Here is a 256831-nt window from a genome sequence, read left to right on the forward strand (position 1 = left end):
GGGGGGGGCCGGAGGAGGGGAGAGAGGAGAAGGATAGAGAGAACTGGATGGTGGGGAGCGGGGCTGGACGGGGGGGCCGGAGGGGGGAGAGAGGAGAAGGATAGAGAGAACTGGATGGTGGGGAGCGGGGCTGGACGGGGGGGCGGGAGGGGGGAGAGAGGAGAAGGATAGAGAGAACTGGATGGTGGGGAGCGGGGCTGGACGGGGGGGCCGGAGGGGGGAGAGAGGAGAAGGATAGAGAGAACCGGATGGTGGGGAGCGGGGCTGGACGGGGGGGCCGGAGGGGGGAGAGAGGAGAAGGATAGAGAGAACTGGATGGTGGGGAGCGGGGCTGGACGGGGGGGCCGGAGGGGGGAGAGAGGAGAAGGATAGAGAGAACCGGATGGTGGGGAGCGGGGCTGGATGGGGGGGGGGGGGCGGGAGGGGGGGAGAGATGAGAAGGATAGAGAGAACTGGACGGTGGGGAGCGGGGCTGGACGGGGGGGGGGGAGGGGGGGGGGAGAGAGGAGAAGGATAGAGAGAACCGGATGGTGGGGAGCGGGGCTGGATGGGGGGGCGGGAGGGGGGGAGAGAGGAGAAGGATAGAGAGAACCGGATGGTGGGGAGCGGGGCTGGATGGGGGGGCGGGAGGGGGGAAGAGAGGAGAAGGATAGAGAGAACTGGATGGTGGGGAGCGGGGCTGGACGGGGGGCGGGAGGGGGGAGAGAGGAGAAGGATAGAGAGAACTGGATGGTGGGGAGCGGGGCTGGATGGTGGGGGGGGCGGGAGGGGGGAAGAGAGGAGAAGGATAGAGAGAACCGGATGGTGGGGAGCGCGGCTGGATGGTGGGGGGGGCGGGAGGGGGGAGAGAGGAGAAGGATAGAGAGAACCGGATGGTGGGGAGCGCGGCTGGCCCGGGCGCACTCAGATCCCGGAGGGCTGCCTGTCCCAGCGGGGTGCACAGGCAAGTCTGGCTCTGGGGATTTCATCTCACCCCAGCCCAGCCCCCTTCCTCTCTACTGCGTAGTTGCGCACTGCCTGGCTGGTGGACACACTCGTGCAGCGTGAGCGGACCTACCAGCCAGGCAGTAGCAACGACGCACTGATACTCATGATCATAATAAAAACGTAATTAGAAAATACCCGACATTTCTACGTCCCGTATTTTCTCAATTTGTTTCCCGAACAGAAAGCTCAAATACCGGACTGCTCGGTTCATCACCGGACACCTGGCGACCCTACTCGCGCCTGCTTTGCTCTTCTACAGGTGGGCACCAAGCTCTGCCAGAGCTCTGCCCTCAAAGCTGAGATTCCCAGTGGCTTCACAGGTGCCTTTGTGTGGGGCCTATTGTCCCACAGACGTGCTTAACTGTCTCTTACACTGCGCCCAAAGGAAGGTAGCTACCGCACCCACCAGCTGCAGCAAGTAACTCCGCCCCTAACCAAGGGCTTCCTGGCTTTGTTCCACAGCTGGGAAGTGACTCTCTGAGACTAAAGGCCTTGCCCCCAGACGTGTGGCCAGTCAGTCCTGGCTGGTAGCCCCAGAGCCACCCTTCCTCAGCCCCATCACAGGCATGTGTGCAGCCCGGCACGGCCAGCTTCATTCACGGGTCGTTGCTATCTCAGGTGCTTAGAGATGAATGGACGGGAAAAGACAATGGAACGTGTGACACCCTGTGACATAGTGGGGGGCTGTCTACTTTTGTAATCCTGTGTTCGCTCTGGTGTCGCATTCACCGTTTGTCTTATGGGGTTATCTGCGATCCTACTGTCCTATGCGGCTCTGTCGTGACGCTGTGGGGGGGGGGGTGCATGCCTCAGTTTCCCCAGGCTCTGCAGCACTAGCTGCATGAGGAGGGGGAGGCTGGAGGTGACTCCCTGGGGAAGTAGGTGCAGTCTCTCCTCTCCTGAGGCCCGGGTGACAGCAGATAGCCTGTAGGACCTGGAAAGAGGACAATGGAGGAGGCGGGGCTGCCTGGGACGAGTGAGCAGTGCCTGGGAGTGTGAATGAGTCTCGGCTGGGTAGGATGAGAAGGGCAGACTGGGAGCAGGAAAGAGGGGTTCAGGGCCCGTGAGCCCTTCCCCCCAAGAGGACTAAGGCTGCCTGCCCTGGCTCCTGTGCTAACATCGAGCCTATGCTGCGCTGTGTCTCTGAGAAGCAATAAAACCTTCTACTCTACCAGCCGGCTGAGCGTCACATGGGGGTGCAGAGTCGGGGGCTCCCCGATGCACCGTCACACACCCAATCAGGCTGCTAATCCCATGGGAACAGGGCCGACTCGAGCCATTCCTACGCCCCAGGCAGCAGGCGCATGACGCATCCATAGCTCCGCCCCGGGCGCAAGGCACATGCCCGGCCCCGCCCCCTGGCACGCTGCGCACCTTACAGCTGCAGTCGGGCGCACAGTGCCCGATTGCAGCTCTAAGGGGCACCACACGGCCCCCGGCCCCGGGTGCGCAGCGCCCAATGGCAGCTCTAAGGGGCACCACACGGCCCCCGGCCCCGGGTGCGCAGCGCCCAATGGCAGCTCTAAGGGGCACCACATGGCCCCCGGCCCCGGGTGCGCAGCGCCCAATGGCAGCTCTAAGGGGCACCACATGGCCCCCGGCCCCGGGCGCGCAGCGCCCAATGGCAGCTCTAAGGGGCACCACACGGCCCCGGCCCCGGGCACGCAGCGCCCAATGGCAGCTCTAAGGGGCACCACCCGGCCCCCGGCCCTGGGCACGCAGCGCCCAATGGCAGCTCTAAGGGGCACCACACGGCCCCCGGCCCTGGGCACGCAGCGCCCGAGTGCAGCTCTAAGGGGCACCACACGGCCCCAGCCCCCGGTGCGCAGCGCCCAATGGCAGCTCTAAGGGGCACCACACGGCCCCCGGCCCTGGGCACGCAGCGCCCAATGGCAGCTCTAAGGGGCACCACCCGGCCCCCGGCCCTGGGCACGCAGCGCCCAATGGCAGCTCTAAGGGGCACCACACGGCCCCCGGCCCCGGGCACGCAGCGCCCAATGGCAGCTCTAAGGGGCACCACACGGCCCCCGGCCCCAGGCACGCAGCGCCCAATGGCAGCTCTAAGGGGCACCACCCGGCCCCCGGCCCTGGGCACGCAGCGCCCAATGGCAGCTCTAAGGGGCACCACACGGCCCCCGGCCCCAGGCGCGCAGCACCCAATGGCAGCTCTAAGGGGCACCACCCGGCCCCCGGCCCTGGGCACGCAGCGCCCAATGGCAGCTCTAAGGGGCACCACACGGCCCCTGGCCCCGGGCACGCAGCACCCAATGGCAGCTCTAAGGGGCACCACACGGCCCCCGGCCCCGGATGCGCAGTGCCCGATTGCAGCCGTAAGAGGCGCCACGCAGCCGGGCGCATGGCGCCCCTTACAGCTGCTATCAGGCGCTCCCCATACGTTGGAGCCCCGGGCAGCTGCCCAGCTAACCTCCCCCTTAATCCAGGCCTGCATAGGAATGAATTAGATCAGAGATGGGCAAAAGGGTCTCCGCTGGCCGCATCTGGCCCACCACGCAGGTTTAAACGGCCCATGGACGCTCTGCTGCTCTCCCACCGGCAGGCCAATCAGGACCTGGAGACAGGGGAGTGTGCAAAGTCTCCTCCTCCGCCTGCAGTCTGTACCGGGCCCCGGGGTTGATTCTAAGCACCACATGGCCCTTGCAGGGCAGGAGGAGACTTTGCATGCTCACATAAAACCATATAGGAAAGAGAAAGATTCACCAGGAAGGAGAAAAGGGCTGGTTGGGGACATGCCCTCCCCACCTCTCATTCAGGACTGCCCGAGCCCCAAGCCTTCCACCCCAAAGGTGGCCTTTAGGGAAGGTGGGGGGAAGGTTACTGTCTGTTCCCCTTTGGCAGGGAGTGAGGGGAAGTGCACAGCTTGCTGCATTCCTCACTCTGGCTGGGGACCTCCCCCAGCTGTGCCCACTGGAGCTGCAGCAACCATGGAGAAGCGCTTCTCACCTGGCCCCAAGCTGTGGCCGTGTGAGAGGGTTGGGGTTGTCCTCTCTCCCGGGGCAGCCTGTATACTAAACCCCTCCACCCCAGCCCCACCCCCAGGCAAGGATTGAAATGAAAAAACAAATGTAATTGCTTTCAGGACTGGGCAAGGGGGATCTTATTGTGTGAAGTAGGGAGCCATCTCCTGGCAAAAGCTTGCAACATGCCTACCTACTATCAATTAGTGACAGAATTGCAGCCGTGTTAGTCTGGTGTAGCTGAAACAAAAGACAGGACTATGTAGCACGTCAAAGACTAACAAGATGGTTTATTAGGTGATGAGCTTTCGTGGTCTATATGGTTGTGACAATTTTCTGCCACTATTTGATCTGAGGAAGTGGGTCTGGCCCACGAAAGCTCATCACCTAATAAACCATCTTGTTAGTCTTTAAAGTGCTACATAGTCCCGTGTTCTGTTTCTACTATAAATTAGAGAGAGTAAAACAAAAATGATTTGAGTTAAGGACACCAGCAATGCTGGGTAAATCTTCTAGTAGGCGATAAGTATAGCATGGCTCACATAATTAAAGATATGATATGCCTGAAACAATGTTTCTTTCCTACAAGTGAGGACCTCCTTGCCGAAGTTCCCATATTAATCAGTTCAGGCATGTAACATTTTACAGAATATTTAATTACCTGATTTCTCACCAGTAACTTTTCCAACGACTACAGCTCTGGTGTTACCGATATTGGCCATCAGCATTCCAACAGCGTAGGTTTGATTATTTGTAAAGAGCATCAGTTTTCATTAAGATCATTGTAAAAAGCAAACCAGATGACTTTGTGCCTGAGCAATTTGCCCTGATGCTTTGGCAAAATTGTGCTGGCAATTGCCATCCCATTCAGAATATAGGACCTGAGCCAGTGCTCACTGAAACTCATTGACTGTTTTCCCAAACCCCACCCCCCTCATATGTTGATTTAATGGGGTTGGGGTTGGCCCAATAGGGCCGCTTTCAGTTACACTGATGCAATTGCACCCGTGTAACAGAGCAGAAAATGGTCCATCTTATCCCAGTCTATCTCTACTTGTCTTCCGTTTTGCAAAGGGTTGTAGCAAAGAAAAGGGTGTTTGCTGCCTAGTTGCTGATCTGACAGTGAAGGAATCAGGGAGGATCGATGCTATAAAAATGGCTTTACCCAGCTGAGGGCAATCTAGACACTGAAAGGGATCCAGACCAAATTAAAATAATGGCCCAATTCTGCTCCACAACATAACTCCCACGGCCTTTAATAATGCAGGATAAGACCTTAAATACTTGACAAAAGTGAGCTGTACCTCACAGCCGTTTTTGTGCAAAAACCCGTGGAGCGTCCACACCTCAAGCATGTGTTTGCGCAAGAAAATCTAGAGTCAATCATCAGAACAGAGGGGTAGGTATAACTCCTTCTATAAGGCATCACTCCTTTTTGCGCAAGAGTTCTTGCACAGAAAGGTGTGTGTGGATGCGCAACAGGTTTTCTTGCGGAAAAAGAGCCTATCACAAAAAGCACAGGTGCTCTGATGGTCATTCTGTGAATGGCAATCAGAACTTTCTTGCACAAGAGCGTCCATGCAGTGTAGACAGACACTCTCTTGCACAAAAGCACATCGCTTTTGCAATATGCTTTTGAGGTGTGAACGCGCTTTTGCGCAAGAAGTTTTTGCTGAAGATCTCCCCTGCAAAAAGCTTCTTGCCCAAAAACCCTGCAGTGTAGAATCAGCCTAAGAGCCCTTGGTTTGGGGATTAGGTTGCTCAGTGGTTAAAGCAGAGAAGTGCGGCTCCAGCAACTTCAGTTCAATTGCTGTTTTAGGTCAGCTCATCAGTGAAAATGAATCCTGTGGTTTCATCTGAGTGCTCAATGGACATCTGCCTAGCTCCTAAAACAAGCAGACTTTTTGGCACAATTGAGCGTGATTGGCAAGCGCTTGGGAGATTGGGATTGACATAGAGAGGGATGCTTCAGGTCGGGAGAGGGCTGCAGCTGCAGCACTGTGGGGTGCCCAGGACAAGAATAGCAAGGGTCACTACAGGTCAGGATGGAAATGAATGACTTGAAGGTGTCATGAGGGTTTAAAAGGTCATTCCCCTCCCTGCTGCACCTCCCAATACAGAGGGCAGGAATGTTATGTGCTCCTAGAGAGGGGAGGATGGTCGCTGGCAGCCTGACTTGGAAGCTACAGCAGAGGGTTCGCTTGCTCAGCAGCCAAACAATAAGGTAAGTCACCCATTGAAGCTTTTGTTTAATTAATAATCTTTAAATCTCAGCTACCCTGCCAAAAATACCCTTTCCTACCAATAGGTGTCAGCAAAGAGCACAGCTGATCACACTGCTCAGTGTAGACAAAGATAACCAATGTTCAGCATCGCTTTTAAAACCGTGAACAGCGGAACCTCAGAGTTACCAACCCCTAGGGAGGAAATGGGGCTGTTCATAACTCTGAAATGTTTGTAACTCAACAAAACATTATGGTTGAACTTTCAAAAGTTTACAAGTGAACATTGGCTTAATACAACTTTGAAACTTTACTATGCAGAAGAAAAATCCTGCTTTCTCTTTATTTTTTTTAGTAGTTTACATTTAACACAGTACTGCACTGTATTTGCTTTAAAAAAAATGACTCGGCTGCCTAAGGGAGTATTTCCATTTCCAAATGAGCTGTGTAGTTTACTGATCAGTTTGTAACTCTGAGGTTTACCGTAACGCTCAAGTTCAGGAGCGTGCTCTGTACTGATACCTCTTGTTGGCAATGGTTCTTTCTGTAATGGAGGCAAGACTACGGTGTGCTGAGCTATAAGAAAAAGAAAACAATAAAAACCCACTATGGGTTCTACACCCTGCATTTTAGCCACTGAGTGGAGTGAAGGAAGCTCTGTGTCTCTCATTTGCTGATGAGGTGGTAGGGTTGCTGTTTTAGAAGGGTCATTTGATAGCTGCTAACAGCACCCAGGCTCAGCACATTTGTGTGAATGGCAACTTTCCCCATTTCTTCCGAGTATCTCTCTCCGCTTTACCATGCAGCAGAGTCAGACTGCATCAGTATTCAGCACATCTCAACCTGAATGTTGCAGAAATGGCTGTGTCATAAATTCAGTACTATGACTTTGCTGCATCAGAAGTTTATGCTTCCAGGATCTCGCTTTCATTCTCGTTATTCTGGTGCTGTCCTCAGTATCCCGACCTTCCATCTTCCGCAGTGATGCATCCTAAATAGCAGTAATTTGTCATATGCGGTACAGCTGTGTTGTTCTCTGTGGTCTGATGTGGCTTCCCAAGATCCTAGCAAACCAGAGTTTTTGTCCCATATGAAGAGAGATTAAAAAGACTGGGACTTTTCAGCTTAGACCTCTGTCCTATCACCCCTCAGTCTATCCTATGCCAGCTCTTTGAGGGTTTAAAATGTTTACTCTGTATATAGATGGCATAAAGTTTGCAGCAGTATGTAAGTGACTTAAGAGCCTTCACAAATTTTACTCTGTAAGTCATTATCTGTACTCTACAGAACAAAATATGACAATTCCTGACATCAGCTCCGGTACTGCAGAGACTTTGTATTTCATACTTCAAGAATGGCCTCGATGTAGAGGTAGTGGTTAACTATTATGCCTTTGCCATGGCGGACAACTTGTACGGTTTTAGAAGAAGCGATCAAGGATTAGAAGATGGGCTAGTTCAGCTGAGCACAATTACAATCAGCTGAACTAAGGGGAGATAGGATAGAGGTCTATAAAGTCATGACTGGCGTGGGAAAAGTGAATAAGGAAAAGTGATTTATTTATTCCCCCCAATAGAAGAACTGGGGGTCACCAAATGAAATTAATAGGTAGCAGGTTTAAAACAAATATCTACTGGGCTAGATGGACCTTGGGTCTGACCCAGCATGGCCATTCTTGTGTTTGTTTGGGCCACATTCAATTCTAGACCCTATTCTGCAGTTCATGTCGCTTGAACTTCCCATGGTCCTGCCATGGGGGCAGGGGACTGGACTCAATGACCTCTCGAGGTCCCTTCCAGTCCTAGTGTTCTACGATTCTATGGCTCCAGTAAGCCTTTCTACTCCCAATATGTCCCACTGGATCAACTCTCCTCTGCCACTCCCAATATGGCCTCCCAGTGGCTCAACTCTCCTCTGCCACTCCCAATATGGCCTCCCAGTGGCTCAACTCTCCTCTGCCACTCCCAATATGGCCTCCCAGTGGCTCAACTCTCCTCTGCCACTCCCAATATGGCCTCCAATGGATCAACTCTCCTCTGCCACTCCCAATATGGCCTCCCAATGGATCAACTCTCCTCTGCCACTCCCAATATGGCCTCCCAATGGATGCACTCTCTTCTGCCACTCCCAATATGGACTCCACCTAGGTCCATTCTCTGCCACTCCCAATATGGTTGCCGTCACGGACCGCTGTCCTTTGCCACTCCCAATATGGCCTCCCATTGGCTCCAAATCTTTACTCCGCAGGCGGCTTTCCATTGGTTCTGTCTCCCCTCTGCCCCTGGTAATATGGCCGCCCAGTTGTTCCACCTCTCTCTGCCCAAAATGTCCCTCCGTGGACTGCAGCTCCCCTCCGCCTCTCCCCATGCGGCCTTCCCGCGTACCCCGACCTGGCCACTCCCAACATGGCGGCCGAGGCGGGCTTTAGGGCCGTCTCCGCCTTGCCGGTTCCGTCGCAGTGGCTTGTGGGATAGTGGCGGCGGGTGTCAGCGCCCAAGATGGCGGCGGCCGTAGTCGGTGTCTCCTTGAGGCGCAGCGTCTCCCGGGTGACCCTCTGGGCGGCGGCGCTGCAGGTGAGGGGGAGGGGCCGTTCCCTGCAGGCCGCGGCCGCGCTGGGCGGGGGGCTCCAGAGCGGAGTCTCCGGGGGGGGGGGCTGCCCGTGTCTCCTCCCTGCCCCCCCCCGGGGAGGCTCGTAGGGTGGGGGCCGCCGCCCCCCCCCCCCTCCCGTCCAGCTGCGCGGGCTGGAGCAAGTCATCGCCGTGCCTCAGTTTCCCCCTCTGTGAAATGGGCGGGGTCGGTTGGGGGGGCGGTTCCGCCTGGCTTCGGGGGGGTTTGGGGAAGCGCGTGACCCCTTTGAGCAGGCCCGGGGGGGGGGGCGGGGGGGCTAGTCTGTGTCTGCGAAAAGGGCACGTGCGGGATCAACCGATCTATCGGGGCAGCGACCGCCGGGGGCGCAGACCCGCGTTGAGAGCGTCGTCTGGACGGGAGGAGGCTCTCGCCGCTCGTTTAAACCGACCTTCCCCCTCTCGCCCCCACCAAAAAGAGGAGCAAATAATGAAAATCCAAATAGGCTCCCCCCTGTAGGTAGTGTTTTATACCTGACGTTTACACTGGCCAAAATTGGATCTGTTCTCCACGGATGCTAGCAACATTTTGAATCCGTAACCGTTGTTACCGTTTCTGTTTGTTTAACCATAGAATCACAGAATCCTAGAACTGGAAGGGATCTTGAGAGGTCATGGAGTCCAGTCCCCTTAATTAATTAGAAAATGGAAATGCAGAGGTTAAGACTTGTTGTAGGTAACTCAGCCAATCAGTGGTAGATCCGGAGTCCTCGCCACAGATCTCTTGCTTTAATCAGTAGGCAACCAAGCAAATCTCTTCCCAGCACAACATGTGTTGTCTAGAAAAAATACATGGAAGAGTCTAAGGAGGTTTGTGTGTTGTCATTGTTTGAACAATAGGCCTGCCGTGGAGCACAGACAGCAGCTGCAGCAGCACCCGCTTCTCAAGCAGTAGCACCACGGATCAAGACGTTTGCGATCTACAGATGGGATCCAGACAAGCCTGGGGATAAGCCACACATGCAGACCTATGAACTTGACCTGAATAAGTAAGTATACCTGTATATGGATGCTGATCCCAGAGTGCAGCTCCGCAGAGCGCCTCCGTGAGCTTTGGACTGATAGACAGCAATTAAGTCTCTGGATGTTGGTTTAAGTTAGCCACTCTAGCTGTTGATTAAAGTTCATAATAGGACTATTAGCTTTACAGGATTGGTCCTGCTGTGGGCAGAGGGCTGGACTGGGAGAAGCAGTGGATGTCATATACCTAGACTTTAGTAAGGCATTTGATACGGTCTCGCATGATATTCTTATTGATAAACTAGGCAAATATAACTTAGATAGGGCCACGATAAGGTGGGTGCATAATTGGCTGGATAACTGTAGTCAGAGAGTTGTTGTTAACGGTGCTAAATCCTGCTGGAAAGGGATAACAAGTGGAGTTCCGCAAGGGTCTGTTTTGGGACCTGTACTGTTCAATATCTTCATCAATGATGTAGATATTGGGATAGAGAGTACGCTTATTAAGTTTGCAGATGATACCAAACTGGGTGGGGTTACAACTTCTTTGGAGGATAGGGACATAATTCAAAATGACCTTAGCAAGTTAGAGAAATGGTCAGAGGTAAACAGGATGAAGTTTAATAAAGAGAAATGCAAAGTGCTCCACTTAGGAAGGAACAATCAGTTCCATACATAGAAGATGGGAAGCGACTGTCTAGGAAGGAGCATGGCGGAAAGGGATCTAGGGGTCATAGTGGACCACAAGTTGAATATGAGTCAACAGTGTGATGCTGTTGCAAAAAAAGCAAATATGATTCTAGGTTGTATCAATAGGTGTGTTGTAAGCAAAACTCATGAAGTCATTCTGCCGCTCTACTCTGCACTAGTTAGGCCTCAGCTGGAGTACTGTGTCCAGTTCTGGGCGCCACATTTCAAGAAAGATGTGGAGAAATTGGAAAGGGTACAGAGAAGAGCGACAAGAATGATTAAAGGTTTAGAGAACATGATCTATGAAGCCAGGCTTCATGAACTGGGCTTGTTTAGTTTGGAAAAAAGAAGATTAAGGGGGGACATGATAGCGGTTTTCAAATATCTAAAAGGGTGTCACAAGGAGGAAGGAGAAAATTTGTTCCTCTTGGTTTCTGAGGACAGGACAAGGAGTAATGGGCTTAAAGTGCAGCAAGGGCGGTTTAGATTGGACAATAGGAAAAAATTCCTAACTGTCAGGGTGGTCAAATATTGGAATAAATTGCTAAGGGAGGTGGTGGAATCTCCCTCTCTGGAGATATTTAAGAACAGGTTAGATAGACATCTGTCAGGGATGGTGTAGATGGAGCTTGGTCCTGCCTTGAGGGCGGGGGGCTGGACTCGATGACCTCTTGAGGTCCCTTCCAGTCCTATGATTCTATGATCTCCTGAGGTCTCTTCCAGCTCTATGATTCTATGATCATTAAGCTATGTGATCATTCAGCAATGTCAGGATGACCAGATATGTTATGGGCATGTCTCAATCATGCTATAATATGGCTTGGTTTTGTCAGTATAGATGGGACCAAAATCATATTGTCACCAGATAAAGGCAGGCTGCTGCAACCATTCCTTTAGCTTGATGGTAACATAGAATCAGAACATGATAAGTAGAACTAAGTCCAGGGGAGTCCAACACCACTGTCTCTCATGATGATTAAAAGCAGGGTTACTCAACACGCGGCTCATGGGCCACATGCGGCCCGTTTGTTTGCATCCCGTGGTGCAGTTTGGGTTTATGCTGGGCTCAGCACGCAGGTAGGATCCTTTGAACATGGCCTCTGCTGGGAACACGTTCCACAATGGCGAGGCATCTCCCAGGCAGGGTGAGCATTGAAAGATACAAGTGGATGGGCTGGCTGGAACAGACGGGTATAGGATGTCAGTGTTTTTAGCCCTAGCGAGGAGGTGCTAGGGCATTATGGGAAGTGTTTTGTACTCATGCCCATCCCTGTGAAAGAAGCTGTTTGCATATATTTGCATATATATTTGCAAGTATATGTAACCTCATTTACACTGCGGCCCTCGGCATGTGCTGTGAGTCTCATTGTGGCCCCCGAGGCTTCCAAAGTTGAGTAACCCTGATTAAAAGGATAGTTCAGTTTTAAAATGCACTTGAGACTCTAAATGTCTGCAAGCCATACTAGAAACTGAAACACATTGGCTTTAGCATGTTTCATGAGCTGCACATGCAGCATGGTTCTACTCTGGAACGCATATTATGCTGGTAGATCAAGAAAAGGATCCAGTAGAAGATTACATCAGCTCCCCTTAAAGTAAGCCTGAGTGCCTGCCATTTATCACTTGAGTGTGCAGCTTGAGGTGAAATTAAGGATACTCAGCTATGACCAAGAGCACCTATTTCCCTCTGCAGTTGGCAAGAAGTGTGCAACCTTTTCTCTGGGATGTAGGAAGGAACCTTGGTGCAAATACTTGTGCCTCTGCTTTCTTGGGATTTATTGTTCCCTACTTGGGTTCCACCTTAAATCTATTTTGAAATTTTTAACTAATGCAGCATGTGATCACATGCTTATAAAACACACACACACACACACACACATTGGCTCCTGACTTAGTTTCTGGGTGGAGTTTAGTTTCTTCTCTGTTACATAAAATCATGCATGATTTGCAACGTGGCTACTTGAGACCACCTCTTTCCCTTTGCATTATCGATTCATTTGTAATCAAGGGGGACACTCAAACTCCTAAGATCTTGATTTAAAGCTGAGGTATTTACAATGAGAGGTAGTCAGTTCTGATGTCTTCCCAATGTCCAACCCAGGTAGAATTATTTATCTTTGGGTCATGGTTTCGTGGGACTTTTTATTCCCCCCCCCCCCCCTCCCTACAAGTTTTGCTGAGAGTTTTGTTTTATTAATTGATATATATTTTGTCTCTTGGGGTTGTAGATGGGTAAGCTATTGTATTTAGAATTTCTATCCTTAGTGTATTTGATAGACACTTCCTAATAGAAATGCAAACAACAAATCCAGTTTTTGTAGGCATATAAGCTGCAGGAATGTAGCTACTGCTCCTCAAATGAAGAAATAACTTTAGCGTTTCAGTAGAAGCAAAGACAGAGTTGTGATAAGCCAGAAGGTCAGACAGTAACTTGATTTCCAGATTCTAAGAACATTTCACAAATGCATGAGAAGATTGGAAATGAAATAGTGGAGCTATGGAGAAAATGGAGGCTTATTCAAGTGGTTGGTTTCCATTATAGGTGTGGGCCTATGGTACTTGATGCACTGATCAAGATCAAAAATGAGATCGACTCCACTCTGACCTTCCGCAGATCGTGTAGGGAAGGTGAGATGTGCTTTTTTAAATTAATTACCCTGTTCTACTGCGGCTCCTTTGGCACCCTGGGTTCTGAGCTGATAACTCATCCTCACAAAAAGTTAATGATGAGAGTGGCTATGCTCTATTCAGCAAAACATCTCAGGATAGACCTTATACCTCCTCTTCTGCTATTTAGCACAGGAAACTTCACAGCTGTCATGTTCAAATGCTAGGCCCATTCACAGATCAATTATCAGATAACTTTGTTTCAGGCTCAGTTCATATCTCAGAATGATTGCTCCTGAGAGCTCTGTTTTGTTTGCTGTGAATGACTGAAGGACTTTTTGCTCTGTTGCCTGTTGAACAGGTTAAATGGGGGGGGGAAGGTCTGCTTTGGTGATTCTAAAAGCCACTTACATTGACATACAGGAGGTGTGCTAGAATGCAGGAGCCTGTAAGTAGATGGAACACATTTAATAGATGGGGGAGAGCTCATAATACTTAATCTGCAGAGATGAAAGGTGAGATGTCCCAACCACAATAACCTTTTTCTAATAGCAGGGGGTAATTGGCCTCAAATTGTTGTTAGTGATGGAAATATTCCATCCACTATATAGCCAGAAGGGACCACTGTGTTCATCTAGCCAGGCTGACGAGCCATAGGACTTCCCTGGATAAATTCCCATTAGAACTAGAGCAGATCTTCTTGAAAAACATCCAGTCCTGATTTTAAAATTTCCAGTGTTGGAAAATCCATTGTAACCCTTGATAAATTGTTTTGGTCACTAATTTTCCTGACTGTTACATATTTGCAGATTATTTCTAGTCCAAATGATCTAGCTTCAACTTCCAACTGCTGCATCCTGTTATATCTTTGTGTGTTAGATTGAAGAGCCTTCCCACTAATACCAGACTTCTGTTCCCTGGGTACTTGCAGGCTTTGGTCAAGTCATCCTTAATCTACTCTTTGACTAACTAAGCAGATTGAGTCTCACTGTAAGGATTTTCCCTACAGACTTTTGCTCTTGGTGGCTCTTCTGTGAACTTTCTCCAGTTTTTCAGTGTTTCTTGAAATGTGGACACTAGCACAGGACTCCTGTAGTAATCACACCAGTGTAAAATACAGGGATAATAAGTGGAGATGTTAAAAAGTGGAATATTGTGTAACCACTGAAAATCTCAGCAGTTAAATGTACTTGCAGTGCAGGGTAATAACCAGTTCCCCAGGAGCTGATGTGCCCGGGAAGCTGGCTTTTAACCTGGCTCCCACCTGCCGGCCCCTCTTTTGGGGAGCTGGCTGCCACCCTGTGCTGCTGGCTCTGATGCAGAGACATCTGCGTGGGGTGGCAGCCAGCTTCCCAGGAGCAGGGTGGGAGCCTGCGTATAATCTTTAATGATAACCAATAATTCCAGACTTATCGGTTAACCGTTTAAACAGTTATACAGGAAACTTCCAATAATACGGCACCTTTAGGACCCAGCGGGTGCCGGATTATCAGATATGCCGAACTATCAGAAGGGGGGGCTATGAGGGGTCTGGGGTGGGGTGGAGGGATGCTACTCCAGACCCCCTCATAGCCCTCCCTTCTGATAGTCCGGCTCTGCCCCAGGAGTCCCCGATTCAGCCGCTGCTGGTCAGTTTCAGCAGCGGCTGAATCGGGGACACCTGCAGCAGAGCAACTGGAGTGCTGCCGGGTTGGTCCGGTAGCACTGACCCTTGGCGCCGCGAGACCAACCTGGCAGCACCCCAGCTACTCTTGGGAACGCCTGGGGCAGAGCAGCTGGGGTGCTGCCAGGTTGGTCCCGCAGCGCCACTCCTTGGCACTACTGGACCAACCCGGCAGCACCCCCGCTTCTCTGCCCCAGGAGTCAGCCCTGGTCAGTTTCAGCAGCGGCTGAATCGGGACACCTGGGACAGAGCAGCTGGGGCGCTGCTGGGTTGGTCTGGTAGTGCCAAACGTCGGCGCTGCGGGGACCAACCCAGCAGCACCCCAGCTGCTCTGTCCCAGGTGTCCCCAAGTCAGCTGCTGCTGAAACTGACCAGCGGCTGATTCCAGGAAGCTGGGGCAGAACAGCTCTGTCTCGGGCTTCCTGGAGTCAGCCGCTGGTCAATTTCAGCAGTGACTGAATCCGGGACAGCTGGGGTGCTGCCAGGTTGGTCCCGCAGCCCTGAGGGGCAGCGCTACTGGACCTACCCGGCAGCGCTCCAGCTGTTCTGCCCCCTGCTTCCCGGATTCAGCGCTGGTCAGTTTTAGCAGTGGCTGAATCGGGGAAGCTGGGGGCAGAGCAGCTCCAATGGTCCAGCTGCCCGGAGCACTTCTGGGTTCCTGATGGTGCCGGACCATCAGGAGTGCCGGACCGTCAGATGCCAGGCCATCGGAGTTTTACTGTACTTCCCTAAATATAACCTCTCAAAGTGCAATTAATAGTCTCCTGTTTCTATAACCAGGCATTAGCCCATTTAGTCACAGTGACACACTGGAAGATCATATGCCACTGGTTATCCACTATGATTTCCCAGTCTGTTTTAAAGTCTCTACTTCCCAGAGCATCCCTTTATATTGAATTATGCCCTAGACCAGTGGTACTCAAACTTTACAGACTACTGTACCCCTTTCAGGAGGCCAATTTGTCTTGTGTACCCCAAGTTTCACCTCACTTAACTATTTACCTACAAAATACAAAAGTATCAAGCAATTTTTCAGTAATTGCATGCTTTATATCTCATTTTTACCATAGAGTTATGATATAAATCGCAACCTCCAGGTTGAGAAACACTGAGATGGTATGTTCGGCAGCATAAACATGACATTTTAGTTTGTACTGACTTTGCTGGTGCTTTTCATGTAGTCTCTTGTAAAACTAGATCATTGTCTACATTAGGGATGTGATAGTGTATGTGTTTAAGTGGTTAACACAGCCCCACCCCCCGCGCTGCTGCTTCTGTATCAGAGAAAGCAGCGGGGAATAGGCAGGGTGTATGTGTGAGGAGGATGAGAGTACGGGGTCTGGGCATAAGACTGCAGTTTGGCCAGTGGGAGCCCCCCGCCCCTATGCTGCACTGGCTCTTCCTTGTTCCCACCCCCCACATGTAAACATGTAACCGCTGAAATTTTCAGCAGTTGCACGTTTACCTGAATAGGGGCATTTTGACATCCCTAATCTAGATGAGTTGATGGTAAGGACGTAAGCAACTAATTGACTAGTCGCTTCCCCCCCCCTTGCTGCCTCTATCAGAAAGAGGCAGCAAGAGCGGAGAAGAGAAGGGCGTGCTGGAGGAGCCAGCTTAAAAGCCAGTTCCCCTTTGCTCCAGCTCCCTGGGAGGGGGCAGGGGCGCAGTGGTGGTGTTCCACCTTTGAAATGTAAAAGTCCCCCCATTTGGCCTCTTGTACATTTCAAACACGGAACACCAAGTGGCACTTCTGCCTTTGAAATGTAGCAACAGCTGGGCGGCTCTAGCTACATTTCAAAGCAGAAGCGCCCTTATCGACTAATCACATAGTCAATGGAAATCCTATTGACTTCAATTAGTTGATTAATCTAATTTTAACATCCCTAATTGATAGATCTCCAGAGAACCATTCGCAAGGCTTTTTATTCTTTTTAGGTCACTGATTTGGCAATATTGAAGCACACACATTGTTCTCGTGTGTCCAGTTTAGCAAGCAATCCCGATCACTCTGTATCATTAATCTATTCTTGTTATTACTTACCATTCTACCAATTTTTGTAGATTACACAAACTTTATCAGGTAACTCATTTTCTTCCAGATCTTTGATAAAAATATTGGATAGTGTTGGGCAAAGAACCAGTCTCCTGGGGAACCCACTAGAAACATTCCCAGTTGATGGTGATTTCCCATGCACAATTACTTTGAGACCTACTAGCTAGCCAATTTTAACCTGTATAATGAGTGTCACGTTGTTTTTATAGTAATAGATATGTAGCCGTGTTAGTCTGGTCTAGCTGAAACAAAAAACAGGACTATGTAGCACTTTAAAGACTAACAAGATGGTTTATTAGGTGATGAGCTTTCGTGGGCCAGACTCACTTCCTCAGATCAAATTGTGGAAGAAAATTGGCACGACCATATATACCAAAGGAGCTTTCTCTGTTATCTAGCCCAGTGTCTTTTGCTCAGACCCACGGTGAGACTATAATTCTGTTGTAATGTCAGTGTGCTGCCCTGGGAACAATTGTGGTGTGATGTGATGTGGCAGTGTCACAAGAGGGCGCTGTTGCACGGGTGATCAGTCCATACAGTAGTCCCATGGGCCAGACTTACACCAACCAATGAATTCACAGCAGACAAAATATGCCTTTAACAAACTTTATTGCGAGCAATTAAGAAGCAGTTCAGAAGCAATGTTTAAATCTAGTAGTTAGCAGTTAGAAAGCACATTCACAAACACATCACTCACCCTCTGGTGCTGGCCGAACCCCAGGTAATGGTTAATTTGGTTGAGGCAGAAGTCCGATGTGCATGTCGCTCCAATGTGCCAAATCTATGGAGTCTGGCCTGTGTGGCCAATTGGTGTGGTATATATCCCCTCGGTGAGGGACAGTTCCAGTGGGGGTGATGTCTGATGATCTCACCACCTGCGGGTGTGCTTATGACCAATCTTGGAACATCCTACTTACAACACCCAATTCTGCTCACCTAGCCACGAGGGATAAGCAACGGAATGTCCTTAGTCGAGTTCTTTCCTCGCTGGCTCCTCTTACTTGGGAACTTTGCCTCCTTTGTGTAGTTTTGCTTCTCTCAGCGCACACAGTCTTTTTCTCAAAGTGATAAACAAGTCCATAATTCACCAGGGCACTGACTCGGACCCTAGTATGGCCTCTCTTCAGCTCACTTACCGTTAATTCACTCATGCCAACCATTCACACTACCCATGATTGCAACTTGGGACAGAAAGATGGTAGAGTCTTCTTTAATTAGACAAGGTTGCAAATAAAACATAGACATAAATGAAAGGGGGATAGATTTCTGTTTAGTCTCAAGTGCTAGGATCTTTTCCCAATAATTGTTTGAAATACATCTTGTGTTAAACATTGTTGCCCATTATTGATTCTGGATATCACAAGGAGGAAATTCACACTGTGCAGTTGCTTTCAAAATCTAGAACATTTGAACCGCTCTAATCTCAGATTCTGGTCTGGCAACATCTGATGGTTTCTTTTCTAAGCAACACATCCCCAGTTTGTTTCAATTATGCATTCATTCTTGTTTGTTCTCTAGGTCACATGTCTTAGAACCCCTTCTGTTTCTGCTACATCCCTCTAGGGATGACGTGACTAAACGTGAACACAATATTCCAGCTGAGGGGGTGTGATAGTTTCTATTCTGTTCCTTGTAGAACCTCAAATGTATTTTGCTTGATTTATCTGAACACTGCACAGAAATGTCCAGAGATCTCCCCACTGTTATACCTATTTCCTGCATGGCTACAGCTTGGTGTGATGTGAATGGGTAGTTCAGATTACTCGTTCCAAGGGTCATTGCCTTACTTTTGTTGCTAGTGATGCAGATCCACCCTAGTCAGCGCTTGATGGAAGTCGAAAAGAGTCTTTCGTTGTTAGACAGTGACACTTCCGGCTGGCCCAAGAGCTTCTTTGAATGAGAGCCCAAGAGAATTCTGATCTTTCTTCTGGCAGAACAGTGATACCTACACTAGCTTTTAAAGTGGCATCATGGCTGTGGAAAGGGGGTTGTTTGAGGCAAGCTCGCTCCCCCTTTCCCCCCCACGTGAAAGGATACAAATCAGACGATCTGTTATCTCTTTTCTCCTCAGGCATTTGTGGCTCCTGTGCTATGAACATCAATGGTGGGAACACCCTGGCCTGTACCAAAAGAATTGACACCAACCTTAGCAAGGTCTCTAAGATCTACCCTCTCCCCCACATGTATGTGGTGAAGGATCTCGTTCCGGTGAGTTTCTGCCTCTGCTGTAGTTTGTGGGACCAAGGATGACAGTGTTTTAGGCTGTACCTTGGTTTTCAGCGGCAGGGTGTAGTGCCTGGCTAAGAGATCGTTCCAAAATTTCTGACTTTTTATAAGGTCTTTCTAAAATGGTTTGTGATGGAACAACGAGAGCTGAGTAACCAATTCCTTAATTCTTGTAGCTTCATAGATAGTGGTTACACCTGTTGTCTTTAAAAAGGAAGTGGGAGGTTATTGGGGCAAATGCAACACTTTCTTCCCGAATGCAAATGTAGAATGTCTGATCACTTGCTCGAATAACTGTTGCAAATTGTCAGTCAAATACTTTCTTTTTCTCTTTGAATTCAGGACTTGAGTAACTTCTATGCTCAGTATAAATCCATCGAGCCTTACCTGAAGAAGAGGGATGAATTGAATCAGGGCAAAGAGCAGTATCTGCAGTCCATAGAGGATCGTGAAAAACTGGTTAATACCCTTGTTTTGTTTCTCCCCCTTCCCCACTGCCATTGCTTTAATTTCAGCCATGTAAGAATTAAGTTTGATATTTTAACTTGCCTGTAATTGTGTGTAAGTGGTGGTCGTCCCTTAGAAGTAAATACAAAATGGAACATGGAATCGTTTCACCATCCCTGCTAGAATCCTTTCAGAGGTTCCCTTATGTGGTACGAATTGATTGGTTGGGATGTGGTGTAATGTTCCGGGGACTTGTCTGCATGAGGAAACTAACTGCATTGTTTTAGTTACCAAACTCTCTTACGGTTTACACTGAGACTTGAACATCAGCTCAGCTGTCTGCACTGAAATTTTCCCTTCACTGTAAAAGAGAAATGGTTTTCAGATCAAGAAAATACATTAGACCTTTGCAATTTTAAAGCAAGGTGAGACTAGATTTTGTCATTATTACCTTGAAGTAGTTTAGCAAGATCAACTTTATACCCCCTATCCAAATTAGGGATGTTAAATTTAGATTAATTAAATAATCGAATAGTCGATGGGCCAATATTGTGGTGTTGCAAATGCGGTATCACCACAATATGGAGGAGCACATCCAAAGGATGAAAGACAGCTGAGTTTGAATTCCCAACATTCCTTGGTTTTTTTAAAAAGGAAATAAATTGTTTAAAAATCATTTGAGAAATAACCGGAGACAACTTTCTCAAGCAAGATCTGGACATTTTCCATTTTGCCTCAATTTATGAAGTGTTTCTGACATATGAAGCCATCATATGACTGCTAGAAATGTCAGTGGTGCCATAAAAATACTAGTACATTGCGTAGCAAAACCCAAGTATTTCCCATCTGAAAGCCTGAGACAGGGTACGGAAAAGATGCAAAAGAGCTAACTGGTATAATTAAATGAAATGTCATGTTTGTTTTCTTCTTCTTAAGTGTCAGTCCATTTGAAATCTCAGTTAAAAAGACTTAAAAGAAGTCGTTTTAGCTGCTATACAGTGCAAGAGTCTGACAGTACCAGTCTTTCTGATTTTGCTGTTTCCTAAAAAAATTCTTACTTTGCTTTGAAAGAAACCGCAGACAGTGGTGTCAAATGCACAAAGTAAACTGAAAAAACAAGTATTTTTCTTGAATCTTTCATTTTTTGTAACCTCAGGTATTACTACGAACTGGAGACGTTCGATATTGTTCCCGCATGATATCTTAGTGGTTACATGACTGTTCGATAATCCCCAGGGGAGGGGCTGGTAGCCAGTGCCCTCCCAGCGTCACTCCTCGGGAGCCCCCTGCCACCCTGTGCTGCTGCTTCTGTATTAGAGGCAGCAGCGCAGGGTAGCAGGCAGGGGCTGGTCTGACAGTCAGTTTAAAAACGAGTTCTCTGTGCAGACCAGCTGCCTGCTGCCCTGCACTGTTGCCTCTGATAGAGAAACAGCAGCGCAGGGTGGCAGCAGCCCCTGTCTGTGGGGGATCCAAGCTGCCTGCAGACAGAGCCTGCTCCACCTCCCACAAAGCAGCCTCCGGGAGCTTGGACCCCCTGCAGAGAGGTGCTGCTGCTGCACATCCACCTCTGTGGCCAGAAGCTGCTTTGTGGCAGCCTCCCCCGCAAGCACGCCGCCTCCCTCCCCCCCTCCACTGCTGCCTTTGATAGCATGGGTGGAGGGAGGCAGGTAGCACCACAGAGTAGGTGCTGGGGGGAATCGGTTCCTACCTGCTCTCCCCTCTCCTCCCCCCACCTCTATAGGAGACAGTGGCAGGAGGCAGGCAGGTCTGCACAGCCAGCATGCCCAGGGAGCCTGCTTGAAAGCTGGCTCCCCACGTGTATCGACTGCAACTTTGCTCCCCCCACTCTCAGCACTGCTGACTCTCTATCAGAGGCAGCAGTGCACAAGTGGGAGAGGGCAGGCAGACCTGGTGCTCATGAGGAACCTGCTAAAAGCCAGCTCCTCATGGGGACTGGCTCCCACTGACTCTGATACAAAGGCAACCAGGGGAGGGGGGAGTGCGTGTAGTTGATAAAGTTAACGGATAAGCCAAGGCATATCAATTAATCAGTAGTGGACTGTACGTTGACATCCCTACTACTAACTAGTGAACGTTTTGAGAAGGAAGCTAACTTTAGTTTGACTTTGTCCTTTTAAGTCTTCCAAAATACATTGAACCCTTTTCTCCTGTCATTCGCGGCACTTTTGCCCCAAACTCTGATTATCGTCTTGAAACTTAAGCTTAAATTCCACACACAACTGTAGTTGAAGTATTACAAGTGAGCGCCAGATACTTTCTATATTTGGAAGGATTTCGCTGTAGTGCAACACATCTCTTCTCCTGTAGACTCTTTCTTTGCTCCTTGGCTCTGACAGATGTTCCTTGTATTATAATTCAAACCCTTCAGAAATGCATCCTGTGCAAATAGAGCAGGGATGTAAAATCCCATGTAATTGGTTAAATGGTTAACCACTACATTTAAGGGATTAAAGGGGGCTGAGTCGGGGGGGGGCCCCCACCACAGGCAGAGCCACTACTACTGCTGCGGTTCCCACAGCTGCTGTTGTGGTTCCCGTTATAAACGGGGATGCTTATTGAGTAACCATTTAACCAGTTACCTGGTAACATTCCTAAAATAGAGTTCCTCCTTGTAAAGAGAAGCCCAGTCAGTGTATTCCAAGAAATAACACACAGAAATGCAGTTTAAATCCAGTCTGGCAACATCTTTGGACTTGGGGTGGAGGGAAACATGGAGGGACCTTTTACAAAAACAATCCTGTTACTACTTCCTTTCTTTCTTTCTCATTTACTTACCAGAGAATGTTTCCTGGCTTAATTGTCTGTATCCATATTCTGCTCAGGGTTCTACTATGAAATAATGGACTGTGTTCCTAGCTACGGGTGTTGTCTATACTGCCCTAGAGATCCAGTGCCATACTATCTAGGACACCCTCCTTTATTGCAGTGTCCCCAAATAGATGGAACTCTGAGCAGTTCTGTCAGCATACAGATGATTCTCTGTTTTCATATACTAGGACAGATCCTGTGATGCCTCAGCAAGTAGTTACAAGAAAAACACAAGTGTTTTGAGTATAGAAGTGCCTTTGTTGTGGCTGGGACAGCAGGGATGGTGTGACTACCCTGCATCGTATTTGAGGATTTGTTCAAAACACATAGTAAAATACCACTTCTGTTCTTTACTGGGTTTGCCTTCCTTTTTTGGCAGCCTTCACAATTTCCTCCTCTTCCTCCTCTGGGGAATGTTGTCTTGATCAGTTGTTGATGCATCCGTGCTTTTCCTTTCAGCCTATTGGGGCCTGCTTGAAACAAGTTGTTGGAATATAAGCATTGTTTTCACAGGCACTTTCCCTACTTCCTCAATATTTTTATTGTTCTCCCCCCCCCCCCCCCCCCCAAAATGAATCTTTTTACTATACAGGCAGAAGTAAAGGTTCCCTGATTTCCTGTTTCAAGGCACCTACTGACAGGAATCTCTCGCTACAAGTGCAGAAACTGGTCTAGCACACCCTGCGTATCATAGAACAGTAGAACTGGAAGGGGCCTCAAGAGGCCATCAAGTCCAGTCCCCTGCCCTCACGGCAGGACCAAGCACCATCTAGATCATTGCTGATAAAAGGTTAACAAACCTGCTCTTAAGTATCTCCAATGATGGAGATTCCACAATTTCTCTAGGCAATTTATTCCAGTGCTTAACCACACTGATAGGGCGTGTTTCCTAATATCCAACCTAAGCCTCCTTGCTGCAATTGGAGCCCATTGTTTCTTGTTCCGTCATCAGAGATTGAGAACAATTTTTCTCTCTCCTCCTTGTAACACCCTTTTAGTATTTGAAAGCTGCTCTCATGTCGCCTCGGTCTTCTCTTTTCTAAACTAATCAAACCCAGGTCTTTCAGACTTCCCTTACTGGTCATGTTTTCTAGACCAGTGGTTCCCAGCCTTTTTTTATACCATGGACTGGCAAGCCCATTCACAAACTTTTTGCAGATGGCTAACATTTTATTTGCATATTCATTATGCAAATAATGAATATGCAAATGTTAGTGGTCCACCTAGCTGCAGCCAAGTCCCTTGCTCCCCAGTGCCTAACACCTTTTGATCTCCCATCCCTATGCCCTGTGCCCTTTGACCCTTTAACATCTGACCCTACCTCTCAAGCCAACACCCACTTGCCCTGTGACCCCAACACACTCTCACCCAACACCCCTTTGCTCCACCCCACCCTCACACTCCCCAGAGCGAGGCCGCCCCCCTGTTACTACCATGTGGGCGGTGGAGCGCTCCCTCCTCCTCCATGCCTTCTCCCTCCCCAAGCCCGTCTTGCACCACCATGGGTTGCAGGGGAGCGCGGAGCCCCGGCCATTACTGAGGAGAGAGAGAGAGAGGCGTCTCCTGCTGCTGCCTCACTCCCAGCACAAAAATCAGCCACCACGGCTGCCAGAACTGAGCCCCTGTTCTCTGGACTGTCTCCAATTTCTCCCTCTGTCCTGAAATGTGTTGCCCAGAACTGGACACAGTTCTTCAGTTCAGGCCCAATCAGCATGGAGTAGAGGGGAAAGAATGATTTCTCCTGTCTTACTCACGCTGTGAACCCATATTGAAGTTGGCTGTCCCAAGGGGCAAGTAGGAAGCACGTGTTTGAAGAATTGGGTCCTAGGTGATGCCTTGCATTGCTGACTGTCCTCTCTCCCATTTGTGTCCAGGACGGGCTCTATGAGTGCATCCTGTGTGCCTGCTGTAGTACCAGCTGCCCCAGTTACTGGTGGAATGGAGACAAATACCTGGGCCCTGCAGTGCTTATGCAGGTAAGAAGCAGGTGACTGCCATGCAGGGGTGGTGTGATGTTGTTTGATAAAGCAAGGTTATTGCAAGCCCATACGCAAGAATTTCTGTGGGGGAGGGTGAGCCATGGGAGGGGCTGGTGGCTGTGCCACCCCTGGCCTCACTTCTGGGAGCCTGGGGCAACACACTGCTCCTGCCTTCCCGGAGCTGACTGGAGCACAGGGGGAGAGAGGCTGGGGTAATGCACCCCCCAGCCTCACACTTACTGGGAGAACCTGGGGGGGGGCGGTGTTCGCATCCTCCCCCCTCCCCCCCCCCCCCCCCCCCCCCCCACACACACACACACACACGGACTTGGATTAGGTTGCTTTCTGGCACTCTGCATTTTTCTGAAGCCAGTGGAAATGTGTAACGTAGCACAGTAATGCCTTTAATTCAGGGCATGTTGTTTACTCAGAAATCAAGAGCTGGGGGATATAGAACATAACCTGAAATACATTAAATAATTGTGAGAAGTCAGTAGCCCCACATGGGTATGTACCTTGCACTAATCCTGTTTAATTCACTCCCAGTGAGTATTGGTTATCCAAGACAGACTTGTTGTGATTAGTGTGAGCTGGGTACAATACACGTGTTATGTGACACTACTGAGGGGTTAGGTAATACAATTTTTCATTATCTAACAGCCTAAGAGCAGTAAGGCACAATAAGAAAGGATCCTGCTTTTCCACTGCTGCTTGCCCTTCCGGATGGTGCACACTAAGGATATGAAGGATTAGTCGCTTCCCCCCCACACCTTGCTGCCTCTATCAGAAAGGGGCAGCAAGGGAGGGGGAGGAGAATGGGTAGTTCAAAGTAGCAGCGCTGCGTGAGATCTGGGGCCAGACCCCGGGCTTCACACGGTGCTGCTGCTTTGAAACGCCATAAGCAGCCCAGGGCCAGCTGAGGTGTCCCCAGGCTCCCCGTGGCGTTTCAAAGCAGGAGTGCTGCATGGAGCCAGGTCAGTGGGGGAGTCCCCAGCTGATCCTGGGCTGCACGTGGCGCTGCCGCTTTGAAATGCCACGAGGAACCTGATGCCGGGCTCCTCACGGCGTTTCAAAGCAGCAGCACCACTCGGAGCCCAGGGTCAGCGGAGTCCCCAGCTGACCCTGGGCTCCACGTGGCGCTTTCACCTTTTGAAGTGTAGCCACAGCTCTAGGGCTGTGGCTACACTTCAAAGGTAGAGGCGCCCTATCGACTAATCGAATAGTTGATGCAAAATGCATTGATTGTTTGAGTAGTCAGTTGCTTGCAATTTAACATCCCAAATACACCCAGACTAATTGGATCGTGTTCTTTACTGTCCTATAGAGCTATGGTCAATACTGAATATAATACATTTGGGGGGGGGGAGGGGAGGGGGGGGGGCAGGCTGAGCACAATAGAAAGCCAGGGATTTCCAAGTTCCAGTCCCAGCTCTGAGACTCCATCTGTCACCATGGTCTTTGTGTGTCATTTTTTCTTCCTCCGGTTTCCTTGCCTGTTGTATTAAAATGACTGTAATACTCAAGTACCTCACATTGGTGTTCCGAGCAAATAACTCTCTGTAAAGTGCCTTGAAGGCAAAAAGTGCTGAGTGGGTTTTATTACAAACTAACATCTTTATTTTTTATTACATTTTCATTTTCCTTACATCTGTCATGCTAATACGTTAAGCATGATGCACTGGCAGAGAAAGAAAATTAATCGCTGTTCCATTGATGAAATCTCACATTAGCTATTAGGGATGTAGGCAAGTAGCCTAGGCTTATCGGGCAGTCGAGTTGATTATTTGCCCCCCACCCTTATTGCCTCTATCAGAGACAGCAAGGGCTGGGGGGAATGGGAGCCAGCTTAAGAGCCTCCTCCTCTTCTCCTCCCCACCCCCACCCCCCAGCTGCCCCTGACAGAGCGTGCCAGGCTCTTACTACTATTAAAATGCAAAGCCACCGCAGGGGGGTAGCTCCCAGATCCGGGGCACACTCCCGCTGGCTCCAGCAACTCCTGTCCGTGGGGGGTCCCAGCTCCCTCCTGGGACCCCGTGCAGAGAGGTGTTACTGCTGAAGTAGCCTCTGTCTGCAGTGAGCAGAGGCTACTCCAGCAGCAGCCTTCTCTGTTTCTGTTTCTCCCCTCCCCCGCCCCCTCCCCCCATGCACACACCCCACTGCCTGCGTGCCCGGCTTTTACTACATTTAAATTGCAGAGCTGCAGCAGTGGTAGCTTGTGGACCTGGCATGAGCCAAAATTGAGGAAGCCTTCCCTTATCAACTAATGTAGTCAATAAAAATTTGACTACGTGATTAGTGGATTACCTGCCTCTCGACATCCTTATTAGCTATTATAACAATTTCCAAATATTTTAACTAATTCACGTTACAAATTGCACTCAGGATTTGACTTAAAGAAGCAGCTGGATTCTGGCAACGTTTTAAAAGAAGTGATTTAGACTCAGAACTTAGAGCCTTAAGTAAAATCATGCTTTTGGTATGTATATTTAATCTATTGTTTTTTCCAAGTACAGGCAGTCCCCGAGTTACGCGGATCCGACTTATGTCGGATCCGCAGTTACGAACGGGGCACTTCCTCTCCCTGGTCTTGAGCAGACCAGGGAGAGGAAGCAAAGCGGCGGCAGAACGCGCGGCCAGCTGACAGCCCAGACGCGTCTGGGCTGTCAGCTGGCCGCGCGCTCCGCTCTGCTCCCCCCCCCCCGTCTGCAGACCAGGGGGAGGGGGAGCAGAGCGGAGCAGAGCAGAGCGGCGGAACGCGCAGCCAGCTGACAGCCCAGACGCGTCTGGGCTGTCAGCTGGCCGCGCGTTCCGCCGCTCTGCTGTGCTCCGCTCTGCTCCCCCTCCCCCTGATCTGCAGGGGGGGGGAGAGCAGAGCGGAGCACGCGGCCAGCTGACAGCCCAGATGCGTCTGGGCTGTCAGCTGGCCGCGCGTTCTGCCGCTCTGCTCTGCTCCGCTCTGCTCCCCCTCCCCCTGGTCTGCAAACCATGGCGGGGGGGAAGCAGAGCGGAGCACGCGGCCAGCTGACAGCCCAGACGCGTCTGGGCTGTCAGCTGGCCGCGCGTTCCGCCGCTCTGCTCTACTCTGCTCCCCCTCCCCCTCCCCCTGGTCTGCAGACCTGGGGGACGGGGAGCAGAGCAGAGCAAAGCCGCGGAGCCCGAGGGCAGCAGGATAGCCACGGCACGTCTGGGCTGTCCCGCTGCCCCCGTGCTCCGCGGCTTTGCTCCGGACGCCTGTGGTACAGCAGCTGGGGCGCTGCCGGTTGGTCCCGTAGCGCCGCTCTGGGTGCCACTGGACCAACCCAGCAGCACCCCAGCTGCTCTGCCCCAGGTGTCCCCTAGTCAGCAGCTGCTGAAAATGACCAGTGGCTGACTACAGGAAGCCCCTGCCCCGGGCTTCCTGGAATCAGCCGCTGATCAGTTTCAGCAGCGGCTGAATCTGGACACCAGTTCCGACTTACATACAGATTCAACTTAAGAACAAACCTACAGTCCCTATCTTGTACGTAACCCGGGGACTGCCTGTATGGAAGGATACAGCATGCCCAATATGCTTTGCTTTCCAGGCATATCGCTGGATGATTGACTCCAGAGATGACTACACAGAAGAACGTCTGGCACAACTTGAGGATCCATTTTCCCTCTACCGCTGTCATACTATCATGAACTGCACGAAGACTTGCCCCAAGGTATGTATCCCTCTGTGATAGCCGGTATCCCTATTTTCATCCCTTTTTCAAGACAGATGTATTTTGTATAACTATAAACTATGCCCTGTGAGGTATCATTTGAAAACTCAGAATTTATTGATAAAATATGTGGGGCAACATTGTGTCAAGTTATAGGATTCTCTAGTATAACATTTACTAAACACGTTCCAAATGTGAGGGAACCAGTTCCCCAGAAACAAAAGTTTAGCCGACGTCTCAGCCAGGTGTTCATAGATCTGATGCAATGCGGCTTAAGTGGCCCTTCTTTGGCAGGAAAGAGGATGTGGGTGCAAATCTACGTCTTGACAAAGAAACAGCTGGGGTGTTCTTCTCCACACAGATCTCTTGAACCTCAGCTGCAGATGATTCTCAAAGCAGAGAAAGAACTATAAAAAGAGAGAACACATGCCTTCCTTTCTCACTACCCACAGCTGGGGGGGGGAGCAAGTCTCTTGGCCAACGTTTGTGAAGTGCTGGGGATTGTCTTTAGAAACACATACACCCCCTTAGCATGAGGCCTCGTTACCACCCTCTCACCCCAAGGGGAAAAAACCAGGAAAGAGTCTATTAGCTCCAGAAAGTCTTGAAAGGCCACTTTGAGGGGATACTTACATGCTACAAAATCCCATACCTTTCCGTTCGATTTGGTACAGTTAGTCTCTGAGACTTAGCCTGATGAGATAATAGCAGTCTATCACGTGGTTTTAAATAGTGATGTTAGACCATCAAGAGCAATAGATTTATTCACTGAATAATCATCTATTCAGATGCCTGAGTTTCAGGGTATCACTGAAGTGCTTGTGTTTCAGAGACAGAATAAAGATTGCATCAGCTATGTCTGGCAAACAAAATGCAGGGGGAGCCGGTTATAAGGGCAAATTTAGGTAGCTCCCAGCTTGGCCATTATAACATACAGATTGCTACATTCAGAACCTTGGGAATGCATTTTTTCCAGTCAGACCTGTGCGTAAAGGAAAGCCTCCGTCATGCAGTGACGTAGTGAGTTGTCATGGCAGAAAATCAAATTTGAAAGGGCTCAGGCTCTCCTGAAAAGAGTGTTATTCCTTAACTCTTCATGGGTTACATCTCAAAAGCTGTGCCATCCTTCCTTGCTCTTTAGAAGCAACTTCTTTGCTGTTTTCAATCAGTTCCTTTAAAACTGAAAGCTCGCTGTCTAGAAGGCACAAAGCAAATGCCTGCTCCGGGAGTACACAACTCTTGAAAGTAAAATTCTCCAGGATCATCCATCTCTACAAGTGCTGATCACTAAAACTCAGTGCTTCTGGGTGTATTCAGTTATGATTCCAAGGTTACCTTTATGGATGACGTCTACAGCATAGAGGTAGCCACTTACGTTTGGAGCTTGACGTGAGCTGATGTAGTGTCATTGAAGTCTGCGTTCAGCAGAAAATTGTGTGTGTTTGCCTGCGTGTGAGAGTTGCATGGACAGACGTTATAGTGAAGCAGCACATCATGGGCTTTGCATTTCTTACCAGACTATACAGACTTATTTAATAAGTACCATGTTCCAGACGTAATCCTGGGCTTTCCCTTGATCATATCTGAATTGTACATGATTAGTTGTCTGGCAGGGTGCTTGTGATTTCCCTTTTATGTTGCGATTAAGCAAACTCGTTTAGTTAGGCAGCACTCCAGGATTATATAAAGGCCTTTCACAGCATGAAATGTAGCTGCACAATAAAGTCCTCTGGAAAACTAACCAGCTAGAAGAAGCGTGATGTGCTCAAATCACTTGTGTTACAGCATGAAGTGCTTTCTGTACTTCCAGTCCCATTTAAGCTATGGCTCTTGCTTTTCTCCTAGTTTTGTTTTGTATGGCTTCCAACAAAGCTTATACATGAGACCATTTTTATTAAGCAAGCACCTGCCTTCGGAACCAAAGTGAAAATACCCCCAAATGTATCAAGTCCAACTCTGCTCCAGCTGTATCAAGAGACCTGATCTCTGAGCAGTTAGAGGTCTTATGTCAGGCCCTTCAGTGGCTGCCTGTCAGGTCTTGTTATATTCAGACTTTGTTTCTTAAAGGACACGGGCTGGTTCTAACAAATACATATTGTGACCTAGGAGCAGGCTACAAACATTTTGAACAAGGGCCCTTTTTTGAAGATTTTATTGGGATCAGGGTTGGTCATCGGTTGCTGAGAGACAGTTGGCTGTGAGCCCACTCATCCTACCCTGACATGGCTCTCTCCCCCTTCCCCTTCCACTCCTTCCCTTGAAAGACAAATTTTGGGGAGGCAGTGAAGCATCTTCTCACATTCTGGGATGCAGAGTCATCCAGAACACTGCCTGTCTTGTCTGGGGCTCACAGCCAGCCTTTCGGAAACAGATGCCCAATCCTGATACCAATCAAATCTTCAAAAAAGGCCCTTGTTCAAATCTGATCATAACTGAGTGGCTCCTCTCTGCACCGTCTCTTGCTAGCAATCAAAAGGAGATAGGGTAGTGGGGCTTGCCGTAGAAGTAGGTGAACTCTGTTATTTTTCCAAAGGAGGAGTGGATTTTTGCACAACACATTCTGCCAACTTCTCTCATTGGGGCTGGGCTGGCCGTGAACTTACAGCACTGACTTATGCTGATGTAAAGAAAACTCCTATTAGGTGTCATTTCAATTTCTCCAGCAACTAACTGTTACGCTTCTCTCTTTAGGGATTGAACCCTGCAAAAGCAATTGCCGAAATCAAGAAAATGATGGCAACTTACAAAGAGAAGGCAGTCAGCGCATAATGCTGTTTCTTACTCCAAAGTGTAAAACGCACATACTGTAGCTGAAGTAATTTATATCTGATTTAGAAGGAAGTTTCCATCAGGGACTTGTTTTCCAGAGATACATGTACAATAAATACTGTAAAGAACAAATAAAATAACTCTGACTTTATTAATATCATTAAACCAACTTCTCTTCCCCATGCCTCCTAATTGAATTGGTAAATTCCAGCTGAAGTCTGAAATAGCTTGGCCTCTGGTGTGCAGTTTATAGGCGTGTTGCAACTCATACTTTACTCCAAGTTTCTGGAATGGGATATGGAGAAGCTGTCGGTTTCCATTTTGACACCAAAGCAAGGTATTAAGCCAAGTGAATGCTGACTCTTTGTTTTTGCTTTCGTGGCCAAGCCTATGCTCAATTGGGAAACATCAACTAACTAGTTACAGCTTGGTTTAAACAGCAACGTGAAACTACAGAGCTATAGAGTTGAAGGCCCAAAGGGGCGAACAGATCATCTGTGCTGACCTCACATCATCCCATATGGACCTCAACAACTGAAATTAGCCTAAGTATCACAGGAGGCTAGACTGTTCTGTGCCACGGAGAGCACAGGAGCGACCCAGGTGCACTACTGCCCAAGGCCCTTGTAATGATGGGGAATGGTTCAGTGAGTTACACCCTGGCAAGTGACTTGCACTCACAAACTGCAGGGGGGGGGGATGAAAATCCCAAATGGTGCCTGCCAATCTGACCTAGTGGAAATTCCTTTGAGTACTTGAGCAAAAACCAGCCAGCTGAGCACCCCAGAAAGAAAATTGTGTGCCTCCTTGGAGCCCCACCACACCCATCTCAAGCCAGGGCCGTCCCTGGTGCTTCAGAGGAAGGGGATTAACAAACCAACAGAATGCTGGGAGGGGAGCAAGGAGGGTTCTTTTCCTGACCCCGGGCGGTGGCCAACGCCAGTCCTAAAGCATGATTGTTAGGACAGTAGGACGTGTAGAAAAAAATATTGTCCTCCCTCTGCGTTTGTAAGCAACAAGGAGCCAGAGGCAGTTTTATTACGAGCTGCAGCAAGGGAAAAACTGGTTCGGACGGGGGGGGGGGATAAACCCCCCCCCTCCGAGGCAGATCTTCGAATACAAGCAATTATGAAGCAGTTTATATACTGTCCATTAGATATAATAATAACAATTAGTCTCCTTCCCATTACAAACACCAATGGCTAACAGTTATTTTAGTTCCACCCAGATGCTCCTTATCTCAAGGTCCCTGCCAGAGTCAGCATTCTACCCTGATCTCCGTCTGGAGGCAAGAGGCGAAGGCAGTATCTAATTCCAGATCTCGCGTTGTCAGGCCGCAGACTTAGCCTGACTCTTGCTCTCTTGTTAACAAGACCGAGATGGCTGCACACAAATTCCCTTATTCCCTTTTCCTCCCTCCACAGATGTAAACTAGAAATGAACCTTGCGGCTGCTGAGCCCTTTCCCCTACCTCATCTATAACTGGAAGATATGGGGGAAAATCCCAGGGTGGGGGAGGTTTGTTTATGGGCCCATGAGGGTATAATTAGAATGAACAGGTCTGTTCTCAGAAGGAATAGTCGACAAGGGGAGATGATGGAAGCCTCACTGAGTCATTTAATAGGCTTCCTGGCACATTGGGCAAGCAGTGTGCAGAACTGTCCTGCACTGGCTGAGTAGAATGGAGTGAGCAGTAACCTACTGGACTTTTTCACTGAAAAGGGTGGCACGGTCAGCGGAAAAGGGTGTAACAGAACAACGAGATGGATCCCGGAAGAGAGATGCTTGTTACATGGATCTATATATGAAATAGAGATGGCAGGACACATGGACATACGGGGGGTGGGTAAGTGTGTGTGTACGTACGTATGTACATACACATACAGCCTGGTAGCTAAAAGAGTAGAATCAGGAACTGCCTTTGTGTAATTACCCTTGGGCATGCCCATTCCTCTGCATGTGCCTGAATTTCTCATCTGAAAAATGGGGATCATAGAATCCCAGCTCTGGAGGAGACCTCGGGAGTCATTGTATCCTGCCCAAAGCGGGACCCACCCCAACTCAATCATGCCAGCTAGGGCTTTGTCAAGCCGGATCTTAAAAACCCCTAGGCTACATCTACACTGCAGGCTTTTTGTGCAAGAACAGCTGTTCTTGTGCAAAAACTTGCTGGGTGTCAACACTGCACGCGTGTTCTTGCGCAAGTAAATTTACAGTACAGCATCAGAAAACAGGGCTTCTTCCAGAAGACTTATTCCTCTCCCCACGAGGAATAAGCCCTCTTGTGCAAGAGCTCTTCCACAAGAAGGCAGTGTAGACAGGCAACATGATTTTCTTGCACAAGAAACCCCTATGTCTAAAATGGCCAACAGAGCTTTCTTGCACAAGACAGCGTCCACACTGCCATGGGTGCTCTTGCGCAAAAGCACCTGGCAGTGTGGACACGCTTTTGTGGAAGACCTTTTGCACAAGAACTCTTGCACAAAATAGTTCTTGTGCAAGAAGCCTGCAGTTAGAGGTAGCTTAGGGATAGATATTCTACCCTCTCCCTAGGGAACCCCTCCCAGTGCTTCACCACCCTCCTAGGGAAAGAGTTTTTCCTAATATCCAACCTCGACCTCCCCCCACTGGTGCCTGCATGATAACATGCGGGGAAGCCACCAGCTTCGATCCGTCCCCCCACGGGGGCTCAGAATGGGGGCAGGAATTGGGGGACCCTCCTCCTGGCATGCGCTCCTGGCCACAGGCACGAGGGGGAGCCCGGAGCGCTGGACGGACACAGCCACCCATAGCAGCACCGCTGGGCGCATCGGCTGGGGGGGGAGGCGAGGAGAGGAAGAAACTACCGCTCCCAGCCGCCCCTGCGCTGCCAATCCCGCCCCGCTGGCCAGCTGGGTGGCCCGGCCCGGCTGCGGCTCTTTGTGTCGCGGCGCAGAGGCCGGCCGGGCTCGGGTCCCGGAGCGCGCCGCGTGGGATGCGCGCCGCAGGGACCAGGCGCCGCCATGAGCCCAGGTGAGCGGGCCCCGCGGCCGGGAGGGGCGGCTGCAGGTCGGGCGCTCGCCCGTGGCGCTGCCCCGCTTCTTGCCTTTCCCCCCGCAGAGGAAGGAACTTGCTGGGTAAGAGCCACCGCCGCGGGGGCTGCTCCGGGCACCCCGTGCGCCCACCCCCGGCACTGCCAAGCTGGGGAGCGGGCGAGGGTGCAGGAGCCAGCAAGGGCTCGGGGTGCAGCTGGCGGGATGCCCCTGGGGCGGTGCAGGAGGGGGGGTGACCTTGCACTTGCGAGGGGTCCCTCCCCACCCGTCCCGCTGCGCCTGCCCCGCTTGCTGGGGGTGGGGGGCTTTGCTGGGCGCTGGTTGATGTGCAGGCGGTTGTGAGCCTCGGGGCACAAGCCGCGTCTCTCCCCGCCCCAGCGGAGAGGCAGTTTCAATGACACACGTGCCCGGGCCGCCTGTCTCTCGGGTGAGCGTTTGTCTCTGCCCCGCTTTCTTGAGCGGTGCGTGCGGGACATGGCTTGTGCCATGGGAGGTGCCCTGTGCTAGCGAGCAGGCCTCTGGTAGCGGATTCGGGGACAGGAGGGCTCACGCCTCAGCGTGACCTGGGTCCTGGAGAAATCGCCCGTCTGCTTAATTTGTGTTGCTGGGCTGCTCCATGGAACCGCAGCCCCAGAGCTGACCCGGGTCTCCAAAGCATCCAGCCCTCGGATCAGCCCCCAGCTTGTTTCCCAGGGACTGTGCCATCATAGAGCAGGTTTTGGCTCAGAGCTCTTGTAACCCTTCGCAATGACGCCCGGTTCCAGAGACGCTGCCAAGGTGGCTTAGGCACCGAACTGACATGGGGAAAGCCGGGACGTGTGTTTTTGAACTGGGTTTGAATGGCCACCTGCTCCTTTCCCTCTGGGAGCTGGGAACGCAGAGTCAGCCCAGCAGGGATCGACAGACGAGAGGTCTACCCCTAAACTGCCACCGAGGCCACACCAGGACGTGGCAGCCGCCTGCTGGAGCAGAGAGCTGAGCCTGCAACCCTTGCTAGGTGGCTTAGCACTTCCTCTTTCAACCAGTGTGGCTAATGACCTGGAGGTCACTCCAGAGCACCCCTTGTGGTCAGACTTGGCACTGCTGGCGAGCCCCTGCCTCAGTTTCCCCCCACCCAGGGTATAAACAAGTCCAAGCAGGCCCTTCTAGTAGTAAAGTGCACCCTCTTCCCAATGACCTTGTTTATTTCCCCAAAATGGCAAGAAAACAAAAGCTTCGGGAGCTCTCTCCCACTGGTTGGACCAGTCCTGTCTCACCCCCCAGCCCCGGAGCACTCTGGCGCTGAATTCCCTGCCCTGGGGCTTGGCTTCTGCTGAGCGTTGAGCTGGATGTCAGTCTACCCCAGACAAACGCTGCTCTTTCCTGAGCCCATCCTGTTAGTGCCAAAGGATGTCTCACACCCAGTTCATTCTCTTGGCCTGCTCCAGTCTCTGGCCTGGCACCTCCGTATTCTGGGCCTGTTCTTGTCTGCCAGGGAGCTCCCATTGGGAACAATTGTGGCTTCAAACCTGAGCCCTCCTAAGCTTCTGTTAGGACCGGGCGCTCCTTCTCTATGTTGGCACGGAGTGGCGGGACAATCTGGTTTGGCTCAGCCTCCTTAGTGGAGCCAGGCCTAGGTTGGCTTGTGTGCCTGTCTCTCTTCCCCCCCCCCCCCTTTGCCTCCAGGGACAGCGAGCTGTCCACCTATAAATGACCCAGGAAGGTGGGTTCTAGCTCATGCACAGCTGAGTCTGCCCTTAAGTTGAGCTGTTTCAGTTGGGTCATGACTCTTGTCTTTCTGCCAGCCGTGCTGGTGTAAGCCCCTGGCGTGAGCACATTGGTGTCCTTGATGGAGCTTGTGCCAGATGTAGGCAGCAGACGCCGTCAGAGTAAGTTCTACCAGCAAAGGTGCAGTTTTGCTGGAACCCCCAATGCCTGCCACGCCCCCTCCCCTAGCCCTGCACCCGGGTCGTGGCTGCTCTAAGACCACCGTCCCGGGCTCTGCACGGCCCTCCCACTGCTCAGCCAACTGCTCTTCCATGTCTGGGCGGAGGCCTCGCCCCTGCCCAGCGCTGGTTGCCTGAGAGGTGCGCCAGGACACGCCTCTCCCAACAGCCATGGTGGGAGGGGAGGCGCTGGGTGGTGTACCCTGGCCCCCAGAGCCTCCGTGGCCCAGCAGGCCAGGCCGGGCTGCGGTCCAGTGGTTGGCAACCGCTGGTCTAGAGCAGAGCTTCTCAAACCTTTTTCCATGACCCAGTTGAAGAAAATTGTTGATGCCTGTGACCCAACATAATCTGAAGGGTGGGGCTGAGGATGAGCTTTGGGGTGCAGGAGGGGGGCTCTGGCTTTGGTGGGGGCAGGAGGGACTGATCTCCACTGGTGCTAAGGCAGCTGTCCCCCAGAAGCAGGTTCCCAGCCAATGGGAGTGCGGAGCTAGCACCCCAGCTCAGCCCTGGCTCCTAGATGGGGGAGGGGGAAGTGCTCAAGGCCCCGCCCACTGCCCCTAGCCTGAGCACTAGCTCCTCACTCCCATTGGCTGCGAAACTGCTGCTGGCCGCTTCTGGGAACAGTCGTCCGTGCCAGGACAGGCAAGGAGCTTCCTTAGTCCTGTCCCCCTGCCCCCCGCCCCCTCCCCACACACTGGTCGCCTGATCCCCCTGCAGCAGCGAGACCCAGGGGCCTGACATTCCACCTCCCAGTGCTGGGTCACGACCTGTAGTTTGAAAGCTGCTGGTCTAGAATCAAAAGAGAAACAAAGGAGTTGGTTTGGTAACTTCTTTCAGTTTAGAGTCAGCAGAGAGACTGCTGCAACCGGCTTCCTTGCGCTCCTGCTGTATCAGGACCTCGTAACTATTACAGGCTTAAAACCTCCCGAGTAAAACATGCGCTTTTTCCCCCCGAGGCCTGAACATTCAGGATGATCTTCTGCCCTCCTGCATGGTGCCGGCCAGAGAACTGACCCCATGAAATGAAAGGAGTCTCCTTAAAATCTGAATAGTGATAGAAATGTAGCCGTGTTAGTCTGGTGTAGCTGAAACAAAAGACAGGACTATGTCGCCCTTTAAAAACTATAACAAGATGGTTTATTAGATGATGAGCTTTCGTGGGCCAGACCCGCTTTCGTGGTCTGGCCCACGAAAGCTCATCATCTAATAAACCATCTTGTTAGTCTTTAAAGTGCGACATAGTCTGGTATTTTGTAAAATCCGCATGTTCTGATGCTGATCAGGGATGCATTGCTAACCTACAGACACTGACCTCTGGATCCATGAGCCCTTTTAGTCCTGTCGCACTAGAAACGTGCTCCGTGTTTCACATCAATGTGCATAGAGCAGGGTTCCTGCCCCAAAGCGGAGCTGGGACCCAGGGTAGCTCTAATGCCTCCGCCTGCAACAATGCCTGGAGGTTGTGACTCGTGATCACAATTTCCTCTCTGCAAGAGGAATCTAAACCAGTAACGAACACCAAGTTCCCTTTACCCACGTTTCATGTGTTGCATGAAAGCAACCGATCAGGGTTACGGTTGGGTTCCGCCCAGCGCCTCACTCTATCACAACTGACTCTGGCGGAACTGAAAGCTTGTAATGAGAGAGGAAACGAGCCCCTAGAATGTACTGCTTCGGTACTTCATCATGGGTTTCAGTTCTTAGCTTCCCCGGTGCACATCAGAGCAGTGAAGTGGAAAGGTAGATGGCTGGCTTGCCTGGAAGCCTTTTCAGTAATAGACCGCATTAATTTAGTTATAAGAAAGGGGCCCCTTGGGCATGAATTTGCCGTCTAACTCTGCCAGGCCAATGCAGTTGGAGTGAATAAGCTGCTACATGCTGCTGGACTCCTGAGGTATAGGTACGGACTCCACAGGTGCTCCAGAGCTGCAGCACCCACAGGAAAAAAAATTGTGGGTGCTCAGCACCCGGTGACAGGCAGCGCTGCCAAACAGCTGATGGGCAGGTTGGGGAGGGTGGCGAGTGACAGGCAGGTAGGAGCCCCAGGGAGGAGGCTGAGGAGGGACGGAGCCTTGGGTGAAGCAAGGGTGGGGCATTGGGGCGGACCGAGGTTGGAGCACCCCGGGGGCCGACTGGAGACGCCGACGCTTGAGGGTTCTCCGCAATTCGTGGTTCACCGAAGTCTTGTCCGGGTTGAAGGAGTTTGCCTCCCGCGTGTTTGGGATGGACTTGCTGCTCCTGGAAAAGAGAGGAGCTGATGGCGCGGGCAGGGACTGGCTGTGCTAATGACACGCCCCCATGCCACCTGCCAGGTGGTGCCTGGCCAGGGCCCCCGAGTCCTGAGCTGCAGCGCCCATTGCTGCCCCAGCCCCTCGCTCTCCATGCTGAGCGCTGCCCCCTCTCCCCTCCTGAGGGCACTGACACGCCAGGGCGGCTTTACGGTACAGGCAACACCCCCTGCAAGCGGGTAATTCCGACGTTGTACCACTTCGAATGCCAGAGGAGACAAGAATTCGGCAGCAGAAAGTGTTGCTCCAGGCTGCCCGGAGGGCTGAAGGCCAGTGTACGACATTGCCGTCTGGGAGAGCAAGGGATAATAGCTAGTGCTCTTTCCAACTGGTAGATCTTGGAGCCTCTGACAGGGGATCCTGACCCGTTTGGCTGGGAAGCTACCAAGCGCTGGCTCTTCAGTTGCCGCTTCCCCCACTCTCATGCTGCTCCTGCCCTCTGCCTTGCAGCTGCTCCCCTGGGAGCTGCCTGCTCGCTGTGCAGAGTGTGGGAAGGAGAAGGGGGGGGTTGCTGATGTCTGAGTATCCCCCCCCCCATTCCTGTACCCGGTCTCCATACAGAGAGAAGGGGATGGAGGGAGGTTGGCAATGCAAATCTCTGTCATTCTCACACTGTGTGTGTCTTTGTCATTCTCTCTCACACACACACACACACACACACACACACACACACACACACACACACACACACACACACACACACACACACACACACACACACACACTGTCCTGCACTCCTCTCCCGACCCAACACGTACGTGGGGGGTCGTTACTCCTTTTACTGCTTGCAAAGTGGGTTAGTTTGGGGGTTTGACTGGTCTGTGCATTTCATCGTGTTCATTTCTCTCTTACGCTTACATGTGATTTGTTGAGTAGTGAGTCCTAAAACGCCGAACCTGCCCTGGCTGGAGTCATTATCCCTGTGGGAATTGCTGCTCCAGGATGTAGCTGGCATGTTCCTGCAGCCCCTGAGAAAGGCAGAGCAGGGGGGGTCTCCACACATTGTCCTTGCCTGCAGCTCCCATTGATCAGTAACAGGGAAACGTGGCCAGTAGACGCTGTGGGCTCAGTGCCTGTAGATGAGGGGCAGCCCATGGTGCCCTGGAGCCATTGCTGTACATGCCAGCAGCTTTTGGGAGTGGTGCAGGAGTAAACCTGCCTTAACCCCACTGCACCACCACCCAGATGCCGTCTCAGTTAAACGGGGCCCAGCCAGAGCCTGCTCCCTGAACCCCTGTCCCAGCCCCGAACCTCCTCTTGTACCCAACCTCCTGCCCCAGACATGAGTCCCTCTGCCCCCGAACTCCTTCCCAGAGCTTGCACCCCGAACCCCCTCCTGGACCCCAATCCCCCACCCTGGGCCAAGCCAGAGCCCCTCGCACACTCCAGACTTCTTGGCCCAAGACCAGCACCTGAACCCCAACCACCTGCCCCAGCCTGGTGCAAGTGAGTGAGGATGGGAGAGGAAGGGGCTGGAGTGAGCAGGCGAAGGTCTCAGGGAGGGGGCAGAGCAGGGATGGGGAGCAGGAAGGCAGCAGGACGAGGGTAGATCTTACATTGCACTTCGCTAGAAAAAGTGACCTTGTGGTTCAAATGGTGGGAGACCCCTGCCCCAGAGGGTGGCCCGGCTTGGTGGGCCCTCCAGAGGGTCATGGCAATGCCAGCCCAGCGACCTCAGACCGTGTGATCAGGGCAGGGGGCTGTGACTTGGTCTCCTGGGCTCTCTCCCCGCTTCTGCGCTAGGTGGCTGTGAACTGGGCGCGTGGGGAGGGGGGGGAAATGGGGGGAGGGGGGGCTGCTCATTTGGAGGGGGCCTTGGACCCTCTCTGCTGAGCACTGAGGGGTTTGGAACAGGTCCCATATGAGGAGAGGCTAAAGCGACTGGGACTTTTCAGTTTGGAAAAGAGGAGACTGAGGGGGGATATGATAGAGGTCTATAAAATCATGAGTGGTGTGGAGAGGGCTGATAAAGAAAAGTTATTTATTAGTTCCCTAAATAGAAGAACTAGAGGACACCAAATGAAATTAATGGGTAGCAGGTTTAAAATTAATAAGCAAAGTTCTTCTTCTCACAGAGCATAGTCAACCTGTGGAACTCCTTGCTGCAGGAGGCTGTGAAGGCTAGAACTCTAACAGAGTTTAAAGAGAAGCTAGATAAATTCATGGAGGTTAGGTCCATAAAAGGCTATTAGCCAGGGGATAGGAATGGTGTCCCTGGCCTCTGTCTGTCAGAGGCTGGAGAGAGATGGCACGAGACAAAACGCTTGATCATTGTCTTTGGTCCACCCCCTCCGGGGCACCTGGTGCTGGCCACTGTCGGCAGACAGGATACTGGGCTAGATGGACCTTTGGTCTGACCCAGTCTGGCCATTCTTATGTTCTTACGATTAAGAATGTTCTTATGGCCATTCTTATGTTCTTATGTTCTAAGCTAGGAGTACGGCCCAGGGGATGCACATGGGCCCCAGGACACTGCAGCATGGTTGTGATGTGGAGCCCTCAGACCAGTGCGACTCCTGTTCCCTGCATTGACGTTGCTGGGAAAGCGTCATGGGAAGGGAATGGGGAAAGCAGCCGGCACCTGGAGGTCCCAGTTGTGCTGGGCTCTGAGTTAGCTCCTGCCCTGACGAGCTTGCAGTGTAACTCAGGTCCAGATCTTGCTGGGCAAAGAGCCAGACTGTTGCGTGGCTGAGCCGACCGGCAACCCCTTTACAGTAGCAGGTCTGCTGAGCTGGTGGCGTTGCCAAGTCTCATGATATTTGGTGGCGTTTTGAAAGCCCCAGCTGCTGGAGCTGGGGGCTTGGCTGAATATCTCTGCTTTCACTTTTAAAAAAGTTTCTATTCCTACGTGACTGCAGGGGAAAGCTTGGAGACCAGCCCTGTGACGTGCACACTCACGTTCCAGAAAGTGAAAGTCAAGGAACCCTAAATTAATCACTTTTAGGGGGAAAAAACCCCATGGGCTGTTTCTTAAAGGCTGTCTCCTGACTTTTGGGGGAGTTTGTTTCACAGTTGTTTGAACGCTCTGGGTTGACAATGCTGAACATGCCTCTAGCTCAGTCTTGGTGAGATTCCCCTCCCCCTCTTTCCCCAGAGTGATGGCTGGCGCTTTTGAGCGGGTCAGACCTGTCAGAAATGTCTGTAGGCCAAGACTCTTCATGGGGACTGGCCATTTTGAGCACCCACCTTGAGACACTCTCCTGGCGGCTGTTTTCTCAGTGGGCCGTGTCACGTTCTGGGCTGCAGTTCAGTGGTTATCACTCAGTTTATAATCCTGAGTCCCCCAAATGTTTCTGCTACTTGTGGCTCTTTGCCCGGGACGTACACAATAGCTGTGTGCGCTCATGTTCTGTACACTGACTCAGCTACCCTGAATCCAACAGCCGGCCAGCGGTTATCACAGACACTTGTCATTATCAGCCTTAGCCCCAGGCCTGAACTTCTCAAACCCAGGTGAATGGCAAGTCCCAACCCTTCCCTGCAGCCTTCAGTGGACTAAGAACTTCCATTTGCTCCTTTAAAGAGATAAAACCCACCAGGTTGCCACCTCAGCTGGGGCTGACATTCACTTGAGTCTGATCACAGTGCCTGTTGATTTCGATTGATTGTAGAACGATGTCATGAAAGAAGATGGAACTTGCTAAGTGAGTTCCCGTCTAAGATGGTTGGAAGTGGTTACTAGCAAACAAGTGAAAGCACACACCTAAGAGTCTAAAACTTCAGGCTAGCAAGGTTTGGTTCCATGTGTTGAACTTAAAGTACTGCACAGGATCTTTTCAGGGGGGTAAGGCAAAATGCCACATGTATTGGTAATACATATAGCATGTATTACCCGCGGTTCTGCGCATGCACAGCTAGCTCTGCACCGGCTCTTCCGGGGTGTAATCTACTCGCCATGGGTGAGTAGATTACATTGTTTGTCGAGCCCTGCATATAGCAATCAACACTTATATACATATGATATATCTCTCACACACACGCCGTCTCATAGACTCATAGACTTTAAGGTCAGAAGGGACCATTATGATCATCTAGTCTGACCCCCTGCACAGTGCAGGCCACAGAATCTCACTCTCCCCTCCTAGAATAATCCTCTCACCTATGTCTCAGATATTAAAGCCTTCAAATACTTTGAAGGCCCCAAGATGCAGAGAATCCTCCAGCTGTGATCTGTGCCCCATGCTACAGAGGAAGGCGAAAAACCTCCAGGGTCTCTGCCAATCTACCCTGGGGGAAAATTCCTTCCTGACCCCAAATATGGCGATCAGCTAAACCCTGAGCATGTGGGCAAGACTCACCAGCCAGACACCCAGAAAGTTCAACTCTAGTTGCTCCTCCTAACTGCACTGGCCAGGTGAGTTAGATTGGGGAGGGGTGGAGCCAATCTGGATCAATGTTCCCATGTTGACAAGACACAGCCCCGGGAGCCCCCTGCAAGATACCTTTGATTTACAGTAGTTCCCCTCTCATGCAAATCTATTCTCTTATGCATATGCAAAAGCTGCGAGAGTCCTCACATGCAGATGCAGTTACTCCAGGGGTGGGGAAAAGGGCCTCTCCAGGCTGGATCCAGCTTACTAAGCAGGTTGGCCCCACCCCTTCTGTTTGAGGCCCTGCCCATTCTGGCCCGGGGCCACTTTAAAAAAATTTGGAGTGGACTCTGACAAAAAATTATTGTCCACCCCTGAGTTAGTCAATCTGTGGCCTCTTCTTCTGGATGGTGTCTTAATGCTGCCACATTCACCTGCACAGAGGGGGCTTCCAAAAGCAGGCACTTGCTGCTGATTCCCAAGGTGTCCATAGGTCCAATCTTCTTTCCGTGAGCCCATTTCACAGGTCTCACTGTCCTTGGATCTGGCTCCCATCCCCGCTCCAACCATTGCAACTGCCCGGAGGTCCTTGCCTTATCCATGCACCCCTCACTCATTCAACAGAGCAATCAATTACGTACAAGGGGAGAGATCTATTCTGGTAGAAAGACATTCTCTTTACCTTACTTATTTTTGGGGACTGTTCTACCAAGACTTAATACAAAGTTTCTGTGTTCTATGTGAAAAGATACATAGTTTCTATATGAAAGGACTTAATACAAAGCTATGTAAAGGGACCGGATACAAAGTTAAAAACTTAATGCAGAGATTATATGAAGCAGATCCACACTCATCTGAAAATGATTAATACAGAGCTGTATCTACGTGTGCTTTGTCCAAGATGTCTGGTCTCACCCACAGTCTTCCTGCAAGATGATGCGACTCCCTCCTTGGTCTAAATCTCTTCCAAAGACCCTGGTTCTTTTGTCGTTTTAGATGAAGGAATGAACTTGGGGTTCTCTGCCCTTCTTTTGATAAGCTGTTGGATCCAGAATTCTTACTCTTGGACATCTTGGTCATAACCTAGAGTTGTGTTGTGCGTCGTTCTTGCCAGTGTTTTATTCAGAACATCTGCAGCAGGAAACACATGTTTCTACAGCACAGTCGTTAGCTCGTGGTCCAGCAGTTAGGGTAGCAAAAGAAAATTTGGGAGACCTGGATTGAAGTCCCTGGTCTGCCACCAACTCTCTGGGTAACCTTGGACAAGTCACTTTGTGTCTCTGTGGCTTGGTTCCCCATCTGTGCAAAAGGGGTAATGGCTCTGTCCTGCCTCACAGGAGAAGTGTGAAATGAACGAAAGATCGAGGAACCCAGATGCTATGGTGATGGGTGCCTTACGCCTTAGTCAGCTAGAACATGCTGTATCATTCTAATGCAGATGGGGAAAGGTCTTATTTTGGCTGGTGAAACCAAGGAGGGGACTTAGATTCCAATTCAGCTAGCCCAACGGAGGGAGATCTCCAACTTAGCCATTCATCCTAAGATTCTACAGCACGAGAGCACTCCAGGCGCAAAACCCGGCACTCCCGTGTGCAGGCAAGAGCACGGAGTGGTCTGTTGTCGAGGGAGGAAGGGACTTGTTCCTTCATGGCTTGGATCCAGGATCACAGCCTTGGTATTGACGTGCTTTTGTTAGAGTTGACGGCTGTGTGACGCACAACAAGCCCCGCAGGTGTCTTCTTTCTGCAGCAAAGGGATGGATCGTTGCTGGGCTGCGGGGTGAAAGGAAACTGTCCAGGCATCACCATCCTCCTTGTGTTCTTTCTGAGTGCCCGTGTTATAAGCAGTGTGGTTATATAGGACGTCCAGGCTCGATCGGCTGCAGCTCTCTGGGTCTAAGCCAAATGGCCGGGGAAAAACATGGACAAAGCTCAGCAGATCGTCTCTCTAGCAGTGCTTTGAGTTTATTTTCCGCCCTCTTCCTCCCCCCACCCCATTGCTCTGCTCCTGCACAGAACCCTAATCAGCATCTCTGTCCGATTGGCCGAAGCTCTCCTTGGGATTGGCCTATGCTGTGGCTCGGCACCAAGACAGCCACCTTCCGTGGGAGCAATGGAGCCTCTTGCAGCCACGGTCTCGGGCTCTCTGCAGACTCCGGTAGCCGTCAGGTTCGCTTGGTTCACGTTTCCAAGGTTTCCTCCTCATCATAAGGGCGGCCGCTGAGATTCTGGAGCACGAAGGAATGAAATATGCAGGGTCCTGGCACTGAGTGGCCGGTCTGTGGCCGAGGGGGTGGGAACCAGTTGGGCCGGGAACGGAGCGGGGAGGGGGGGTTCAGAAAGGGGCGCTCGGACCTCTGAATCAGACCGGAGCCTGTGCCTCAGTGGGCAGAGTGCTGCTGAAGGACCAGAGTGCACTGGGACAGTGTGAAGATGAGGTCCCAGCCTCCTCTCCAAGACCCGCCTGGCTCTCCCCTTGAGAACTGGCTGCATTGTATCTCCGATTACTGGCTTCTGGATGCAGCACACTTCCCCTTTAGCCTGCTAAAACTAAGAGAGTCTTCCCTCCCTCCCATGTACTTTGCTGGTTAAAACCACGTCCCAGCTGTGGGCTGGGTGACACGATATTGCTGCACCGTGCCGTTTGGATCCTGCCATGAGATTTTTCACAGCCTGCCCTCCAGGATGGAAATGGCGTTGACGGCCATGCAAACAGCCTGGTCTTGCCCTGCCGCTAACCCCGAACTCCCTCCTCGGTGAAGAGCCCTTTCTCGCACCATGTGCTTGCGGATCTCCAAGTCCTTTGCACATATTCCTGAATTCCAGCCTCCAAAGTAGGTTTCCCCCTCCTCCCTGCTGTAAAACAGGGACATCTCTGTGCCTCGGGGTCATTGGAGGTCAGGCAGGCAGCTTCTGTTCGAGCTGGGAGGGGAGCCAGATCTCTTGATTTCCAGCCCTGGGTCTTTAACCACAGGCCCGTCCTCCCTTCCCCCGGCTTCCTCCCGGACTCGCTGCTTATGGGAAGAGGCAGTGCTTCCCACCATGCAGAGCTGGGTATTCCACGGCAAGAGGGAAGTCCTCCGTCCCAGACCAGCCCTAGGAACGTGCTGAGCCAACCGCGGGCTGCGTTTCGCTCCCAGCTTGCTTCTGGGAAGCAGGGCACGCACTGCTGGGACTTCCCTGCCCCCACGGCACTGCCGCCCCCACCCCTTGCTCGTCCTGTAATGGGCAGGCAGCCCCCTTCCAGCCGTACACCCGTCTGCGTGCCTGAATCGCCTAGGTGCACTGTGTGGGCTGTGCACCCCTGGATCCCCCCTGAGATTGTTCCGGCCCTAGCCCCACCCCGCCTTTGGGCAGTCATGCAAGAACAAAAAAGAAGCCCCAGACTAAGCTGCTTAGTGGGGGGGGGGGTCTCTGGACCCAGCACCCTGTGGGGCCCGGCAGTCATGCCATGCGCCCCTTGGCCACTGTGCCCCGCGGGAATCGTGGGCTCGGCAGACCAAAGTTCCCCGGCTTATGTTGAGGGAAGGCTGGTGCTTGCAAAACCCAAACCCACCGCTGCAGCCTCCCCAGCGTGCGGCGTCTCAGCCGCGCTCCGTCCGTTTGCCAGCCCCGCCGGGAATGCACGAGGGCATAAGGTTGCCAGGTGTCCAGTTTTCGCCTGGACTGTCCGTTATTCAGGTCCCCCATCCGGTTAAAAAAAACAACAACCCAACATGTGAAATGTCTGGTATTTCCTGTTTTCCTCGGATGGAAGCCTCGTGGGGACAATTTTTCATGCCCGCGTCTGGCGGGGACGGGGGCGTGAGGAGCTTTTTTTGGTCTCTCTTCCCCCCCCCCCCCCTTTTTTTTCTCAACAGAATTTTTTTTCCTGGTGGTTTTTTGGGGGGGGGATTATGGGGAGGGGTTGGTATTTTTTGTTAAACCTTCTGGCAACCCTACGAGGGCAGCACGTTACAGGCAGAGGGTCGCCTGTGCACCTAGCATTGTGGGAAACGCAGGCAGCAGCGGGATGTTTGCAAAGAATCCCCAATTCCCAGCAGCTGCTTCCGTTGGCTCAGTCGCAGCCAGTCTCGGGGCTGGCAGGGGCTCCTTGCCGTGGGTCCGACTCCGGCGGAGGCCTAACGAGTTGTTCCTTCCCTGAGGAGTTAGAGCTCCGCAGTGATCCTCCTCTGGGCTCGTTTGCCTGGGAAACATCTGCCTGGGGGTCCTGCAGAATGCCTCTGGCACCGTCTGAACCCCGGGCTACGTGGAATCGGACCCTGGCCACACTGCTGCCTCCTGTCGTGACCTGTCGGCCTTTGCTGTGATCCGCTCACTCAGGGTCTCCGGCCTTTAGAAGCACAAGATCACGTCTTGAATTCAAGTCAGTCCAGGATCTGCCTCAAACCCAAATATCCCTGCCCCCGTCCCACCCCTTCACTGAGGCCCCGCCCTCTTCACTCTGTGAAGGTGGGGGACAGAGTGACATCAGCGTCCCCCTGCCTCTGTTTCCCCCTACCCTGCTGTGATGTAGCGTTGGTACCTTGCTGGTTGCTATGCTGGGCAGTGGGCACTGGCGGCTATTTGTAGCACGGCCCAGCAGGACAGGGGATGAGTCGTTATGCAAGGGGCTCCCAACCTGTCCAACCAGTTGGCTCCCAGGGAGAGAGACGAAGGAGGGCGAGGTCCAGCCCTGGCTGGGGGGGCAGATCTGGAAGGGACGTTTTTCGTTTCTGGCTGGAATCATGGAGGAGGCAGCCTAAGCAAGGGGCCTGGGATTTAAGGGCTCCGTCTCCCCCATCTCAAGGGAGGCTGAGGCATCCTAGGCCTGGCCCTGTAACTGCGCTGTATCCTGGAGAAGCAATAAACTCCCTCTGTTCTATGGGCTGGTGGAGTCTGTTCGTGCCACTACCGGGGCGCAGGAGGTGGGGAAACCCTGACGCATCACCACACCTGCACAAGCAGGAGGCTCCTAGGGGCGCAGCGCTGAGGCTCTGGCCAGGAGCAGCAGGGCAGTGTGGGGAGGGGCAGCTGAAGTGCCTCCCAGCCAAACCAGTCAGGATCCCCCGTCAGAGGCCCCGAGCTCTGCTAGTAGATCCTGATCGACTGGTTGGGGACCACTGATCTAACGCTAATCTCCTTGTCTTGCCTGGGCCTATCTAATGCCTCAGGTCTGGGGGTACAGACGCAGGTGGAGGGCTGCAGGCTAAGGAATAACGCCTTGGGCCTCAGCTGGTGTGTTAAGTCAACGCTTCCCTTTACCCAGCATTGGGCAGCCTGCTTTCTGCTCTCCCCACCCAGCACTTCTGAGTCCAGGCCTCCGAGTGAAACCTTTCCCAAGAGCACACGTCTCTCGTGCACTGAGCGATTTGGGGGTCGTTTTCCCTCCCTCCTGCCTGGCCCCAGCTGGTGACTAGGTGGGGTTCCCTAAGGAAAGAGCCATCCCATGGCGAACAGCGGTAAAACCAAGGAAGCTCAAGTCGGGATGAGTCCGGCTCGGTATTGTTAAGCTCTTGCGGCTGTAACAAGAAGCAGGCGATGTCACTGGATTCGAACGGATCAGAGCACTAGGCTCTGGCTGTGCAATTGCATCCAAGCTGAAGGCCTTGCGGGGTCCCATTCCCCATACGGGTTGTGCCACGTGGGCAGCAAGGGGGTAGCAAATTGCCGACAAAATTTTCTTGCATGAGGCCTGGGGCGAGACCCAGTTACACCCCAGGTCCAGAAGGGTCTGATTTTTGTAGGAGTGCTGAACCGGCGCCAGCGGCTGGCATTTCCAAAGGGATGCAGGGGAATGAAGCACCCAAGTCCTATTGCTTTCTTGTTCTGCCCTGGCTTGGGGCACCACTCCGGGACGGGGTTTGAAGTCATGTGTGCACAGCAACGTGGAACTAACCAGCATGGCCAAGGGGGGGTGTTAAGCCTGGGCTGCACAGGGGGGATTCGTATGAAAATTCCCCCCTTCGTTAGCTCAGAGGCTGTTGGAACATGGGGTGTTCATTGCATCATAAACCCTGTTGGCTTATTCCGTAGACCTGCCATCCCATAAAGGGCACCTGCTGCTGACCCAGAGGGGGAATTTGGGATTCTCTGGGGCTTTATCGTCCACCTGAGCTGAGAAGGGAGAGATCTCGGTTGAAAGTCTCCACTAGCTGAGGAGGAAGGGGGCTGAGGGGCAAAGAGCTTCTTAGCTTGCTCTGCAAGCTGCACTCCCTGTGGGTTACAAAGTGGGTAAGGAAAGTATCTATTCCCAGGGCTACACCTGGCACCTGAGTGATGACTTGGCAGAGCAGCCCCTGCAGCAGAGCTGGTACGGAGTAGGGATGTAATAGTGCAGTTGATTAACTGACAAACAAAAGCTTGTAGGTTAATGCTATAGACTGCACGCATTTCCCCCTGCCCCCCCTTGCCAGCAAATTTTTTGGCAGGCTGGCCAGCAGCCCAGCTCAGTCCTGGCTTGATTAAGGTCCGGGACCTACCCCGCTGCAGCTCTGCATTTAACGTATATTACGAGCCAGGCAGGCAGGCAGCCCGGCTCAGTTCCAGCTCGAGCTGGGTCCAGGAGCTCAAACCCATCCCGGACAGAGGCTGCTGCGTCTGTATCAGAGGCAACAGTGCAGGGCGACAGGTGGCTGGTCCACAAGGGGAGCTGGTTTTTAAATTGGCTCCTCTGGCGGACCAGCTCCCATGTGGCACCTCACGGTGCTGCCTCTGTATCAGAGATAGGAGCACGGAGTGGCAGGGGGCTTCTTGGGAGTGTGGCCGGAGCACACTGGCTGCCAGCCCCACCCCCTGGGGGACTATAGAATAGTTGAGTAACCAATAAGAATTGATGATGTTAATCAACGATTCAATTAACCGATATTTAACATCCCTAGTGCAGAGCAGGAAGTGAGCCGAGCTAGGGAAGGATGGGCGTGGCTTAGTATCCCCCACTGCAGAGCAACTGGAAAGCAGACACTGAATGTCGTATTGCACTAGGGGCATTGGCCCTGGAACAGGCCCCTGATGTGCTAGGTGCTGTACGAACACACGAGGCAATGCTGCCTGGCCGCCTTACGACCAGGAGTCACAATTTGGACTTTGTTCCTGTATGTGTCCCGCTGCGTACAGCCCCTTGCGCTGGGCAGCTGGCAGCTTTGCCTCCTAGCCCCACGTGCAGATGGTCAATTTATCCCTCCACCCTCAGGACAGGGGCACCAAATTCCATATTAAGACGTGCTACCAGAGAGAAGGAAAATGAAACATTTGCGGGGTGGCCTGTATCCGCAGCAGCTGCCCTCTTTGGGCTGCTCATTACCTGATAAGGAGAAGGAAGTGTCCTGAAATAACTCTGCTATTTATCTCTGTTCTGCCTTCATTCAGTTTGAAAATAACTGTGCATTTAGGTTTTATGATCTTCCGGTAAAGCAAAGCTCGATCTGTCCACTAGCCCCACCTGGGAAGTAAACAGCCAGGTCTGTAAGAAAGGAGGCGCACAAATGCAGCTAAGAAGCAGCCAGCCAACAAAACTGAAACTGACACGAGAGATGGAAAATCCTGTTTGTTTAGTTAACCGGTTAAACTTAGCGTGTAGCCGGTTAACTGATTAAATGAGGCCGGACTGGGAGCTGGCTTACAGCCATTCAGGGAACTTATGTAGCTCTCCTTTTGAACCCTGCTATAGTCTTGGCCTTCGCAACATCCTCTGGCAAAGAGTCTGCGCAGGCTGCTCGTGCAGAAATATTTTCATTTGTTTTAAATCTGCTGCCAACCAATTTCCTTGGGTGACCCCTAGTTCTTGTCTTATGGAGAGAAATAAATCACACTTCCTTATTCAGATTTTCCACATCATGCATGATTGTATAGACTTCTATCATATCCCCCAGGCCTCTCTTTGCCACGCTGAGCAGGCCTGAAGAGTCTCTTTAATCTGTCCTGAACAAAAGCTGTTCAGATTCCTCACCATTTCTGTTGCCCTTTGCTGGACACCCTCTGGATACCCTCTTTGGAAGGATATCCCCATGTCCAAATGTGGGTGTACCCTGGGCTTACATAGTGTCAATATATTTACTGTCGTCTTATCTATCCCTTTACTAATGAGTCGCAATAATAGATTATCTTTTTTTTTTTTTTTTTTTTTTTTTTACTGCCCTTGCACAAGTGGATGTTTTCAAAGAATGATCCAGAATAACTCCAAGATCTTCCGTGACTGATAACGGCTAATTATACCCCATCGTTTTATATGTATCATTGGGATTACGTTTTGCCTTATGGATTACTTTGCACTTATCAACCTTGAATTTCAGTTGGCATTCCAGGTCCGAGTTACCCTGTTTCTTGAGATCCCGTTGTAGCTCGTTGCAGTTGGGTTGGGACTTAACTATCTGGAGTAATAATGTATCAGTGGCAAATTTTTGCCCTGTGCCCTAAAGCCCGAAGTGTGCTGGCGTCAAGCACAGGGAAGGCGGGACTCTGTCCTGTAGCTGGGAATTTAAAGGGGCGGTGACTCTTTTTTTTTTTTTGTGGGTGTGGTTTTTTTTGTTTGTTCGGTTTGTTTTTTTGTTTTTTTTTTGTGCTCAACAAAAAATCTTGGCTGCCCAGGCCCCGTCGAAACTGTTCGAATTGGGCCCCGCACTTCCTAAAGCCGGCCCTGTGTTCACCCCTTTCCCCAGATCATCTATGAAGCAGTTGAATAGCTCTGATCTGAGTGCAGACCCCATGGGGAACACCCCTGTTAACCTGTTCCAATATGAAAACTGATCATTTAACCCTTTGTTTCCTATCTTTCACTGCAGTGCCTGGTGATGCTCTCAGGGTGGTCTAACGCAGTGTTTCTCAACCTTTTAAAAAAAATTCTAAGTACCCCCAGTACCTACAGTTTTCAGACACACAAAATTTGTTTCTACCGTTGCAACACATTTGTTTAAACAACTGAATCGCAGCCGGCTGGGCGATGGCATTTTTTGGTATAAAAAGTACAAAAATAATAAAGCCCTGTGAAACTTAAAACAGAAATTCAGTTTTCTCCAAATTTCAGTTGTTGATGTACCCCCCAGACGTCTCTCGGGTACCCCCAAGGGTACTCGTACCACTGGTTGAGAAACACTGGTCTAAGGAGAACAGTGGTCTAAGGGGCCTTCATTTAACTGAATGACATTCCTTTTATTATCTTAATCACCCTGCTTCTGCCTAGAAACAAACTTCCTGCCCCAAGGGTGGAAGCCGGGAGCAGCACAGAGCTCATCCCGTTCCCTGCTCCCACTGGTTTGGGGCTAGGACCTGCCCAGTGACTGTGAGCAAACTTCCAGTATGAAGCTGGGGGAGAGGGGCAAGAGCCTCCTCCGCCCCCTCCCGCTTGGGAATGAATCCCCTTAACAAAGAGTGTGACACTCATTTTACATTCGGATGCCCAAGATGTGGAGGAAGGCGATGCCTGGCTAATCCTGTGTTTAGAGCTGCGGGACCCAACCTTTTCGAGCCTGTGGACCCCTTTTCAATCTGTTATAATGGTACGGATTCCCCCCCCCCCCCCCGGGAGTGGCAGTAAGCGGCAGCCAGCACATCCCGTGCCTCATGCTGCTTCCTCAGCTCCTGCCCCCTCTATCCTCTGCCCATCCACGGAGGATACGGCGAGGGGGCTCTCATGGCCAAAGGAAGATCCTGCCCCCACACTCCACCCTTGGCTGGGCACGGAGCCCTGGGGGAGGAAAAAAAGAAAAGGAAGGATTGGGCCCACTGCAGGACTTGGGGGGGGGAGGGGAGTGTTATGCTTATAAAAAGCACATGGGATCTTTTTCAGGGGATTATTGAGAATACAGGAGAGAAGCAGTTAGCATGTGCTTTAGACAGACAGACACACACACACCATCTGCAGATGGGGGGCGCGCGCACACACACACACACACACACAGCCCCCCCCTCCCCCCCACCGCAGATGGTGCAGTTCGTGGTGGCTGAAGTTAGACTTACTGGTTACCGGCCAGGCCAGGCTGACTGCGTGAGGGGTTCCTCTGAGGCTTGGCTCGCAGGATGAACCCAGAGTCCCATGGCAAGAGCTTCCCTTCTTATCCATGTCAGTTCCCATTTGGGTCTATGGATATTGCAGTGCCATGCTGCATCATCCACCCCTAGGAGGGGTTAATCTGTGCTGTTGGGAGTTCTCCTTTGATGAAACAAAATACAGGACGATGTAGCACTTTAAAGACTAACAAGATGGTTTATTAGGTGATGAGCTTTCGTGGGCCAGACCCACTTCCTCAGATCAAATAGTGGAAGAAAATTGTCACAACCATATATACCAAAGGATACAAAAAAAAATGAACACATATGAAAAGGACAAATCAAATTTCAGAACAGAAGGGGGATGGGGAGGGGAAGGTAAATGTCTGTGAGCTAATGGTGTTAGAGGTGATAATTGGGGAGGCTATCTTTGTAATGGGTAAGATAGCCAGAGTCTTTGTTGAGCCCCTCGCGTAGAGTGTCGAATTTTAGCATGAATGACAGTTCAGAGGATTCCCTTTCAAGTGCAGATTTAAAAGGCTTCTGAAGCAGGATGCAGGTAATTAAGTCGTTGAGACAATGTCCTTTCTGGTTGAAATGGCAAGAAACTGTTTTTTCTTTGTGATCCTGTCTAATATCTGTTTTGTGGGCATTGATCCTTTGGCGAAGGGTCTAAGATGTTTGTCCAATGTACATAGCAGACGGACACTTTCGGCACATGATAGCATAGATTATATTTCTGGATGCGCAGGAATATGTGTTCTTGATCTTATAACTCACTTGGTTAGGTCCAATAATGGTATCAGCAGAGTGAATATGTGGACAAAGCTGGCATCTCCTTTGATGGTGAGAGTCAGGCTGCCCATGGTTGTCTCTCACTCTGAGGGGTGTCTGCCTGTCTCCAGGGTTCGTCAATGCTGCTAATTCAATTCAGCCTCAAGGCACAATGCATGTTTCCTTCTTATCTTCAAAGTTTCCACTTTTTCTTGATCACCTGGGCATCTGGGATGGCTTTCACGCTCACACACCCTCCACTCACACCACACCATGGTGCAGTTTCAGACAAGATCAATAATTGCTAAAAGACACAACTTAGTTTGTGATGCAGACAAGGGGTACAACTTAATTTGTAATGCTAACGGGGAGCAAGGCCTTATAGTAGCATTATCTGATCATGAGAGACAGAGGGAGGAAAATAGAAGCTACAGAACTTATAAGCAAGTCATTTATACATCAAATCATTCTAGATCATACCTAGTCTTATAACCAATACTAACCAATACTAAAATATACATTTTTTGCTACAAGAGGGCTGGAGTGTAAACGGCAGCACAGCTGGCCGCAGGAGGGCGGATGGTGCCTCTGGGGTACCAAGATCCCATCCCGAGGGTGGGATGCAGCGTGCATGCAGCTGGTCGTGAGCAGCAAGCCCCGGGCAAGATTTGCCTAGTGGAAAACCCCAGTCCTGCGGTGGGCCCGATCCTTTTCCTTTCCTAAGCTTTGACCACAGGCTGGGAACCAGTGGTTTTCATGGCCCTGGGAGTGGGGAGGGAGGGGGGTCTGGGTTCTGGTCCTAGCTGGCAGACACTTCCCTCCCTGTGCCTTAATTTCCCCAACTGTACAATCTATGTGAGGCCCCATCCTATGTGGCCTCCTTTACCATGAAATGTGGGCAGTCTTGGAAGGGTTTATTCTCTCCGCACCCTACGCGGTGCAGCTGTGTCTTTGCTGTCATTGGACCACGGGTTCTCAGTCACAAGGCAGGACTCCCATGGGTGGAATTCTCTGGCCTGGGCTCTCCAAGAACTCGGAGTGGATGATCACGACGGTCCCCTCTGATCTTTACATCGAGGGCTCCCTTAGACACACCCACCTTAGGCTTTTGTACAGCTAATCCTCCCCCCCATACATTTATTTAGTCTTTGCTGCGTTCAGCAGAAGAATCTGGACATGGCTGTTGTCACTTGAACTGTTGTGCCCCTGCATCGACTTCCTTCTTGGACTAGTTCTTCCTGATAGTATGCAGGAGTGACCTGTCCTCGTGACCCGCGTGGCTTGGTTTTTCTGCCATTACAAGGCTATTCTTCCTGCAGAGCAGGGTTCCTGCAATGGAGCTGGTTCTGTCCCTTCAGAACCAATGCACTGGCCTCTACAGCTCAATGCATTACCGAGCAGGTAGCAGCAGTAGGCTGTTATCTGCTATTAGGCGAGGCTGCTGCTGTCGCTGGGACCAAGTCTGGGTGGGCTCTGGTGCCCGGAACAGGTGACTTAGGCTGCGTCTACACTACCACTTAAACAAGTCTTGTGGGAGTCACTCAGAGGTGTAAGTGTCGTATGCCCCAAACGACAAAGTTGCGTTTGTGTGTGCAACACACGAGGAGCAGTGCCAGGAGAACCCTCTCTCATCAGCATAGAGCACCGGTCCAGCCTGTCCTGGCTGCAGTGAAATGCAAGGAATATCAGAAGATCCTTGCAGGAGCTGTTGGGGGCAGACAGTCCTTCAATCCAGGTCGGGTTTGTGTTGCAAGGAGCAACCCCCCGGCAGGGAGATGGGCTCGGATTCTGAAGGTGAAAACAGGTGTGTCTTCTGGCAGGGTCAGGTTTCTATGCAGCTATTGACGCTCTACCGCCTTCTGCCCACGCCCAGCTGACAGGGGCACGTCACGCTTCCCTGTGGGCATCGCTCCTTTGAGACCCTACAGCCCCATGCCTCCCTGCCACCAGTCACTCCCCCCCCCCCCCCCCGTGTCACTTCCCTTTCAGTGCTCCCTAGCTGAGCAGTTCTTATTCGATTATTATCTCCAGGCACTTACATGGCTCTGTGAGCACACAAATGACTTGCGAGGGTGGGAAAAAAAAGTGTTGACGTGGAAGGGGTGGGAACTCCTCCCTCCCCCCTTTCCCTAGGGCTGTGTTTGGGTAGTAGGTGTGGTTGCTTTGTTTCCGAACTGGTAGTGCAAGCTTCTGAGGAAGAACACTGTGTAATTATACCCCCCCCTCCTCCGGCCCCGAATGCTATTACCTGTCCTGCAGCAGATGGGTCAGTTCAGGCAGGCATTGATTTAGAAACCAGGAAATACCGTGTCCCGCAGAACAGAAGGGGACTCGCCACCTGCTCTGAGACAGGTAAGCAGCTGGGAAATCCTGACGAGAGTGGGATTATCGGAAGGCAGCTGGGATGAGAGTGGGAGATGAGACATGCGTGTGTGCAGGATCAGCAGGTGGCCCGGCCGAAGATGCAGCTGTGCAAGAATAACCTCGCTGTGGACTTTGGGGAGCTGGATTTCTCCATTCTCCTGAACCGACAGGGCTAAAAGCACCTGACCAGGTATCGAAGCAAAGCTTGTTTGCCAACATCCTCTTTTTAAACCAGAGACATCTTAAAGTGCTACTGTTCTTCTAGCTGTCTGTGTGCAAAGGCAAAGACAAAACATAGATCTCGTCCACCTCCTTTTGGATGGTCAGTTTTTAGTTCATTTCCTTTACGCTTTCAGGTGCGTGAGCTGCAGTATTTGGGTTGCAAAGACAGCCAGGGAAAGCTTGGGTTGAAAAAGACCCCTTTTTTTCAATCCCCCCCCCTTTTTAAATCCTAGCAATGTTTTTCTGTTTATCTCCGGTTTTTACAATAGAATAATAGAACTGCAGAGTTTGAAGGAACCACAAAGATTGTCCATTCTAGCCCCCTGCCGAGATGCAGGGTTAGTTGTGTCTAAACTCTAACCCAGGGCTACTCAACTTTGGAAGCCCCAGGGGCAACAATGGTACTCACAGCACATGCCAAGGGCCACAACTTAAACGTGGTTGCATGTACATGCAAATATATATGCAAATAGCTTCTGTCACACTGACGGGCATGAATACAAAGATTAAGGCAAGACTACACAACACACAGGCCCCGTTTCGGTCAGTTCTGCTATATTAATAAAATGCAATAGTTACCTGATTTCCACCCCTATGACAGCACTTTTACTGAGCAATGACAGTCCAGGAATTTAACTACTAAAACGCAGCTCATCAGAAGACCATTCTGTTGACTACTTTTTGCTTTGGCTCCCACCCGCGGGTCGCATCTTGAGTACCCCTGCTCTAAATCATTCAGGGCAAATGGTTTCAGCCTTGTAGTCACCCAAATTTGTATGCATCGCGGACCTGCCGGGAATACAGTATGGCAGATTTACTTGTCACGTGGCATTGGGTGGATAACTAACAGAGCCGGAGCATGCAATAATTCTACTCTCTTCCCGGCTTCTCAGACTTTCTGGGGTCCTACCTAGGACTCTTGGCTGTGTCTAGACTGGCAAGTTTTTCCGCAAAATCATCTGCTTTTGCGGAAAAACTTGCCAGTTGTCTACACTGGCCGCTTGAATTTCCGCAAAAGCACTGATGATCTCATGTAAGATCGTCAGTGTTCTTGCGGAAATACTATGCTGCTCCTGTTCGGGTAAATGTCTTTTTCCGAAAAACTTTTGCGCAAAAGGGCCAGTGTAGACAGCAGAGATTTGTTTTCCGCAAAAAAGCCCCGATCGCGAAAGTGTTTTTGCGGAAAAACGCCCTGCCAATCTAGACGCTCTTTTCTGAAAATGCTTTTAACGGAAAACTTTTCTGTTAAAAGCATTTCCAAAAAATCATGCCAGTGGAGATATAGCCTTGAGTTTAATGAAACAGTTGCTCTGGCTTGTTCCCAATGAATCTATGACATAGCCTGAAGGAAATGTTTGTAGTCAAATGCAGGTACGCAGAGCAAACCTACCAGGTTCTGTGAGTGGAGAAAGTGACCAGCTAGCTTCAGGGCCAGGCTTCCAGGTGCCCAACGCCCACCTCTGAGATTGGATCTTCCGGCCTGCCCGGTACCTAACTAGCAGCAGCTGGAACCCTGGGCTAGCCACTTGTTGTGGTGCTTAACTGGGAGAAGAGCGTGTGTGTCAGATTTTTATCCGCTGCCCCTGTGGATTTTAATTAGTCAAAAGCTCCCGAGTGTTTTCTCGCACTCTGACAAGGGCTTGGTTGCGATGGGCTGTAGATGCCCCTTTGCTGTTCGTGCCCGGAGAAGGGAGAGGAACATGTTGAGGATGTGCAGTGTAAATGTGGAACCTGTTTGGGAAAGGGTTTCACTTCAGATACCCAGCAGAACTTCGGCCCCCTGGAAAGTCTGCGTCTGTAATCAAAGCTGGCCACTGGATATAGCGACATGGCTACCGCTGACAGGTACGGAGGCTGCACAACTCGGATCCCCAAGTCATCTTTGAGATGCTGAACCCTTGTTACTTGGGGTTGCCATTTTAAGCCCTAAGCTTGAGCTAGTAGGAATCTGTCTACCGGGACGGGGGAGCTGGCCCCCAGCTGGAAGGCCGACATTTTTTGACATCCTTTCTCAAGCTGAATAGCCCCGTCATCCCCAGAAAGTTCACCTGAAATGAATGAGGCTGCTTTCTGGTGCCACTCAGTCCATCAGAATCTGGCCCTTCTCACTTGCCTTGCCTCACTAACCTCCCTCACAGACTTAATTCGGTCTTCTAACGTGCCAACGGCCCAAGTGCAATACAACAAATGAGAATTTCCACCCGTGTAAGTTCAAGGGATTTCTTAGCCTTTCCATTCGGCCTTTCTGAGCCTGCCCCAGTAGGGATGTCAAATTTCGATGAATTAGCTAATCAAATAGACAATGCGATTCGCATCGACTATTCGATTAGTCGATAAGGGCGCCTCTGCCTTTGAAGTGTAGCAACAGCCCCGGGTGAAAGCGCTGCGGAGTCCCCTGCTGGCCCTATGCTTCCCTGCTGGCCCTATGAGGATCTGAGTCCTCAGCTGACCCCAGGCTCCATGCGACGCTGCCACTTTGAAGCACCCTCAGCTCTCCCCTCCCCCTTGCTGCCTTTTTCTGATGGAGGCGGCCGGGGGAGGAGCGAGTAGTCGACTAGTGTGTCGACTAGTCGTTCACATCCCTATGCCCCAGAACCAGCAGCCTCACACTGAAGAGGGACGTTGAGTCAGCCAAGTTGCATTCATCTTCCCTGTGTACAAAAGGGGAAAGTGCCTCTCCCAGGCCGTGCTAAGCAGGAAGCGAGAGTTGAAGGCTGCTGCCTCGTGACCGCCCCATGTTCTCTGTTGAAAGGTGGGTCTTAAAGCTGGGGGGGGAGGAAATCCCCCTCCCAACGGCTCAGCCTGCTGCACACTGCGGTGTGGCTCTTGCGAAGAGAAGGGGGAGGGGCGCATAGACACACACACACACACTTAAATGTGGGACCCATCTGGGGAAAGGTTCCCACTGTTCCTGCTGCTGCTGTTGAGTGTAGACAAAGCCGTGGTGAATAAAGCCCCGGTGCCCAGGAGCGGTCCGAGGCGGGGCTGCGGTAGCTGGCGCCCCAGGCGGAAGGCGCGATTGGCACCTCCACCTGCACGGCTGTCAAAGGCCGTGATGTCATCATTGGGCGCCCCGGGCTGGTGGCGCCCCAGGCGACCGCTGAGTCTGCCTATGCTCACGGGACGCCCCTGCCCGTGCCCTGAGGCCGTGTTGCCAAGTTAAGGTTGGGTGCTGGCATCGCTCATGAGTACAATGGACCCAATGGCACAAGGCTGGATTCCTGGAAGCTTAGTGCTGATTTGTTTGCGATTCACTGGAGCGGGGAGGGGGGTTGGTTTTCATCTCTCTGCCTTGGGGTTTTGTCGTGCTGCCCATCACCACAGTATCTTAGCCCCTTCTGTGTACGTTCTGTAGTGAGAGTGAATTTGATTATCCCTGACACATCTCCCTTTTCAGGCTCAGAACTCTGCTTGGAATAGATTTTTTTTTTTTTTAGTGGGTTTGGTTATTTTTTAATATCTTATTAATTTCCTTCTTTAGAGAAAATGTGATTCATCTGAAGTTTTGTACTTGTTCCTCGTTTGTTACACATTTGTTAATATATGCAGCAGTAGTGTAGCCATGTTGGGCCAATCAAGTTGCAGAGTGTGCCATCAACCTGTGGAACTCCTTGACAGAGGATGTTGTGAGGACCAGGACTTTAACAGGGTTAAAAAAAACTAGATACATTCATGGAGGACAGGTCTATTAATACTTATTAGCCAGGATGGGTAGAATGGTATCGCTAGCCTCTGTTTGTCAGAGGCTGGAAATGGGTGACAGGGGAGGGATCAAGTGTTGATTCCCTGTTCTGTTCACTCCCTCTCGGGCATTTGGTATTGGCCACTGTCAGAAGACAGAATACTGGGCTGGATGGAACTTTGGTCTCATGGACCAATATGGCCGTTCTTATGTATCTAGAACCGTGTGGCTAAAGGCGTGTCTACAGCAGTCTGGTGGGATTGTAGCATGTACAGCTGTCCCCCAACTGGCTTGAACTGACCTGGCTCATGTAACAAGAACAATGTAGCCGCATCAGTGCTGACTTTGGCACAGGTTGGCCTTCCGAGTACACACCCAGGGTCTCAGGTCCACTCGTACTGGGGATATAAAATCCTGTTAACCAGCTAACCATTGCATTTTACACATTAACTGCTTAAACAGGACCCCCTGGAGGCATGGCTGGCCCGGCTGAGCTGGAGCGCCCCCAGCCCACATCGGGCCACCAGGTAACTGGTGAGCAATCCCCAGCAAGGGTGCTTACCAGTTAACCAGTGACATCCCTAGCTCGTACGGCCCGTGCTATTACAACTGCGCTGCTGTTGGTACTCGTGATAGTTAGATCAACACATGCTCCGTTCCCGTCTCTGGTTGCAAAAGGTTTGCCTGCATTGCAACTGATCAGACAGTGAAAACAGTCTCCGAAGCTCACAGTTCTACCTATTTGGCATGGCTGTATGTGACTGATGGTGGCCTCAGATGTTACCAGCCACTACGGGGAGCCCTCCTGTGGTCACCCCTCCCCTCAATCAGGCCTATGTGCCTGCCAGGACCCTCCTCTGGCTGGCTCTAGGCACAGGCTAAGAATCGCTGCTCTGAGCCGTTAGTAACAGGATCCCACTTGCAGTGGTCCTGGTCCACCATGCGCTCAGTGTGCTGGAGGGCTTTCCGATGCTGGAAAACAAGTAAATCCGACCAACCCAGCCAGTAACATGGCATTCCTCTGTTTGCATTCGCAGATAGCACCAAGCTGCTGGGGAACCAGCCACCTGTCTACGGGACGCTTCTGCACGGCTCTGGTAAATCCTGCATGGTACGTAGAAGTGTTTCAGGCGGGGAGCTACAAAGACGTTTTCCAAACAGATCATGAAACTATCTGTCCGTGGTTAATGCAAGGCTAAAAACAGGAGGGGATATGTGCAAGGAAAAGGCTATCGAGGCTGATTCGCTGTAGGGCCCTTTCTTAAGCTGTCACAGGCAAGCTGGTATCAGTGGCAGTTAAATCCGAGCGAAGAGAATGGAACGGAAAGGAGCGTGAACTCTGTCAAATGAAGAGTAAAATATAATTAGGATGGACAAAAAGGAATTTGAAGACCAGCTAGCCAAAACCTCAAAGTAATAGCAACAATTTTAAGCATATCAGAAGCTAAACAACCAGTGGGGTTGTGGAACGATTGAGATGCTAAAAAGCACTCCAGGATAATAAGGCCATTGAGGAGAAACAGAATGAATGCTTTGCATCAGTCTTCATGGCTGAGGACATGAAGGAATTTCCCAAACCTGAGCCAGTCTCTTTAGGTGATAAATCTAAGGAACTGTCCTAGATTGAGGTGTCATTAGAGGAGGTTTTGGAACAAATTGATCACACTAAACAGAAACAAGTCACCAGCACCAGATGGCATTCACCCAAGAGTTTTGAAAGAACTCACATGGGAAATTGCAGAACTACTGACTGTGGTTTGTAACCTACCCTTTAAATCAGCTTCCGTACCTAATGGCTGGAGGATAGCTAAAGTTATGCTAATTTTTTAAAAGGGCTCTAGACCGGACCTTGGCAATTCCAGGCTGGTAAGTCTAACTTCCTACCAGGAAAGCTGATTGATACGATAGTAAAGAATAATCAGACCCAGAGATGAATGTAATTTGCTTGGGATGAGGCAACGTGGTTTTGTAAAGGGAAATCCTGCCTCAGCAATCTACTAGAATTCTTGGAGGTGGACAAGGGGGATCCAGTAGACATAGTATATTTACATTTCCAGAAAACCTTTGACATGAGCCACAGTAAGTTGTCATGGGATAAGAGCCAGGGTGAGCAATAATTTTTGACTGGGGGCCACTTCAGAATTTTTTGAACTGGCCCCAGGCCGCTGGAAGGGGCGGGGCCTCAGGTGGAAGGGGTGGAGCCAGAACACTTCTGCGCTTCCCTGCGCACAGACCCTGATTGGTCTGGGGGAGCGCATGAAGTCTTGGCCCCCGTCCCAGAGAATACCCTAACCATGCCCCTGGCAGTGGGAGGAGACTTCACGTGCTCCCCTCCCCCAGGCCCTGATTGACTTGGAGGTGAGGGGGTAGTACATGAAGTCTGTCACTCCCTGCCCTCGCCCTGCAAGGGAGCACCATGCTTAATCACCCACCAGCTGATCTGTTGTCTATTGTCTTATCCGTTCAAGTGCCAGCCCTTTGGAGTAGGGGTGGGGTGTTTGCTCTGTGTTTGGGCAGTGCCGTGCACAGAGACATCCATGCGTGAATCATGAATATGTTTCCATTGTAAAGTCTGCTGGCCTAGTGTCTCTTGCGACCTCAGGGTGGAAACTAGAGCAGCTGCCCTCTCTCCTGTAACGGTGTAACTGGAGCAGGAGGTAGGAAGGGCGCTCGTGATGGTGGATCGCTCGTGCTTTGAGCCTTGTCACCAGAAGCGGCGTCTTGCCGAAAGATCTGCTCTGGATCAGCCAGTTATGGGGCCGAGGCAGAATCGTGGGTTGAAGTTCTCCGGTCTGGGTAGTGCTGGAGGCCAGGCGAGAGGTTCAGCATGGTCCCTCTGGCCTTGGCATGGGTGCAAGGTAAACGGGTGGAACTGCGAGTACAGTGGATGTGAATCGTTCCCTGCCAACGCTTATGCACCAAGGCTTGTGGATCAGTGTTACCGACTCAAAGAAGGACGGTTTGTGGACCTGACACGGGTGGAAGGGCCCATTAGCAGCTTCTTTCGATGATTCTTGGATCCCAGTGGAGCATTGGGATCAGGCACAACTTGACTGGCCCATTCTAATAGCAGCTGTTGTACGTTGCTGCAGCCACCTCTGGGGTGCTACCCTGGATGGGTCTGGGCTGAGCTCTGCACTTTCCTCTTCCCAGGAGGTGAGCGGCTACCAAAGCAGAACATGGCGGATCATCCTTTGCTACGTGTTCTCCGTGCTGACAGCAGGAATCCTGTTGATCGTCTTTCGCTGGAAACCGAGCCTGGAGGTCCAAGCCAAGTGCAGGCCGTGTCCTCTGCAGCAAGCTGACTGGATCATCATCACTGTGAGTAAATGTAGAGGGGGAGGGAGGATGTGGTGGTGAAGACATTGGACTGGGGAAGGGAAGGTCAAGAGACCTGGCGGGATCAGTTCCTGGCTCTGCCACAGACTTCCTGTGTGGCCATGGGCAAGTCACTTAAGCACCTGTTTGCCTCTGTTTCCCATCTGCAATTTGACATAATACTCCCTAACTCCCCTCACCCCCGCCTTGCCCAATTAGATTATAAATTCTTCAGGGCAGAAGCTCTCCTACGGGGACTAAAGCAGTAGACTCCTGATCTCCATGGGAGCTGTTGGCGCTATTATGAGAACATGAGGTCAGCCAGTTACCAAGGATTCTGCAACGCATAGGAGGAGAATGTGAAAAGTCAGAGGTAGCCACAGACTTTGATGAGCATTTTCATGCCTTGTGATTTTAGAAGCCATCTGGCTTGTAGCCTTGCTAGTTCTTTATGCAGCTTGGAGACATTGGTCTCCTCTGGAGCTGAATGAAAGTCTGGGGAGGAGGGAAAAATAACCTTTCAACACTGGAATACCTCGCTGGCTAGTTCGCTCCAGCAAGGCAGCCCCTGCTCTCTAAGGGAATGATGAGAAAGGACTCACTTCTGGGTTAATCCACACTGCTCCTACATAACTGGGCATATAAAAATTAAAAATCAGAGGATGCTTCCTCTTTCTTCTGTCTCTGCCCCCCTGCAAAGCTGAGCGCTCCCCTGTCCCTTTTGGACTCCCTGCTGTTTGTCGTGTACAAACGTCCCTCTACAAAAGTGAGGTGGGCAGGGGGGATTGCTTATTTGGACAGCGTGGCCTAATGCTTAAAGCAGGACGCTTAGGGGCTTAGCATTTATCCTCACAACAGCCCTGTGAGGCTCCACTGTTGGCCAGGTGGGAAACTGAGGCCTGGGGAGGCTGAGTGACTTCCCCGAGGTCATATGGGGATTTTGTGGCAGAGCAGACACTTGAGTCCTGGATTTATTGTTCCCAAGCAAGCATCCTAAAACCCAGGCCAGCCTTCCTCAAGACTTGCGTTGTGATTGTATGTTCCAGGACCGCTTCGGCCAGTGCTTTGTTACCCAGGTGCAAACGGAACAGCTTGGCGAGGGCAGGTGAGTGGGAGTCGCTCTTTCCTGAGAGTTTGGGCCGATGCTCAAGCGATTCCGTTGCGATTCTGCCAAGGGAGGGAACGATCCCTTGGGGGCTCGCTGCGTGGAATGAAACCGACGTGAAGGGAGACGTGTAAACCCGAGCAGCTAGCTTCAGACAGTAGAGCAGCCCCGGACTCCGTCTGGCAAGTGGTGCTGGCAATCACATTTTCCTGCTTTTCAAAGTTATTGTTACTCTCTCTCCTTTACTGCTGTGTGAAAGACCCAAACAGCCCAAAGAAATTAGTAATACACCAAGTAAACGGCTCAAATAGTGCGTGTTTTCTCCTCTGATCCTTCAGTTAGTGATGGCAGGTGGAATGAATAACAATGGTAGCTTTAAAAAAACAAAACCTTTCTGACAGAAATGTGATTTGGTTGATGGTTCCTTTTTGACTAGCTTACTTGGGTGACCTAATGTTGGACCCTGTGGGGCTCACAGGAGTGAAGAGCACTAGACTGTGTTCCTAGTTGCTAGAGCAGGCTCACGTGATGCCGAAGATGTACAAGATGCAGATTGGTTGCATGAGGAGCTGCCATTTCTGTATGGGCATTTTTCCGAGAGGACGCCGCATTTTTCCGAGAGGAATCCACATTTCGCACTTGCATAGCTCTCTGCATCTTCAGAGCAATTTAGAACAGCTCGCAAGGGCTCACCTGTGCAGGAATTACTCTGGGAAACTTTATAGACCAGGGCTACTCAACACATGGCCTGGGGGCTGTTTGTTTGCGGCCCGCAGTGCAGTTTGGGTTTACGCAGGGTTCAACACATGGCTTGTGGGTGGGATTCTTTGAACACGTTCCACAACGGCGAGGTGTCTCCCAGGCGGGGTGAGCTCTGAAAGACGCAAGCAGACGGGCTGGCGGGAACAGACGGGTACAGGGTGTCCGCGTTCTTAGCCCCAAGGGAGGAGGTGCCGGGAGCCCCAGGGCATTGTGGGAAGTGCTGGTTGCTTAGCCTTGTAGGCAGAGCCTGAGAGGTGCTAACTGGCTCTCACTGGCCACGTTTGGGTCCAGCGCCGCAACTGAAGTCTTAATCTTTGTATTCATGCCTATCCGTGTGAAAAGTTATTTGCATATATTTGCATATATATGAAACCACACTTAAGTTGCGGCCCTCGGCATGTGCTGTGAGTATCACTGTGGCCTCTGGGCCTTCCAAAGTTGAGTAGGCCTGCTGTAGACCATGGAGTAGGCCACGGACAGGGGAGCCGACAGCCTCCGCGGAAGGGGTACAGCTTCGGGCAGGAGGGGTGGGGTGGGGCAGCCAGCCCTCAGCACTGCCTGGAGCGTGCCCCACTGTGGCCCCACCTCCCCAAGCAGCCCTAAGAGCTGCCTGGAGCACAAGGTGAAGCACTATGGTGGTGATTCTAAAGGGCATGGGGCTTCTGCTCACCTCTTTTCCAAAAGGCCCCTTTGAATCGCCTTCCCCCCCGTCAGCAGGTCAAAAAGATAACTCAAAAAGAACCAAAAAAAGCAGGCATATGGCACTTTAAAAACTAACAAGATAGTTTATTGGGTGATGAGCTTTCATGGGGCAGACCTACTTCTTCAGATCATATTCTGAAAGCGAATCGGCATGACCATTATATAACCGAGGGATACAATGAAAAAAGAAAAAAATTACAAACTGACAAATCAGCTACATAGAAGGTGGGAGGGGGGGAGTGGCAAGGAAGGAGAAAATTGCTTACTGTAAGAGTCAGTTATGTGGCTAATCTGGGGTCACTACGACTATTAAAAGTTGGGGAGGCTGTCTTTGTAATGTGGAAGATAATTATCATCTCGATTAAGGTCCCTTCGCAACGTGTTGAATTTTAGCATAAATAAAAGTTCTGAGTTCTCCCTCTGTAATCTGATGTTAAAGTCTCTTTGTTGTAAAACACATGTTGTCAGGTCTTTAAGGGAATGGCCAGTTTGATTGAAATGCTGGCTGACGGGTTTGCGTGTATAGAGATTTCTGATGTCTGATCTATGAGCATTGATTCTTTGGTGCAGTGACTGACGAGTTTGTAACTTTTTTTCTTTTTTCATTGTATCCCTCGGTTATATAATGATCATGCCGATTCGCTTTCAGAATATGATCTGAAGAAGTGGGTCTGCCCCACAAGAGCTCATCACCTAATAAACTTGTTAGTCTTTAAAGTGCTACATGCCTGATTTTTGTTTGGTTTTATTTTACCAAGATCAGACTAACATGGCTACCTCTCTATTACTATTCAAAAAGAGCGTGATTTCAGACTGCAATTGTTCAGCTTCCGAATTCTTAGCATCAGAGCCCCATTGACTCCTCCTCCCATGGATTGCCTGGGGGGCTGACACGAGAGGCACTGTAAGACGGGGTTGCACGTAGTTGCAATTTGCAACTGTTGGAGTTCGCCAGGGTTCCCACACCATAGAATCATAGAGCTGGAAGAGACCTCAGAAGGTCGTCAAGTCCAGCCCCCTGCTCTAGGCAGGACCAATCCCAACTAAATCAACCCAGCCAGGGCTTTGTCAAGCCGAGACTTAAACACCTCTAGGGATGGAGACTCCACTACTTCCCTAGGGAACCCATTCCAGTGCTTCCCCACCCTCCTCGTGAAATAGTTTTTCCTAATATCCAACCTGGACCTCTCCCACTGCAACTTGAGACCATTGCTCCTTGTTCTGCCATCTGTCACTACTAAGAACAGCCTCTCTCCAGCCTCTTTGGAACCTCCCTTCAGGAAGTTGAAGGCTGCTCTCAAATCCCCCCTGACTCTTCACTTCTGCAGACTAAACAGACCCAAGTCCCTCAGCCTCTCCTCATAGGTCATATGCTCCAGCCCCCTAATCATTTTGGTTGCCCTCCACTGGACCCTCTCCAATGCGTCCACATCCTTTTGGTAGTGGAGGGCCCAGAACTGGACACAATACTCCAGATGTGGCCTCGCCACACTTGCATGCCACAGCTCTGTGCTCTCTGTAGCCCCCCCAAGATGGTGCCTTTATGCAGGAGCAGGGCTTTGCACATGCTGACACGGTGCTTTTCTTCTCGAGAAGCCTCGAGCATCAGCCTGGGGCCAGAGCTGAGGATGGGAGAACCAGCGTCGCCGTGGGCGTGTCGGACGAGGACGACAGCAGAGACACCATCCGGCTTCACAGGAAGGAGGAGGTAACGTCCCTCGGGCCCTGCCCTGGGGGCCCTCAGAGCTACCTCCACGAGGGGCTGAGGTGCGTGGGGAGCTGGGGACTTGGTTTCACGTGTTTTTTCTCTGTGTTTAGAAAAACGTCATGCGCTACTATCTCTTCGAAGGGTCGCGCTATGTCTGGCTTGAAAGGCGGCTGGCGTTCTGCAAGGTCAGGTATGGCATCCCCCCTCGCGGCTGGAGGACCGTCTCCCTTCTGGGCTTCCCCCAGGGCTCTGTGCAGGGCCATGCCTGGGGGTGGGGGCTACCCGCAGTGCCATGCCTCAGGCATGGGGCCCTGGGTAGGTCCTGTCCCCTTCCCGCCCTGCTCTGTCCCCTCCCCCGAGCAACGTAAGCCGGGAGTAACATGGGCTTGGCACAAGATGGCAGCAGGGGTTGTCCATCCCCATCTTTCCCCCACCCTCACTGTGGTGGTGGGGTCTGTCGGCCTGCTGTGCCCCACCCTGCTGCCCCCTCCCAGCCCGCTGCGCCCCACTTCCCATGCCCCACGGGAAGTGACGCACACTAGGGCCGGGGCACTTTGCTTCCTACTGCCACGGAGAAGCTGAGCAAGCGGGCAGGGCGGAGTAGGCTGCTTTGTGCCCTCGGGCAGGAGACCCTGGTCTGGAGGACGGGAATTCATCTTAGGCCAGGCCTAGAACTAGCCTGCAACTCTGCAATACGCTCTAGTTGCCCTCCGGAATGTAGAGGCAAGAGGAGAGTAAATACACGGAGGGGTCATTCTTGTCCACTTCTCCCCCCTTCCTGTTGTGTCATGTGAATTAAACACACAGACCGTGACACCAAAACACTCCGCTAGCCTCTGCTGTGCAGAACCTCAGACAAGCTGATCAAACGTTCCCATCTGGCCTCAGCGATCCTGAAGCTGTACTTTGTTTGAAGTCCAAGCCGGGAGCTTTTGAAGCCGTCGGACTGTGAAATCCGTCTCTGTGGTGTAACTGCTGTGGTCAGGGTGCCAGGGAAAAGTGCATTACTCCACTTCCCCTGGGAGACTTGCTGACTGACCCCCTCTCGGAAGCTTTCATGGTGTAAACTTTCAGGCTACGTTTACACTGGCACCCTTTTCCGGAAATGCTTAAAATGGAACAGTTTTCCGTTATAAGTATTTCCGGAAAAAGCGCATCTACATTGGCAGGATGCTTTTCCGGAAAAGCACTTTTTCCGGAAAAGCGTATGTGGCCAATGTAGACGCGCTTTTCCGGAAAAAAGTCCCGATCATCATTTTCGCGATCGGGGCTTTTTTGCAGAAGAGACTACTGTGCTGTCTACACTGGCCCTTTTCCGGAACAGTTTTTCCGGAAAAGGACTTTTGCCCGAACGGGAGCAGCATAGTTTTTCCGGAAAAACACTGACAATTTTACAGTAGATCGTCATTGCTTTTCCGGAAAAGCAAGCGGCCAGTGTAGACAGCTGGCAAGTTATAAGTGGCCCAGTGTAGACACAACCTCAGAGGTATTTTTTTCCCAACCTCACGTGGGTAGGGCTTGTGCCTTGTATAGAGCGATTGTGTCTATTGTGACAAGACACCCTTCGCCCTTGTGATTTCAGGTGTCTTGTTATACCTCCTGATGAGCTGAAAATCCTGAGCCAACGGGGGCACTTAAAAAAAACAACAAAAAAAAACACACACACACACACAAACTTCTTAATCTGGTTCAACTTTTCAGGGAAACAAATGAAACCATTTAATTTGGCAAAGACTAGACTGAGACCAAGAACCCTGAATTCTGTTCCTTGTTCAGCTGGGTGACTGTGGGCAAAAATCACATCTTTGAGCCTCAGTTTCCCCATCTGTACAATGCGGTCTTAATTCTGACCTTTGGGAACTGCGGCTCAAAGGTTCGAGGTGTGGTTAATACCCCCGTGGTTTTTACTCTTTTTCTGAAATGTTCCCCTATAGGACTCAGATTTTTGCATGCTCAGATTCTACTTGAAGTTGCATAAATCATAGAACACTAGAACTAGAAAGGATCTCGAGAGGTCAAAGTCCAGGCTCCTGCCCTTACAGCAGCACCAAGCACCATCTAGACCAGTGGTTCCCAACCTTTTCCAGATATGGACTCATTTTGACAATTCAGGAAGACGTGGTGACCAAAGGCAATTCAAAAATGGGGGGAGAAGGACAGGGGCAGAGCAACCGGGGGAGACACTTTGCGACCCTTTTGAAATGTAATGGCGACCCATATTGGTCCCAACCCATAGGTTGGGAAACTCTGATGTAGCCCATCCCAGATAGATGTCTATCTAACCTGCTCTTAAATATCTCCAGAGATGGAGATTCCACAACCTCCCTGGGCAACTTATTCCAGTGTTTAACCACTCTGACAGTTAGGAAGTTTTTCCTAATGTCCAACCTAAACCTCCCTTGCTGCAATTTAAGCCCGTTGCTTCTTGTCCTACCCTCAGAGGCCAAGGAGAACAATTTTTCTCCCTCCTCCTTGTGACACCCTTTTAGATGCCTGAAAACTGTTCTCATGTCCCCTCTGTCGTCTCCTTTCCAAACTAAACAAGCCCAATTCTTTCAGTCTTCCTTTATAGTTCATGTTCTCTAGACCTTTCATCATTCTTGTTGCTCTTCTCTGGACCTTCTCCAGTTTCTCCACATCCTTCTTGAAATGTGGTGCCCAGAACTGGACACAGTACTCCAACGGAGGCCTAATCAGTGCAGAGTAGAGCGGAAGAATGACTTCTCGTGTCTTGCTCACAACACTCCTGTTAATGCAGCCCAGAATCATGTTTTATCAGCAAGCAGAATCTAAGCCTGGAAAGCATCAGCCGCAAAGGTGAAGGTTTCGGAAAAAGTTCTAAATTTGATCCAAAATCAAACTTTTGTGATCAGAAGTTCAAAACTATTTGGCCACGGCCCTTGCTGGTTAATGTCCTGGCTTGGTTTGGGGGCTGGGATGGAGGACTGGCTGCCTTTTAGCACAGTTGCAGCTCTTTGAAAATGTCAGTGGAGCATGCAGAATGGGCCATTTCTTTTAATCTGTTTCGGGCACACTTAGAAAGCTGCATTCTTCTAGATCTGGCTGAGCGTGGGCCTCTTGCTTCAGGGAGCTTAGGAATGCTGGTAGCAGTCCTCCGGACAGCTGCTTAATAATCCAAACAAACCACTGTGGAAGAAAACAAGCCTTCACTCTGCGTTTGTAAGAAAGAAGTAGCCAGAGGCAGTTTATTCAAGCAATATTGCAAGGGAAGCCTGAGTCAGGGGAGGGGCGGGCCCTTAGGCAGATCTCTACCCCCCCTCCTTTTTTTTTTTTTTTTTTTGTAATGAGGAGATGAATTGTTTATTGTTATTATATGTAATGGACAGTATATAAACTGTTTCATAATTGCTTGTATTTGAAGATCTGCCTAAGGGGGGGGGACCCTCCCGTCCCCTCCCCTCCCCGAATCAGGCTTCCCTTGCAATATTGCTCGAATAAACTGCCTCTGGTCTCTTGTTGCTTACAAACACAGGGTGAAGGGTTGTTTTCTTCCACACCACCCCTTAAGAGATTAAATGTGCAAAGCTGCCGTTATGCAACATGAAGATTGTGAGTTGGGGGTTCACAGCTTCTTCAGGGTAACAATTCTTCAGAAAACTTTTGTAATTTGCATACGCAGCCTAGTGGTCGTGTCAGTTTGGCTCACTTTAAGCTCCTTTATTCGGTGTTGAATTACTGTTTTCCTCTTTATAAACACACACGGTAAACAGTTCTCAACCAGAGGTATGCAGTGCGTTTTCCAGGGGACGCATCAACTCCTCTAAATATTGGCCACAGACAACGTAGAAAGCATTAGCAAAGTCTGTACAAACTAGAATTTCATACACTGACTTGTATATGGTGCTCTGTGCACTGAAATGGGAGTAATTCCTCATGTAACACTATAGATATGTTTCAGAAAATGATCGTGTTAAGTGAAAACATGTTATGCGGGGTCAGTTTTCCCATTGAAAATAAAGGAAAAGGTGTGGGTTATGTTTCAAGCGGTGGCGTCTGTTGGGACCGGGACAAGGTTTGAGATTTGAGAGAATAGCCACACAGCCCTGAGTGCTTGGGCACCTTTGTATCTGACCATATATGCTCACCTGGACTTGGCTGGATTGATGCATGATCAGTAACAGCCGTCTTCTTTTTGGTGTGTCTGTTTCTTAGCGTCTTAGATGACGGCTGGACCTGTGCAGACATCCACCTTTCCCGGCCAGGCCTCAGCCAGCAAGACCACAGCACCAGGTAAGCCCGTGGCTAACGATCAGGGACACATCTGGCTGCAGATGTTTCAGGAAGTGGTGAGGCTGGTTTGGGCGGGGATGTGTTATTGGCTTGCAGTCAGTCTGTGGGAGGGTGAGCACTGCTCCATGGGATGAGTGCAAGATTTTCATCCCTCCGGGCTAAGCCGGTGCCTTGTGTGTTCTGAACGGCTTGCCTGGGTCAAATGCGAAGCCCATGAATTTGGGACCGGGCTGAGCTACTCGGGAGCCCCATGCAGGTGTCCGTGTAGCGCGGGGAAATCCGACTCTGGTCACACCAGGGCCCGAGCTGTGCCAGCTCCCACGGACAAGTGTTCACGGCCCTTATCCAAAAGATTTCCCCTCCAGCAGAACAATGTCCCTGAACACCAGGCCGAGGCTGGGGCTCTGTCCTCTATCCGCTGCCTGCTGAATCAGCAGCGCATCGCGGACCCGGCAGGACCCTGCTGTGCTCGTGGGCCCTGACGGGATCCTGCCTGGTTCAGCCCCTTGTGCTGCAGATCAGCTTTCAGGTGACCGATGGCACTAGTCACATGGGGCAGGCAGGTTCTGTGCAATGTGCTCTTCCGCCAAGGCAGCCCAGTTCTAAGCGGCAGCGCCTGCTATTTCGGCTTTGTGGTTGCTGCCTTGTGTAGGTCCTGATCCTGCAACAGGGGCTTTGCGCGGGATCCAGCCCTGATGAGCGGCTTTATCCTTATTTATACGTAGGGTTGCCAGGTATCTGGTATTGACCCGCACAGTCTGGTATTTTTGCCTCCTGTCCGGTAAAAAAAAATCAGAAAATACCAGACACCTAAAATGTCCAGTATTTTCGGATTTTTTTTTCCCCCCTGCCAGGAGGTGAAAATACCGAACTGTCCTGGTCAATACCGAACACCTGGCAACCCTACACACACTCAGCAACTGGGCCCAGACCGGCCCCCCCTGCATGCTCCCCCGCTTATTTGATTCCACAGGGGAGCTGTCTGGCCCGGAGCAGGAAAACAAGATGGCTGCCAGCCGCTGCCAGCCTGTTAAAGCCAAAAAGCCTCAAAGGCATTTCTTAAAGGGGCCATGCTGGATTTTTTTAAAATTATTATTATTATTATTATTATTAGTATTTATTATTATTATTTTTGTTTAACTCTCAGGGTCCTTCCCCCTCCGCCCCCAACAACTTTGGTCTCTCCCTTTTTTTTTTTTTTTTTCTTTTTTTCTCTCAGCAGGATTTTTTTCCCAGTGGTTTTTTTGGGGGGCGGGGGGATGTTTGGTATTTTTGGTTAAACCATCTGGCACCCCTATTTATACAGCCCCTGACAATGTGTCCAGGCACGTGAGAATTCAGTGCATAAGCCCCACAGCTTGCATCAAAGAGCTTGCGGCCTGCATATTATGAGTACCGCACAAGTTGGGTGGGAAGGATGAGGGTTATAAAAATAAGGCAGTCTGGTTGTGTGTGTCTGCAGAGTGCACCACGCCTTGACTGGCTGTAGATACTGATGTGGGTCTGGGGAGGGGGGCAGTATATGTCTAAAATGTTCATTACACTTTAAAATCACATTTAATAAAATGCCGTCACTTGCTGATGTAAATAAGAATCAGCTGTTCTGTAGGGACCCCAGCGTTAATTTCACTTGTGTCCTAACCTACCTTTAGCACAGGGGTTCTAAACTTTTTGGCCTGTGGCCACCTGGTTCAATGCAAACCTTTCTGCAGCCCACCAGTTGCTAATGGAAACTCACCATTGATTACATAATTACGCCTGAGCCGTTTTGCTAGTGCTGCAGCTAGGGAGAACAGTGTAATTTCACCTATAATATTGATTTAAATTATTAAACAGATTAAGCATCTTCTGTCATCTTAGCAAACCATTGTAAATAACATAAAATATTAATTTATGTCCAACACAAAAGGTTTCAATGTTGTCTTTATGGCAGGGGTGGGGAACCTTTTTTGGGTCAGGGGTCACTGACCCACAGAAAAATCAGCTTGGGATCACACAAGTGAGACGCAAAACAGCCCCTTCAAAAAAACCCCAAGCCACCCAGGTGTGGCCCTCAACTGGGACACTTCACTCCTCTGACCTCCCAGCCCCACTGGGCTCAGGGGAGGGACAGGAAGGACTGAGGTTCAGGGCTTTCCATAGGCCAGATTTACTCTTCTGGGGTTCCGGAGTTAGTGGAGTTTATGGACAACCCTATGCTCAGGAGGGCGAGGGGGGGTGACAAAAATGAGGGGTTCAGTGTGTGGGACAGGGCTGCTAGTGAGTGGGATAGGGATGGGGTGCAGGATTTGGAAGGGAGGTGGGGTGCAGGAGGAGGTAAGGTGGGGTGCAGAACCAGTCTGGGAGTAGGGTGTCTGGCCAGGGAGGAGGGGGCAAGAGCAAGAGAAGAGGGAAGAGGAAAAAGCCCTGGTGCCTTGGTGGCCGTTCTGTCCATAGCAATCACAGCTTACATGCGAGAGCATCCGTTCAGTCTGGACGCTCTTTTGCGAAAAAGCAGATCGCTTTTTCGATGCACTTTGGCAGTGTGGACGTGCTGTTGCGCAAGATTTTGCAGAAGATCTTTTCTGAAAAAAGCTTCTTCCGAAAGAAGCCTGCAGTCTAGACGTAGCCTGAGATGCACTCGTGAGTTTAACCAGCTGTAGGAGGGATTGGAGTGGGGAGGGGGGGAGGGATTGTAATAAAAATCAAGAGGTTGCTCAAGGAAGCGACATGCATGCTAGATAGCACGGAGATTTCCATAGCAGTGGTGCCCTTTGCTCTCCTTGTAAATTTGTACCATGAGCCAGGACTGAGGTCTGGCGACGTGTAGGTCACTTAACAGGAAACTTCTGACATTCTTCACCTAAAACCTTTGGCTCCTGTTCTGTTTTTCCTGCACAGGAGAAAGGTCTATGGGCCAAACCTGATTGATGTGCCAGTCAAATCCTACCTCCGGCTGTTGGTGGACGAGGTACAAAGCTACAACGTGCAACTTGCCCTGTTGCTTTCCACAGGAGCGACAGAGCAGCTGTCGCCTACTCACACCTGGTAGAAATAGATTCTGTGCCAGCCAGGTGTGGTGATAGGCCCACTCTTGGTTAGGGAGGAAGCTGCTGAATATGAATGCACAAGAGCCTAGTGGTTAGGGATCTGGACTAGCTTCCGCTTTCTGTTGCTGATCTCTGGGGTGACCTTGGACTACCTGCTGCTTCTGTCCACTCCCCTGTGTCTTGTCTGATTAGAATCCCACCCCGAAGAGTTTACAAACTTTCTTACTGTGGGTATGTCTAGACTACATGGCTCTGTCGCCAGAGCCGTGTAGATTACTTTACTAGACATACCCAAATGAAGCGGTGAATTAAATAATCGCCGCTTCATTTAAATTAAAATGGCTGCCGCGGTGTGCCAATCAGCAGTTTGGCAGCACAGCGCTGTAGTCTGGACGCTCCGCGCTCGACATCAAAGGCATTTGTTGACCTTCCTGTTATGCCTCGTGGGATGAGGTTTACTGGGGAGGTCGACAAATGCCTTTGATGTCGACCGCGGAGCGTCCAGACTACAGCGCTGTGCCGCCAAACAGCTGATCGGCCCAGCGCTGCAGGCATTTTAATTTAAATGAAGCGGTAATTATTTAAATTACAGAGCAATGTAGTCTAGACATACCCTGTGTGTTTGCACAGCGCCTGCGCAGGGGAGCCCTGATCTCAGTTGGGGCGTCTCTGTGCTGCTCTAATACAGTCTTCTTCCTGGGCGCGTCTGCCAGCCAGAGGCTTTTCCAGCATTGGGCCCGTTGATACAACCCATTTCAGAGCCCTGGCGAGAAGATAGATCTCCCTTGGTCCACGGTTCCTTCGGGAGCTGACAGACCAACAGATGTTCTGGGGTTTGTTTCACCAGCTGAGAACCCTTCTTGACACCCGCCACTGTTTAATACAGTGACATGTCACGAAAGGTTAACCGGTAAGCATCACCCTTAACATTTAACCAGTAGGGGCTTTACCCCCGGCTTGCTCCCAGTTTAATTGGTTAACTGGTTAAATTCAGCATTTCACTGTCTAACTAATTAAACAGGATTTTGCAACCCTGGTGACGTGACTTTTTAGAAAAGACCTTCGTGAAACACCTGTCATGTTTCTCGTGTCTCCAGTCAGGGGCTGAGCAGGTGTGGGCCAGGTGACGGGTGTGGTTTGTTTTCTCTCCTCACTGCCTGTTGGTTTGGAAGGCTGCCAGGCCATGTGTTTCTGGTTCTCTTGGCCGGCAGGGGAAGTGCCCTTCTGCACTCTGTAGGGGCGTTAATGTGCCGAGATCAGAGCATCGGGAAGGCGACTGTGTCAGCAGATGCAGTTGGGCCTGACTTGATGGGCATGGATGAGATGTGAGAAGCAGGGAAGTCAGACCACAGAAGGTTACAGTTAACCGTGGTCAGGCTGCAGCATTTGCAATGCACCGGGACTTTAGTGTCTCCTAGGCTATGTCTACACTAATGTTTTTCCACAAAAAGGCTAATGCAAATGAGGCTAAGCATGGAATATCGTCGTGCCTCATTTGCATAATTAATGGGCACCCATTTTTGCGCAAGAGCCGTTCTTCCTGAAAAAATGGGGTAGAACGGCTCTTGCGCAAGAGGGGGTTTTTGCACAAAAAGGAGCCGGGGAGACGGCTCCTTTTTGTGCAAAAGCCTCTTGCGCAAAAACAGGTGCTCATTAATTATGCAAATGAAGCATGGAGCTATTCCACACTTAGCCTCATTGGCATATGTTTTTCTGCAAAAAGGCTATAGTGTAGACATAGCCCTAGCTCCAACGGGTGTGCACTGCAGTAGGTTGCGAGATATGGCTAGTGTGCCTAACCACTAGGCAAAGAACTGGGGTGGGAGGGGGGCTGTGACGTGCTCTGTCCACCTGTTCCCCCAGCACTGCCTGTAATGCCCAAATCTCCCTGTCCTGCAGCAAGCGGCAGTGTACCGAGTCTGTGAGTTTCTTTGTCCGCTGGCGGCATGAGCAGCAAGGCTGTAAAAGTCACCCACTTTTTCTCTCTTTCCAGGTGTTGAATCCCTTCTACATCTTCCAGGCGTTTAGCATCGTTCTGTGGATCTGTGACACTTACTACTATTACGCTGCCTGCATATTCGTCATCTCTGCGATATCCATCGGGCTGTCTCTCTACGAGACGAGAAAGGTGGGTGGGAGGCGTCCGCGGGAGGGGAGGGGCATTCTGCTGTCTGGTACCCATGGGGGGGTGACTCCGGATGCTGAGTTACTGCAGTTCTGTACCTGTGGAGCATCAGAACAGCCGTCCTGGCTCAGACCCATGGTCCATGTAGCCCTGTATCCTGGCTTCTGACAGCGACCGATACCAAGTTCTTCATAGGCAATGCATAGAACTGAGGAGCTGCGCCTGCCCCCAGTACAATCCCACTGGCCGGTTTCTGGCCTGAAACTGGCCAATGGGAGCTGCCTGTTTGAATAACAGGCAGCCAAGAAGAACCAGGCCCCTTCCCCTTGTCTCAGTTATTCACTCAAGCATATGGCCGGGCAAGCAGGCTGGGAAACGTTTTAAGCTCCGCAAGCTTTTAGCTCTGCAGGCAGGCAGCTGGTTTGGCTGCTGGCTAGGAAGTCTGCTGGCTACAGCCTGCCTCTGGCACCCTCCCTTCCCCGACTCTCTGTTCCCCGACTCAACATACCCAAACCCTCTGCTCCCCTCTTGCACCCAGACCCCCTCAAGATCTGGCACCCCAATCTCCTGCCCAGATCACAATCCCCTTTTACCCTACGTCACACCCCAAACCCTTGCACTCCAGTCCCCCTGCCCTAGGTCACAACCACCTTCTTCACCCAAACTCCCTCCCTGACTCCATTCTCCCTTCTGCACCCCAGTCACTTACCCCAAGTTCCCTTCTGTACCCAACTTCCATCCTAGACCCACACTTCTTCCATTAATACCATGGAAGAATGCAGCCCTCGACCACTTTCCAAAATTTTGGAGTGCCCACCTCCTGTGGAAAATTATTGTCCAGCTCTGCTCTATTGTATAAAAGGGAAAACAGGGGAGGGGTTGGGAGAGGCTGAAAAAGGAAGACGAGAGATGAAGAAACAAGCCCGAGATTGTAGACAGCAGCCAGATCTGGGGTGGATTCTCCGGCACGTGAAGTCTGGGCATCAGCCCCGAGGGGCTTTATGAAAGAGCCCCTCTAATGCAGCCAGAAGGCATGGCCTTGGTGCGGGCATCACAGGCTATTGGGGGCCTATATCGTCCCTTCTGGCCTTAATAGCCATGAATCCCAGCGGGGCGTCCATCCTGCCGTCGTGTGGTGCCGTTTCCCTTCTAGCCGAGCCCCCGCGGCGTAGCCCAGCCGGGTGCCGCCCCCTCCCTGCCCCGCCAACGGAGAGCTGTGTTGGATTCTTGCAGCAAAGCATCACGCTGCGGAACATGGTGAAGATGGCGATCGACGTGAGAGTCCGCCGGGCCGACGGAGGTGAGCAGCAGCAGGTCGTCGTTCTCCATGCCCTGTGAAAGGCAGGCACCTGCCGCGTGGGAGAAGACCAGGCCAGGCCTGTCCTCGCTCTGAGCAGCCGGGTCAGCGGAGGCGGTGCGGGTTGGGAGTAGGCCGGACCGGATGCTTCGCCTGTTGCACACAGGGTATTTTTGCGGTTAACTGAGCAACCGCTGGGAACAGACATGAAAAGCACCAGAGCAAATCATTTTAAGCCTTTAAAATGGTCGTTATGAACCAGTTAGTTCCAAGTTCAGCCTTGATCCTAGATGGAGCAGGCCGCCAAGTTCTTTAGTGGGGGTTTGGACTTGAATGATTAATCATAGAATCATAGGACTGGAAGGGACCTCGAGAGGTCATCGAGTCCAGCCCCCCGCCCTCAAGGCAGGACCAAGCTCCGTCTACACCATCCCTGACAGATGTCTGTCTAACCTGTTCTTAAATATCTCCAGAGAGGGAGATTCCACCACCTCCCTTGGCAATTTATTCCAATATTTGACCACCCTGACAGTTAGGAATTTTTTCCTAATGTCCAATCTAAACCTCCCCTGCTGCACTTTAAGCCCATTACTCCTTGTCCTGTCCTCAGAAACCAAGAGGAACAAATTTTCTCCTTCCTCCTTGTGACACCCAGGCTGATCCATTACTTTAAAGCAGGGGCTCTCAACCAGCGGTACACGCAGTCCTCCTGTTATACAGAGGTCTTCCAGGGAGTACATGAACTCATTTAGATAGCTGCTTGCTTTTACAACAGGCTACCTAAAAAGCACTAGTGAGGTTACTGTGTGCTAGAATTGCATACAGTGACTGAAAAACACTTAAACAACAACCTATAGTCTATTAGCACCTTAAAGACTAACAAAACGTGTCGATGGTATCAAGAGCTTTCGTGGGCACAGCCCACTTCTTCAGATGACTGGAGTGTTAAAAGTCCAGATCCAAGAATAAATGACTGGTTTCTGGTGCTCTGTCCACTGAAATGTGAACGCAGAATGTATATCCCAGTAGATTTATTTTATAACGATATGGTAAAAATGAAATGCTCAGCCACTTGCCAGCAGTCGTGGTCTGGGGTACGTTGTATTTTGATGTCTAATTTTGGAAGTGAGTCATTTTTAAGTGGGGTAGGATTTGGTTACACAACACAGATCCAAGTCGGGGATAGCAGTCTGATGGGGTCGAGAGCCATCGCTTTAAAGGGAGAGGGGGCAGGAAGGACTCTAGGAGGGCTAGTCCCCAAGGTACGTGCCGTTAGTGGGAGTGACTGCTAAAGTACAAGACACACCTGCCTACATACACCCAAAGGGTGGGGATACATGGCCAGTTTTGCGTCTCCAAGGTCCTAACCCAAGGGCCTGGGGTCTATTCCCAGCTCTGTCACTGACCTGCTACATGACCTTGGGAGCCTTTCTCAGGGCCCCCCTCTGTAAAATGGGGGCAGTGCCATTTATCTCCTTTGTGGGTCGCTGTGAGAAGTGCCGGTACCGAGCACCACGTGCCTGCTTGTTGCAGTGGGAGGAGTCTCTGATTGCGCTGTGGCTTGCCTGCCTTTGCAGAGGAGGTGCTGGTGAACTCGTGGGACCTGGTGCCAGGTGACTGCATTAGTGTCCCCACCGAAGGGTTCCTAGTCCCTTGTGATGCCGCGCTGCTCACCGGGGAGTGCATGGTCAACGAGAGCATGCTGACAGGTGAGCAGGTTCTACGTGGTGGGGTGGAGACCCCTACTGGCCACCCATCAGAACAACAAGCACTAGCTCTGCAAGGAGACATGTAATTAGGGCAGGCACCTGCTCTGCTACTGACTCCCTGTGTGACCTTGTGCATGTCACTTAGGACCAGAACTTCACAGGTATTTAGGCACCAAAGATGCAGGCAGGTGTCTAGCTGGATGTTCATATGCACCTTGGTGCCCAGCTCCCCATGGGAGTTGGACACCTGGGCATTCTTGAAGATCCCTCTGGGCACCTGTCTTCATCTTTCAGGACCTTGGTGCCTCAGTTTCCCACCTGTGCAACAGGATGACAGCCCTGTCCTGCCATTGGGAAGATAATACACTTGCAAAGACTGTGAGCTGCTCAGGGACTCCAGCAATGGGGCCCTTCTTGGCCACGAGGGTGGATCCAGCCAGCAAGGGGGTTTTCGAACAGTGGGTGGGGGAACCAAGAGCAGGACGGTGGGTTCTGAAGGATTCTTCACCTGCCCTTGTTCTCCCCACTGCCACGCGGGGAGAACTCAAACAGAGAGGGGGGGGGAGTGGAGAGGGAGGGGGAGCATGTGTGAGAGAGAATATGTCTGCCCATAGCCTCAGTGACCGGCTGATTTCTCTCCCATAGGGGAGAGTGCCCCAGTGATGAAGACGCCTTTACCCAACGGACCCCAAGCTGGCCACGTGGTCTATTCCCCTGAGGAGCACAAGCGGCACACGCTGTTCTGCGGGACGCAGGTCCTCCAAGCCAAGTCCTACGTGGGCAAGGAGGTCCTGGCTGTGGTGACACGCACAGGTAGGTGCATTTGGGAGCCAACCGGAACTCCTGGTCCTTAGGTCCCATCTGGGCTGTAGCGTGACCCAGGAACTAGCCCGCCCAAGGCCACCACTATAAGAGGGTTGGACAAAGAACTCCATTGATTCATGGGGGGTAGGTCCATCAATGGCTATTAGCCAGGGTAAGCAGTGAGGGTGTCCCTCGCCTGTTTGCCAGAGGCTGGGAATGGGCGACGGGATAGATCACTCTAACTCCCTGTTCGGTTCATTCCCTCTGGGGCATTCCAGGGCATAGGGCGAGGCGGATCTTTGGTCTGACCCAGTCTGGCCGTTCCTATGTTCAAGTATCATTCCTCCCTGAATGCGCCACATGGGGCTGGTTCTGTTTGATCCTGCCCAGACGAGAGGCCATCTGGAGTTCTCCCCACCCGATACACCTCTGTGAGCGGCTCCGCTGTTGGCTTCGCTCCGCTCCGCTGAACAGAATGTTCTTGGAAGCCAAAATCAAGTCTTGCCTCCCTGTGTAGCCTGGCACCGTGGCAGAGCAGGTCTCGTGCTGGCCCCTGTACCATTCCTAGGCCGCTGGCGGCTCCTTGCTCTCTGCACTTAGCCTGCTCTCCCCTCGTGTTCTCTGCAGTGCCCTCTTTGGGCCCTCCCGCTCCTCAGGGAGAGCTGCGGGCTGTGCCGTGCTCGCTGACCCTGCTCGGCATTTTCCCCACGTGTTTCACCAGCTCGCACCTGCAGCCGGGAGACTCAGATTGCCACCCGTGCGGCTGGGGGTTCCCTGCCGCACTGGCGGAGGTCGGCTGGAGATCAGCTCTGCTGAAGAGGCAGGAAAATCTTCCCTTCTCTCGGGGACAGTGGCATTTTAAGTGCTATGCTGTCTGGGAAAATGTGGGCAGGTGACTCACCTCAGCGGCTGGCCCTGTGGCTCTTTCGTAAGGCACACCCAGCCCCGGGAGGTAGGAATAGACTCCTTGCACAGATGCACACACAGGTGCAGGCACAGACCCCCGTGCACGGGCGGTTGGGGATCCCATTGGCACAAGAGCCGAGATCACAGCCTGTCAGAGTTGACTTGGGAGCTGGGTTGAGCCGTGCCCCCTCTGCAGAGTCATGTGCACCGAGTGATCGTGTTGGGTGTAGATTCAGGTTTCCAGCTGTGTTGGAAGGGCCTGTCTGCTCGCCCGGGAGCTGTTACGTCAAAGAGAGTCGTAGGCCTGCTGCTTTGGTTCTCCCCAAATCGGCGGCTTTTCACGCCACAATTCCCAGGGCAAGTTTCCAGCTCCGTAGCCATCTGGTTTCCCTCTCTCTCCCAGGGTTCTGCACCGCCAAAGGAGACCTGATCAGCTCCATCCTCTACCCCAAGCCTGTGCATTTCCGGTTCTACAAGGACGCGGTGAAGTTTGTCCTCTTCCTTGCAGCTCTGGGTACGTCCGAAAGGGGGCGGCATTACAAGCACCAGGAGACTGGAGCTCAGCGTCCAATTAACGGACGACTCCCTTTTACAGCCGCCCGCTCTCTCTCTTGCAGCTCTTGTTGGCACCACCTACAGCATCGTCATTTTGATTAAAAACCAGGTAAGCCGCCGGTGACAGGAAAATCTCTCTCTCCTCCTGGCTCCCCCCCCAAGCAGCCTTTGATTTGGCTCCAGGGCTTAGACTAGAACCAGGCCAGACAAGTTGGGCTCGTTAAAGACGCTGGCGCTGGAGCAGCCCTCGACGTGGCTTTGCCTCCAGTCTTCTCTAGCGGCCAGCTCTGCAGACTGCACCTGGATCTGCTCTGGATCCCTCCTGGCTCTCTCATCCAGGGGCAGCCCGTGAGCCTAGGCAAGCTAGGCAGTTGCCTATGGCGCCGCTACCCCGGGCGCCCGATGATGACGTCAGGGCCATTGACGGCCGTGCAGGCAGGGGCAGCGATTGCGCCTTCCGTCTAGGGCGCCAGCTGCTGCAGCCGGCCTCGGGCTGCTCCTGCTCTCGTCCCCACTAGTAACACGCATCCTGCAGCTCAGGAGTTGGCTGACCCAGAATAAACCCCCAGTTCAACTCTCCTGGGCTCTGCATGGCTGATGGCTTGACTGAGGAAGGCAGCAGAGGTGAAGGTGCTAAATTTAGAGCCACCCTCTTTAAGCGGGGGGAGACCTGCAGGGGGGCCCGGCTGCAAATCGTCAGATCGCAGCAGGTGCAATGAGCAAGCCTGTGGCAATGCCGGGGCCAAAAGGGAGCTAGGGCTTCTGGCCGCCTGCATCACATTGGGAGGAGTTTTTCCTTTCTGCTGTCTCAGGGGAGGTTCTGCTGCTTTTGTGTCTCCCTGATGGGACAGGAACTGGGAAATCCCAGGGACTCCCAACCCTAGGCTGCCAGTGAAGAGCTGGCCAGAAGCCGGTTGGTTTAGCTCAGTGCTTCTCAACCTTTTTTATAAAGTACCCGTTTAAAAAAAATTAGAAGTACCCCCAGTCCCCACAGTTTTCAGACACTCACAATATTTTTCTATCATTGCAACACACGTGTTTAAACAACTTCATCGTAGCCGGGCGAGCGATGACATTTTTGGGTGTAAAAAGTGCAAAAATAAGAAAGCGCTGTAAAACTTGCAACAAATTTTCTGTTGTGTTGACATCCCTCCCAGACTTCTCTCGAGTACCCCTACGGGTGCTCGTATCACTGGCTGAGAAACACTGGTTTAGCTTGATTAAATACAGCTGAGACGCATGGGGCGGGTGTTGGTGCCTACTGGATCATCTGCTCCCGATGCCGATCCGATCACCCGTGCTGCACGGTGGATTGGTGTGTTGCGCAGAACCCCCTCTGCCCAATTTAAACTCCGCTCTCGTGTGCTCTTGCCTGGCTGTTGCCCGTGGACAGGTTCCTCTCCAGCAAATAGTCATCCGCGCACTGGATCTCATCACGGTCATTGTGCCCCCGGCCCTCCCCGCTGCGATGACCGTGGGCACCATCTACGCCCAGAACAGGCTGAAGAAGCAGGGCGTCTTCTGCATCAGCCCTCCCCGGATCAACCTGTGCGGGAAAATCCGCCTGGTCTGCTTTGACAAGGTGAATCCTCTGGCACGCCCACCGCTGGGGCTGCAGCTGGCTTGACCGCCTGCCAGCCTGGGGGCTGATCACGTTGTCTTCTCCTGCTGGCTGCAGACAGGGACCCTCACGGAGGAAGGCCTGGATGTCTGGGGCGTCGTTCCCGTGGAGAATAGCTGCTTCCTGCCCATCACCCATGAGCCCCGCCGCTTGGCCGACGGCCCCTTGTTGTATTCGCTAGCCACCTGTCATGGTGTGTCTCTGCTGAATGGGCAGCCCATCGGAGACCCCCTGGACATCAAGATGGTGGAATCTACTGGCTGGGTAAGAGGGAGAGGAGTCAGGGTGCGAGCAGAAGGCTTTGGACTGATTGTTGGGGCACCGGGGAAGTTTGGAAGCTGCAAGGGGAGGGGGTGTTGGCTTGCATCGTCTGTGGGTGGTTTGTGGACGGGAGGAGAGAGCGGCCGGCCTTCTGTATCCCTCTCAGAGCCCGAGGGCCCTCTCCCCGCCCGTTTCCTGTCACTTTACGCCCTACCCCAGCAGTTGGGCCATGGTGGCTCTGGGGGCCAGGCTGGAAGAGCCGCGTGGTGGGGGGCTGGAGGAGGGAGTCTCACGCGCCTCCAACAGCCGCTTCCCCTGCCCACGTGGCTGATTTTGCCAGAGGAGACGGGGCAAGAAGAGCCTCCTTCCGTCCCACCCAGTTAAGATGGCGGCCTGGCTTGGGCTCCACACTCTCCGCTCCCACCTCTACACTTGGGGATGAAGGGGACACGCCGCCAATGGCCGCTCCCCCTGCCCATGCAGCAGTGATGACCCCGCTCCCTACAGGGGGCAGCCTTGCTGTGGCGTGTGGGGGGGTGAGGTTGGGGCAAAGGGGTGTTGGGTAAAAAGGTCAAAGGGCATGGGGTGTAGGAGTGGTGGCAAAGGGTTTTTGGCACTGAGGAGCAAGGGGCTGGGTTGGGGCCAGGCAGACAGATATCATTTTATTTGCATATTTGCGTGTTCATTATTTGCATAATGAATATGCAAATGTGCAAATACGATGTTACCAGTCTGCCGAACGTTTGTGAATGGGTTTGCCGGTCCCTCGTGTAAAATAGGTTGGGAACCTCTGCCCTACCCGACCCCACAGACTCTGCATTGCAGCCTCTGTCCTCCTAGCCGTTCGTGCTGCAGAGAGGGCGCCATCGGGGCATTGTGAGGGGTGGCCACTGGTGCCACGCTCTGGCCGTTGGGTACGGAGAACGCTCAAGAGCCCCCTAACCGAGCTCAGCCAGACCTATGGTCTGAAGACACCGGAGTGCGGCACAGGAAAGAGCGCTAATAGAGCCACTTTCCAGGAAGTGAATTCTCGCCGCGTGTCCAGTTGGCCTCACTTTGTTCAGTGAATGTTTCTGTAATAATTATAACCCTTAAAACAAAGGGAGAGGACCAAAGTGGAGGCAGCGGTGTAAGAAATATGAGCCAGTGGAGATTAATTAACTTTGTGAAGGCATTTTACAGTAGAGGAAGCAGCAATAAGTTTAGCCAACTGAGCCCAGTGAAGAGTACAAGAGGGGAAAAAGAGGAAAAGGGGAGGGTTTGAACAGAAAAGAACATAAAGGAAAAGCTTGACCCGTATGTAAAAATGTTAATGAAAGTGAGTTCTACTGTGAGCTCTGTAGCCAATTTCTTAATTTTATACTTGATTTATTGTGTAGTGTTCGGATTAACTAACATGTCATCTCATATTTGTAACTCGTGCTTTGGTCTGTACAGGATTTAAATGCTTGGGGATTATAAACTTAATTGTGACTTTAATAGACCTGGTAGGAGACTAACTAGGCCTTGTACTTGTGACTGTCTGTGTGACCCTTGGTCTTTGAGAGTCTCTAGGAAGCGCATGTGAATCAAGTAGTAGCATTGGCATGCACAGCACATTTCATTAGGGTGTGCACCCAGGGAATTTTTTTTTTTAAAGGCGAACATTTATTGACTACTCAATCATAAAGGACGTTATTTTTATTCATCAAACAAAACTAAAGAAACTAAAACTTAACTAAACTTAATTGTTTTTAAATTAACAACTAAACTTTACTTAAATACAAACTTAAGTATGGGACATTGTACTTCTTAGTTTGTTTTTTACATGTGCAATTTGGCGCTTATTGCATAATACAGCAATCCATACTTTAAAACTAAAAAAGCGTATCATGCGATTAAATTAAAACGCAAAGCCCCCTTTTTTTTTTTTTTTTTTTTTTGGAGACATTACAGGGTTACCAGATAGTCTTAAAAAAAAAATACTGGACACACCTCATAGCGGGGGGGGAGACTGGCCGGTAGAAGAGTGGGGTTGGCTGGGAGGAAGAGGGGGGCAGGAAGCAGAGCTGGCGGGGGTGAGGTCGAGTGCTGGCCAGGAGTGATCGGAGGGAAGAAGAGATGGCCAGTGGGAGCGGGGCTGGCCGGGGGAGCTCAAGAGGAGGAGGAGGGGAGAACTGGCTGCTGGAAGCAGCGCTGGCGGAGGGTGCAACGGGACTGGCCAGGGAAGGCTGGGAGGAGGAACTGGCAGGCGGGAGGTAGAGCTGGTGGCAGGGGCGGGGGTTGGATGCAGCAGGGCTGGCCAGGGGAGATCGGGAGAGGAGGGGAGAACTGGCCACCAGAAGCAGGGCTGGCAGTGGGTGCAGCAGGGCTGGCCAGGGAAGATCAGGAGAACCAACCGGCCGGCCAGGTGGGGGGGTGGAGGAGGGTATCAGCCGGTGGGGAGTGGGACTGACCCAGGCAGTGCAGATCCCAGGGCACTCCCGCCCCCTGCACAGTCCAGGTGAAGCGCGAGTCAGTCCGGCTGCGGCTCCACCGCATACTTGACCAGCGCACAGGAGCACGGAGCGGGCTACCCCTCCTCCTCACACACAGCCAGGGCTCCCAGCGCCGATCGCGCTCCGCCTCCCAGCCAATCCCCCAGCCAGGCTTCCAGGCACCCAGTCAGAAAACCAAAAAATACCGGACATTGCACATGTCTGGTATTTTCTGGATTTTTTTTTTACTGGACAGCGCCCCAAAAAACTGGACTGTCCGGTAGAAAACCAGACACCTGGGAACCCTAAGACATTAGGGTGTACCTGGGCACACCCAGCACACCCCGTCCGCACGCCAGTGGGAGGCAGAGGTGATGATCACTGTTAAGCTTGTAGCTATAGTGACTGGAGCCACATGCGCGGTAGTGCAAGGCCACATTACTGCATGCACGTCAAATAAAGCAAATGGCTCCAGCTGGGAAGGAAGTGGGGTTTTGAGCAGGGATGGGAATGACTAGTCAACTATCCGAAAAGCAAATTTCTATCAGAAAAGAGGCAGCGGGGGAGGGAGAAAGGGGAGTGCTTCAAAGTGGCAGCGCCTCACAGACCTCAGGCTGTGTGGCTCTGCCACTTTGAAATATCACGTGCAGCCCAGGGCCAGTTGGGACTCCTCTGCTGACCCCATGCTCCACGTGGTGCTGCCGCTTTGAAATGCCGTGTGTAGCCCGGGGCCAGCTGGGAGTCCCCAGCTGACTCCAGGCTGCATGCCGTATTTCAAAGCAGCAGTGCCATGTGGAGCGTGTGGTCAGCGGGGGACTCCCCTGCTGACCCCGGGCTCTATGCAGCACTGCCGCTTTGAAATGCCACGTGGAGCCTGGTGCCGAGCTCCCTGCAGCGTTTCAAAGGGGCAGCACTGCATGGAGCTGAGTCAACGGGGGAGTCTGAGTCCCCAGCTGACCCCCTCCTCCATGCAGTGCTGCCACTTTGAAATGCCGCAGTGAGCACAGGGCCAGCGGGGAACTGCATGAGTCCCCCACTGACCCCGTGCTCCCTGCAGCAACACTTCAAAGGCGGAGGTGCCCTTATTGACTAATCGAATAGTCGATGAAAATTGCATCGACTATTCGATTAGCCAGTTCATTGAAGTTTTACATCCCTAATCTGGTGGAGCAGAGCAGAGGGCTGGGAGCCAGGACGCCTGGAGTTTATCCTGCCTTTGGGAGGAGAGCGAGGGTGGCTCCTATCCTTGCACAACCTGCATTTGTTCCCCACGTCCCTGCCTCTTGTGTCTGCCAACCCAGTGCCCTTCCTTGCTGCAGGTAACCCTGTCTGGGCCAGCCAACAGGTGCTGTAACAGTTTCTAACCTGTCTGGGGCAGCCTAACTTGTGTCCCCCTTACTGGCTGGACCTTACCTCACAACCTCCTGGTCTTCCCTGCATTTCTTGTCAGCTCTAAGCCAGGCACAGCTGCTGTACGGTTGCTGACACTTTCTGCTTGCTGTTTTAACTTCCTGATTTGATCCTGTGCAAACTTTAACCCTCCGTTCGGTTCTTTGACTTGTTTCCTCATTTAACATCACATAAAGGCCCCCGGGATCATGGCCCGCATGAGTGAACCGTCTCCATAATCAGTGACATGTTTTCACACACAAGATTCAAGAGCTCTTTTGTTACGGTTTTCAGCCATCATTCCTTCTAATCCCTGAGCTTTGGTATTTTGCTGCTTTCGCCTGTGCTGTGACTGGCCTTCAGCCCAGAAAAAGAGTCCCTTGTAATGAAGCTATATATTCTTCAAGTATGGCTTTATGCCCAGAAAAGTAATTTGCTTTTATTAGTTTGTTAACCGGTTATTTAAGGCGTTTTGCCAGCATAGCCCTTATTATACGCTTCCCTGCCCAACTAGGATAGCCTGTTGCATGTGTACTTAGGACTGCTAGACCCCCCAAACCCAGCCCCTGTGAGATGGCTGTCCTGAATCCAAATGGCCCGCTGCACCGTGACAGATTGGCTTGGCCGGGGCTGGCCCACAACATTTTGGCACCTGAGGCGGGGAGCTCAAATGACGCCCCCATGCCCCCTTTTCTCCTGCCTGCCTGTTGTGTCTCTTGTGCCCTCCTTCCTCCAGCACAGCACTCCCCCATCCCTGTGCGTCTAGAGCAGAGAGAACACATCTGCATCAGCAGCAGACACAATTTTCTACACTCTGGGTCCTAGTGGTCCCCCCTTCCCCCCACACACACACAGTTTGGCACCTAAGGCGGCCGCCTCAGTTCTCCTCATGGTAATGCAGCCCAGGGCTTGGCTAATGGCTCCTGGCCAGTTTTCCAGCTATTGACTGAAAGGTACAGCCCACTGATTGGCCACCCTTGGGGTTTAATATTAAGCAAGTTTGAGAGACCCGATAAATCTGGCTGGGTTTGTTTGTCTAAAGACACAGCAGGTGGGTACAGGCCGGAAAGAGTCAAAGCCTCACCCGTCCTTCCCAGGAAGTGAATTCTCACCGCGTGCTCACTTCACCTAATGCAGAAGGTGCGTTTCCCTTAAAAGGACCTGGGGATTCCAGTGGATGAGAAGCTAGATATGAGTCAACAGGGTGCCCTTGTAGCCAAGAAGGCTAATGGCATATGGGGTGCATTAGGAGGAGCATTGCCAGCAGATCTAGAGAAGTGATTATTCCTCTTTATTCAGCTCTGGTGAGGCCACATCTGGAGTATTGTGTCCAGTTCTGGGCCCCCCACTATAGAAAGGTTGTGGACGCATTGGAGAGGGTCCTGCGGAGGGCAACCAAAATGCTAAGAGGGCTGGAGTCCATGAGCTATGAGGAGAGGCTGAGGGATTTGGGTTTGTTTAGTCTGCAGAAGGGAAGAGCAAGGGGGGATTTGATAGCAGCCTTCAACTTCCTGAAGGGAGGTTCCAAAGAGGCTGCAGAGAGGCTGTTCTCAGTAGTGACAGATGGCAGAATAAGGAGCAATGGTCTCAAGTTACAGAGAGAGAGGTTGGATATTAGGAAATACTATTTCCCTAGGCGGGTGGGGAAGCCCTGGGATGGGTTCCCTAGGGAGGGGGTGGAATCTCCATCCCTAGAGGTGTTTAAGTCTCAGCTTGGCAAAGCCCTGGCTGGGTTGATTGAGTTGCGTTGGTCCTGGTTTGGACAGGGGGCTGGACCCGATGACTCCTGAGGTCTCTTCCAGCTCTAGGATTCTATGATCTAAAATATCCGCATGTTGTCGTTGATCCAGGACTCTCGTGGCTCCTATGTCTATGCATTAAAGCCAGGGAAGGTCCAGCTGCATGGCCATCAGCCAAGCTCTGGGGAGGTCAACACGGCATTTAACCCTAACCCTCCGAGCCAGGGGCCACAGGCTAGAGGGACTTGTGCTGATGCTTGAAAAATGGCCGTAGCTTGGACCCTGAGCCCACCCTCTGCCTAAGGCTTCAAGCAGTAGCACAAACCCCGAGTCTGTTGATCCTGGCTGGCAGGCCCACTTCAAAATGCCGTGTAGACGTAGCCTAGGGCTGCCTCCGGCGCGCCAATAGCTGCCTTTGGGACCATTGCTTTCGGGCGGCTCAGTGCTGCAGGCTCAGCTCTCAGGTAGGGAACGGATGCTGGGCTTGCAGAAAAGGGGCTGACGGCCCTAAAGAACCCAGCATGTTGGTTTCAGACCCTGGAAGAGGCCGACGGGGCGGAGGCCGAGCTGTGCGAGGTCCAGCACTTCGGGATGAAGGTGCTAGCAGGGATGAAGCCGCCACCTCTGGAAGAACAGCCGCATGGCACGGTGAGCCCTGGTCAGCTGGGGAGGACCTGGGGGCCTGTTGGCCCACTGAGGAAAGCGCCCTGCGGGTGGGGGGAGTTTCGTACCGTACTTGGGAGGGGAGCCGCTCTCTCCAGCTCAGCTAAGAGTTTGTGGCGTGAGACACAGCGAATCTGACGTCCTGTCCCACGCAGGCCAGAGATCCTCCCCAGAACAGCCCCTACAAACCATCCCCTTCGGATCCCAAATTCGCCCACGTTGCAGACTCGCCACAGCCCTTGGCAAAGTGCTCCGACAGTTCGCTCCCCACCCGACCCGCAGCCTGAAATTGCTGAGTGAATTGTCAACCTCCCCGAGAAATCCATGGGGAAATCTGCTCCGTTTGAGCCCAACGGAAGGTTTTCCAAGAATGTTCGACGTGAACCCCTTTGTTCAGAGCAGCCAAAACGTCTCAGGTCAATTCCGCAGGAAAATGTCCCTTGTTTTGTCTCAAGTGGACTGAAACTTTCAATCCACTCAGAATGAGATTTTTTTTTTTGAGGTTTTCATTTTGATTTGGGCATTTGGGGGGATTTTTTCACTTTTTTTATTTTTTTTTAAATGAGCCAAAACACCTTAATCTCCCAGAGCTCCCATCCAGATGTGCCTTTCCTACCTGCCTGGAAGCAGGCCATGCTTCTGGAGGGGGGGGTATGTGCCACCTCACCCTGCTACCCACAGCTGACGCGCCATGTAATCTTAGGACCTCTGGGCATGTCTCTGGATTCCATTCCCTCCCTAGAAACACAAGACGTCAGCTGGGATTCTCCGCCGGTTCCCGTTCTCCTCCTCCCTGCAGAGGATGAGCGTCCTGGTGAAGCTGTCTGGCGATGCCCCGGTGGAGGCGTACATGAAGGGGGCTCCAGAGATGGTGGCCAGTCTCTGTAAAAAGGAAACAGGTACAGGGTAGGGACCCCCGTCTTGTAGCTACTAGGGTTGCCAGGTGTCCGGTTTTCTCCCGGACTGTCCATTATTTGGGTCCCCTGTCCGGTAAAAAAAAAAATGAGAGAGAGAGAGAGAAAATATGGGGTGCCCAGTATTTCCTGTTTCCCTCGGATGAAAGCCTAGTGGGGACAATTTTCCCCTGCTGCATCCAGTGGGGGCGGGGGAATGAGGAGCACAGGGCCATTTAAAGGCACAGCGCCTTTTTTTTTTTTTTTTTTTTTTCCCCTCAACAGAATTTTTTCCCTATGTTTGGGGGGGGGGGGGTTCAGTATTTTTTGTTAAACCATCTGGCAACCCTAGTCCTTACTGAAGAAGCCTAAGAATCTGCCACCCAAATCTCTTCAGGTCATGTACCTGGATTGCCAGCTCCTGCAATAACTGTGAACTTCCTTAGCTTGGGAGCAAAAGGGAAGGGATCAAACCACTCTGTGGACAGGGTATGAAAAGAGTTTCCTCTGGAATTTCCAGTAGCCCACAAGGGGACAGATTCTGATCAGACCTTGTTCCCAGACTTGTTCTGTGCAGGCTCCCTAGTGCCTTGACTGTAGTAAGCTTTTCTGAACTGATGCAGCCTTTTTTCGTAGTCCCTGTGGATTTCTCCCAGTTGTTACGACATTACACTACAGACGGTTTCCGGGTCCTGGGACTTGCCTACAAAACACTAACTACTGTCAAAACCTTTGAGGAAGCTCAGCAGCTGACTAGGTGCGTGAGCAATACATGAGGTTTTCCTTCATTCTCGCTTTCCTCTCTTGTTTCTCGTATGCTCCTTGTGGTACGTAAAGCCCTTTGAGACAGCTAGAGCCAAATGAAATTTAGAACCTAAAAACGGCCATGTTCAACAGTCGGTCTAGCCTAGTGTCCTGTCTTCTGATGGTGGCCAATGCCAGGTGCCCCAGAGGGAGTGAACAGAACAAATAATCATCAAGTGATTACTCCCCTGTCGCTTCTGACAAGCAGAGGCTAGGGACAGCATCCCTGCCCGTCTTGGCTAATAGCTATTGATGGACCTGTCCTCTATGAATTTATCTAGCTCTTTTTTGAACCTTGGTAAAGTTCTGGGCTTTGCAACATCCTCTGGCAAGGAGTTCCACAGGTTGAGTGTGTGCTGTATAGAGAGATACTTCCTTTTCTTTGGCTGTGTCTAGACTGGCCAGTTTTTCCAGAAAATCAGCCGCTTTTCCGGAAAAACTTGCTAGCTGTCTACACTGGCCGCTTGAATTTCCGCAAAAGCACTGACTTCCTACTGTCTGAAATCAGAGCTTTTTGCGGAAATACTATGCTGCTCCCATTCGGGCAAAAATCCCAGTGTAGACAGTTGAGATTTGTTTTCCCCCGATCGCGAAAATGGCAATCGGGGCTTTTTTGCACAAAAGCGCGTCTAGATTGGCCATGGACGCTTTCCCACAAAGAGTGCTTTTGCGCAAAAGCGTCCGTGCCAATCTAGACGCTCTTTTCCAAAAAATGCTTTTAACGGAAAACTTTTCCATTAAAAGAATTTCCGGAAAATCATGCCAGTCTAGACGTAGCCTTTGTGTTTGACCAAAATTCTTTTCTGGGAAGAAAAAGGTGGACTCAGTGGCACTGGAACATTTCACAAATTAGTGTCTGTTTCACTAAATTGTTTCAGCTGGGGGGAAAACAGCTACATCATACAAAAAAAATGAAATGGTTTTTGGGATTTTTTTTTTTTATCCCAGACTTCATTTTCCAATGTCCTGTAATTTTATTAAACTGTTGAAAAATGATTGTTTCATTCAATCCCAAAGCAATTTGTTTGTTTTGGACTTGCTGGCAAACCGAAAAATCCCTTCCTCGCACAGCTCCAGGGTCTGCATTGAAGCCAAAACGAATTCAGGGAAGCTCTCTGGCCTCTGTTAGAGGTCAGACTAGATGATCGCAGTGGTCCTTTCTGAGCCTGGAGAGCTGAATCTCTGAAGAGTAGATCTAAGTGGCTTTTTTTAAGGATCAGACTCCAAATCTGGCTAAAGTAGCTGCTATCGGACAGCATTGCGGCAGTGCCTAGTCTAATTCGCTCCCCTACTCTTGTTCTGGGGTCTGACACGTATGCCATGTGCCCCGTTATGTCCTGGCAGGGACGCCGTAGAGAGTGGAATGAGTCTCCTTGGCTTCCTCGTGATGAGAAACGTTCTCAAGGCAGAGACGGCACCTGTGATCCACCTGCTAAGGAACGCAAACATCCGCACCGTCATGGTGACAGGTAACTGGCCGTGCTGCGTCTAAGGTGGGCACTAGGGATGTTAAATGTAGATTCATTGGCTAATCGAATTGTCAATGCAATTTGCATCGATTAGTCGATAAGGGCACCTCCGCTTTTGAAGTGAAGCCACAGCCCTGGGTGCTACCCTTCAAAGGCAAAAACACTGTGGGGACTCACGCAGTTTCCCCTGGGCCTGTGCTCCCCATGGCATTTCGAAGCAGCAGCACTGCGTGGAGTACCCAGCTGACCATGGGCTCCATGCGGTGCTGCCGCTTTGAAATGCCATGTGCAGCCCGGACCAACTGGGGGCTCCCTAGCTGGCCCCAGGCTGCACGCAGCATTTCAAAGCAGCAGTGCCACATGGAGCCCAGGGTCTGGCCACGGGCTCCCCGTGGAGCTGCTGCTTTGAAGCACCCCCTTATCTCCCCTTCCCCCACTTCCTTTTTCTGATAGAGGCAGCAAGGTGGGGAGGGAAGCTACTAGTTGATTAGCATGTTGACTATCCAATAAGCACTTGCTTATCGGTTAGTCGTTCACATCCCTAGTGGGGAAGGAAGAGGCCACATCTGTCGAAGAGATCACATATTTATAGCTCCTTGCCACACTAATGTAATAAACAGTCTTTTGAAGAAGTGTGGGGCCTAATGGTTAGAGCTCCTGGAAGTCTGGAGTTCTGTTTTTAACTCTGCCCCTGACCGAGTATCCTCAGGCAAGTCGCTCTGCTCCTTAGTTTATTCGTCCGTAAAACGTGGTTAGCAAATCGGACCGAATTCACCATGGGAGGGGCCGGGGAGATTCAAGGTGTGGCAGACCGGGCTGTGTCTGGGCACAGCTGAGGGCGTCCGCTCAGGGCGAATTGCTCACATCCGGGGCTCCTTACAGCCTCCAGACTGGTGACCTCTCCAAACAGGCCACAAACCAGTCCCACAGAGCGCTTCAGCTGCCTGCCTGAAGCCTCACGAGCAAAACCCCTCTGACACCCCAGCAATATCCGTGCCCCAGATGGCCCCGGGCCCCATACACAGGTGGGGGGTCCTAGCACCCAATGCCACCTACCCCGAACAAGTCCTGTCCGGTTCCAAGAAACCAGCCACAGATCCCTGGTCAATTTACCCTCTGGACCTTACCCACAAATCACGCTGGGCCAATCCTTTAGAATCTAAAACTAAAGGTTTATTAACACAAGAAAGAAAAGCCTGAGAGTAAGGTTGTTAAAGAATATTACGTTACATGCACCGAATCTCCCAGTCTTCGATGCAGGCTCTAGCAGAGATGTTACAGCTGCTGGTTTAAAAGTTCTTGTTGCACATCCTACGATCAGGATGGGTTCACAGGTCTTCCGGGCTCTTCAATCCCTGCAGTGCTGCCTCTGGGATGAAGTGCTGAGCTGAGAACAAAATGGCATCGACCGCATGGCCTCTTTATACCTCCTTCCTGGCCTCTTCTTGTATGCAGCAAGTCACCTGGTCAGAGGCCAATCTCTATGTTCCCTGCTGGCTGCTCTCAGGTGACAAACCCCGTTCTTTGGGTGTGTCCATAGCCCATTGAGAGCCATTGTTCCATAGGGCTTTGCTACTCAGCCTGTTCATAGCAATGCTTAACCACATTCACAGAAATATTCAGCTTCCACACAGATTACAGATTCCTACCTACACACACAGACATTATACACACACATAAATAGCGTACATAAGATCAACAAACGATAAGCTCCCATTCAATACCCCACATGGCTCCCTTTTATACCAATTTCTGGGGCCAACACCCTCACCTAGGGGTGCAGCAGCGATCTGGCTGCTTCCCTCCAATTCAGTAACATGACACAAGGGATCTCAAAGTTCTTTACAGACATCCAGGGGCGCCTGGAAAAGACGTGATCCGGGCTCGTGCCATGCTTGTTTCCCTTTGATGGTTACAGGAGGTGTGGAAGTTTTTTTTGTAGACCGGCTGAATGGGGAAGTTCTGCTTTCCTGCTTTTTCGTTTTCTTTATTATGAACTGTGGCAAGCTCAGCAGTGCTAAGTCTGGTTCTGGCTGTGGGCCGGTGTGGCCCCGTTCTGAGAGGTGTGACCCCCCCCCCCACCCCATCTGTCTCTCCTTGCCAGGGGACAACATGCTGACAGCAGTGAATGTGGCCAAGAGCTGCCGGATGGTGGAGGTGAAGGAGCGGGTGGTGTTCGTGAACGCCGCGCCTCCCAGCCACGACAAACCCGCCGCCCTCAAATTCATCTCCGACGACGCCCCCCAGGGCCAGGAGCAGCCAGAAGTGAGTCCCAGGAAGCCCCCACAGCTGTGTGGGTGGGTCCCTTCCCTCATGTGAGAGTATGGCGCACGCACGGCCCTGCAAGCGCCCTCGTCCCCACAGCTGGGTGTGTCAGGCTGGTACAGCAGAGAGCTGGCTTTGGAGGGCTGGCTGCCGCACGTCCCGTAGCACGGGGCCCTGCAGTGGAGCCTGGTAACTGGTTCCCCTCCTCCTTTCCGCCTCCATTTTCTGCAACGTCGTGTCGCCCGGAGGCCCCTGTCAGGAGCTGAGCCCCACTGGTCCAGGAGCTACCCAAGTGCCCTGTGTCTTGCTCCTGCAAGCAGGCCGCCCCTCCACCCCCTGAACATATGTATCCCCTTCACACCACAACAAGCAGGCCCAGGCCGGAGCAGGCTGGTCCTGAGCTTCTCTGTGGCTGCTCCCAACATCTGGCTGGTTGGGATCCGCTCTGCCCTGCCCTTCCTCAGTCCGGACAGGCCATCTCCAGCGAGCTGAGAACTGGGCGTGACCCTGAGTTGGGTCCAGGGGCTGGCCCGGCTTGATCGCAATCCAGCTCTTGTGTTGGCCTGGAGAGGGAGGATTTCCCTGCCTCGGCCGTCGCATCCTGCTCCCCCCCGCCGGCTACTGATCACAGCTGTGGGGCGACATGAGGAGCCAAGCCGGCAAGGAGCTGAGCGGCCGGTGCTGTGGTTTGGTCCGCAGGGCCTGTACCAGCAGGATGCCTCCTTCCTTGAGCAGCCGCCCTGTCACCTGGCGCTGAACGGGAAATCCTTCGCTGTGGTTTGCGAACACTTCCCCCACCTGCTCCCCAGGGTGAGTCCTTCCCTCTCCTCCCGCCTCCCGCGAGCAGCCTGGTGGTGGCAAAGCCTGCCCTGCAGATGCTGGGCAGTGGGGACAGCTACGGTCTCCTGCCTGCCCCCGGCTGGGCTTTACGCGTCGTCTCCTTGTTTTCTGCCCAAGCTTGGCAGGAGCAGAACAAGCTGCCGTGTGCCCGGGCGGCTGTGGGTTTGTCTCGAGGGTTGCCAGGTATCCTGTATTGATCCGGACAATCCGGTATTTTCGTCCTCTGATAAAAAAAAAAAATTCAGAAAATACTGGACACCTAAAATGTCTGGTAAGTTCTGATTTTTTTTTTCCCCAGCCAGGAAGCGAAAATACCGGACACCTGGCAACCCTAGCGCCCCGGGCCCCGACACCCACCGCCCCCAGCCCCATGCTTATCTGGTTCCACAGAGAAGCTGAGTTCTGGCTTGAACAAGAACACAAAATGGCCGCTGGGAAAAAGCCTAAAGACCCAGGGGAAGCAATGCCTTCCCTGGGTCTTAGTGCTCAACTGCTCCCCTGTTCCTAACTCTGCACTCACTGTGAAAGGGGCCATGCTTTTTTAATGCTGTTTTATTATTATTTTTTTTCTCAACAACTTTGGTTTCTTCCCCCCTTTTTTTTTTCAACAGAATTTTTTCCTCTGTGGGGTGTGTGTGTTTTTTTGGGGGTTTTTTTTTGGTTTTTTTTTTTTTTGTTTGGTTGGTTTTTTTTTAAGGGGGAGGGGTGTTCGGTACTTTTGGTTCAACCATCTGGCAACCCTATTTGTCTCCCTGCAACTCGTGCGAGGAGGCAGCCCCTCTCCTGTAGGATTTCAGGGCCCTTTGTAGCTAGGAGTCTCCCCTACACGTGGTCCCTGGGGTTCCCACCATCACTGGCCATTTCTGAGGAGTCTCTGGGATCAGTGATCCCAAATCCCCATAAGAACCAGCAGCAGATGCTGCCTGGATGCCGCTGGCCACGATCCACTGCCCCCATCTACTCCCTGTGGAAGCAAACTGGGGAGCAGCGTCACGCCAGCAAGGAGAACGGCCCTCCTCTCGGGCAGCAGCCACTTCCAGCGTGTTGAGGTGCCCCAGACTCTGGCCCTGAAGCAGCGCTCCATGAGTCTGCTGTGTAGCCAGGCTGGCTGCTGGTGCCTTCGCTTCCCTAACGGTGACGCGCTTTCCCTTTCAGATCCTAATTCAGGCCACGATTTTCGCTCGCATGTCGCCCGACCAGAAGACTCAGCTGGTTTACAGCTTACAGGACCTGAAGTAAGTTCCTAGCCCCCTGGGAGGGGAGGCGCCAAGGGGGGCGATGGGATAGGTGAAGACCTAGCACATCCCTCCAAAGCGGAGGAGCTGAGATTAGGCGATCCATACGTTCCCCTCTGGCCTTAACCTGTAGATTCTGAGAAGTACCAACCACCCTCATCTTTCCCAAACCCAGTGCAAGCTGGCGTGGCAGGACCGGTCCCAGAGCACTGGACGCGTCTTATTAATAGAGACGCTAGTTCAGTGGTCCCCAACGCGGTGCCCGCGGGCGCCATGGCGCCCGCTGGGGCATCTATGTGCACCCACCGAATCATCTGGGCCAGCCCCGCCCCCGGCACGTGGCACATGCCCGGTGCTGGCCCCTGCCCCGGTCGCGCAGCACATGCGCAGTGCTGGCCCCGGTGCGTGGGCGGCCCTTGCCCTGGGCGCACGGCACATGTGCGGCACTGGGCGCAAGGCGCATGGGCGGCCCCGCCCCTGGGCGCCCGGCGGCCCCGAAAGGTTGGGGACCACTGCACTAGGTCACTGCCGCGAGCAGATAACCATGTGGTCATTCGAACACCTTGCAACTCTGCCCTCCGCTGAGGGGTTTTGAATCAGTCTTCATGGAATGACTCTTTGTGGCAAGAAATGTTTTGTAATCAAATGGGGCGGGGCGGGGAGTCGGACACCTGCATCCTGCTCCTGACTCGGCTACAACGTGATCCCTCCTCTCTGTGCCTCCATTTCCCTCGCCCTCCAATGGGGTTGATGATCATTCTAGCCTCTCTCCCCCCGTGGGGAGGGGGGGGGGGGTGAGGCTGAGTGCTATGAAGGGCTTTGCACCTGTTAGCAGGGGATTGTGATGTTGTTTTAACATGCAATGCCCAATGTTCTCCGCCCCTGGCTCCAGGGAGCTGTTTGGGCCAGGATGAGGGGGAACCCTTTGGCTTATATTGTGAGCGCCTGCGTGTCTCTTGCTGCAGCTATTGCGTGGGCATGTGCGGAGATGGGGCCAACGACTGCGGGGCGCTGAAGGCAGCCGACGTGGGGATCTCGCTCTCCGAGGCAGAGGCCTCTGTGGCTTCCCCATTCACCTCCACAGTCGCCACCATCGAGTGTGTGCCCACGCTCATCAGGTGGGCTCTGGCCACCATGGACCTGCGTGGCAGGAGCGGGGATGTGACCACGGCAAGGGGGTGGCAAAACAGTCCTGAGGCCACGTTGTGGCTGTGTAACCGCCACCGGGCAGATTGGAACCTGGGACCTCTGGAGCTTAGTCGAGGAGCCTCTACAGCATGAGCTATAAAGCCAGCTAGCTCTCAGCCTGGGCTGTAGAGGTCTCTTGTTGTTATCTGGTGCTGTGGTCTCAGTGCCACTGCATGGGACAGAGAATCATGCTAGGTGTGTGGGGAATGTGGGGATTAATTCATGAACAATATTCTGAGACTCTCAGAGCTTGTATTTTAGCGACTGTGGCCTGTGACTCCCCAGTCCCTCATATCTTCACCCTTTGCCCTCTCTGCACGTCACCCTGCCGGGAGAATCCATGACCTGCGCTAGGCCCGGGCCCTAGCCTCTCTTGGCATTAGGTTGGCTGCCAAGCTGCGGTCACCAGCAGTGTCATGAGTTGGAGTCCCCCCCGCCCATCCCTTTGCCCCTTGCTATGTATTTTAAGGCTCCTGAACTATCCATTGAGGCTGCTTTGCCCACGAGCCGCCTGGTCTTCCTCCCTCCTCCAAAATGGCGCCCTGTTGATTCATAAACCCCTCCCCCTTGCACGGCCTGGCCCCCGTGCCCACAAATGGCAGGTGTCTCAAGGCTTCCTGGTCTCTTGCAGGGAAGGCCGATGTTCTCTGGTCACCTCCTTTGGGGTTTTTAAGTACATGGCCCTGTACAGCCTGGTGCAATTCGTCTCCGTGCTTCTGCTCTACACGGTGAGTGTTTCCGGGAGACTCCTGGCTGGGTCAGTGGAGCGAGAGGGACTGGAGGGGTCTGGGAAGCTGTAAGACGATGCTGCAGCCTCCACCTTTAGACCCCCCCCCGTTGGAATTCCATGTGGGCCCCTTGCTTGCCACCGTCTCGCAGTCCCTGGCCGGGCGAGCGAGGCGACGGAGCTGGCCGCTTGAGACGTGCAGGCTGAGAGTCAAATGGGCCATGGAGACTGAACTCTCTGGGACCTTGAAAGCTGTCTGTGTGGGAAGTCGGGGCAGGCGAGCGCCTGCAGGCTGTCTGGAGAGGGCAGCTTTGTATGAACGGAGGCCCAGGATCTCGGAGACTGAGTTGAGCGCCTTTCACCAGAGCAGAAAGCTGCCCCGCCAGAAGCCCTGCAGGCGGCAGAACACTGAGCTCCCTTACGGCCTGGTGTCGCCAAGAGCCCTCCGTCCCGGGAGAGGGGCGGCTTTGGAGGAGAGCTCGTCCAGGCCTCGGCTGCAGCCCTGGCGCTTGGTGAAAGTGGGGGGCTGTTCAGGTGAATGAGGGGAGGGAAGTGTGTGCGTGTCAGAGGGGGCGATGGAGCGTTGGGGAGGGGAGCGTCCTGTGATGCCGGACAGCGTCTGGCTCTGCACTGGTGTTTGTAAATCTGAAGGACAAAACAGTAGACACCATGATGTGTCTGTAGGGTTGCCAGGTGTCCGGTTTTCACCTGGACAGTTCAGTATTTGTGTCCCCCGTCCAGTAAAAAAAAACAGAAAATACTGGACATGTGAAAAGTCCAGTGTTTCTTGTTTCCCTCGGACAGAAGCCCAGCAGGGACAGTTTTCCCCTGCCATGTCTAGCAGGGGCAGAGGAGTGAGGACGGCAGGGCCATTTAAAGGCGGAGCGATTTTTTTTTTTTTTTTTTGGCTCAACAACTTTGGTCTCCCCCTTTTTTCTCTCTCTCTCTTCTCTTCTCAGCCAAGTTTGCCATGTTCAGGATTTTTGTTGAAAGGATCTAGCAAACCTATGTGTCTGCTGGAACTGGAACTGTGTGTCCTAGCCCCCTTTACTGCCAAAACAAACGGGGATTCTCTGTGACCTTCTGTAGTCAGGGCCTGTGTTTTTTCCATAACTGAGCTGTCTCCCTGCAGTGCCCAGGCCACTCTGAGGGCTCCGGCACAGCGGACACCGATTTGTTGTAGTGTTGTGAGCTCGGGTCTTTCCTCCCACGGATTCCCGGCCCTGGCAGAGTTTGCTCTGGTGAAAGGAGCTCAGTTGACAGGGTCGTGCTGCAGTGCCTTGCTGTGTCTGCTGGATTTGAACCAATCACCTGGAGAGGCAGCTTCTGCAGCCCCCTGTCCAGTCCCCCGAGCCCTCCCCGTCTGCTCCTGATGTTACCTTCCCTTTCTCCTTCTTTCCTGCCTGCACCCAGATTAACACCAACCTGAGTGACTTTCAGTTCCTCTTCTTCGACCTGATCATCACTACGACCGTGGCTGTGCTGATGGGCAAGACCGGACCCGCCAAGGAACTGGGCACCAAGCGCCCCCAAGGGACACTGATCAGTATTATTGTCCTCGGCAGCCTCCTCCTCCAGACCGCTCTGCTGATCACGGTTCAGCTCATGAGCTACTTCATCACCGTCTCGCAGAGCTGGCAAGTGGCTGCCTGGGAACCTGATAGAGCAGCTAAAAGGGGGGAGCCCCCGGTGGCCCAAAACCTTATTTTGGCCTCAGGGAAGGTCAGATCTGCAGGCATCCAGCCTGGTATCCTGCCTCCACCCTGGCCAGCACCATCTATATCTGTGCCAGCAGGCTGCCGGAGGCGGTTTGTAAGCAACCTGCCCCGAGAGGAAGTTCCTTCCTACCCCCTATCAAATGAGTCGCGCCCTGAAGCATGGGGATTCGTACAGGATGAATCCGTCATCTGGACTTCCCTAGTCCAACAACACCTCTGGTCCAGCCTCATCGGTGATCCTGGGGGTGCTCTAGGGCTGGAGCGCTCATGGGGGAAAACCGGCCGGCTGGGGCCAGGAGCGTGGCTGGAGTAGGGAAGAACGGAGCCCTTGCGCCCTGGTGGGCCTACAGGCCAGCGCAGTGGGGCTCTGGTGGGGGGGGGGGGGGCTGATGCCCCAGAGTTCTGGAGCAGCTGAGCCCTGGGGTGGCCCAAAGGCAGGAGCTATGGAACCGTAGTGTCTTGGGAGGGAGCAGCAGTGGAGCCCCAGGGAGGCAGAGGGGCAGGCATGGACCTCCCGCTCTGATCCGTAGGATGCTGGAGAAGCAGGTTCAGCCTGTGCTCATGTTTGTCCACTAACCCACATCTGGAAGCCAAATGCTGCTTCTAATAGCGGGGGGTGGCACAGGACCAGGAGTGGAGCTATTGGGCCGGCAGCCAGGACCCTGGGGCTGGGGGTGAAGCCCCGGCTAAAACCAAAGTTGCTGCAGCCCCCGCCACCTCCCGAGTTCCTACGCCTGTGCTCTGCAGCCCCAGTCAAGGTAGCCGCACGTTGTAGGCAGGGCCTGCTGTCTGCGCCCAGAGGCTCATGCCTGACCCCTGCCTCTCCCCTTCTTCCCATCCAGGTACGTCCCTTTGAACAGCACGGTGACCGCCCCGCAGAACCTGCCCAACTACGAGAACACCGTGGTGTTCTGCGTCTCAGGCTTCCAGTACCTGATCCTCGCCGTCGCCATGTCCAAGGGATACCCCTTCCGGGAGCCTCTGTACACCAACGGTGAGCCAGCCCGCCCACCTCCGTGTGGGTCTGTGGCGGAGCGGTCTGTGGTCCTTTGGCTCCTGTAACGAGCCTCTTGTGGTGGGGGGGGGCATGTCCGGGCCCTCTGACGGTGCCTCTTTCTCCCCTCCCCCCCCAGTGCCGTTCCTGCTTGTCCTCGTGGCTCTCTTCGGCCTGATGATGGCGCTAACGCTTTACCCGCTGGGCTTCCTGAGAGCCGTGTTGATGCTGAAAGACATCAGCGACATGAGCTTCAAGCTGCTGCTTCTGGGCATGGCCACCCTCAACTTCTTCACAGCCTTCATGCTGGAGGTAGGAGGGGCGGGCATGGGGGCTGGGCGCTCGGGCGGTGAATTCGGGGTGAGGGCCAGAGTCCCCCTCGCTCATACCCCCCATGAGCCGATGTGCCCAATGGGTGCCGGGCATTGCTCCTAGCACCAATCAATGCCACCAAGCGTATCAGCCGGGTGATCCTGCAGAATTGGGGATCCCAAGCTGGGCCCTTCTGATTTACCCCCCAGCGTAATCCTGATCCAGGTCTCCTCCTGGCCTATACCCAGGCGGCCGAAGGGCCCTTGCCCTCCACTGGGCTGCAGGGGGGTGTTGGGAAGGGAGCGGGGCACTGCTCCCCCATTTTCCCTATGTCCCCTGCCAGGAGCCTGAGGGTACATCTAAACTACATTCTTTTTTCGAAAGGAGATTTGCAAATGCGGTGCTAATTTGCATATCTTCTTCCGATCGCTTTTTCGAAAGCGGGTTTTTTTTTTTCCGAAAGTGAAAACAGTTTAGCCAGGGTTTTTTTTGATTGAACCCCCCCTTTTTCGATTGAACCCTGTACACCTTGTTTTTTAAGGAAGAAGGGTTCTTTCAAAACGGGGGGTTCTTTCGGAGGAAAAAAACCGTCTTAACTGCGTTCACTTTCGAAAGAACCGCTTTCGAAAAAGCGATCGGGAGACGATATGCAAATTAGCGCCGAATTTGCATATCTCCTTGCGAGAAAAGAGCGTTGTCTAGATGTACCCTGAGTCGCTCTCCTCCTGCCCCGCCAGACCGCCCTGGACCACGGCATGCTCAACTGCCTGCGCAAGCTGCACCGGAGGAGGGCCTCTAAGAAGCTGTTCAAGAGGCTGCAGCAGGAGCTTCAGCTGCAGCAGCCGGCCTGGCCCCCGCTGAACGAGCCGCTCTTCGCCACGCCCAAAATGGCCATCTCCGTCAGCTAGCCCCGCCTCCTGGGCCACCAGCGAGAGCCTGGCCTCCCCCGATGCAGCCCCATTGTCGGTCCCTCGCAGCCTCCCCAGGGCTCTGGCTCCAGCCAGGCTCTCCGCGGCCGGCCCTGGGGCGCTCGTCTCGGGACATGGCTGGAGCACAAGAATCGACCCTTCCTCGCTCTGGGAAGCAGGGCGCGCGCCTGCAGAACTCCCCTGGAGCAGCTGCCCTTCCCTTGCGAAACGAGTCCAGCCCTCTGGCTGCATGGCACGCACAGTACTGTCCATCCAGACCACTCCTTGCCTCCCTGCTTGGGAAGTGCCCGGATTGTTGCTACTGTTCCCAACATCTGGGCCACATGCCACCCCTGTCACCGCCTGCTGGGGGAAGCTGCAGGCCCAGATTCCCATCCGGAGCCACCCCTCTGAGAGCCAGATCCGTCACGTGTGAGTGACTGATCCGTCCACTAGATCCAGCGGTGTCTGGGAATCGGGGCTGCCCTGGTCACCACGCCCCATCAACCGGTTAGCTGCCCTGGAAAGGGCCCCGGCTGACTCCTCCACCCCCATGGACCACACTCCTCCGTCCGCTGCGGGGTGGCTGGGTCCGATCCCCAGCCGGGTGATTGGCCCTGGGGCGGAGCAGTCCTCGTGGCTGCGTTGCACCGTGTCGGTGTGTGAAGAGGAGCCCGCACCCGGGTGTCCTTGCTTTTAAAAGCCACTCGTGAAAGCTGGCCTCTGTGGCCGGGATGCTGCACTCGCCCTGTGGCTCTTCTCCCTGTCAACAAGCCGCCGGCGTCCCTCTGCAGACAAGGCAGCGTCCTCCACGCAGCTGTGCGGAGCAGACAGCTTGCAGGCCCTGTTTGCAGCACACTGCAAGACCAGGCGTGACCGGCTGCTGAAACGCGACAGAGGGAGGGGTTAGGGATATTTAGAAGATGGTTGAGAGCTGTATTTATTCTCCCTACCCCACTCCCACCCCTTTGCCTGTTCATCAGAGCAGGTAGAATTGAGGCAGCCAGCTGTACTGTCCATCCAGACCACTCCTTGCCTCCCCGCTTGGGAAGTGCCTGGATTGTTGCTGCTGTTCCAAACAGCTGGGCCATGTGCCACCCCTGTCGCCGCCTGCTGGGGGAAGCTGCAGGCCCAGATTCCCATCCGGAGCCACCCCTCTGAGAGCCAGATTTGTGCCCAGCCATTGCTGATGTGCCGTCTGCTAGCACATTGCTGGTGATGCTTCGACACAGTGTTGGAAGGTGTGTAGGCTGTAAGATCTATTTTTATTTGTCAAAGTGCATAGAGTGTGTGAGTGTGAGAGAGAGAGAGAGAGAGAGAGAGAAATCGTGTACATTCTCCAACTTTGTAGTGGTGCTTTTGTGTGTGTATTTAATAAACCAACATTATTTTCCTGAAAACTCGCTTCTGCCATTTAATTGCAACTGGCTGCATTCCCCAGGGACATCCCAACTAGTAATGGAAAAGAGGTGTTGACATTAAATCAGGCTACCCTAAGACTAACATAATAGGGATGTGTATTTGTCATTACATGGGAAATTTCCTTTCCTCAAATAGCAAAAGAACAGTTATAGTCCTTATTTCTCATGTGTTTTACTGAGTACTGTTGGCTGCAGAGTTTTTTATTTTTATATCTACTTCTTCTGTCGCTTGCACAGTCTGATGATTTTGCTGATACGAACCATTTTAACTGCCAAATGCCAAGTCACACATCTACGAAGAAAGAGCAGTAGGTCACACACATACACAGGGTGCAGTCTGGATTGTTGAACAGCTGTGTACCCTCAATGTGGGGGACCTCTTACACTGCTTCGCTGTGAGAGTTACCCCCCTTGGGCTGTTCACACACAGCTCCCAGCATGTCAGTCGCTCCCAATGGTACTGTCAGAGCACTACAGCCAGCCACCTTTGAATTACACCTTAGGGCAACAGCATCAAATACCATGGGTGTGTCTAGACTACATCTCTCTGTCAACAGAGATGTAGATTAGGCACATCGAAATTGCTAATGAAGTAGGGATTTAATTATCCTGCGATTCATTAGCATAAACATGGCCACTGCTTTTTTTTTTTTTTAAATGGAGTTTTTTCGGGAAAAACCTGCAGTCTAGACACGGATCTGTCGAAAATAAAGCCTTTTTCGACAGATCCTGTAAACTTCATTTTTTGAGGAATACAGGATCTGTCAAAAAGGGCTTTATTTTCCACAGATCCGCATCTAGACTGCCAGGAGTTGGGGGGGGGCGGGTTGTTTTTTTTTTGTTTTTCAAAAAAACTCCATTTTGGAAAAAAGTGGTGGCCATGTTTATGCTAATGAAGCGCGGGATATTTAATTCCCTGCTTCATTAGCAATTTCAATGTGATTGATTTGCATCCCTCTGTCGACAGAGAGGTGTAGCCTAAACATAGCCCCCGCCCCCTGGCAAAGCATGTCTAGTCCTCCCAGCCCTCTTCTCAACCACACAGCCCCACAGAAAGTCCGTCACTTTATTAATAGAAAATGACATGCACAAATCCTGTTAGCCCAAACGGAGCTTGCTCCTGAGCTGAGCCAGCAGAGGTATGGGAGAGTGAGTCAGACTTCCCAGGGCATTGTGTGTAGCCAGGAAACCACTCAGCTGCGCTCAGGCTTGTGAATGCAGCCTGGCTGGAAATCTATCGCTTCTCCATTGCTTTCCAGCTTTGGAGTCTGCTCAGCTGCTCGCTAACATGTAACCTCAGAACCGAGTGTCTGACACAGGCGTCACCCAAGAGGAGAACTCGGGGACCCATCCAGCTGTAATTTTCAGTGGCCTTCTCCGATTATAAGACGCTCCTGCCGGCTGTAGTAGTCTCTTCATTGACTTAACTCGCCCTGTGGTCAGCTTTGATTTGCACACGCCAATTCTGTGTGTCCACCCATTTGTACATTAGAGAGACCAGGTGGGTGAGGCGATGGCTTTCATGGACCAGCGTCAGGTGAAAGAGACAAGCTTTTGAATTCACAGAGCGCCTCTTCAGGTCTGGGGAAGGCATCACAAATATCCACTAGGTGGCGAGGTGAGACGTCATCATGAGGGTTCGTTATGGAGCTTTCATTAACACAGCGGCCCTCCTGCAGGTCTGAACAAGGTCAGACTCCAGAAAACACAGCGCGGGGGGGAGCTTTTTGGGAGGAGGAAACTAGTTTTTAGCTGTAGAGAATCACCAGTGGTTCCCTGAGCCTGTCTCCAGACAGCTGCTGCCATGGGCTGGAGTGAGTTGGCACTTCTTTTGTGACCGTATGATCTTGTCCACACTAGGGCTGTGTCTAGACTGCATCCCTTTTCCATAAAAGGGATGCAAATTAGACGTATCGCAATTGAAATGAAGCAGGGATTTAAATCCCCCCCCGCTTCATTTGCATAAACATGGCTGCCACTTTTTCCCGGCTCGGAGCTTTGCCAGAAAAAAGTGCCAGTCTAGACAGGGATCTTTTGGAAAATAAAGCCTTTTCCAAAAGATCCACGTCTAGACTGGCGCTTTTTTCCGGCAAAGCTCTGAGCCGGAAAAAAGCGACAGCCATGTTTATGCAAATGAAGCGGGGGGGATTTAAATCCCCGCTTCATTTGCAATTGCGATGTGTCTAATTTGCATCCCTTTTACGGAAAAGGGATGCAGTCTAGACACAGCCTAGGGGCTTGTAAAACTTGTTTAGAAACCATTGGCAAACACTGTGGCAGCCAAACTCTGCCCGGGTCCTACTGCAAACCGCTACCACTGCATTAAGAGACAGTGCTAAGTGCCTGTTCCACGTGAACATCATTCTTGCACAAATATTAAATTTCACCTGTAATAGCCAAAGCCCATCGAAACATTGTTCTCCTTTGATTATGGAAATGAATGTTTCCACTCATTCAGCATCACTGACGTGAGAGACAATCGCTCTGACTTTGTGCCCGTCAAATTTGGTCAATGCCAACACATTCCTGGAAAACGTTTTGATTTCGCCCAGTTACATTTTCCAAAGGCAAATTGATCCATCTAAAACTTTTCAGGCTTGCTCCACCCAGGAATTAGGATTCACATCATAGAGTGCCATCTGCTGGCACATAGCAGAGCGGGAGCCATGGTAGTCTGTGTTAAGGATGTGAACGACCAGTTGACTATCCATTAGGCGAATGCTTATCGGATAGTTGACAGGCTACTTGACTAGTCACTCCCCCAACCCTTTGCTGCCTCTATCAGGAAGAGGCACAAAAGGGGGAGGGGAAGAAAAGGGAGTACTTGTGGCAGCACCGCATGGAGCTTGGGGACAGACCCTGGGCTCCCCGTGGCGCTGCCGCTTTGAAACGCCGCATGCAGCCCAGGGCCAGCAGGGGCGTCCCCAGGCTGCATACGGTGTTTCAAAGCAGCAGTGCCGCGTGGAGCCCGGGATCAGCTGGGGACGCCCCCGCTGACCCCAGCCTCTGTGCAGCGCAGTCTCTTTGAAACGCCATGTGGAGCCTGGCACCAGGCTGTAGCTACACTTCAAAGGAGGAGGCACCCTATCGACTAATCGAATAAGACGATGCAAAAATCCATCGACTATTCGATTAGTCAATTACTTGATATTTAATATCCCTCGTCTGTATCCACAAGAACGAGGAGTCCTGTGGCACCTTAAAGCCTAACAGATTTACTTGGACAGAAACTTTTGTGGACAAAAACCCACTTTGTCAGCCACAGCAGATGTCAGCACTCTTGTAACAATGGCCCCGATACGGTTTCCTCCTCTGTTTTTTTTCTTCCTCCTTTATCCCCACACCCAAATGCTCTTGGTAACAGAGCAGCCAGGCTCCTGGGCGCTGGAACGCTTTCCCACCAGTAATGTTTCCAGTTTCCACAGACTGAGGGAGTGTTAGCAGCTATAGGTAGGTGAAGCAGGGAGGTGCTCATCCACCCCTCAGCCAGCCTGGGGGAGTCTCATTAGCTCCCATGGGGCAGAATAGGCTCCCCTGAACAGGGTGCTGGTAGGAGCGGGACAGGGAAAGAAGCTCGCTGGGGCTGGTGGCTCAGGAGCACAGCCTTGTTTCTAGAGGGTGGTGAGAAGCGTGGCCTCTGCTTCCATCGCTCGGGAAGCTGGATAAATGCAATGGTGGGGTAAAGGGATGGGGTGGGTACAGGGCCGGATTAAGACCTTCAGAGGCCCTAAGCACTGAAGAGATTATGATTGCCCCCTGTATGTAATTCAAAATAAAAACAATACTATACCGCAAAATAAAATTGTATTTTTCGAAACGACGCAAAACTTACCTGTCTGCTGAAATTAAAATAGCTTCCTTCTAGATTTTCTGATGGCAAAGTTCTGGAGAAGTTCATCGAAGCTGACTCGACGAAGCACGTCCGCTTCCAGACACAATAGGGAGAGTGAATCCAGTCTGTTCTGACATATTGTTGTTCTCTGAGGGGTTTTTTTTTCAGCTGAGAGAGAGTGTTCTGCGGAGGTCTGATCTTCCCCATGATGCCGACTTCGATGCTTTTTTTTTTTTGAAATCTGAAATACATTTTTTCCAAAAAAATTGTTTTGGGGTGGGGGTTTTTTTTGTTTTGTTTTGTTTTTTTTTTTGGTGCCCTAAGCACGTGCTTAGTCTGCCTATTGAGTAATCCAGCCCTGGGTGGGTAAGCACCTGCCGTGTGAGCGTGCGACGAGGCAGGATCACGAGGAGCGACAGGGCTCCCCCTTCAGGGCCCTGACGGAGTCAGTCGGTCCGAGCCTCACTGAGAACCCGAGGGTTGGTCTGTCAGGCAGCCTCTTATTGGCAGCCCAGGCCCCCCCGCTGGTGAGCTGGGAGTGCGGCTTGCCTTGCTGCTGCCCATTGGGCAGGGGGGCGACGGCTCTTTCTACAGCAGGAGGCCAGCTGGTGTGAGCCAGGAGCATGATGGGACTTGAGGGGGGGACGTGATCTGGTGATGTCAGTGCTGGCGGGCGGGAGGCAGTGGGGGAGAGGGAATGGCTGCTGGGGCGGTGGGTGGAGGAGGGTGTTAGTTGGGGTGATGGTTTTGAGGCAGGTTGTGGCTGCGGATGGGGGACAGGCCAGCAGGACCTGCTGGGTGGGATTCTCAAGGGGTGTTAATCCTCAGTGTCTCCTTTTTGCCTGCTGAAGGCATCAGATTTGGAGCAAGCTGGGGTGGAGGGTGAACACAAGACCCTGGGCGGAGGGTGAACCAAAGTCTTCTGTGCTAGCATCTTGCCAGCATCTTGTCTCTCGGGGATCTCGCTCCAGGTCCCATGGAAAAGGCCTGTGTTTGTAAAGGCTAGCTCTGGGCTTGGAGCCACCCCAATGTCCTAGAGAGCTCAGCTGCACGTTCCGCTCATGTCTGCTTCCCGCGTCTCCACTGCAAAACCAGCCTCCGGCGGGCGGGGAACGTGTGTGGGGTTTAGGGCTGGCGAGTTCAAAGCTGTCCTTGCTGGGCCTGAGGCAGCCAATTGGCCAGGCTCCAAGTCCAGACCCATAGCCAGCTGCTTAATGTGCTTGCTCGCATCTTTTGTCAGACAGTCACACAGGGAGTGTCTAGACAGACAGCAGCCACCGTGGCTAACCTCCGCACCGAGGCTGGGCAAAATAAACAGCGAATGTTCCCAGCCGGGCGGGCCTGTCTGTCTCTCCCCCGGGGATCCGGGGTTGCCTTTGTAATGCGTCTGAGTGCTCAGCTAAGAGTCACTACCTGGGTTTATTAGACCTCCCCCCCCCCAAGCCAGTGGTGCCCAACCCGGGGATGTCTTCCTGGGGGCCTGCCAACGGCCGGGCCCAGCCCCCGACTGCCCGTATCTAAGCGCTGTGCTGCTCAAATTATCTTGGGGGTCACAAAACGAGTATAAGGGGGTCGTGGTTGAAAAAAGTTGTGCACCACTGCCCTAGGCCAATCCAGAACCCACCCAGCCTCCCTTCCTAATGGGGGAGCCAGCTTCATCCTTGGGGAAAGGGTGCGGCTGTGAGGATGCTCCCGGGGTGGGCAGGGCTCAAAGGCACCACCCCGGGGTGCCCAGGCCAACGCCCTATCCCCTAAGCCAATCCAGAGCCTGAAACAGGTTCATCCTCCTGCAGCCACGATGGGCGCCAGACCGATAGACGCAGAGGAGACCCACCCCTAGCTCCTTGCCTCAAAGTAGCCGCAGCTGGGGCCAGCAGACACCCACAGCCAGCTGGCAGGAAGCATGCCAGGCCTCTCCCTTCCTGGGGTAAGGGACCAGTCCCTCCCACCCCACCTCTCCAGCGACCTTTGGGTTAAAGCGCAAAAGACCCGACGCCCGGGCTCTGCTCCTGGCTCAGTTGGTGACTTGGGACAAATTGCTTCATCTTTCTCAGTCTGATGCCCCATTCGAGACCGGGAAAGTGAGGTTCAATCTCGGCTTCCTCCCCGGGGTGGGGTTGTGGGGTTCACTCATGGCTGCAAAGCGCCCGGAGTTGATGCTGCAAGAGGGTGGATTGTGGTGCTGGCCGTCGAGCAAGGAGCCGGTTTGCCTAGAACCCCAGCCCTAGCACAGAAGGGCCGAAGCTTCATGTTTTCCACCAGGTGCAAATCTCTCTCCAGGCCCTGCCACCCCGCCTCTCCAGGGACCTGTGCTGGTCCCTCGCCCCAGCAAGGGAGAGGCCTGGCATGCTTCCTGCCAGCTGGCTGTGGGTGTCTGCTGGCCCCAGCTGCGGCTACTTTGAGGCAAGGAGCTAGGGGTGGGTCTCCTGCGTCTATCGGGCTAGCGCCCATCGTGGCTGCAGGAGGATGAACAGCCACAGGAGCGGCACAGCTGCGTTTCTGGTGACGCCCAGGGAAGACTGATGCGTCCTGGTCCGTGTGCAGACGTTAGAGGATGTATCGGCTTTCTGTAGCTGTCACAGAACCATCAGCGTCGGGGCAGTAGGGCCAAGAAACCACAGTCCTGGCCGAGGCCCCTGGACCTTGGTGCAGTACAAGCACAGAACAAGACCACTCCGCCCCAAAGACCTGACAATCCAAGCAGGCAGCAGCAGGACCATGTGTGGGCTTGTCTATAGCTTCTTTGGGCTTACAGGTGCAGGCATCTTCATACCTCTCAAAGGAATGTCCTTATGGCACATCCCTACAGAGCTTCATAGGGGGACACCTGCAGGGTTCTACTGATAAGACTTCAGAAGCTGAGAGCACGGACCCTTCCTTCCCGCCCATGCGCTACCGGGAGGAAACGTTTCCATTCCCTGTTAGAATCCTAGAGCTGGAAGAGACCACAGAAGGTCATTAGGTCCAGCCTCCTGCCCAAAGCAGGACCAACCCAACTCAATCAACCCAGCCAAGGCTTTGCCAAGCTGAGACTTAAACATCTCTAGGGATGGAGACTCCACCCCCTCCCTAGGGAACCCAGCCCAGCGCTTCCCCACTCTCTTAGTGAAATAGTTTTTCCTAATATCCAACCTAGACCTCCCCCCACTGCAACTTAAGACCATTGCTCCTTGCTCTGCCATCCGTCACTACTGAGAACAGCCTCTCTCCATCCTCTCTGGAACCTCCCTTCAGGCAGTTGAAGGCTGCTATCAAATCCCCCCTCACTCTTCGCTTCTGCAGACTAAACAAACCCAACTCCCTCAGTCTCTCCTCATAGATCATGTGCTCCAGCCCCCTAATCATTTTGGTCGCCCTCCGCTGGACCCTCTCCAATGTGTCCACATCCTTTCTATAGTGGGGGGCCCAGAACTGGACACAATATTCCAGATGTGGCCTCACCAGAGCCGAATAAAGGGGAACAATCACTTCTCTAGATCTGCTGGCAATGTTCCTCCTAATGCACCCCAATATCCTGTTGTTTTTCTCCTTCAAGCACAATTGGCATGTACCCTGAGGTTTCCTTTCAGCTTCCTCCAAGCATCCCACAGCTTTGGCCACAGCTGGATATAGGATATCAGACACGGCGGACCAATGTTCTGAGCAGATACAGAGAAACCGCTTTCTTAGGGGCATAACTGATGTCTTGTCTCAGGTTATGTCTACACTGCCACTTTTTTTGGCAGAAACGCAAATCGCGCTCTCATTTGCATACCATCTGCTGATCCTTTTTGCGGAAGAGGTTTTGCCTCTAAAAAGTCCCGTGTAGACGGGGCCATTTGTCGGAAAAAAAAACCCTTTTTGCGCAAGAACCTGTAAACTTCATTTTTTGAGGAATACGGGATCTTGCATAAAAAGGGGTTTTTTTCCGACAAATGGCCCCAGCTACACAGGGCTTTTTAGTGGCAAAACCTCCTCCGCAAAAAGGATCGGCAGATGATATGCAAATGAGAGCGTGATTTGCATATTTTCTGCCGAAAAAACCTAGTAGTGTAGACGTATGTGTGAGTGTTCCCAAGGGCCGTATTGGAGGTTGAGAGAGAATTCTACCCCAGGTCAGATTGTCAAGGACTTGTTGGGGGGGGGGGGGGGGAGTTCACCTTACTTTGCAGCATGGGTCACCTGCTGGGATCATCCACTTAATTCCAGCTTCTAGCATTGACGGCATTTCAGTCTCTCTTGGTCTTGCCCTGTGGCACTCACCAGTGAGTCTCCTGAGGGCAGAAACAATTTAGTCTAACCAAAGTTAACCCCAGGGTAACTAAGTAAAATTTAGCTGGATGTGATTTACAGGAGATGATCTGATGACCCCCTTCTGGCCCTAAATTCTGTGAAATTCTATAAGGCTTCTCAAGGAAACGTGAGGATAACTTGACTTTAAATTGCTGACATTAAAATTAAAGTTTTTTTAAGATTAAACAAGTACCTTTGCCTGCTCATGTCCCTGATGTCTCCTGGTTTTCATGCAGCTTTCAGCTGTATGAATAGTTTTCTCTGGCAACTTGCATCTTTCATTTGACTAGGCATTATAGTTGTTTTGGTCATAGGATACTAAAGAGACATGATAAAGTGATACCTTTTTATTGGACCAACTTCTATTGGTGAAATGGACGAGGTTTGGAGCTCAGACAAGTTTCAAGCTCTGTGTATCTCACCAACAGAAGTCGGTCCAGTATAAGAGGCTACCTCCACCTCCCCTTGTATACAATTTTAAAACGTTTGTGTCGGTTGCTTTGAAGTCTTTATTTTTCCCCGTAAGACTAAAGCTCTCTTCCATCTTGGAGTCTTCATCCTTATTACCATCTTGGTTGCTGTCTGACAGATGCTCTCTCAGGCTACATCTACACTGCTAGCTTCTTCCGCAAAAACTTCTTGTGCAAGAGCGTGTCCACGCTGCAAAAGCACATCTGTGAAGGCTTAATCCCCACTCTGGCATGATAAATACAGAGGTGGGGGACTGCAAAAGTACCCCAAAACCTTATCTTTCCTGGCTTTGGTATAAAACTTCCCCCAAAAAATCTTAAAAATTTAGATTTTGGGGATAAAAATCTGCTGCCACCACCCAAGTACTGATAAGGAAACCAGGGGAGAGATCACTTGGGAAATCTCACCCTAAAGTAAAACCAGGACACACAAAATTAACCAATATCAGGTTAATAAAAAAGAAAGAGAAAGAACTTTTATTATCACCACAATACTCCTGTTACATGCATAATGCCTAGATGGAAAAGTCACCAATTAATATACTCATGGGGGGATTCCACCATGGGCCAAAACTTAGTTACAAAGGAGAGAAAACCCCATTTTTAAATGCACAGACTTCAGACTTCAGATTAAATGCACAGACTTCAGATTCCCATTCCCAAACCATAAAACAATAAAACCTAACGGCTGCGGTTTTTTTGCAGAAAAACTTGGCAGCTGTCTACACTGGCCTCTTGATTTTGTGCAAAAGCACTGACGTTCTACTGTCCGAAATCAGTGCTTCTTGTGCAAATGCTTTGACGTTCCCGTTCGGGCAAAAGCCATTTTCTAGAAATGTTTTTGCGCAAGAAGGCCAGTGTAGACAGCTAAAAACTGTTTTGCGCAAAAAAGCCCCGATGGCGAAAATGGTGATCGGGGCTTTCTTGCGCAAAACCGCGTCTAGATTGGCACAGATGCTTTTCCGCAAAAAGTGCTTTTGCGCAAAAGCGTCCGTGCCAATCTAGATGCTCTTTTCTGCAAATGCTTTTTACGGAAAAACTTTTCCGTTAAAAGCATTTGCAGAAAATCATGCCAGTATAGACACAGCCAATGGATTTATCTAAACCTTTCCCTACCTATAGATAGTGAAGAGTCTTTTCTTGGAGCGAGACATTCTCTCCAGCTACTCCCCCTTAGTAGCTGGAGAGAAACTGCTCAGGGACAAAGGAGGGAAAACCCCAAGATTCCTTTATCCCAGTTTGAAATTCCTACCTACATTTCTATTGGCTGCCCGTTACCTGGTTAGGTAATAGACAAAGTTAACCCCTTAGTCCCCAGGCTGCTGGCTAACCCTCAAGGTCATGACAGCATCGGAAAAGCGATGCACTTTTGTGCAAGACAGCGACCAGACTGCCTGGATGCTCTCTTGCAAGAAAGCTCTGATTGCAATTAACAGAATGGCCACCGGGGCACCTGTGCTTCTTTTGAGTACATCTAGACTAGGTTCTTCTTCCGAAATGAGATATGCAAATTTGGTGCTAATTTGCATAGCTTCTTCTGATCGCTTTTTTGAAAGTTTTTTTCAAAAAAATAGCAGTTTAGACGTGGTTCTTCTGGGGGAAAAAAACCCTTTTTCAAAAGAACCCTTCTTCCTCAACATGAGATGTTCAGGGTTCTTTTGAAAAAGGGTTTTGTTTTGTTTTTTAAAGACCTGCATCTAAACTGCTTTCTTTTTTGAAAAAAAAACTTTCAAAAAAGTGATCAGAAGAAGATATGCAAATTAGCACCACATTTGTATATCTCTTTTCAAATGAAGAACATAGTCTAGATGTACCTTGCGATAGACTGTTTTTGCACCAAAAAAACCCGTTTCCCATCCACACACACCTTTTTGCACAAGAGCTCTTACCACAGAAACCCCTCTATTCTGTCGATTCACTGTAAGTTTTCTTGTGCAAAAACTCTCTTGAGGTATGGACACTGCGAGTTTTTGGGCAAAAACTGCTATTTTTGCGCAAAAACTCTGCAGTGTAGACATATCCTCAGGGTGCATGTGAAAAAAAAGCCTTTCTAAATCAAATGGTAGACTTTCTACCAATGGAAAGCCTAGAAGAAGAGGCAACAGGGACAGATTCACTACTTCTGTGTTAATAAGACACATTCTTTTTGTATAGCCTAACACAAATGCAACTTCTAAGAACGAACACACACACACACACACACACACACACTATTGCCTAGAGCTGGCCAGGAAATGGTTTTTAACAGTTCAATTTTTCACCATCTCAAATCAGGATCAAAAGTCAAAATCTGGTATTTTCAAGCTGAAAATCCATTCTTTCCCCATATTTGAATTTTGAGCATTGGAATTTTGACTTTTTTTTTCTTTTCAACCATTTTTTTCAGTGGAATGGCTTACATTTCTAGGGATACATTTATACAGTCATGTTATTTCAGAATAACTGATGTTATTTAGAAACAACAAAGAGCACGTCAACACAGCAAGTCGTTATTTCAAAATAATGTCGAGCGGGTGGACTTCTGACTCCTGTAACCCTAGTAATAAGTATAATTTGGAGATATACCATCTCATAGAGCTGGAAGGGATCTTGAGAGGTCATCAAGTTTCATCCCCTACCCTTGCAGCAGGACCATGTACTGTATCTGACAAATTTTGCCTCAAATCCCTACCTCAAGGGCTGAACTTACAACCCTAGTTTTAGCAGGCTATCCCTCACCCTCCCAGACTTAATTAACCCAATTTTTCAGTCTTCTCTCCTAGGCCATGTTTTCTAGCCCTTCAATTTCCTGCTGGGTAGACAGCGCCAAAAGCTGAATGAAGCTATTTCAACGCAATTGACGTTGCTGAAGTTGTGTATCTTAATTCGACTTTTGCCCTGCAGCGTAGACATGCCCTAAATGGATGTCATTTCAAATGAGAACTGGAGTTTTTCATGTGGAGAACCTCTTGACAATTTTTTGAAACTTTGTTTCCTTGCTGTTTTTCAAGGCAGAAAATGTGCCAAGCCCACATTTTCATGTGAAAAAAAACCTTTCTAAATCAAATTGGGGTTTTTAAAAATAATGGGTATTTTTTTCAACAAAATTTGTCAAAAAATTCCCAGCCAGCAGTATTTCTGCCTTTGTAAGGGGTGTATGTGTGTGTAATTAATCTGTCTTCTATTTCTAGGAGAGCAGTGTAAGTTCTGTGCCCAGTGATACGCTGACTTTCAGTGGGCCCATAGATGAGTCAGGCTTCCTTTCTCTTCCTCAGTTCTTCCTTCTGTAAAATGGGGCTAGACCCCAGTTCTGTCAAGCCCTTTGCATGGCGATAGTGCAGAGAATCTTGACAATCTGGGTCTTTGTTTTCTTACTGACTTAGTGCTGCTACGCTGGGGACTGCCCTCCTCCGTTTCATCTCAAAATGGTGCAGCAGAGGCAGTAACAGTGCAAGCTCTCCCATGCTGCTTTGCCAGCTGGGCCTAAGAGATGTGAGCACGTGGAAAAAGGAATTCCAGTCTGTGATTTCTGTTGTGTGTATTCGGGTGACTGTCTCTGGGGGTCGGTGCGCGCTGTCCTTCCAGGCCAGCTCTGTCGGAGCCACACTTGCAGCCTTGCTATTTCTAGTAGGGATGTTAAATATCGGTTAATTGAATAGTCGATTAACCTCATGAATTCTTATTGGTCACTCGACTATTCTATAGTCCCCAGAGGCAGCAGCGAGGGGTGTCACATGGGAGCTGATCTGCAAAGGAGCCAGTTTAAAAACCAATTCCCTTCACAGACTGGCTGCCTGTCACCCCAAGACTGAACCTCACTTCCCAGGCTCGAATGGGGGCATCAGACTGAGAAAGACGAAGCAATTTGTCCCAAGTCACCAAGCAAGTCACCGACAGAGCCAGGAGCAGAACCCAGGAGTCAGGTCTTTTGGGCTTTAACCCACAGGACCGTCCCTGTTTCAGATTCTGGATTGGCTTAGGGCAGGGGTTCTCAACTCGTTTCAGTCCACAGACCACCAGGCCAACCAAAAAATGTTCGTGGACCAACTCCTTTTTGAGACATGATGATAAAGAGCAGACAACGAACATTTTGGTTTGAAATTTATTTCTTACTAACAGATTTTTGGCTTCTCTTCTCACTGGCAAGCTTTTCAATGCTTGGCGTGGTACTTGATAAGGCACAACGAATATAACTTTCCACTGCAAGCCGATTCCTCTGTTTGGACTTAATGTGCAACAAACACAAAAATCCAGTCTCACACATAGAAGTTGATGCAAATGGCTAAAGAAATCTGACTGCGTGTGCTGACAGATTTGGGTAACTCCCAGTCACGCTGGCCCAAAATTTCTCTATGGTAGACTTCTGGTACATGTCTTGAGCTGCAAAATCATTTTTCAGATCCAAGAATTCCTCCTGCAGATCCTCTGGAACACTATTAACATCTGTTGTAAATTGATTCCTGATGAAAGATAATCCATCCCTTGTCCTGTCCACCTCTGGAAAGTATCGTTGGAATTCGTCTCGTAGCTTCCGTAAATGATCGAGAATTTGCATCCGAATGGCTTCATTTCCCCCGAGCATGGCATCCACATATGGAAATTGAACCAAATTATTGCCTTCGACTCTTACGATTCAGGGTTCCAATTTGTCAAGAAAAGCCTTGATGATGCTTTGGTGAGAGAACAGATTTGCACCTTTCTCTTGCAGCTGAAGATTCAGTTTGTTCAAGATTCCAAAAATATCGACAAGATACGCAAGTTCTAAATTTGATTGTGTCAGCACCTTTCAGAATTCCTCTTTCCCTTGAGTCTGGAGAAATAAATCCATCTCCTCTCTCAATTGAAAAACTCTGTTGAGTACGTTCCCTGCTGACAACCACCATACAGAAGTGTAGAACAGCAACACATCAAAGTCAGAACCCATGTCCAGGCAAAATCTTTTGAACAGCCTGGTGTTCAGAGCCGATGATTTGATGTGATTCACCACTTTCACCAACCCTTTGAAAACAGCGTTCAGCTGATCAGGCAATGTTTTTGACGCCAAAGCGTCCCTATGAATGAAGCAACGAACTCCGGTTATCATTGGAGCATGCTATTTCACCAGCATTTGGAAGCCCGATCTTGAGCCCAGCATGGCAGGTGCCCCATCAGTGGTGACACCCAGAAGATTTACCCGATCCAGACCATGTATTTCAAAGAAATGTTAACAATTTCCATCACATCCTGAGCCTTTGTGGTGGTATCAAGAGTCTTACAAAAAAGAAACTCGTCTTTGAAGACTCCCTCAACCAGGTATCCTGCAAACACCAATAGCTGAGAGCACAATGCGACATCGGTTGATTCATCCAATTCAGTGTTTCCCAAATGGGGCTCCGTGGAACCCCGGGGTTCCGTGAAGTGAAAGTAAGGTTTCCGCGAGAACTCGATTCTTCCCCCCCTCTCCAAAAGAGACAGAGAGGAGCCGGTGCGCAAAGACACCAGCTCCTTCTCTGGTTTCTTGCTGGCTTTCAGGCACTTTCCCTCCCCCACTGCCACTCTGCATTTCCAAAGCTGGCTCGGGACATGCGTGACCGCATTTTGGCCCCCAGGTCTCCCTGGTCCATTCCCCGGTGGTGGGTTTTTGTTCTTGTTTTTGGGGGGGTTTTTTGCTTTACAAATTTTCCCCCTGGCTGTACAGGTTCCTCGAAATTCTTCCGAATTTAAAAGGGTTCCGTGGCCAAATAAAAGTGGGAAACACTGATCCGATTGTATGGCAAACAATGGAGACTTCTTTATTTCATCCACAACTTGTTCACTGATGTTCTGTGATATCTCATTTATCTGTCTCGATACTGTGTTGTTAGAGACAGATATATCATTCAGCTTCCTTGCTGCTTCCTCACCAAGAACAAGCCACACCATCTCTTTTGCACAGGGGAGCACAAGTTGCTCTACAATGGTACGAGGCTTCTTGGCCCGTGCAACTTTGTATGCAACAATGTAGGAAGCACACACGGCATTGTTTGTCTTATTGTAGAATGCGCTTGTTGAGTCAAGGTGCTGCCATTTCGGACCTGATAACCACCGGTCAAAATAATCTTCATCCTTTTGCAACAAGTTGGGGTGACACTTTTCGAGATGGAGTTTCAACTTAGCTGGCTTCACTGAGTCATTGCCTAAGACTTTAAAACAAATAACACATTGCGGCAAACCCACACCTTCTTTTTCTTGACAAGTGAAGCCGAATTTGATGTAGTCCTCCGAATGCTTGCGCTTGACATTTCTGCCTGTCGTTGCCATTATAAACAAACTACACCACAACTGTAAAACAGCACATGTAGCACAGGACGAACGACACAGCAACCGCTCAGCACGATGACAGCAGCTACGCTGACGCTCAGAGCCTCAGTCGGAAGTTATTGGCAACACAACACGGTTGTGTCCTAGGTGACGCTATGGACAACACGCCGCATGCTTGTGAACACGGCGTAAAACAGCCTAACAGCAGTACCTGCTCATGCCATGTGACTTTGGACAATGTTCCTGTGGACCACCGAAAAAGTCACCATGGACCCATCGGTTGAGAACCGCAGGCTTAAGGGATAGGGCATTGGCCTGGGGATCCCAGGTTGGGTGGGTTCTGGATTGGCCTAGGACAGCGGTGCACAACCCCCATATTCTCATAATAGATAGATAGCAGTGCAGAGTGACAGAGGGTTCCTGTCCGGGGCAGGGCTGAGCTCCCAGACCCGGCATGAGCCAGAGCTGAGCCGGGCTCCCTGCCCGCCTGGCACCTAATATGCTTTAAATACAGAGCCGTAGCAGAAGGTAGGTTCCAGACTCAGTGCAAGCTGGGACCGAGCCAGGCTGCTGGCCAGCCTGCTAAAAAATTTACTGGGAGGGGGGGACAAATGCAGGTAGTCTATAGTATTAACTGATAAGCTTTTGTTTATTGGTTAATCAGTTAATTGACTACACTATTACATCCCTAGTTTCTAGGCCTGAACTGGGGCTTACGGTGGCTGGACCCAGGTATCCCGTTTGCCTTGGCACGTCCTTCATGCGCGACACATCCCAGCTGACTCCATCCATGGCTTGAGCTGCCTCCATGCTGCAAAAGGACCGGGCGTCTCGGCAGGACTGGAGCTCTGACCCACCAACCTGCAGCCCCGCTGGCGGCCGGAGCCAAGAAGGGCTCCTGGCCCAGGTTGGATTGAGGTCTGTGTGGATGGAAGGGGTGTCTGGGCACAAAGCTGGGGTTTGCAGTGCCATGTAGACCTATCTTAATAGACCCAGGGGCTGGGAGGGGGGACTTTGGCTCAGGCCATTGGTGCCAGTTATAATGGGGCCTTTGCTAGGGGAATACTTGTCTGCCAGGACCTGGACTAAACCAGCCACTAAGCCGGCGAGGGAATGATCCCTGGTCCCCACTGTGTCCTGGACTCTCTTAATGCCATAGGCCAAACAGGAGAGTGATGTCCCTGGAGCCTCAGCCTTGCAGGTGGACCCCCACCCACCCTGCTTGGTCCTGCACAAACAACATCCAGCCCCTCTCTTCTCTCCTTGAGCTCTTAGCTAAACATGCACCAGGGTTGTAGCGGGGGACAGTCACCCCGGATGCCACGCTAGGGGGGCACCAATTTAGCTTCCAGAAGTTGTTGTTCACTGTTTTATGATTATTTCCTGTTTTGTATCTATTCCAACAGTCCACTGTGAAAAGGTGCCAGCGAAACCTTCCCGCAGTAAATAGGAGGATAGTTATGTTACACTGCGAGCGCTGAGGTGATGTGGCATGCGTTGTACTACAATCTACTCATGCAGTGTTTCTAAACCAGGGGTACAAGTACCCTTAGGGGTACTCTAGAGAAGTCTGGGGGGTACATCAACGCAACTGAAATCTGGAGAAAACGGAAATTTTGTTGTAAGTTTTACAGCGCTTTATTATTTTTGTACCTTTTACACCCAAAAATTTCATCACCTGCCCGGCTATGAATAAATTGTTTAAACAATTGTCTGGCGATGATAGAAAAAAAATGGTGTGTTTGAAAACTGTAGGTACTGAGGTACTTATAATTGTATTTATTTATTTTTGGGGAAAACGGGTACTTTATTAAAAAAAAGTTGGGAAACACTGTACTAACAGATCCCCGTATCCTTGGCTATTAGGAGGTCGGTTAGTAGATCCCTACCGTGAGGATGTCTGGAGCAAGCCGGCCGAAACGCTGGCCTGAAACACGTTCAACTCCGGGAGCAACAGGACACAACGGACAATGGACGCGGAAGCTTATGGAAGCAACTTTTTGATTTTGTTCTTTTTTTTTTTTAAGTCTTATTTTTGCTGACTTAGAAAGAAATAACATGGACGAAGGATTGGGGGGCGCCAAAGTTGCCCCTGGAGGCAGAACACCCTCGCCACGCCACTGACACGTACCGAAGTGTGTCACATAAAAACCAAAAAACCACCCTGCAATTCGGCTAGTGCCAGCAACTGCCCTTCGAGGTCCCCTGTAAAAGAAGCGGGGCTGAGCCTCGCTGGGTGGCGCATTAGGACCCAGCGGTGCGCTCCGGCTGGAGGTAGGAGCTACTTGTCCCGTTTGGAGGCTTTAGCCCAGCCAGAAGACATCAAGGCATCTGGAAGGGAAGGAACCGGCCCACGGATCCCAACCTGGGTAAGGCTCCGAGAAGGGGGCAGGGGCGAGCAGTTCTGAGCGGTCTCTGATTTGGGGCAGACTTTCTGGGTGGGGGAGGGGGAGAGGGGAAATCCCTTCTCCCCCCCCCCCCTTGCCAGCTGTTTGCTGCTTTCTCCAGCCCAAGGTGGAGACTCAAGTCCCGAGCACGGCTCCGAACAAAAGGCAGGTCTCTGGGCGGCCGGAAAGTTTGCTGGAGAAAGAAGCTGGGGGGAAGGGGGAGGGGTTCCAATCCAGATCTGGGAAGGGGGGGGGTTCCAATCCAGATCTGGGAAGGGGGGGTTCCAATCCGGATCTGGGAAGGGGGGGTTCCAATCCAGATCTGGGAAGGGGGGGGGTTCCAATCCAGATCTGGGAAGGGGGGGGGTTCCAATCCAGATCTGGGAAGGGGGGGTTCCAATCCAGATCTGGGACCGTTGGAAACTTGCAGATGTTCAGCGACTCAGCACATCTGCAAAGAACCAACTTTGGAAGGAGGCTCAAACTTTCTCCCTCCCCCCCCCCCCCGAATCTAAGCGTGAAAAAAATTGTGCGCCCCCCCCCCCCCCCAGCTCCCCGCGCAAATGTGCGCGCCGGGCGCGGGAGAGCCGAGCCCCCTCCAGGGAGTTTTCCCACTGGGCAGTGGCCCAAAGAAACCTTGCAGCCTCTTCCCTCCCCTTTGTTCTCCGGCGCTCCGGCCGCGGGGCCGCTGCGGGAAACGCGGGGGGAGGGGAAGGTGGGGTTTCTCCCAATGAAAGAGGGCGACTGTGTCGTTCTTGCTCCGAGGTTGATTGTTCCCAGATGTGCCTTGCAAAAACATCTGGATTCTTGGAGCGCTGGCCCCCTGCGCCGAGCCGAAAGGAACGTTCCTCCATAAACTTGAGCAGACTTGCCCGCTTCCAGCTCAGCCTCAGCTCTGCGGGGGGGTGGGGGGGGGAGGAGAATTGAATGGGGCTCTTTAGCTGGACGGGATGCAGTCTGGAGAGAGAGGATAGGGCACGTCTACACCGCTACGTTATTTCGAAACAACTTAGTCCGCGTCTACACGACCGGCAGATACTTTGAAATCATGTCGGAATTCGGTCAAGCTGGGGGTCGTCTTGTTCTGACACCTGCGCCCCTCATGGTACAAGGAGTACAGGAAGTCGGAGGAAGAGCACTCTCTTTCGATGTAAGGGCTGTGTCGACGCTCCCAGTTTTGAAATACGCTATTGCAAAACACGCTCCGCAGTTGACGTAGCTCAAGTTGCGTAGCTCATTCCCAGTTGAGCCTCTGGCACATGGCAGAACAAGGAGCAGTGGTCTCAAGTTGTGGCGGGAGAGGTCCAGGTTGGATATTAGAAAAAACTATTTCCCTAGACTTATGAGGAGAGGCTGAGGGAGTTGGGTCTGTTTAGTCTGCAGAAGCGAAGAGTGAGGGGGGATTTGACAGCAGCCTTCAACTTCCTGAAGGGAGGTTCCAAAGAGGATGGAGAGAGGCTGTTCTCAGTAGTGACAGATGGGAGAACAAGGAGCAATGGCCTCAAGTTGTGGTGGGAGAGCCTCTGGCACATGGCAGAACAAGGAGCAGTGGTCTCAAGTTGTGGTGGGAGAGGTCCAGGTTGGATATTCAGAAAAACTATTTCACTAGGAGGGTGGTGAAGCACTGGAATGGGTTCCCTAGGGAAGTAGTGGAGTCTCCATCCCTAGAGGTGTTTGAGTCTCGGCTTGACAAAGCCCTGGCCGGGTTGATTTAGTTGAAATTGGTCCTGCCTAGAGCAGGGGGCTGGACTTGACGACCTTCTGAGGTCTCTTCCAGCTCTATGGTTCTAGGATTCTTTGTGTGTGTCTTTCTTGGTGCTTCTTGACTGATGATAGTCATAGGAGTGTTGTGAGCAAGGAGGAGTCATTCTTCCTCTCTCCTCTGCGCTGATTAAGACTCAACTGGAGGACTGAGTCCAGTTCTGGGCACCACGTTTCAAGAAAAATGTGGAGAAATTGGAGAGGGTCCAGAGAAGAGCAGCAAAAATGATTAAAAGTCTAGAAGACATCAGCTATGAGGGAAGACTGAAAGAATTGGGCTTGTTTAGTTTGGAAAGGAGAAGACTGAGAGGGAATGTGATAGCAGTTTTCAACTATCCAAAAAGGGTGTTGACAAGGAGGAGGGAGAAAAATTGTTCTCCTTGGTCTCTGAGAATAGGACAAGAAGCAATGGGCTTAAACTGCAGCAAGGGAGGTTTGGGTTGGGCATCAGGGAAAACTTCGTACCTGTCAGGGGGGTTAAACACTGGAATAAGTTGCCTAGGGATGTTGTGGAATCTCCATCACTGGAGATATTGAAGAGCAGGTTGGACAGACACCTGTCAGGGATGATCGAGGGTGCTTGGTCCTGCCGTGAGGGCAGGGGACTGGACTCGGTGAGTCTCATTGCACAGAGGTCCATTCTTTGCACTGTACTGCAAACAGGTTATGCACCCCAAAGATCCACCCCATGGAACACTATTGTTTGGCTTTGGTATGGCAGCAGTGCCTCGAAGCACTGATCGGAACAGGGCCCCAATGTGCCAGGGGCTGGACAGGCCCCTGCTAAGAGACACTCCCTGCTCTGAAGAGCTTACAATAGCAATAGACAAGAGCCAGCGGGGGTGAGGAAACAGGTAAAGTGACACACCCAAGGCCACACAGCGGATCAGTGGCAGAGCTGGGAATAGACTCCCCTGGACCATGCTGCCTCTCCGAAGCAGATTAGCTCTGAATTGTGACTCCTTTCCAGTTTGCCCAGCTTGGATGGTAATGCTGAAAATATAACTCTGAGGCAGCTGATCTGTGCTCACTGCTTGGGGAAGCGCATTGAGAGAGATGCTGCCTTTTGAGGCAGGTCAGAGAACTGTCTGGAAAACGCTGAGAGCCGGGGCGCTGCCACCCCCTGTCCAGGGACATGGAGGTTCAGATGGAAGACATGATCTCTGCCTACCACCCCAGGCTACCTCGCACAGCCAGGGGAGCCCGGCTGACCCCTTGGTCAGCCAGCAGTCTTGGCTCAGAGGCCCAGGCCTGAATGGGCCATGGATCCTACACTGCTCCTGGCTGTGGTTTACCCGCTGCATGGCTAGAGAACTTGGCGTGGGGGGCAGGGCGGCCGTTTTCACCATGCCCTATGCCCACCGCATGCACGTGGTAACAACCCAATACCTTAACCCAGGGCTACTCGACACGCGGCCCGTTTGTTTGCGGCCTGCTGTGCAGTTTGGGTTTACACGGGGCTCAGCATGTGGCCCGTGGGTGGGATCCTTTGAACGTGGCCTCCACTGGGAACACGCTCCACAACGGTGAGGCAAATCCTGGGGGGGAGCATTGAAAGACGCAAGCGGACAGGCTGGCTAGGACAGACGGGCACAGGGTGTTGGCGTTCCTAGCCCCCTGGGAGGAGGTGCCGGGAGAAGCTATTTGCATATATCTTTGCATGTCTATGCAGCCACACTTAAGTTGCAGCCTTTGGCATGTGCTGTGAGTCTCAGCGTGGCCTCCAGGGCTGCCAAAGTTGAGTACCCCTGCCTTAACCTACGTCAACCCCGTCACTTTAAGAAAAAGTAGGCGAACTTGACACTCAGCGTCTGGCAAATAGAAATCTCTGGGGCTTGGATTCAGTCAGCCACGGGGCCCCTTCCAGGCCGATGTTCCTATGGGCCCGGTTCTCCACCTGAGCTTCTCTCATGAAGTGAGTCCAGCAGGGTGAATGGAGCCGGGCGCTGCGCCAGCCCACGCAGGCAGGCACGAAGCCCAGGAAGCAGAGTTAAGAGGCAGGAGGCGGATGTGCCCTTCTAGACCCATCTGTCCGAGCCGTCGGGTCCTGGAGCAGAAGGGATGCAAGTGGCTGAGCGCCAGGGCTGAGTTCTGCTTCACGGCAAGGTGGAGTCCATGTGCCTCTCTCGTTGTTGCAGGCCAGGCTAATGTGGGGCACAGGAGCCCCAGTGCCGGTGGGGATGCTAAGGGAAGGGGCCCTGGCTCCATCTGGCCATAGTAGGGAGAGAGCCCCCCACTTGTCTTCTCTGCACCCCCAGTTCTGGCATCTGAATTCCAATGCACCTCGCACATGGACTGACGGTGTTTGGACAGGGTCGTCCTCCCCGCCCAGTTCCCTCGCTGGAAGAGACGGGATTGGCCTTTCCCCTCCCGCGTGGGACTCTGTCTCTGCTCAGCTCCCCTTTCTTGCTCCTTGGCTGGGGGACCAGAGGCCCCGAGCTGCAGGAGGAGCCACTGGGCAAGGGGTTTAGTCTGAACCGTGGAGGGAGTTGGTCCCCCTTCCAGCCCCATAACACGGAGACCGGCCCTTTCCTGCATGGCCCCCTGAGGGCCCAGTTTCCTGGCTGCCAGCCGCTGCCCATGGGGGGTCCACACTGGGTTTGTGTGTGCAGAGACCATGTGTCGCGCCCTGGGCGTGTTGACTCTGGGTACTGCATTGAGCCCGGACGTCGACACAAGACAAAAGCTGCGAGATGCTGCAGGACTTGTGCTCCAGCAGCTGTGCAGCGGTGCTGGTGCAGAGCCAGGGCACGGGTCTTTCATCCGCTGGTGCAGAGCCAGGGCACGGGTCTTTCATCCGCTGGTGCAGAGCCAGGGCACGGGTCTTTCATCCGCTGGTGCAGAGTCAGGACACGGGACTTTCATCTGCTGGTGCAGAGCCAGGGCACGGGACTTTCATCCGCTGGTGCAGAGCCAGGGCACGGGACTTTCATCCGCTGGTGCAGAGCCAGGGCACGGGACTTTCATCCGCTGGTGCAGAGCCAGGGCACGGGACTTTCATCCGCTGGTGCAGAGCCAGGGCACGGGTCTTTCATCCGCTGGTGCAGAGCCAGGGCACGGGTCTTTCATCTGTGGTGCAGAGCCAGGGCACGGGTCTTTCATCCACTGGTGCAGAGCCAGGGCACAGGACTTTCATCCGCTGGTGCAGAGCCAGAGCACAGGTCTTTCATCCGCTGGTGCAGAGCCAGGGCACGGGTCTTTCATCCGCTGGTGCAGAGCCAGGGCACGGGTCTTTCATCCGCTGGTGCAGAGCCAGGGCACGGGACTTTCATCCGCTGGGGCATCCTCTTGTGCCAGGGAGATACAGCACCAGGACCCGACCTGCACCTGGGAGCTTCCCATTGTCCACGCAAGTGCAGCTGTGCCATTGCTGGCACGGGGACAACAGTCTCTCCTAGCACAGGCGACGCTGGAATGAGCAAGGACTGGCCAAGTGAGGGGCCTTATACCTCAGCGTGTTGCCCCTTGGACAGGCTGCCTCTATGACCCGTGGGAGCCCTTCACTGGGGCAAATGAGCCTCATCTCCACGATCTTGGGCAACTCTCTTCTCCAGACGGTGCCTCAGTTTCCCCTCTGTACAACGGGGATACTTAACCTGGCCCGACTCTGTAAGAGTTGGTGTAGAAAGTGCTGGGGTCCCTCAGGCAAAAGAGGCAGGAAAAGGGTTAAGTGTTTTATTAGGGACAAGCAAGCTCGTTTGGCCTGATTTCAGAGACACTCGAACAGGGAGGGCTTGGACGTTTTGACTTGAATTTATGGGGTTCCTATGCTGCTCGGAGGCGAGACTGGGGAAAGGAAGGAGGGGGAGAACAGAGCCTATCCGCCCCCTGCAAGCCACCCAGCCCTGCCAGCGGAGCTTGTCCCTAGCCAACAACACGGGCTGCTCGTCCTGGAGCTAGAGCAATCGCGTGTTCCAAGTGTGACCGGTGCTTGGGCAGTGCGCAGGGCTCCATGAGCAAGACAAAAGAGCTTTTGCAAAGCTAAATGGCTTGGCCAACCCCACAAACTAATGCCCGGGGCTCGCTAAATCGGACACCAGTCCCCAATGCCTGTTGGAGGGTGTTGCAGCCCCCTTGCTCGCCATTCATCAGTGGAGGACGGGATACGAAATACCCCCACTGCAAGGAGCGTAGGATCCAGGTGGGCATCAAACTCTGCTCCCGTTCCAGAGGGGGAGAGGGCTTGCAATCAGCATTCATTAACATGGATTTCACAGCCTACTCCCGGGGCTGCAGGTTGGGAGGGAGGGGTGTGGACAGACCACACCCGAGGGCTGGAATAGGAGGCGTGGCTGGACAGCCGGAGGGAAGAGCACAGGCAAAGCTGTGGGGTGGAGGACAGGAGGGCCGGAGCACCAGGAAAGTTGCAAGATGGGATTGAGGTGTGCAGGCAGGCAGCCTGCAGGGGGAGAGAGCAGAGCCGAGAGCGGGCGGCGCTGTGTGTGCGGATTGAGGAGCACTGGCACGTGGCAGCTTACAAACCTAGGCCTGGAAGGCTGTGTCTGCACTAGGGATGTAACAGTCGATTAACCAATAAGCAAAAGCTGATAGGTTAATGCTATAGACGACACGCTCAGCAGCCTGGCTCAGTCCTGGCTTGTCACAGATCTGGAACCTCCCCCTGCTGTGGGTCTGCTTTAAAGTGTATTAAGAGCCAGGTGGGCAGCCCACCCAGCTTAGTTCTGGCTCATGCTAGGACTGGATGCTCAGACCCTCAACCCCGGATAGGGCTGCTGCCACCCTGCACTGCTGCCTCTGTATCAGAGGCAGCAGCACAGGGCAATAGGCAGCTGGTCTGCAAGGGGAGCTGGTTTTTAAACTGTCTCCCCTCGCGGACCAGCTTCTGGCTGTTACCCCAGCACAGGCTTGTCAGGAATGGAGCCGGAGCCCACTGGCTGCTGGCCCCACCCCAGGAGTCTATAGAATAGTTAAGAAACCGAAAAGAATTCATTAGGTTAATCGACTGCTCAGTTAATTAACTGATATTTAACATCCCAAATCTTCACTGCACCCTTTCCTCTAAATAAGCCATTTGCGTAACTTATTTTGAGGTAATTTCCAAATAAAGTGCTGTTCTGCCAAGTCCCTAACCCTGTGGAATGAGGGTTACAAGGACACCAGAACAGCCCGCCCGCTATCTTGAAATATATTTTGAAATAACGGGCATGTTTAAAGATGCAGAATAGCACTGTAAGGGGGGAAGAGCTGCATGTGGTTCGAAAGCCGCGTGTTGGCCGCAGCCGCCCTAAACTGTAGCTTACTGAGTGTGCATAAATCCAGCCCGGCCCATCCTGCTCCCAGCCGCCCCCAGGCTCAGAATGGGGCTCCCAGCACCTAAGGAGGAACCTAAGGAGGATGGGTGCGCTCATCCCTTTGCAAGCTGACTGCATCCAGGGGGCGTTTGGCCCTGGTGACATGATTGACAGTCGGGGCAGGGGGGACGGCAAGCATTAGCGGGGGCAGGAAAGGCCTCCTGCGCGTCTGTGCTCCGAGCCTGCAAGCAGAATTCTGCAGCGTTTCTTCCGAGGGGAGAAATGCCGGGAAAGGGTCCTAACGAAGGAAACCTGCTGCATCCAGACCTCATGGCCCTGGCAATGCAACCAGCAAGTTTTCCCTTCTCCGGGAAGGGCCTTGAGGCTGGGGGAAGGAGGACGGAAACATGGGACTGGTCAACAGGAGACTCTTCCCCCCTCTCTCCCGCTATGACTCAGGAGAACATGTCTCTGTTCAGCCACAGAGAAATCCAAGGACATTCGAAAAGAGCTGCCGGATGCATTAGAATTGGGACTTGAAACTTCTACACTGGCCCCTTAAATAGGATTCTTTGGAATCACCCTCTGCCCCCGGTACCTCTGCTATTTCTGAAAGGGACACACACCAAAACTGTGTCTCTAGCAGCATAGTTTTCAGTTCACATCAGTCTAGGAAAGAATTTTTTGGAACCTTCCCCTCCCCCCCCCCCCATTCCTGCAGCTGCCAGACTGGTTTTGGCTCCCATCCTGCAACCCCCCATATCACACTTGATTCACAGATGCTCCCCTGGGTGAAATGAAGCGTGCGGGTAAGTGTGTGGCAGAGCAGGGCCTCTGTTTTGAAGCGGAGGTGTTGCTCGGGGGAATGTTTAAAGAACGGGTTTGGTAAAGATGCTGGGTGTGGGTCATTGTCCTGTGTAGGAGAACCTAGACCACACACAGACAGAAAGACAGAGTCTGCTCCACAGCCTTAGTGGAGACCCAACTGGCTTTCAATGCAGGCAGTCGAGGCTCGTGCATAAATTTCCGAGGTTCCCAGGTTCGGTTCTGCCTGGCGGCGTTACGTAGGCACAGGTTAGCAGTGCTGGTTCCAGGGGAGTTTTTGGAAATAAGCACATGCTGGTAACGGCTGATTTCTCTAGAGGAGGACCCAGAACCTCTCCTCCCTGCATTAGGGCTAACAAGACACGGCCAGCAGTGGGGGAACAGTTTCAACTGAGTCTTTGACTGAAGCTGGTAAACGGACAGGCAAAATATAAGGACCGGCAAGGGAGAGAGAGACTGGTTTTTTCCTCTTCCCTTTACAATCCGCACCAGCAAGTCTTTCATCCGGCAGCTTCGCGAAAGCTTGTCTTATGCCAGCACAAGCTGGTCCACTGAAAGATGGGACCTTCTCCGCCTTGTGTCTCTGATATCCTGGGTCCGACACAGCTACACTACTCTGCACGCAAGGCTTAAACATACCCAGTGTCTTCAGGGAAATCAGCTGCTGCAAGAGGCATGTGTCCACTGCCCCAGGAGGTCACTAGGGGGCGCTGTGCAGCTGGAGATGTTTTGTCAGATGACCCATCCACTAGAGATCCCTGTCACCTGCAGATTCTGCAAGCTAAACCCAAGAAATTGCATCGCACCCAGGGATAATACCCATCCACTAGCGATCCCTGTCACCTGCAGATTCTGCAAGCTAAACTCAAGAAATTGCATCGCACCCAGGGATAATACCCACAGGCACGCCTCCCTCCACATTTCAAAGCACTTCACAAAAGCCTCCACCCCTGTACTCCCCAGGCAAATGCCGTATCCCCTACTCCACACCACCTTCCTAGCTCCAGAGGGTCCATTATCCTGTGTTGGCTGTCTGGTTGCTCCCAGGGTATGCCTGCAGGAAAGGGACAGGACTTGAGCTGCCTGGGGGAGGAGGGGAATCAAACCCACCACCCTGTGCTCCCCAACCCAATTCCCTATCCCCTAAGCCATGTTGGGGAAAAGAGGCACAGACTCCAAACATGACTTGCCCTTGGAGCCAGGAATAGGAGCCAGGCATCTTTTTCCTGGAAAAAACCAACCACCCTTGAATGTACATGTCATTCCATTTAAACCACTTAATGTTCAGTGTATGTAACGAACCAGGAGGCATTATACCAGCAATCCTTTCTTTACAGTAGGGGTGGGCAATCATTTTCAAAAGGGTGGGGCTTCAGGTGGAAGAGGCGGGGCCAGAAGACTCCTCATACTCCTCTGTGGGGGAGCGTGTAAAGTCTTTGCTCCCCGTCCCCTGTGCCTAGAGAGACTCGCCAGCTGTTTTAACACAGCTGGCGGTTTCCTCTAGGCGCTGCGGTGGGGAGAGACATCACTCATTCCCCCTGCTCCCGGGCCAGGGTCTGGGGGAGCGTGCAAAGTCCTCCTGGCCCCACCCTACCAGGGCACATGGTAGCTAGAGAGAACCGTTCCCTCTGAGTTGCATGCCCCTGGTGGAGGGAGGAGACTTGGCACACTCACCCTGCCCCCAGACCTGGGGGGCGGGGGAGCAGCAGGGTGGTTTGGCGGGCCATGCTGTCTTGCCCACCCCTGCTTTACAGAATCTCCTGTCTCAGGCTAATTTTTCCAACCTGGGATCCACCTAGTAAGTACACTAGCGGGTATGTCTACACAGCAAACACCAGCTCCATCAGCAGCAAGTTTCAGAGCCCAGGGCTACAGCCTCAGGAAGCGCTGGGGAGGCGGACGGGCTCGCACTACAATTCTAAAAATAGTCGTGTAGCCTCCCTGACTCAGCGTGGAACTTGGGCTCAGAAGCTCCAGGAGGGAGATGGGTATCCTAGCCCAAGCCAGGACAGCTCCGTGGCTATTTTTAGCTCCAGGGCGCAAACCCAAGTCTGCAGACAGAGGCTCTAAGATTCCCTGCCATGGTTTTGTGCCGTGCAGACGTATGCGAATACACCTTGGCTTTCTGTGTTCCCTGGACCAAGTCAGGCCACGGCTTTGCTTTCATTCCCACATCCAAAGTTGTTTTGGTGCATTTGCTAGTTGGGCAAGGGATACGGAGAGTCCCCAGCTGGTCCTGGCTTCACAGGATTCACTGGAACGTGCCCTTCCTTGCTAGAACAAAAGACAGGGCTATGTAGCACTTTAAAGACTAACAAGATGGTTTATTAGGTGATGAGCTTTCGTGGGCCAGGCCCACTTCCTCAGATCAAATAGTGGAAGAAAATAGTCACAACCATATATACCAAAGGATACCAAAGTGTCGGTCTCAACAAAGACACTAACTATCTTACCCATTACAAAGATAGCTTCCCCAATTATCACCTCTAATACCATTAGCTCACAGATATTTACCTTTCCCCACCTCTAATATCATTAACTCACAGACATTTACCTTCCTTCTCCCCCCCCCCCCACCCCCTTCTGTTCTGAAATGTGATTTGTCCTTTTCATATGTGTTCATTTTTTTTAATTGTATCCTTTGGTATAGATGGTTGTGACAATTTTCTTCCACTATTTGATCTGAGGAAGTGGGTCTGGCCCACGAAAGCTCATCACCCAATAAACCATCTTGTTAGTCTTTAAAGTGCTACACAGTCCTGTTTTTTTTGTTTCAGCTACCCCAGACTAACACGGCTACATCTCTATCACTTCCTTGCTAGAGTGATCTGTTCCAGCTAGGCCGTTGGAAATGCTGAAGTGTTTCGGGGACCTTTTAGGGAATTTGTCCAAACACGGTTCTTGCAAAAGTGAAAGATCCAGCTAAGTGGTTTCTCTTCTCTCAGGGTTTGTACACTTCCCTTGCCTCTTGGGCGCTGGGGAATGATCCCATTGCAAGTACTGCTTAGTTCCTTTTGGGGCAATGGCCATTCTTCCTACCTCTTGAAGTTCCCCGTTAGTTTCAGCAGGGTGTATTGCTTTCTTCTCTCCCTGTGCCGTATGGTCGTGCTGGGACAGTAAAATCTGTGTTATCTGGCACACTTGGGGATTAGGGCGTTCCGGTGATCTAAACATTCTGGTTATCTGAGGGTCCCATCAGCCTAGGAAAAATCAATAGAGAATAATAGTAACACACAAGTTTTTAATATTGGTAGTTTTGTAGTGTGAGGCAGCTGGTCTCACATTTCTCTTTTGAGTTAAAGATCATAGAATCATAGAATCATAGGACTGGAAGGGACCTCGAGAGGTCATCGAGTCCAGCCCCCCGCCCTCCAGGCAGGACCAAGCTCCGTCTACACCATCCCTGACAGATGTCTATCTAACCTGTTCTTAAATATCTCCAGAGAGGGAGATTCCACCACCTCCCTTGGCAATTTGTTCCAATATTTGACCACCCTGACAGTTAGGAATTTTTTCCTAATGTCCAATCTAAACCTCCCCTGCTGCACTTTAAGCCCATTACTCCTTGTCCTGTCCTCAGTAACCAAGAGGAACAAATTTTCTCCTTCCTCCTTGTGACACCCTTTTAGATATTTGAAAACCGCTATCATGTCCCCCCTTAATCTTCTTTTTTCCAAACTAAACAAGCCCAGTTCATGAAGCCTGGCTTCATAGGTCATGTTCTCTAGACCTTTAATCATTCTTGTCGCTCTTCTCTGTACCCTTTCCAATTTCTCCACATCTTTCTTGAAATGTGGCACCCAGAACTGGACACAGTACTCCAGCTGAGGCCTAACTAGTGCAGAGTAGAGCGGCAGAATGACTTCACGAGTTTTGCTTACAACACACCTGTTGATACAACCTAGAATCATATTTGCTTTTTTTGCAACAGCAAAAAAAGATGATTAATACTTCTTACATAAAAAATTGTGAAGCGAATCATGGTAAACCAAGCCAGGCCTGTGTGCCTGAAGATGTGACATAATTGTGGCGGGGAGCAATGCTGGTTAACAAAGTTTTCTGGTTAACGGAGTGCCGGATAACAAAGGTTTCACTGTACTTCGACCTAAATTGCTTTTCATGGAAAATGCTGCATTTTTAAAGAGAAAACTTCCATCCCTAAGCTGAACATGTTGCTTTGAAATGCTGCCACACTGCCTCATGGGAATTGTAGTGGCTAGGTCTCAAGCCGCCATTATATTCCACGGGTTTTGTTGTCTCCCATGATGCACCACTAACAGCCGTCTCGTGGAACCTCCTTGGGTACCACAGATGTATCTGGGAAAGGATCCCAGCCGCCACCCAGGAGGCATGCAGCTGCAGCGTTGCCATTTGCCACTTTCCAAAGATGAACGGCTTTAGACCCCCGTTTTCCAGAAACATCTTCCACCAGGCCTCCGAGCCCTGCTGCGCTCGATCACGGAGCCGTGCTGGGCCTCTGAGGAGGTGGCTGCATTTCAGTGGGAGGCGAAGCGAGTTCTGCAGCCTGTCGTTAGCAGAAGTCCGAATGACCCAGTGGGGAGGAGGGTGAGGCCGTTACCATTGTCGAGCAATTCTCTCTGTGCCAAGCATGAGGAGAATAGGGGGCTAAGATGTGCGTTGGCGCCCCAGTTCATACAAGGCTGCCCTCTCCAGGCAACCAGCAGGCCCTGGCCTGCCCCGACTGAGTCAGCGCCGCTGTATGTCAGTGCTGATCATGCGATTTGGGATTGAGTTGGAGGCCATCTATGGATGATCCAAGATGCACCCAGGGGTATTGCTTTGTTTTGCCTGCCTTTGAGGTTGCTGCTGCCCAGTGGTGCAGTGAGAGGAGGGCGGGGGGGGGGGGAATTGCCCCCAGGTGCCAGGCTGGGGGGGGCATTTAGTTTCCCTCCGCTACCCCTGTCATCCATTGCCTGCTCCTCCTCCGCCCGCCACCACCAGCTGGAGCCTTCTCCCCGCCTCTCCACCCCCAGCTCGACCCTCCTCCATCTCCGCCAGCGGGTTAATTAATGCGGGGCCCGGCCCCAACCTGGAAGGGGGTAGAGGGAGACGTGGTACAAGCTTCCCCCCTCCCAGGGTTGGGCTCAGCTATGTGCCAGGTTCAGGGCCCCGCTGCGTGGCTGCAGAGAGGGGTGTGTGTGGGCAAATTTTGCCTTTGGCCCCGGGCACATAACACCCTCGCTATGCCTCTGCTGCTGCCTAGAATCACTACTGTACGTGCCCTCCATGTGGGGCACATCCAGAGGGACTCTACGGCTTCTCCCTGGGCCATCTGGCTGCAGCTGATCATGGCGCAGAAGACGGCGAGCAACCAAACTGCTCTGTAGAGCCAGGCACCGCCAGCCCCGGTCCCGTGTTCTCCCTCTGGTGGGAGGGGGTTGATGCTGTCTGGCCGGCGCACCTCAAGAGAAATCGCTTTCTTGCCGCTTGCGCAGTGCCTCCCCTCCCCCCCCAACCCAGAACAGTGGAGGGGAGGTCTCTGTGGATGAGTCTGTCGCCGTCCCACGTTGTCAGCCGACAGTCAGGGCTCCCTATATCTGTCCCTTAAGACCGGCTGAAGTTCTTTTAAATTGTGCCTGGTTCTATTACAGCAACTGAAGGAGTCAGGTTCAAACTTAAACAGTTACAGGTTTATTAAAGAAGCTTATAAATCAGATGGTTACAATGGCTATTGCTCTATTTCTTAACGACTAGCAAAATATAGATCTTAAAAATGGTTACAAAGAAGATAAAGAGAGAAAAATAGAAATAATGGTACCAAGTAACAGCTTAACCTTTAAAGAGATCTTAGTCTGTGTACACTTAAGACAGAGGACCACATCCAGGTACAATTTTTACCCCCTTCTGTGCCTCTCGACTCCAGCATGTCAGGCCAGGGGGTCCCTCAATTCCTAGGAAAGACGAAAATACGAGGTGGGCGTCCCCATAGAACCTCGGGAGGTCAAACACCTAACCCGACCAGCAGGTAGAGGGTAGAATGACACTCCAAGTGAGTGTGTCCTGGACCTATCTTATATACCCATGGGGGTCACGTATTTCTCTTTCTTGTCTGTCATGCCAAATGGGGCTGGTCTGTCTTTTGTGAGACCAGTTCTTACAAGGGAGTTGTGAACTTAATTTACACTTGTAAGAGAGAAAACTAAATTGGAATTACTGGGGATTCTTTTCTCAGTGGGAAATTCCTCTCCCAGGGACTGTGTGTGTTCGAATCAACATGGGTGCCAGCCTGGGCAGTTCTCGCAGCCTCGAGGCCAGCTTATTGCCTTAATCGCTCTCTCCTCGTATCTATGTTTTCAGCTCCTCAGGATCAGATGAGCCAGCATAGACTATGCTGATTTTACTGCTCCTTCTCTGCCCTGTATGCTTCAGAGAGGCAAATAAGATGGATGAGATGGGTGGGCTGTCTGGCTACACATGTCCTGCCCGCCCCCAGGACGCAGAGGAGGAAGTGAAGCAAGTTTGCCCTTGTTTGCTCGGATTTCAGGCCATGTCGCTACAGAGGCCTGGAAAGATTTTGTGTTATGGGAACTGGCGGGGTGGAAGGGCGGGTTTGTGAGGAACGCACTGGGGGATCCAGGTCCAGCTTCTCCTCTACGACCTTGGGTAAGTCACCTCCTCTCTCTGGGCTTCAACGCCTCTCGGTACGAAGGGGATCATAATTCCCCTACCCTTTGTGTGCTGGCCGGGAAGTTCCCTGGGGCAAGGCCTGGCTTTTGCTGGGTGCATGTACCGCACCTAGTGCTGTAGGACTCCGCCCAGCGGGGGCCTGTTAGGAGTAGCAGCAGGGGAGCAGGGCTGGCTTGTCAGGACTGAAGGGTTCCATTTAGCCTCAGGATAAATCCCACGATGGCAGCCGAACACACTTTCTGCCATGTTCCTCTAGCCATCCCCAGGGGCCGGAGGCAAATTCAGTCCCCAGGAATCCTTTCCCTTGCTGCTGAGGCTGAGATGGGTAAGTGCCTGTCCCGGTGATGGTGCCGTTGTGATATAGGCTATGTCTAGACTGCAGGCTTCTTTCGGAAGAACCGTTTTCCGGAAGAGATCTTTCCGAAAAAATGTCTTCCGAAAGAGAGCGCCCACACACAAAAGTGCATCAAAAAAGCGGTCTGCTTTTTCAAAAGAGCGTCCAGACTGAATGGACGCTGTCTCGCATTTCAGCTGTGATGACTATGGACGGAGTGGCCACCAGGGCACCTGTGCTTTTTCCTTTTTCTTCTTGCGAAAGAACTTCCTCCTCCCCGTCCACACACGCCTTTTTGCGAAAGAGCTCTTTCAGAAAAAGGCTTCTTCCTTGTAGAAAGAGGATTCCCAATGCCGGAAAAACCCCTCTGTTCTTTTGATTTACTTTGGGAAGAACGCAACTTCAGTGTGGAGGTTCTTCAGGTTTTGTCGGAAAAACAACTGTTTTTCCGACAAAACTCTGTAGTGTCGACATCCTCATAGACACCAATCCCATGAGAAGCTGGACTCAGATCTCCCCCCCACACACACCCTGCCCTGGGGATTCCCCTTGCCCTGCTCACAGATCCTCCTGGTGCAAATCGTATCCGCGACCAGAGCCTCCTCTATCCGATCCAGCATCTGGAGTGAGCTTTGCCAGGAGATGATTAGCACCCGCCACGCCCAAGCACTGCACCCCGGACATCTTGTTTTGGGAGGAAGGGCGCTCCCTCCCCTTTCCCCAGCAGGCCACGCCTGGGGAGATGTCAGGCCACTTGGCGCGGCATCAGCCAGCTGTTTTCCCTGCACGGAGACAGCGAGAACACGAAGTACGTGCTGATGTCAAGTGACCCTTGGAAAAGGAGCCCAGCATGTGGTCTCACTTAGCTGGGCTGGGCTTGCCCTCCAGAAACTTCCATCACCCCAGTGGAAAGAGGCTGACCGGATTTTAATTGGGAACAGCCTGTATTCTGCCCTGGGGTTATCAGTGTGCACAAGCTGCTTGTAGTCAGTCAGGCGTCCCCATGGCTTCCTGACAGGACTTCTGCTCCATCAATGCTGATGAACGTTTGGCTGCGTGCGTGCTCCCATATCTAACGCATTAACCCTGCACAATTAGGGTGTGTCTACACTACAGGGTTTTTTCGGTAAAAGTGGCCTTTTTTTTCTAAAAAACTTCCCCTGCGTCTAGACTGCTGCTGCGTTCTTTCGAAAGGAAATTGAAAGAATGCGGCCGTTTTTTCGACCGCAGAAAACCTCATTTTATGAGGAAGAACGCCTTTTTTCAAAAGTGCTCTTTTGAAAAAAGGCGCTATCTAATGCAAACTGTGCTTTTTCGAAAGAGAGCATCCAGACTAGCAACTTGCTTTTTTGAAAGCACTGGCTGTAGTCTAGATGCAATTTTTCGAAAGAGGCTGTTTCGAAAGTATGTTTCGAAAAAGCCTCTTTCAAAAAAGGTGTGTAGTCTAGGGTATGTCTACACTGCAGAGTTTTTTCGCAAAAACGACCGTTTTTCCAACAAAACTTCGCTCACGTTCACACTGCAATCGCATTCTTTCACTCCTGACATATCTGGTTACCGCCCCTTCCCTCATGTTGTCAATTTAGACACCAGGTCGGTGTGCTCTTGTCATCGGGGGGCGGGGGTGTTGGTACCAAGATGTTCCTTAATGAGATCTTCTCTTATTACCCCTCTGGAGCGTGCTCACAGCCTGCACCTCGTACGTCATAGGCAGGAGTGGTTCTGTAAGCTCAGCCCTGGTCTGGCCAGCTTCTGTGAGCAGGGCCTGCCTCTTCTCACAGCTTCACTCTGCTTTATGTCAGCAAAGTCTTGCCCATTGCTGCCTAGGCCTCGGGCCTCACGCCTGGCCTGTGATACGTGGGCTTCTGTTTCAGGCCCTCGTGATACTATGCTGCTGAGAGCTTGAAGGAAAGCAGCCGGTGACTCGGCCTGTTTCTTGCTGGAGAACCAGGATTTGAATCCAGCCCCCGTCACTTGTGCAAAGACTTGGGCTGGGTCACTTCTTGGCCCGCTTTGGCTAGGGCATTGCATGGCTCCTCTGTCCCGGAAGCCCTGTGCGGGAGGTGTAAGGATGTTCAAGCCAGGGCTAAGTGCTTTGTTGGGTAGGGAGCTTGGAACTGGGTTACTGGGTGTTGCAAGACAGGAGTGTGTGGCAGTGGCAGAGATCTGCAAAGGACCCAGGACCGGGCTGGCAGGTGGGCAGGTTTTTGGCAAGCCAAGAACAGTTCCTCCCAGCAGTGCTGGGTTTCATGGGGCTGCCCTGCTTTGACCCCACAACCCTCTGTCCTGGTTGGAGGGACCTCGCACCCAAGACCACAGCACACTCAGGCCGGGCCTGTCTCCATCGCCATGAGTGGCACGGCATCATGCGGGAGCTGTGTGAGGTGTTGGGAGGGACGAGAAAAGGTGCCGCCAGAGAAGCATGGTGGGGTGGGAGGCTCCATACCTCTAGCACAAAGTTTCTCAACCTTTTTTATAAAATACCCCTTTAAAAAAAATAAGTACCCCCAGTACCTACAGTTTTCAGACACACACAATTTGTTTCCACCATAGCAACACGTTTGTTTAAACAACTTACTCGTAGCCGGGCAGACGATGAAATTTTTGGGTGTAAAAAGTACAAAAATAATAAAGTGCTGTAAAACTTCACACAAAAATTCAGTTTTCTCCAAATTTCAGTTGCGTTGACGTACCCCCCAGACTTCTCTCGGGTACCCCTAAGGGAACTCGTACCGCTGGTTGAGAAACACTGCTCGAGCCGACGGTGCACTATCAGTCAGAATTCAGGTGCACTGGCCGGTGGGTGACTTCCAGCAATTGCTGCTGCTGTGTGCTCTGAGCACAGTAAAATCCATCCTGTTCCCCTACGGCCGCGCTAAACCAGAAATGGAGAACTAGCGTCCATTAGCTCCTACAGCCCCTTTCATCTGATGATCTCACAGTGCTTTACAAAGCACGGTCGGTAACATTAGCCTCGCTTTACTGGTGGGGAGACTGAGGCACAGAAGGTCTCCAAGTCACCTGGCACATCACATCACAGCCTGGCTCCCAGCCCGGGGCCCTAGAGATCTAGCGACCAGCGCTGAAGACACTGTGGGTAGAACTGTAGTCGGTGCGCACTAGGGCTGTGTCTACACTGGCCACTTAGTCCGGAAAATCAGCCGCTTTTCCGGAATCACTTGCCAGCTGTCTACACTGGCCCTTTGAATTTCCGGAAAAGCACTGACGATCTAATGTAAAATCGTCAGTGTTTTTCCGGAAAAACTATGCTGCTCCCGTTCGGGCAAAAGTCCTTTTCCGGAAAACTGTTCCGGAAAAGGGCCAGTGTAGACAGCCCAGATTTCTTTTCCGCAAAAAAGCCCCGATCGCAAAAATGGTGATCGGGGCTTTTTTGCGGAAAAGCGTGTCTACATTGGCATGGACGCTTTTCCGCAAAAAGTGCTTTTCCGGAAAAGCATCCTGCCAATGTAGATGCACTTTTTCCGAAAATGCTTATAACGGAAAAGTTTTCCGTTTTAAGCATTTCCGGAAAAGGGTGCCAGTATAGCCCAGATATCTCTTGTCAGAGCTTGGAGAAGTGCTTCCCAAGGAGGCTTCCTGCTGTGGGCCCAAAGGACACGCTCTGCTTCCCCTGTGCCTGGTGAGGTCTTGGGCCATTAAAGCAGACATCATGGAAGACTCCTTTAAAAATAAGCTGGTTCTGGCCAGGGGCGAGATGGCTGAGCTCTGTGCACACGGCAGACAGCCTCCTGGGAAAGCTCTTCTCCAGGCTTTAACGAGAGACATCTAGTGCCGATAGAATTGCACCGAACCTCGTCAGATTTCTTTTGGCCCAAGTGCACTGGAGCTGGAAGAATCCCAAGCACCGCTACAGGCTGGCTACAGTTCTACCAGCAGGACCCATCCCAACTCAAGCATCCCAGCCAGGGCTTTGTCAAGCTGGGACTTAAAAACCACATTCCTAGGCAACCCATCCCAGCGCTTCCCCACGCTCCCAGGGAAATCGTTTTTCCTAATAGCCAGCCTAGACCTCCCCCCCTGCAACTTGAAACCATCGCTCCTTGTTCTGTCATCTGCCACCACCGAGAACAGCCTCTCTCCAGCCTCCTTGGAACCCCCCTGCAGGTAGATAGAGGCTGCTCTCAAATCCCCCCTCACTCTTCTCTCCTGTGAACTAAATGAGGCCAAATCTCTCAGCCTCTCCTCGTAGGTCATGTGCTCTGCATCCGTTCTGTAATGGGCCCCCCAGAATTGGACACAATACTCCAGATGTCGCCCCCCAGAATTGGACACAATACTCCAGATGTCGCCCTCCAGAACTGGAGACAATACTCCAGATGTGGCCTCACCAGAGCTGAATAAAGGGGAATAATCACTTCTCTAGATCTGGTGACAGTGCTCCTCCTAATGCACCCTACTATGTTGTTAGCCTTCTTGGCTACAAGGGCACACTGGTGACTCATCTCCAGCTTCTCATCCACTGCAATCCCCAGGTGCTTTTCTGCAGAACTGCTGCTTAGCCAGTTGGCCCCCAGCCTGTAACAATGCTCGGGATTCTTCCGTCCCAAGCGCAGAACGCTGCTCTTGTCCTTGTTGAAACAAAAGACAGGACTACACAGCACTTGAAAGACTAACAAGATGGTTATTTAGGTGATGAGCTTTCGTGGGCCAGACCCACTTCCTCAGATCAAATTGTGGAAGAAAATTGGCACGACCATATATACCAAAGTGATACAATAAAAAAAAAAGTGAACACAGATGAAATTGACAAGGGCAGAGTCCTGCACTTAGGACGGAAGAATCCCAAGCATTGTTCACTTTTTTTTGATTGTATCACTTTGGTATATATGGTCGTGCCTATTTTCTTCCACAATTTGATCTGAGGAAGTGGGTCTGGCCCACGAAAGCTCATCACCTAATAAACCATCTTGTTAGTCTTTCAAGTGCTGCATAGTCCTGTCTTTTGTTTCAGCTGCACCAGACTAACACGGCTCCATCTCTATCACTTGTCCTTGTAGAACCTCATCAGATTTCTTTTGGCCAATTTGTCGAGGTCACTCTGGACCCTGTCCTCCAACATATCTACCTCTCCCCCTCCTCCAGGTCATTAATAAGGATGTTGTACAAAACTGGCCCCAGAACAGACCCTTAGGGCACCCTGCTTGATACCAACCACCAGCCAGCCATCAAGCCATTGATCACTACCTGCTGGGCCCGACAGTGTAGCCAGCTTTCTATCCACCTTACCATCTGTGACGTAGTGGGGGTACTGTGCTGGTTGCTATGCTGGGCAGTGGGTTGTAAGTGATCTCCGCTGTCTGCAGCACGGCCCAGCCGGGTAGGGGATGAGTCATTATGCAAGGGGGCTTCTGTACCTGTCTGACAAGTTCTTCCCCAGGGAGCGGAACAATGAGAAGGAGGGGAGTGGAGCCCTGGCTGGGAGCAGGGCTGGAAGGGAGTTAGTTAGTTTCTGTCTGGGAGCATGGAGGAGACAGCCTAGGGAAAGGGGCTGGAATTTAGGGGCTCAGTCTCCCCCATCTCAAGGGGGACTGAGGCATCCTAGGCCTGCCCTGTAACCAGATTACATCTGTGCTGTATCCTGGAGAAGCAATAAACACCCTCTATTCTACTGGCTGGTGGAGTCTGTTCGTGCCATTACAGGGGTGCAGGAGACGGGAAAACCCCAAACGCGCTGTCACACCATCCATGCATCCAATCCATTCTTCCCTAACTTGCTGGCAAGAATCCTGTGGGAGACGGTATCAAAAGCTTTGCGAAGGTGGAGGTCTGTCACATCCACTGCCTTCCCCATGTCCCCAGAGCCAGTTATCTCGTCATAGAAGGCCATCAGGTTGGTCAGGCGTACTGGAGGGATGATGGGGAGCAGTTTGGGCTTTGTTCATATTTTCTCCAGTGGCTTTGAGCCTCGTGGCTGGGAGCTGGTACGTTAAAGGCAGGCGTTCAGAAGGGTTAACTGTCAATGCTGCGTGGAACCATTCGGGAGTCCAACGTGTCCATCCGGGGGCCCGTCAGCAAGAGGAGGGCATAGAACACCCCTTGGCATCTGGGCAGTAACCCCAGACAGCACCTAGAGAGCATACCTGTCGTGACGTGGTAGGGAGGACATCCCCAGCCTCCGGCTAATCCCTTCCCCCGTCATCTTCTTTTCCAGCCTTCCCAAAGCTCCTCCGACTACCTCCTGCGCTGCTCCGCTCCTCCCCACGGCCCCCCGCGACCATGAGAGCCGTCTGTCTCGTCCTGCTGTGTCTGCCAGGTGAGTGCACGGCCTCCCGGCGCCCTGCCAGCACCCACTGCAGGCACGGAGGGCAGGGAGCTCAGACCCTGGCACCATAAGGTTTGATTGGCAGAGGTGTCGCGCAGGCCTGTCGCACAAACCGCGCAGCAGCCTGGCGCTCGGGCTGCGCCTTGGTCAAGCCGCCGGAGATCGGCCTTCACCTCCAGCTCCCGGCGCTCCCCTCACCCTGCCGGGCAGCGCCCTGCTGGGACCTCGCCCCCAGGCCAGGGCCGACCAGCTCACACGCAGGCGCTCTGGTGGGAAGCAGGAGCCACCGTGCGTTTGCCCGGCTGCCCAGTGGCCACCGTCTGAGACTCTCCCAGCTGTTTTGTTGGTGGGAGGGGGAGGAGATGCTGCTCAGACCAGGCCCTGCCTGTTCCATGTCCCACCATAAAAGGCCAGTGGCAGGGGCCTGGCCAGGCAGATGGTGATGGGGGTTGTGAGCGGCTGGGCAGACTCTCTGGGAAGTGACGGAGCTGCCGGCTGCGGCTGGCGGCCAGAGAGCAACGCATTCCTCTCGGAGACCCGGCTGGGTCGGAGATGGGCTGTGTTCTCCAGCGGGGGAGGGTTAACAGTGTCCCCTCGGAAAGGAGCGGGAGGGTGGGGGGGCATTAAAATGACAGGAGCACCCTGAAATCAGGGCCCCATTATGCTAGGGATGCCCATGCCTCCGGATCTGGAAATCTAACCAGGTCAAGCAGAAGGAAGCCTTGTTACCCCCATTCAACAGCTGGGTAAGCTGAGGCGTGGAGAGACCTGTCAACACTTGGGCTCTCGCTGCCGTGGGCAGAGCTCTGCCGGCGACTGGGGCAGGCGGGGGAGATTTCCCCCAAATGGCTCACTTAGAGCAGGCTGGAATTGACTTGGGTGATCAGTGGCAGCCAAGGGGAGCCGCAGCCTGGTTGGGATCAGAAGCAGGGCAGAGACTGAGTGCCGGGCCAGGCTGGGTGCAGCGAAGGAGGGGACGGCGCTGGTGACGTCACTCGTCTGCGATCAGAACGACGCGGCACAAACGTTCATGTGAACACCAACCCGACGGAGCCCCCGCTTCCTTTGCAAAGAAACAGGGCGCGGCTGGAGTCTTGATTCACCACCTTACCGCTTGGTTTGCCCAGGGAGAAGTGACACTCGCACGTTCCCTCCGCCTCCCTCGCACGTTCCCTCCGCCTCCCTCGCACGGGGATGGGGGTGAAACTCTGACCTGAGCCAGCCTTCACTACCCAGGGCTCTCCACCCTCCGCGCCTGGCTGGGCCCCCTGGGACAGACCCGCCTCTCCTAGCACCTGGTACTGACTCTCCTGGGGGGGGGGGGACAGGCACTCCCCAGGCACTATGCAGAAGGGGAGGAGCTTCCAACTGCAGGGGGGTGAAGGGAGGGTGGCTTGGCCCATGATTTTGCGGAGGAGAGGACAGAGCAGCCAAGGACCCTACGCCGGGGCTGTGTGTGAAGCCTCTGCCTTGTGGAGCCTGCAGAGTTGGGTCCTAAACAGGCTGGAAATCGCTTCCTCCCTGCCCCTCAGAGCTTAGCTGCGGGGCGGAGAGACTTCCCTGGGTGCAGGGCTTTGGCACACACAGGGCTCGGCGACCCCGGCCAGCACCATGGGCCAAAGGCTCTTTGCGCTTTCCCCAGGAAGGCCGAGGGGAAAGGACAGAGCCTGCCAGCCGGGCTGTTGGCGAGCCACATGATCCGAGCCGGGGCACCAGGCCGTGGGTGTGCGCTTGTGTCTACACCGCACGCTCCTTTTGGAATAAGCTTTTCTGGAAGAAATACTCCGCAAGAGCTTACTTCGAAATAGCCGCGGTGGAGCGTCCACGCTACAGCCAGCCTGCAAGGGCTCTTTCGTTATTCCTCGCGGAACGAGGGTTACAAACGCCGAGATAAGCCGCCTGTTGTTTTGAAATAATGTTGAAGTAACAGGCTAGCTGTGCGTGCGTGTGTGTGTGTGTGTGTGTAGGGGCACAGCAGGGAGAGAACAGTGGGAGGGAAAGCATGTTAAGGGTTGATAGGTGGGCCGCAGAGAATGTAACCAGCCACCGCAGCAAACAGCTGGAAACAGGGGTGGGGGGACCTTGATGGCCGAGAACCGGCTGTCAGCAGGGTCTGCGCTGATGGACCAGCAGGGGGAGCCACCGGCCCAACCACCAGCCTTGTGCACTCACCCCCATCCTCAGCCACTAGGCCCCCTTCCCCCTCCCCCCCCACACACTTTGTGGGTGGGCCAGCAGTGAGAGAACGATATGGGACCATTGTCCGGTTGTTAGGAAAAGGAAGGGCTAGCTGCAGGAGGTTTTACAGACAGGATGGGTCAGCCGGCTACCCTACTGGGGCTAGGGATCTCCAGATTTCCATGCATGAGTAACCCATGCATCTAGGCTATGTCTACACTGCAGAATTTTTTGCGTAAAAACTTGCAGCGCGTCCACACTAAAAGCGCGTTCTTGTACAAGAAAAAGTGCAGTAGATTGTCAGAACACAGGGCTTTTTGTACAGGAATTATTCCTCTTTCTACGAGGAATATGCCTTTTTGCGCAAGAGCTCTTGCGCAAGAGGGCAGTGTGGATGGGCAACGGGTTTTTTGCGCAAGAAACCCCTATGGCTAAAATGGCAATCAGAGCTTTCTTGCACAAGAGAGCGGCCACACTGCTATGGACGCTCTTGCGCAAAAGCACATGGCAGCGTGGACATGCTCTTGCACAAGAACTCTTGCTCAAAAAGTTCTTGCGCAGGAAGCCTGCAGTGTAGACATATGTCTAAACTTGCACCCTCTTTCAAGAGAGGGATGCAAATGAAGACATTCGAAATTGCAAATGAAGCGGGGATTTAAATATCCCGCGCTTCATTTGCATAATTGCGTTATGGCGCTATTTCGAAATAATGGACACTGTTAAGACGCGGTTATTTAGAGAGAAAACTGTTCTCTCGAAATGATCCTTATTCCTCATACAATGAGGTTTACCAGTTATTTCGAGAGAAGGGTTTTCTCTCGAAATAACCGCATCTTAATAGCGTCCGTTATTTCAAAATAGCGCCAATACGCAATTATGCAAATGAAGTGCAGGATATTTAAATCCCGGCTTCATTTGCATCCCTCTCTAGAAAGACGGTGCAAGTGTAGACATACCCCTAACGTGGTTCACTGTCCCAGGTGGTGGCCTCTACGGTGGGCACACAGCTCCTGCTGGCTTTATAGCTTAAGCTGTAGAGGCGCTTATACTAAGTTGCAGAGGTCCCAGGTTCAAGTCTGCCTAGTGGCAGTTACATGTGCACTGAGGAGAAATGTGGTTTCCCAGCTATGCAGTGAGCTGTATGGGCCGTGATTTGGTGCTCATTGTGGGTTTGAGATTTTTACCTGGCCTTTGCGCTGCTCTTTCTGGCCCTCAGCCAGCACTTCCCCTTCCTCCTCTGCTGCCTTGTGACACGGGCCTCTCTGAGGGGAGGCGGAGCTGTTGTTAGTCCATGACTCCTGGATGAGGCAGACTGGTCTCAATTTCCTGCTCGGTTTGCCAAGCCCTGGCCGTCCCATGCCTCTGCTCCCCTGTCTGCAGTGGCTGCATGCGCCCCATGAGCACAGTGACTTTGGGGGGTATGTTTCCATCTCCGCCCCTTTGGCCTTTAGGGGCTGGGGCTGTGCCACATGCCCTGCACGTTCAGCGGAGAGGACCTCACGTGGCCACTTGGCTCCACAACTTACGCTGTCGGAGGCTCAGCCCAGGGTGCTTTTAACTTGGCACTAGCCACAAGGACATCAACGGAGCTGCCAGTTTGGGCAAAGAATGAGGAGTTTGTCCGTGGGGGCCTGTTCTCGTACGTTGCCTGAATTGGTGCTTTACAAGGCAACAGGGACGCTGTTAGAAAAAAAGCAAACGTGATTCTGGGAGGCATTTACGGGAGTGTTGTGAGCCAGACACGAGAAGTCGATCCTCTGCTCTGCTCTGCTCTGCGCTGATTAGGACTCAGTTGGAGTATTGTGTCCAGTTCTGGGCACCACATTACAAGAAAGCTGTGGAAAAATTGGAGAGGGTCCAGAGAAGAGCAAAAAAAAAATGATGAAAGGTCCAGAGAACATGAGCTATGAGGCAAGTCTGAAGGAATTAGGCTTGTTTAGTTTAGATAAGAGAAGACCGAACGGGAACTCGATAGTGGTTTTCAGGTATCTAAGAGATGTCACAAGGAGGCGGGGGAGGGAATTGTTCTCCTTGGCCTCTGAGGATAGGACAAGAAGCAATGGGCTTCAACTACAGCAAGGGAGGTTTAGGTTGAATATTAGAAAACACTTCCTACTGGTCAGGATGGTTAAACACTGGAATAAATTGCCAAGGGAGGTTGTGGAATCTCCATCACTGGAAATATTTAAGAACCTGTCAGGGACGGTCTAGAACAGTGGTCTCCAACCTTTTTACACCCAAGATCACTTTTTAAGTCTCAGAACAGGCGAAGATCTACTGCCCCGCCCCTTCCTTGAAGCCCCGCCTACATTACATGAGGAAATCTAATGTAAATGCACCTCGCAGGTGCGCAGTTCAGAGAGGGCTCAAGAGCTACTCTTGGAGCCCCTGAGATCTACCGGTAGATCGCGATCTACTGCTTGGTGACCACGGGGCTAGAATGACGGTGTTTGGTCCTGCCATGAGGACAGGGGACTGGACTTCACGGTCTTCAGGTCCCTTCCAGTTCTAGTGTTCTATGATTCTGTGAAGATATTGACCAAACTACCAGCCAGCTCCAGGCCCCAGACCTTGCTGTGGCTCCGGCCCAGCAGTGCAAGAAGGCCGAGAGAGGGTAAAGCAAAGGGATATGGGTTCCCTCGGTTTGCAGGCCTGCCATACGCTTGAGATCACGGACGTGCTGATTTCAAGACCTGGCACTGTCTGGGCTCTCTGCAGGTCGCTGCTCCTCGGTTGTGCTGTCTCTGGGTAGCATGCACCCTAGTGCGGCATTCGCAGCCCACGAGGCGGAGGTCACAGTTGGCGCTAAATGTTCATGCTCTCGGCTAATTGGAGGCCTTCTCAAGAGCCCACCTGCAGTGAGGAAGATGGCGGAGACAGGACAGTGCATCCAGCCAGAGCCAAGTATAGGCCCCTAGCCAGGGGGCAGGGATTCCTGTCCATCCACACGTGGGGGCAGTCGGGAGCTGGTGCATCTGCATGGCTCTAAATCCCGGCGATGCAGCGTACTGCCCGAGCAGCCCAGGCCCCAGGCAGCCTGCAGGGTCCCTGCTGTGCTGTGTTCAGCTCCTGCTCATGGAGGCTGCTTCGGTAGCGCCATCGCGGGACAAGTAACTCACAGGCGCGCCGCCTGGCTCCTGACCCACTGGGACTAGTTGGGTCAGCCTGGAGTCCGGGCCCAAGACTTCCTGCTCTCCAGGCAGCCCGACCAATCCCTGACTGGGGCAGCCTGAATAGCCGGGCCTGGATTCTCATCGCGACCTGAGCCGGCCTTCCCAGCCCCGAGGAACGGCGACTGGCTGTGGGGCATGCAGACGCCATGCCACTGTCCAGCCAGCCCTCTCCATGCCTGCGATCCCTGCCTGCCAGACTCTCGGGTCTGGGGAGCGAAGGGCCTGTTATCAAAGCAGCAATTGGGGGCCAGACACTCGTAGACACTCAGCCCCTCATCTGCTCAGAGGAGCTCCCCCTCCAGCAGGGGGCGCCATTGCTATGGGTCCAGTATTTCCCCCAGTGGGGTGTCCCGGAGGGGGGGGGTGCAAGCCAGATGTGCCTTGCGAGGGGTCTGGTTTAGATCATGCCACCCTTGGTGGGAGCGTGGAGCTACCGATTTCCAGGCGCTTTCTCACGCCAGTGGATTGGGGCACTGCCAGCAGGGCGGCGGCAGTGGGGAGGGGGGTTGAGCACACAGATTTTGCCTGGATTTTGGCTTGTGCCTGGGATGCTGGGTCCTTTTTACGTGTCCATCCCATAGGCAGTGGGGGCAGCATTCTTAAGCTGTGTCTGCCCCCCCAAGTCGCTCAAATACTTGGATCCCTCCTGAAAACACGGCGATTTCTGTGTGTGTGTGTTCCCAGCAGCGCTCCTGGCCCAGGGACAGTACGATCTCGAAGGAGCCCAGTATCCCGACCAGCTGCAGTATTCCCAGTACGACCCTCAGCTCGGTGAGTGGTGCCCGGTGGCTTCTTGACACGCACGTTTCCCCCCTCTGCCCCCCATCCCTCCACACACACACTCCCTCCTGGCCCCAACAGCTCTCGCCGCCCCAAAGGGCTTTTCCTAATAGTCCCCTTTCTGAATTCCTTTCCGTGTTGTCCCTCTCCAGCCCTGTCCTCTCCCTCCTCGCTCCTCCGTCTGGCTCCCACTCTCAGATGCTTGGAGAGATCTGCCCTAGTCCCCAGTCTGGTCCCAGTTTGCAGATGTTTCTCTGTTACTTTTCTCCCCAACCAGCCTTGGTAACTGCTGGTGCGTTTCACTGAACTCTTTGGACGGATGGGAATGTAGGACTGGAAGAAACCTCCACGGGTCTTCTCAGGGCAGGATTTGTCCTTCTCTCCCTGGTAACAAGGTGCCCAGGGAGAAACCGAGTCCTGTAGAAAGCAGAGACTCAGAGATTAGGGTTGGAAGAGAGCTCAGGAGGCCATCGAGTCCAACCCCCCGCTCAGAGAAGGACCAATGCCAACTAACTCATCCCAGCCAGGGCTTTGTCAAGCCTCACCTTGCAAACCTCCAAGGACAATGATGTTATCGCCTCCTTAGGCATCCCAGCGCTTCCCCACCCTCTGAGGGAAACAGTTTTTCCTCATATCTCACCGAGACCTTCGCCCTCCCCCCCTCCCCCCCCCCGACTTGAGAACCTTGTTCCTCGGTCTCCAGTTCTGTGTTCCAAGATTAGGGTTGCTAGGTGCCTGGTTTTCGCCCGGACAGTCTGCTAATTGTGTCTTCTGTCTGGTAAAACCCCCCAGAAAATACCAGACATGTATTTCTGTTTCTCGGACGGAAGGCCGGTGGGGACATTTTCCCATGCCACGTCTGGCGGGGTTGGAGGGAGCAGGAAGCGTGAGAATTTAAAGGTGCAGCGACCCTTTTTTTTTTCCTCAACAAGTTTGGTCCCCCGTTTTTGTTTTTGTTTTTTGTTCAATCAATTTTTTTCCCCGCCATGTTCGGGATTTTTTATGAAAATATTTGGCAACCCTATCCAAGACGCTGATGCCTTTGGAGCCGTTCGGAATGTTTCTCGCTGCTACATCACCCAACAAACTTGCAACGGATAAGTTCCCCCGTGGCCCCTAGTGATCGGGAAGGGTGGGTAATGTAGGATTCTCTCAAGTACAAAAAGGCGCTTTCTGCATTCTGGCCCGGCTAATTCCTTCCATTCCGAGCAGTTTGGCTAACTCGAGTTTCTGCTTCCCCTGTGCAGAGTAGCTCACGAGATTTCAGGGAAAGGGTTGTTGCAATAAAGCGGCTGGACTTGGTGGGTTCCCGTGTTCTGATGTGCCAAGCTGATTCTTGGGAATGATGGATCTGCTCCCTGCAAAGCTTTAGATTTGCACTAAAAGTCTATGTAGGTTGCTCTCCCCGTTATGGGTGTGTCTAGACTACAGGGTTTTGTCGACAAAAGTGGACTTTTGTTGACAAAACTATACCTGTGTCTACACTGCCACTGAGTTCTCTCGACATAACGTCGAGTGAACTCAGCGGTTTTGTCGACGGCGGTAAACCTCATTCTACGAGGAATAACACCGTTTGTTGATAGAGTTTTGTCGACAGAAGGTGTTATTGAATCTACACTGTCCTTTGCGTCTACACTGTCATGTCAGCAAAGTGGCTTCCTTTGTCGACAGAACTGGATGTAGTCTAGACGCTCTTTGTCGACAGTATCTATCAACAAAACTTCTGTCGACAAAAGCCTATAGTCTAGACGTACCCTAACTGTCCAACACAGCGGTGTTGCTGGTACGTTGGAAGCCCAGGCAAAGGCAGCTGTACACCCTCAGTACTTCTCTCTCAGGCCTGGTCTACACTAGGACCTTAGTCTGAAATAACCCCACCATGGTCGAGTTTGTAAGCAGTGCATCCACACTCCCAAACCTGTTATTCCGGCTGCGGAATTCAAACTCTATCCTCCTGCTTTCAGGGCCGGATTAAGGGGGGAGATAGCCGGCCAACCTATGGGGGGCACCCGATTGCAGTTGAAAGGGGCACCATGCGCCCGGGGGCAGGGCCACGCATGTGCTGTGCACCCGAGGGCGGGGCCGCGCCTGCGCCATGCGCCCACTGTCCGGGGCACAAGAATGGCTCGGGCCAGCACTGCCTGCTTTTTATGAGGAAAAAGTTCGACCCGAACTTGTAAATCCGAAATACCGTTAGGCTGTGTCTACATTGGCATCCCTTTCCGGAAAAGGGATGCTAATGAGACACTTCGGAATTGCAAATCCGCGGGGGATTTAAATATCCCCCGCGGCATTTGCATTTACATGGCTGCCGCTTTTTTCCGGCTCGGGGTTTTTGCCGGAGAAAAGCGCCAGTGTAGACGCGATTTTCCGGAAAATAAGCCCTTTTCCAGAAGATCCCTTATTCCTACTTTCAAGGGCTTATTTTCCGGAAAAGGGCTTATTTTCCAGAAAATTGCATCTACACTGGCGCTTTTCTCCCGCAAAAACCCCGAGCCGGAAAAAAGCGGCAGCCATGTAAATGCAAATGCCGCGGGGGATATTTAAATCCCCCGCAGATTTGCAATTCCGAAGTGTCTCATTAGCATCCCTTTTCCGGAAAGGGATGCCAATGTAGACACAGCCTTAGTGTGCCACTAATTTGAATTCCTCGGCCTCCTGCTGCTCCCCAGTGTGTTTCCTGAGGCTCGGAGTCCGGGGTAGCATGGTCACATTAACGGAGCCTGCCTCGGACTGCGTTCGATTCTTCCTCGTAGTGAGGACATGGCACTTGGAATCTGTAAAAATTGGGTGCCCAGAAGTCGAACTTAGTAAATTGGAAATAATCTCCTAGTGTAGGCATGGCCTCATAGCCAGGGACGTTCAGATTTTATTGCGATGGAGCCAGTGGGATTATAATCTGAGCTGGAAAACAGCAACGGGAATTGGACTTTCCCCCTGAGAAACAAGCAGAAGAGACAAATGGCCAAGAGTTTCCAAAGCGACTAGTGATCTGGGGAGCCCAACTTGAAACATCTGACACCCGACCTCTGGACGGTGTCTTGACCAATCCGGTCTCCTCCCTCAGACTGTGTCGTCCCTGCTGCCGCGGAGGAAAGTTTTCGCCTTTGGGTTTCTTTTCTCCAGAGATGCTGACCGCTTATAGCTCCCATTGCCGCGAGTGATCAGCACCTCTGCGCCTGGTGAACCCCGGCGTGGATTTCCTGTGCACTGCAGCCCCCTGGAATTGCATTGCCCTCGGGGGCAGTATCCCAGGCGAGATGCAGCCATCCCTGGGATGACGGGGCGGGACAGGTTCGGTGCAGTGAGCCCAACGACCGTTCGCTTCCTTCTTCCGCACGCTGTGCTCGTCTTTGCTGTTCCTAACTGCGACCTTTCTCTGTGCTTTGGGTTTTTTGTAGACACCCAAGATTACTACGACTATCAAGGTAAGCGCTTGCTCTGGGGAGCTCTCATCTGCACGTCTGATCTGCCACGTTCACCACAGCTGGCCAGCGCCGGCGGGAATGCACCGAACTTGCCACCGAGGCTTTGTTGGGAGTATGAAATCTACCGTTCCCAGCCTGGCTTCCCTTTCGCCCTCATCTTGCAGGGGGGTTCTGATGCAATCTGTTGCCCCGGTTACTATTGTGTATTGCTACGTCCCTGCTGGGTTGGGGAGGAAATGGAGGGGGCTAGAACAGCAAATCGAAGTGTCCACAGCGCACCCTTCACGTGGCCGCACCATCAGCTTTGGACTCCTTGAGGCAGTGGGTCTTGCATAGGGTTTCTTTCTTTTGACCCTCTGGCTCATCCTCTCCAGCTGGTTTCCAGAGGCTCCGCCCACATTTGAGACGGCAGGCCGTCTGCTCCAGTAGGCTCCGCCCCATAGGCCCTTGAGGATGTTAAGCCGAAAATGGTGTGCAAAGAAAACGGGAGGGGGAGGGGGAAGGCCCGCGAGCCAGGGACGGTTATAAACACGAGGCCTTCCAGAGCACATGGGAGCAGCAGCTGTTAGCACGTGGCTGAAGCCAGCCCACCTGCCACGCAGCCCTCCGGCCCGGGTGTTCAGGGAGCCGTCTCCAGTGGGCGGCACTTTAAAAAGAGGATTTTGTTCCTGATTTTTGGGGGGGAGGGGAGTGTTGTTGTCAACCCTATTTAAACAGAGGGGGGAATTAATTTTGGGGGGGGGCGTGAAACTTACCAATGAAGCAAGGCTCCCTGGGGATGGCGTGGGCTGGGGTCTGAGGCGGGGGTGGGGCCCGGTTGGCCTGACCAGAACAGATGCCATCCATCTCCATCGCAGATGCCACCCAGCGCACCCCGGAGGAGCAGTTCCAGTACCAGTCCCAGCAACAGACCCAGCAGGAGACCATCCCCGCACCGACCCCAGGTGTGTTGCGATGCCGTTGCCCCTCGGAACCGGGGGGCTGCCAAGTCCTGTGCCACTGGCAATCGGGGTAGTCCTGCTGTAGTCGGTAGAGGTCTACAATAGCCGCACACTGGCTGGCAAGCCGATCTGCCCTCGAACGGACCCACCTGCTCTGCCACAGCCTCCCTATGTGACCCTGGGGAAGTCACTTCATTCCTCGAGTCCTCGGTTCCCCCTCTGCACAGTGGGGGCAATGGCCCACCCTGTCGGGTGGAGTGTCATGAGGAGCTGCACCGCCGAGGCTCGGATGCACTCAGCGGCTAGAATAACGGGACCCCCATATGACAGAAGTTCGGGTGGGACCAGTTTGCAGCCTGTTCCCCACCTGGAGCTGGCTTCTCAACTCCTCCTATTGCAGTGTTTCTTAAACTTTTTAAGACCAAGGATCGCCACAATAATTTTTTTTAATGAGGAACACCGAGGATTTTTTGTTGACAAAAAAAAAAAAAAGGTTGGAAAAAGGTTGCCTGCCCCTTTAAGGGTAGCTATTTTGAGCTCTGCTGTTCTCCGCAGCACACCGGTGTGCCACAGAACACTGTTTAAGAGACACTGGTCTATTGTCTTTCTCTGCAGAGCTTCCCGAGACCGAACCCACAGAACCTGGGCCGCTGGGTAAGACCCACAATCCTTTGCTCTTCTCCGAATAATCGGGCGACTCTGGGCGTGGCACCTGTCTGGAGTTAGCTCGAACGGGGGGGCGGGTTCCTCCACCTTCTCCCTAGAGAGACTCCCCCGGTCGTGCCAGGGCCCAGAGTTCGACACGGGCCAGCTGAGCTGGCAAAGCCCCACTGAGTTTCTGACTTTTCCCCACAGACACCAGCTGGCTGCGAGCTGGTAACCCCTCTGCTTTTGGGTTAGGGAGCGGATCTGTATGTATAGGGCAGGGGTGGGGGACCTGAGACCCAGGGGCCGGATGCAGCCCCCACCGCCTGGAGCTGGTCCCCCAGGCTCAGGGTTCCCCCCCACAGCATTGGGGAGCCTGTGCTAGTGCGCCAGCCCCCCGCCATCCCACCCTGGGGCTGGAGCACACAAATCTACTAGCGGACCTGGTGGGCAAGGAGAAGGTGGGGAGTGTCCGTCCCCTTCTCAGCCGGGGCCACGTCAGTGGGGGTTGGGTTTTTCTTTTTTGCTTCTCACTAGTGAGCGGCCCCCGACTGATTTTTCTGTGGGTCAGCGGCCCCCAACCCAGAAAAGTCCCCCCCCCCCCCCACTGGCCAATCAGCAGTGGTGCTAATAAGGGTGGAGGGGAACAGCGCCCCCTGCTGGCCTCTCAGCCCCCCCCCCCCACTGGCCTCTAGCACCGCCTACTGGCTTCTAGGTGTAAGTAGGGCTGGAGAGCAAACCGGCCCCGCTGTCACTCCTCTCCTGGGGGGACTCGTGGCTCTGTGGCCCCATGCGCCACGTTGTGGCTCTGCTCTCGCCTGTTTGGCCCTGTTGCCAGCCCATCATGACACCCGCCTGGGGATGCAGCCCCGTGCGCCAGGTCACAGCGCTTGGCGTGGGGAGCCGGCTCACTCGCCGTCCCACCCCCCACGGCCCCCTCCCTTGGCTCGCCGCGGCTGGTTCCGGCCAGGCGCAGGTGCTGGGGGGTGGACATGTTGCGGAGGGGAGGGTTAGAAGCCGGCGTCTCCTGGTGCTGTGCTTTGGGGCGGCTGCATGTGCAGCTGGCTCCACCTCTGTGGCGGCAGGGTGGGGGCGGAGGTACGGTGCAGGCCAGCTGCCGCCGGGTCCCGGGCCAGCTGCGGTGAGCGTGCCAAGCGCCCTGCTCCGCTCCAAGCTAAACACGGTTCGGCCGCGCGCAGTGCGACGGCCCCGTGCTGTCGAGAAACCACGTTTGGCCTGCTTTCTCCCCCGCCCCCGCCCGCGCGGAAAGCCGGGCAAAGGGAAAATCGGGATCACCTCGCAGATGGTAAGGACTGTGGGCCTGGCAGCGGCTGCGTCCTGCCCGGGGAGGCCGGCGTTCCAGGAACTGCCAGCCACCCCTGAGGTGCTGCCGCCTGTCTCCTGCCAAGTGCCTGTTCCCCTCCCCTGTGGTGCTGGCCGCCTGTCTCCTGCCAAGTGCCTGTCCCCCTCCCCCGTGGTGCTGGCCGCCTGTCTCCTGCCAAGTGCCTGTTCCCCTCCCCTGAGGTGCTAGCCACCTGTCTCCTGCCAAGTGCCTGTTCCCCTCCCCATAGGTGCTAGCCGCCTGTCTCCTGCCAAGTGCCCGTTCCCCTCCCCCGAGATGCTAGCCGCCTGTCTCCTGCCAAGTGCCCTATCCCCTCCCCCGAGATGCTAGCCGCCTGTCTCCTGCCAAGTGCCTGTTCCCCTCCCCCGAGATGCTAGCCGCCTGTCTCCTGCCAAGTGCCCGTTCCCCTCCCCCGAGTGCTAGCCGCCTGTCTCCTGCCAAGTGCCCATTCCCCTCCCCCGAGATGCCGGCCGCCTGTCTCCTGCCAAGTGCCCGTTCCCCTCCCCCGAGGTGCTGGCCGCCTGTCTCCTGCCAAGTGCCCGTTCCCCTCCCCTGTGGTGCTGGCCGCCTGTCTCCTGCCAAGTGCCCATTCCCCTCCCCCGAGTGCTAGCCGCCTGTCTCCTGCCAAGTGCCCGTTCCCCTCCCCCGAGGTGCTGGCCGCCTGTCTCCTGCCAAGTGCCCGTTCCCCTCCCCTGTGGTGCTGGCCGCCTGTCTCCTGCCAAGTGCCTGTTCCCCTCCCCATAGGTGCTAGCCGCCTGTCTCCTGCCAAGTGCCTGTTCCCCTCCCCTGAGGTGCTGGCCGCCTGTCTCCTGCCAAGTGCCTGTCCCCCTCCCCTGTGGTGCTGGCCGCCTGTCTCCTGCCAAGTGCCTGTTCCCCTCCCCATAGGTGCTAGCCGCCTGTCACCTGCCAAGTGCCCGTCCCCCTCCCCTGCGGTGCTGGCCGCCTGTCTCCTGCCAAGTGCCTGTTCCCCTCCCCATAGGTGCTAGCCGCCTGTCTCCTGCCAAGTGCCTGTTCCCCTCCCCCGTGGTACTGGCCGCCTGTCTCCTGCCAAGTGCCCGTTCCCCTCCCCCGAGGTGCTAGCCGCCTGTCTCCTGCCAAGTGCCCGTTCCCCTCCCCCGAGATGCTAGCCGCCTGTCTCCTGCCAAGTGCCCGTTCCCCTCCCCCGAGATGCTAGCCGCCTGTCTCCTGCCAAGTGCCCGTCCCCCTCCCCCGTGGTGCTGGCCGCCTGTCTCCTGCCAAGTGCCCGTTCCCCTCCCCTGTGGTGCTGGCCGCCTGCCAAGTGCCTGTTCCCCTCCCCTGAGGTGCTAGCCGCCTGTCTCCTGCCAAGTGCCCGTCCCCCTCCAGGCCCAGGCGACACAGGGCAAGCGGTGGCTTTTCACTTGCTCAGTCTTTTTGCCACGGGGGTTTTGTCTGAGCCAGGGATGTTACATGTTGGTTGACTGAATAGTCGAATTCTTATCGGTTGGTTGACTAGTCTATAGTCCCTGGGGGTGGCAGCTAGTGCGCTTCAGCCTCACTCCTGGGGAGCGCCCTGCTACCCTGTGCTGCTGCCGCTGTACCCGAGGCAGCAGCACGAGGTGCCAGGCGGGAGCGGGTCCGCGAGGGGAGCCAGTTTAAAAACCAGCTCCCTTCACGGACCGGCTGCCTGTCGCCCTGGGACGCTGCCTCCAGGAAGGAGAGCTGGGTGGCAGCAGCCCCTGTCTAGGGGGGAGCTGAGCTCCTGGACTTGCCGTGAGGCAGGACTGAGCCGGGCTACCTGCCTGCCCGGCTCCTAACACGCTTTAAATGCAGAGACACCGCCGGGGTAGGTCCTGGACCCAGCATGAGCCAGGACTCAGCTGGGCAGCCTGGGAAGGGGGAGGGAAATGCGTGTGCTCGGTAGCATTAACCTATAAGCTTTTGCTTGTCGGTTAATCAGTTAATCGCCAGCCCTATTACAGCTCTAGTGCTGGCCTCTCAGCCCCTGAAGCTACGGCTGCACTGCGGTTTTTTGGCAGACGAGGCTATGCCAACGGTGCACTCACTTGCATAGCTTCTTCCGATTCTTTTGCGGAAGAGGGTTTGTTTTTGCTGCTAAAAATCCCCGTGCCATTTGTCGGGAAAAATCCCTTTTGCCCAAGAGCCTGTGAACCGCCATGTCTGAGGCATAAGGGAGCTTGTGCAAAAGGGGTTTTTCCCCCCGACAATTGGTCCCGGCTACATGGGGCTTTTTAGCGGCAATAAAACCTCTTCCGCAAAAAGAATCGGAAGAAGATATGCAAATGAGCATGCCATTTGCATGTCCTCGTCTATAAAAAAACAAAACCGCAGTGCAGCCTGAGAGACGCGCTGTGGGCATGCCAGGCCTGACGCCTGCGCTGTGCCGGGGCTGGGCTTGCACTCATGCAGCGGGGGGGCGGTCCGCCTTGACAGCTGTGTCATTGCCCCAGCATTCAGCAAGGGGGCGCTGTTGCGCTTGGCGGTGCTGTGGGAAGCCTAACCCTACCCCGCCCCCCGGATCCAGTTTTAATTGGTGCTAAAGTGCTGCGCGTTCTGCTCTCGGCTGTTCTGCTGGCCGTTAAACAGCTGCGCCGTGCCACCCTAGAAGTGGCTGCATTTCCCAGCTCAGCTAAGCAGTTCTTTGGCATCCTAGGGGACAGGACATTACTGCTCCTGCCACTACCCCCGCCTGTGCAGAGTCCGGTGGGGCAGAACCAGCAGCCAGGGCAGAAGGAGGGCGGCATGGGGCGTGCTGGCCCTGGGGCCCTTAAATGTAGCTGGGGAGGGGCCTGTTAACCCTGGTCCCTCCCTCGCCCTAGCGCTGAGTTTGCCCCAGGAGCCAGGCCAATGGGGATTGAGCCTCGTCCCAGGGACATAGCAGCAGCTGTCAGCAGCGGGGCCAGATTAACTCTCCTGTAGGCCTGGGGCTGTTGGCTTTTGTGGGGCCCCTGCGGGCTTGGGGGGTGGGAGTGGGTTCAGGGCTAAAGCATGGGTTTGGGGTGTGAAAGTGGGCACAGCTCCGGCTGGTGAGATGGATGGGGTAGGGGGTTGGGGGCAGGGTCTGCGATGGAGGATGGCTGTAGGAGGGGGCTCCAGGCTGGGGTAGCGTGCTGGGGCTCTGGAGGAGGGGCAGGGCGCAGACGCTGCCTGGGAGCCGCTTCTCTTGGGTGACTCCGGGTCGGTGGTGCAGCGGGAATAAGGCAGGATCCCTGCCTGCCCTGGCTTGGCCCTGCTCCGCTTCCCGAGGGCTGGCCCTAGGGGGTGCGGGCCGGCCAGTGGGCGCTGCGGAGCTGGCGCTGAGGACGGAGACAGCGCACAGAGATTCCCCGCATGCCCCTGGCCTGGGCGCTGCAGGGATGGGGGGCACCATGGCTCGGGGACGGTGGCCGGCCCACAGCAGAGGACTTGCCACGGGCTGGAGGAAAAGCAGCAGCCACCTCAAGCCGAGGCCCTGGGCTACAGCCCAAGTCGGCCCGGCCCTGGCCAGCGAAACACTTTGCTCGCACGCGGCCCCCAACGCTTGCGGTCTGTCCCCGGGCAGATTGCCGGGAGGAGCAGTATCCCTGCACCAGGCTCTACTCGGTCCACAAGCCCTGCAAGCAGTGCCTGAACGAGATCTGCTTCTACAGGTAAGCGCCAGGCGGGGGCCCGGCCCAGTGGCTCCCGAGCCGGCCCAGCCGCGCCTCCCAGGTTTGCATTTACCAAAGGGGAACCGACCCGCCTGGGCCGCTCGGCGGGCGCGTGTGACGGGGTGGAGCTGCGGTGCACCTTTGCACTACGTTTGTGTGGTGTTTTCACGCCCCTCGTGTCCACGCCCACCTCCCACGTGTGGAGGCAGAGGGTGATACGGCAACCCTCTAGCAAGCCGCCCGGGACAGCCATGCACACGCTAACCCCACGGTGGCCCACGGAGCCGCTAGTCCTCCAGCACCTTCCCACGGGCCCTGGCTGGGTGTTAGACTGGAGGATTTCTCCCCCGTTTGGCTGTTGACCCGCTTCTGGCAGCAGCAACACTACTGCACGTGTGATTAAGGAAAACCCCATTGGTGGGCTGTCATTCAATCCCCCTCCCCCGCCCAAAGACGTCCCCGTTCACTAGTGAAAATTCCGGTCACTTTGGCACCAGTGCAGGCAGGGGACAAACGCCCTTCCCCTGCCCTCCACATCCAGGCCTCTAGCCATTGTGTCTCAGGTCTTGCTTTTTGTCCTCCCGGCCAGCCTGCGGCGGGTGTATGTAATTAACAAGGAGATCTGCATCCGCACGGTCTGCGCCCAGGAAGAGATCCTCCGAGGTAAGAGACATGCTGCGGGAGCCCGGGCCGAGCCGCAGCGTGAACAAACCCGTGCAAGGGGGTAAGGCAGCTGCAGGCTGGTTGAATGGCAGGAATCTAAAAAGGAGGGGGGCGGGGGTTGGCTTCCCTCCCATCCCAGGACACTTGTGCAGTGGGTATGACTCACTCGTCAGTCGGTACAAAGGAGGGGCACAATCGGTGTGAGAACTGTGCAAAGCTCGCCACCCTCCCGTGACAGGCTGGCCCCTCTGCCCCAGGCCCCCAGCCTCCCGGCCACAGGTGTGCGGGAACGGATTTCTTCTATCCGCTGCAAACAAACCGGGGCAAAACCGAATTTTCAACTCTAGCAACTTCCTGGGTTTTCGGGAACAAAAAGCTGACACTTCAACACAGCGGGTTGGGTTTGGGGCTTAGCTACGTGGAAATGGTGCTCATTTTTATTCCTCTGGGGGAAAAAAACTAGTGGCTACGTCTACACTGGCATGAATTTCTGAAAATGCTTTTAACGGAAAAGTTTTCCGTTAAAAGCATTTTCGGAAAAGCGCGTCTAGATTGGCAGGATGCTTTTCCGGAAAAGCACTTTTTACGGAAAAGCGCCCGTGGCCAATCTAGACGCGGTTTTCTGCAAAAAAGCCCCGATCGCCATTTTCGCAATAGGGGCTTTTTTGCGGAAAACAGTCCTGTGCTGTCTACACTGGCCCTTTTGCGCAAAAGTCTTTCGGAAAAAGACTTTTGCCCAGACGGGAGCAGCATAGTTTTTCCAGAAAAGCACTGATGATTTTACAGGAGATCGTCAGTGCTTTTCCGGAAATTCAAGCGGCCAGTGTAGACAGCTGGCAAGTTTTTCCGGAAAAGCAGATGATTTTCCGGAAAAACTTGCCAGTCTAGACACAGTCCTTGTGTAGTGTAAGAATGCCTGGAAATCTCCATCCCCCCCCCTCCCCAGCAAGGCGCTGCCAGTCAAGTGGTTCCCAAACTTTTTGGCATCACGCGCCCCTTTTTGATTTTTGAGAAACCTTCACGCCCCCCACCCCCCAAAAAATAGCAGCAAAACTTGGGGTGGGATTGAGGGGGAGGGAGGTGTGGCTGGGTCGCCTCGTGCCCCATCCCTGGAATTTCTTCAAGCCCCCGTGGGGGGGGCACGCCCCCCCCAGTTTGGGAACCCATGACTGTAGATCTTCCTCCCTGTGTGAGCTGCGCCTGGGAGACAGCTGTAGAGGTCCCATTGCAGCTCTTCCTGCCCCGTTCCCCCAGCTTTGCCCTGTTCCCTCACGGCCGGTCCTTTGCCTCCTCTCCACAGCTGACATGTGCCGGGACAAGTTCTCCAAATGCGGCGTGCTGGCCACCAGCGGCCTCTGCCAGACCATGGCTACCTCCTGCGCCAGAAGCTGCGGCGGCTGCTAAGGCTGGACGGCGCATGCCCCGGCAGCTGCACGGGCCCCGATTCTGCTGTCTCCAGGCCAGGCCAGGCCCACCCAACCGGGAGGAATGCTCCTGCCGCGGAGGCGACTTTCCAGCGGCCCCAGTAGAATCACATTGTCCCTGTGCTCGTGAAATCAATGGTGCTACGGAAACATGGTGCATGAAACAGCATAAAAGTCCATTTTGTGCACATAATATGGGGGGGTTATGATTTTTATTACTTTTTATTATATTGGAAGGGTCACCGGCCGGGCTGGACTGAGCCAGTGTCGTCTGATTGGACTCAGCTAGCGCAGTCCAGCCCAGCTGGGCTGCTGGCTCGTGTTATGTGTAGAGGATCCAAGAGAACCAAGCGTAAGGGGTTGTCTGAATTTCTGATCTCTCGCCTCCTCTTTTGCTGCTTTCTTAGCCGCTTGTCCCGTCTCCCCTTCCTCCTCCGGCTTGCCAGGGGACGTGAAGGCTGTTGCTTTATGCCTTAGCGAGCGCCAGGGAGCAGTTCGAAGCCTGTCCCGGCCCCATGAGCCGCTGGGGCACGGGGGTGTCGGGTTGGGCCCCAAAGCTGTGCGGGGTTCGTTCCCATCGGGGACGGTCGGCATGCTGGGGGGGGCGGGGCCCTGCCCCCGCTCTGCTTCACGCCCGGTTTCTGGTGAGCAAACGCCGGCGCGCTGGACGGCAGTGTGGCCTGCGCCCCTGCTAGTGCCACTGGCTGCCTGCACAGCGCAGTGAGGGGACGGATGCTGCTCCTGCCCCCTCTCTCCCAGGCAGCTGCACACGTGCACATCTTCCCCGGGCGCTTGCTCCTTTATCGCTCTGCTTCCTTGAGCAGGTGGTACCCCGTCCCTGCCCCTGGGCGCCCCCTGCAGGGCTTGGAATGTCACTGTGCTAGCGCCCCTCGGCCACGCCTGCACCAAGCAGCCAGGACACCGGTCGCTCTCGCAGCCTCATCCCCGATCCCGCCTTCCTGTCGAGCCAGGGACTTAGGGCTGCCGCGCTCAGCGTTTCAATGCATCAGGGATTTAGGAACTGCCATCCCATTGGCAAGCATGGAGATTTAGGCGCCTCCGTGGCAATGCGGAGTGCAGCAAGCCCTAAATACCACTAAAGCAAGCTGGTCGAGCGTGTGCTGGATGCCGATGGGGACCTGATGGCGTGGAGTGAACTGGCTTAGGGTTGCTCCGGGCGCAGCGGGGCCCTGCAGCGCTGCGCTGCGCTGGGGTGCTTGCTCTCACTGAAGCTCTGTCTGGATCATGCCTTTCTTTTGTATAAAACAAGCGTTTAAAAAAATAAACAACCCCCAAAAGGTCCCGACTGGCTGCACTGAGCTGGGGCGGGATTGGCCAGGGCGGGTCAGCTGCTTGGTCCCGGCGTATGCTCTTCTCTGACCATCTATTATCCACCCTTGGGGTTTTGGCCGCCTCCTGGCAGGTTGTAAGAGCCAAATGCCAGCGCGTGGGTGAGGCCGACGGGACTAGCCTCGTGTGTTCCGCTGCAGCCAACCCAGTCCTGGTCCAGCCCTTCATTTTAACCAGGCCTCAGTCCCATGGCGGCAAAGCTGGAGCTGGGATTAAGCTGCAGGAGCTTGTCCTGGGTTTGTCTCACGCTCCTTTCTTGCCAGATCCTCAGCCAAGGGACCCTCCGCCCCGGACTGAGCCAGCGCTGCGGGGGGAAAGCTTCTTGCTCTTTGCCTCTAGCCTTCCCTGGCAGCAGCAGCAGGATTGAGGGCTACACGGGCACATGCTGCAAATGGAAGTGGAGCAGCAGGCTGGAGGACCTGCCCACATACACAGCTAGGGGCCCAGCTGTTCTAGCCCGCCAGTGTGGGAACATGGTCTGCTTGATCAGCGCTAGTGCAGGCGTCGCCCTGAGCCAGCGAGGACACCGCTCACCCGCATGGTGCCACAAAGTGTCCAGCCTTGTGTTTCACCACTCGCCTGGGGTGGGGGGGGTGCTAACTCAAATACGGATTGAGTCAGGCGATCCTGCCTGGCTTTGCAATCTAGGCACACTGATGAGTCAGCTGCTGGGTGAGGCCCTTCTAGAATTCCATTCCAACCTACCGCAAGAGGCAAATAAATCTCCCGCGCTCACGTAACACACTTATTTCTTCCTGGTTAATGGGACTTTGGACCGTGCGCCGGTCACGTGCAGCCGAGTGAGGTGAGGGAGGCAGGCGCAGCAATGCCCTGTTTGTAGGGTGACCTTTTTTTGTTTTTTTAAAGCCCTCTGTAAAACAGTTTAGAAATGTGTAAAACTCTGATTCAGCGGCAAAGAGTTTCCTGTTTAGCCTTCCCATTGTCTCAGTTAACAGGGAACTGACGGCCAGGGCTTTCAGTTGCAAGATGTGCTAGGTCAGTGTTTCTCAACCAATGGTAGGTGTACCCTTAGGGGTACTTGAGAGAAGTCGGGGGGGATACATCAACACAACTGAAATTTGGAGAAAACTGAATGTTTGTTTTCAGTTGTACGGTGCTTTATTATTTTTGTACATTTTACACCCAAAAATTGCATCGCCCGCCTACGATTAAGTTGTTTAAACAAATGTGCTGCCGTGGCAGAAAAAAAATGTGTCTAAAAACTGTAGGTACTAGGGGTACTTATAATTTTTTGTTTGAAAAAGGGGTACTCTATAAAAAAAATGTTGAGAAACACGGGTCTAGACAAACAGTCGGCTATTCTCTGCAGCACCCTCAAAGCTCAAATTTGACAGTGCACCAACAGGGATCTCAAAAAGGCTCTTCCCAGCATGATTGCTACACAAGTGAAAGACCAAAAAAAAGTAGGAATTTCTAGTAGAAAACTTGGCCACTTTAAAAACAAAACCATCCCACCCTCTGTAGAAAATGCTTGTGCCAATAACACTCTTCCAGCACGCTGCTGCTTAAGGCAACCGGCCTAAATCTTTGCAAGTTAATGTCATGGACAGTCGGGGAAAAAAATGCTTGTAGGGGTGAAAGGACTATAAAGCTACACGCTGAAAGTGCTTTAAAAGGGGGTTGGTCTCCCAGACCAACACAGCCCCTCTTGTGCCAAAAAACACCTTGGCTACGTCTATACTGTGCATTCTAGTGCAAGAAGATATGCAAACGAGGCGCAGTGATGAATATCGCCACGTCTCATTTGCATACCTAATAAGCCGCCATTTTGCAGAAGGGGCTTTTGCGCAAGAAGGAGTTTTCTACACTGCTCTTTCTTGCGCAAAAACCCCCTCTTGCGCAGGAGCCGTTCTGCCGCTTATTTTCAAGAAGAACAGCTCCTGTGCAAGAGGGGGGTTTTATGCACAGGAAGGAGCAGTGTAGCCAGCACCTTCTGGCGCAAAAGCCCCAGCTGCAAAAAATGGCAGCTCATTAGGTATGCAAATCGCTGTGCTGCGTTTGCATCTCTTCTTGCGCAAGAATGCGCAGTGTAGCCATAGCCCTCTAGGCTACAGCTACACTGGCAGCTTCGTGCACAAGAACTCTTTTGCGGAAGCGTTCTGGTGCAAAAACTCTTCCAGAAGAGAGAGTCTACACTGGCATGTGCTTTTGCGCAAAGCATCCTTGCCAGTGTAGCCTCTCTCTTGCGCAAGAAAGCTCTGACGGCCATTTTAACCATAGGGCTTTCTTGCTCAAGAAATTCCTGTTGCCTGTCTACACTGGCCTCTTGCGCAAGAACAGTTGTGCAAAAGGGCTTATTCCTGAGTGGGAGCATCAGAGTTCTGGCACAAGCAGCCCTGATTTCATACATTAGCATGTCAGTTTACTTGCGCAAGAGCACACGGCCAGTGTAAACAGGCAGCAAGTTTTTGCGCAAGAGCGGCTGCTTTTGCGCAAGATCGCGCCAGTGTAGACACAGCCTTAGTGTTTTTATGAAGTGTTGGCTCCTGGCAGGCTAATACAGTGTGAAAGGGGCAGTTGGAGTCTAGCCTCCTAGGGCAGGGTCAGAGCCGTTCACTGAATTCCAATCCATGACACCTGCCTCTATGCACACAGACTGGCACCCCGCTAGCGGCTCTTGCAGACTCTAGTGCTGATGCAGGAGAGCGAAAAGACCCAGCTTGACTCAGCCGCTGGGCTCAGGCCTAGAGCTTTGCACAGGCTAAGTAGACTGGATCGGCTGTGTCTACACTGGGCCACTTATTCCGGAAAAGCAGCCGCTTTTCCGGAATAAGCTGCGAGCTGTCTACACTGGCCCCTTGAATTTCCGGAAAAGCAGTGACGATTTACTGTAAGAAATCAGCTGCTTTTCCGGAAAAACTATGCTGGTCCCTCTTGGGCAAAATTCCTTTTTCCGGAAAACTGTTCCAGAAAAGGGCCAGTGTAGACAGCACAGTAGTCTTTTCCGCAAAAAAGCCCCGATCGCGAAAATGACGATCGGGGCTTTTTTCTGGAAAAGCGCATCTACATTGGCCACGGACGCTTTTCCGGAAAAAGGGCTTTTCCGGAAAAGCATCCTGCCAATGTAGACGCTCTTTTTCCAGAAATACTTATAACGGAAAACTGTTCCGTTTTAAGCATTTCCGGAAAAAGGTGCCAGTGTAGACACAGCCAAGCTTATGTTCTGGAGCCAGGATCACGTCAGCCCTGCGCTGCCTCCATGGAGATAATTTGGAGTCCTCCTTCCCCACTGCAGCCTACCGTGGGACAGAACACTGAGCTTGTGGAGGCTACGTTACACCAGTGCTGGAGGCTAAGATGTTGCCTGATGCCGAGTTTCTTCCCAGCCCTCTGGGTGCCTTTCTAGTCACCTTACCAAGAAAGCCAGGACAATGGTGATTAGATAAAAGTTCCCAGCAAATGCCACCTGCACTAGGTGCATTTCCATCTTCTGCTCTAATTTTACAGCTGACTTTCTACAGCCAATTGTCTTGCTTGACACACAACTGGCCCAGCCACTACAGCAAGAGAAAAATCTAAATAGATGCTAGAGTACATAGCCTAGCCAGTTCCGCTCAGCTACCAAGGCTACATCTACACTGCAGTTTTTGCACAAAAATGGCCGTTTTGGCGCAAAAACTCGTGGAGGGTCCACACTACAAGCACACTTTTGTGCAAGAAAAAGTAAAGTAGATCATCAGACAACAAGGCTTTTTGTGCAAGTGATTCCTCTTTCTACGAGGAATAATCTTGTCCGCAAAAAGTTCTTGCGCAAGAAGCCTACAGTGTAGACATAGCCCCGCCCCATGGTAGGGCCACTGGAGGAGGATGTGGGTCTGGCACCACGTGGCATTGGATCAATTTCCAAAAATGGAGTGAAGATGTCAGGAGCTGCCCCTGGTTGTGTCTACACTGCAGTCCTCTTTCAAGAGAGGAATGCAAATGCAGCCAAACGAAATTGCAAATGAAGCGCGCATTTGAAGTTCCACGCTTCGTTTGCATAATGAAGTGCTTTTTCGAAAAAACATATTTCAAAAGAAAAAACGCAGTCTAGATGGGGTTATTTCGGAAAAAAACCCTCGTCTTTTGAAATAACCCTTACTCCTTAAAAAAATGAGGTTTAAGGGTTATTTCGAAAGAAGGTTTTTTTTTCAGAATAACCCTATCTAGACTGCATTTTTTCTTTCAAAATAGGGTGTTTCAAAAAAGCGCCTGGATGCCATTATGCAAAGGAAGCATGGGAAATTCAAATCCACGCTTCATTTGCAATTTCGCTTGGCTGCATTTGCATTCCTCTCTCGAAAGAGAAATGCAGTGTAGACATAAACTTCATGCCTTGGAGCCAGGGAGGAACAGTCATGCTTTCTGCTTGTAAAAGATCCCAACCCGCACACACCCCCACCCAAGGGATACAGTGAAACTGACTAGACACGCAGTGCTGTCAAATGCACAACTTAGAGAAAAAATAAAATTCTCATGAGCTTGCTGTTACTTGCACTAAGTTAAAATGTTTCAGAATTAGCGCTCGATCAGGCAGCCTCTTTAACGAGATACTAAGGCTGATAGGCGGCTGCTGACTCCAACAGAGACTAATGATCAACTTGTTGCTATTATGGAAAAGGAGTTGGTTCAGTTCAACTTGTTTCCGAACACGGTTATTTTAGCTCTTCTAGGTTGCAGGGTCATTCAGCAGGGTAATACAGCAGGGTTTGGCAGGCACAAATAATTACTAACGCACTGCCGATGGAGTTCATTCACCCACTAGCTTCAGGAAGCCGCTACAGGTGCCAGTTTTACTTAGTGCACAAGAGGGCATATTGCTTATTTCAATGTGTTGTCTCAATGCGGGCACTGGGCGTGGGTAGGCTGCAGAGGCCTGAAATGGTACTGGACACACAGCAACACTATGGGTACATTGTCTGACAACAAGCTTATGTCACGCATGAGGTTGCCGGCTATAGCGCACCGGAAAGGAGGATAAAACATTCAAGAGCAACAGCTGCTTCGACCATCATTCTGTGAAGCTGATCCATCTCTGTCCAAAGGGAAACACACTGGGAAGGCCAGTGGAGAGCAGAGCAGCTGACTGAAATGCTGCCATTGATCATTTAAAAAAAAAACAAAAAACAAAAATCTTTCCTCCTTAGCAAAATCTCTTTTATACAGAGGGTTATGAGTCTTCTGAGCAACACCATATTGGATGAACCCAAGCCGGGAAACCAGGCTTCATACTAATATTTAGAACAAAATACTGAAAAGTTTCCAAACCTCTGGTAAAAAACTGCAGTAGAAAATGACACGTATCAAATATACATTCTCCTTCATTAGTGCTGTACCCTTTGCAAAGTGCTGGTTCTTAAAAATGGAATGCTGAGAAGTTAAATGCTGGTTTTGCAGGACCAACTTCAGTTTGAGTGTAGATTTTTTTGGTCCCCGTTACCACCCTAAAAAATGTTTGCTTATAGGGGACTTCTAGGCTACGGCTACACTGCAGTGCTATTTCGGGAGCCTGGCGGTCTCCTAAAATAGCTACTCTGTGGCTTTTGAGCACGCCCATTATTTCGAAATACAACAGGCTCGCTATTCCGACATCCCGGTAAACCTCGTTCCACGAGGAGTAAGGGACGTTTCAGATGAGCGATTTATTTCAAAATAAGGGCTGTGAAGACAGTGCCAAATTTCAAAATAAGCTCTTTTGAAATGAACTCGAAATACGCTACACAATTTGTGTAGCTCAAATTGCGTAGCTCGTTTTGCACTCTGGGTGCAGTGCAGACACACCCTTAGGGATGGTGAAATAGAGGGACAACAAAAATGAAGGGGGCTGCTACCCAGTGTAATGAGTCGCCTGCCATTGGAAAGGGGCTATAAAAGGACGGGAAGTGGTTTCTTGGCACATGGCCTGACTCATTGTACTTGGAGCTGCGGGTACTCAGCACTGCTGAAAATCAGACCTAGGCTGACCGCTGTCTCTGGCCCCCAAGCTAGTGTTCATGCGGAGCGACTCGGTGATGCTAGACTAGCGGGAAAGGCAAATTAGCAGGTCTGAGAACCACCATTTCAGCTCTTTGAGGCTCTGACTCAAAGCACGCTCAGGGCAACGCGGGCGTGTGCTTGTCTCCGGTAAAGGACTGCGCGCCCAAGGGATCCACAGGCCACGAGGCGCGGGAGGAGGTATCCCCCTCTAGACAAACCCCACTGGAGAGCTAGAGCATGAAGCAGAAGGACGCTTAGCACCGAGGGCTCCTTGGTCACAGTGTCAGTAGAGAGCGGCATGGAGCCTAGTTCCCCGAGAGGAGGGAGGAGTGGGAGTAATGGGGCTGGTACTTCCGCAGCTCTTGCTGCAGCTGCTCCTTCAGTGTCAAGATCTGTGAAGGAGAGGATTGAAAAAGGGGCCTCAGTCAGCATGTAGGGCACGCGGGGGTCCCCGGAGCTGCACCAAGGCCAGATGGTGCTGCAGTGTTTTGGGGGTATTTCCCAGAAGGCCGGGAGATGAAGGGGAGTGTATGACACAGCCACCTCTGCCCAGCAGGGATCTGGGGGGAGATACTTTAGCTGTAGGGGAAGGGCCCAGCCTTGCCCATCAGGAACCACTTACAGCTGCGTCAGTCCCTGTTGGGTCACGGGCTAAATGGGAGCTCACAGCTGCACCAGTCCCAGTCTCTCCCAGCAGGAGTCGCTGTAGGGGCACCAGCTATATGGCACAGCAGTGCCAATTCCAGCAGGGGTCACCATAGGGTCATGGGCTAAGTGGGAGCTCAAGGCTGTGCCAGTTCCAGCCTCTCCCAGTAGGGGTCACTGTAGTCACTAGCTATATGGCACAGCTGCACCAATCGCAGCCTCTCCCAGCAGGAGTCGCTGTAGGGGCACCAGCTATATGGCACTGCAGTGCCAATCCCAGCCTCTCCCAGCAGGGGTCACTATAGAGCCACAGGCTAAATGGGAGCTCAAGGCTGTGCCAATCCCAGCCTCTCCCAGCAGGGGTCACCATAGGGTCAATGGTTGTATGGCCCAGCAGCGCCAATCCCAGCCTCTCCCAGCAGGGGTCGCTGTAGTCACTAGCTATATGGCACAGCTGCACCAATTTGCAGTTTCCAGCTTGAGTCCCTCACAGGGAGCAGAGCCCAGGGCTGCCCCAGTCATGCAACAGCAGCAGCAAAGCTCACCTGCTCCTCCAGCCCTTTCACGCGCTGCCTGTGGGCTCTCTCCCTGGCCTCCAGCGTGCGCTCTGCCTGAATCTGGGAGCCGCGCAGCCGCTCAATCTCCAGCTGCAGCTCCTGCCGGTGGCGGGTGGCCACCTCCACCAGGCTCTGGGACTGGGTCTGCTCCAGCTCCGCTACCTGAGCCTACACAAGGGAGAGGAGGGTCAGTGCAGCCAGGGGCCACACTGGTCTAGGGGCCACACAGGCCCCCCTGAGGGCTGATTTACTCCACCTTGGGATCCCCCTCACTCAGACCCAGCACCCCCGCTGTCTGAGTTACCGCTGAGGGCCGCCCCCCTGAGAGCCAGGCTCTGACCCAGTCAGCTCTCAGGGCTGGGAGGGTCCTGGCCCCACTGCCAGACCTAAGCAGCCCATCCTTTGACACACAGGCGGGTCAGGGCTCTTCTCTCACACACACGCACACCCCTCCAGGCTTCTGCTCCAGGCCAAGCCCAAACCATCCCTAGCCACAGGTATTTCCTCCTCCTCGGATTTCTCACAACCTGTCTCAGAGCCAGCACGGCGACAGCCCCTGCGTGCTTCTTCCCTTGCATGGCAACACCAGGGACTGTAAAGGGACTAGACGGTCCAGCTCACACCCGGCTGTGGCTAACACAGGACGGAGCCCCCCTCAGAACCCGTCAGCACAAGCCCCACTGCCCACCTCGGGGAGCAGTCACCTCCCCCCACACGCCCTAGTGGGCTAGTGCCCCATTCAGCTCCCAAGCCGTTTCACTGGTGCTGCAGCGGCAGCTGAGCAGTTAAGTTCACTGGGTTTTGTCTCTCTGCAGCCTGGGTTGTTCCAAGTCTTGGCTCACGTTTTCTGCACCGTTCCCAGGCTTCTCGGCTACGTTGCCCATGGCAGGTTGTCCCCACGCTCAGGCTGGTGCTCTGCATGGGGTTCCACTGTAACCCTGTCAGAGCTGGTTGCTGCGAGGCTGCTATTTTAAGGCCCCCCCCCCCCCCCCCCAGGATTCCACCACGGTCACGCTCACGCCCAAGCCTCGGGTCTCCTTCCTGCCTGCTGAATGGTTTCACACATGCTCGTGGACTTTTTTGACCAAAAATATTTTCCTGGCAGATGCGTGTAGCACAAACTTCTCAAGCAGGGACAATGGCAGCTTTGATTCAAGTCTCAAGCAGGAGAATCAAAATAATTGTTTCGAAACCCGAGCCAGTGTCACTTTGTTTGGGTGTTTGGAAGGCAAGACATGAACGTTTTCCGTTGACTTGTGAGGCCTCGTGCCCCTTCCCTTTTTAAAACGGTCTCCCCCACAGCCCTCCCCCCAAGTGGAAAAAGTTCGACAATCGAGGGAGTGGGAAAAGAAAGCACTTTTCGCACTTCCTTTCTGGTTCCCAACTGGAAAATGTTTGCTGACCAGTTAACACAGCTGGGCCACAGACAGCGCGCAGCTGAGCTGACAGCCGGGCATGGGGCAAGAACTGGAGTGTAGACAAGGTCCCGGGACTTTACTGCTCTCACACAGGGCCCTGAGCACAGGGTCTCCTGGAGGTGCCATTTCCCAATCCCCCGCTCCTGCCCTCAATGCACCTTCTGCCCAAACGTAGGGCAAGCACCCGTAGGGCCCAGCTGGAACGGATCAGGAGCCGGCGGCCAGTTCCACTGTCAGCTTCGCGGCTCAGGTGCTCCTGAGTAACCCCTTGGAGCATGTGTTCCAGGTCCCTGGCTGGTCTCAGGCCACGGCAGCGGTGGAAGCCCTCAGCTCTTTAGCTCAGGCTGTAGCAGCTCATGCAGGGCTGATCCCTGGTGAGTGGTTCACACTCAGCCGCAATGTATTCAAACCTCAGCAGCTTCTACCCTCCTCTCGGCTCCACCCTTGAAACGCTGTGTAGACTTGGGTGAACTGCTTCCTGCCTCCGTGTCTCAGTTTACCCTCCCACTCTCTGGCCATCCAGCGTGTGCCTACACAGCACCCTAAACTCGAAATAAGAGATGCAACTGGCGCCACGCCGATTGCATCTCTTATTTCGATTGTATTTTGAAATCGCTTGCTGCGAACTCTGGCGTGTCTGCACAGCACCACATTTTGAAATAACGTGCTATTTCGAGACATCCCTTAATCCTCGTGGAACGAGGGTTGCAGGGATGCCAGAGGATCACACCCGTTATTTTGAAAAATATATGTTTAAAAGATGTGGGCTGTGTCTACACTGGCAAGTTTTTCCGCAAAATCAGATGATTTTGCGGAAAAACTTGCCAGCTGTCTACACTGGCCGCTTGAATTTCCAGAAAAGCACTGACGATCTCATGTAAAATCATCAGTGCTTTTCCGGAAATACTATGCTGCTCCCGTTCGGGAAAAGTCTTTTTCCGAAAGACTTTTGTGCAAAAGGGCCAGTGTAGACAGCAGAGATTTGTTTTCCGCAAAAAAGCCCCAATCGCGAAAATGGCGATCGGGGCTTTTTTGCGGAAAAGCGCGTCTAGATTGGCCACGGATGCTTTTCCGGAAAAAGTGCTTTTCCGGAAAAGCATCCTGCCAATCTAGACGCGATTTTCCGAAAAAAGCATTTTCGGAAAATCATGCCATTGTAGACGTAGCCGTTGAGTAGCTATTTCAGGATACCTCCGGTAGACGTACCCCCAGATGGTAACCTGGCGAGGGTTTCTCCTGCTACCTGCCTGTCCAGGGCGCTGCACAATGCGTTACCAGCTATTATAGGAGTCACAGAAATTCACAGCAAGCCCTGGGCTGCTTGCCACTGGCTCCATACTAACGGGGAGTGTCATACAGAAGGGCAGCATGAAAGGCCCAGGACTAGCTACAAGCCCCTGCCGGCTGCATCACTCACCCAGGAGCACGTTATCAGCCTTCTAACCATGCCTAGGTTCTCCTGCGAGGACCAGCAGCCCAACCAAAAGAGAGAAGGCAGTGAGCACGCCAGCGGGCGCAAGGTTCAAAGGTCAGCTGGGATGGGGGAGGGGGGATAGGTGAGCAAGTCTCCCCCTCCCGGGACAGCCAAGGATTCCAGGTGATGGGGGCGGGCCGATCCACAGCCAATGGGAGACTTCGATGGGCTTAGGATCAAGCCCCGTGCATGGACACAGCTGCAGGGCCACGGCCTCCCTGACCTTAACCCCTCTCCTTGCATCGGCTCTGCTGCTATGCAGCTGCCCCTTGCTTCTGCGGCACCTGGCAGCATCCAGCCTGGCGCAGGGAGGGAGGCGCGTGTGCGCGGAGGGAGGCTGTGCCCGCCGTGGGCAGCTGGAAGGAGGGCAGCCTCGAGGGGGCAGGCACGGGTCATGAACCCTCGCTAGCCCCTGCACACCATGCAGGCAGGCTCCTTGGCAGGCTGCAGCAGTTCCTGTGCCAGCCCGGAGCAGAGGGTGCCCCACTGGGGGAGTGGGGAGGGGAGGTGGAGACGATCCAACAAGTGGGGGGGGGGGAGAGGAGGTGGCCCGGGGCGGGGCATCAAGGGAAGAGATGGAGTGAGGGTGTGGCAGAGAGAAGGGGTGGGGCAGGGGCGGGGCCTCAGGGATCCAGTTACCAGCCATTCAAAAGGTAGCAGCCCCAGGCTGCTCGGCCTCGGCTCTTCCCCCTCCTCTGCCCCCTCCCCATCTGTCTCACGGCCTCGGCTTGTACGGCTGTCACAGCACCTCCCCCTGAACAGCCCGTCACACCACGCAGGGCGCTGGCGCTGGCTCGTGTCCCAGCTCGCACGGCCGCCCAGGGGCCAAACGGAAAGCTCCTGGCTCCCCTGACCCATCCGCCCGCCGGGGCTGTAACTCCTAGGCCATCCTGCCACTTCAGTCTATACCCCGGAGCTGCCTGACAAGTCCTCCCGGCTCAGCCCATTCCGCCGCTCTGGGGCTTGCCCAGCAGGCTGGAGAGCAGGGAGAGGGCCAAGCAAACAGGCAGCACTAGCTGCTCCTAGCCCTCACTCACACCCACGGGCAGATTAAATTGTATTTGGCCCCTCTCAGCCCATCAGCCCCATTTGTATCTCTTCCCCCCCACCCCCACCCCCTTCTTTCATCCCTCCCCCAGTCTGTCGCCTCTTAGAGTCACAGAATCCCAGAGCTGGCAGTAATCTCAGGGGTCACCAAGTCCAGCCCCCTGCCTAAAGCACCCAGAACCACCCAACACATCCTGCCCGAGGCCCCACACACGCTGGGGCAGGCTGGAGAGCCCATGGCCATGTCCTGACACCTCCGCAGCGTGGGACTGAGCCTGGGAGCAGATCCACTGGGGGCTTCCACCCCCCACGGGACCACAGGAACCGGAGCCGTGCCAAGGGCTTTGGAAAGAAGCCCCACTCCCTCCCCCCCCACCAGCTGCTCAGCACAAAGCACTCAATGGGGGGCAGTGGGGTTGCTCGATCACCTCCAGTAGCTGGATCTGCCGCTGCGCCTCCGCCAGCTCCTGCTCCACCGTGTTGAGGGAGCGGTCCAGCCGGCCCTTCGCCGCCGACAGCCGCACCGAGTCCTCGTGCGTCTTCAGCTTCTCGCGCTCCACCTGCCACGGGCAAGCGCGGGGGTCAGGCCTCGCTGGGGGTGGCTGCGTGCCACGCTACGCTCTGGTCCGTGGGACCCAGGCGGGTGGACGCGGCGGTCCCATGCCCGTGCTTGGGCATCCACACGGCATCGTTCACCTCGGCTTTCACTGGCTGGGCCCACGGGGCCACACGGCACTGCGCAAACCTGGAGTCGGGGCGGCCACTTGAGCCGCATCCACACTGCCAAGCTGTGGGACTCGGGCTTGGAGCCACTCTCCAGAGCCGGGTCCTGAACACTCGCTGAGCCGGGCGCGGACACAAAGGGGGTGGGGGCTCAAACCTGAGTCAGAGCGCACGGTGCCCACACCCCTCGTGGTCACAGGGGCTGCGTGGAGGTGACGTGGTCCCAAGCCCCACCCCACATACTGGGACCAGGCTCCTGCTGCTCAGGCCCCGCTCGTGCTAATTAGAACCATAGAGCTGGAAGAGACCTCAGGAGTCATCCAGTCCAGCCCCCTGCCCAAGGCAGGACCAACCCAACTCAATCAACCCAACCAGGGCTGTGTCAAGCCGGGACTTAAACACCTCTAGGGATGGAGATTCCACCCCTCCCTCGGGAACCCAGCCCAGCGCCTCCCCACCTGCCTAGTGGAAGAGTTTTTCCTAACGTCCAACCTAGACCTCCCCCGCTGCAACTTGAGCCCATTGCTCCTTGTTCTGCCACCACTGAGAACAGCCTCTCTCCATCCTCTTGGGAACCCCCCTTCAGGGAGTTGCAGGATGCTCTCAAATCTCCCCTCGCTCTTCTCTTCTGCAGACTAAACAAACCCAAGTCCCTCAGCCTCTCCTCATAGGTCATGTGCTCCAGCCCCCTAATCAATTTGGTCGCCCTCCGCTGGACCCTCTCCAATGCGTCCACATCCTTTTTATAATGGGGGGCCCCGAATTTCTCGTTTGTATTCCAGGCCAGAAGCTGCTACCAGTGGGGCACGAGGGGCGTCGCGCAGTGGGAGGCTGACTAATGAAGACTGGATGTTGGCCTGGTCCTCGTGGTTTACTTCAACGGGCTCGGGCAAGCCCTCAGCCCCGCCCCTTCCGATGAGGCCCCGCCCGCCAGGGGAACCAAGCCGCCTCTCCACGCACCCCCACCATGGAGAGGCAGGGCAGCGAGCCATGCATCCCACCACCACCACGGGGAGGAGAGGGCGGGCAGCACGTGTCCCCCAGCCCTATGGTAGGCGTCCTGGGGGCGGCATATGGGTGGGGCCAAGCTGGCGGTTTGTTCCCCCACCTAGCGGACCCCTGCCCACGTCAGTGGGGGCTGTGAGGAAACCCACAGGAAGAACAACGAGGAGTCCGGGGGCGTCTCAGAGACGGGCAGATTTATCTGGACATAAGCGTTCGTGGGCGAAACCCACCTCGTCGGATGCACCGAATAAACCCGCCGGGCTTTCAGGGCCCCAGGACTCCGCGTTGCTTTTGCGGACAGACTAACAGGGCTCCCCCTCTGAGCCTTGCCGCCCAGGAAGGAAACAGGACAGCCCCGGCCCCTGCACCCATGGGAGGGCCGGGGGAAGAGAGCCACCCCGCACAGGCTGGGGAGTTAACCCCCCTCGTGAAACGCTTTGCTCCCACTGGGTCTGTAAGCAGGAGGCCCGCTCACCGCAGCCACAGGCAGGGCTGCCAAACCGCACCAGACTGGATGGGCAAGCCCGGTCCAAGAGCAGGAGAACGGCTGGATTCCCCCAGCGGGGAGGGAACAGGCCCATACACGAGGGGAGCACCCAGAGACCGCGAAGGAAACGGGCGCCGCCCCCTGCGCCCACGACACGCAGCACCTTCCACCACGGACTGGACGGGCATTTCAGGCAGAGCCCTAGGATTTCAGGCAAGCGCCCTCCCGCCCGGCTGTCACAGCTGCCAGGCAACCAAGCTGAAACGGGATTCAAACCTGGGGCCAGAGCAGGATCCCGGGGGATTTTGCAGCCCCGGCTAGTCAGCCCCAGAGCAGGCCAGCAGGGAAGATGGCACGGAGCGGGCGGCTTCCCGCAACCCTCTCCCCACGGCTAACCCCGGCGCCGGTTCTTGGAGGGACGCCGGCTAAGCAGGCTACAGATTCCAGCTCCGGGCGGGGGGAGCACAAGCCCCGTCCCCGGCGCCCGCAGCTCACCTTGTCGAGGGTCTTCTTGAGGGCCACGTTGTCCTTCTCCAGCCGCAGGGAGGAGCGCTCCGCCTCCCGCTTCTCGCTCTCCAGCTGGGCCAGCGCCCGCTGCAGGCTGCCCAGCCGCTCCTGCAGCAGGCGCTTGTCGTCCTGCAGCTTCTGCAGGCTCCGCAGGGCCGCGCCCTCGCTCTCCTGGCACTGCCGCAGCAGCTGGGCAGGAGGGGAGGAGAGCCGAGGTGGAGCGCAGCATCCCGGGGCAGGGGAGATCGCCACCGTGCGCCAGATCGGCCCGGCGGCCTAGTGGTTAGTGAGCAGTACTTCCGGGGGGGGAGGCCTGCGCCGGGGCCTCTTGCTCTGTGGTGGGTGAAGGCAGCAGGAGGAGGTAGGGGGCAGCGATCCTGCCAGGACCCTGGCTTGCCCCATGGAAGGGCTGATGGGACACCCTGGGGAGCATATTCCCTCCCGGTCTGAACTCCCGGAAGGCAGGAGGCCGCCAGCAGAAGAGGCCGGGGGGGACTTTGCACAACAGAGGAGCTGGGCGGGGTGGGGGGAGGCGGGGGCAGGAACGGCCCCAGCAGGGAGGGAAGGTGGCTGCTTCAGTGCCCTGGCGGGGCAGGCAGAAGTCACCAACCCATAGGGAGCCCTGTGTTCTACTGCTCCGAGGGGACCTCTGCTGCCTCCTCCCCCGAGGGCGGCTCGGTAGCGGGGGGTCACCGCCCCAGCATGGGGGACACATGGCACAGAACGCCCTGGGGAAACCCCTCCCCCTGCGCAGTCGGTGTGCCGGTGGGGGTGATGCTCTTTGCCGGGTCATTCCCCGATGCCGGCGTGCGCCCTGGGGGATGGCAGACACAAGGCCAGGGACCGTCAGCGTAGGGGGTCCCCATGGCGAGCCAGCCGCAACCCCGCGGCAGCCGCTCCCACAGGTCTGCGGAGTCAGCTCCCTCCCTCCCCCGCCCGCCGCGCCCAGCTGGCACGACAGTCGTCCCCGGTGCCGCGTCCTCACCTCCTGCTGCTGCCGGACCTGCCCTGCCAGCTCTTCCCGCTCCAGCTCCAGCTCCGCCTGCGCCGTCTTCAGCCCCTGGAGCCGGTCGGCCAGCACGCCGTTCTGCTTCTTGGCTTCGGAGGCCGCCTGGCGGGCCGCATCCAGCCGCTCCTGGGCCGGGAGAGGACAGGGGCCGGGTTGCACATCACGGAGCCTGCCCAAGCTCCGGCTCGGATTGAGTAACCGGCACTAGCAGGACGGAGCCGCCGCCTTGCAGCACGGCGCACGGGGAGGGGACCCGGCCCCAGGGTGGTTTGCAGGGGGGTCTGCATGGGGAGGTGTCTCCAGTCGGGCTCAGTACCAGCAGTTCCTCCCCCACCGCTGCCGCTGTCCTTCCATCCTGCTGGAAACCTCTGCCCATGGCCCCTGTGCCACACACACCCTGCCCGCACCCAGGCGACGCCCACCTGCAGCACGCGGCGGTCGTGCTCGCTGGCCATCAGCGCCTTCTGCAGCTGCAGCACCTTCTCCTGGGTGGTGCCGGCGCTGGCGTTGATCTCCGACAGAGACAGGCACAGGCCCTGCACCTTGTCCTTCAGCGCGCTCTCGCCTTCCTCGGCCTTGGCCAGGGTCAGGTGCAGTCGCTCCACAGACAGCTGCAGGGCACTGGCCTTGGTCTCGCTGTCGGCGACCTGCGTGGGATCAGCGCAGTCCGGCCATAAGCCAGTGCCCCGGCCACATCTCCCGAGTTCCTATCCGATGGCCACCCCGGCGCTGCAGTCAGAGCCCGGCCCTTCATGGCAGGGCCACAGTGGGCAGCTGGAGCGGGGCCAGCCCCACAGGCGTTACACAAACCACTCTGCCCTTAAGGATCCTAACACTGCAATACATTGTTTAGGCTGGACATTAGGAAAAAGTTCCTAACTGTCGAGGTGGTCAAACACTGGAATACATTGCCCAGGGAGGTTGTGGAATCCCCGTCTCTGGAGATATTTAAGAGCAGGTTGGATAAATGTCTAGCAGGGATGGTCTAGTCAGTATTTGGTCCTGCCATGGGGGCAGGGGACTGGACGCGATGACCTCTCGAGGTCCCTTCCAGTCCTAGTGTTCTGTGACTCTATGATTCTATCCTTCAAAGTGGTGCAGCCTGTGCAGCTGGCTAACCCGAAATATCCGCAGAAACAAGGAGACTGTATCCTGCGGCATCTTAGAAACGATCAGATCGATTGGGGCATAAGGGGGCGGGGGTCCAACCCACTTCATCAGATGAACTGGAGTGGAGTTCACAGAGGCAGGGGTATATATAAGGTCAACAAGAGAAAGAGGGTACTTGGGACAATGAGACTAATCAAGTCGGGGGAAGTGGCTCATTCGCAGCATTTGGTGTGGAGCTGAGACTGTCGAAGGAGGGGAAATTGCCTCTGTACCACGCTAACCAGTTCAGATCCTTATTCAGTCCCAAGCTGATAGTGTTGAATTTGCAAATGAACTCCAGTCCGGCTGTCCCCTTTGTCACTGGGGTTTGAAGTTCTTTTGTAGAAGGATGGCTACTTTCATCTCCATCCCTGAGTGTCCAGGGACGTTAGAGTGCCCCCTACAGGTTTGTGTGCGTTGCCTTTCCTGACGTCTGACTTGTGCCCATTTATCCTTTAGCGCTGGGACTGTCCGGTTTGGCCCATATCCACGGCAGAGGGGCATTGCTGGCACTTAAAACTTAAATACCCACCCGGGGATGTGAAGAAACAGACTGACAGAGATGGAGGGTACTCAGAAGTCACCTACTTAAGGACAGGCCCCAAAGGAAAACAACAGAACAGCTACAGCCCCCAGCTCCAACCCCACCAGTGCATCATCGACAATCTATAACCTAGCCTGGAAAACAATCCTTCACAGGCGTTGGGAGACAGGCCAGCCCTCGCCTACAGCCAGCCCCCCAGCATGAAGCAAATACTCACCAACAGCCACACGCCACAGAAACACTTACCCAGAAACCTACCCCTGCATTAAAACCTGCTGCACACTCTGTCCACACATCTACACATGCAACAGCATCACAAGACCTAACCACGTAAGTCGCATCATCGGGGCTCATCCTCCTGCATATCCACTACCATGATCTATGCCAGCAATGCCTCTCTGCCGTGGATATGGGCCAAACCAGACAGCCCCTGCGCCAGAGGATAAATGGACACAAGTCAGACGTCAGGAAAGGCAACACACACAAACCTGCAGGGGACACCTTAAGGGTTCGAGCTAGGTAGGCAAATGTGGGCAACTTCATTTCCATGAGGAGTAACGGTAGTTCAAATTAGGATCTCTAATTCGAACTACCTACTCCGTGCCGCGTGTAGCCGCGGGCACGGAGTTCGGACTAAGGGGGATTTAAAAATGGTGGCGCCCGGGAACATGCAAATGAAGCCCGGGATATTTAAAGGGGCAGCGGCACTACCTGTCTCTGCAGCTTGTCGACACGGTCCTGCAGCACCTGGATCTCCAGCTCCCGGTCGCTCAGCACCAGCTTCACCCGCTGCAGCTCCCCCTCCAGCGAGCGCCGCAGCAGCTCCAGCTTGGTGCAGCGGCTCTCCGCGGCGTCCAGGATCTCCTTCAGGCGCCGCTTGTCGGCCTCTAGCTTGGCCTCGTTGGCTTTCATCTTGCCGATCTTCTCCTGGGGAGAGCCGCCACGCGTCACCAGCCGCCTCCCTCTGCCCGGCCAAGGGCTCGGGGATCATGGGGCTCTGGGGCCTTCCCGGCTACGCTCCAGGCTCTGCACCCTGCTGACGTCCTGAAGCAATGACCCCGCCAAGCCCCCTCCACAGCTCCGCCTGCAGCACCCGTGCGAGTCCCCTGCACAGCCCCACCGAGGCCCCCCAGTCCCACCCAGCAGCCCCCCCAGAGCCCTGCACCGACACAAACTCTGTACATGCATCGGCCAGGAAGAGCTGCAGATCTCCGCATGCACATCCCCAGGTGCCAATACCCCCGGACATAAAGCAGGTATCTGCGGGTAGGAGCAGGTATCCGAGGGTAGACAGGGCTGCCCCCCCCGCTATTCCAACTTAGATCCCCCTGCAACTGTACCCCATGCTCAGTGCCCCACCCCCTTTCTCCAGCACTTAGTCCCACCTTCCAGCACTGCTGGTGCCCCTGCCCCCCCCCCCCCCCCGACCCTCGATGCAAAGCCCCGATCCCTTCTCCCACTGTGACTCTGCCCAGGCGCCTTGGCAGGGGCGCAGCTCCCATGTCTCCTCCTGCAGAGACCGCGCAGCCCAGAGCAAGCCCAGCTGGGTGCCAGGCCACCTCCGGGGCCCGCGTCTTCACTCCCATCCCCGGCGTGGAGGGGGCTGGTTGCAGCACGGCGGGCATTCGGCCCAGCTCCAGCGGCTCACCGGAAGCTGGACCTTTCTGGAAATGGCTGGCTTGGCCAGAGTCTGTGGGTGCCCAGATCCGCCATGGCGGGTTCCCCTGCTATCGTGGGGGGGGGGGGGAGCATGTGCTAGGACCCTGGGGAGAGGAGGGGGCTGGCAGCCACGGCCCTGGCAGGTCAGTTCTTGGCACTGCAGGTGCCAGCAGGAATCTGCAAGGAGTGGCCAGGGCTCAGCGCTGTCCTGTCAGCCTGGGAGACGCCGCACCCCTCAGGCCAAAGGGCTATCCAGAGATGCGGGGAGTGGATTTAATCTTCCCTAGGGTCACCTCATGGCTGTCCCAAGGGGGCGTGGCCTTCCAGCTCAGGGGCGTGGCCTCTCAGCTCAGGGGCGTGGCCTCTCCGCTCAGGGGGCGTGGCCTAGCATACCAGTGTCCTCGGGGCAAGGACGCTGCCTTTGTGCTTTGTACAGCACCTGGCCCAAGGGGGCCCCAGACTGGCCTGAGGTGCCGAGGTGCTGCTGCCACACACAACAAAGAGCAATAGCCAGCCCCGACCCGGGGAGACCTCTGCTCCGCCAGGGGCCCCGAGGGGGAAGCGAGGCAGCTGTCCCCAGCAGAGCAGCCACCGTGCGCGTTACCCACCGACCCCCCCGGGCTCCTCCCCAGAGTCAGCTCCGAGGTCCCGGGGGCTGGAAAATCACAGCCACCCTCTTGGCAAGAAGAGGAGAGGGGAATTACCCTTGGGGTCCGGGAGAGAGGCGGTCAGGCAGGGGCTAATCCCATGGGGTTATACAGGGGGGCGAGCACACAAGCCAGGATTCAGCGTACGCCGGAGCAGGCCGCCCTGCATGCTGGGTGCTGTAGCCTGTCCAGGCCGCACGTCCAGCAGAGCCAGGGGCTGGCTCAGGGACAGGCGCAGGCTGGAGGGGCCGAGCCGAGGGTCGCTGCCATCCAGGACAGCTATCCAGGGAGAGGGCTCGAGATGGGTCTAATCAACCCCTCGCCGACCCGGGAGGAAACGCGCCGAAGAAATGAACGCACAAAGCGGGCTATGGGGCAGAATCCCTCTCGCCCTGGGCCTGCCCTGCCCTAGGCAGCGAGATTCGGTGGCACCTATTGGCCTGGCCTTTGCCCCCTCCCCTTTGAGCCCCAGCCGTAAGCTGGAAAGAATTTTTCTCCTCCTAGAAGGCAAAGGTGCAGCACGTTCCCCCTGCGCTTTGCCGGGAGAGCGGCAGGGACTAGCTCCCACCCCGCCCTGAGCTTGGGCCCTGGCCTGGGGTTCGCAGCGCACCGAGGAATGCCGCCCGGCCGCAGGGACCCCGGCAAGACGTCCCCTCCCCTCCCCTCCCCAGACCGCGGGGAAGCTGCATGCTCAGCAGAACGCGTTCTTTGGCCTCCGGCCGAGCCGACAGACCCCGGCCCTGCCAGACTGGCAGCCTCCCAGCTTTGTTCCCTAATCCAGAGGCATGGCCGGCCTCCAAGCCCGGCAGACATAACACACACACCGCCCAGACGCAGGGCGCCCCCGGGGGCCGTGAGCTCCGAGTTCCACCAGGCCGCGAGCCCTGCGCGCTGCCAAGAGCCAGCCTCGCACGGCACAGCAAGGGTGCCCGCCCACCACAGGCAGAGCCCCCCTCTGGCCCATGGCTCTAGCCCCAGTGCCAGCCGAGGGGCAGGGAGTGAGCGGGGGAGGCCCACCCTTGTGCCTACCTGCTGCCCAGAAAATCTGACACTGGGCTGCCCCGCTTTCCCAGCCTCTCCCAAGAGGCCTGTCATGAGCATCGGGCCCCACAGCCTGTCAGATCAGGGGCAAGCGGCTTTGTCTAGGGAATGGGGAACTGGACTGGGACTCAAAGAACTTGGGGCTGCTGCCAGCTCTGCCACTAGCCTGCCAGGCGGCCTTGGTCAAGTCACTTCCCCTCTCTCCCTATGTCTGTCCGGTCTGCTCAGCCTGTAAGTGGTTTGGGTCAAGGGCCGTCTCTCAGTGTGTGTGTGTGTGTGTGTGTGTCCACGTGCGCATGCACACACACCTGGGTCTGTGTGTGTGTGCACGTGCATCCCTGTGCCTGTGTGCATGCATATGTGCTTGTATGTGTGTGTCCCTGTGTGAGTGCGTGATGTGTCTGTGTGATACACGCACACACAACCCACGGTGCAATGGGTGGGTGCTACTGTATGGCAAACCAGGGGGCAGGAAGGCAGATCCTGGCCACATCAGCATGCAAAGGGAAGCCACTTCCGAGTGGATCGGGCCCTCGATCTCACACAAGCCTCGCAGAGATGGTGGCATCCCAGCTCTGCCTGGTCTAAGCCCTGCTCTGCACACCAGAGCTGCATCGACCCAATCCCATCCACGGCCACAGCACAGCCCGGCTCCGGCCCATGGACGGGCCCCACCACACCGCCATCAGAACGCCACCTCCAGGAGAGGGGCAGGGTGTGTGCTGGGGTGGCACGCCAAGGATTTGAAATGTGGGCAAGGGCCACACGCTTCCAGGATATTAGAAGAAGGGCTGCAGAGTCTGGGGGTGCACAAGGAAGCTCCGGGGAAGGGATCTGGATGCAGGAGGGGGTGAAGGGTCCAGGAGGGGGTCTGGGTGAAGGAGAGGATTCTGACCTGGACGAGGGGGGTAGGAGTGGGTGCAGGATCTGGGAGGGGGTTGTGACCTGGGACAGGGGACTGAGGTTCATGAGGGGGTGCAGGGGGGTTGAGTTGTGACCTGGGCCAGGAGGGGGGTGCAGAGGCTGGGAGGAGGTGCAGGGGGTTTGCGTTGTGACCTGGGCTGGGGGGGCAGAGGGCTGCGGGGTGCAGGGGGTTGAGTTGTGACCTGGGGCAGGAGGGGGCTGCAGAGGCTGGGAGGAGGTGCAGGGGGTTTGCGTTGTGACCTGGGCTGGGGGGGCAGAGGGCTGGGGGGGTTCAGGGGGTTGAGTTGTGACCTGAGCTGGCAGGGCAGAGGGCTGGGGGGTGCAGGGGGGTTGAGTTGTGACCTGGGCCAGGAGGGGGGTGCAGAGGCTGGGAGGAGGTGCAGGGGGTTTGCGTTGTGACCTGGGCTGGGGGGGCAGAGGGCTGCGGGGTGCAGGGGGTTGAGTTGTGACCTGGGGCAGGAGGGGGCTGCAGAGGCTGGGAGGAGGTGCAGGGGGTTTGCGTTGTGACCTGGGCTGGGGGGGCAGAGGGCTGGGGGGTGCAGGGGGGTTGAGTTGTGACCTGGGCCAGGAGGTTGGGGTGCAGAGGCTGGGAGGAGGTGCAGGGGGTTTGCGTTGTGACCTGGGCTGGGGGGGCAGAGGGCTGGGGGGGTGCTAGATGCGGGTTGCGGTCAGGAGGTGGTTTCCTGGGTAGCCCCTGGCCAACAGCCCAGCAGATCCTCAGGCTGGCTCCCTGCCGGCCGCCCAGAGTGGCTGGCTGTAGGGGCCACGTGCATCTCTGCGTGCCCTTGAGGGGCCAGGCCTTCTGTGTCCTGCCTGGACCACAAGCGTGGCCCATTGGCCAGAAGCGGCAGCTCCCATTGGCCGGAAGCGGCAGCTCCCATTGGCCGGAAGCCGAGATGGTGCTGGGGGCAAGGGCATCCAGGGAGCACGGGGCCCCCAGCAGCGGGTGGGGGCGCGGCAGGCAGGGAGCTGGGCTGTGGGGCGGTGGTGGGCCAGATCCGGCGGTTTGGTGGGCCTGATCCGCCCACAGGCCTGATTTGCCCACCCCGAGTTAGGGCCAGGCAGTGTCTGGGCAGCTGGAGTTCCTTACGTCCCCGGTCGCCCATCTTGTCAATTTCATGGCTCCGGCCCAGCTGCCGGCTCCCCAGCCAGATTGCTGCCCCCGCTCCCCTCCAAGCCAGGCTGCCACCAGCCTCCCCACCCCCCTGGCCTGCCATCCCGCAGTGTCCATGCTCCTGGGGACCGAGCTGCTCCTCCAGCTCTTAGCTCCCCGCCAGGAACGGGGCAGTCGACCAGGCGGCTTCCATCCACTCCCAGCTGCTGAGACGACCCAGGGGCAGCTGGGTTCCTGGCGGGGAGGTGCGTGGGCTCCCTGCACAGCCCCACTTCACCCGGGAGACGTGCTCCTGGGGAGGAGGCACACCACAGACCCAAGGGGAGGAGGGCAGCCATCAGCCGTCCCAGGAATGGCGTAGGCTGTCTTAAGACCGCCGCGCAAGGTGCCCTACGTCGCCCAGCCCCCAGATGAGTGCAGGGCCCAATGTCCTCGCTGCACTGGTCCGCGGCGCGGAGAGCAGCAGCCGGAGGTAAGGGGCTGGCTGGCCTTACAATGATCCGGAGAGACCTGGGACGTCATATTGCGCCGGCTTTCGGAAAACACACGTGTGCTCTGACTGACGCGAGAGAGGCTTTGTGCGAGGCAGCGCCTGTCACCGACCACTGGGACTGACTCTCTTCAGCCCGTTTGCCTGCCTGCGTCCTTTTTAGGAACTTATTTAGGGAGTGACTTGGAGATCTGTGATTCCCTATGTGCTACTCTGCATCACACACCTGGCGCTGACTCTTCAAGGCCCGCAATGGCAAAGCAAACAGACGGGGCTGTCCTGCAGACATGCCGTACGGCTACTGACTCATGGAGGCAGGGGGGCTGCAGTCAGGTGATCTGGAACCCATCTTGAATTCTACCAGATTTATTTGGGCATAAACGGTTGGACTCCTCGGTTCTGCAGATGCCGACTAACATGGCGATGCCCCGTCACGCGTCTTAACTCTACTTTCCCACAAGAGAGTGGTGGGAATCAAACAAAGGTTTTCTGCCTTATGGAAACTCTACAGAAGGCCGGGGGAGGGAACAATAATTGTCTATAGCTGGTTTTACCATGGTCTCTGCACCCCAAAGAGATACTTGGTAACACTTGCAAACCAGGGGACTGTAGCTAAGGGTACGTCTACACGGCACCGCTATTTCGAAATAAGCTAGTCCGGAACAGTTATTCCAAAATAGCTTATTTCAAAATAGCCCGTCTACATGGCAGGGAAGCCTCAAAATGAGTCCGAGGCAGGCTCCCCTAATGTAGACGTGCTATCGCGATGTAGAGCCCCAGGAGGCAATGGGGAGGAATAATTTAGAATGCTCCTGGGGAGGGGCTATTTCAAAATAGCAGCAGTGGAGCATCTACACACGCCTTGTGTTGAAATAGCCAGTGCTTTTTGTTGTGATGGTACTGCCCAGAAGGGTGTTTTCCAGCCCACGGAAAAGGAATGGGATTTTCCCCGCACGTACCGGCACCTGTTTTCCTGGGGCGGCTCAGCTCCTGATGGAAGCCTGCTCGGGACATGCGGATTTTTTTTCTGGCTCCCAGCGCGGTGCTGAGGCTCTTAAAGGAGCCGTGACCGCATTTCGGCCCCCAGTGCCTTTTTTTTCTTTTTTTGCTCAACAAGTTTGCCCCAGAGTATCGGCACCTTTTTTCTTACCAAAAAAGCACTGGAAATAGCTATTTCGGAAGAGGCCTTCTTCCTCGTAGAATGAGGTTTACGGATTTTGGAATACGCCGCCTGTTATTTTGAAATTATTTCGAAATAATGGAATGGCTGTGTAGACGCTCGCATTGTTATTTCGAAGTAACGCTAGTTATCTCAAAATAACCGTGCAGTGTAGACGCACCCAGAGTGTGTGCACTGGGGTGGGGTGGGGTGGGGAGGTGAATTGCTGGACCCCAGTCAGAAAAGACACCCCTGGCCTGTGAAGGACTTTACCTGAAATAAAGTCTAGGGTGAGAACTTATTATTTGTAACCTGATGTGTAGTGACTCCGGCTTGGTGCTGTGTCTTATTTTCTTAGTAACCTGCTTTGAATCTGCGGCCACCTTTTCTTAGTGAAGAGAATTATTTCTGGTTTATAACATTACCCGACTTCTGTCATTTCTACCGGGGGGCTGAGAGGCTGTGTGGACCTTCCGGCACCAGAGAGGAAGGAGGCAAACCTCAGGTAACTTTGGGATTGTACCCCATGGAGGGCGTGACTATCTGGGCTACGTCCTCCCAGAGCTGTTCTCAGTGTCTGTACCTGCGGTGCAGCGTGGCCTGGCTTGTGGGTTTGGCTAGAAGAGACTGGAGAGTCTGACTTCGGCAAGACCAGGGAAAAGCAAACCCAGGCTGACCGAGAAGGGGGACTCATTATGCACCTTAGTTGGCATCCAAGGGGGTGTCTAAACTACACGTCTCCGTCGATGGAGCCATGTAGATGAGGCTGATCGGCAGAGGGAAATGAAGCCGCGATTTAAATAATCGCGGCTTCATTTAAATGTAAATGGCTGCCGCGCTCTGCCGACCAGCTGATGATCAGCTGTTTGTCGGCAGATCGGGGCAGTCTGGACGCGCCGCGGTCGACAAGGAAGCCTTTGTCGACGGCGCAGGTTTGCCTTGTGAAACTAGGAATTTCAATAAGGCTACAAGCGGCCCTCACCTCCAGCTTTTGGGGCCTTTTCTCCCAGCCCCCCTTGTGGAGAGTCTGTCTCCTAGAGCTGCTCCCAGCGGCATCCCGTGGAGGGTGTCCCACACAGGAGCGGCAGGCACGGGGTTAGCCCTGGCTGCACACCGGGTGTTCTCCACCGGCCAGAAGCCTCCTTGCCCAGGGTGAGCGCCGGTGGGTCTCTGACCACCCACCCCAGGGGTAGGGCTCAGGCCTGTGTTCAGTGCCCATTGCAGCTAGAAGAGAGGGCCGGCCTGTGGCTTCCTGAGGGGAGAAACCAGAGCGGCCTGTACCAAAGGGAGATCCTACCCCTACCTCTCACTGTAACCCCCAGAATGCCCCCTCCCCCACCAGTGAGAGCACCCAGGGATCATGCCAACCTGTCTCCCAGCCCAGTGCAAAATGCCTTGTTCCCCCATAACCTCACTTGCCAGCTCTTTACATATTTGCCTTCAGGTTCCGCACCAACCCCGGATCCGTCAGAAACTCCCCCCTCCCCCCCCCGCGCCAGGCCCTGCCTCTGGCCCTGGTACCTGGGTGACCCGCCGGTCGCCGTCGGCCGACTGGAGGCTCCGCTCCAGCCCCGCGACCTTGTCCATCAGGGCCTTGCGCTCCCGCTCGCTGCGCCGAAGGGCCTCCTCCTGCAGCAGGAGGGCGGTCTGGGCACTGCTCAGCTTCCCGTCGGCACTGCGCCTCCCTGGGCAGAGAACGCGGGCGCCAAGCGAGTGAGGGGCCCGGGGCACTCGGCACCAGAAGCCAGCCCCGGTAAGGCCTCGGAGGAACCCAAAACCCGGTGACCATGGGGCAGGGCCGTTTGCTGGTTAGCGCAGGGGGCATGTGAGTCAGGGCACCTGGGTTCTAATCCGGCCTTTGACACTGGTCCCGGGCTCCATGCGGTGCAGCCCCTTTGAAATGCTGCAGCGGCGTTTCAAAGGGGAAGTGCCGCCCTACTGACTAATCGAATAGTCGATGCAAAAATGCATCAACTATTCAATTAGTCAATTACACGATATTTAACATCCTTAGAGCAGACACTGCGTGCTGCACCAGACCCAAGCTTGGACCTACCAGCTGCGTAGAACCCCTGCATCGCAGTCTAGCCTGCTGGGATCAGAGCATTAAAGCTCCGAGTTTACAAGCAAAACTATGAGGCATGGTATGCAAATTACTACATTGAGGCAGTGGAAATAGGGTCTGCTCCAGTCCCGGCTTGGGACTTAGAAAAGTGGGAACCCTCACTCTGCCACTGGCCTGGGGCCATTTCCCTGCTGCGTGCCTCAGTTTCCCCCTCTTGAACATGGGGCTATTAAGGCTAACCTAGGGTACGAGGTCGGGAGGCAAACTGAAACTGTTCTCTGAGGACTTTGAAAAGGCCCTCGGCATGGGTCAAGCTTTGCTCGGAGAGTCCCCCACATGCCCCCATGCCCAGAGCCCCTCCCTGCCTCACCTTCCTCGCTTTCAGTCACCAGCTTTTGTAGCTGCTGCACTCGGGTGCTGGCGCTGTCCCGCTCCGCCTCCAGCTCAGCCAGCTGGCGGGTCAGGCTGCCCAGCTGGGCCCGCAGGTCGCCCTGGGTTCGGAAGGGAGGAGGAGACAGGAGGGAGTGATCAGCTGTCGGGAGATCCACCCGGCTGCCCACCCCAGGGGCAGAGCCACGTGGGCAGAAGCCAACCCCTTCCTCCCCACGCCGATGGTACCCGCTCTCGCTGCGTCTCCCGCAGCTCCTGCAGGAAGTCCCGGAGCGCCGTCCGCACCACGTCCGGGTCGATATCCGCCACCAGCTGCTCGCTGCGGCTGGGGGAGAGGGTGCGCTCTGGGGACAGAGGACGTGAGCTGGGGCTGCGCTCAGGGCTGCGCACCTGCGGGGTGGGGCTGCCGCGCCCCTCTGGGGCGCTGTGCGTGTTGTCACCTGGGGGGAAATGGGCAGAGAGGAGAGACAGTGGGGCCTCGGCAAAGCAGGGGTTCTCCCGAGGGGAGCCGACTGGACCGAGGGCAAGTCATCAGGCAGGGAACACCTGGGAATCCAATTCTAAACCGGTCCGGCTGTGCCAGTCCCCAGTGCTTATCCCAAGAGAAGAGCGACACCTGCTGGCAGGGAGCAGAGCTGTAGCCTGGCCAGAACAGGCCCTTTCCGGGACAGCAGCTCACAAAGGGCCCCTCGCCCCACCCTGAACAGGCAGGGAAAAATTGGAGACCAAACTTGGGATGCAAAAAAAAAAAAAAAAAGAGGTCGCTGTGCCTTTAAATTGCCTTGCTCCTTGCACCCCCACCCTTGCAGACCCCACCAGACATGTTTTTGAGAAAAAAAAAGGCCACTGTGCCTTTAAATTACCGCACTTCTCGCTCCCCCCGCCCTCGCCAATTGTCCAAGGAAAACAGAAAATACCACACATTTTACATGTCCAATATTCTCTGGGGTTTTTACTGGATGAAAGGCCAAAATACCAAACTGTCCAGGAGAAAACCAGACACCTGGCAAGTCTAGTCCCAGCCAAGCATTCAAGTCCGTGCAGTTCTACCCACCTGCAGACAGACCCTACCACCTGGGCATCACTGTGCAAACATCAGTGACATGCTCCCAGCTGCCCTTGGGAGGCAGGGGCCTCCCATCCCCATTGCAAAGATGAGAAAACTGCCAAGGGAAGTGACATGACCAAGGCCCCATGGCGGGGCAGTGGCACAGCCAGAAATAGGATTCCTGCCCCCCGTGCCCAGATGCCCCTCCCACCCGGCGTGGCAAGGACGAAAACAAAGCCCTCGAGGTGTGGGAGGAGAGAAAGGGCCCTCCTCAGGGCTGCACCAGGGCTCTCCTGGCCCCTTACCTTTGGGAGGGGAGAAGAATCTCTTGGGGGAGCTGCTCCGGCCCCTGATGGCGGGGCTGGGGGCCCGGCCTCCCCGGCTGATGCCCATGGTGCGCCTCAGGGCGGAATGCAGGCTCCCCAGCTTGAACTCCACGTCCCGCTTCAAGCCCTCGACGCGCGCCAGCTCGGCCTCCAGGCCGTGGGTGCGGCCCTCGGCGGCGCTCAGCCGGAGGCTCAGCTCCGCCGCCTCGGCCCGCGCGCTCTCCAGCTTGATCTCCAGGTTGCGGGCGTTGTCCAGCAGCTTCTTCTCGTTGCCGCGGGCCTCCTCCAGGCTGCCCCGCAGGTCCCTCTCCCGCACGTGGAACTCGCCCTCCTGCTCCGACAGCTTCCGCTGCAGGTTGTGGAGCTGGGGGGGCCGACAGGCACGCTGGGGAGGCCGAGCGCCCGGGCCCCCGCGAGGCCCAACGGCCTGGCCTGAAAGCCACGGCCTGGCCACTCCAGAGGCCGTGGGCCCCACGGCTACAGGCCCCGCCCGCCGTTTTCTCATGCCGAGAGGAACAGGCATAAGAGCAGCAAGGAGGGAGCGTCTGATCTCTGGGTCTGCTCTGGCAGGCAGGAACTACCCACGAAGCTCTCCGGCCTGGTTACCCCGGGCACCATAATGGCCCCTTCTGGCCTTCACACCCACCGACGGCCTTCAAGAGGGCCACCTCTGCTCCACACAAGCGGGCCATGTGGACAGAGCCCAGCAAGAGCAAGAGCTGGGGGGGTGACAGGAGCAGCATGTGAGACCCCAGCAGTCCCCGCACCCACCTCCTTCCTGGCAGACTCCCTGCTGGCTTCGCTCTCCACGATCTTCTGCCTGAGGCCGAGGGATTCCCGCCGGCTCTCCTCCTCCCGCTGCTCGTCCAGAGCCACCCGGGCCTGCAGCTCCGCCACCTCCTTGCTCTTCTTGGTGTTCTCGCTGTCCAGCATCTTGATCTGGGGGCACCAGAACAGGGTGGGGGAAGCACGTGCGGCTGCGCCCGCAGACGGGGCCGACACAGGGCAACACTGGCCCCCCGGCCGTTCCGGGTCCACGAGAACCGCAGCTCGCCCCAGGGCCGGGGCCCGAGACACCCCCAACCCCTCCTGGCCTGCAGCATCGGGACCCCCTGCCTCGACCCTGCTACTCCAACTTTATGGCCTCCAGGAGAGCCACACCCTCCTCCCAGGGAGACGTCAGCTGGGGCCCGGGGAGCTGGGTAAGGCAGCTCTGAGGAGCCTCCAGACCCCTCGCTCAGAGCCCCGCCCCTGCGCCCCAGACAGGCAGTCTGGCAGGACAGGGGAGCATCCAGCTGCCCACGGCTACTCCGAGGAGGGGCCTGCAGGGCACGGCTCCTCTGGCCTGGCGGTGGGGGCGGTGGGGGGAGGTCAAGCGTCCAAATGCAGGGGCAGCAGCCCCCAGTGCGGGACACGGTGACACCCAGGGCCCCGCGTCAGGGAAAACAGACTCAGAGGAGCTGAGCTGGAGGGTCCCTGCCCTGCCCCCCTGCGGGCACAGAGGCCAGGCCCCAAGCACTCGGGGAGCCCCACGGCCGTGTGGCCTGCTCTTCCCAGCCACACGCCTGCCCGGGCCCCTGACCTGTCGCCTCAGCTCCTGCAGCTCCCTGCGGGCCTCCAGCCGCGAGCGCTCCACCTCCTGCAGGCTGCTCCGCAGCTCGGCGGCCTCCTTGCCCGCGGCTGCCCGCGCCTCCTCCAGGACGGACAGTTTCTGCTCCTTCTCCTCGTGGGCCCGCTTCAGGCTGGGGATGCAGGCGGCACAGCCGGTCAGATCCCCGCAGGACCCGGCGACGTAGCCCCGGTCCCCCGCCCACGGCCAGGGCCACGGACCCCACGGCCAGGGCCACGGACCCCACGGCCAGGGCCACGGACTCCACGGCCAGGGCCACGGACCCCACGGCCAGGGCCACGGACCCCACGGCCAGCCCCTCCCCCTCACCTGAGGCGGTCGCTCTCCACGCGCTTGACGGTGGCCCGCAGGTCCTGGTTGGACCTCTGCAGGGCCTCCTTCTCCTTGCTCTCGTCGCTCAGGCTGCGCCGCAGGTCCAGGATCTCCTTCCTCTGCGCCTCGTGGCCCTCCAGGCTCTCCCGCACCTTCCGGTGGGCCTCCATCACCTCCCGCCGGAGGCCGTCTCGGGCGTCTTCCACCATGCGCAGCTGGGTCTTCAGCTCCTCCGCCTGCGCGGAGCAGCCGCCGTCAGACCCGGCTGCCCGCTGCGCACGGGGACTGGGTGCTCTGCCGCGGGCCAGGCTGCCACGGTCCCCACGCGCCTCCCCGATAGCCTGCTCGGTAGAGGGAGGGGTAGCCCCCCCCCCCGCAGCGCAGCAGCCTCGCCCCGCTGCATAAGATCCCCGGGGGTCAGATCCAGATGTGAGGGGCCCAGCATAAGATCCCCGGGGGTCAGATCCAGATGTGAGGGGCCCAGCATAAGATCCCCGGGGGTCAGATCCAGATGTGAGGGGCCCAGCCGCACAGCATGCTGGGATTTGTCGTCTCTGGGCTGCACCTCCCTCTGCAGGCGCGTGCCCCGTTTTATGCCGACTCACGGTGACCCCAGTGACCCTCTCCTGCCCCTGAAGCCCCTCCATCCCCCACCCCAAGCCTGTACTCACCTCGCGGACGGTGCTCTCCCGCTGCCTGGTCAAGTCCTTGGCCTGCTCCTGCAGCCCCCTGGCCTCCCGCTCGTGGGCCGCGACAGCTTCCTCCAGCTGAGCCCCCAGGCCCTTCAGCTCCGAGGTCAGGGCGTTGATGGTGCTCTGAGGGCACAGAACGGCCTGGCCCTTAGTGGCCTGCACCAGCTCCCCTCTCCTGGGGTCACCCAGCTGCCCTGGATCCGCTAGTCGGCAGTCGCCTGCGCCGGGCGCTGCGCAGGCCAGGCCGGGGGATCAGCTCTCTGCGGTGCCCGGGGGGGACAGGCGGGTTGGTACGGCCATCGCCCCGCTCCAAGCGTCCGGCTTCCCGCGCCACTGCGCAAAGGAGCCTGCGTAACACTGGCCATCCGCACGGACATCGCCTATCGGCAAGGGAGGCGCGACCCCGCGCCATGGCCAGTCTCTGCCCAGGGCAGCCAGGATGTGCAGGCCTGGTGGGGGGCAGGGGGGCATAGCCAGAGGGGGGCGGGCTGCAGGCCAGGAGCTAGGGGCACTGGCATGGCCGGGGGGGGGCGGGCTGCAGGCCAGGAGCTAGGGGCACTGGCACGGCTGGAGGGGGGCGGGCTGCAGGCCAGGAGCTAGGAGCTAGGGGCACTGGCATGGCCGGAGGGGGGCGGGCTGCAGGCCAGGAGCTAGGAGCTAGGGGCACTGGCACGGCTGGAGGGGGGCGGGCTGCAGGCCAGGAGCTAGGAGCTAGGGGCACTGGCACGGCTGGAGGGGGGCGGGCTGCAGGCCAGGAGCTAGGAGCTAGGGGCACTGGCATGGCCGGAGGGGGGCGGGCTGCAGGCCAGGAGCTAGGAGCTAGGGGCACTGGCATGGCCGGAGGGGGGCGGGCTGCAGGCCAGGAGCTAGGGGCACTGGCATGGCCGGAGGGGGGCGGGCTGCAGGCCAGGAGCTAGGGGCACTGGCATGGCCAGAGGGGGGCGGGCTGCAGGCCAGGAGCTAGGGGCACTGGCATGGCCGGAGGGGGGCGGGCTGCAGGCCAGGAGCTAGGGGCACTGGCATGGCCGGAGGGGGCGGGCTGCAGGCCAGGAGCTAGGGGCAGTGGCATGGCCAGAGGGGGGCGGGCTGCAGGCCAGGAGCTAGGGGCACTGGCATGGCCGGAGGGGGGCGGGCTGCAGGCCAGGAGCTAGGGGCACTGGCATGGCCGGAGGGGGGCGGGCTGCAGGCCAGGAGCTAGGGGCACTGGCATGGCTGGAGGGGGGCGGGCTGCAGGCCAGGAGCTAGGGGCACTGGCATGGCCGGGGGGGGGCAGGCTGCAGGCCAGGAGCTAGGGGCACTGGCATGGCCGGAGGGGGGCAGGCTGCAGGCCAGGAGCTAGGGGCAGTGGCATGGCCAGAGGGGGGCGGGCTGCAGGCCAGGAGCTAGGGGCACTGGCATGGCCGGAGGGGGGCGGGCTGCAGGCCAGGAGCTAGGGGCAGTGGCATGGCCAGAGGGGGGCGGGCTGCAGGCCAGGAGCTAGGGGCACTGGCATGGCCAGAGGGGGGCGGGCTGCAGGCCAGGAGCTAGGGGCACTGGCATGGCCGGAGGGGGGCGGGCTGCAGGCCAGGAGCTAGGGGCACTGGCATGGCCGGAGGGGGGCGGGCTGCAGGCCAGGAGCTAGGGACACTGGCATGGCCAGAGGGGGGCGGGCTGCAGGCCAGGAGCTAGGGGCAGTGGCATGGCCGGAGGGGGGCGGGCTGCAGGCCAGGAGCTAGGGGCACTGGCATGGCCGGAGGGGGGCGGGCTGCAGGCCAGGAGCTAGGGGCACTGGCATGGCCGGAGGGGGGCGGGCTGCAGGCCAGGAGCTAGGGACACTGGCATGGCCAGAGGGGGGCGGGCTGCAGGCCAGGAGCTAGGGAGACTGGCATGGCCGGAGGGGGGCGGGCTGCAGGCCAGGAGCTAGGGGCACTGGCATGGCCGGAGGGGGGCGGGCTGCAGGCCAGGAGCTAGGGGCAGTGGCATGGCCGGGGGGGGAGGGGTGGTTGAAGCATGTCAGCAAAGGACCTGAATCGGGGTCTGTAGATACAGGCCGTCCTCACTATAAGTCCAAGATACGTTCCAAAAAACTAGGACTTTCAGCGAAACACCTTAAAACGGGGATTTTTCTTCCCGCATCTGACTTCCCTTTGCGCAAATTGGGTTGGCTTCTTTTTGCATGACTTAAGGGTGGGTAATGGGAGAACTTACAACGCAGCGGTTCCTACAAGCGTCCATGATTTCAGTGTGGAACGGCTGTATAGCAAGGCAACTTATAGTGGGGACACCCTGTACTGATTAAAAAGTATCTATGGAGCTGTGTAGGCCAGCAAGAGGCAGCACTGGACTGGGGTTCAGGAGACCTGGATTCTATTCCCACTTCTGCGTGGTGGCCTCGGGCAAGTCCATCTGTGCCTCAGTTTCCCTACGTGTGAAATGGAACTTTGCAAATTGCACCGAGATCAACGGCTGGAAAATGCTACGTAGGCATGAAGTGCTGGTGTTATTTGCTTCCTGAATTATGCATCAGTTCAGCCGCCACAATCGGCCCCCTCTACACAATCTGCGGTGAAAGCGCTAACCCCCAGCAGCGACTGTCTCCTGTGCCGGTGCAGATCACACCCTCCCAATGCCTGCACCAACCCGGTCCTGCTCCTGCCGGCTCATGGCCTCTCGCTTCTGCCGCTCCAGCTCCATGGTGACGCTGGCGAGGTTGTGCTGGGCGCCCGTCAGCTTCTCTGACAGGAGGGTCTTCTCCGACTCCTTGAGGGACAGCGCCTGCGTGGCCGGAGAGAGGCCCAACAGCGATCACAGCACGGCAGAGACATTCAGCAGGCACATGGCGCTGGGGGGGGAGCGAGACCAGGGGGAGGAACACGGGGGCTGGGAGCAGCCCACAAACTAGGAGCTGCATTTACACACAGCTGTGTGGGCCTGGTGGTCTTTCGCGCGCACACACACACACACATACAGCCTCCTCCCTTTTCTAGGCAATGCTCAGTTTTAAATCTTTTTCTTGTTTCCTTCTTTAGAATGGACTCAAATCTTATTTTGCCCTCCAAAGGCTTTTGCATCTGCACTTTCAACACCCCCATTCCCAGGAGTGGCACGTTATCTACACACGGGTCACAATATTTAAAGCAGAAGAGAAGTTTCTCTTTGTGCGTGCGTGAGCCGTGGTTATGTTTCTATCGTATTACGGGGGGTGTCTAATATAATACCATTATGTTAACCCGATTGGTAATACTAAGGGCTCAATTGTCAGATGCATATGAACTGCATTTGCACAGCGTGGAGGGGCACTGACCTTGTGCCACCCAGGACAGGTAGTAGTTAACGCAGTGCAGCTTAGTGGTTGCTCTAATTTACACCCCTAAGGAATCGACTCCTAGCAGAGGCTTGGATGGAGCAATGGAGGTTTGGAGGTTGCCTAGGAAGGGGGTGGAAACTCCATCACTGGAGATAGTGAAGAGCAGGTTGGACAGACGCCTGCCAGGGATGGTCTAGCCCCGCGGTTCTCAACCAGCGGTACGAGCACTCTTAGGGGTACTCGAGAGAAGTCTGGGGGGGACGTCAACACAACGGAAATTTGGAGAAAACGGAATTTTTGTTGGAAGTTTGACGGCGCTGGATTAGTTTTGTACTTTTTACACCCACAAATTTCATCGCCAGCCTGGCTACGATTAAGTTGTTCAAACAAATGTGTGGCAATGGTAGAAAAAAATGTGCGTCTGAAAACTGTCGGTACTGGGGGCACGTCTAATTTTTTTTTTTTTTGGCAAAAGGGGTAGTTTATAAACAAAGGTTGCGAAACATTGGTCTAGACTGTGCTTGGTCCTGCCGGGAGGGCAGGGACTGGACTCGATGTCTCTCGAGGTCCCTGCCAGTTCTAGGAGTCTATGGTTCTAAAGTGGCCACAAATACAGACAGGGGCTGGAGCCCTGGGTTGCTGGGGAGTGGGAGGGAACGGCAGCAGCTCTTCTGCCTGCTGGGAGCCAGCACACGCTGGGGGTCTGGCTGCTGCTGCCACCGAGCGCCTGCCAGGATCCGGCCCCAGCTCTGGGCTGGAGTAAATGGGAGCCTTGCCCCCGGCTCGGGCAGCACCGCCAACCCCCTGGCCCCCTTCCCTACCTGCTGCTTCTCGTTCTCCGCTTGCAGGAGGCTCTCGTCCCGCTCCTGCTGCAGCGCGGTGATCTCCTCGCTCAGCTCCTCCTTCTCCGCCTCGCAGCGGGCCAGCAGCTCCTCTCGCTCGCGGCTCAGCCGCTGCAGCAGCGCCTCCCGCTCCGACGCCAGCTCCAGGCGCACCGCCTCCTGCCCGGACCAAGCAGCAGACGCCAGGGCTCTAGGCACAGGCCCGCAGCCACGGCTCCGGTGCGAGCCCTTCCCCGTGGCCTCGGTGGCGGGAGCCCAGGCAGGTGGGTATGAGCCCCGGCACTGACGCAGCGGGTTGGCTCCGCCTTTGTAGGGCCCGAGGAAACTCGCCAGCAAGCCACACGGCCCAGCGTCGTTGATGATGGTGAGTTCTCCAGGGACCCCGGAGGGCCTGGCAGAATCTGTTGCCCCTCGGCCACTAGCCACCCCGTTGCTGACCAAGCACATTCCTCCTAGGGGCCTGGATGCCGGCTGGGCTCCAGCCAAGGCTTTCCCACGCTGGGGTTATTTTTTCGGCGCCAGAGCAGCTGCTCCAGGGCGGGCCTGGAGCGACCCGGCTGGCCACAGCGCGAGTTGCCCCGGGGCCGTTTCACACCAATCCAGCCCACCGGGCCCTGGAACTGGAGCAGAACTTCGGACAGAGAGCGCGCCCTGGCCTGGACAGCCAATGGGACGGACTCACGTCCACACGCACCAGGGCAGCCCCCCTGACGCGGGCCGGAGCCAGCCTGGGGTCTGCCCCCAGTTTGAATCAGAGAGCTCCCGAAACGAACACCCCCCCCCCCCCCCCCGTCCCAGCAGACACAGGAATAGGCAGGCTGGAGCCTGCGGAGGCCCAGCCCCCCCAAACGGCTCTGCCAAAGCCCCTGAATCTGGCCTCCGGCCCCCCTGCCCGTCCATCCTTCGACTCCTCCTCAGCTCCACCGAGGCCCTTCAATCCTGACCGGCTGCGCCCACGACCTTTGTGCCAGTCCTGCTCTGCCGACCCCCCCCGCTAGCCCCGACCGTGGCCACCCGTCTCCAGAACCGGCCAGTCGTCCTGAATCCTGCGACTGAGACCCCCAGCGACCCACCAAAGCCACTTCCCGCCCTCAGTGGGGCTGCAACAGCTTCGAGCACGTCGGAAAGATCAAGGAACTCAGTGGTTCCCAAGCTGTTTTGATAGCGGGGACTGGCAAACCCAGACACACTTCGCATTCTATTTGCATATTTGCATATTCATTATGCAAATTATGGACCTGCAGGTGAGGTACTGCTGGTCTGCCAAAAGCTCATCCCCCAGAACCCCAGTGCCTGTCCTAACTCCTAGACCTGTGGGTCCCAACTGGTGGCCCGTGGTGACTTTTTTGGTGGTTCACAGGATCATTGTCCAAAGTCCACGAAATTTGTGATTGGCCTGGTGGTCTGTGGACTGAAACGAGTTGAGAACCCCTGTGCTAGACCCTCCACTACCCCCCAGAGCCAGCCACTGACGTCACGGTCCCTGCATCCAACCCCCCCGTGCCAATCTCCTGCCCCCAGAGCCCCCCAGTGCCAGCCCCCCACCCCAAACGCCTCAGTGCCAGCCCTGCCCCCATGCCCCCCCACTGCGAGTGCAGCCTCTGGAGTCCCCCAGCACTAGCCTGGCCCCACTCCTCACCTAGCCCTGCGCCACACCCGGCAGGGGCGGGGTCTCCTCCCAGTTGTGGGGGGCGCTTCCCTGCGCGGTGGGAGGGCCGCACGAGCGGCTTCACCCAGCCCTCCTGCCGCGTGGGGGGGGGCTCTTCCACGGCCCCCAGAGCCGCCACGGCCCGGCGGTTGGGAACCGCTGAATTTACTGACCCGCAGCAGCAAACGGCCTCGGCCACGCAGCTGGGAGCCAGGCCCAGCTCCGTGATGGAGCCAGGGCAGGAGGATCCCAGGGACCCTCGCTGCCTCTCCCCGGAAGCCCACGGAGGGATTCGAGCTCTCCCCCCCGCAGGGCCTACGCCGGAAGGGCCGGCGCCGGCCCCACAGATGTTGCCCTTGACTCGGACCGAGCCTGGGCAGCGGGGGCGCGTAACGTGGCGCCGGCTGGAGCCCAGCCCGGCGCCTGCCCCAGGGCCGTACCTTCTCCCTGTGGAGCCGCTCGACGTCCTCCTCGTACGCCGCCTGCTTGTTCCGCAGCACGAGCTGGGCTTCCTGCTCCACCTGAGCCAGCTTCTGAGCCAGCAGCCCCGTCTCCCTCTCCAGGCGGGCCACCTCCGTCTCCCTCTGCTGCCGGGCGCTGGCCAGCTCCACTGAGGCACAGCAGGGCCAATTAACACCTCCCGCCCCAGGGGAGATCTCCAAGCCGCCCTTCCCCAGGCGTGGGAGCCTTGGCAGCGTGGGAGGGGCGGGGACCGACCACCCCTGACCTGTGCCCAGCCCCGACACCGGGACTTTCCACAGGGCTCCCAGCGCCACTCTCCCTGGCTCACGGGGCACAGAGAGCAGCAGCTGCCTGGCGTCCCTGCACGCCACGCCCCGACTCCCTGCCCGGTCACCCGGCCAGCCAGTGGCAGAGGCAGGACGAGATGTCCCGGCCCTGTCTCCTAGCCACTGGGCCAGACTCCTTCTCCCTCAGTCCAGCCATTCCAGACGGGGCCGCCGGCCGCCGCTCGGCCCATGGGGGATGGGAGGAAGGAAGCGGGTGGGGCAGCCAGGTACCCTGCATGGTCTCCTTGGCCAGGAGCAGGTTCTGGCTTTCGGCCTCCAGCTGCTCCTTCCGGGCGTCCAGCTGAGCCAGCTGCTGCTGGAGGTCAAACAGGCTGGTCTCCAGGGCATCCTTCTCCGACCTGGGGAGGAGCGAGCAGAGTGAACCCACCCGGGGAGGGGGAAACCCGTAGGGCACGGACGGGGCTAGCGCCAGAGCCCGGCCGGAGGAGCAGGCCCCCCATGTGGTAGGCCCTGGACCGAGCCGGAGTAAAATGGCTCCCACAGCACTGACGACCGAGGTCCTGTGGGTCCTGGCAGGCGGTGGCCCGAGTGGGAGGACGACCGGCTCGTACCGTCGCCACAGAGCCCCTGGGGTCCCTGCAAGGCGGCGTGGAAGACCCCAATGCGCCCTCCGGCCAGGGGCCCAGTGAATTCAGAGCCCCTGGACGCTCCCTCAGCAGCCCCTGCCCCCGGGCTGGGGAAGGGAGACGCTGGGGGCGACGCCTCAGGGGGCCCCCAGGAGCCTGCACTGCGAGAGCCCCCCCGCAGATGTACCAGGCAGCAGTGAAGGGCCCCCGCCCCCCCTCACACCTCCTGACAGAGCCGGGGCAGCGGCAGCACGGCCCAGGGAAGGGCCAGCCCCGTCCCCGCCAGGGCGGGGGCACAGAGCCCGGCTCCAGGAAGCGGGCAAGGAGGAGGGGGGACAGGGAAGGCCGGAGCTGGGGGAGACACTGACCTGCTGGGCCATTGCAACATGAGAGATTCCATCTGCTCCCATTCGGCACGGCTCGGCGCTCCCCCCGCCCCGACCTGACACAGCCCGTCCCTCCCGACTGTTTGCAAACACAGCTCCCTAGTAACCATCACACACACGAGTGCACACGCACACGCACACGCACACGCACGCGCACACCCCGGCAGCTGCTCCACGGAGAGCTCGCTGTGCACCTGGCCCCGTGACACCCCACGTGCACCTGGCCCCTGCCCCGTGCCCCGTGACACCCCACGTGCACCTGGCCCCTGCCCCGTGCCCCGTGACACCCCACGTGCACCTGGTCCCTGGCCCCGTGACACCCCACATGCACCTGGCCCCTGCCCCGTGCCCCGTGACACCCCACGTGCACCTGGCCCCTGCCCCGTGACACCCCACGTGCACCTGGCCCCTGCCCCGTGCCCCCATGACGCCCCACGTGCACCTGGCCCCTGACCCCGTGACACCCCACATGCACCTGGCTCCAGCCCCGTGCCCCCATGATGCCCCACGTGCACCTGGCCCCTGCCCCGTGGCTCCGTGACTCACCACGCCTGGATCCAGTGGCTCCAGGAGCCTCTCTCGACCCTCCCAGCTGGAGTAGCAGGGACCAGGGCGCCTGGGAAGCCTCCTGCCCTCTCACCTCCCACCCTGCACCCTTGCTCTCGGCCCACCCGCCCACCCCAATGCGTTGCTGGGCAGGGGCACATGCAGCTACGCCCCAGCAGGCTGCACCCGTTGGCGGCCCCGATAGCACCGTGCGAGCGCACAGCGCGGCAGAACCCATCAGTGCTCTGAGGAGCAGCACACGGGAGAAGTGGGGGGGTGCCGCCTGGCCATGGCAAGGGCCCGAGCCCCCATGGGAAGGGGGCAGGGAGCCACGGGCTGGCCACTGCACCGACAGGAGGTGCCAGGGAACCCTTCTTCCCCCTCCAGCTCCAGGATGGCCCTGGCCGCGTGCGTGCCCCCAAGACAGGGAGCCCAGCGCGGCTCCCCATGCCCAGCACCCGGGGCGAAGGGGGGGCTCACGTCTCCAGTCCCAGGAGGGGCCCCACTGGAGCTTACCGAAGCCCAGCGACTTCCTCCGCCAGCCCCCTGTTCTCCCGCTCTGACGCCGCCAGCTGCACCACCAGGCTGGCCTTCTCCTTCATCAGCGCCTCCTTCTCCCGGGCGGCTCGCAGCAGGGCCTCGGCGTGCCGCTCCTGCTCCCGCCGCGCCTGCCCCAGCTCCTCGCCGGCCGCGCTCCTCTGGCGGGACAGCTGATGGGCCGGGACAAGGACAGAGCTGAAACTGGGAGGCACGGCCCCGTCCTGGGCACCCAGCCCCCAGCAGGGAGGGAGCCAGGCTGCAGCCCCTCTCAGAGGGACCCATCTCATCCTTTGTGCCCGCCTGTGGCTCCTGATCCCAGAGCTCGCCACCCTGCTCCGCTGCCCTCCGCTGCTGGCTCCCAGCACCCCCAGCCTGCTCCCCCCTCCCCCACCCTGCGCTGCTGGCTCCCAGCACCCCCAGCCTGCTCCCCCCTCCCCCACCCTGCTCTGCTGGCTCCCAGCACCCCCAGCCTGCTCCCCCCTCCCCCACCCTGCGCTGCTGGCTCCCAGCACCCCCAGCCTGCTCCCCCCCCCCCCTCCCCCCCCCACCCTGCGCTGCTGGCTCCCAGCACCCCCAGCCTGCTCCCCCCTCCCCCACCCTGCGCTGCTGGCTCCCAGCACCCCCAGCCTGCTCCCCCCTCCCCCACCCTGCGCTGCTGGCTCCCAGCACCCCCAGCCTGCTCCCCCCCTCCCCCCCCCCCCACCCTGCGCTGCTGGCTCCCAGCACCCCCAGCCTGCTCCCCCCTGGCTCCCCACCCCCAGCCTGCTCCCCCCTCCCCCACCCTGCTCCTCTGCCCTGCACTGCTGGCTCCCAGCACCCCCAGCCTGTTCCCCCTCCCCCACCCTGCGCTGCTGGCTCCCAGCACCCCCAGCCTGCTCCCCCCTCCCCCACCCTGCGCTGCTGGCTCCCAGCACCCCCAGCCTGCTCCCCCTCCCCCACCCTGCTCTGCTGGCTCCCAGCACCCCCAGCCTGCTCCCCCCTCCCCCACCCTGCTCTCCGCCCCACACCACCCGGTCCCCAGCAGCCCCGGCCTGCTCACCACCAGGGAACCCAGCCCAGCCCCATACCTGCCCCAGCTGCTCCTGCAGCTGCACCCTCTCCTTCTGTAGAGCCAGCAGCTCCCGCTCCAACCTCTCCCGGCTCCGCTCCACATCCTGCAGGGAGCGCTCCAGCCCCTGCCTCTCCGTGTCCAGCTCCAGCTTCTCCTGCTCCAGACGGACCAGCTCGTCGCGGATCGAGGCCTTTTCCTGCTCCACCTCCTGCTTCTGCCCCAGCAGGGCCATCTTCTCCTCCTCCAGCTGCCAGGGTCAGGAGAGACCATCAGACCATCACCGGCCTTGGAAACACAGCTCCCACCCCCGGCCCCTCTCCTTCTCCAGGGGCCTCGCCCCTCGGTCCAGGACCCCTGGTCTAGGACAGACGGACTAGGGGGCTTCTCCTCCACTGAGGCTATGTCTCCACTACGAGTTTTCTCGGCCAAAAATATGCTAATGAGGGACTCATTTGCATGAGTCGCACTCTCATTTGCATATTTTCTGCCAATCCGTTTTTACGCCGGGGGGGGAGGGGGGTTTGCCCACAAACAAGCAGCGTGGACGTTTTCTTTCTGCGCAAAACCCCCTTTTCCCACAAGGTCCTTATGCCCCCAAAAAGGGGGGTTACCGATCTTGCGGGAACAGGGGTTTTTGCACAAAAAGAAAAGATCCACGCTGCTTGTTTGTGCGCAAAAACCCCCGGCGCAAAAACGGAGCGGCAGAAAATATGCAAATGAGATCACGACTCATGCAAATAAGTCCCTCATTAGCATATTTTTGGCCGAGAAAACTCGTAGTGTAGACGTAGCCTGAGGCTCCCCTGGGAGAGCAGAGATTCAGACCGATGCTCTTTTCCCCCCGGCTGCCTGCCGAGGTCGGGGTCCCCCAGCAGGAGGCTCCCTGGGGTGCTCCACCCCACCCCCGGCGGCACCGACCTGGCTGATGATCCTGTTGAGCTCGATTTTATCCTGGGCCAGCCCCTCGTTCAGGGAGCTCATCTTGGACAGCGAATCGCGCAGCGAGGCCTCCTCCGCCTTCAGCTTGTTAGCGGCCAACTCCAGCTCGGCCCGGCTCGTCTCCGCCTGGGAACAGAACCGCCGGAGTCACGGCAGCACAGCGCCCAGGATTCCCCGCCGGGACCGAGAGGGAGGAGAGGATGCAGACGGGGGTCTGAATCCGACAAGCCCAGCCGAGGGCAAGGACCCTCTCCCAGCCCCTGGGCAGCCTCCCCCATGGCCCAATGCCGCAAACTGGCTGCAAACTGGGCAAACTGGCTGTGCCCTCCAATGGTTAGGGCAGGTCATGGCATCCTGGGGTCTATTCTTTCTGGAGGGTTGCGCCCGGTTCTGGCCCCCCACTACAGAAAGGACGTGGACGCATTGGAGAGGGTCCAGCGGAGGGCAACCAAAATGAGGAGGGGGCTGGAGCACATAAGAGGCTGAGGGATTTGGGCTTATTTAGTCTGCAGAAGAGAAGAGCGAGGGGGGATTTGAGAGCAGCCTTCAACTTCCTGAAGGGGGGTTCCAAAGAGGCTGAAGAGAGGCTGTTCTCAGTGGTGACAGATGCAGAACAAGGAGCAATGGTCTCAAGTTACAGTGGGGGAGGTCTATTAGGAAAAACTCTTTCCCTAGGCGGGGGGGGGGAAGCGCTGGGCTGGGTTCCCTACGGAGGGGGTGGAATCTCCATCCCTAGAGGTGTTTAAGTCCCAGCTTGACACAGCCCTGGCTGGGATGATTGAGTTGGGATTGGTCCTGCCTTGGGCAGGGGGCTGGACTTGATGACTCCTGAGGTCTCTTCCAGCCCTGGGATTCTATGATTCTACGATCCCAGCTGTGATCCTGACTAGCTCTGTGACCTCAGGCAAGTTCCTTTCACCCCTTTGCATCTCCAAGGGCCTCCAAGCACTGTCTAAATCAAGGGCACAGCACCTGCGAAGCCAGGGGGTAACCTTCACCCCCTTTGACAGAAGCAGCAATAGTCAGTAGCCTGCTCAAGAGCCTGCAGCAAATCCGGTTTGAAGTAAGTATTTGAATTTCCACCGTCCCGAGGAGCCCCGTAGCTTGCACCTCATTGTGCTAGGCGCTGTACAAACCCAGAACAAGACGGCCCTTGCCCAAATTGCTGGCAGTCTTAGTACCAGGCAAGACAGAACAGGTGGCTACAGACAGACAGAGGAGTATCATGAAACAATGGTAGTCAGCATGATACACAACAGGATGCAGAAATCCTGCTTCCTGGTCTTGTGTTGTAACCACTAGGCAGCATTCCCCCCTGCAATGGGAACAGCATCTGCTCATCAGATCGGGCAGTTGTGAAGCTCTGTGTGTTTGCAGGTCTTGCTGCTCTCGATTCGAAGGAGGTGTGCACCCCAGAATTGGACCAAGCTGATTAGAGCATTCCACCGCCATGAATTAATAAAACAGAACACCCTCTCGTTAAGATTTAATTGGACCATGCGGGGCTTCTGGAGGAACGCTCAAATGCTAGCGGCATGCTAACCGTTTCTGCTAATCGCAATGGAAGGAGGGGAGAACAAGAGTCAATAATCTGCGACTGAAAGAAAAGAAATAGCTGAGAACCCTGAATCGGGGCCTCATTGGTGTAGATTCTATAGAAGCTTCTGATCTGAGACCTGTTTGTGGAGATGTAGTTAAGTAAAGTCAGGAGAGGCGATGCCCCAGTCGGGATCCCTGGTTTGTAAAAGTTTGTTATAAAAAGACTAGATAATAGAGCGCACTGCGGAGCGTTCTCTGAAACTATCCAGAGAGGTTTTCTCCATACAACTTACTCCCAGGTGGGGAAGTGACCGGCCATCCCTGCTGGAAATGACTCAAAAGCATCTCCGATTCTAGGCAATTTGGGACGCTCTCACTCTATCGCTTGGGTCTGCGTGTGCTTCAATCTAGGGCCGTGCCGTTTCAGATCAGAGCTTGCTGACTTGCATTAATCTTTCGACCGACAGAACGGCCACGTTCCCATGGACTTATTCCTGACTCCATGTGACGATGTGTCAGGGTTCCTCCGATCCTGCAGCCCCATAGCAGCATGAACAGACTCCGCCAGCCAGTAGAATAGAGGGGGTTTATTGCTTCTCCCGGATACAGCACAGCCTAGACGTGACGTGGCTACAGGAGTCTGGACCAGGATGCCTCAGCCCCCTTGAGATGGGGTCCCTGGGCCCCTAGATTCCAGCCCCCTCTTTAGACTGGTTCTTTCATGATTCCAGCCCCAGACTGCCCCATCCCCCAACACTCACTTCCTAGTTCCCGCGCTGCCCTCAACCAGCCCGACCGGTTGGGTCTTAGGCAGCCCACCTGCTGGGCACCCACACCCCACAGCCCAAGCACAGTGACCAGCAAGGTACTGACACTATATCACACTCCACCCGGAGGGACAGTTGAGTTCTGAAAACCCCGAGTAACAGCTTAAGAGGAGAGGGGCTAGAAGGGGGAGAATCCTTAGTCGAGATCTCCTGGGGGAGCTGCCCTTTAAACAGATCGGTAGATGGGAAGAGGAAAAGCGAACGCCGCGCCCATCTCGCCCGTCCCAGCCAGGCCACGTGGCTCCTGAGCCCCACTGGAGGACCTGTCCCTGCCCCTCCGCAAGCCCCTAGTGCCGCTCATGGTGCAAAGACCCACCTTGCCAAGAGCCTCTCCCATCTCCACCTTCTCATTCTCAGACACCTCCTTCTCCAGCGTGGCTTTGTGCAGGGCCTCCTTCACGAGGATCAGCTCCTTTTTCAAACTGGATTTCTTCAGTTCCAGCTGCTCCTGCTGTCTGTGGCTGCAGGACACAAAGAGGCATCACACACAACCCCATCCATCAGGGGACCTATAACCCCCCACCTCCCTGCAGGAGCCAGCTCGGTCACTGGCGAGCCATGCAGGGAGCACAACAGAGGGATGTTGAATAGCTTTGTGGAGCGAATCGCCCCATGGGTGGGACTCTGCAGGCTGAGTGACACGCAAAGTCAAACGAGATGATCTGCTCTTGGAATCTATGTAGGGCGTACTTTGTGCTGGGGTCTGCTGGGGTGAGCCCAGCATCTCTGGGCCCGGCAGCTCGGAGCCCAGCACCCCTGGGCCTGGCAGGTCAGAGCCCAGCACCTCTGGGCCTGGCAGGTCAGAGCCCGGCACCTCTGGGCCCGGCAGGTTGAAGCCCGGCACCTCTGGGCCCGGCAGGTCAGAGCCCGGCACCTCTGGGCCCGGCAGGTCAGAGACCAGCACCTCTGGGCCTGGCAGATTGAAGCCCAGCACCTCCGGGCCCGGCAGATCAGAGCCCAGCACCTCTGGGCCCGGCAGGTCAGAGCCCGGCACCTCTGGGCCTGGCAGGTTGAAGCCCGGCACTTCCGGGCCCGGCAGATCAGAGCCCAGCACCTCTGGGCCCGGCAGGTCAGAGCCCAGCACCTCTGGGCCCGGCAAGTTGAAGCCCGGCACCTCACAAAATTAAGCTGTAGCCATGCTGATCCCAGCACACGAGAAAGACAAGGTGGGCGAGGTCATATCTTTTATTGGACCAACTTCTGTCCCTGAGACAAGCTTGGGAGCATCTGCAGAGATCTTCACTGCGTATGCTCGACAATCCGTCCTGCCTTGTGATCAGCAGTGACACCCTGCGCACCTTCCCCAGGCATGAAGAAGAGCTCCATTGGCTTGAGAGCTTGTCTCGTTCACCATCAGAAACTGGCCCAAGGAAGGATATTACCTCGCCTGCTGTGTCTCTCTCTCGGGCTATGTCTACACTGCGTGTTTTTTTCCGGCAGAACAGATGCAAATGGAGTGCTCATTTGCATATCTCGTGCTCTCATTTGCATATCCTCTTCCGATCCTTTTTGCGGAAGAGGTTTTTGCAATAAAAAGCCCCGCGTAGACGGGGCCAGTTGTCAGGAAAAAAAACCCTTTTGCGCAAGATCCTTTATGCCTCAAAAAAGGAGGTTTACAGGCTCTTGCGCAAAAGGGTTTTTTTCCCGACAAATGGCCCTGTCTACACGGGGCATTTTTTTGCAAAAACCTCTTCCGCAAAAAGGATCGGAAGTGGATATGCAAATGAGAGTGCACGATATGCAAATGAGTGCCTCAAGATTTGCATATCTTCTGCCGGAAAAAAATCACGCGGCGTAGCCAGAGTGATGAGAAGTGAGCAGACGGCAGGACACGCTGGGCCCCCGGTTGGGAGTGGGACGCTGGGCGTGGACACCGGCAGGGCTTGCCGTGTGCGCTGAGAGAAGGGCTGGCACATACGAGCACCAGGCGAGGGGGCCGGTCGCTGGAGGAGGGCGCACGAGGGGCCCATCTGAGGTTTGGGCTTTGCTCCGTGCCTACCCTCTCCCCACTCTCCCCGCACCCACCCGCGCTCGATCTCCTTCTGCGCCCGCTCTGTGTCCTTGGCCATGTCCTCCTTCTCGTCCTCCAGGTGGTCCCGCTGCCGCTGCAGGTCGCTGTTGGCCAGCTGCAGCCTCTCGCTCTCCTGCCGCAGGGTCTCCACGTGCTGCTGCAGGGCCTGCAGGCTCCGCTCCAGGTTGCTCTTCTCACTGACAGACAGGCCCAGACGGACAGATTTTGGGGGGACTGAGAACCCTTTTAAAAACACAAACTCCACCCCCTTCCTTCTTCGCGGGCGCGCCGGCTGCGGGCGCCTGAGACAGACTCCGCCACACGCTGGAGCCCGGGGGCAGGGTGGGGGGAGCTCCCATTTACGTACCTGCCCAGCAGGTCGGCCGAGGCCCGGAAGCGGCTGGCCTCCCGCACGGCGTCGTCCCTGGCCCGCAAGGAGCGGTCGACGTTGTCCTTCAGCTGCAGGATCGTCTGCTCCAGGGAGCGCCGCTCGGCATCGCTCTCCGCCAGCTGCTTCCTCAGCGAGCTCACCAGCTCCTGGGTGGCTTCGTACTTGCCTCGGACGTCCTAGAAACGCCAGCCAGTCAGCTCCCTCTGCGGCGCCCCCCATGCTGGCCACCCCCGGGGCACCCCGCTGCCCGCACCCCCTGCCATGGTCTAGCCACGGTCCCCACACCTCCTGCATGTCCCTACCCTCTGGACAACCATCTCCACAGAATCCTACACCCTGCCAGGCACTTCCCCCTAGGGCTTCCCGGCCCTCCGTCTGCCCCTTCAGGCTCCTCTAACAGCAGCCCTGGTCCCTTCCCGCTCCCCGAGTGGGCCCCCCAGAAATGCAGCCTCAGCAACGCAGCCCCCTCATTCCATGCAGTCTCACAGGGCTGGGGAGCCGGTCTGGTTTGGGGAGCCCTATTGAGGGCTGGGAGGTGGCCATGAAACTAGATGGGTTTATGAAGGGGATGGTTTGATGAGGTAACATGATCTTGGTAACTAATTGACCATTCATTATCAGTGGGAAATAGGTCACTGGAGGGATGATAGGAGTTACTATAGAGAACTTTCTGGGTGTCTGGCTGGTGAGTCTTGCCCACATGCTCAGGGTTTAGCTGATCGCCATATTTGGGGTCGGGAAGGAATTTTCCTCCAGGGTAGATTGGCAGAGGCCCTGGAGGTTTTTCGCCTTCCTCTGTAGCATGGGGCTCAGATCACAGCTGGAGGATTCTCTGCATCTTGGGGCCTTCAAAGTATTTGAAGACTTCAATATCTGAGACATAGGTGAGAGGATTATTCTAGGAGGGGTGGGTGAGATTCTGTGGCCTGCACTGTGCAGGGGGTCGGACTAGATGATCATAATGGTCCCTTCTGACCTTAAAGTCTATGAGTCTATGAAGGACCCATGGCCATGTGCTCTGGGAGAGACCGCCCCCCTCACCTGCAGCTGCAGCTGCCTCTTCTGCAAGGCAGAGTGCACCATGGCCAGCGTGGAGTCGGAAAAGGCTGGCGAGAGGCTGCGCCGGGGGGAGGAGCTGCGCCGGGGGGAGGTGCGCCGGAGGGGGGACGGCGTGCGGAGGCTGGAGGAGAGGCCCCGCAGGCTGAAGCCCGTAACGTCGCTCTCCGACACCTCCATCATGCGCTCCGTGCCCGTGAGGTGGATGGCGCTGTCGGCATCGGAGAGGACCGCCTGCGGAGGAGAGACCACAGCGCGCCGCTGGGTACAGGCAGGAGAATGCCAAAGTCATGTCCCTGCGCCCAGCGTCCCAGCCACAGTGCGGGGCACGGCCCCTGACGCGGCCAGCACTCAAAGCTCGAAGGGAGCAGGCCCCGTTTTCCCAACAAACGAGTTGTTTCATTCACAGCTTTCGATGCCCGGAGGCGGGGTGAATCGAGTAGCAGATTGAGTTAGAAAAAAACGTTACAAAAGCCAGAGCGTTTCATTCCGAACACAGTGAAAAGTTGGACACGGACCCTTTCGTTTCCGCTTCCAGCTTTTGCCAGGTTTCAAAGGTGGGAAACTCCTCCCACCCCAAAATGAATGTGAAAAACATCAGAAAGAGAAACCACTCTGGGAACACTCAGACCTTTTTTTTTTTTTTGCCCCAGCTCTTTGTGGGAAGACCTTTCTGTTTGGTTTGAATCGAACAGGATTTTTCTCCACCTTTTTCAGTTCAGCCCCCACCCTGCAGCTGATCCGTTCGCTGCCCTGCCCATCCACTGGGTGCCTCTCCCAGGTCGGATTGGCAGGGATTTGGGAGGGCTCTCCCTTCCCCTGCCGCAAGTGAGACGCCGGCCGCTTGCCTGGATCATGAGGGTATTTCACTGGATTGATTTCCTGCCATTGCAGGAGCCTCGGGTACTGGTGCACCTGAGTCTCTCCTGTTCTCTGTCTGGGGCATGTAATGGGCGAGTCTCCTGTGCACTGTAAAACTGCTCCGGTTTCAGTGCCTGGGTTCAGTGTGCGGGTGCTGGCAGCCTGTGCTACACGGGAGATTGGGGTAGACGATCCGGTGGTTCTTTCTGGCTGTACATGCTGTGACACTGTGACTGTCACTGCTCACTGCTCGCAGACCCCAGGGGTGCCCTGCCTTGCTCACGGGACCCGCCCCCCGTACCTGAGCCAGGTCTCGCAGCGTCTGCTGGAGCATCTCCGACTCCGTCCGCAAGGCCTCGATCTCCTCCGCCTCCAGCACCGCCTGCTCCTGCGCCCGCGTGGCCTCCTGCAACCAGAGACCCGGCGTCAGAAGGGAGTGCTCGGTCTGGCCCACAGGTCCCTCCTGCCCCCAGCGGGGCCGAGAAAGCCCAACGCTGGGCTGCGATCAGCCCGATCCCACAGGGAAGAGGCAGGTGAGCCCTTCTCCGGAGCACAGGCACCCGCTGACGGAGACAGAGCCGGAGGCTCAGCCGCTGCATCGTGGGTTCAGCGGATCTCGGCACCTCCGGGAACCAGCGACGCCACAGAAGCCGCCGAGTCCCTCACCAGATTTTCCAGCTTCTGGGTCAGCGTCTCAATGGTCTTCTCCTTCTCCGAGTTCTGGGCTTTCAGGCGGTCCAGGGTCGCCGTCATCTCAGCGATTCTGGAGCAAGGCAGGGACGGGGGGCGGGTCAGGGCGAGCAGAGGAGCAGCAGAGGACACGCGCTCTATAGCATAGGGCCAGAACCCAATGGACACGGGCCGGCTAAGCATTCGGAGGCCCCTGGGGCCCCATCCAGGCTAGAGAGCAACAGCACCCTGGGAAACCCCCCAGCCCACAATCCCGGCCCAGACGTTCCCTCCCCTCTCCCACTTCAAGCAAGCCCAGTCCGCTGTCCTGCTACCGTCCTAAAAATCCCTGCCCCTCCCAGATTCCCCAGCTGAGCTCTAGTAAGAGACCAGGCCTGGGGACTCCAAAGAAGGGCTTTGCAGGAGCCCCCGATCTGCAGGAGCTAGCCCGCCACGTGTCTCCGGCAGCGCTGTGCAGCCCGCTGTTAAATCGCGGCGGGGTGGAATTATTGGCCTCCGTTATTAACCCATCGGGAGGCTTTTCCTAGGTCACTAACCAATTGGCGTGGGGGAAATAGGGACACCGGGTCAGGAGAACCGAAAGCCCCTCAAAGGTCAATGAGCCAGGGGAGTCCCAGGGCTGGGGGCTGAGCATCGCGGCTCCACAGGGCTCCGGCGGCAGGGCGGGCGGGAGGTTAGGGCTCCCGGCAGTTCTAACACGGACACACGGACTCCCCTGGCAGAGGCTGGGGCCCTGGCCCCTCCTTCCCTGTGTGACGGCGCGTTGGGGGTCCCCCGTCTCCTACACCCCGAAATGGCACAAACAGACTGCACCAGCCGGTGGAATAGAGGAAGTTTATTGCCTCTCCAGGATACAGCACAGCACAGATGGAATCTGGTCACAGAGCTGGGCTAGGATGCCTCAGGCCCCCTTGAGATGGGGGAGACTGGGCCCCTAAACTCCAGCCCCTTTCCCTAGGCTCTCCTCCATGCTCCCAGACAGCAACTAACTAACCCTCTTCCAGCCCTGCCCCCCAGCCAGGGCAGCATCCACCTTCCTTTGTTCCTCTCCATGGGGGGTGTCTGGCCATACCGGTTGAGAGGTCCCTTTGCATAGTGACTCATCCTGTTTTGCTGGGTCGTGGTACCCACGGCAGCCAGTGGGGGTTACCCCAGAGCCAGCAGCATAGAAGCCACCCAGGTACCCCCACTACATCACACCCTGTCAGCGGGATACGCTTCACCCATAGCCCCGTCCGCCAGGCCCCACGCTCCCGGATCTCCCCTGGGGCCACCACAGCCCGGCGAGTCCCAGGGTTCAGGGCCCGGGACGCCGGCCTTGGTCTGGGGTCCGTACCTGGTGCTGAGCTCTGCTTTCTCCAGGTCACACCTGACCTGCAGCTGGATCATGTCGCGCACCTTGTCTTTCAGCTGCTCCTCCAGCTGGGCCAGCAGCAGGGCCTGCTTCTCCAGGGCCGCGCCGGCGCTGCTCTCCGACAGACGCAGGTTGCTGCTCAGGTTGAGGCAGGAGGCGTGGATGGTGCGGCTGCACCGGCTCAGCTCATTGTTCAGCTCCGACAGGTCCCTGCTCCGGGGACACAGAGAGGGGCGTTTCCGGGGGCCCTGGCCTCTCCAGGAGCCCCCTGCCCTGTCATCTGCAGGGCTCCCGCCCAGGTGGCCTGACGGGGTCTGAGCCCAGCGGAGCCCGAGCGTTGAGAACCTGCGCTCCCCCGCAGGGAGACGGTTACTCCGGGCCCCGGGCAGGCCCGGCAGAAAGGAGGCCAGGCAGCCGCACACGGCTCCAGGGCTGCGAACGGGTTTGTCTGGGAGACTCTTCCGTTCTCCGCGCTCTGGGTGTTCTCCCAGGGATCCTGCGGGCTCCGGGCAGCTCAGGCAGCTTTCCCAGGCCCAGCTCCTCGGACGGTTAGAGGAGCCCAGAAGCCACCAGCCCCAGGCACGTCCCCGCCCCCACCGCCCTCCTGACCTCTCGGTCATGGTCTTCATCTCGCTGAAGTGGCGCCGGAAGCCCACCGCCTGCCGCCAGAGGGTCAGCAGCCGGCTGTGCTCGTTGCTGAAGTAGGTGTTGAACGACTGGGAGGGGAGGGAAGAGGAGACGCCGTGACAGCCGGGCCCCACGCGCCAGGGTCCCCCTCCACGCTTCCCGGCCAGGGCCACGCGCTAAGGGGCCCGGCCAGCACGCCCTGGGGATGCCCAGGCCACAGCAGCCCACGAAGCACCAGGCCGTGATCCTCCGTAACGGCCCACACGTGAGCGAGCCCGGCTCCGTGGGGCGCTGCGTTGCTCTCGGCATCCTGCAGGGGCCGTGGCCACTGACCTCGGTGGCTGCTCCAGGCAGGGCCGGCCCACAACGTTTTGGCACCTAGGCGGGGAGCTCAAATGACGCCCCCGTGCCCCCTGGCTGCCAGCAGCAGACACAATTTTCTACACGCTGGGGCCTAGTGGCACCCCCCACGGTCTGGCACCTGAGGCAGCCCCCTCAGTTCACCTCATGGTAGGGCCGGCCTGGATCCAGGCAGGATTCGTAGCAAGAGCCAAGTGTATCGGCATTTTGACGCTGCAGGATCCCCTCCCCCTGACAAAGGGCTCTGCTCCCACAGCAGCCCTGAAATGCAGCCACCTCTGGGGCGACGCAGTGCCCGCTGGCCCAGCAAAGCCAGAGCAGAGCGCCCTGGCCACCCTGACTCTCGCCCGCCCTGACCTCCTCCTCTCGCCTCCACTCCACCTCCCGCTGCTCCAGCTCGTCGCGCCCCTTGGTCCAGTCGGCCGTCAGCTTGCGGATGTCCTCGCTGAGGGCCTGGTTGGCGGTGTTGGCCTGGTCTAGCTGCTCCCGCAGCATGGCGTTGACCTGGGCCAGGCTGGCGCTCCTGGGGACGGGGACACGAGGAAAGCGTCAGCGCCCACCGAGACAGCCGGGGCTCAGGAAACGAGGGGCCCACGCAGAGGTGGGAAGGGACCGACGCTGGCAAGAGGCCCGAGGTAGGTGGGACCTGGAGCACAGCTCTGAGGCGCAGAACAACCCAGATCCGGACACGTCACCGGGAACAGGACAATCGCTGCCCAGCTCAGGGGCCTTCCCGGCAACCGTCTTGGGGCCCCTTCCAGACACTGACTGAGCCTCACCCTCCCCGCCCCCCGACTGCCAGGCAGCCACCTCTGGGGCGCAGCGTAGGAGCTGCACACAACAGGGAGCAGGCAAAGAGCCCGTCCAATCGAATCTGCGGAGGAGATCTGGGGCAGCCAACGCAGCACGCCATGAGGGAGTGTGGCCCTGAGGCTGGGGTGACTGCCCGACTCGGCCAACGCAAGAGGCCCAATAATGGGCGCGCTCAGGATAGCTTTACGCTGCCAACACCTGGCACCTCCATAGCATGGTGCCCCTCGGCCTGGGCTAGGGGTTCGTATGGACTCCTGGGGGAAGGGGGGTGAAAGCCAGCCCCCCCCAGCCACTGACGGGGTCCTGGGAGGCCTCCAGTCCAAATAGTAACGCAGCCTGACCAGCCCCAGGCACAGGGGAACGCTGGACCCCAGGGACAGACTCCTGGCGTGGCCCCGTGCTCCGAGGAAGCTGCCCTCTCGCTCTCCAGGCGGACGGTGCAAGCCGGGCCCAGAAGAATGGGGCTCCGAGGAGGCGGCTGCCCAGCCCCATGTGCACCCCAGCGCCCAGTGTGGGGCCCTGTGGACCCTCCAATCACCAGCTGTAGGGGAGCCCCCCCCCCCCCCCCGGCCACACCTTTGCTGCTCCTCCTCCAGCCGGATGAGCGCGTTCTCCAGGTCGTTGCTGTGCTCTTCGTCCTGGCGCAGGCGCGAGTCCGTCAAGTCCAGCCGGCTCTGAGGGAGGGAGCGGGCCGGGCCCGGTGAGCGGGGGGCCGCGGGCCCTGGAGAATGACGCCGTCCCTTCAGCGACCCCCAAACGCCACCCCAGCCCTGCCTGGAGCCACCGCCACAAGCCCCTCAGGCCGAGGCTGCAGGGCCAGCTGAGGAGCCGGCTGGCGCATCCCAGCCTCCAAGAGGTGCCACCGAGCAGACTGCCCCTGGCCGGCAGGCACAAAGCAACGGCAGGTGGAACCCACCCTGTGCCGCCTGGCGCCTTGGCTCAGAGCGAGGCCTTCCTGGCTGGGGCAGCTGCTGCGCCCGCTGGCAGATCCAGAGGTCGCTGGCAAGGACCCACCCAGGGGACCATTTCACGAGCAGGGCGGGCCCCACCGAGCTGCTAGCGGGCGACGCTCACCGTGAGTCGCTGCTGCTCCAGCTCGGTTGATTTCTCCAGCAGCTGCTGTTCCGCCTCCCCACACTTCTTCTTGTACTGGAGAACCTGCAGGAACGCCACAGCTCAGGGCCGCGCCAGCCGGGCCCCGGACACACGCTCCAGCCGCAGCACGACAGAGAAAACGCAGCCCCCGCCCTGCGCCCGCCCTGCCCCTCCCATGGGGCCCCGCACTTCGGAAATCCCAGCTCCTGGCAGCCCACCCCTGGCAGGCCCCTGCCACCCCCGGCCACCTTAGCTCGACGTGCCAAGGCATTTCTGGCAGTCCCTGCTGGCGCGAGGCTGGAGCCTTCAAGACGGGCCCCCTGACCCATAAGCTGAGAATCTTCAGCTAAGTCCAGCAGGGGCCTAGTTCTCCCACGACTGTCCCTTTCCCTCTCCGTCAGGGCCCCGCCACCCTTCATCTGGTGGGAGCCCTGGGCGCCGGAGCAGCTCTTTGACTCTTCTGTGACCTCAGGGAGGGTCAACTCACCTGAAGGCTGCTGCACTGAGCCCCCTTCCATGTACGGTTTGAGGGCTGGGGGCACCTTCCAGCCCAGCCCAGCCCTGCCCTCTAGGCCTGGACAGCTTTGCTCCATCCTCCTTATATTCTGTGCTGTGCAGGGCGCTGGGATGGCTGCCACCCTCCTCCCCAGAGGTGGCCGCACATAGGTGCTGAATAGCCGCAGCCAAACCTACAGCCTCCAATCCCCCCAGCCACGCAAATTCCAGAGTGTCCACATGTCGACCCTCAGAACCCCACCCCCAAAGCTACACCAGCCATCAGGAGACAAACCGCCCTCAAAAGGTTTATTCAGGGTTGGAAACCGTGTTTTAAATCCTCAGAGCCTGACGCCCGAACAGAGCGGGCCGGGGGGAGAAACAACCGGGCTGAGGCTGCAAAGGAGAACGCAGATGGGACCTTCTCTGCACCAGCCTCAGGTTCCTCGCCCTGCCCAGCAGCTGCTTGACTCTGTTCCTCCCCAAACCCACCCAGCCTCTTCCCTCGCTCCACCCACTCTCGGCCTTACACCTTCCTTGGGGGGTTCTTCACCTCCAGCATCCCCTGGGTCAAGCACCCGCTTCCTTCCCTTCCCTCACGCCACCCCAGCTGGCGCCCTGCACACCCGCCAGCCTCTCGGTCCCTGGCGCCGCAGGGCCTACGTCCCATCGCTGCCTAGGCTGCAATCGGAGCGCGGGTGCCGCACAGGCAGCTTCCCGAGCTAGCCAGGAGCCTGCTAGGTCAGTGGCTCTCAGCCGATTCCCCACTATGGGTTGATCCGCCCCTCTGCGTCGAACACGGGCCTCATCCACACGATCCATGCGCTGTCCGCACGGCCCCACGGCTGCCACGGAACCACTGTGCCGCGGAACCAACGCCAGCCCAGCTAGCAAGGGCAGCAGAGCCAGGGGCTCACCCAGCCGGGGGTGCACAGTCAGCGGCTGCCACTCCGCCTGCGGGGCTTCACCGGGCCAGCTCTGCTCTTGCCAGCTCGGCTCAAGCAGCAGCCGCCTCTCCCTCGGCAGGCACATCCCGGGGCAGGGGAGCTGACAGCCTCCGCAGCCCCCCGGCCAAGTTGGGGGGGTGGGTCCAGGCTCCCGAAGGGGCGGGGCTTTGGGGGAAGGGGCGGGGCTGAGGGCAGCCAGGCCTCTTCCTCCCCCGAGCATGGCACCCCTCCCTCTCCCAACGCCACACGGTGCTCCGGCGGCGATTTAAAGGGGCCAGGACGCCAGCCACCGCTGCTGCTGGAGCCCCGAGCCTCTTTCGACCGCCAGCCTCAGGGCAACTGCCCCCTTTGCCCCCCCCCCTCGGTGGGCCTGTCTGAAGCAGGTCACGCACCTTAGCCTGCAGCTTCTGCACCAGCTGCGCCTGCCGCTGCTGGCCCTCCTGGTAAGCCTGGAGCTTGCGTTTGTAGGCAGCCTGCTCCTCCTCCAGGTGACGCCGCAGCTCGATGTTCTGCTGGGCCAGGCTCTTGTTCTCCAGCGCCTCCCGCTCCCCCGCCTCCAGCCGCAGGGCCTGCTCCAGCTGTGGGGGGAAAGGTCACTGCAGCCGCGCCTCCAGCCCGGCTCCTGGCCCCAGGATCTGGCCCTGGGAGCCTCCCCCGCCCCGGCCCAACACAATCCAGGGCCTGCCGCGGGAGCCAGGCCTCAGCTTCTTTGCATGAATGAAAGGCCAGGACTTAAGGGGACGACGTGATCAGTGTTTCTTGCATTGCCGCAGCACCGGTCGGCCCCAGCCACGGACCAGCGCCCACCCCGTGCCCGGCGCTGTACACACCCCGAACGTACATGCAGCCCCTGCCCTGCAGCGGGGTTGCCAGGTGTCCGGTTTTGAGTCCAGTCTTTGAGCTTTCTGTTCGGGAACCAAATTGCGAAAATAGAAATGTGCAGTATTTTCTGCATAAGATGGTCATGCAGATTGTGACGCCATGTCCAGTGTGTCCGGTATGTTTGTTGAAACAACCTGGCAACCCTACTCTGCAGAACCTGCCAGTGATGCAAATATCAAGTAGCGGAGGCAGAAACACAGATCAACAAAGAGCTCATGTGAACGGAAGAGGCCGTCAATCTCTTTCAATGAAAACACGCTCTGCCCCTGGACCCTTCCTCTGACCAGATCCAGAGGGCGTCTGCACCGGAAATCACAGAATCCCAGGACTGGCAGAGATCTCAGGAGGTCACCGAGTCCAACTCCCTGCCCAAAGCAGGACCAACCCAACTCAATCATCCCAGCCAGGGCTTGGTCAAGCTGGGACTTAAAAACCTCTAGGGATGGAGATTCCACCACTTCCCTAGGGAACCCAGCCCAGCGCTTCCCCACCCTCCTCCTGAAATAGTTTTTCCTAATATCCAACCTAGACCTCCCCCATTGTAACTTGAGCCCATTGCTCCTTGTTCTGCATCTGTTACCGCTGAGAACAGCCTCTCTCCAGCCTCTTTGGAACCTCCCTTCAGGAAACTGAAGGCTGCTCTCAAATCCCCCCTCACTCTTCCCTTCTGCAGACTAAACAAACCCAAATCCCTCTGGGTATGTCTACACTACAGCGCTAATTCGAACTAACTTAGCTAAGCTAATTCGAACTAACGCGTCTAAACTAAAAACTAGTTCGAATTAGCGTTTTGCTAATTCGAACTAGCATGTCCACATTAAGTGGACCCTGAAGCGGGGTTAAGGATGGCCGGAAGCAGTGCCGGCAGGGCATCAGAGGAGGACTTAGAGCGTGGAGATGCTGTCTCAGGCTAGCCGAGGGCTGCGCTTAAAGGGACCTGACCCCCACCCCGGACAGACAGTTCTCAGGGGTGCCCCGCTTGAAAACCAGTCCTGGCTTGGAGTGCCCTGACTACCCACACTGGGCACATCACAGCACTCGGCCATCAGACCGGCTGCACTTGCCGCAGGCTGCCATCTGGGGAGAGGGGGCAATTGGGGGGCTGCAGGAGAGCTTCCACCCCCAGAAGCCCGCAGAGCCAGCCCAGTCCTCCCCATCGGGGGCTCGTACCCCATTCCTCCCTCACCTCCTTCCACTTACCCTTCCCTAGCCCCTCTTCTTGATGTACAAAATAAAGGACAATTGTGTTCAAAAATGGAATCTGTCTTTATTGAACAAAACTGGGGGAGACTGGGAAAAGGAGGTGGGAGAGGGGAAGAGAGAGGGTGGGAGAGGGGAGGGCAACTACAATGATCAGGGGTTGGGAACAGGCCCCATATGAAGAGAGGCTAAAGAGACTGGGACTTTTCAGCTTAGAAAAGAGGAGACGGAGGGGGGACAGGATAGAGGTCTCTAAAAGCAGGAGTGGGGTGGAGAGGGTGCATACAGAAAAGTTCTTCATTAGTTCCCATAAAGAAGGACTAGAGGACACCAAAGGAAAGGAATGGGTAGCAGGCTTCAAACTAGTAACAGAAAGTTGTTCTTCACAAAGCAAAGAGTCAACCTGTGGAACTCCTTGCTGCAGGAGGCTGTGAAGGCTAGAACTAGAACAGAGTTTAAAGGGACATGAGATCAAGTCATGGAGGTTGGGTCCATGGAGTGCTATTAGCCAGGGGGTAGGAGTGGCATCCCTGCCCAAGGTTTGTGGAAGGCTGGAGAGGGATGGCACGAGACAAATGGCTTGGTCACTGTCTTCGGTCCATCCCCTCCAAGGTCCCTAGGGTTGGCCGCTGTCGGCAGACAGGCTACTGGGCTAGATGGACCTTTGGTCTGACCCAGGACGGCCATTGTAAGCTCAGGGCTCAGGGTCGGGGGTCTCAGTGGACCCCCTTGATTCTCATGCACACCTGCTCCTGGGTGGCCAGGCTGGCAGCTCTCCTGCCCTAGACGGGCACTTTCCTGTGCCTAGTGCGGAGATCGTGGACGAAGTCCACGATGTCCACACTAGCCCAGGAAGGTGCCCGCCTCTTGCGGTCCCGGGCAAGCTCCCGGGAGCCGCCAGCCTGGTCCCGGGAAGAGGGGGAGGGCTGGGGGGCATCGGGTGGCTGGCTCGATCCGTGCCAGGTGCAGGGTCTGCTGGCTGGGTGCTGGCAGGCTTGCACCTGGCACGGGCACCGTAGCCAGCCCGTGCCCCTTTAAGGGGTCCGGGGCCAGGAGGGGGGCAATAGAGTTTCCCTGGTGTTGGCCAGAGTGGCCACCAGGGAAACCTGGGGAGGGCTAGCCTCCCACTAGTTCGAATTAAGGGGCTACACACCCCTTAATTCAAACTAGCTAGTTCGAACTAGGCTTAATCCTCGTAAAATGAGGATTACCTAGTTCGAACTAAGCGCTCCGCTAGTTCAAATGAAGTTCGAACTAGCGGAGCGCTAGTGTAGCGCCTATGAAAGGGTATGTCTAAACTACCCTCCTAGTTCGAACTGGAGGGTAATGTATGCATACCGCACTTGCTAATGAAGCCCGGGATTTGAATTTCCCGGGCTTCATTAGCATAAGCGGGGAGCCGCCATTTTTAAATCCCCGCTGCTTCGAACCCCGTGTAGCGCGGCTACACGGGGCTCGAACTAGGTAGTTCGGACTAGGGTGCCTATTCCGAACTACCGGTACACCTTGTTTCACGAGGGTTCGAAGCAGCGGGGATTTAAAAATGGCGGCTCCCCGCTTATGCTAATGAAGCCCGGGAAATTCAAATCCCGGGCTTCATTAGCAAGTGCGGTATGCATACATTACCCCGCTAGTTCGAACTAGCGGGGTAGTGTAGACATACCCAAAGTTAGTTCAAACTAACGTCCATTAGTTCGAACTAACTCTGTAGTGTAGACATACCCTCAGCCTCAACTTGTAATTCATGTGCTCCAGCCCCATAATCATTTTGGTTGCCCTCCGCTGGACTTTCTCCAATTCATCCACATCCTTTCTGTTATAGGGAGCCCAGAACTGGACACAATACTCCAGACTGGCCTCGCTAGAGCCGAATAAAGGGGAATAATCACTTCTCTGGATCTGCTGGCAAAGCTCCCCCTAATGCACCCCAATATGCCGTTAGCCTTCTTGACAACAAGGGCACCCTGTTGACGCCGGTGAAGGAGAGTTACTGGGTTGTTAGCACCCAGGACCAGGAGGGAATCTCGCACTCAACAGTCTTCGTTCTAGAGCAGAAGGGCTGGGAAGTGAAACTGACCCAAAAGAGCAAAGCAGCCACTCAATGACTGACAGAGCTATGAGCACCCAGGTATTTATCCTGGCAGCTTCCCTCCAATGGTGTGCTCTTTGGGGTACCCACTGGCACCAGATTCAGGTAGAAACATTGTTTTTCTGCAGCCGAGCCCTCTCCGAGTCTCATCACATTCTGCCATGAAGAGAGATTAAAGACTCGGACTTTTCAGCTTAGAAAAGAGGAGACTAAGGGGGGGAGATGAGAGAGGTCTATAAAATCATGGCTGGTGTGGAAAAAGTGAAAAAGGAAAAGGTATTTACTTGTTCCCACAATATAAGAACCAGAGGTCACCAAATGAAATTAAAAGGCGGCAGGTTTAAAACAAACAAAAGGAAGTTTTTCTTCACTCAGCACACAGTCAACCTGTGGAACTCCTCGCCAGAGGATGAGGTGAAGACTAGGACTTTAACAGGGTTGAAAAAAGAGCTAGCTAGATTCATGGAGGTTAGGTCCATCAATGGCAATTAGCCAGGATGGGTAGGGGTGGTGTCCCTAGCCTCTGTTTGTCAGGGCTGGAGGTGGGTGACAGGGGAGGGATCACGTGAGGATTTCCTGTTGTGTTCCCTCCCTCTGGGGCACCTGGCACTGGCCATTGTCGGCAGACAGTTCACTGGGCTAGATGGACCCTTGGTCTGACCCGGTCTGGCCGTTCTTGTGATCCTGCCAGGGCCTCACAGATCGGGAGCGGCTTTTTTGCACCGAACCTGGAAGAGTAGGTATTAGCCCCAGCCCGGCCTCCCTGCTCCACGGAGAGGGGCAGACACCATGTGCAGCTTATTGCTGCAGCCCTGATTAGCCGCCACCTCCAGCCTCCCCCATGCCTTGAAAGCAGTCCCCTGAGTGCTTCTAGGGGTACCCCGTCTGCTAGAGTCTGACACCCCAGTGGCTTCTTATCTGTAGAAATGCTACTGTAACAGAGAAACCGACCAAGATCAGAGCCCCATCGTGCTAAGCACCAATCACACACTGGGCACAGCCTGTGCCCTTTGAAGCCTCAATAAATAAGGCAGAAATAGTGAGGGGGAAACTGAGGCATGGAGAAGCAAAATAATTTGCCTGGGGTGTCACAGACACAGAACCCAGGTCTCCTGACTGCCCGGTAAACATCCTAGCCACTAGGCCACACTGCCCCCCAACACTTTGATTTCGTTTCATCTTATCCAGGATAAGACACACAACATATTACAGAGCAGAGCCACTTCTACTCCAACGCCACCAGACCCCAGGCCAGCCCGAGCTCCTTACCATCTGGTTCCTCCTCCTCAGCTCCATCTCTTCCTCAGGCGTGGTGCCCAACCCCTGACAGCTCCAGCTGATGTCTTGCTCCAGCTTCCGCAGCAAAAGACATGGCGAAATCAGTACTTGGGACCCCTCCCCAGACACAGCCCTGAGCCCGGGGGACACGAGGGCCGCATGCTGCTCACTACACAGGCCCTTCCGTGGCAGACACAAGACAGCCACGCGGCATGCACAGCCAAGCCCCCCATGCATCAGACCGCAGCAACGGCAAACCATGCACCATGCCCCACCCAGGGGAGAGTCACGTCCCAGCACCGTGATCCCCAGCAAAAGGCACTGTGATTTCTGAGAGCACGGACAGCACCACAACCTGGACTGACAGCCACATGCAAATGTGAGATCCCAAGGGACTTGGTGGTTAGATGTGGTGCTCGCAAGAGCTAGCCCCCTGGGCTGGCAAGGACCGAGAGCAGCAATGCCGCTTCGCTGGCAGCCATCAAAGGCTCGGAAAGGAGGCTGGAACCTGTAACAAGTGGCTACTAGCCTAAGAATATGTCATAGCGAGACCCCTTCCCTGAGCTGGGGGGACACAGGCCGTTCTCACCAGGGAAACCTGCATGAAACCCCGGTCTAATATTGTCTGTTTTCACACGACCTGGCTCGTTGCTCTAAGGCAGTATTTCTCAACCCGTGGTATGAGAGAAGTCTGGGGGGATGCCAACACCACTGAAATTTGGAGAAAACGGAATTTTTGTTGGAAGTGTGACAGCGCTTTATTATTTCGGTGCTTTTTACACCCACAAATTTCATCGCCCGCCCGGCTGCAATTGAGTTGTTTAAACAAATGCGTTGCAGTGGTAGAAACAAATTGTGTGTGTCTGAAAACTGACCATTTTTTAAAAAGGGGTACTTTATTAAAAAAAAGGTTGAAAAACACTGCTCTAGGGGTGTGATTCCTGGGTTGGGCTGGAGAGTCCTGGGTTCAAACCCCGCACAAGCACTTATTTCCTGCTTTGGGCAGGAGGCTGGACTTGAGGTCTCTTCCAGCCCTGGGATTCTATGAGCTCAGAGTCAGCCCCCAGGTTGGAGTGGAGCTGTCTGCACAGGGCTGTCGGGGGTGGAGAACTACCCAGCTAGCAGAGAGAGGACACTGCGGTAACACCATTCCCGCTGCTGGGAATAATTGATGTGGGAGTGGCCCACTGATGAGGAACGTAACTTCCGGGGGCTTTGTGGGGCTTTGTGGCACGTTAAGATGCCTGTCACCTATTCTAACAAGAGCAGATAAAACTAGATCAGCTGTTTGGGGGACGGGAGTTCATTTATTTGCTGCGTAACATAAAAGTCTCTCCTGCACATGCACACACAGCGCACTATGGGCGCCTCCTCCCTCCCCAAAGGAGTGGCGATTCCTCGTTTGAAGCAACCGTGTGAAGACCCATAAGCCCCAGAACTTTCCCTGGGCATGTTACAAGCAAGCACGTGCTGGGTTAGGAGCTGGTGCCTTCCATGAACGTAAAGACGGGGGCTGAGGCCAGGTGGATCAGAGGAGGCAGAGGGAGCTGGAAATCCCAGTGTGTGATTTACAAGCGACCATGCTCAAGGCTTGGGAGTTTCGTCTCGCGAGGGGTGCAAGGCACTGGAGACGGGTGGCTCCGGGTCCTGTCCAGTCAACGAGAGGACGGAGCATCCACAGGTGGCGACTACAAGAACTCTGGGCCTGAGCTGTGCCAAAATCAAGGGCAGCCTTACCACCGAGGGCAGTGGGGTTTGGATCGGGCCCATCCTGGCATTCGGTCCCATTGGGTAGAACTCTGAGGGTTACAGGTTTGGCTCCCGCTCCATCGTGGGGAGGAGAATCCTGCCTTTGCGGGGGTGCCAAGTGGGACTTGGAGCCAGGCGGCTGCTGGTCCAAGCCCCTCGTCAGTTACACCAATCCAGAGGGGTTTGACAGTAGCGTGAGCCATGCACCCCAGTTTGCCTGGGGAGGACTTGACTATCATAAGGCACCCAGGGCCAGAGGGGTGCGCTCGCCCCCGATCGGCAGGACAGGGTTCGTGCCTCCCCCGCCAGCAACAGCCTCCCGCTGCAGGGTACCCACGTCAGCATTGGTCACCGGGTCCATCCCCTTCTGGCGCAAGCTCTCCTCTAGCTGCGGGGGCGAGGCAGGCGGAGAGACAGAAAACAGCATGAGCCACCGACACCCGGGAGGGAGCCCCCCAAGCACGGACCAGCCCCTGCCCACAACAAAGCAGGGAGGGGACGCGCCAGATCTCCCAGGACCGGGACACCGAGCGGCAGGGAGACGGGTCATTCCGCCTGCGCTGGAGAACCCACGGAAAGAGGGAGGGAGAAGAGACGGGGGGAGGGTGTGGGCAGCTTTGAGAAAAGCTGGGGAGGAGATTAACGTGCCCAGTGTACAGCAGAATGTAATCATCGCCAGCTCGCCCCGCAGGCCTGGGTGAGCCGAGCGCCGGGAGCTGCTCATCAGGCCAGGCCCTCGGTCGCCAGGAAGCCGGCGGATTTCTTTGTAAAAGGGCAGCAGGCTCATTTCATTCAGTTAATTCGGGTACCAACAGCTGGTTGGCCGGAGGCTGCCCAAGCGGCACAGGTGCATTGAGGCGCACGGGCTGAGCTGCGGGGGGAGCCCAGGGATGAGTTGGCCGGGGGGAGCAGACTAATTTGGCGCATCTGTAAATACATTGGATTCAATGGATTCAGAATCCAACAGCTGATTGGACCGAGGCCATGCAAGCATCGCAGCTGCTGCTCTGCCAGTGCGGTTCTGCCCTGATCTGCAACACACCTGCCCCGGGCAGCCCCCGAACGGCTCTGGCAGGTGCTTCTGTCCTCGCCTGCAGCAGCTGCCGACATCCCAGTCCTCCACCGCGCACAGGCAGCTCTGCCCCCCCCCCCACGGCTCTGCCCCCCCCCCACGGCTCTGCCCCCCCCCCACGGCTCCCCCCCCCCACCTGCTCTGCCCGCCACCCCTCTCAGCCCCTGCTCTCCTCCCTGCTCCCGGCCAACCCAGCTCTCAGCCCCTCCCCCCCCCCCACGGCTCTGCCCGCACCCCTCAATCCTGCTCTCCTCCCTACCCCGGCCAACCCAGCTCTCAGCCCCTCCCCCCCCCCACGGCTCTGCCCGCACCCCTCTCCCTCTCCCCCCCCCACCCCTCCCGGCTCTGCCCAGCCCTCTCCTGCCCCTCCCCCCCCCCATCTGCCCCTCCCCCCCCCACGCTCTGCCCCCTGCCCCCCCTCCCCCCCCCACCCCTCCCCCCCCAACCCTGCTCTCCCCCTCCCCGCCCCTCCCCCCCCCCACGGCCAACCCCTCAGCTCTCCCCCCCCTCTGCCCCTCCCCCCCCCCACGCGCCCGCTCAACCCTGCTCTTCCCCCTACCCCGGCCATCCCAACTCTCAGCCCCTCCCCCCCCCACGGCTCTGCCCGCACCCCTCAACCCTGCTCTCCTCCCTGTCCCGGCCAACCCAGCTCTCAGCCCCCTCCCCCCCACGGCTCTGCCCGCACCCCTCAACCCTGCTCTCTCCCCACCCCGGCCACCCAACTCTCAGCCCCTCCCCCCGCCCACGGCTCTGCCCGCACCCCTCAACCCTGCTCTCTACCCCGGCCAACCCAGCCTCAGCCCCTCCCCCCCCCCCACGGCTCTGCCCGCACCCCTCAATCCCGGCCAACCCAGCTCTCAGCCCCTCCCCCCCCCCACGGCTCTGCTTGCGCCCCTCTCCCTTGCGCCGTCCCAGCCATCCCAGCTCTCAGCCCCCTCCCCCCCACAGCTCTGCCTGCACCCCTCAACCCTGCTCCTCTCCCCACCCCAGCCATCCCAGCTCTCAGCCCACCCCAGCCCACCCCACGGCTCCGCCTATGCCCCTCAACCGTGTGCCGCTGCCCCTGGCCATCCCAGCTCTCAGCCCCCCCACCCCCACCCCACGGCTCTGCCCACACCCCTCAACTTTGCTCCACTCCCCCCAGCCATCCCAGCCCTGAGGTCCCCTCACCCCCAGCTCTGCCAGTGCCTCTCAACCCTTCTCCTCTCCTCCCTCCCCTTGGCCTTCCCAGCCCTGAGTCCCCCCAGCTCTGCCTACACCCCTCATCCCTGCTCTGCTCCCTGCTCACTATCCAGCCCTGGGATCCCCCCCAGCTCTGCGGCACCTACTGAGCTCGGGGGCTCCCGGTTCAACGCCTGCCAAGTGTGCCCAGCGGCGTGGTGGTGGCCAAAGCGCCCGTTCTGGTGAAGGGGGGTGTCAGCCCAGCCAGCACAAAGAGGGCTCCCAAAAGTCATCCCTCTGGGGCTGGACGCAAGCGTCCGAGCCAGACGCCCGGTGGGGAAAAGCCAGGGCTCACTGCATCTCCCGCGTCCCGCCCAGCAACCCAGCGGCTGCCTCCGGGGAGCTACGTTCAGGGCAAAATCCTCCCCAGAGTCAGACCCACCACACAGCAACCGGCTCCCACCACAGCTCAAACGGGCCTCTACCGTCCCCAGCCAGCGCCGGCGGGACAGGCCTGCAGCCAGGGGGGTCCTGCCCCCCATGCCTGCCCCATAGAGGGGGGACGGATGGGCTCTCCCGGCTAGCCTGTCCCTCGGCTGGCCCAGTGGGTCACAACAAGGTAGGGCCCAGGATCTGGTCTGGGGAAAGCTCCTCCAGCAACCTTGGGCTACCCAGCTGCTCCAGGGGGCTCTTCAAGGCCGGAGGGCAGAACAGGGCGACCACAGACCCTCTATAGCCTGGAGGGCATCGAGTCACAGCCAGGCCCCTCCCCCGGGCCTGAGGCAAGGAAGGAAACGGGCGGATCGAAGAACCCCCCAAATTCTCCTGTTTTCAAAGGAAAGAGCCCCCCTGGTCCCCGCCTCCACAGGGCCCAGCCTGGCACGGCTCCGCGCCCTAGGGCAGGGCATGGAAGAGGCCAGCCTGCACGCCACAGCCCCGGGAGGGGCCCTGCGAGGCCGTTCTTGCACCCAGTGACAATCAGCAGTGGCCGGGAATGGCCGGCAGCCCCCCATCCAATGCCCTCCCAGCCCCCATCTCCACCAGGGTCCTTCCCCTGCAGCCTCTCCCCCCCAGCACAGCTCCCCCAGGCCGCCCCACTTGCCCGCTCCACTCGCTTCTTCACGTAAAGTCCCGGAGGCTCCTCGGGGGCTGCCGGATCCTCAGGCTCCGTCCCACAGGCAACACTGCCCGGCGTCCAGTGCCCAGGCCCCTGCATGCCCCCCCCCTCCGCCCCGCTCCTGCGAGGCACAAAGCCCCGGCGCCGCGGCGACACAGGCTAAGAAATGCCGCGGCTGAGCCGCTCTGGCTCATTCACATTCTAATGGGCGGCTCGGAGAGGAGTCACCGCGCGACCGTAATCCTGCCACGGCTCCAGCCTCCCCGCACAGGCCCAGCCGGGTCTCGTGACCCGCACGCTGCCAGGGGGCTCCGCGGAGCAGCCCCTCCGTGCCCAGCTGGAGGCTGCCGGCCGGGAAATCTCTGCCCCAGACATGGCCAGACCCGTGAGGCAGCCTGAGAGCGCTGTGCGAACCAAACCCCCCCCCCCCCTCCTCACGGCGTCACTATGGAGATTCAGGGAGGGATCTGGTAATATCCTGCTGCCTCTCCATCCTCACAGGTCTTCATCCAGGACACTTCCCCGCCTTCCTGAGCTAAGCAGTGCCAGCCTGCGGGGTGTTTGTGAGCAAGGTGCTGCTCCCTCACCCCCCACATGCCATGGTGCCTTTGTGGGGGGGGGGGACTCACTCTGTGAGATGGGGAGGGTAGAGAAGGACTCATGGAACAAGGAACACACCAAGGAGCGTCACTCCCTTACATGCGCATCAGCCGCGCCTCAGTTTCCCCATCCGCAAAGCGCCTGTGACGAGATACACCGACCCCACATGGCGCTTGTGTTGGGGAAGGGCTGTCATTGCTACTCTAGGCCTAGGTGTTCGAAAGCAAGAGGCCCTGCATCTTTTTCCCAGGGCAGCGCTCGGCCGGACGTCTTGCTAACCCGGCGCAGAACGGGCAATATCTCGACAGCTCCAGCACAGCTACTGACTATGGTAGCTGGTGCTTCAGAAACTCTACAGATTAGAGAGACAGATCCCTCGATGCCCAGGGAAGGGGCTGCCCCACCCGTCTGAGCCTTCTGACGGAGAAGTGGGCCCATTACCATGGGAAGTTTAACTCCCCAACTTTATCTGCTTTAAAAACATCAAAGTTGTTTCCAACTCAGTAGCAGTTCCGCACCCGGGGGACCAGCCCACTTCTCGAGTCAGATCGGGTGAATCGGGCAACACTGGGAAACCTTTGGGCCGCAGTTGAAGTTAATGAGAGCGGTCCATATTTGCACTGCGTGTTAAGATCCCACAAATGAGACGTGCGGTATGAGGGCTGACAACTGATCCATATTTGTATTTCTGATCTGTCCCTCTCCTGATCACAAACATGCTCTCTGACACGTACCAGGATGTGAGCCTGAAATATACACATCTACCGGGTGTTCCGTTTGTCCGGTTCCCAAACCCTGCACCAGTTTGCTTAGGGATGTTGTACTTGCTGTAGAAAATCCAATTAAACGATTATTTCGAACAGGCATCGGGGAGGGGGAAAAAACAAGCCAACATATAAGCCAGATCTCCTCATTTCCTCCGGGAAACTGGAGCTGAAGGGAAATCAGTTTTTCTCTATTTTTTTTAATTGGGTAATAAACGAAAAAGCTAACAACAATACAGTTCATGGAGAGGTGTGGGGGGAAGACTGCTGACTGGGCAATCAGCCATCCCTACAACTCAAATCACTTTGCAAAGAAGAGTCAATGTCTTTGTGCCTGTTTTACAGCTGGGAAAACTGAGGCACAGAGTCCTGCAGGTCTGTGGCACTGCTGGGAATAGACCACTGAGCTTCTTACTTTCAGTATGGTGCCCCATCTCCTGGATTGTGTTGCTGTATTTGCAACAGCCATTCCATGCATCATAATGACCAAATTCCCCCGAGAAGCCAAGCAAGGGCCTCATGCATTTAGCTTTGTGTATGCCTCATACACAAAGGCTGCATCTAGACTGGCATGATTTTGCACAAATACTTTTAACGGAAAAGGTTTTCTGTTAAAAGTATTTGCGCAAAAGAGCATCTAGACTGGCATGGATGCATTTGTGCAAAAGACATCTTTTGCGCAAAAGCATCCATGCCCAGTATAGTCGCGGTTTTGCGCAAGAAAGCTCTGAGGGCTTATCCCTGAGTGGCAGTGGCAAAGTATTTTCGCAAGAAGCACTGATTTTGTACATTACAAAGTCAGTGCTCTTGCACAAATTCAAGTGGCCAGTGTAGACAGGCGGCAAGATTTTGCGCAAAAGCGGCCGCTTTCGAGCAACATCTTGCCAGTCTAGACGCAGCCAAATGGATTCCAAATTGCAGGACCGACCTTCTCCCAAAGTGACTGCCGTCAGTGGGAACGAACTCTGGCTATTCTGGGGCTATTCTCAATTGTGTTCAAGTCTCCCAGTATTTATATCGGCCCAGCCCGGAATAAACTGCCCGAGACGCATCACACCCCATCTCTCTGCCTATCTCCCTATTCAATTGTCTGTAAGACGGGCCCCTTTTCAAAGGCACAGGCCTGGGAATGAACAAAGTTTACCATCTCCCCTAGCAACAGCTGCCTTAGCAACCAGAGATTCCTTCCATTCTTCCTCCCCGTTGCCACGGACACAGGGCGGTGGGTCGCTGAGCCCAAAATACCACCTCAAAAGATGAGACGAGGCAAAAGGGCTCCTGCCCCTGCCCCCCCTCCAGCGTAGGCTGGGTTCTGGGGTACAAGTGCAGAGATGCCACCAGCCCCCAAAGTTTGGGGGTCTGGAATATAAAGGCTCTGAGTTATGCTGCACAATTCCCCATGGGCGTGCTGCTCCATGCTGGTGCCCCCACCCCAGCACTCAGCTGGGTCAGCCAGTGCCCTGCCCCTCTCTGCCCTGGGCCTCCGTGCTGCCAGCAGGGACTACTTAGTGCCTGTGCTGGTGACGATCTCACTAGGGAATGGACACAGACCCCTCCCCCTTCCCATCCCCATCGCTGTCACATTGGGGGCAGCAGCCCCGGACGGTGGCACCTGCTGGCCACTGCATTTGCGATTGTGACTGAGAACGGGAGCGTATCCCGCCAGGGACAGGCTGCACTAGCAAAGCGGAAAATTGCCGCCGGAGCAGCCTAGCGGGTCAGGCGCAGGCCTGGGATGCAGGAGACCTGCATTCGGTCCTTGGCTCAGCCGCCAGCGTGCCGGGTAATCTTCAGCAAGTCGCTCCCCCCGCCGTGCCTCAGTTTCCCCATCTGCACAAAGCAGAGAATGATCCTGACATGAGGGTTTGAGGTCTATGGACGACACGCGCTCCCAAGCGCTGTGGTTTGGGGTTATATTTCCCACTAGATTTTCTTCATTTCAATCCGTGCTCTGGGGTGGGGTTCAGTATACAGGCTGCCCTGGGAGGGAGGACTACTCCAGCTCTCTCTCACCGGAGCAGCTTGGGACCAGGGGACAAGTGCTTCTCCATGGTAGCTGCAACTCCAGCAGGCACAGCTGGGGGAGGGGGCAGGTCCAGGAGCATCTGCCCCCTGCGCTCCCCAGCCAGAGTGAGGAGTGGAGCAAACTGGGCACTTTCCCCTCACTCCCTGGCAGAGGGGAACAGCCAGCAATGTCCCTGTAGGAATGGGGGGTGGGAGAAGAGATTTCAGCTCTCCCCCACCCTGCCTAAAGGGCAGTGCGGTGGGGGCTCAGGGCTGGGGCAGCCCCAGAGCAGGGGCGTGACCCCAGCCAGCCCCTTTCACCTGTCTGGAGATTCTTTCTCTTTGCTGTATGGTTTTCTGAAAAGCAGCTCCATTCCGGGCACATCCCGCTTTCCTGGCACAACCAACCCCTGACCTTGCGTGAAGCTAGGATAAGCATCTGCCTACCGAATTTGGCTGTCCTAACAATTACGGTGTAGGAGGAGTTCTTGAACAGGCACACCGACAGGTGCACAGGCACACAGACAAACTCTCAAGCATCTAGTCGAGAAGGACAGGCAAGGCCTCCATCACCGAGGGAAACAACACCCAGGCCAGCAGATAAGCAAGGCTCACAGGCTCAGGGCCAGTGTCAGGCGTCTGCCGGCGGTTCACCCAGATGTGGACCCGTTTTATTATTGGCCCCGCCTGACTGGGCAGCGCGTCCTACCTGAGGCACGTCCCGAAGCTGTGGGCTACACATGGCAGCGGCGCCCCCCACCCCGCCCAGTGGAGCCCCCCCAGTCCGCGGGAGAAGAGGAGGAGGCTGCCGTGGGTGCTGGTGGTGAGGGTGCCCCGGGCGACCTGGCCTGACCCATGCTGTCAACTCACGAGCTCTTCACGCCGCTGGGGGAGCAGCCGCCGCAGTCCTGCCCAGGTAGAGCTGGACCTCCGGGCCCGGTGTGCCGAGCTGCAGCGCCCCATTCGAACTAGGCCCCGCAAATAACCACACAGGCCCTGCACACACTTAGGAAAGAATCTGCCTCCTTCCAACAGCACCGGGGCTCAGCCAATCACCGTCCCGTACCCGGGTCACAGCGCAGGGCGCTCAGCGTTCACCAGATCACAGAGCATGTCTAGCTCCTCACACACCGCTCCTAGAACGCCTGTGACACAACACCCGTCCGGGCACTAGCTCAGAGAGCCCTTCGCCCCAAAGGGAAGGATCGTTTGTGTCACTCCCTCGCCCCACAGCCAGTAGCGCTGGCACTGATCAGGAAGGACTGCCGGTGGCACTCCCCTCCCCCAAGGTCTTTGCATTTGCTCATTACACAGTCAATCTGTGGAACTCCTTGCCAGAGGATACAGTGAAGGCTAGAACCAATATTTAAAAAGGGCTCGAGAGGTGATTCCGGTAATTACAGTATAACGTCAATACCAGGCAAATTAGTTGAAAGTATAATAAAGAATAAAATTGTCAGACACATAGATGAACATATTTTGTTGGGGGGAAAAGTCAACATAGTTTCTGTAAAGGGAAATCATGCCTTACTAGAGTTCTTTGAGGGGTCAACAAATATGTGGACAAGGAGGATCCACTGGCTACAGTGTACTTAGATTTCCAGAAAGCCTTTGACAAGGTCCCTCACCAAAGGCTCTTAAGCAAAGCTAAGTTGTCGTGGGATAAGAGCGAAGGTCCTTTCGTGGATTAATAACTGGTTAAAAGACAGGAAACAAAGGGTAGGAATAAACGGTCAGTTTTCAGAATGAAGAGAGGTAATGAGTGATGTCCCCCAAAGGTCTGTCCTGGGACCAGTCCTATTCAATCTGTTTATAAATGATTTGGAGAAAGGGGTAAACAATGAGGTGGCAAAATTTGCAGATGACACCAAAGTGCTCAAGATAGTTAACACCAAAGCAGACTGTGAAGAGCTTCAGAAAGATCTCACCAAACCAAGTGATTGGGCAACTAAATGACAAATGGGATTTAATGTTGAGAAATGCAAAAGTAATGCACATTGGGAAAACTAATCCCAACTATACATACAATATGATGGGGGCTAATTTAGCTACAACTACTCAAGAGAGAGATCTGAGCAACGTGAGCATGTCTACCAGCCAGGCAGTTCACAACTAGGTACTGATACTCCTAATAATAATACTAACACTCACCTAATTAGAAAATACCGGACTTTTAGATGTCCGGTATTTTCTTAATTTTTTTCCCAGACAGAATCCTCAAATACCCGACTGTCTGGTTCAAAGCCGGACACCTGGCAATCCTAGCTGACAGCCACAGGCAGGATATACGGGGGGGAGAGAGGGAACAGCATAAGTACCCGTCCCCAATCCAAACTTTCGCCCTTCTCCTGGTGCCCCTCCCTGGGGAACAGCCTAATAACTCCCCCGTCCCCTCCTTCAAACCCCCAACCCACGCCCCAGCTCAGCTCCCACAATCAGGCCTCCTTGGGGCGTTTTGTGCAATACATGCGTGTGCAGCACGGCATTCGTGGGACACAGGTCAGCGGTCACCGAGCACGACAGGGGCTGGCTACATACTCAGCCTTTCACCGCCCCCGCCCGCCCATCCCTCCCCTGCACCCACCACAGGGCCCTTTCCAGCTACTTTGTCCTGGCCGTGGAGAAAGGCAGCAACAAAGGCTCCGTTCAAGCAGCACAAGAGGCGGGAGTTGGGAGTGGGAGGGTCCGTCGGGCCCAACCGGCCCTCGGGGCCTTCGCCGCCCGGGGACTCACACAAAGGGCGCGATTCAGAGCCAGAGTTCAGCCTCCACTGGAGCTGCTGGCTTAAAATCAGACACTTGGTGCCCCTGCCGGGGGCATTTCCGTGCGTTAACTCCCCCAGCCTGCCCCGAGGTTCTGGGCCCAGGAGAATGGCAAGGACGCTGCCCGACCACTTCTGTTTCCTCCCGGGCAAGTCCCGGCAAGCGCCAGCCACATTCCCTGCGAGAACATGCCCAGGCAGGCCCAAGCCCCTGACGTGGACAGGAGCACACACCACTTCCCTGGGGAACTGCTGTTCCAGGGTCACGGCCCGCTCGGCACAGGGCCCCCGGCAGGGGAACAGGCCCGTCAGGTTGCTCCTTTTGGTGGGACGTGCTCCAGCAGGTTTCATCCCGCGCTGCCATAAACGTTCATTAAAGATTCACCTCAACTACCTGGCGGCCCTCAAGGCCTTCCGGCCACAGCCCAGGAGACGTGGTCCCATTCGGCTTGGCGAGCACGTTTCTGCCGTGGCACCTCAGGAGGTCGCCAGCTGCCAGGCCTGCGAGCGCACGGGCCCCCTAGCAAGGCAGGAGCAGCCGAAGCCGCGGCAGCAGTGCAGACTGAAGCGGTAACCGGGAGCTATCTGACCAGCTGCGCCAAGCTTGCCACACACCCTGCGATCCAGCTCTCAGCAACGCCACCCTGCCCCTACCCTGCCGAGTGTGAGGCCAGAGGAGCAGCATGGCCCAGGGGGCATAGCCCACGTCCCTAGCGGGTCTCAGAGCTCAGCTGGATCCAGTGGGTTTGGAAGGGGAAGGGTTGGGTCTAGTGGCAGGTGAGATGCTCTGAGCACAGTGGCCAGGGAGCTGGGGCAGGTCCCCAGCCCCAAGAGACCAGACGCCAAACCAAATTAACCCGGGCGATTTGCTTCCAAGCAGGCGTGAGGCGCTGGGGGGGAGGAGATGAGGGGGCACATCTGAACCAAACGCCATGGGCAGGAGGGGCAAGGGGTTGGCCAGCAGCCAGAAAGCCTGGGGGCTAACGGGGGGCCTGGAGCCCGCCATACGAGTCTGGCCCCTCTGCACTAGCTGGCAGCGGTGGAGGAAGAGGAGCAAGGCAGCTCCAGCTCGCTCTGCTCCTCGTCAGTCGGGAGAGAGGCCTGGACCGCCCTGCACTCACCGGCGGGAAGCAGCACAGTGTGGCCGGGGGGGGGGAAGGGAGGGGGCAGGATGAGCTGAGACTGTTGCTCCACTTCCCCCACCTCTGCCAGTGAATGCGGAACGGGGGGGTGGACCCCGCTGCTGGCATCCCACCCCAACCCCACTAGTCCCCTGGTCCGTATCGGTTGGGAGAAGATATGGGGCGGGGGAGGAGCAAGGGCGGGAGGGGGCAAAGCAGGGCAGGAAGAGGCAGGTCTAGGGGCGGAGAGGTTTTGTCCTGGCCTTTCCCTGGGCAGGGGGAGGTCATGTGGATTGTGGCCCCGTGGGCCTTCCCACAGTCTCCTGCTTCCAAGCCAGACCACGCCGAGCCCTTCGCCAGTGCATGGCCCTCCTGCCCACGTACCCTCATGGTGCTCCCCGCCGGCGCTGCGGACCAGAGGGACCACGAGGCACCAAGGGGAGCCTGGTGGGTGGGAGGGAGGAAATTTCCGATTCAGCCGCACGGCACTAAGGAGGGTCCCCACTCAGAGCTCTCCCTTGTCTTAGCCCCGACTAGGCAAATAACAGAGCATTCCTTCCCTGGCAATTCCGAAAAACGGGGCTTTAGCGTCATTTGGGTCACATGGAAAACAAGCGTTTTCGGCCAATCAAGAAGTCGTGAAAAAATGGCTGGGGGCTGAACGAGGAAACATGGCGGTTCCACTCCGAGCACTTTCCCGCCCCCAGACACCACCCCCAGCCCCTATTCAATGCGCAAAGTTCAACGGCTTCCTTTCGAAAATGTCCAACCAAAAAGTTTTGACTTTTTTTTTTCAGTGTGTTCCCCTCCCCTCCTCAGTGCAAACACTTGGGGGAAATCAACCGGAGTCCATTGAACAGTTTAGTCAACATCCCTCTGAACGGTTTGGGGGGTTTTTTGCTTTTTGGAAAAAAGAAGTTTCACAAGAAAAGTTTTGCCCAGCTCCAGCGGCGACCCTCCCCCACGGCTGAGCCCGTGTCCGGCACACACGACTTCTCCCTGAGCACACAGCTGAGTGGGAGTGGCACACGATCCCCCCCCAGCAGGACAGGACCGGCTGCCCACACCTACCCTCTCGCTGATGGCGTTGTATTTGATGGCCAGCTCATCGCGCTCGGCCCGGCTCTGCGCCAGCAGGTCTTCCACACGGGACAGCTCCTGCTGCAGGATGCGGTTCTCCTCCTGGAGGGAGAGAAGCGACATCTCCCCAGGACAGGCTGCTGTGGGAGAAGAGGGAGAGCCGTAGCAGAGGCATCAGTGCCAGCTGGGGGCACCCACCCCAGAGCCACAGGGAGGCGGCTGGCTAGAGATGAGGCTGGCCCTGTGACTTTCCTACCAGGGGTCAGATCACCCCGGGTTAAGGCCTTGCTAACAGCCATGACACCGACAATACCGGGGACGCACTGCGGGGTGACCACACGCGCTCCCCGAGACGCACTTGTCAGTGCCACAGAGCAAGGGGGGGCCCAACCCAGCCTGCCCCCTCCCTACCGAGCCTGGGGCAGCCACGCAGCAGGGATTTCAAGGGAGCCCTTAGCCACGAGGCCATGCCGAACAAGACACGAGGCCCTTTGCGGCAAGACACGGGCAGGACGGCATCCGAAGCAGGCTCTCCACAGACCCCGCGGGGGGATAGTAACCGAGGGACCCGGCAGCCGTAGCCCTTAGCTCCAAGTGCTCCCTGGGCTGCACTGCTCTGCTGCCGAATTCAGCGAGGGCCTTCGGCGGAAGACAGCCTGTCAGGGCCCAGGCCCCAGCGCTGGACGGGTTCGTGCGGCCGACTTTGCTGGCCCCGCTCGCCCCTGGTTGGGTGAGCAAGGGAGGGAGAGGCACAAGCCTGGACATGCACCAGCACTGCACACGCAACCTGGTAACATCCCCCTGTGCAAATTCGGCTGGCCTGCGTGGGTCCAGGCAGGTCACTGCACCCTGGGGGCCCAGGCTCTGCGCGCTGCCACTGCATGTCCCAAAGTGGGGGGGGGGGACAGAACTGCTGGGCCCTTGGCCAAGGTGGGCGGAGCCTCAGGCCAAAGAGGCGGGGCCTCAGGCCAAAGAGGCGGGGCTGGGAAAGGGCACCTCTTGGACCATACCATGCCCCAGCCAGCACTGAGCACCACTCAGAGTGCACCACCCGGGCTCCAGTGGCAATTTACAGGGCCCGGAGCTCCAGCTGCCAACACTGCCGTGGTAGTGGTGGGTGGAGCCCTGGGCCCTTTTGAATCACTGGGCCCCAGGGCTGTTGCCCCCTTCTCCCTCGGCGGCGGCCGTCCCAAAGGAAGGCAGCCACATGCCACACTGGCCAGGCTGGCTCCAGGAGCAGCCATCAGGCAGACACAGCCTGGAAAGGGCCGGGAGCCCAGAAAAGCTGCTCCAGCTGCCCGTGGTGTAGCCTGACCGGGCAGAACCCATGTGCTGCGGCAGGAGGTGGGTCAGACCCACAGCACAGCGAGCAGCCGGAGGCCAGGCTGCCACAACCCTACCTGGGCTAGCCAGCACCGACAAGTTCTTGGCAACGATCTCCCGGATCCGGGCGGGCAGGCGGGTGGGTGGCGCGTCCTCGGAGCCGCCCCGAATGATAAGACTCTTCCCCTCCCCAGAAGTCAGCACGCTGCTCTCCAGCTTCTGCGGGCGTGAACAGAGCACGCTGAGCTGGGGGGCCAGACCCACCGCCACGGCGCTCGGTCGCTAGTTCCTCCTCCAGACAGCAGCTCCCCCAGCTCTCCATAGCCCAGACAGCCCCCTTCTGGCCCTTTGCACTCTGATAACTGCCTTGTGTTGACTCCCCCCATGCGACATGAAAATTGGCTTATGAATATGCATAACTCCAAGATGTTTTATGCAAAATAGATCATGTAACATCTCGATTTTATAGTTACAACCTGCTGGATCTCTAGATCCTATTTGTGTGCATGGATGATGCTCATGTGCGAAGTACGAAGTGTGGATCGGTTATAATTCTAAATGTGCTAATGAGGGACGTTACTGATGCCCAGGAAATGTAATGGCTCGGTGATCAAACCAACGACCTGCGAATGGTCTGATTTGTCCTGTAAGCCCAGACTGTGATTGGTCCTAGAAATACATGTGACCAACTACCTGGTGCTGGAATCCATCCTGAACCTGGTATTTTTCCATGGGGATGGAGAATGCCAAACAAAGGATTCTCGCCCTCTGGGAAAATCTATGAAAGCAGTGGGAAGCCATCAGCTTTTGTCTTCAGCTGGCCTTTGAAATTGCCTGGCCCAACCGAAGAGGATACCTAGGATACCTGTCAACAAAGAACTCTGAAGAAGCTGTAGAACCAAGTCAAAACAAAAATCAACTCTGATGTTAAGCTTGTACCTGAGATAAGAACAGCTGTTTAGGGTAAGAATTTACATTCTTAGTGGATTAGAACTAGCTAAGTGTTTTGGTTCATTTTAATTTAGTAAGTTACTTTGATCTATTTTCACTTGCAACCATTTAAATCCTACTTCTTGTACTTAATAAAAACACTTTTGTGTATCAGCAAGCCCAGTGTAAACAATGGTTACCTGGGAGAGGGAGGAAGTAACCACTGTGCTCTTCTCTCTCTCATTGAGAACGGGGGCAGACCTTATCAGCTTTCTCTAGGAAAGGTTTTCACAGAGTATGACGGATTTATTTGGGGTTTGGTCCCATTTGGGGGTTGGTTTCCTGGCTGCTGAGCCCTTAGAACCGAGTCCTCCTAGAGCTGAGCTGACTCAGGGTCTGTGTTGCTTTGCAGGGGGCAGTTACCCCAACTCTATGCCTTGTCTGGGGGAGATCAGAGGATCTGGCCCAGCAGCACGGGGTGGTGAGGCACTGCAGAGAGCAGGAAGGCAGGCGTCAGTGGCATGATCAGCACGCCAGGGGACAACATTAAGGGGACTTCGGAGATTTTAACCCGTCACCCCTGGATCAGTGTAACCTCGCCTGCATCTTCCTGGGAACGGGCCTCTTGCTCCCCGGACAGGGAGACCAGGAGGCAGCCTGACGCTGCTCAGGCCTCACGCAGTCAAGACAATGCGAGGCAGCTCCAACCCACCTGACTAGCAGTGGCTGGGACGTCACTGACTGACTGTACAGAGGCCATTGACAGGTATTGGGATGCTCAGGACTCTGTCCGTCAAGCTAGACCCTCTCTGGATTGGACCAAGGTCCACAGACGTGTCACAAGCAAAGCCGACGCGGAAGCAGGGGATTAGCATCCACCTGCCTCCCAGCTGAACCGGGTTCAAATCCTGAAAGTCTGGTGGGTCCCGTCCCTATCCCCATCCCCGTCCCATAGCCACCCTGGCTGAGTAAACTCACTGCACTCACCTGCTCAGGAGAGGGCCAAGCCTGCAAGAGCCCAGGGCTGCTCCACCTGCCCTGCACCCTGCCAAGAACCAAATTCACCCCCCGCAGGAAAGGCGACAGGATCCCAGCTTCATGACCCAGCCTCTGCCCCTCCACTTACCCTACAAGGAGCCCCGGTTTGGACCCAAGTTCAGAGCTAGGGCACCCCCATAATCCACCCTCTGCAAAGACTTTCTAAGCCGTTACAAACACTGCTAATCTCTCCCTGCCCCACCATGCCCACCCCTGCCAGGGCAACACGGACAGGCCTCCTTCACCCGCTGGTGCAGCTCTCACCCCTCACCCGAGAGCGCCACAAACACCTTCCAGAGAAACTCTGCCCCTCTCCTGGCGTGGATCGGATCTGGAGTCAGACCCTCTCCGGCTGGGTCCGTTGCAGCTTTCATTTGCGGGGATAGAAATAGCACCTACTACAAAGCCAGCCAATCAGGTGCCAGCATGGGCACCCCTTTTACCGTGGGAGTGTTTGGCCGGTGACCTGCACAGCGGGGCGGGAGGTAGAAAAGTTGGGCTCAGGGCATTTTCTGCTTCTTTCCCATTGTATAATCAATGGCCCGGGCCTGCCCGGGGCCTCCCCGGCTGTCTTTGGGACTGAACTCGGAGTCCTTGTCCCCCCATTCCGGCTGGGCAGCCGGCGGCAGAACTCCAGGGATGATGTGATTACAGGCTTGAAACTGGGGCCAGAAGGTTTTCCAAACACCCCTATAACTCCAGCCTGGCACCTGCTTGGGAGACAAAGGCTTCAGGGCCACTTCCAATACGCTCTGGCTCTTTTCATCCTGCAGCTGCCCCGCTGATTCTCTGGCCACGCAAGGCCCGGGAAGGGAAGGTCTAACAGGCCTGGCAGGGTCCGGCTGAGAAGTGGGGGGAGGAGGAGTTTCCCGTCTGTAGCCTTTTAGGGGCACATCGCCCTTAAGCCAAGCAACTGCATCTCCAAGGCAGCCCTCCAGGACGGGCACAAACCCGGTTGCTACCCAAACTGTCAAGGCAGCGGACAAAGAGGGAGTCTCTGGACTACACCAGGGGCCGGATTCGCTTCTCGCGTGCCCCAGTGTGAACGGGGAGCGGGTCCACTGGAATCAGTGTGGAATCCGAATCGGGCGCGGGGTCCCCCGCCCAACTCCGCGCCCTGGGGGTGTAACGGGGCTGGCTCTAGCCACCCTCCGGACCGAGACCAGAAGCGGGCGCCCCCGCCTCCCTTTCCATCCCGGCGCCCCGCCAGCCAAGCCCGGTTGGGGGGGGGGGCTCTGGGTCCGGCCCAGCCCCTGCTCCCGGCGGGGGAGTCGGAAAAGCGAAGCAGCCAACCCACCTGGATCACCGCCTCCAGCCTCAGCTCGGCGCCCGCTGCGCGCTCGGGGGCGCTCATGGGGGTCCCCGGGAGCCCCCCACCAGCCGGCCCAGGGCAGCCAGCTAGGAGCGCTCAGCCGGCCAGGGCGCCCCCATCCCCGCTCGGCTAGAGCCAGCGCCTCCCCCCGCGGGGCTGACTGCTCCCGGGCGGCCGCTCTGGAGCGCCCGGGCCGCTTCCCCCGGGCAGCGCCTGGATTCGGATTAAAACCTCCCCCGCGCTGCGGCCAATAGGCGGGCAGGGCAGGCGGCCCTTGGGGGGGAGGCAGCCTAGGAATCCCGCCCCTTCCTGGGGATTTCATTCATCCGCATCCTCCCCTGCTCCGGGCTCAGAGCTGGGGGCTTGGCCGCAGCAAGGAGCCGGAGCGGGGGACAGCGACAGGCGCCCACAAGCCGCAGGAGAAAGGATGTTTACACGGGCTGGCCCAGGGCTCCTCCTGCACCGGGAACAGTGGCCCAAGGCGACTCCATGTGCACGGGGGTTGGATCCAGCTTCCTTCCTTTCGTCCCTTTTCTCCAGCCCCTTCCTGTTTGTCCCCAATGGCAGCCCCTGTTTGGCCGGTCATCTGACGAAGTGGGTTGTGCCCACGAAAGCTCAGGATCCCAGCTACATGTTGTGTTAGTCTTTAAGGAGCTGCTAGACTGGTGGTGGTTTAAGGTTTTCCTGTTACAGAGGAATTCGACTCCCCCTCTGAACCTCATACTGATAGTAGTCGTGCCTTAACCCATCAGTCTACTGAAATCTCACTAACCAACCCTAATGTACTGTAACGTAAACAACGAAAAGTCCTGTGGCACCGGATAGACCGGCACCGGATAGACTAGTGTTTCCCAATTTTATTTGGCCACGGAACCCATTTAAACTCAAAAGAATGTGGTGGAACCCCCAATAACAGTCTTATATATGGAGCTGAAAAGCAGAGCACAAATAAGTAAGGATAATAATAAACAAATGCTAAACAAGGTCATGAGATCGACACAAATGAAAATTGTTTTCAATAATTCATAAATGCTTAATATTAATTATTTTTTTAATAACAACATGTTGTTGTAATGGAATTTTCTTGCGGAACCCCAGGGTTCCCTGGAACACCATTTGGGAAACGCTGGTGTAGACTAACAGATTTATAGACGCATAAGCTTTTGTGGGCAAAGATCCACTTTGTCAGGAGCATCTGAGGACGTGGGTCTGGCCCACAAAAGCTCATCACCTTTTAAACCATCTTGTTAGTCTTTAAAGTGCTGCATAGTTTTTCCTTTTGTTCCAGTAAATCTGTTAGTCTATAAGGTGCCACCGGACTTCTTGTTGTTTATGCAGATTCAGACTAACAGGCTACCCCTCTGATACTTGTGTTGTAACATGATTCATCAGTTCTATCTAATTGGTTTACACCCAGCCTCATTAATTATGTGGAGACAGGAACAATCAAGGAACTAGAGTCAGACCATACAGATAAACAATAGAAATGGGGAGCATAATAACAGCAATAAAGAAATGAGGATTTTGCACCCCCGCCCCCTCAGCTATTGGTAAGTAGGCCAGGCAGACAGCTATCAAGCTAAACTTTCTTTAAATCTCCTGGGGATCAAGAATTCGCAGTTACCATTACAGGCAAGGAAAACTTGCAGGGAGATATTCAGCCTCATGTGCCAGGGCTCAAGGCAATCACAGGATAAGATTGCCCACCTGGGTTTTTGTAGACTTTAAGTCAACCAAACAAAAGGAAGTTTTTCTTCACTCAGTGCACAGTCAACTTGTGGAACTCCTTGCCAGAGGATGCGGTGAAGACTAGGACTTTAACAGGGTTCAAAAAAGAACTAGATACGTTCATGGAGGATAGATCCATCAGTGTCTATTAGCCAGGATGGGTAGGAATGGTGTCCCTAGCCTGTTTGTCTGGAGATGGATGACAGGAGAGGAGGCATCATGTGATGATTCCCTGTTGTGTTCCCTCCCTCTGGGACATCTAGTATTAGCCACTGTTGGCAAACAGGTTACTAGGCTAGATAGACCTATGGCCGTTCTTATGTTCTAAACCCCTAACATGTTGAAACTATAACTGTCTTGGCTTCCCTTAGATGTTAGCCCCTGTTAACTTAAGAAAACACCTTTTGTCCCCTCCTTCCAGCATACACACACCCTAAGGCTGCGTCTAGACTGGCATGATTTTCCGGAAATGCTTTTAACGGAAAAGTTTTCCGTTAAAAGCATTTTGGGAACAGAGCGTCTAGATTGGCACGGACGCTTTTCCACAAAAGCACTTTTTGCAGAAAAACGTCCGTGCCAATCTAGACGCGCTTTACCGCAAAAAAGCCCCGATCGCCATTTTCGCAATCGGGGCTTTTTTGCGGAAAACAAATCTCAGCTGTCTACACTGGCCCTTTTGCACAAAAGGGACTTTTGCCTGAATGGGAGCAGCATAGTATTTCCACAAGAAGCGCTGATTTCTTACAGTAGGAAGTCAGTGCTTTTGCGGAATTCAAGCGGCCAGTGTAGACAGCTGGCAAGTTTTTCTGGAAAAGCGGCTGATTTTCCGGAAAAACTGGCCAGTCTAGACACAGCCTAAGTGAAAGCTGTTCAGAGTGAGCAGCTTTGGAACAATCACAGCTACTTGATGCTGGTGATGAGGAAAAAACTTACAGTAGCAGCAGAGGCAGTCACTGAAGTGGCTCAGAAAGGCCCATATCTCCCTCCCATCCCCACCCCCAAAAAAAGCACCAGGTTTGCAGGGGAAAGGTAGAGAAATGGAAATCACAAACGCCAAAAGGCTGGGCAGGGAGTAGAGAAGTGAAGAGCTGCCATCCCTCACAGCATCTGGAGAGCCCACAGACAGCATAGGCCTGAAAGGTAGCAGGGGACAGAGATTGACGTTGTCAGAAGACACCTACTAGTCAAAGGGTGAGGTGACAAATTAAGCCTCCAGGAAGGGTCTGGAGAAATCACCCTGATAGAAAGCCCAGAATCCTGCCAACTCTGGGAATTTTGCTGTAATCCCATTATGCAGTACTCTCAAATGCTTTAAATAGCCCATCCCCTCTCCATACCTGCGGCTATGAAGGGGGAAAGGGGAATCTAATGAACAGTTTGCCCTTCTCTGGAGCCTTTCACCCAGGAAGAGCTCACGGCACTTTCCACACAGCAATGAAGCCACCCAGCACCTCCAGCAGGCGGATTGTATAAAACCCATTCTACAAATGGGGAAACCGAGGCATGGAAAGATTAAAAGTGACTCGTCCAAGGGCACCCCGCAAAGCTGGTGGGAGAAGCTGGAAATGGAGCTCAGAGAACCTGTCCCCTTGTCTCTGTTCTACCCACTACGTGTGGTCTGGAATAGAGGCAGCTTCAGCTGAGCGCCTTGGTCTCCCGAGAAGCCAGAGGGATGGGCTGTAGGATTTACAGCGATTGAAATTCTCTGCAATGGGAAGCTAGGGATGGGCATGAAAAGGCCATTCGACTGGGCCGGTCAGGTTACACTGCAACTTCCCTTGCCTCCCAGGGTATCGTCAGCACCGCAACTGGCTGTGTGAGCTCAGCTAGACTTACCCAGTAGCCCTAATCGGACTGACACGACTACAGTCAGCAGTGAAGACACAGTGGCACGGACCCTGGCACGGGTCATCCCCTGGAGCAGCTCCATAAGACTCCAGGTGGGTTTGCACAGGCCACACTGAAGACCATGCCGCCGCATCTTCAGATTTCTCTATCCACTCTCCGGGTGACTGTGCTCCCGCCTCGGGGGGCTGTGTGGACGCCCCCAAGGACAGGGCATTCACACAGTCCTTCTGGGCTCACCACTGGCTCGCTTGCACTAGTGCATTTAGAAGAATCTCCAGCTGTTGTCCTAGCGCTCGTGCGGATCTGCTGGTGCTAGTGACAGTGTGAACCAAACCCTTATGTGGGCCAGCCGCTGGTGTTCTCACCACTGCCTCAGCTAACCGGCCCTGTGGCGGACAAGGCTCAAGGACGGTGGTGGGCAATCCGCAGCCCATCGGGGTTCTACGTGAGGCCCACGAGACGTTCTGTTTACCGTTGCCCTCGCACAGGGTTACCACGTTTTGCAGGTTTCCGTCCACGTGGTTTTTTTCTTACCAGTATTATTAAAGTGACACGCACTTAAAGCGGGGGTGGGGAACCTAAGGTCCAGGGGCTGAATGCAGCCCCCAACTTGCCTGGATCTGGCCCCCGAGGCTCAGAGCTCCCCCCCACGGCACTGGGGAGCCTGCGCTAGGGCTCCAGCCTCCCCACTGCCCCCCCATGGGGTTGGAGCACACAACATCTACTCGCCTGGGCCCCCCGTGGCTCTGGTATGCGAGGGGAAAGTGGGGAGGGTCTTTCTCCTCCTCAGTCAGGGGCCACGTCAGCGAGGGTTTGGTTCGGTTTCTTTTTCACTTCTCACTTGGGACTGATTTCTCTCTGGGTCAGCGGCCCCTGACCCAAAAAAGGTGCCCCAGCCCTGACTCAAAGCCAGGGCGCGTGAAGGACGGTGCGTGCTAATTGCACACAACATTGACTTTCTGAGACGTGCGTCTGCATCTAATCAAAGCGCTGCAACGGTTCAACTGGCACTCCTCTCAAATTCTAGGCACGCAAGCGCAGGGAGCAAAACTACCTTGTGCCGGGAGACCATCTTGGTTACGACAAGCTTGTGGCTCAGAGAGGCTGTGTCTAGACTGGCAAGTTTTGCGGAAAAACTTGCCAGCTGTCTACACTGGCTGCTTGAATTTGCGCAAGAACACTGACGATCTAATGTAAGATTGTCAGTGTTCTTGCACAAATACTATGCTACTCCCGTTCAGGAAAAAGCCCTCTTGCGCAAATGTATTTGCACAAGAGGGCCAGTGTAGACAGCTAAACAGTGTTTTGAGCAAAAAAGCCCCGATGGCAACAATGGCGATCGGGGATTTCTTGCGCAAAACCACGTCTAGATGGTCACGGACGCTTTTCCACAAAAAGTGCTTTTGCGCAAAAGCGTTCATGCCAATCTAGACGCTCTTTTCCGCAAATGCTTTTAACGGAAAAACTTTTCCATTAAAAGCATTTGCAGAAAATCATGCCAGTCTAGACCTAGCCACAGGGTATGTCTAGACTCCACAGAGGGTATGTCTAGACCCAGAGGTATCCCAAAAAAACTCCGCCACGGCCAGGGAGCACGTTTGCTCTTCCACTTTTTTTTGTGGAAGAGCAAACATGCTTTTTCGGGGAGCCCTGTCTACCTCGTTCTACAAGGAATAAGGGCTCCTCCGAAAGAGCCTCGACAGGGCCAAATGGCGGAAAAGCCTCTTCCAGGAAAGCAATCGGAAAAAGCGACACAAATTGCAGAGTGCAATTTACGTAGCTTTTTCCCAAAAAAGGCTCTAGTGTAGACCTAGCCAGAGATGAAATAGGACCACTCCTGTGGGCCACTCACTAGCCTACGTTGCCCATCGCTGCTCTAGGAGACATCTTTGGTGTGATATAATCCGAAAGCAAAGCAGCGTGCACTAGGACCCGAGAGTAGCATGGCTTTGGATGGGAGGAGGGGGATCAAGCCAATGCAGGAGGAAAATATGAATGATGCTTCACCCAACCCCCAAGCAACCATCACTATGACAACTTCAAACCTCCATTTGCACACAAACGTGTGCAAACGCCAATGCGGTAGAATCCCGCCTTTTCCGACCTGGATGGGGCTTACGCAGAGGCTCTTTGATTTCAGTTTTTACTTTGCTAAACCTTTCTGGTAATTTATCAGCAATTATTACAACAGGTGAAAATCAGTGCAAAAAATTAATGTAACTTTTTTCAGGGTAAAGATCAGAGTTACTATGGGAAGAGGTAAAAACGGAACTTATAGAAAAAAGTAAGAGTATTGAAAGCAAAAGCAGTTTAATACTTCAGTCTATGGCTATGTCTAGACTGCAGGCTTGTTTCAGACGAAGCTTTTCCGGAAGAGATCTTCTGAAAAAACTTCTTCTGAAAGAGAGCGTCCACACTGCCAAAGCGCATCAAAAAAGCGATGGGCTTTTTCGAAAGAGAGCGTCCACACGGAAGGATAGCGTCTCTCGCATTTAAACTGTGATTACTGTGGACGGAATGGCTACCAGGGCACCTGTGCTTTTTCCTCTTTCCTCTTCTTGCGAAAGAACTCTTTCGGAAAAAGGCTTCTTCCTCGTAGAAAGAGGATTCCCAACACCGGGATAACCCTCTGTTCTTTCGATTTACTTTCGGAAGAATGCAACTTCAGTGTGGACGTAACCCAGGTTTTGTCGGAAAAATGGCCGTTTTTCCAACAAAACTCTGCAGTGTAGAAATATCCTATTTTTGTGTTAAGTAGCCCCGAATTTGGTATAACTGAGTAAAAATGGAAGGCCTTAAATAGAAAAAAGGTCGGAAGAAGCCAGTGACTCCTTCCCAAAGGTAAAAGTATTTTCATCTTAAAATCAGCCCCGGCATGGAGAATGAATGAGGAGCAAATTAACAGCTGCAGCTAAGCCCAGAAATCCAGCTGATCCGTCTGGCTGCACTAGCATCACCCTTTTAGGACACAGTTAGCAGTGAACCACCTGCATATCGGTCCCCTTTACAAATACCTATGACAGCCAGACTAGGTCCTCCTGAGCTGAATGCTCAGATCTCACACACCTGGGATTTCCTGGGAGAAATAGACACTGAAACCCCCAAATCCAATGACAGCCTGGCTGGTTGCTTTGGTCCCAAATCAGATCTCAGGGCAGAAAACGTCTGATTTCTAGATCCAACTGGCTGACAGTCCAAGAGGATGGAAATCTCACCAGAACAGCTGACCCATCTGAGAGATGTGGCTGATCCAACAAAGCCACTGGATTTTCTCCCCAGAGTCCCATCCTTCCACCATGAAAGGCAGGGTGTGATGTATTGGGGGGCTGTCTGCTCTGTAACGGGCTGTCCCTACCTGGCTGTGCTGTGAGGTTTGATTTTCACCGACTCACCCACATGTGGATTGGCCCAGACACCTAGTCGCAGCCTGAGCTGTTAACAAGGCTCTTCCCAGGAGGAAAGACAAAGGGAGGGAGGAGGAGAAGGCCACCTGGCTGGGGGCAGGGCCTGGGAGCTGGGCAGTTTTTGGCTGGGCAAACATGGAGAGAACAGACTAAGCTGAGTGCTGGGGGTTCAGGGGCCTGTGTACCCCGGCCCCAAGGGGTCTAAGGCTGTCTGCCCCAACTCCTATGTCCACATCGCACCTGTGCTTCACTGTATCTCTGAGAACCAATAAACCTTCCATATTCTACTGGCTGGCGGAGTCCCATCTTGCTGCGGATGGGGGTGCAGGGTCGGGGGGCTCCCCAACACGCCATCACAAGGGGTGAGCCTCCAGCTGAGTCCAACTGAAAGACAATAAGGGCAGCCAGGCTAGAACTCAGATGAGCAGACACATGAGGCAGGGAAAAGCCCCGTCTACACTACAGCTGCGCAGCCTCCGTGCTTCCTACATCTCTGGAAGGGGTTTCTCTGTCACTGCAGTTCACCCAACCCTCCAAGAGGGGTAATGAGGCCGACTGAGGAGTTAGGTCAGCCCCCTTGGGGAGCAACATGTTTCCCAGCCCTGAGCGACGTAGCTAGGTTGCTCTCTTTTAAGATGCAGTCCAGGCTTCGGGGAAATCTATGTGCCATGCAACATGCAGACGAAAAGGGCAAGACAGTTGATTTTCACTGGCCTCAGTTCAGCCACCCTTATTATGGCATGACTTGCGTAACTGCGGGGCCTGGATCAGGACTGGGACCGCATCGTACGGTGCATGGTACAAACTACACCAATGAGCCAGCAATGTGGGGGCCTGACCCTGCACTAAAAACTGGGCACGTGAGTTGTGGGGGGCCACACAGAACCTCTCGGAAGTCACCGGCGTGGGCAAACTCCAGGATCAGGGCTCGGCTTCAGACAAGATGCTGCAGGTGCACGTGGCAGACAGAAGGATGCTCCGTTTGCAACGTTGATTTCCCCCACAAAGTCACCCTGGAGTCAGACTCTCAGTCAAGCTGGGACAAAGCTCCTTCGGCCATGGTCTGCTTTCCCCCACTCCGGTGCCTCGCCCATTGCTCTCAAGTGTAACTGACCAGAACTTAGCAAACAGCTGCGCCAACACTGCCCGAGGAGTAACAGAGCTCAGCTCCCCCCTCTGCCAGCCGTGCTGTCCCCTGCAAGGAAACGGGCGTCAAATCGTATGTGCACATCTAACCAGTGGGGCCCTGGGGCCGAGAGGCACCTGGGGCTGATCAGACGGGGTCGCTTCCCCAAATTCCCAGGCTAGAGGAGACTGACCTCGGAAGCAAGGCTTGTGTTCTCCAGGTTACCAAACAAGAGCTGGCAACATGAGGAACCCCACACAGCACCAGTGCCTCTGTCTCAGACACCCTCACCCCTCCTCCGGCCAAGCTGTCTGCAGGCTTGGCCTCACCTCCTCTGCCCGTAACAGGGCTTTGGGACATTGCTGGGGTTTACGGGAAACGCTGCTGGTCTTCCGCCCGGTAAACCCAGGGCAGCGGAATGGAGGGGGGCAGATGCTATGAGCTTCTGGTTCTGACCCGGGATTCTTCCTGCACTGCCAAAGGCGGTGTAGGGACCCCCCAAGTTTCCCCATCCCGGTCTGGGCTGCGTCACTCTTTGCACATCCCTGCGGCTGGTAGGAAGCAGCCCCGCGACTCAGCCTCACCCACAGAAACACGCACCCCAGCCGCAGATAGCTCAGCAGCAGCCAGCAGTGTTTATGCAGAACAGCCCTCAGGAAAGGAGGGAGCCGGGGGATTAAGCTGGGAGGCTTCCGGCTCCTGACAGGCTGGAGCAGCCAAGAGTAACTGCGGGAATTGGGGAGGGAGGGGAGAAGGTCGTGGGAGCTGGAAGATCAGTGAGCTGGTGAGGGGGAAGGAGACGGAGCTTTGGCAAATCTGGACCTGCGGTGTGTTGTTCCAGCCCCCGGCGGAGTCTGGCCGGCTGTTCCTGCGCAGACGATGCGAGAACATCCCCTCTGTGCCGGCCCCCTGCTTGCCAGGGGCCAGGAGAGCTCACGACAGCAGGAGCGTGCCCCAAGAAGCAGCATTAAGCGGGGTGCGCACCGGCCTGAGGGGCAAAGGGCCACAAAAGCTTTGGGGGAGACTGTCTCGTGTCAGCTCTCCTGGTTGAACCTAGGTGGTCTCTTGCCAGGCTTCCTGTCTCTCCCACCCAGTGGGGTCGTTTGCTCTTGGGCCCATGAGCGTCGGGGATGTAAGGCGGGGGATGGCTCCGCCTTCTCCCACCGCCAGGCATAGCCCCGCCCACACTCCGCCCCCAGAGCACCCACTGTAGGCATTCTGGGGGCGGAGTGTTGCTGCCCCTCGCGCCCGCCCTCCTTGGTACTCAGGGGCTGGGCTGGGCCAGGCTGCTTGGTGTGGTGCGCCTTCCGCGGGGGCTGGGGAGGCTACGGCGAGTGCTCCCTCCCTCCCTGTGGTTGGAAGGAGGGAGCAGGTACGTGGGGCGCTGCCCCACCTCCTGGGGATGGGGGAAAGGGTGGGCCTAGCAGAAGGGGTGGGGCTGGAGGTGGGGCTGGGGGCGTGCCTCCCCCAGCCCTGCCTTCCCCGATCACCCATGCTTGGGCCCTTAATAATGTCCCTTTGAAAACTGCCAACTCTCTTCAATTGTTCCTCTGAGCCTTGCGCCCCACGGCCCCTCACCCGCCAGCTCTCCGAGGTTACTGACCTCTGCCGTTCTGAAATCCAGTGTCTCTACTTTGCTCTTCTCCCGTCTCCCGCCCCTTAGAATCGTGACCTGGCTCCTCGCTCCGCTGGGTGTGTCCCTGCCTAGGTGAACGTCTGGCGGGTGCAGGCCCGGCAGTCGCCTGTCGCTTGTCTCAGCATCGCAGTGTGAGAGGGAGCCCAGGCTGGCGAGACAAAAGTCTCAGCAGCAACCCCAGTCCCTGGCTGCACCCCAGCAAAGCCCATGGCAGGGGGGTTACAGGGCTACCAGCCGCACGCCACATGCAGCGGCCCCCAGCAGAGGTCTGGTCCCGCCCTTCCCCTTTCACACATTAGAGCCAGGAGGCCTCCTCCCGCCACAGTCCCCAGTGGAGGGGGAGACCTGGCTCTGGACACCCCCACCGACGGGTGTGTTCTGCTCTGCTGCCCCCATAACCCCCGGGAGCAAGGTCTCCCTGCATGCTCCACTAGTGGGATCTCCCTCCATCCATGTCCCACCCAATGGGGATGAGTAGGCCCCACCCTAATGCACTCCACACTCTCCCCTTGCAGAACTAAGGGGGTCAAGCCCCTGCCCCCCTGGTCTCCCCATTGCCCCAAGATGCTCTAATCCCCCCCACCCCGACTAGTGTTGTTTGCCCCATCGGCCTGGCCCAACCTGGGGGACACCCCAGACTTTCTCCAGGGTGGTACCATAAGCCGCCTCCCTCGGGTAGAGCTCTCCCTAGCTCCTGCTGGCCACTGCCAGCTCCCTGCATGCTTCTGCATGACTGCTCCCACAGCTGGGAAGTGTTGGGTGCCGTCCGGCCGTGGGGAGGCATCTCCAGGCTCCTGGGCTGGGTGCATGGGTGATCCAGCCCCTCCCCTTCCCGCACTTTGGGATCTTGGGCTTTTCTGCCACTACCAGGATCAGACCCCAACCCCCATTCACAGTTTCCAGTCTGGAGATCAAGCTGGTCCAGGCCTCGCTTGTGTGCATGACACCCCGCCCCTTATCCCCATCATCTTGGCTCCATGCCCCAGGGTCCCCTAGATATGCATGGGGGCCTTGGCCTCCCTACGCTGGTCCAGCCCTTTGGTACCACAGTGATCCCAGACACTTAAAAATCATGGTAGGATGGGGCCAGTTTGTGCATTGGAATCCTCTGCCAGGTCTGATCTACATGGACAAGGATCGGGACCACCCTCCCGGTCTAGCCAGAAGCCACTGAAAGCCCAGTCCAGCTAGCGTCCATTTCACCAGGCTACTGTTGGCTGCCTTGTGTAGCCTGCTTATCCCCAGTCTGCACTCGTCAGTTTCACCGGCCCCTCAATATCTTCTGCTGTGTTTGGCATGCACCTGCTTCAGCTCATCAGCTACCATGTGTATTGTCCTGCGGCCTAGGAGCCCCAGACATGGACCAGAACTCACGGTGCTAGGCACAGTACAACCAAGGGCTGACAGTCTATGGCTGTGTCTAGACTGGCCAGTTTTTCCGTAAAATCAGCCGCTTTTCCGGAAAAACTTGCCAGCTGTCTACACTGGCCGCTTGAATTTCCGCAAAAGCACTGGCTTCCTACTGTCTGAAATCAGTGCTTCTTGCAGAAATACTATGCTGCTCCCGTTCGGGCAAAAGTCCCTTTTGCGCAAAAGGGCCAGTGTAGACAGCTCAGATTTGTTTTCCGCAAAAAAGCCCCGATCACGAAAATGGCGATTGGGACTTTTTTGCAGAAAAGCGCGTCTAGATTGGCACAGATGCTTTTCCGCAAAAAGTGATTTTTTTTTTTGATCTGAGGAAGTGGGTCTGCCCACGAAAGCTCATCAAATAAACCATCTTGTTAGTCTTTAAAGTGCTACATTGTCCTGCATTTTGCTTCGTGCCAATCTAGACGCTCTGTTCCGAAAATGCTTTTAACGGAAAAGTTTTCCGTTAAAAGCATTTCTGGAAAATCATGCCAATCTAGACGCAGCCAATATGTAAGAGACAACAGCTGGTGTGACAGTGTCAGGCTGGAGGACTACACTAGATAAACAGAAAGGCAGCAACAGCCCTGGTCAATCAGGAGCAAAGGAGATAGGGATGCTGTAGTGTAAATCAATCAGACACAGCTGATCTCACCTGAGGCTGCCATGGAGCCTTTTAAAAGGAAGTCCTCCTGGCGCAGGAGGGAGACTGAGATCAGAGCAGACTAAGAAAGGTAGAGACAACATTGCTAGAGACAGGAAAAAAAAAAAGCAGCCGGGGTGGGGGGAATGGAGTGCTCCAAAGAGGGATTTGGGGCCCTCCTTTTCCTGGCAGCCTGAGAGCCCAGCTGAGAGCTGGAAAGGACTGAGGCAGCCCAGGTTGACCCTGGGGCACTGGCCCCAATGCTCCTTGTAGCTGAGGGATCAAAGCTTACACCCTGCCAAAGGCTAATAGCCCAGGACGGAGGCTGCCTGATGAAGGACTGAGCAGGGTACTGGGGCCCAAGAGTGGGGTTACCCTGCCACTCTGGGTACAGCCAGACCGAGAGAACAAGGAACCAGTGAGATCCTGTTGACCAGTGCGATAGGTTGCTATTAAGACTTCATAGCAACTTCCTCCGTATGAAAACTTTCCACGAAGTTGCCTTTGTGGGGTTTGTTGCCTGGAGACACATCCTTAATAAGGCCAGGTTTTGTTCACTCTCTTTTGCAGGTCCACCCCACCCCTGCAGAAACCACAGCTTGGGGCAGGGCTCAAACACAGCGACCGCATGTTTGGTGCCTGCTGCCGCAGCCTGGGATCACATCTACTTGCCTGGGACTGGGCAGTGGATCCAGGGGGTTCTGGGAGCACCAGAACCGATCCGCTTACAGCGTAAACTCTTTGGGCAGGGACGGTCTCTTTGTTCTGGGTTTGTACAGCAGCCCCATTGACACGGAGCAAGTGGGGCAGCCATGCTCACCGGTTGAGTTTAAACATGGCAGAGGGTGAAGGGTGAAGGGGAACCTGATATTTCCCCCAAGACACAGTACAAGTGAGGAAGAAAGCCAAGATGCCCAGATCTGTGATGGAGCAACTTGGACCTGCTGCACTCTGAATCCCCCACATCATCAGTGACCCACAGAGTCAGGGCCATGGGAACCGGACCTTGGCTTGGACCTCAAGCCGCTGTCCTGGTGTCAAAACATTTTGTCCCATTTGCTCTGTCCGTGGCGTTTGGAATAAAATGGATCACGTTGCTTCTGCAATCAAACCATGAATCCGATTGCCCCTGCGGTTCACATGCTGCTGGGTGAACGACAGCTGTAACGAACAGCAGGCCGGATGGAAGGCTACGAATGTTATAGGACAGTGGTCCCCAACCTATTGAGGTTGTCGGTCACCAGGGGGCGTGGCCGTTCGCGCGCCGGGCGCCAGGGGGCGGGGACACTTGCGCGCCCGGGGTGGGGCCCCCCATAGCTGCATGCCCGGGGGCAGGCCCCCCCATAGCTGCATGCCCAGGGGCGGGGCCCCCCCATAGCCACACGCCCAGGGCCGGTGCCCCCTCCAAGGGCCGCGCGCCCGGGGCCGGCGCCCCCACCCTCAAGCGCCGCGCGCCCGGGGCCGGCGCTCCCTCCCCCCCCAAGCGCCACGTGCCCGGGGCCGGCGCTCCCCCCGCCAAATGCCGCCCGCCCGGGGCCGGCGCTCCCCGTGCGCCATGTGCCCAGGGCCAGGCCAGCCCCGAGCACCTGGCGGGTGCATGCAAATGGCGGGGCACCGTGTTGGGGACCACGGTTATAGGATCATAAGACTGGAAGGGACCTCGAGAGGTCTATGCTATTCCCTGCACTCCTAGCAGGACTAAATATGAGACCATGCCTGGCAGGTGTTTGTCTAACATGTTCTTAAAAACCCACCGATGATAGAGATTCAGCAACCTTCCTGGGCAATTTATTTCAGTGCTTAACCTCCCAGGCAGTTAAAACATTTTTCCTAATGTCCAACCTACATGGTGTGAAAATAGATTGAATTGGATTGTAAAAGTCGAATGAATTAAAGAAATGTTCCTTCCTTTAGCAGGAAGAGAGATGTTAAGGTCAAGTCGTTTGTGTGTAAGCGGGAAGGAGGATTTTAAGGCAGAGGACAATGGTTCCACTGAAGGGTGATAGTGGGACATTAACAGGAGATTGGTGAGAGTTAATAAGGAAATGAGATACTTGACTGACCCCAGGTAACCTTGTCAGTTCAGGCCCTTTTTCAATCCTTTGTCTGCTCTCCTCTTTTATCTGTATAAATAAGGTGACTTGGGTTTCTGTGGGGGCTCACTCTTCTGGTTGTATTAGCCAAGCGCTTTGCTAATAAAACAGAGTGGTCAACGAGATTGTGAGTCCTGAGTCTAACTTGGACAATTTGGAGATCCCACTGAGATGGCAACCGTCTTCGCTGACACCGTGTGATTCCTGACCATCTTGCAGGACGACCGTGGTAGCCGGCACCCGGGCGTTTGGCCCGAACGGTCCTCTGCCAGAATGGAAAAGTGCGCGACCGCAGTGAAGTCTACGCCATCGAACCTGTTGGTTCCCGCTCTGTTCTGGTGAATCCCGGGATCTGAAATCTGGTCAGGTAATTACCTCTGGTATTTGGTCCGGACTGAGGACTGTCTTGTCTCTGTGTCCATCCATCTTCCCTGTGGTGTGTGAGTGAGTCTGGGAGCCGTCTCTGTCCGGGGACTGGCCGACCAAGGGGCTCCTGTCCCCACGGTCTGTGTGACTGGAATCTGCACAATCGCAGCCGCACCGCACCTTGGGTAAAATCCTTGGAGTGAACGCAAGGGCGATTGAGGCAGTAGCCTGGGGGCTTCTTTTGTGTGTTGTGTTTGCACCGGGCACCGCTCTGATGAACCCGAATTTCCTCCTTGTGTGAGTGGTGTGTGTGAAGTCCTCCTGCATGGGAAATCAAACGTCTAAGTCGGGGAAATTCCCTGAAGGGACGCCAGCTCATTTTATGTGTTTTAGAAAGGGTCCGGACTCCTGTAAATTCCTGGAGAAATGGTCTAGATCAGGGGTCTCCAAACTACGGCCCCTAGGGGATACCAAATTGCAGCTGCCCCTATTAGGATCTTGGGACAAAGACCGAGTAGACGTCTTAAGAGACAAACTCGGCCAACCCAAAACAAAATTGGCTAGAGGAGAGGTCGATTGTTTCATGCAGTGGTGGGAAGAGGCAAATCGTAGGTGGACAGAATCGAAACTCGCTTCTCTCAGAGATTCTAATGATAAATTAAAAGCTTTATTGGAAACCTCCTCTCCCACCACCAGACCGAGCGCTCCCCTTTTCTCCGTCCTCCGAGAAGACCCAGATCGGTCCCGACCCCCTCCATACTCCCATCCCGTTGTGGAAGAGGATGAAAGAGACCCCTTGTTAATTTCTGGTGATGACGATGAGGAAGACGCATTAATTGGCTTGGCAGCCTTGTGTCAGATCAATGGACGGCCACCGACCTCTTCGGCTCAGGGACAAATTCCAGAGGTCTCCAGTTCAGGCCAGTCCAAATCATCCAGCACCACCCAGACCCATTCCTCCGGTGTCGCTCCCCCAAAACCTTCCAGTTTGCCTGACTCCACTTTGCATGGAGACAACCCCGATAACGATTGGGCTCAGCACTTGCGCTCTGGCTCTAAGTATATCCCGGCTCCCCTTCGAATCTTGCATAGTGGGGGCCAAGAAGGGGGTCCCACTTGGAGCTATAAACCCTGGACCCGCACGGAGCTCCACTCCATTGTAAAAGGCTTTCCGAAGCCTCAGAAAAACCCTACCAAATTTGCAGAGGAATTTTTGCTAGTGTGCAACGCCTATGAACCCTCTGAGGCAGACCTTTTGCAACTGTGTAAGCTACTTGTAACCCCTAGCGAGTACGAAAAATGGCTCACGACAGCAAATCGGCCCACCGCTGAGCGTCATTCTAATTTGCCAGATGCTGGTCCCGATGCTGCCTACCGGCAAAAATGTAAGGATCTAGCTAAGCACCTGCATGAGGCCATTCCCCAAGTATGGACCCCAAAAACCAACTGGACGGCCATACATTGCTGTAAACAGCGACAGGGAGAAAGGCCGCACGACTATCGCACCCGACTGACTGATGTTTTTCTGCAACATTCTGGTATACAGCGACCAGGCGAAAATGGACAGGGCGCCCTGGCGCATGCGTTTGTTAATGGCCTCCTACCTGCTATTGGCAGTATGCTAAAGCGAATAAGTGTTGGGTGGGAGACCGAGACCATGGACAAATTGCAAGCAGTGGCAGAGCACTGCCACCGCACTCTAAAAGGAAAGGAGGAACAGTCCTCCCAAAAGTTAACGGCCCTCCAGATACAGCATTATGCAGGGAGGGGAGGGAAACACTGGGGCCGCGGGGATTTCCAGGGAAGGGGCGGGGTCGGGGAAGGGGCCGTGGGACTGGGTTTTCGGGATTTGGAGGTGTTTGTAATTATTGTAAATTACCCGGACACTGGAAAAACGAGTGTCCAAGCCGACCTAATGGCCCCGTAAGCGATCAACAAGGCTACATGCCACCTGCTGGTCCCCAACCATACTTAGCTCCCCAGCAATGATGGGATCTAGGGGAACCTCAGGAAATTTTGGCTCCCTTGTTACCGCTTTGTCCTATACAGGGCTGGCCCACGCCATTTTGGTGCCCTGGGCGGGTGGTGCCGCCTGGGCGCACGGTGCATGCACGGGTCTGCCCCCGGGCGCACGGTGCATGTGCGAGCCTGACGCCCCCCCCCCCCCGGGGTGCACGGGAGGACACCTGGCGCATGCACTGCCCAGCCACTGCCACTGGTGTGCAGCCCGAGGCCGCCCGGGCAGGCCGTGCCTGGACATGCAGGGCCCCACGGCTGTGGGGGGAAGGGCACTGCAGGGGATAACCCAGCCCCCGGGTGGCCACTGCATCCCATCGGGAGCCAGGCACGTGGTGCCTGATGGCAGCTATAAGAGGCACCGTGCACCCCTTACAGCTGTGATCAGGCGCCCCCATCGGTTGGCACCCCAGGCAGCTGCCCGGCTCCCCCCCCCCCAGTCTGGCCCTGGTCCTACGGGTGAATGTGTCCTGACTGTCAATGACCTTTCACTTCCTTTCCTTGTTGACACGGGAGCCTCCTTTTCTGCCGTCCGTACCGCCGATTTGCCTGCAGTCCCCCATTCTGGAAAAACTGTATCTGCTGTAGCTATTCTGGAGGTTCCAACTCCCTATCCCCTTTCTGAACCTCTGCGGCTGGGTCTAGACTGGCAAGTTTTTCCACAAAATCATCTGATTTTGCAGAAAAACTTGCCAGCTGTCTACACTGGCCACGTGAATTTCCGCAAGAACACTGACGATCTCATGTAAGAAATCAGTGTTCTTGCGGAAATACTGTGCTGCTCCCGTTCGGGCAAAAGCCCTCTTGCGCAAATCATCTGTGCAAGGGGGCCAGTGTAAACAGCACAGGACTGTTTTCCGCAAAAAAGCCCCAATGGCAAAAATGGCGATCGGGGCTTTTTTGCAGAAAACCGCATCTAGATTGGCCACGGACGCTTTTCTGCAAAAAGTGCTTTTGCGGAAAAGCACCCTGCCAATCTAGACGCGCTTTTCTGAAAATGCTTTTAACGGAAAACTTTTCCGTTAAAAGCATTTTCGGAAAATCATGCCAGTGTAGACA

The 256831-nt window shown here is 55.1% G+C and overlaps 4 protein-coding genes across 15 annotated transcripts; 3 read left to right on the top strand and 1 right to left on the bottom strand.

Moving 5' to 3' along the window:
- Positions 1–8599: 8599 nt before the first annotated feature.
- On the top strand, positions 8600–30898 carry SDHB (succinate dehydrogenase complex iron sulfur subunit B). Its single transcript, XM_075906217.2, has 8 exons — positions 8600–8757; positions 9649–9797; positions 13001–13086; positions 18856–18992; positions 19353–19469; positions 24161–24262; positions 27829–27951; positions 30643–30898. The coding sequence occupies exons 1-8, from the start codon at positions 8683–8685 to the stop codon at positions 30718–30720; spliced, it is 867 nt and encodes a 288-aa protein (XP_075762332.1). The 5' UTR covers positions 8600–8682; the 3' UTR covers positions 30721–30898.
- A 2679-nt stretch (positions 30899–33577) lies between these two features.
- Positions 33578–120158, top strand: ATP13A2 (ATPase cation transporting 13A2). Of its 5 annotated transcripts, none has more exons than XM_089773018.1 (29): positions 33578–33732; positions 60317–60390; positions 62433–62600; positions 63644–63702; positions 66763–66874; positions 66985–67064; positions 71048–71125; positions 74006–74075; positions 76148–76282; positions 77513–77579; positions 79154–79285; positions 79931–80098; positions 81399–81509; positions 81613–81659; positions 82944–83132; positions 83229–83435; positions 89551–89664; positions 90422–90578; positions 91209–91329; positions 92721–92845; positions 94950–95110; positions 95810–95920; positions 97106–97185; positions 98151–98303; positions 99005–99101; positions 100514–100737; positions 101661–101812; positions 101952–102124; positions 119978–120158. In XM_089773018.1, the coding sequence occupies exons 1-29, from the start codon at positions 33723–33725 to the stop codon at positions 120065–120067; spliced, it is 3465 nt and encodes a 1154-aa protein (XP_089629144.1). In that variant the 5' UTR covers positions 33578–33722; the 3' UTR covers positions 120068–120158. The 5 variants fall into 5 exon arrangements, with proteins under 5 accessions (XP_089629144.1, XP_075762864.2, XP_089629145.1 ...); XM_075906749.2 differs by lacking the exon at positions 119978–120158 and adding an exon at positions 102862–104432; XM_014569586.3 differs by lacking the exon at positions 119978–120158 and adding an exon at positions 102862–104432 and having other exon boundaries at positions 33629–33836.
- A 1338-nt stretch (positions 120159–121496) lies between these two features.
- MFAP2 (microfibril associated protein 2) lies at positions 121497–161150 on the top strand. 4 transcript variants are annotated; one of them, XM_006115105.5, is made up of 9 exons: positions 121497–121654; positions 142665–142766; positions 148811–148897; positions 152308–152334; positions 153192–153278; positions 153891–153929; positions 158783–158870; positions 159460–159533; positions 160834–161150. In XM_006115105.5, the coding sequence occupies exons 2-9, from the start codon at positions 142730–142732 to the stop codon at positions 160935–160937; spliced, it is 543 nt and encodes a 180-aa protein (XP_006115167.2). In that variant the 5' UTR covers positions 121497–121654; positions 142665–142729; the 3' UTR covers positions 160938–161150. The 4 variants fall into 4 exon arrangements, with proteins under 4 accessions (XP_006115167.2, XP_014425052.2, XP_075762527.1 ...); XM_014569566.4 differs by having other exon boundaries at positions 148814–148897; XM_075906412.2 differs by lacking the exon at positions 121497–121654 and adding an exon at positions 121728–121837.
- A 2253-nt stretch (positions 161151–163403) lies between these two features.
- CROCC (ciliary rootlet coiled-coil, rootletin) lies at positions 163404–239974 on the bottom strand. Of its 5 annotated transcripts, XM_075906402.2 has the most exons (39): positions 239491–239961; positions 236303–236444; positions 234894–235042; positions 223560–223610; positions 221465–221548; positions 216417–216602; positions 214562–214645; positions 214064–214161; positions 213032–213197; positions 212297–212403; positions 211670–211897; positions 210310–210406; positions 209945–210049; positions 208768–209016; positions 207703–207902; positions 207350–207532; positions 205641–205785; positions 202938–203084; positions 202036–202266; positions 200945–201138; positions 199141–199268; positions 198562–198731; positions 196453–196632; positions 194965–195099; positions 192325–192468; positions 191651–191889; positions 191294–191453; positions 190483–190650; positions 189691–190075; positions 188566–188777; positions 188318–188438; positions 187404–187567; positions 179560–179775; positions 177578–177802; positions 177132–177281; positions 176135–176335; positions 173853–173984; positions 169474–169653; positions 163404–168675 (listed from the first exon to the last, which is right to left on the bottom strand). In XM_075906402.2, exons 1-39 carry the CDS (start codon positions 239545–239547, stop codon positions 168589–168591), a joined length of 6300 nt encoding a protein of 2099 aa, XP_075762517.2. In that variant the 5' UTR covers positions 239548–239961; the 3' UTR covers positions 163404–168588. The 5 variants fall into 5 exon arrangements, with proteins under 5 accessions (XP_075762517.2, XP_089629142.1, XP_089629141.1 ...); XM_089773016.1 differs by lacking the exon at positions 176135–176335 and having other exon boundaries at positions 239491–239963; XM_089773015.1 differs by lacking the exon at positions 223560–223610 and having other exon boundaries at positions 239491–239959.
- Between the last annotated feature and the right edge of the window lie 16857 nt (positions 239975–256831).

Source organism: Pelodiscus sinensis, chromosome 24 (assembly GCF_052426305.1).
Source record: "Pelodiscus sinensis isolate ZL-2025 chromosome 24, ASM5242630v1, whole genome shotgun sequence".
In the NCBI taxonomy this organism is placed as follows: domain Eukaryota; kingdom Metazoa; phylum Chordata; order Testudines; family Trionychidae; genus Pelodiscus; species Pelodiscus sinensis.

What these genes read in the sequence shown, in the direction of transcription:
- CROCC (XM_075906402.2), bottom strand. Translation starts at nt 239,547, where the DNA reads ATGAGCGCCCCCGAGCGCGCAGCGGGCGCCGAGCTGAGGCTGGAGGCG. An exon ending in AGCGGCTCCACAGGGAGAAG is followed by an intron (nt 196,633 to 198,561) that starts GTACGGCCCTGG and finishes TGGTCCGGGCAG; the next exon opens with GAGGCGGTGCGCCTGGAGCT. An exon ending in GGGAGACGCAGCGAGAGCGG is followed by an intron (nt 188,439 to 188,565) that starts GTACCATCGGCG and finishes TTCCGAACCCAG; the next exon opens with GGCGACCTGCGGGCCCAGCT.
- ATP13A2 (XM_075906749.2), top strand. An exon ending in GGCTTCACAGGAAGGAGGAG is followed by an intron (nt 66,875 to 66,984) that starts GTAACGTCCCTC and finishes CTCTGTGTTTAG; the next exon opens with AAAAACGTCATGCGCTACTA. An exon ending in GAAGCTCAGCAGCTGACTAG is followed by an intron (nt 91,330 to 92,720) that starts GTGCGTGAGCAA and finishes ATGTCCTGGCAG; the next exon opens with GGACGCCGTAGAGAGTGGAA.
- SDHB (XM_075906217.2), top strand. Translation starts at nt 8,683, where the DNA reads ATGGCGGCGGCCGTAGTCGGTGTCTCCTTGAGGCGCAGCGTCTCCCGG. An exon ending in CCGCAGATCGTGTAGGGAAG is followed by an intron (nt 13,087 to 18,855) that starts GTGAGATGTGCT and finishes TTTTCTCCTCAG; the next exon opens with GCATTTGTGGCTCCTGTGCT. An exon ending in GCACGAAGACTTGCCCCAAG is followed by an intron (nt 27,952 to 30,642) that starts GTATGTATCCCT and finishes TTCTCTCTTTAG; the next exon opens with GGATTGAACCCTGCAAAAGC.
- MFAP2 (XM_006115105.5), top strand. Translation starts at nt 142,730, where the DNA reads ATGAGAGCCGTCTGTCTCGTCCTGCTGTGTCTGCCAG. An exon ending in AACGAGATCTGCTTCTACAG is followed by an intron (nt 158,871 to 159,459) that starts GTAAGCGCCAGG and finishes CCTCCCGGCCAG; the next exon opens with CCTGCGGCGGGTGTATGTAA. An exon ending in CCAGGAAGAGATCCTCCGAG is followed by an intron (nt 159,534 to 160,833) that starts GTAAGAGACATG and finishes TCCTCTCCACAG; the next exon opens with CTGACATGTGCCGGGACAAG.